The sequence below is a fragment of the Cyprinus carpio genome, chromosome A4 (genome assembly GCF_018340385.1).
Source record: "Cyprinus carpio isolate SPL01 chromosome A4, ASM1834038v1, whole genome shotgun sequence".
NCBI lineage: Eukaryota > Metazoa > Chordata > Actinopteri > Cypriniformes > Cyprinidae > Cyprinus > Cyprinus carpio.
In genome coordinates this window covers 9,387,850-9,676,207 of record NC_056575.1, presented here as the reverse complement: position 1 = coordinate 9,676,207, position 288,358 = coordinate 9,387,850, and the positions used below count along the sequence as shown (strand labels likewise).

General features: G+C 35.9%; 9 protein-coding genes, 3 long non-coding RNA genes and 2 pseudogenes across 18 annotated transcripts; 7 read left to right on the top strand and 7 right to left on the bottom strand.

Annotated features, from left to right (window-relative positions):
• Window positions 1–7,871: 7,871 nt before the first annotated feature.
• LOC109057214 (NUAK family SNF1-like kinase 1) lies at window positions 7,872–20,362 on the bottom strand. Its single transcript, XM_042739953.1, has 7 exons — window positions 19,829–20,362; window positions 15,798–15,918; window positions 14,210–14,361; window positions 12,730–12,795; window positions 12,539–12,658; window positions 11,152–11,284; window positions 7,872–11,058 (listed from the first exon to the last, which is right to left on the bottom strand). The coding sequence occupies exons 1-7, from the start codon at window positions 20,060–20,062 to the stop codon at window positions 10,037–10,039; spliced, it is 1,848 nt and encodes a 615-aa protein (XP_042595887.1). The 5' UTR covers window positions 20,063–20,362; the 3' UTR covers window positions 7,872–10,036.
• Window positions 20,363–24,599: 4,237 nt separating this feature from the next.
• On the bottom strand, window positions 24,600–28,659 carry LOC109107536 (prolactin-like). The gene is made up of 5 exons (XM_042735621.1): window positions 28,298–28,659; window positions 27,899–28,081; window positions 26,916–27,022; window positions 26,350–26,529; window positions 24,600–25,174 (listed from the first exon to the last, which is right to left on the bottom strand). Exons 1-5 carry the CDS (start codon window positions 28,317–28,319, stop codon window positions 24,983–24,985), a joined length of 684 nt encoding a protein of 227 aa, XP_042591555.1. The 5' UTR covers window positions 28,320–28,659; the 3' UTR covers window positions 24,600–24,982.
• An 8,700-nt stretch (window positions 28,660–37,359) lies between these two features.
• Window positions 37,360–79,112, top strand: LOC109107538 (protein kinase C-binding protein NELL2-like). Its single transcript, XM_042739939.1, has 20 exons — window positions 37,360–37,689; window positions 38,446–38,574; window positions 44,699–44,849; window positions 45,684–45,857; window positions 45,958–46,054; window positions 46,152–46,224; window positions 46,316–46,398; window positions 48,525–48,653; window positions 49,618–49,720; window positions 50,252–50,343; window positions 51,204–51,306; window positions 52,633–52,773; window positions 55,712–55,837; window positions 60,400–60,522; window positions 61,662–61,757; window positions 72,934–73,074; window positions 73,276–73,469; window positions 73,552–73,728; window positions 76,992–77,219; window positions 78,347–79,112. The coding sequence occupies exons 1-20, from the start codon at window positions 37,569–37,571 to the stop codon at window positions 78,386–78,388; spliced, it is 2,523 nt and encodes an 840-aa protein (XP_042595873.1). The 5' UTR covers window positions 37,360–37,568; the 3' UTR covers window positions 78,389–79,112.
• A 20,548-nt stretch (window positions 79,113–99,660) lies between these two features.
• Window positions 99,661–108,095, top strand: twf1b (twinfilin actin-binding protein 1b). Of its 2 annotated transcripts, XM_042739925.1 has the most exons (9): window positions 99,662–99,792; window positions 100,501–100,578; window positions 101,585–101,763; window positions 103,349–103,444; window positions 103,541–103,645; window positions 104,634–104,759; window positions 105,059–105,209; window positions 106,182–106,303; window positions 106,462–108,095. In XM_042739925.1, the coding sequence occupies exons 1-9, from the start codon at window positions 99,768–99,770 to the stop codon at window positions 106,627–106,629; spliced, it is 1,050 nt and encodes a 349-aa protein (XP_042595859.1). In that variant the 5' UTR covers window positions 99,662–99,767; the 3' UTR covers window positions 106,630–108,095. The 2 variants fall into 2 exon arrangements, with proteins under 2 accessions (XP_042595863.1, XP_042595859.1); XM_042739929.1 differs by lacking the exon at window positions 104,634–104,759 and having other exon boundaries at window positions 99,661–99,792.
• A 587-nt stretch (window positions 108,096–108,682) lies between these two features.
• On the top strand, window positions 108,683–111,851 carry LOC109067281 (pseudouridine synthase 7 like). Its single transcript, XM_042739898.1, is given in 9 exon segments — window positions 108,683–108,756; window positions 108,758–109,440; window positions 109,529–109,688; window positions 109,864–110,059; window positions 110,139–110,237; window positions 110,333–110,414; window positions 110,579–110,871; window positions 111,142–111,193; window positions 111,291–111,851. Coding segments are annotated over 9 exon segments (1,944 nt in total). The 5' UTR covers window positions 108,683–108,697; the 3' UTR covers window positions 111,611–111,851.
• A 1,276-nt stretch (window positions 111,852–113,127) lies between these two features.
• Window positions 113,128–114,622, bottom strand: LOC109067268. The gene is made up of 3 exons (XR_006156607.1): window positions 114,361–114,622; window positions 113,563–113,662; window positions 113,128–113,380 (listed from the first exon to the last, which is right to left on the bottom strand). It is a non-coding gene; the product is annotated as an uncharacterized LOC109067268 (long non-coding RNA).
• Window positions 114,623–116,041: 1,419 nt separating this feature from the next.
• LOC122139841 lies at window positions 116,042–117,444 on the bottom strand. The gene is made up of 3 exons (XR_006156605.1): window positions 117,268–117,444; window positions 116,476–116,575; window positions 116,042–116,294 (listed from the first exon to the last, which is right to left on the bottom strand). It is a non-coding gene; the product is annotated as an uncharacterized LOC122139841 (long non-coding RNA).
• Window positions 117,445–117,671: 227 nt separating this feature from the next.
• Window positions 117,672–172,698, bottom strand: LOC109067246. The gene is made up of 9 exons (XR_002013786.2): window positions 170,941–172,698; window positions 170,643–170,840; window positions 156,696–156,812; window positions 155,549–155,711; window positions 126,152–126,224; window positions 120,073–120,767; window positions 119,409–119,496; window positions 118,685–118,784; window positions 117,672–118,494 (listed from the first exon to the last, which is right to left on the bottom strand). It is a non-coding gene; the product is annotated as an uncharacterized LOC109067246 (long non-coding RNA).
• On the top strand, window positions 169,584–193,051 carry LOC109067205 (prickle-like protein 1). 3 transcript variants are annotated; one of them, XM_019084217.2, is made up of 8 exons: window positions 169,584–169,812; window positions 185,871–186,053; window positions 188,154–188,267; window positions 188,786–188,920; window positions 189,824–190,027; window positions 190,121–190,307; window positions 190,591–191,436; window positions 191,529–193,051. In XM_019084217.2, exons 2-8 carry the CDS (start codon window positions 185,883–185,885, stop codon window positions 192,452–192,454), a joined length of 2,583 nt encoding a protein of 860 aa, XP_018939762.1. In that variant the 5' UTR covers window positions 169,584–169,812; window positions 185,871–185,882; the 3' UTR covers window positions 192,455–193,051. The 3 variants fall into 3 exon arrangements, with proteins under 3 accessions (XP_018939762.1, XP_018939768.1, XP_018939757.1); XM_019084223.2 differs by having other exon boundaries at window positions 169,584–169,816; XM_019084212.2 differs by lacking the exon at window positions 169,584–169,812 and adding an exon at window positions 183,045–183,247.
• Window positions 193,052–193,617: 566 nt separating this feature from the next.
• On the bottom strand, window positions 193,618–231,594 carry LOC109067195 (periphilin-1). Of its 3 annotated transcripts, XM_042739841.1 has the most exons (12): window positions 231,564–231,594; window positions 229,114–229,235; window positions 207,305–207,353; window positions 206,984–207,048; window positions 206,676–206,885; window positions 206,318–206,385; window positions 203,590–203,724; window positions 203,313–203,488; window positions 202,346–202,381; window positions 200,625–200,701; window positions 198,381–198,512; window positions 193,618–194,040 (listed from the first exon to the last, which is right to left on the bottom strand). In XM_042739841.1, exons 2-12 carry the CDS (start codon window positions 229,156–229,158, stop codon window positions 193,846–193,848), a joined length of 1,188 nt encoding a protein of 395 aa, XP_042595775.1. In that variant the 5' UTR covers window positions 229,159–229,235; window positions 231,564–231,594; the 3' UTR covers window positions 193,618–193,845. The 3 variants fall into 3 exon arrangements, with proteins under 3 accessions (XP_042595775.1, XP_042595782.1, XP_018939750.2); XM_042739848.1 differs by lacking the exon at window positions 231,564–231,594 and having other exon boundaries at window positions 206,318–206,382; window positions 229,114–229,211; XM_019084205.2 differs by lacking the exons at window positions 229,114–229,235; window positions 231,564–231,594 and adding an exon at window positions 208,449–208,627.
• On the top strand, window positions 208,773–211,894 carry LOC109067158 (zinc finger CCHC-type and RNA-binding motif-containing protein 1-like). Its single transcript, XM_019084165.2, has 8 exons — window positions 208,773–208,931; window positions 209,111–209,209; window positions 209,641–209,669; window positions 209,765–209,876; window positions 209,958–210,065; window positions 210,206–210,315; window positions 211,196–211,268; window positions 211,373–211,894. Exons 2-8 carry the CDS (start codon window positions 209,126–209,128, stop codon window positions 211,511–211,513), a joined length of 657 nt encoding a protein of 218 aa, XP_018939710.2. The 5' UTR covers window positions 208,773–208,931; window positions 209,111–209,125; the 3' UTR covers window positions 211,514–211,894.
• Window positions 214,335–227,639, top strand: LOC109067179 (YY1-associated factor 2). Of its 2 annotated transcripts, XM_019084179.2 has the most exons (4): window positions 214,335–214,498; window positions 214,787–214,912; window positions 221,967–222,119; window positions 226,447–227,639. In XM_019084179.2, exons 1-4 carry the CDS (start codon window positions 214,473–214,475, stop codon window positions 226,688–226,690), a joined length of 549 nt encoding a protein of 182 aa, XP_018939724.2. In that variant the 5' UTR covers window positions 214,335–214,472; the 3' UTR covers window positions 226,691–227,639. The 2 variants fall into 2 exon arrangements, with proteins under 2 accessions (XP_018939724.2, XP_042595809.1); XM_042739875.1 differs by having other exon boundaries at window positions 214,435–214,912.
• Window positions 231,584–234,719, top strand: LOC109067169 (annotated as a pseudogene).
• A 19,693-nt stretch (window positions 234,720–254,412) lies between these two features.
• On the bottom strand, window positions 254,413–281,622 carry LOC109067149 (annotated as a pseudogene).
• Between the last annotated feature and the right edge of the window lie 6,736 nt (window positions 281,623–288,358).

Genomic DNA, 288,358 nt, shown 5'->3' with positions numbered 1-288,358 from the left:
GATGACCTAATTGTGTAAACTTTCCTGAAAAATGTGATGTGCCTCTAAGCAAGGCTCCCCCGTTTTACTAATGTTAGACCCAGTGTTTTATGATGTTAATGTGCAATAATATTTGACGTAGATTTTCAAAGTCAACACACTCCTCTTTCTCTTTTCTTGTTTACTATGAGGTAATCTAATTTCCAGGCCTCTTTCAAAGTTGCCGTCATTTCTTTTCAGAGAAAACACAGATTTAGATTTGCTGGTTTCTTTGTTCCTTTCATTTAAATGTTAGGTCATAAACTTCTCAGCGTGACCCAACTATGTCTGTCTTCATCTGACAAATCACATGACATCATTAGGTAAACTGCTTGCTTTCTTGAATGGCATGTGTTGCTTTACAGAGCAATAACCCCTTATCAGCAGTGAAACAATGTAAATGGCCTCTCAACATGTGAACATACAGCATGATGCTTGTCTAAATGTTAACCCAGACTGATGCTCATAACTCTAATCTCAGATCTAACTGAAACCTTCAACAGTTTGTCACTGACGGTAGACTTTTCATACCCCATTAGCCCTACAGACACACTGTAACCCAAATATAGTCTTTCTTAAAAGCACACACACACACACACACACACACACACACACACACACACACACACACACACACACACACACACACACACACACACACACACACAAATTCTGTCATCATTTACTCAATCTTACATCTCTTTCCAAACCTTTGTAACTTTCTTTACAAGATGCACTGGAAAAGGCCTCAGTGTTTGTTTGCTTTTTCTTTCTTTCATTCATTGTGTTTTGTTTTGTTTTGTTTTGTTTCATGCTGTTTTAAATGTTGTGCTTCTTGTTATGTTCATTTGTGTTATTTTGTTTTGTTACATTTCATGTTGTTTGGTTTTTCATGCTTTTTTATTTTTTGTGTGTGTTTTGTTATATTAAGTTTTTATTTTTTTTTTAATTTTTTGTTTTTTGTGTGATATTTTCTTATTGATGCTAAAAAAAGGTGTGTTTTTGTGTGTGAGAGTTTTGTCAATGTGGTTTTTATCATGTTTATAGTTGGTTTGGCATGTTGTTATGCAGGTATTACATCAGTCTGTGTTTACTGAGGCATTGCTAGGTTTAGAAAACTATAGCACAATTTCAGCATTCATATTTGTAGCACAAAAAGTTTGAGATGACTTAGTTTAAGATATAGCCTTAGTGATTTGTTTAACTTTGATTAATTATAGTGATGTTAGCTTTAATAAACAGCATTTGTAATACATAAAACCTCCTCAGCTGTTTGTTTCATGTTCATATTTTTTAATAGTTTTGAACTGTTTTTATCCTTTCAATGGACAAAATGGACAAAAACAGTTCTTTAAAATATTTTAAATATATTTTGTGTGTGCGTGTGTACGTGCGTGAATGCTTGTGTGAGTGTGTGTGTGCGTGTGTGTGTGTGTTCCACAGAGGGGAAAAAAGTCAATAGCCTTAATAAACGCCTTTAATAATACCTAAAAAAAAAAAAACTCTTTTAATGGAACTCAAAATTAGTAAATAAACTTCACACTAAGATTGTCTTGTTTTGAGGCACATCTTGTTTGTTGTTTTCCTTATCAAAATTTTCCATTTGTTGTAGTCCTGAAACCTCATTAATGCTGTACAATAACAAATTATGCATGTGCTCATGTTTTTTCCTGTATTTTGCCATCAGTATGTACCTTTTATCAACATGGTGCTGAACTTGTTCTATAATTACCCAATACTCCTAAAAATAGATTGCTTTTATAGTAAAAAAAAAAAAAAAAAAAAAACACTCATGAGTTCCTTTTTATGTTAATAGAAGTATTTATGTTATCATGAAATGGCATGCACCCATCTGGCCAGATTCTGCATGTTAGTCTGGCAGAGTTGGCAGGCATCGAAGGACCTGCCTGTGAGTTTGTGTGCAAAACATCTATTTGGCTTTTCCTTTAATGGCCAAGTCAGTGGGCACGGACTGTGGAAGTGTTAGAATAACAGCCAAATAAAAATAGCACATGTAGAACAACCACATTCCAATGTTTTGACTTTGCTCTGTTAGTGGAATTGTGGTTAGTGGAATGATGTTCAGGAGATAAACAAATACTGATAAAGAAACCGGAGATAAATGTGCAGACGTGAAATCAGCAGGGATTATTTGTTTACCATTCCATGCTAGCATAACATAATCAGTCAGGTTCTCATGGTTGCACTCATATCCTTCCTGATTGGTGGAAAGATGAAAAGTTGGATTCTGATTGAGATTATTTGAACCAGTGATCATTTTCTTAATTCAGATCACCTGATGGCCTGATTAGCACTGTGGTTCAATAGCTGTACTCTTAGTTTTTAGTTGTTTTGATAGCAATCACATACTTTCTAGTCTTGCATCTTACAGGAGAACTGCACAGGTGACATCAGAACTTCATGTACTGTAAGTGTGTCTGAATAAGCCTAAATGTAGCATTTTTACACAAATTAAAAACAGAAACATGAATATTTTGTTTCAAAGATGTAAAGTGGAAACATATCTAAATTCCTAAAGATGCAATATAATGAGATGTGACAACAATGTAGCATACTGCTGTGTGAAACTGTTTAAGTTAGTTACATAATGTGTATAAAATTACACAAAAAGGTTTATTCCTAGGGTATTGTGCAAAAACTTGGCAATTCTTGATGAAATCTGTATTGAAGGCCAGAAAATGAACACATAATTTCCCCTGTACTGTAGAACACTGAGAATGGCAATTCTGGGGTCCAGAATCCGATCTCTTTTTCTGTTTATCTGCTTTGGATGTGTTGCAAAAAAAAAAAAAAAAAAAAAAAAAAAAAGTTTGTGTAGTTTTTATTCTAGTTTTAGATATTTAGGGCTAAAAAAGTAAATGCAAAAGTTGTTTTAAATAAATAAATCTGCCAGTGATGTAAGAAAAAGTACAAAGTGTTATATAGTTATATATCATTCCAAATTTTGAGGTCTGTAAGTTGTAATTTTTTTTTTTCATTAATGTTTTTGAAAAACTCTCTCATCAAGCCAAGGCTGCATTTATTTGATTAAAAGTTAAAAGTGCAGTATAACAAATATGTTATGAAATTCTTCATTGCATTCTTCCTTCATAAAAGCATCAGTTTTATTTTTTTAACTTTTTACTTCATTTTTGTCTTATTTATATGTGTGTGTGTGTGTGTGTGTGTATATATATATATATATAGATATATATATATATATATATATATATATATATATATATATATATATATATATATATATATATTATGATAATGTTTTACAGAAAACAGGTCTTAATATCTTAAGTCATTTTGCTTCTCAAATAAATATATCTAGATCCAAGAATGTTTAGATATTTGTGCTAGAAAACAAGACAAAAATGCTAAGTAAATAATTTTTTAGCATTGTAGACACACCACTTTCTGTGACGCAACCAGTCATGAAGAAGCAAATTGCCTTTGATTGGAATCTGTAGAGGCAGATTAAGAAGTGAAGAGGCTGCAGAGTCAGATTCTTTAAGAATCATGCTCTTCATGCCCTGATGCATCTCGCTGAGCTCAGGCACTAGGCCATTAGACTGACCTACTGATTGGTCACAGAGGAATGTCTGGAATGTGTGCTCTCTGTGATCGCCACGGGGCAATATATTGGCTTGGGAATCTTAAGTCAACTCTCATACATCCTGAGCTATCTTTAAACATCTTGGAATTTCACCCCCCTCTATGTGTCCTCGGACCTGATTGGAATTCTGAGGCTTTTACTCATGGTAGGGATCAGTATCCATATGTGGACTCTGTACTATATGATTGTTTGCATCTTTGATGTCAAGTACCAAGAATGTCGGCCCACTGTTGTCTTTGGCCGATATGGTGCTGAACTATCCATTAGGCATGGCATGGATCGGAACACACCAATGAAATGTTTGCGAATCCAAGACTGCATAAGAAAACAAAAAAGGGAAAAGTAGGGAGTAGTATGAAAGAGTTTGGGCAGGGACAAATCTCTTTGGGCAGAGATTTTCCTTTCATGGTTGCTTGTTTTGGCAGTATTAGTCTTCCTTCGTGTTATGAGAGAATGAGAGAGAGAGTTGTGCTGGTGACCAGGAACGTGAGGAGGAACAGTTTCCTTTCTATTACATTCTTCCTTACATCACTCAGTCTCGGTATGCAACTGCATTAGTAGTGTAGACATGAATGAACGTCCATTCTTGCATAGCAATGTTCTATTCTATTTCAGTTCTAGGGTTAAACAGGAGGAGATTGTTATCATCTAATGCCGTTGAGTGAAAATAATTGGTCTAAAATCAAATCAGAGTTCCTCGTGCAGAGTAGTCTAGAATAGTTCAAAGAGTCCAAGACAAGGACAGTGACAAATTTAAGATTTAATTTGATGAGTCACTTTTTAAGGGGTTAAATTTAATATAGACATTACATTAAAATATAGACATTGCCATTTATATCTCAAATGTATCTCAAAATATAGATAGAATAGTTCACCCCAAAATGAACTTTATAAATTTAATACATTTCTTAAAAATTTACTTGAAAGTGTCCATCTAAGGCCAAGATGTAGATTAATTTTTTTCACCAGCACAGATTTGGAGAAATTTAGCATTACATCACTTGCTCACCAATGGATCCTTTGCACTGAATGGGTGCCGTCAGAATGAGAACAGCTGATAAAAGCATGACAATAATTCACACAACCACAGTCCATCTTGTGAAGTGAAAAGCTGTATGTAAGAAATAAATACATAAAGCTATTTTGCTTCACCTCAAAATCCACCAACATTTGTTTAGAATGGTTCTTGATCTGTGCATATTTCTCTCCTAATTCAGACAAGATGATTTTTTTCACCGGAAAAAAGCAATGTTATGAATAAAGGACTCTTGTTTTACATGGAAGCAGTGATAAAAACATGTTAATGATGGATTTTAAACTCTCATTCTGACGGCACCCATTCACTGCAGAGGATGCCATGCAGCGAAAGTGATGTAATGCTAAATTTCTCCAAATCTGTTCTGATGAAAAAAATAAACTACATCTTAAATGGCCTGAAGGTCAGTTAATTTTCATAAAATTAATTTTTTTTTTTTTTTTTTTGGTGAACTAGTCCTTTAACTATTAACCTTGGATTGGGCTACTTAGATTTGGATTAGATTTAGCTTTGGTAAATGCATGTGCTCAACTCTAGATGACTGTGACAGGTACCCCCCATACCATAATACCCTTTGTTTGTAGCTTTTTTTCTATAATTTGAGGTGCTGATTTAATGCTCAATATATTCCACATTGCTCAGAGCTAAATTAGACTTATTGCATGTTAGCACAATTATTTGTGCCGATTATCATTCCCATATACACAGCTCCAGCTCAGTTCTCTCCAGGCTGTGTTTGTCTGTCTAGATTAGACCTAACTATTTTTGGTCTACTAGGTCTTCTTCAGTCATTGTGATGATTTGCTCACCAAGCTGTCATCTGTTTAATATGAGATGTCTTCCTCAGATGGAATTTACTGTATGTACATAGAGTATTTCATCTAATAGAGCCAAACAAGGGCTTTAATTCAGTCTTAAGCAATCTCTAAAAAAACACACTTGCTTAAATCCTATTCATATTAAAATTAAATCTCTCAAGAAATTAATGGGGCAAAAAAATACATTTGTTGCACATGAAATAGCCATTTTTCTAGGCTTACGTACAGACACTCTGAGAAGATTCAGCAAAACAGCCTAATCAGTGTACCCTGTTAATCTAAAGGAATTTTCTGTATAGAATTTTCACAGATGTTTTACCCATATTTTAAATTATACCTTGGATTGTGTTGTGTTTTAGGGTTGAAGGAAACATTAATAAACGTAACAAAAAAAGTTACTGGTCATGTTCTGCCAAGATGTTTTTCTAAGTATTTTTTCTCGCAGTGTATGCTATTCAGTATGAGATTTAATTATTCAGACAGAGACATTATTCTCTTTAATCAGTTGATTAATGTCTAGGAAAATTCTGGTCAATATCTATAATTACTTTCATGTTATGGTTCATAACTAAAATTACGTTCAATGCAATTCATACTATTTTGTTTATAAATAAACAAAAAAAATTAAAAATAAAATACAAAAAATATTAGAAAGATAGTTGTTACACCATGCATATTGATTTAATTTGCATATTATTAATGAATATTAGATGACAGCAAATGATTTGTAAATCTAAAACTTTACAAATAAACATGTTGAGAACAGTTTCCAATGGTTAAGGTTTGTGTTAAAATAGAAAGCTGATCCTAATTCAGCAATAATGGACATCTATCTTTGATCTTGTTGCAACGATTCAAGGCAGCTCCTTGAAAACAAAAGGGGGTTGTTTTCAATCAAGACCAGATGGGTTGAACACTCTCTGGAATGAGAGAAGAAGCTTTTTTTCCTTTAGGAAAGAGAAAGCTATCCTGTTACATCCTATTTGGATTTAGAGATTCTGTTTGGTTGGACCACACACAAACCTAAACATCAACACAATTTCACAAAAAGAAATGCGAAAAAATGGATCTGTGGTTTTCTTGGCCTTTGTTTAGTATAATTTGGTGCTGTCAGGAGCCTTGGATTCCATGCGGTCAGGATTTAAAATGAGGCTTTGACATCAGCTGTCCGATTGGAAGCACTCTCACCTTTTTTGTCTATTCATCCTCCTTTTCCCCATCCCTTTTCTCATTTTCTTTCTGTGGCTTTGTAGTGGTTGCTGCGCAAAGGCCAGACATTCCTAAGAAACAAGTAGCCTAGACTTCCAGAGCAGCTCATGCATTGATGCAATCTGTGGGCAGACACTGAGCTAAAATTAGTTGAGATTTATGAGATGTGTGTTTGTATGTAGAGGAGGTGCCGACACGGAAGATTTTTCACAGATCCTTGCACAAACTTGGAAACATAAACACGCACACACCTACTTAGTCATAGACGGGAGGTATTAGGGCGTAAATAATGAGTTTCACACCTTACATCAGGGCGAGTGTCCATTAAAACAATCAAACTACACACCAACTCTGCTCTGATGGATGTTGATTATTTTTCCTGCCATATGAAGAGACGGCCTTGTGTTCCTTCAGCCTAGTCTAGCCCATCCTTTTAAATACAGTCTTGTGTTTGCTTTTCCACCCTACAACCCTCTGAAAAACCATATGCTGAGCCTTTTTGGGTTGTTTAGGAAATGAGTACCTTTTTCTGTTTGATATTGTTTTTTACAGTACTTCTTTGTAAAAGTATCAAATATATACTGGATACATACATACACACACACACACACATATATATAAACTGTAGATATAGATATGTTCTATCCAAAAACGATAAGAAATATGTGTGCTATATAGATCAATGTATTTTTGTTGTTTCTTTGTTTGTTTTGAATAGAACATGGAAATGTTATAATGTTTATTGTAATGCATATTAAAAGTTGGCATTAGCTATTCATACTACAATTATTTTTACACTGATGTATATGAGGGATTTAGCTGTTTTGGAAAAAGTTACATGAGAAGTCAATGCATTACTTGAAATATGTGCTTGCATTGCACTGTGATCATGCGGGCTGAGGAACAAACAACAAAAAAGAAAAAATGTATGTGACCTGACAAGGTCAGCACACCACAGTATAACTTGCCATTGAGGCCAGCAATCTTGGTTATATATATAAGACAAACTCTTATTTATTTATTTATTTAATTAATTTTTTTTATTATCTATAGCACTGATCCTATCCTGGAACAGCTGGTTTGTTGATTGAGAGGCTTTAAACTTTTACAAGTACTTTGTGTTCTATGTTTAATGGAATAAGTGGAGACACACACATCTCATTTAGATCAAGACATTTATTAGAAGAACTGACCGTGTTTTGCACTGAGCACAAACAGCACAGGGTTTAATACACTACCTAACTGTGCTCATAACAAACCATCCAGACAAACTTCTTTTCCATGGATGCCTATTTAAAAACTCTTACACAATACTGCAAATTATTTAAACTGAGAGTAACATTAACATTATCAGGACAATCTTATGTTAATGAAGGCACAAATCAAGACAATCATTAGTCCAAAAAGATTTAAAAAAAAAAGTACAGAGAGGCAAATAGCCATGACAATGTACAGAATATAATACAAGACACATTAAATAACACAATTTAAATATGTAGTATATCCAGTCAAGTTTTCTCAATGACCTATAATAGATATCCTAAAGGATAAACACAATCTTTTTCCAGTTAATTTCTTATATATATTTAAATGGTTACACTTTACTTCATATATAACTGCATTGATGCTTAGGTTGACAGAAATGCGTTGTACTGTACTGTATATCTTAATGCAGATTTTAAATGTTAAGCACACACTTAAAGTTTAAAGCTAGACTATTATAGTTCATGCTTAACCCACAGTAAAAATGCCACATGCAACCAATGTTTGGAAATTAAGCCTGTGTGAGCAATTTAGGAAATTAAACTAGTGGAACAACCAAAAACAAACAAAATAACGGAAAAAATGGCATAGTATCTTCATTTGATCTTGACATGCCATTGTATGCTGAACAATAAAACAATTGCACGTGCACAATACATACCACATCCTGAAGATTTTACAGTTTGAAACATGACCTTTTTATTCCCACTTTTTAAGTGAAACCTTTTCATTTTCAGAATATGTGTCTTTTAACACTCCACCTTGTGAAAAGAATAGTTTGGCATCTCTTTCCTGTCTTAAAAGGCATGTGCTGTTGAAACGTAGGTCATTTCTGGGCCAGAATTTCACCACAGGTCAAAGCTTGTCTTTCCACACTTTCATGCTTCAGGGAGCTCATATAATTACCGTGTGCACTAGCATTGTGTGTGTGTCTGTGTGAGAGAGAATGAGAATGTAGGGTATCATAACACTGATGCAACCTTTGCCCTTTGACCTTTCCTGTGCTTTGTGTTGCAATAGTTGCTCTCTAGCTGATCTCAGAGATATGTCAACATTTGCATGACTCCGTCTCTGTCACAACAGGTTAGAATGAGCTCTGAGATCATGATATCCTCTCAGTGTATTTTTGGTACCTTTTATGACATCTTGTTACTTCCCTTACAAAAAAGTATCATGGTACAGTGAAGGTGATATCATGGCACTTTGATATATACCATTGTACATACTGAAATTAATTAAACTTTAGAAAGCAGAGTTATTGTAACTTAGAATTTCATTTTATTTGGATTTTTTACATTTGTTTAGTTTTAGAATTTTAGTTACTTGTAATTATTGTTGGTTATATTTTAGAGCTGCCAAAGTTTACTGGTATTTTTTTTTTAAATAATAATAATAAATTAGCCCCCCTCCAACATTACCATGGTAGTACCATGATACATGTTCAAAAACCATGTTGGTACTGTAGTACAGTACCTTTTGCTACTTTTCTGTAAGTGCTGTCAAAACGGTTTACAAAAGACAATAAAGACAAAATGCTCTTATTTTTTATATAATAAACCTACATCTTTTCATATTCTCAAAAACACTCCTTAACTTTTAGTCTTAGCATTACTGATGGACTGTTGTGCATGCACTTCATTGAAATTGCTGGTATAATACAATTAAAGTTTATTATACAGATGTTCAAATGCCATTTATCTAACACTTTTCATAATGCATGACCTGTATTGATAAAAACGCTCTCCCATAAACTATGAAATGGCCTTGGTGTTTTTCAAAATGTCCAAACCATAAATGACAGATAAATAATTTAAATAACACAATCCCAGCTGTCATTACGTGCTGCATCTCAGAGAACAGACACTTTAAAGTGCTTCGGTTGTTCCCCCTCAACTGTCGAGTCTAAAACGGGAATATCATGAGAAATGCTCATCAACACGAGTTGGTGAATGGAGATTTGAAATGTCCCGCTTCTCGACCTGTAAACATTTACCTAGCAGCACTGTGATGAGAAGGACAAGCTGGGAATCGTTCACTCTTCCAGTCTCTCTGCCTTTTTGTCCAAGTCTAGCCTAGCTGGCTGGTGATATCCAGGGCTTTCTGGTACACCTGGGTAACATCATCCAGATCGCCCAGTAAGGAGAAGCTGCCATTGTCTCCAGGGGAACCGGGAGGGCTGCGAACGCCCTTTCCGCTGGTCTGAAGGCCCCTGAACCCAGCCATCTGCAGCAAGTCTTCGGCCGACAGCGACCCCCGGATGTTGGGTTTCGGAGAGGCGGGAGGCCAGTCCAACCCCATGCTGGAGAGACCCGTCTCCTCATACAAGATGCTGGATGGTCTGCTTTGGCTCCGCAAGACAGTTGAGTCTGCCGGGACCTCCCCATGGACTTCCACGGCACTGTGCGTGGAATATCTCCCGTTACGCTTCAGTATACCTTTCCTCCCGACAGTCCGTTTGGGTGGTGAGCTGTTTGGAGGCTGCACAGTGGCACCCCCTAACAGTTCGGAGGACTCGCTGCGCTCTGGCGAGGAGTAATATCCAGACTCACGCTGCTGATTATTTTTCAGAATGCCTTTCTTAGGTAACATGGACACCATTTTGGCTGGCGAGCCACCCAGTGTGTCCTCTCGCTCTGGACTGGAGCCGGACTCGACATCTTGGTAGCAAATGGACCGCCTAAGCTCTACTTCGCACAGACTCTGGGACCGCTGGTCTCCACTGGACGCTCGAGTCTTCAGGATGCTCTTTGGTCTCTTGAGGCCTGGCTTCTCCTCTGCAACACCCCACATCCCACCATCGTTCTCCTTCATGGACTTTCTCAGACGCCGGGCTGGAGTCAAGGCTGTATTAGTGACATTGTTAATGTTACCAGGCTCTGGGCATTGAACTTTGCCTGGACGGACCTCGGTGCGGTTCTGCCAGTCAATGAAGCGGGCCAGCATAGGCGAGCTATTTTCCCTTTGCGTTTGGCAGTCGCATACGCTGGTTTTCCAGCCCCAGTTCACCCACCAGTGATTCGCAATGTCCTCAACTGTAGCCCTGCGATCTGGATTAACCATCAACATCCAGCGGATCAAACCACGAGCATCTGAATAGAATGGAGAGATTTAAACTCGATCAGGAAAACTTGGAGACATTTGGGTTAAGACGACTTTGAAATACCAATCAAGAAGACACATACCTGATGACTGTGGTGGTTCCCTATATTCTCCATTGCTGATCTGGCGAATGAGTCTTTGGTGGTCTCCTCCATCGAAGGGCATTGTTCCGTAGACAAGAGTGTAGAGTAATACGCCCAACGCCCAACTGTCAACCTTTCAAAACAATCCCACACTGATAAATTCGTCCACTGGGAAATACAGTTGAAAATGGTTTATGGAATTCTTTTGTTTGTTTCAGTCATAGTTTTTGTCTATGAATGTTAGTATGAATTACGAACAATGTTTTATTATTATTAGTATTATTATTAATTATATAAATGTCAATAAATAAAATACATAAATAAAATACTGTATTATACATTGACTTATTTTATTAATATAAATACAATATTATCAGCATGATGCTCTTTTTTTGTATAATTTTTCATTTAATTAACGGCTTCACAGACCGTTTAACCTTTGTACTAGTTGAGCATGTGACGGTAAACACTTGTCATAAAGACAAATCCACCTACTGTATATAAACATCTAATCAAGCTGTCATTGTCATCATAATCTCATATATATCGGCGCAGAAACTGCCATCATAATTCCTGCTCGTTATTTAATAATTTCTCGTGGCATGCCCGATGTCGTCTGACCCTGCTGCACCTCTGCTGATTAGCCAAGGGTGCAGGCCAGGAATGAGGAGGTATCTAGGGGAAACAATGGCTGATTACAGCGCAGGAAGCGTCCACTCCCCAAACTCCAGACCTGTCTAACCCTGAGTAGAATGTGAGGAACTCTCTGATTGTTGGCCCTGATCCACTGATCTCTGACCAGCGAGAAGAACGCTGCCTTTCCCATGGTCTCCAGTTATGTAAGGATGACTGAGGGACCAGGGGGATCATTCTGAGGGTGTATGATTGAATGTCCAGAGGCTTTTAGAATCTTGCATGTGTCATCATACATTAAAAACCGGAAAAAGTATGAGAATTTTGATATATTCCTGTGTTCCAGACAGGCTTAGTGTTTGGATATTAAATATGAGAAAACATGAAGGGGCTGTAAGAATGCTTGATATGCTGAAAATAGCTTTGAGATAAGTCCTCATTCTTTTTGGCAAAGTCTTTGTTTCTCACTGGATTATGGAGGATGTTGGGTACATTGACTGACTTGGCCTGTGAAGCGATTCCTGTGTGGGGAGTGAGTGAGTGAGTTTGGATGTGGAATGAGGGGTGGTCTTTTCTCCTTCAGATATGAGTTGGAAACACTTTTTCTTTCTCTTTGTTATCTGTGTTTTGTTCTTTTGAGACCAGAAATAAGTGATTGTGTTTCCTAGCCCACATTTTTTAAAGGTAAAAAATAAAGGCCTCTTAAATGGCAATGTAGGGTTGCATAACTGGGGAATATTAGTTCATAACGCACCTCCGGGCCTCTATACGGTCGTCCATTCACAATCTCAGGGGAAGCGTAAAGCGGGCTGCCGCAGAACGTTTGAAGAAGCTTGTCCTTGTGGTAGAGGTTGGACAAACCAAAATCTGCAATCTGGAATATAAAACCAAGTCAGAAAAGGCTGATATAGAGTAACAAATCACTAGAGGAAAATCGTAACGTACCTTGATGTTACCGTTGTCATCCAGGAGAATGTTTTCCAGCTTGAGATCTCGGTGTACTACTCCGTTCTGTAAGACATCATCACTGTTTTTAGATCAAATTCATTCTCATAGGCATCATATAAAAAAAATTGCTGCCAGCTAGTTTTGTCATATAAAATGTCCTACAAAACATTAATGAACAACAAATACATTATGAACTTGCTCTTGCTATTCTTTGAAGACAGCAATATTTTATGAAAGGGAAAAGGGACATTTCCCTTCATCTGGTTCAAGAACCCGACTGTCAAATGGCCTGATCTGTGTATCTCCTCCCTTCTTTCTGGGACGACCTCCTTGGAATCCCCCAGCTGAGTTGATGACATCATCATCCCAGCTGTATAGAAACAAAGGCCAAGCCCAGGCTGAATGCCCCCAGGATGTTTCATTTTCCAGCTGACACGGCCTTGGGTACTGGCTGACCCTTTGTACTGATCTAGGAACGACATCTTCTGCATTAATTCTACACTTAATCTTTATAAAACTAGAAAAATATGCTCTAAAATGTGAAATAAAAGAGAAAACAATGAAGAAATATGTGCTGGATCAAAGTGAAAGGCCAGTTCGAAGTATATCACGCTTGGAAAGTGGGAAAAATTGGAGATGAGGAGGGGTTTGGCATCAGGACAGAAGAACACAGCTGCTCTCTGGCTCCAAAACCTTTCGCATCAAGACATTCTTGGAAGTTTAGTTTATCCCTCTCATATCATGTCAAGTCCTCCTTCATCCAGTAAATCATTTTATTTACTCTGTAGAGAACTCATGTGCAACTACACGTGAACATTCCACAGATGTCAGTTGTTTAGTTCCAGAGGCTGTGCTGTGCTATGATGTAACTGTAGTCATGGTTAAAGGTTAAGTACCTTAGCTACATAAGGCTAAAGGTAAGAAATGCTGCAGAGGATATATTTACAATATTCCTGCTGAAAACCAGCTAGTTGCCGGCCTTGGCTGGTTAAAGCTAGTCCCCAAACCTGCCCAAACTGGTCTGGCTAGGGCTAGGGTGGCCAAGTTGATCTGAAAAGTGCAAAAATTTCTCTAAAACCAGCCAAAGCTTAGACCAACTAAGACCAGCAGACCAGCTTCAGCATTTTTTTTTATCTAAACTGTTTGTTTTATTATTTCTTTTTCCCCTCCATAATACAGAAAACCTTTGTCTTCATTTTTCACCTAGTTTGACCTTTATGACTTTTTTTTTTAATGGAACACACACACACACACACACACACACAAATGTTATTAATAAGAATGTTTCAACTGTTTTTGTTTATATAATGAAAGTCAATGGGGTCCAAAATACCACCTTTCATTGCATGGACCACAAAACCCACAATTTTTTTGTGTTTCCCAATAGAAAAGGCCATACCGGTTTGGAATGGCATGAAGGTCAGCAAATTAGCTTTTAATTTGCCTCACCACATGGCTCCACCGGTTCCACCCTCACCTTGTGGCAGTAATGAACAGCAGAGACGATCTGTCTGAAGAAGTGTCTGGTCTCCCTTTCGCTGAGCCTTCGGCGCTCGCTGATGTAATCGTACAGCTCACCCTTACTGGCATATTCCATCACGATCACAATCTTATCCTTATTCTCGAACACTGTGAATAGAAGCAAATACAACAGTGGTCAATAAGATTACTCAACATCATTGCATTATAGGCATTTGCACGTTAAAGAGACGGTGCATGAAAATGAAAACAGCATATTTCCACTATGTGTCTAGCTCTCTAGATTAAGCTCTCTGTCATTGACTCAAGCTTTTGTTGGGCCGTTGCCAGTATGTAGGAGTCAAAATCTCCAGCGAGTCTGGCTTTGGTCAGTGTCATGGTGATTAGGAGCTGTCTTTACAAGGGAGACCACAACTGTTAACTGGTGTTAAGTGCAGAGAGGAAGTGAGATTTGGTGTACGTGATCTTGGATGGTGGCGTAAACATTCCTGTTCTAAGAAAAGGTATGTGTTTTGCACAACACAGTATTCTTAGTAGCAGCTCTTAGATTAATAGCCATCATTTAAACCAATCAGAGTCAAGTGTTTATCTTGCAAATCTTGATGGAAAAAATAGGACCTCAGCAAATCTTTGTTTTTATTTTGCAGGGGAGTGAAGCTCTTGCTCCATTCAGATCCTCCTCCAGCTTCTGCTGATACAGCAGGAGCATCTCCATAGTGACTCTTCATTGTTTACTGCCCAGAGGCTGGTTGTCACAGTGATGGCCAGTGGACCAAATAGACAATGGAGAATCCCTTTGATCAGGTTGGTTCCTTTGGCTCTCATGGTGTCACTTTCAACAACATGTGTATTTAGATAGGACTAACCAAGCTTGTTGAAATAACCTTCAAAAACCAGTTAAGTTCATGTTCAAGACATTGAACCCGATCGCAAACCAGCGCTAGAAGCTAGCACTGAGTAATTACCTCTCTCAACTAATCCGTATTAGACACAGGAGACTGAACGCTCTATGTTTTGGCACAGACTCTCAGACCGATCCAGGGTCAGTAATAATGGCTCTCGGCTGAAAGCGCGGCGTGAGTCCAAAGCCGTGAAGTCTCTTTCTGTCAGCATTGAGACAAAGCAGCTTTGTCAAGTCTTTGTTTTGAGTATCGCGTTCAAGGCACAATGCGCTTGGGGCCTAATTTGATGGGTTTTTGATTTATGTTCTGAGAGGCAAAGCTACATGCATGGGACATTTCAAACATGCTGATTGCTGCAGTACTGTAATGACTTCAATGCATTCGCTTCATCTCCATTAGAGAGTTTACACCCCTAACAAAATTGTTGCCTGATCAACACCCTTGGGCTAGCAGGGTGCGGTCAGATCGCACGAATAAAACGTGAGGGCAACTGATCTAAAGATGATTGGATGTTGAGAAAAACCACACTGGGCAGCAAAGGGTGTGGAGTTTACACATGTTGAGAATCAAAGTGAAGGGGCTTGTGGACTTTTGATGTGTGCTCAGTTTCTGTGCTCAGTTTCAAGTGGAGTTGTGGTGTCTCAGTGAGAGTGTTTTAAGACTAGCGGTGAGAAAAAGACCTACCTTCGTATATAGAGATGATGTGTGGATGACGGAGAGAAGACATGATCTCGATCTCCCTGCGAATGTGCACCATGTCTTGTTCATCTTTAATCTTTTCCTTTCGGATGGATTTAATCGCCACCTGAGAACCAACAAACATGTAAAATCAACTCTGAGTTCTATTTGAAGCACATCAGCATTTAGACAAACTAATATTAATGATTCTTTTGACTGGAGTAACTAGAAAATATTGATGGATTCCTGGTTTAGTAGCTCAATTTTTCAGATTGATTGAGCAGTACTGTTGAAAATGAGGGTCAAAAGTTGCAAAAACTCTGATTGATGTTATTCCTGTTCCAGTGGCATCCTGGCTCGGGGGTCATAGATCATAGAAACAGAAGAGCCTACTCCCTTTTATGGTGTCAAGTAGTTCACAGGAAAGTACTTCCTGTCTTAGGTGGTCAGGTGACCCACACATTTGCTGAATTAACCAATCTAGTAGTAGAGGCACTCTTTTTATTTAACCGGCAGAGCAGTTTATTATAGTGGGTTTCAACATGGACTAGGGTTATAATAGTTAACTAAAACTAATACATGAATTAAAATAAAATATAACAGCTAGTTGATAAGGCAACATTTCTCATTTCATTTAGTTTAACTTGAAGTACTAAAATAAACTAAAATCTATATGACCTATTTAAAAATGTATAAGAACAAAAAAAATAAGCAAATTATAAAAACTGAATTAAATTGAATTTAAAATATTAACAAAAACTATAATAATAGTGTTTCTTTTATAATAAAATATACAATATTTTCACAATACATTATGGACTAAACATAGTACTGTAGCTTCAAAATAGTGTGATCAAATACAATAAATGTAATTAAAATTAATAATATAATATTGTACAGTGATAATACGCTTTAATTATTATGAACTACGTAAATAGTCATTTAAAAGATGCATAAATCATATAAATGATTTTAATCCTTATAGAAAGCACTGAGTTTATTTCTGTACTTTTTTTGTTTGGAAGTTCTGGAGAGAGATGTTTTTTGGTAAGCTAAGGGAGTCTAGATCAAGAGTTAGTGGCTTAACCTTGTGCGAAAATGGGTTTCTGTGAAGGTGAATGGCTTTTTTGGGAGAAGGCGCACCACAGAAGTTATTTTTAAATGTCCCATTTACCAGCTCCTAAACAGGCTCTATCACAGAGATGTGTCTGTGCTCAAAGGCCTGCTTTCAAAGAACCTCTTTTTTCATTTTTACATATTTATTTATTTATTTATTTTAGATAATGCAATGTTATCTCAAGCATAAACTGTTTTTGCTGGTAAATTAATTGTATTTACTCTATATCTTAAAGTCTTATTCTTTATATGCGTGTTTGAGGATGCTGAGAAGATTTCTGCCTGGCTAAGTCTGAGTGGTCATGAGGTGGGATTAAAGTTGCAGGAAGTTTGCAGCCTGTTCCTCCACTAACTCATAAAACACGCAGAAGGGGAAGTGGTGCTGACAGAGCTGACTTCCTGTCCACCCAGTGCAGTTCACAACCACAGTACTGCCAACCCAAGCCTTTTAGGGGAAATTGTGTTCATGCAATGTATTGTTTTATTGTCTGATGACATCTACAATGCACGCATTGCATGTTACAGTCTTATCAGTGACTTATGTAATACTCATAGTACAGAACTTGCCACTTGGATATGATCTGTCTGATTAGAATCTGGAGTTTGTAACTAGGATGGTGGATGGGTTTAAAAAGGCTGTAAGATACAGATGTGAGTGTTCAGAGACACTTTAGGACCTCAGTGTGATATAATGTCTTATCCTCTCAAACTTTACCCTAATTACAGTGAAAGCATAAACTCATTAAAATTGCATTGCAGCAGATGGGCACGCAGGTGATTTTTTTGACCTCGCTGAAGGAAGCGCACATGGTTGAGTGGTATTGTAACCCAGCCTGTGGCTACAGATCATTAAGCCAACCTGTGTTTGATGCCTTTGCCAGCTGGCTGTAGGCTTTGCTCTTCTCTAACCCCTGGCTAAAATTGAAGCCTTCTTATTGTCTCCTAGACATAGACCAGCCCATTGTCTGAGCCTCACACAACAGCTGTGTTGTTTTACCTGTCTGCGTTTAAGGGGGAAAAGGAGCACCTTTACTCATCGGAGCACTTGTGCAGAACGAAGTTTTGTAAAAAGAGTCATAGAAAGTTGAACAATGAAGGAGCAAAAAAAGAAAGCTTGTTGTCACATTTGTTGTTTCTTTCCAACTTCCTCTGCCTTTTCCATCTTTCTATGTCTCCAGACAAATACTATGTCAGTGTCCTTGCAATAAAAAACGCATATTTTTAGATTGTTTGGCATAACCACAAAAATGTATTTCAACTCAACCCTTTTTTTTCTTTCTTTTTTTTTTTTTTTAAATGAGCCAATACATAAACACTAAAAAACTGTTTCAATATTATAGCCATAAGATGTAAACAATATGCATGTGAAAATAATTTTAGTGTGGAAAAAATGCTTCCAATATCCAATTTTACTTTGTTGTCAAGACAACGTCTTTAAAGAAACACATGCAAAGAGTCAAAATAATTGTTCTGGTTCAATTCATTCTACAATGTTAAGAATCCTTTCCTTTGCTAGCGTGAGTCATGCATTCCTAGATTCAGCCATCGGTCCATTCAGACAATGGACTGCGACTCCAAAATTGATCAGTTTGTGCATGCTACTTTATCATCTGCCCTTGTCCACAATATTGAACTGTCTTTTTTTCATCACAGAACCCCCATTAAAATAACAAAGTTCACAAAGCAAAGGACTGAAACTCACTCACAAATGTGTTTGCAGGGAAAGTTTTTAAATGTATACGCTGGAACATTCTTTCCTGCTGCCAAAGTCATCACCATAGATTTAGAGTTGGTCATTGACACTGAAAACACAACCAGTTGTATTGGTCTCCACAGAATCACACTGTCTAATGTTTCTGTCTAGTCAGACGGTGCTTATTCTGAGGAAATGCTCTTAAAGTGGTTCCATTATTAGGTTACCAAGTCCCGGACATGACTCTGAGAGCATCCTGCGCTCAGGCAGCTGTTGACATTAGGCCACATTTTTCGCCCACAGCTCTGACCCACTAGGTCCATATCTGCCCCACTCAAGATGCAGATCTGTCTTGGGAATAATGTGCTGACCTAGTTCCAAAACAGAAGTGGTTTATCCCAGTTTTTCTCACTTGCTCTACAGATGTCATGCATTTCCTTGCGATGGTGGTGAATCCAGAGTAATACGTAAAGGAGCTTTGGTTACTTTCAACATAAACATACCTCTCGTGCTTTGAAACCTTTGACCTGCTCAACTCCTATATGACCTAAATGACCTGACCCCTGTCACTGAGGAACGGAAGACAGCACTTGCCCTGTCAAATTGTGCATGTAATGATGGTCATTAAGGGCGCATTTACTTTCACCAATGTTTCAAAGGAATGTTTAATTAGGTCAACTGATAGCAAGTGATACACACAATATATATCATTTGAATGTATAATCACAAATGGGATCTTTCTAATATCTCTGTTCAATCCCATAGGACAGTGAGATGAAGCAGACACATTCTCGTCTTCTGCTTCTCCATGATCACTCTTAAAAATAAAGGTTTTCTGTTGACATTGATGGTCCCACAAAGAACCTTTAACATCCATGGAACCTTTCCATTCCACAAAAGGTTCTAATGAAATGTCCTTCACATTAAAAAAAAATGGTTCTTCTGTGGCATCACTGTGAAACCCCCCATTTGGAACCTTTATTTCTAAGAGTGATGGGGAAAAAGACCAGATTTTCAAGACTTCAATTTGACAAGATGCAAAACTCATTTAATTCTTCCAAAGGTTCATTCAACAAAATTTGCATTTTATAGCTCTGTATTTTCATGCCAGTTAATCTCAAATAATTTTACAGTAGGAGAAACATCTGAAACGAAGTTGGTACCAAGAACTTAAGATATCTTGGTTTGAAAGAGCTATATTTGAGTCATTGCATGTTGATCAACTCACCACTCGTCCAGTGAGCCTCTCTATGGCTTTCTTCACTTTTCCATATGTTCCTCTGCCGAGCGTCTCGAACAGGTCGTAGCGGTGCTTCAGGTTGTGTTTGTGGTGATGTTTCTTCACGCTGGACCCTCTCCGTACACCGAGAGAGGCTGGCATCTCTCCTCCGGGATAGTCCACCGGTAGAGGCTCACTCTCATTCGTTCCGTTACTCACTAATTGGGATGATTCCGTTTCCATGGTTTCCTCAGAGATGTGTCCTTATGCTCAGTAAACCTTAAGATCGGCGCTCAGCCGTTATAGAAAGTCACAAATATCCCGCACTCGGTGTTTAGTCGTTATTTAAGCTAATGAACGGGGTCTGGTATTTGAAGGGGGCGTCTAAGAAGAGCGACCCGTCACTCATTCATCGGTGAAGTGCTCGTCTTGCCTCTGGCAGCTCAAATATGCGCCAGAAGACTCCATGCTTTACCCGTCCATCCCACTACCGGCGCGTGTTCCTCCTCCCCTCCCCTTCGCTTTTCTCCAGAGTAAAGACTACTGGAATAAAGCATGCAGCCTGGATGAAGCCAGAGGCGGAGTTACAATTGAAGTGCAGGTCTCTCTCTCTCTCTCTCTCTCACTCTCCTAATGGAATAATGGCATAATGGAGAACACTTAATTGTATTTTATTGGGTTTTGTCAGTGCTTTCCCTTCATCACTCTTTCTCAATTATTCTTCAGTTTAATGTGCTTTATTGCCATATCTAGTAACTGTACATTTCTAGGACTAAAGCATTTCCAGTTGCATGTAATGTGTTTTGCAGCAATTATTAGTTCAACAAAATAATAACAATGTAACAATAATTAAAAATATGACTGAACTGAGTAATGGGCAACAGTATAATAAAAAAGCTTGATATGATTGACATGAAAGTATTTAGGTACATTAAGTATTTAAGCGCTGAAGTAGGCTACAAAAAAACAGACAACCGAAAATAAGGTGAAGTGGAAAAAAACGAAAGTAAACAAACATGAGGGGGAATTTTATTTTTATTATTTTTTTCTACAAAATGTTATGTAAGCCTAAGTTAAATAAATAAATAATTTTATCACGTGGGTTTTTAAAAATAAAAATATTCTACATAAATAAATAAATAAATAAATAAATAACAATACATTAATGACCTTTAAGAACCATGTAAGTAAGCTCTGTGTGTAGATCTTTTGTGAACTACTTTTACTGATGTTGAGTATAGGTTTAATGCATTGCAGTGCAGTAATGGCATTTCTAATTAAGAATGTCTGGTTTGTATTTCCTTGAAATCCACTAGCCATAGCATCATATCCTTAATGTCAGGTTGTTCTTCTGTAGTCCACTGCTTGTGTTTGTTTTTGTTGCGATCCTGAACTCTGGTAGCTCTCAGGACAGTAGCAAACATTACGCACAGTGAGCAAAATATGGCTCAGCAGCGCCCTCTAGCAACAGCACGATATTTCTTCGGCTGTCATATACTGGGATCATTTGCAAGTACTTCCACCATATGGAGGCACTAAAATAGGTTGTGTTCAAAATGTTTGTTTCTGAAGTGTGTGTATTGTGCATAGGATACTCAAGTTTGGCAAAACGTTTAGTATGCACTTGATCTCAAGACTCCTGTGAGACATTTTCCACAAAATAGTTATTATGCAGTGCATGCTATGTATGTGTATTCTGCCCTATTATTTAAAAATAGTAAGTGGACCTGAAGACATTGTACGCTCAACGTTTCAAACAGTAGTATTTGTTGTTATATGACCTTACTATATTTGTTACATGACCCCATCACAAGATATTATGTTCTTCATCCATTATACTGCAAATGGAAGGTCAAGTTCTCAAGGATTGTTTTGCATGTTAACAAATAAGTCATCTTGATATTCTAAGCATGCAATAGCATTTGCATACTGTACTCCATGCATTAGCAATAATTAGAGCGTAATAGCCATAGATTTACAGGGAATTTTATTTGTCACTAGAGGGGGCTGTGGGGCAAAGAAAAACGTGTATTTCAACAATTCAGCTAAGTGTAATAAACAATAAGTGCATTAAAGATAAACAACAGATCTGAAAAAGCTCTAGTTTGATAGTTTAGGGCCTTTATAGTAAATGCTTACACGGTCTTTAGTGTGCCACAGAAGTGGATCATTGTCCTCTGGTATTCTGGGCAGGTTTTGATGGACAGCCACTAAAATCAGATATGATTGCTGATGTGCAGCTGATGTTACCAACCAGAGTCAGTCTGAGAGCTGAGCATTCTGGGATTGACAGTCAGATGACAAGTATGCTAGATCTCTTCTACCCTAAAAAGGTTAGTGAAAGGTCTTGATTTGATCCCTAGAAGACCTTGGGGGTCATTAGCTCTTATTACATCTGTCTGATCTGCATGATTCAATCCTTGTGGTATACTGGAAATGAATAATCATGGTTTCTGAATGTACTGTGACTGGTGCTTACTGTCTGTGGCATGGCACGTGTTGCACATTACTATGACATTCTTGATTTTCCTTTATATTTCCATTTCCGTCATCCTATATTAGTGGTTTGTGTCATACACACTAGCCACACAGTCAGGCAGTCTGAAGATGCATCATTTTATTAGACGTGACATGAAAGCCGAAGTATTGAGTTGCATATTAGTGTAAATTACATAATAGCAAATATATACAGTATATCCATATTATCTCTTACAGTGCTATGACTGGGAATGCAATCTATGTTAGTGACATAAACTATGTCAGATTTCCTACACTACCAGTGAAAAATTTGGATATACTGTACTTGAATGAATGATTCTAATTCTGAAAAATGGTCAAGAGTGTTTGAAATATTAGTTTGGTAGAAAAATCAATCAATAAATAATATATTTATTATTATTATTATTATTATTATTAAGTAAATTTATTTCATAAATGTAAATGTAATATATTTCATATTACTATGTATTTCAAACTGTAATTATTTCCTGATGAATAGAATATTCATAACAGCATCTATCTGAAATAGAAATACAAAGATGTTTCTCTGTCTTACTGTCACTTTTGATGAGTTGAATGCACTGATGCTAGATAAAAGTAATAATTTATTTTAAAAAACTTTATATAAATATAAAATGTATCTATTTTAAATTCATTTATTTTAAAAATATTTTAAATAAATATATATATATATATATTTATAAATATATATGTATCTATTTATATATATATATATATATATATATATTTAAAAATATTTTAAATAATATAAATATATACACACATTTCACCCCAGTGGAATTAGTCAAGCAATGTATATAACCTCAACGATTGTTAAAATTTGGGTGCAGTTTCATGTTTTAATTGAAATTTTTTATGAGAGTAACAAAGTAAATCATTATACTTTCAAATTATGCTAGATATCAGATATTCAAATTTATCAGTAAAAAAATCATGTCATACTGTACAACAGCATCATTATTCTAGTGTTACTGTATGGAAGTGGCCTCACCCTGAAAAGGAAACTTTGTTTTGCCCTCTGACAGAGTCACTAAGTTCCAGAGACTGGCGAGACCTGAGCAGTCCTTAATGTAGATGAATGGTTGATCATTGTACAATACATGCACAGGCCTACCTCAGTGTCCAACATACTCACACACCCTTCAGACACACAGCAATATCCAGATATGCTGATCTACATTTTTCTATTATTAGATTTAAAATGATTTCTTACATCATTTATACGTCAGCAATCTTGTGTCTAGCTTTTAAATTCCACATGAAATGGCTTGTCAAATGCAGTTTTCTTTCCTGTGGTGACGTGTTTCCTGTTGAAATATTTTTGATAATCATAGCAAAAAGATTCTTTTTATAGATGACCAACAGGCTGAAGTCACGTCACAGCCACAAACCATCATGTGCTACTTACTCTTATAGTCAGTTGCAGATAATATTAGAAAGCATTTAATATGGAAAAATGTCCAAGATTTATGAATATTTTTTATCCCAGAAGAGAAAATCGATAAATCTGTCAAAAGTTTTATGCATATACTATCATCAAAACTAAAAGACATGGACTAAAAGCTACAAAAGTCCAATTTTGGGTTCTTGTGGTCTTTACTATGTTTTACAAACAATGCAGTTTTTCTAGACAGAACTAGACAGTTTTTTCAAAGCTTTTTCCTCCTTGAACATGACAGTGCACCTGAATCTGTGACACATGGTCTGGTAAAATGGTAAAGTTCAGGCAGAAGCACTGGCCCCAGGCTGAGACTGAACTACTGTATGAAGATGAACTTGTCATTACATGCAGAGGGCAAGATAGAGACACACACAACTCCCATCCAGACTTAATTTAATTAAATAATTATTAATCTAAAATGCACGTGCAGTTTTTCCCAGCCCAAACTAGTCATGAGTGAAATGTAAGCTCAGCACAATTTGGCAAAATAGATCAAATAAGAGATAAAGAAATCAGATTAAAATGTAAAATATGTATTAAAATATTACTTATTCATAAATATTAATAAAATATTATAGATGAAATATAATATATTGATAATTATAAAATAATGATGTAATAATCCTTATATATTTATGTAAAATTTTATATATTTTTTTAAATAATATTACAGAATTATTGTCAAGCTCCAATGTTGTGTGGTGGGAAGTGTGATTGCAATACCATTTTTAATGGTTCATCCAAATTCTTTAATAAATACAGTAAACATTGTATCTTTGGTGAAGAATCAACAGTTTTAATGTCATTTTGTTTTGGCAGCTCAGTTCATTCAGCGACAATTTTCTTCACCACTGATCAAATTTGAAAACATAAAATGAAAATATGATTAACAGGAGTGGAATTATAAATAGTAAGCACTTGGTACATAGAAAAATATTTTAAAGAATGAATCGACTTTAAAGGTAATTTCCTGTTAGAGGCAAAACAATTTCTCCCTCTCATACTATGTAGGTTTTTCATAATTATAGCAATGAATTGGTTTGGAGTACTAGAGTATGAAGCAATGCAAAAAGTCAGGTTTATTTACTGGGATCTGGTGAAGTCTTAATGGATGGTGGAAACATGCTTGATAAGTGAGGATCAGCCTTTGTCCATTGTGCTGTCCATTAGTGCAGGTGAAAGGCCCATGTTTTATTTTTTTCCTAACAGTCGTGCTCAGGTATGATTCTGCACTTAAGAATCTTTAGATAGTTCTGGACTTTGTTAGAATCACGGCGAAAGCAGTACAGGAGCTCATAGTTGCTCATGGCCTCTCCACTGTCAGATATAGGAAGCATGGTTTCTGCTGGAGACAGACCTGTGACAGAGTTGCCAAGCATTCCCAGTACTCTCATCTGACAGAGGACGAGAGAGAAACAATGAATGAATCACAGCATTTCAGACATTTTCCACAAAGAGGGTACAGAAAGTTCACAAAATGTTTATTTTCAACCACTGCAGTTCTGAATATTTTGTTTATTTTACTTTTTTCAGCTCTGTACTAATGTTTGGTTAATTGGGATAGTTAATTTGGCATATAAATATAACTTAGTAGGAACCTAATAGTTTGAGACCAAATGTTGGTTTTGTTATTGGTTAAACTGTACATTTCCCATTAATTAAAGAAAACATTTATTATATTAACATTTATCTGCCATAACTTGAGTAAAGCTAAACAATTAAACTTGGCAAATGCAGCAAACACTAAAATTTGTTAAAATTTAGAAAATGCATATATAAATTACACACACAAACACACACACACACACCACACACACACACACACACACACACACACACACACACACACACACACACACACACACACACACATATATATATATATATATATATATATATATATATATATATATATGTATGTATATATATATAAATTTGAAATTTTAATGTAATTGTTACTATAGTGAATGAAATATTTTAAGAAATGCACTTTTCTCTCCCCTTTAGATTCTTGTAATTTTTATAATCTGCAAGTCATATAGCATGGATTTTGCAATATGATCATACTTATTTTTATATCTGAAAAATATGCAGAAAATGCATATTTGCATTACAAAATTGAGATATAATGCTGCACTTTAAACCTAATATTTATCTAACAGATAAGCAATTAAAGTTCATTTGAAATTGTTAACTATAAAAAAATGAAATATTAAAATACAATATATATTATTTCAATATTTATTTCTTGAAGATTGTCAAAATTATCACTTTCAGTGTATCATTTTAACTGTTAGATGCATTGAAAAAATCTGAGGTGGGACAAGCCAAAATTAAGTGAGGATACAGAGATAAAATGTGTTTAAAACCAGCTAATATTCACTAATATTTATAATGTTATGTTCAATGATAGTTGATCCAACATACCTAATACTCACAAAAAAAAAACATCTCTTATGCTTAGTATGTATAGTATGAAAACCAAAGATCTTGTGGAAAGTGCCTGCAGTAACTTATGACACAACATAGTCTCACACCTTTTCTTATTTCCTGCTTTGACATGACTCACCTTCTCAGCTACTTTCTCCACCCCTTTCCTCAGCTCATGGGTCATGTCACCCATCTCCAGGGCTTTGTTACTGCTGAAGCTGTTGAAGTCCTGCTGGTGTGCCATGCTCTGGTGCAGCTGGAACAGGGGGTCCCTCCAGGCCATCAGCAGTTTAAGAATCACCTCCGTTAACTCTTCACGCTGACACACAAGAATTTAATGAGTTTAAAGTCACAGTAATGACTACAGATTCAACAGATTCGTTTGAAACTATAATATACTAATGAGGCTTGAGAGTTTGAGGAGATGGTTGCTGGGTTACTTAATTTAGCAGATGTGACTTTAAGTGCATTAATTGATGGGACAGTTCTCTTGGGACGGCCTGCAGTTAAGTGCTTTGCGCAAGGGCACAGAGGTGATATGACTGCACAGCAGTGGGATCAGAGAACACAGTCCATTAATGGCAAGCAATGGCAGCAGAATCTCACATGCTCGATGTGATGAATGCACCTTAGAGCTGAACTTGCAATCAGAATGGGGACGTTTTTTAAGAAGGGGTTGTTGGCTGATTAGAATTTTATACTCACAGCTAGTTTCTGTGCATTCTCTTTGCCGTTTGGAGTCAGTATGCTGGAGGTGTGACACTTGCGGTAGATCTTTCCAATAGAATTTTTGCTAGGCAAGAAATACTGTTCTCAGACAAAAAGAAAAAGAGAGAAGATTGGGGGGAAACCTGAAGCCACATTCAGTTTGCAGATAATTATTTAGTTTATTAATTGTACAATTTTATATAAATATAGTTAGAATAAACATTTTAGTTAACTTTTAAATCGTATGTAGTTAATAAAATACATTTTATTATTATTTAAATTCAAATTATATTAGCAAAAGTAGTTTATTTCGAGTATTCATGCAGCATTTTAAATATCTAAAAAGACTAATATTATTTTAATTCACACTAGATGTTAACAAAAATATGCTATGCATGCTATTATGCACTATAAAATATCTAAAAATGATCAGATGCACTTTTAAAATATAAAAAAGTCTATTCTTATTTAAACTAATAGTTTACATTAACAAAAAGAGTTAATTTCGCTGTTATGCTTTTATGCATTTTTTGTTGCATCTTTAAATATCTAAAGTGTCTATTATTTTGATTAATACTTGATATTATTATAAAGAGTAAGTTTTGTTGCTATGCATTCTATTATGACAAATATCTAAATAAATATCAAGATGATTTTATCTATATTATAAAGAAAAAATATTTCAGTCAGTTTATGCAATTTATGGTATTTTTTGTGTATGTAGTAAGTTGGTTATTTTTTTTTAACCTTTTTTAGATAAGTAGATTATTTAGTTAAGCTAATTACTTTAAGTAACAGTTATAAAAATTTGAAATTCATATACTGTGCATTTTGATATACATGATCATTTTTTCCTAAAATGCATTCTTGCGTTACAAATTTTGAATATAATACTGTAGCATCTGCACAACATTTTACAGCCTCCTCACTTTACAAAGACAGTTGCATTAGAACAATTAGTAAGAAGAGACAGATGTGACTCACAAACTCTGAATGCAGATCGTTTGAGAGGCTGTGCATTCTGGCAGAGTGCTGAATGACCCTGTCGAAGAGATCTGCCAGGGACGGGACGTGGCATCCTGATGGCCCATGTGTGCAGATGGGTGCGGAGCTGACCCGGCTGTGAGGATCCAGGCACAGAAGTGCCACAAGCAGCACAGCCACTGCCCACAGAGACAAACCCAAAGAGAGAGAGAAATAGAGAAAGAGAGTAGGGGAGCAGAGGGTTAGAGACATTCTAAGTTCCTTCAAGAAAAACAGGAGAGTACATCCACAGATTGAAAAAGAATTTCTGATTTCTAACTGTAGACAGCCACATGGGCTTCAAAAGCTAGCTAGTCTCTTTGAATCAGAGCCTCTGTCAGTTCATAAAAAAATACCTTGCTTCAGGCTCCTGGACATTCTGAGAAGAGAGGAGAGGAGAGGAGAGAAGAGGTTGTGGAAAAGCAAGAGGTCGGACTGCTATTTAAAGTACCCAGAGTTTAGGTGCTGAGGGATGAATCTGCCCATTAAAAAGAAGGGAAGAACAAAGGGGGCGGGCATGAAAGTGTGCGTGCGGATGATGGCGTGATTGTCATAGTCCATTGTGTCCATACCTTCAATCAGATGCAGCTTCCCCCCACCAAAATCCCTGAAGGCTACACACTTCAATTTTGTGTTCTTACCTCTTTAACCCTCTCTCTCATCTGTCCTGTCATCTGACCCATCAGAGTAACCTGGGTGACTGGCACGCTTGCCTTTTGACATCCAACATAACCCAAAACGCAAGTGAGTCATGCACTTTAAATAGTCATTGTAAGGAATAAACAGTTGACAGAGATTGACTTAGTTGTCTTCAGAGTTTTTAATTAATTCAGCCCTGTTAGTGTCATACATAAAAGTAAATATTATAAAATATAAAATGTTATATATATTATAGTATATATAATATATTTTTATTTTTTTTTTTTTTTTATATTTAATTAAATATATATATATATATTTAGTAAATTATATGTATTTTTTTTTCTTTGTTTGTTATGTTATTATTATATTATATTATATATTGAGGAGGATTGTATTAAAATGTTTGGAGAAGAGAATAGAAGAACTATGTATATGCAAAAGGGTCTGGCTGCAGACTTGCACTTGCACTCTCAGACTTGCACTCTCAGACACTTGCACTCCCGGTAGTTACATTACTTGCAGTCTTTATTTTATATTTTGTTCTATTTATTTTTTGTTTATCTCTCAACATTTTACAACATATGAAGACAAGAAAAAAGAAACAAAATTACGAAGTCACGTTGCAATCGCCACTTGCACTCTCAGCTATGCGACGTATATTGCCAATGGAGACAAGACACTGTGGTGATTAAACGATTATATCCGGCAAGAAAAAAAAAGACCCGCAAATATTATAAACACTTATATGGTTTTAATTATTAAGATTATCAAATATCAAATTATATTTATTATATAACGAATATATTATATAATAATAGACTATAAAGAAGAAACTCAATATTACATAATATGTACAGGCAACCAGGGTGAGCCCAGAAATAAATATATTAAATATTGAATAACTGTCTACAGAGGATTGTATGTGTTTTAAAATGATTTTGGAGAAGAGAGACTTTGTGAATAGGATTTGCGGGTCTTGAACTACTAAATTAGTTTTTAATCGTTTAAATGACAGCCTATGTTAACACGATTTGTGTCGATTGCTGACAGGTACAGTGCAAGAGAATGTCTTCACCACCTGGCTACTGTTTTGTTGTGAGAGTCAAATGAAATAGGACGGAGATAGTGAGAAATTTGATAGTTTTTGAGTGTCTGCAGCCCGGAACCCTTCTTGAGTCACATGCTGAACACTTAAGTTTTGTCACAACACAGTTGTACACTTGAACACAGTGTACACTGTTTCTATTTTTTAAGACTCAGTTCACTCAGGGTGAACACATTGATCTGACAAAAGCGAACAATCATTGCAATTTGATGTTTGATGGGGCAAATAGGATCTGCTTTTTCTTTAATCCCTTTGTATTTGAATTCAACATGTCTTGCTGCACGTGCTCGGTAAGAGACACTTGACCTCAGACATTTGTGTTAGTGTGGTTGGATGTTCAGTACCACTGTGACGACCATCATACGCCACCCAACCCTCAAGGCACGATATGTGTGTCTATGACAAGTCGACGTTAAACTGGATGGAAATATGACGTCAGACAGCTGGATAGACAGGGGGACTATTATTAGATACAAAATCTTACGAACTGTCATAAAACAGTGAAGTGTTCTTGCAAATGTTCAGGGATGAAAATAGTATGCAGACAGAATGCCACTTCATATGATGATATGTGTGAAACAAGCTGACAGAAGAGATCGGGATCAGGTGAATGGATATAACTCTGTAGATGAACATTATCTACAACTAAATTTAGTTTTCCTTTGTTGCTAAAGTATTTAGTCTTCCATTCAAAAGTTTGGGGTTGGTAAGAATGTTTTTTTTTTTTTGGCTTTATTATGATAGGACAGCATAGAGCTGGTAGCGAAGTAGGACCGGGAAAGGTCCTTTCAAAAGTATCAATTATTACATTAATTTAAACAATGATCATCAATCAGTTATATAATTTTAGTAACATATAAATACATCTTAGTCTTAATTGTTTAGGTTTTTATAATGCATTAGCTTGTTTTCTGCATAAAAATAAGGGTCAATTTTTGCTTTTGTCTAAGTCAGGGGTGTCAAATTTAATTCCTGGAAGGCCAGCGCCCTGTAAAGTTTAGATTCAACCCTAATTAAACACACCTGATCCAACTAATCAAGTCCTTATTTGAAAACTACAGGGTATGTGTGTTGGAGCAGGGTTGGAACAAAACTCTGCAGGGCTTCAGCACTCCAGGAATTGAGTTTGACACCCCTAGTCTAAACAAAAATAGCAGAAGGGCTTATTGAAAAATGCTAATTCTTTCTATGCCAGCAGGTGGCACTTTCAGAACAGCAGAAATATAGTGGTTTCCCTAGTAACGGCAGTACAGTATGCAGAATTGATTCTTATTAAAGCAACTGTATTAAAGTTCTTCAGTCAAGAGCAGTGAGTGATTTTTCTCTTTGTTTTGTTGTTTTATAAACGAGATGAAAAAAACGAAAAATCTGTCATCATTTACTCACTCTCAAGCTGTTTTAAACATGACTGAGTTTCTTTCTTCTGTTGAACATAAAAGTTATTTTCAAGAATGTGGGTAACCAAATAGTTGCTGGTTCCCACTGACTTCCACAGTAATTTTTTCTCCTACTATCAAAGTCAGTGGGGACCAGCAACTGTTTGGTTACCCACATTCTTCAAAATATCTTATTTTGTGTTCAGCACACAAAAATTAAAGTAATACAGGTTTGGTACAGCATGAGAGTGAGTAAACAGGCCCGGATCCAGAATCAAATCACTGAGGGTGCTTCTCTATAGCGGCGTCTGTTGTTATGGCACAAAGAACACTCTGTTCATAATCACTAAAAAGCTATCACTCGTCTTAGTTCATCACAATCTCACAAAGATACGTTATTATCAATAAAGTTCTCTACGCTGCACAACAAATCTTTTATTTACGTTGCTTCAACACTTCGATATAATGAGATGATTCATGCTGAACACAATATCTGAACAAAAACTAACTAAGCGGTGAGTGGATTCTAACTTAAACACCTCTGATTCAAGAAATCAAAAGATATGTCTATGATTGGCTACATTGCTCAACACTGCAAAAACACACTGAAATAGAAATCGATCTCCATAGCGCAAACCATAACGCACTGGATAGTTTGCCAAATCTGCAATAAAATGCCATTAATACAGCTTTAACTGAGGGTGATTTTGATTTCGTTTGAGGGTGCTTAGATAAAGACAAAATTTAAATTTTTGGGAGAACTATCCCTTTAATGACAAACGGCAGCATGTTTATCCTACAATTAGTCTGCTGTCACACTGCATAATCTAATTTGCAGGCACGCATCTGTTTTTCACATTAGACATAATCAGCCATGATTATATGTAAACCTTTAGTGTACGCGCTCAGAAAAACGCATGTCAGAATGAATGAAAGGCAGAATTAAATCTTTAACTGGCAAGGCTTTAAAGCACATGCAAATAATGTACTTTTATGGTGAGTGTAACTCTACCACTGAGTTAATATTTAATGTGACTGTATGTGCAGTATATTGAGATGGAGGTTTGGAGGTTAAATGGATGTTATTTAATATAAACAGGAAAGCAGAGAGAAAAAAAAGTTTGCTAAATAAAATGGGACGCAGAAAGCTAAGAGGATCCAGCACCATGGACAGCAACTTCTTCAAGGCAGGACATGTGAACCCTTCTTTTGAAAACGTGCAGGAAGGTTAAGAGTTTAAAACATGAATCATGTCCATTTGATGTGAATGTAAATGATTTGTGCAAAGTCAATGTCAACAAATGCTTTTACTCTGCAAAAGTCTAAATGAGAACTTCAGTCGTAAAGAAAGAACTTTTAAAAAAAAGCCATTATGAATCATACACTGAGTGACTAAATGCCAGAGTGACATTTCCACCCATTAACAAACAAAAAGTTGGACAAATGCACTCTCAAGAGCACTTTTAACTCTTAGTATAGTACATACATGTACATAAATAGGATCAGTATGTTTTGAAGCCTTTTAAAAATGAAAGCATTCCAAAATCTACTTGGAAAGATTTCTTAGAAATATCCAGCCACACAATGTTGTTTCCTGACCTCTTGAAAACTGTACTGAATGTACTGAAGGTCAGGCTCATGTCAAAAAACTGTATTAAATCGAATTGGACATTTCATGTAATTTTATAGTAAAATACTGTTACATTAACAGTCTTCGGAAGTGAATTATCAAGTCCACTTATAATTTCGGTGAAAAACTGTAAATTGACATTCCCAGAATTCCCTCTATGATAGCTCACGCTTATTTTATTATTATTTTTTCATTTGAACAGCTGTTTCTTCTTAGTTTGTTTTCTTATTAGTTATGTACATCAGGGTTTGATGACATCTCACTTTTAGTATGTTTGTTACCATGGTGGATTTTAATATTTTTTGTATTTGTTTATTGTTTATTTTTTTACAGTGTACATTATGATGCTTAAATTCAAATGATTAATTTTAGTTTTTAGCATTGAATTTATTTTTCCTTTTTTAGAAAAATACATTAGAATTTTTTTTTTTTTTTTTATTTTTATTTTGTTTTTAAAATAATTACTTTTTATCTTAATTTTTTTTTTTTTTTTTTGTAAAATGTTTTGTTTGAAAGACCATAATTTTTTTCAAATAAATGCCACTCCCTTTGATAATTTATCTAATGTGATGACATTTGACTAAATTTTAAATTCATATTTAGTAGTGTCCAAATGCTTTAGAAATGGTCTGTATTGCTCAGCAGACTAGTATGGCTTTTGTTTGACATTTCCATCACCCAGAAAGGTTATGGGTGGATAGTCCAGCATAGCACTCTGTACACAGTTCAGATTTATTTGGCAACATTGCATTTTAGAGGGTCTGCATAAAGACACCGCTGATGGGCCACATGCACTTAGCTGCATTTGTGTTTGTGTTTAGATGGGTTGTTATAGAACTGGCAGGCTGCATATGCATACAGCTGATCTGGCAGGCTGCATATGTGATCTTACGTTGAAACAGCCTACAGGGGACACCTCCTGTGCATTTGGGAATAAATCTATGTATTTTAGCAAAGCAGTTAGTTAATATGGCATGACATGGGGTGGCAGAGGTCTTCACGTTTGGCTGCATGTTCATGTAGTGTGCAGCGCTTAAACCCGCATGCTATTGAATCACGCTAATGTTGTGGCAGCAATGAGACTTACCTTTGACTGCTTGCACTGGCTCACATGACTCATCATGATGGCGTACAATGAACTGATGTAAACTTTTTTTTGATTTTATGCAATGATTTTCAGATGAGTAGTCATTGCTGAGGTTATGAACGTGAATCATTTTGGATTTTAATTGCCTTTTGCTTTTTTTTTATTTGTAACTTTTTTAGCAACATGGAAATAATGCAAACTACATGCTTTGCTACTGAATTGTTTTGCAAAAAATTGAGCGTTTTGAAGACATTTCACAGGTGTTTTTGGTTTGTTTGTTTGTTTGTTTGTTTGTTTTTTTCTCCAGCAGTGTTACACCTTGTACTGGCACTTTTGTCGTTTTTTTTTATTTTTATTTTTATTTTTTTATTTTTTTGTCTTGGTCAGCTGGTCCTGTGAATACTGAGTGCACCTTAACAAATAAATGTATATAAATGTATATAAATATACATTTTATACAGTATATGCAGTAAACAAATCTATTATATTAATCTATCTATTAAATATCTAAAATTGTAAATACATATTATACTTCTTATGATATTAAATACAAAAAAACCAAAAAACTATTTTTAATTGTTTTTAATTACAATTTTTATGCACATTCATTTTTAAGAATTAAATGTATAAGTTTATACAGTTTTATATTTTATATGTTGCATGTGTATACAGCAAACAAATATATAAATGTTTTAAATATTATACTTATATAACATTAAATATATAAAAATACACTATAATAAAAACACTATAATCTTTATTATAATGTCCTTAAGAATTACATGTATACATATATTTAAATACATTTATATTTTCAAAATGTATATTTTGTGTGTGTGTATATTTGTCAGATATCTAAATGTATATTCCACTGTTTGTTCCACTAGATGTCAGCATTGTATATCTATATATTGTTGCTCAGCCAACTTTCCTTCCTTTTTACTTGTCGCTTATCGAGCTTTAAACAAGCCAATCACATAAAAGAAAAATACATAAATAATCCCTTATCTATATATTGTTTATTATCATAATAATATGTATAATTTGTAATTATGTGGGTATTACTTGTATTCACAATGTTTTATAATTTATTGCAATGTCTGATAATGTCAAGTCTTAAAAAGTGTACAGTTCAACTACTTTTTATATGTTCTTATTCTGTATTCTTTATGAATGCTTTTAAAACAGGCTGCATTGTAACAGTCACAATATATATTTCTTTATGAATGCTTTTAAAACTATATATATATATATATATATATATATATATATATATATATATATATATTTTGTATCATAAGACTGCACAGAGGAATGTACACTATAAGCTTTAGAAGATGAGAAATACTCTATCCTGTGATGTCAGGATAACACTCCATCCTCTGTAATTGTACTTTTGTATCAGATAAGTGTTTTCATGGTGCACTTGCAGAGGTTTAGAGAATATCATTCTTAAGTGAAGTGGAGATGACAGTGATTGGTTGTTTGGGTGAAGAGTGGTTATTTTGGATCTGAAGTCTTTTTGAGTTGAGCTGCTTAGGGTAAGATAGACACAACAGCGAACCTGTCAAGCTTTTGGCAACAGCAACATAAGACTAAATTTTTGCATTTTAGTTTATGATGTGTAGATAGTACATATAGAGTCTTTTGCACTGTTGTTTATTATTTTGATATATTTTTATTTTATTTACTATTTTACTTTTTGTTTCTGTGCACTGGAAGCCTCTTCTGTCACCAAGACAAATTCCTGCTCATCTGGGAAAAGAAAACTAACAAACCTAAATGGGCCTAATTTAGGGCTGGTCTTAGCTGGTTTGAACAGATTTTTCATGGTTTAAGCAGGTCTGCCAGTAAGCTGGTTTTAAACTTTACATTACTTTACTTTAACATTACCACCACCATCCAAAGGGGACGGAAGATGTTGAAAGGTTCAAAATAAAATATAATATCCTTAACCCCGCGGGATATTAATGAGGAATATATTTAAAAAAACACTCCCTGTCTCACTCAATCAAATACTGTGTGGTTTTCTATGTGGTTTGTATTCTTCTCTCTAGTGAAGAAAATGATCGCAGCACTCATACTGCAGTCCCCAACCGCTGCTTTTATTGGAGGCCACAAAAATTGTCATGTAGACAGGCTGTTGTCTGAAACACTTGTTGTTATGTAGTGCCCAAACTGATAAGGAGGACAGCTACCTCCCTATGGATTGCTTTCTAAGCTGCCTTCTGTCTCACTGATGCCTTGAGCTGTCATTGTGGAAACTGAAAGGTGCGTGCAAAAACATCCAGCAGTTTCTCTCTCTCTTTCTGTCTATTTTCACCACTGGTTTATATGCATTTAGTTAAATATCATGCATATCGCTACAGTGGTCTAATAAATAATAAGTGATGGTGGGAACATGTAATCACATTTATAGGTTTGCCATCCAAATGATTCATTAATAATGCATGAGCTATCACTGCACATGCACACACAAAATGCCATGTTTTTTTTTTTTTTTTTTTTTTTTTTTTTTTTTTATGCAAAGTGTTGGAACCACATTCTCATGGACAGATAACAGATGCAAGTAGCATTTTTTGGAAAGCCAGCCATTTTAAAAAAGTGCTCTGCTAGGTGTATCAGTAGTGCAAGTCTGAAACGCATCTTAAAATGCCTGTTTGATTGGTCCTGCAATTATTAATTATGTCTCACATGACCTTCTTCTTTAACCCTTCTGCATATGCAAATGCACTGCAGATGCCATGGCAACATGTCTTAGTTATTTCAGTGCCATAACACTGGTTATCCAAGCAACAAAATCTCTTCCATATGCTTTTAGTAGATGAATATTTAATCAGTTCATCTCCACTGATTTACATGAGTTATTTTAGGTCATTGGAATGTTGGAGATCATCATCATCATCAGTGTCACATTTAGATTTTTGAACAAATGAACCAGCAATGATTATACTTCTGGTGTCATTCGCCTCCAACTATTTTAGCTGAACAGAAACAGTTATGCTGCTTGATTTTGCAAACTGATATTTGTTATCGTATTATTTTTTATTTATTATTGTAACACACTGGTTCTTAGTGCATATAGTTTGATTTTGTAACTCTCCTAGTTATTTACCTTTATTGGCAAATTAATCGGAAGTCTCGCACATTCTTTTACTTAAATGGTGTATAATTTCAGGTGAAATTTTTTTATATTAAAAATAAAAATAGATTTTTTGGCTTGTTTTTAGCAAAATAAAAATATTTGAACAATTGTAAGAATATGAATAATAAAATTCATGAAACAACCAAAATCTGAAACAAGCTCTTGTCTCTCATATAGGAAAATTAATTGATGACAGGTATTTGAGCTTGTAATGATGTTAAAGACTTTAATAAAAGCTATTATTGCGATATTGTATGAGTACTTTGTGTATCTGCAAACTTAAAATGTTATATGGATTTTTATAGGCTGAACCTTGTGCATGACCAGCAGGTGGCAGGATTTATGAGCTGAAGGTGCGTGTGTTCTCTCTCTCTCTCTCTCTCTCTCTCTCTCTCTCTCTCTCTCTCTCTCTCTCTCTCTCTCTCTTTCTCTCTCTCTCTCTCTCTCTGGTCGTAAGGGAGGACAGACGCACCTGCATCTCTCCACTGACCGCTCATTCACAAGAGGACATTGCATCTCCAGAAGCTGAATTTTCGCCTCATGGAGTTTTCATTCTTGCTTTATTTCCCCGTGTTTATTTGCTAAAGTTTTGACGAAGTGTAATGAGGGTTTGAGGATGCGTTTATTGGAGATGTATCACTGATGCATCTCGCTCAGTATCCAGCAGAACATCAGCATGATGGAATAGGCGTTTCTCTCCCCTCCTTCACAATGGGATTATTCAAACTTTATTTCGCGCTTTGCACTCTCGGACTTTTCTATGGTAAGCTTGGTATTTGTCAGATTTCTTATTGCTAGTGAATTTCGGCAACAGGATGGGTGCTGTTATGGGATAGTTATATTTTGCTTAGTGGATGGTCACACTAAATACTTATAGTGTTTGCGAAACCGAAATGTTGAAACATATGTACAGATATTTAAGTATTCTGTATAAATGTGTTATTTAAAATTTGTATAACGTTTAATAAAAATTAAAAAGAATAAAAATGCAACTGTGAAATGCTTGTAAACTGTACGTTAGCGTACCATAAATTGAATAAAGTTATGCATGCAATACTGTATTTATTTATTTATTTATTTATTTATTTATCATTGTGGGGGTGAGTATATTATTTGTAATTTACTCAAGGCTACATATTTTAATATATATTAAATTATTGAATGTGTATTCAATTTTGATTTTCTGTGATTTTTTTGTGTGAGTGTGTGTGAGTAGAACTGAGCATATGTTTATTATGCTCAGTGTTTGATTAACCTATATATATATATATATATATATATATATAATATATATATATATATATATATATATATATATATATATATATAATGAGGTCTTCTATTTTACCAGATGTATTATTATGGTGGTCATCTGTATATGTAATTATACTATAGCAGATTTTTTTTTTTTTACAGTTTTATTTTCTATACACAATATTATCACTTAACAGTATTACTTTATTTCATTGCTTTTATTCAATTCTGTTTGTAAGTGATTCCTTATGTTTATATTCCTTAGCTTCGGGTTTCGGGGTTGATCCAGCATTACATGTGGATATCTTCGAGGAATTTGATAATCTGAGGTCAAGTGCTGGAGTTTCCCAGGTCCAGGGGTTCCACAATGAGACCAGAGCATATCTGTTTGAAGGTGTGTATAACTGGTATTTAACGAGTCAATTGAACTGGCATGTGATTCTTTGCTTTTGTTTTAGTATCAGAGTGTGACTGACATCACAGCAGCTTTTCAGAAAAAAAAAAAAAAACACATTCACAGTGAGCTTCGTCAATTTAGAGAAATTGGAATCTATTGTTAACATCTGGTGAGAGGAAACAGCCAAGCAGACAGCTGGTTTAGAACGGCATAATTCCAGATCCCACTTAATCTCTCATGAAAAGTGGATCAACCCAACAGTGAAGCATCAATCCCAGGAGTGAACAGGCTCTTGTGTTGCCCATCAAAGAATTGTCATCCCATTCAGGAGATATGGGAGACAGCGAGTAGAGAAGGGAATAACATCTGGCTCCACGGCTCACTCTGAATGCCAGGATGATGCTGTTTATGGCTCTAGAGTTACAGTATGATAAATAGAACCAGTTACCAAAGAAGTCGGTTTCTAGGGCTTTTAAAATTGTTTTTCATGTCATTGACTGCTGCCCTTTCCAGTCTTGTAAACTCTTTTCTTGTCTTTCTACTGCACTCTCTCTGTAACTATGATGAACAGAAAAGTTACCAACTAAAGTATTCAGCAAAGTTTTGAAATCAGATATGTGAAATGATTTTTTTTGTTATTGACTGCTGGTCACTATTCTATTCTATTCTATTCTATTCTATTCTATTCTATTCTATTCTATTCTGTTCTGTTCTGTTCTGTTCTGTTCTAATTTATTAATAGATTTTGTTCTGTTATATTTTTCTACCATATGCTGTTACTTCTATTTATTCTATTCATGCTCTAGTGTATTATGTTCTATTTTGTTCTATTCTTTGTCTTTTCTATATTTTCTCTATTGAATTCTATTATATTTTGTTCTGCTATGTGTGATACTGTATTGTATTATTTTATTCTCTATTCTTTGTGTAGTCTGTACCTGCTCTGGTTCTATATCTAATCTATTCTGCGCATTGTGTTCTATATCTGATCTATTCTATTCTATTATTTCTGTTCTGTTCTGTTTTCTCTACTTTATTAATCTGTTTTATTTGTTTTCTCTCTGCTATTAAATCTTTATTGTATTCTATTCTATTTCTGATCTACTGTATTTTATTTATGTATTGTCTATTCCTTGCTGTATTCTGTTCTGTTCTTGTCTTCTCTTGCATTCTATTTTATTTGGTTCTATTCTATTCTTTGTTTATTCTATTCAATTCCGGATCTAATACATTCTGTTCTATTCTGTTTTATTAAATGTCTGGTCTACTGTATTCTTTTCCATTTAGTTTTATTATATTCTTTGTCTGTTCTATTCTATATAATCCTATCTGTATTCTATCTTCTTTATTCTATTCATATCGATTGTATTTAATTATTTTTATGCTCTATTTGTTGTGTAGTTTACTATATTTGGTTCTGTGTCTGCTCTTCTATTCTATTCTATTCTATTCTATTCTATTCTATTCTATTCTATTCTATTCTATTCTTTTTTGCTCTATTCTGCTATTTCTGTTCTTTGTTCTGTTCTATCCCATTCCACTCTGTTTATTTGGAGGGCTGTTTTAGCAGACCTTTCTATAGCATCAGTGTCCCTCTGGTGATTTATAGCTGGTTGTTTATCCAGATTGACATCCTGCTTTGAGCAGTTTGGGGTTAAGTGTCTTGCTCAAGGGCAAAATGGTGATGGTCATACTCTGCATTCTGGCTCAACCACTCTTCAGTACCTTAGGACAAACCACCAACCTTTTAGTTACTTAAGCGCTATGCTGTCACCACTCCCATGACCTATGATCATGACAGATTTTTATGCATGCAGTAATGTTCTAGGTTTGCAGTTAGCAAGCATCTGTGTCATCACTTCTGTTCCGCACTGCAGTATGAATGGTGTATGAGACGTTGCTGCTCTGGGGAATGTATTCAAACTGTATACACTGTGCATGTGCAACTATACACCCATAAATGTACACACACACATTGCATTAGACAGACTTAGGATGCATGCATATTTGGTAGAAAAAAAAGTCTGACATTCTATGATAAGCAGAAGCATTTGATATGAGTGGAGGCAATAGTCTTGTTCTAATTTAGGAAGGTGGCACCTCAACAGTATTGATTGGCACTCCAGTAAATGCCAGTGGGATTGTGGAATTGGGATCTAACAGACAGGCTTTGAGACAAGGTCATAAATGTGCAGAATGCAGATGAGAGACCTATCAATGTCCGTCAATGACATCTATGCTGTGCTGTTTATACAGGAGAAGAAAAAGAAAAGAGAAAAGGGGAGGAGGAGGATGGGGAGATATTAAAGATAATTCAAGGCTAAACACATTATAGTGCCACTGTAGCTAGACATTGTGGTATTGAGTAAGTGCAAGTGGGTGGTATGAACAAAATCATGTATCATGGTATGAGTAATTTTCTATCACAGTTATATATTTATCACAGTACGCTCAAAGAAAAAAGTACAGGTCTGTCACTGGGGCTGTACCCCAAAAGGCACTAATTTGTACTTGTAAATTACTAACATGGTTCTAATATGTACAATTAACTTTTAAATAAGGTACAAAGATGTACATTTTTAGTATTTGTACCTTAAGGGAACATTTCAAAGAAAGCTTTGACCCTTTTATCTAAGAGTGTAGTTATATTTGTTGGAAATTCATCAAAAATAGTATACATATTACTGGTCCATATATCTTGTAGAAGTCAGCTGATAAAGATAGAAAAATTACAATAACTGAGTAGATTCTTTTTAATGAATCTGTTGATTCAGTTCACAAATCCTGAATGATTCATTCATGAATTAAACTAATCAGCTGACTGAATCAGTTACAGCACACTGAATGGGCAGATTATCAGTGAATAATGACTTAAATTTTGGTCATATGAGACATTTGGACCACTATTAATATACTTATATGGTGATTTTACATTCAAAATGTCACCTTTTATGTATCACAGAATATTTGGAATGACATGAGAGTAAGTACATAATGACAGAACTTAAATTTTTAGATAAACTATCCCTTTATATACTTTATTAAGATTACTTTGTTATTTCTATTTCTGTACTCTTTCAAATTTAACTGATGGACACAAACGCAAAGTGATCCTATAGCTGAATCTGTACCCTTGAACTGTTGTATCATCACGTTAAACATCAAAATGCCTAAACTGCATCTGCAAGTCTGAGTGTGGCTGTTTCATTAAATAACTTGTCCTGACTGAATGAATTATTGAGTCAATGTATGGAGCAATGCGGAAGCAAACAATAAAAGAAAGAAGTTTGGCACAATTGTACCTCTTCTGTCAGACTTGGTGCTGGCTGGACCTTTTAAGTGCCAGGTTCAGATTCCTGCTCATTCATCAGCTATTTGAGCATGCAGCAGCCAAGAGGGACATCAGCTAAGTGCACTGATGCGGTCTGGACAAGACAAATACTCTGTGTCACTTGTATCACTCATCCTGCATTCCCCAGATGAGATTCCATGTCTCGACTTTGTGTCTGCAGCAGTACGATGACATATTTTGCAGAGACTTAAATGGATACTTCATTTATTCACCCTCATGTTATTTCAAACCAAACTTTCTTTCTTATGTAGAACACAAATTGAGATGCTTAGCAAATTAAAATGAGTGTGAGTAAATGAATTTTCCTTTTTGTGCAAACTGTTCCTTTAATACATGCATCTGTGGCATTTCTACAAACCAGACCACTGCTTTGAGGCACAGAATAATGGACCTCTAATTTCTGATTAATGCAATGTTAGGAGAGACACTTGTTTGTTTTGTCATTATAATAGGCCTTGAATAATTCATCAGTTGTAAATTATTATTATTTTTTTTTTTTTTTACATTGACTTTAAAAAAAAATTAAGGTACGTTGGACACAATTTTAAGTGCTGGCATCATAAGTAGCCTGACTTGTGATCAATTTAAGTGCTTTTAACATGTAATTGCTCATATTATTGGTGGCACGGATACTCAGCATCATTAGGAAAACTCATCAGCAATCTTCTTAAAGGTTTTTAATTTCAATTCTGCCAGAATAGTGTCACACGAGTTACATAATTTGCATCACAGTGTGTTTCTTGCTCCCAGGAGCCCAGTTCTCATTTATCATTATTGAAGTTATTGGTTCTCTTGAGGCATAGCAGGGCTGTGGTGTTTGATAACTTGGAGCGATTGATTACAGATTCAGATTACTTTCTTGATCAGTGGTGACTGTGTACTCATGGCCTGGAAATTAGGAACTCTAATTTTTCTTAAATGAGATAAACTAGCATTTGTGATGTTTATTTAAACTGATATATAAATAACTATATTTGTTATTAGATGTATTTGATATGTCTTTATTAAGTATTTTAATGTATTATTTATATTTATATTTAAATATTTAGCTCACTAATTTATTTATTTATTAAAATTCAATATTTTGCTGACTTTGTAAACATCTGTACAGATATGTAACTATTTATTTATTTATTTATTCATAATATTTAGCTCCTTTATATTTACAGTTTTTTCTGTACAGTTTTTTTATTTAATATTTTGCTAACTGTCTGCATAGATTTGTAACATTTATTTGTTTACTTTAATGTAATGTTTTGCTGACTATCTGTACAGATCTGTAACCATTTATTTATTTATATTTATATTATTTATTTATATTTATTTATTTTCATTTAATATTATGCTAACTCTCTGCAAATATTTTTGATTGATTGATTCATTTATAGCTAACTCTTTATCTGTAGAGATTTATTATTATTATTATTATTATTATTATTTTAAATGTATTTATTTAGAGAGTCATTACTGGTAATCTGCATAATTTCCTTGCAGAAAGCCATCAACAATTCCCAGCTGCTCTCTGACCTTTAAATGCTGCAATCAAACGACTAGCCTTTGATTTACAGCACATTAATACAACCCTCAGTGATGAGCGGGATAGAAGAATAGTGCATCTGAGATGAAGTGTCGATCCAATGGGAATCAATTCGGAGAGGTGTCCAAAAAAAGGTATTTTCCTAGCACTTCCCCAAGAGGACTTTAATGCTACTTGTGAACTGTCCTGGAATCCATTAGATCAGCTGTGGTTTGCGCTGTTGTTTTTTGTGGTTGCTGTGTTAGTTTGTGATCACTTTTGTTCTGTTTATTTTATTGGTTAAGGTGTTTAAGCTCAGTGTTGTTCATTGTGTTTGATTGGTTAATGTGTTCTGCTTACAGCTCCCCTGAGCTTTACTTGACAATAGCTACAGAACATTAGTGTTCCCCGGTTGGCCTTTATGTGTGTTCGTGTGTGTGTGTTGGATGTTTTTTTTTTACCCCGTGAGAGGACTAGACCCAGACATTTCTTATGTTTTGACAGGACTGATTTAAACATTTATCCCTGAGGAGACAGTCAACTTCCTGTCTCCTCCTCATCCAACTCATCAGCTTTCCCAGTGTGTTTTCTTCTTCCTTCTTCCTGCCTTTTCTATTTCTGTTCTATTGCCACTCACATCAGTGTCAGCACATGACCTGCGTGTCAGTCTACCATCCTCATTTACTTAAATTCAATTCAATAAAATATATGTAATTTATATCTTGTTTTGGCACAAAATGACATTAATGGCAAAAAATGCTTTTTGAGTGCAGATGGCATAGTTTTTTACCTGCTGGCACTAACCGGACTATGCTAACCAGCCAAACTTTAACCCCTTGGTTTTTATCATGCTCATTTATTCTGCTTAGTTCAGTATTCACACTGGCTCCAGAGTGGATATTTAAACATAAATATCACCAGATGGTTCCGTTGGCTTAAAACAGCAATCTTAGTTCCATAGCTACATCATGGTCTGGAAACTAAACACTGTTTCTGCCTTGCTTGGTACCAGTAGCCTAAATGTTTAACAAATTCAATTAAAAGCTGATGGTTGTGTTGCATACATAGCTTGGCCACACAGTGTTGGATGGATCAAACACATCTGTGTGACCTGTTCTGGGATCTATAATATATAAAGCATGTAATATATTATTTAATATATAAAGCATGTAAGATTACTGTATATATTGAGTTGATTAAAGTTGAATGAGAAATAATTTCTCCTTCACTGATTTTGTCACTCTCTCCATCAGGCACATCAAGGAATGCAAGAGCTTCCCTCAAGGCAGCAGAGAGAATTCTTCAGAAGCTGAGAGGAAGAACTGAGTTTACTCTTCTACTGACCCTCAAACAGGAGAAATTTAGTTCCGGAGTGCTGCTGTCCATCCACTATGGAGAACAGAGGTATATTATTTATCTCTGTCTGTCCGTCTGTCCGTCCGTCCGTCCATCCCTCCATTCATCCGTCTGTCTATCTGTCTTTTTTTTTTTTTTTCTTTCTTTCTTTCGTTCGTGCGTTTTTTTTTCATCTGTCAATCTATTCCATCTGTTGGTTGATCAGTCGATCAGTCTGTCTGTCCGTCCACTATCCAATCCTCCCTCCCTCCTTCCATCCATCCATCCAGCCATCCATCCATCCACCCCTCTTTCCATCCCTCCTTCTTTCCTTCCTTCCATCCATCCATCCATCCATCCATCATCCCTCCCTCCCTCCATCCATCCCTCCATCGGTCCATCCCTCAGCTTGTCTATCTATTTGGCTGTCTGTGCTTTCATACTTCCGGTAGGCTTTTGCTCCTGTAAAACCTTCGTTTTATTTTTTCTGTTTTGATTTACTGTTCCTCAGAGGAACACATAATCTGTTCTCCTGATGGAATGTCTGTAACACTTCTGATTGGGGTGTCCACTGACATTTCTTAAACACACACATTATTGATTTTACCACCTCTTTAAGGTCAGCACTCAGAGTAGAGGCCAAGAGATTCACGGACCACTGCTCCTCTTCACATTCATTCAAAACTCTACATTCCCTTGAGCAGCATTATTCTATGCTGCTTTGCCACATTCCAGAATTTAATAACGACTGCTTGGCAGCTTAACCTGCTGAAGTCTTGTGCATGGGAACATTAGGGCTAACAGAAAACATTTTGGCAGCAGTTATTTCCTGGAGTTCTTAGATTTCAAGCTTGATTATGACTTTTAACAAGGGTAAATCTGTTTTCTTGGCTTCCTCCTCAGGTTTCTGGAGGTAGAGAGCAGCGGTCTGCGTAATGAGATCCGTCTCTTCTTCCAAACCTCAGACCGGCGGCAACAGAGAGAGGTCTTCCCTTATAGTCTAGCAGATGGACATTGGCACAAAGTTTCCCTGGCATTCAGCGCCACCCAAGTGGTGCTCCATATTGACTGCAACAGGTGAATGGCTTGAGAACCACCAGAGATAGATTTGAATGCCTTGTAGTAGTCTGTATCAATGTCCACTTATGTGTTGCTTTTTATTTGTGCTTGCTTTCAGAATTTATGAAAGGATTGTGGAGATGCCATCTATGGACTTTCCCAGAGGAACAAATATCTGGCTTGGTCAAAGAAATGATGCCCATGGGTTTTTCAGGGTACAACATAATCTTGTACATTGAAAATAGACCATTAAATTTGTACATTTGTCTTGTCTAAATCTCTGACTTTCTTTCTACCATGTCTTTCTCTCAGGGAGTGATGCAAGATGTTCAGTTGGTAGTCATACCCCATGGATACATCATCCAATGTCCAGATCTCAACCGTAGTAAGTGCATACTCTCAGAAAAAAATAACTATGCACTTTGTTTACTTGCTGGTCTGAAAATGCTATTAATGCATGTCCAACACTTTTGCAGCTTGTCCCACTTGTAATGATTTCCATGGGCTGGTTCAGAAGATCATGGAACTTCAAGATATTTTGGGTAAAACATCAAGCAAGGTACTGTAAGTTTTTAAAAAATGTTTAGCATTGGGGTACCCTGTCTTGCTCAGTTTTTATTATTCTGTGCTAATGCAAAACAGTTGTTCATTTTTGTCACAGTTTCATTAATTTCATTCTGTGCAATGAATTTAAATGTGTAATATAACAGTTTATTTAATCAAATTGCATTGGGGCAACATGAATAATAAATAAATCATTTGAGCAGGGAAATTTCAGTTTCCAGCATGAATTGCATGGGACTGGATGAGAAGTGTACATGTTGAAATTAAGTGTTAATTTTGAGTTTTTGAGCAAAATGACAAAAGAGTGAAAATTACTTTAAATGAGGGCTACTATTTCAATACTATTTCACTACTAGTACTGATACTACTTCTACTTGAAAACTTTCAATTTAATTCAGTGTGTTTTCTTGTGGTTTCATTGTAATTAATTCTAAAATGTAAAATAGTTTTTGTTATATATATATATATATATATATGTGTGTGTGTTTATTATATATATAATAATGTATATATATATATATATATATAGATACACACACACACACACACACACACACACACACACACACACACACACACACTCATTGGCCACTTTATTTGGTACACCTTGCTAGTACCGGGTTGGAACCCCTTTTGCCTTTAGAACAGAATTCTTCATGGCATAGATTCAACAAGGTTTTGGAAACATTCCTCAGAGATTTTGGTCCATATTGACATGATAGCATCACTCAGTTGCTGCAGATTTGTCGGCTGTACATCCATGATGCAAATCTCCCATCTCCCATTCCTCCACATCCCAAAGCTGCTCTATTGGATTGAGATCTGGTGAGTGTGTAGGCCATTTGAGTAAAGTGAACTCATTGTCATGCTCAAGAAACCAGTCAGTGATGATTTGAGCTTTGTGACATGGTGCATTATCCTGTTGGAAGTAGCCATCAGAAGATGGGTACACTGTAGTCATAAAGGGATGGACATGGTCAGCAACAATACTTAGGTAGGCTGTGGGTGTTTAAACAATGCTCAATTGGTACTAAGGGACCCAAAGTGTGCCCAAAAAAAATATCATCCCACACCATTACCCCACCACCACCAGCCTGAACCGTTGAGACGAGACAGGATGGATCCATGCTTTCATGTTCTTTATGCCAAATTCTGACCCTACCATCTGAATGTTGCAGCAGAAATCGAGACTCATCAGACCAGGCAACATTTTTCCAATCTTCTATTGTCCAATTTTGGTGAGCCTGTGCGAATTGTAGCCTCCGTTTGGCAGTGTTCTTAGCTGACAGGAGCCTAAACCCGGTGTGGTCTTCTGCTGCTGTAGCCCATAGCTGTTTCAGGGTTCGACGTTTTGTGCATTCAGAGATGATATTCTGCATACCTTGTTTGTAACAAGTGGTTATTTGAGTTACTGTTGCCTTTCTATCATCTCTATTTTGCCCATTCTCCTCTGACCTCTGACATCAACAAGGCTTTTTTTTTCGTCCACACGACTGCCGCTTTATGGATATTTTTCTCTTTTCGGGACCATTTTGTTGTAAACCCTAGAAATGGTTGTGCGTGACAATCCCAGTAGATCAGCAGTTTTTGAAATCTCAGACCAGCCCGTCTGGCACCAACAACCATTCCACGTTCAAAGTCATTTAAATCCCCTTTCTTCCTCATTCTGATGCTCGGTTTGAACTTCAGCAAGTCGTCTAGTCTACATCTAGATGCCTAAATGCATTGAGTTGCTGCCATGTGATTAGCTAATTAGAAATTTGTGTTACCAAGCAATTGAACAGGTGTACCTAATAAAGTGGCCAGCGAGTGTATATTGTGTGTGTGTGTGTGTGTTTAGGTATTTGGTTAGTTTTAGTCTCATTTTATTGGTGCTTTCTTGTTTTTTCTTTCCACTATGCAAGGTTTATAGTGTTGGTTTGGATGTGTTTGTTTTATGTGCTATAGTGTGCCTTTATAGTGAACACCACCAATGCTGCCTTTATCATAAATCCCTTATTTCCCTCTCCTTCTAAAATTTTTTTTTTTTTGCTTGCTCATCATTTTTTATATCGCCTCCCTCTATTGATTCATCATTCAGTCTCACCCTCTCTTCTTTCTCATGTCTTCATTGTGCTGTAGTTGGCACTTGCAGAAGAGAAGATGAAGTACTTGGATGGCTGTTACTGTGAGAGGACATGCACCCTAAATCGAGAGATATACAGGGACGATGATGCTTGGATAGATGGATGCAGAAACTGCACATGCTCAGTAAGTTCATGCATTGCCTGGACGGGGTGAATTAGGAATTTAAAACGATGGCTCTCCAAACTACAAACACAAGAACTGTTCACAATTAAAGCCATTTCCAGCGACAAAGCACATTGGAAGTCATTCCTTTCAGTAATAGCTGTGACGACATGAGTGACAGTACAAATGATGCAAATGAGCAGTGATGTGATGTGACTACTACAGCTGCTACTACTACTAATATACTACAGAGCCTCTAAGAGGACATGAGGATGAGAAAATATGGGATAAGAGGGAAATATATATATTTCAATGCCTTTGCATTCTCTCACAAAAGTATTGCATTTCCTCAAGAAACTTTGTTCACATGCAAAACATTTATAATTCTCACAAAACTATTAACTTACCCTGAGAAACTTTGCATTCTCTTGAGAAACACTTGCATTCTCCTGTAAAATGATTGCCCCCCCCAAAAAAAAGCGTTCTCACAAAACAATTGCATTTTCTTTACCATCACCAATTCCTTCCCATCACCAGCTCCATGATATCCAAACACATTACACATTCACTGAAGATGTTAAGATTTGTTTTCATGTATGAGAATCATGAGATTTCATTTTCATTTTTTGTAATAATATGCATTGATATTTATATATATATTTATTAATATTCATATTTATTTACAGTATTATGTTTATCAATGTTTATATATATTATTATTATTATTTTTTTTTTACACCATTAGTATTTTTGTAAATATTTTTTACTAGAAAACTAGACAAAGTCAAGCTGTCAAGATTAGTTGCTTCACACCTTAGTATTTGTTGAGTTTTGTTTTAGTTGTGAGGATTTTGAAGACATAACTTTCTGATTTGCTATCAGCATTCATGACAGTCACTGTCTGATTCTGTCAGTTTATGTTGTAGAATCGTGTGATTGTGAAGCTTTTTTATTGATGATGACGGTGTGTGTTTTCCACCTACAGAATGGTACAGTGGAGTGCGAGAGTATTTTCTGCCCACCACCTCAGTGTCCCCCTGATACAGCTCCAATCTACATGCCTGGAGCTTGCTGTAAAGAATGCCAGCGTGAGTATACACACAAACACACACGCACAAAATTGAGGCCATGCATCTATAGAGGTGCATTTTTTTTTTTACAACTTTTCTTCTATCTCCCTTTGTTTCATGTTTGCTCCTTTATATCCCCATCATCTGTCTTTGCTATCTTTCTTTCCACCAAAATCTTTTATATAATCATGCCTCGGTCTTGATGACAAACTGACCACATCCCTGTGTTGCTAGGATACCGCTGCCACAAATGCGAATGTCAACACACACACAACGCAGTCACACGCTTTCTCTGGTATCATTAATAATTCAAGGCCAGTGTGCAGGGTGTTGTGTTTGAGTGAGCAGAGCTAATGTGCAGAAGCTAATAGCAGTTTGACTGATAACCAGGGCTTTATTTAACACTGCGCTCTGGTAGGCTTAATCTAACATGCTTGTCTGATCGATGCTTTACATTCTAAAGCACTTTGTTTTGGCTCTGTCCTCTTAATTTCTTGTCTGGATCTTATTTGTGCTCTTTTTTTCTCTTTATATCTTTTCCGGCTTTAGCCGTTTGTCTGTTCAGAGGAAGAGTGTACGTGGAAGGTGATCGCAAGAGCGTACATGACTCTGAAGGAAACTGTCTGCTGTTTGAATGCAGGGTAAGAATTAGTGGAGCTGCAGGCCAGTGGTCTGAAAATGTTCAACAGACCCAGACAAAATCTGACTTTTTCCGTAATTATTTGCACTCATTTTTGGAGAAAAACTTCCAAATTCTGTTGGCTGGAAGTGCTAATTGGAATCCTATGAATGATACGAATCCAGATTCTGCTGAAATCTGAATTCTGCTGGCAAAGATTGTGCCTAGGCCTGGTTATGATCATTTCAACCAGAATTTGAATTCTCCCTCAGCCTGGTTATGAATTTGAATTTCAGGCAGAATTTGAATTCTCTCTCAGCCTGGTTATGAATTTTAATTCCAAACAGCTGTTGAATTCAAAATCTGTCTGTGCCTGGTTATAAATTTTAATTTCAGGCAGAATATATATTCTGTCTGGGACTGGTTATGAATTAGAATTTCAGGCAGAATAAGAATTCTGTCTCGGCCTGGTTATGAATTCAGGCAGAATTCCAGGCAAAATTTGAATTGAAATTTTGTATAAGCCTGTTTATAAAATGGATTTCAGGCAGAATTTTAATTCTGACTGAGCTTGTCTATAAATTTGAAATCCAAGCAGCATTTGATTTTGAAAATCTTTCTTGAGCTCCTAACAGTGTTCTGGAACATGATAGCTGGTTTCTAGTTCATCCAAGCTGGTCATTAACTGATTTGTCCAAATGATCCAAAAACCATCTAGACCATCATGGAAGTTGGTTTGTTGCTTGAACCAGCTTAGACCAACTTAAAAACAACTACCATGTTTCAAAACTAGCATCTAGCATCAGAAGTTGGATTTTCCCAGCAGAGTTGGAGTTTAATTTGCAGGATAAATCAAATAAGCACTTGTTTGTGTGTTTGCAGGATCGAAGTATGCGTAGGGTTGAGATCACTTCTTGTCCAGAGCTAAACTGCCCGGAATCAGAGCAGATCACACTCACAGACCGCTGCTGTAAAGTGTGCAGAGGTGCGACGCACACACACATGCAGAAACAACACACACCCTCCACACTCAACTGATTGGAGTCATATTAAGGGTAGCCACCTTTGACCACTGCACACACAAACTAGATTTGTGCTCAACAACAAGCCATGACTGTGCATGACACCACTCATCTATTTTTGCAGCCTTCACACATATAACTGCACACACATAACACCTAGTTTAACAGTGACTTTAAAGAGAAGCATATGCTCAACTTTTTAACACCTTTCGTAGTTCACAGACTGAGCATGTTTTCTACAAAAAAACGTCTGGCGTGTTTGTGTTTTACGTGGCGTGAGAAAGTGAAAAAGCTATGGTCAGACTGAGACATATTTCCAGAAATGCAATTTGAATAGGATTTAAACCACATATGAATATAGCTTCCAAACAGATTTGTAAAATGCAAATTTTGTGTTTTTTTTTTTTGTTGTTGCTGTTCACACATGCTAAATATGATCGAATTCCAATCAGATATATACATTGCTTTTTGCTTTGTTTTTGCTTTTTGTGTTTAATTTTAACTGTATTTAATTGTGTCATTTATATGAATATATACAGTAAGTGAATGTACATTTTGGTTCTTTGAGAACATTTTATTAACTTTTTTTTACCTTCACTGTTTATTTTTAAAGGGTCTTGCTGTGTGACAGATTGTTAAAACTACAAACAGCCCATTTATTCTCTCTTTTAATTTGAGATCATATAAGCAAAATATACTACTCTTAACAAGGATTTTTATCAGATGTTCGAGTTAAAAATATATAAATCATTGAAACAAGATCAGTTTATTTGTACAAACAACACTGCATAAACTGCATATTCATTTTGTTCACTTGTTTTAAGTATAAACAAGTTAAAAACAAGTCCAATAGTACAAAATACATTTATATTTAATATATAATTTCTGAAAACAAACCTTAATATCTCATGCAAAGTTGCTTATCAAGTAAACTGATCTTGTTTAATGGAGATTTGTTGAGACAAGTTGAAAAAGACCAATTAAAAGCTCATTAAGAAGTCATTTATTAACAATTATAAAATAATTAGTAAAATGCTATTTAAAACGATTTTAGATGGTGTATTGCCTGTCACACCGCAGGATATGCAATGTCCCAAAAGTGTTTCACATCGACTAGCCAGGCGTAGGTGAACAAGAAATCCTCCCAGTTGAATGTAAAGTGTCTATTAACTATTAGTACAAGCTGGAAATTTGTCCACATAGGGAAAATTGCGTAAATATAATGCATAAATTATAAATGTCAGAATATGCATTGGATAGCACTTCTACTCTATCTATCTCACTTTCAGGGCACGATTTCTGTGCTGAGGCTGCGGGTCACAGCCGCAATTGTGTGGAGAATTCGGACTGCATTAACCTAGAAGCAGGAGCTTTCTGCAGCTGTAAAGAAGGTTACCATGCACTCAGGGACGACAGCGCCTACTGCCAAGGTATTAAAACTCCCAAGGATAAACATGCCAATTATTGATGTGTTTCTAAACACTGTACAAACAAATGAAACTCTAAATCCATCAAAACCTTCATAGCACCTGTTATTTGACCCCCCACAGATTTGCTTGCTAGAAATTTCTGTTTTGTATAAGCAAATAACGGCTTTCACAAATCACTAAATTGCCTGCAATCACAGATGGAGGAGTTGCCGACGAAAGCTGTTGACTGGTGATTACTTAGTGTCTCACTGAATTAATATTTCAGCACCGCTATTATGCTTACAGATGTAATTAATGCATTGTAAACCCTAGAGTTCATGCTGTGCGAGTGTGTGTACAGATGTGAAGGAGGGTTCCTGTGGCTCGCTGGCTTTTAATAGGCTGTACCCTTGTTTGAACAAACACGGCAGCTCAGCGAGAATGTGACAGATATCTCTTTTCACACATAAATCCAATGACTATTTATAGTTTTACAGTACCTTAGTGTTGTGTGTAAACGTGCCTCTGTGTAACAAGAGGTTTTCTTTTGGTTAGAAGGTTTTAAGTCCTGTTAATAAAAGAATAATTCACCTGAAAATAAACATTTCTGAAAATGTACTCATCCTCAGGCCATCCAAGATGTAGATGAGTTTGTTTCTTCATCAGAACAGATTTGGTGAATATACTGTAGCATCATATCATTTGCTCACCAATGGATCCTCTGCAGTGAGTGGGTGCAGAGTTTTAACAGCTGATAAAAACATCACAATAATCCACAAGTAATCCACACAACTTCAGTCCATCAATTAACATCTTGTGAAGCAAAAAGCTGCATGTTTGTTATAAACAGTTCTGACTTCCCTTTAAGATTTCAAGGCAGTTATTTGAAAGCATCTTAATTGAAAACCTTAAACTGTGAAAAATCAATTGAGATGACTGCACTTTAAAGTAATGTGGAGGCAAACAGCTTGCTTTGTCTTAATGTGACTTTCACCTTTATCACTGTGAGTCACAGTAGGATGCTTACAGCATAGACAATCAATAGACAGTTTTGGGGGAAGTGACATTAGAAAAACCTTTGGTCACCAGAAATGCACAGAAAGCTTTTGTAAGTGTCTGAAAGAATTTACACAACACAGTTGTTACAGTAATGTGGCTCAAAGGCAAGCCTCTGTTTGACTTGATAAAATCTGAGACACATCTGTGAGGACCTGCTGGGTCAGAACAGCACTCTTTATTAAGCACTGGTGGACTCTTTTAGCATTTGGAAACATGCTGATCTTCCCTGTTTAATACCCAACATTACTGATTTGTTTTTGCTTTTTGCTGCAATTAATCAGTGACTTTTAGTTTACTTATATTTGTCTCACACATTTAGCTGGGATAAAAATAAAGTGTTTTAACATCTGACAATGGCCTTAATATGAAAGACTTTGTCTTGTTAGTTTGTGGAAAAATTCTGTTCAACTGTTACAGTCAGTAGTTTGTAGCAGCCTCAGGCTTATGAATGATAACTGCTAATGCAGCTCTGAAATAAACTTTAAATTATTAATTTGGGATTCATATCTTTTAGAACAAAAGTGGCTGAAAAAGGCATTAAGTTTTCAATTACAGAATAGAGGAGTGAGTTTATTCTCCTCATTTTAAGCACTGAGCGCTCCTCAGAAGACACACTGAGACAGATAAGACTTTGAAGATATTCTCCCCACTATTCACTTTTAAACCAAACACACTGCTCTGATAGATTGATATTATGTTTACACCATCTTAAAAAGAAAAAATTGGCTTTAACAGTCCATTGCTAAAGCTACTGATGGGCAAAGGCTATTATTATAATTATTATCTCTCAAAAAGTGTTTTTTATGCCTCTGCATTAATAAGACTTGTTTTCAGAGAATATATCTTGAAATTATTTATTTTTATTATTTTATTTTGTTTCATTTTATTTTATTTTATTACCTGCAGCCAAAAATGGACCCTAGATGGGACAAGTTGGTTGGTTGCTTGGATGGATTTTTATTTTAAGAATAAATCTCACAAAAATCTGTTTCCTCACAAAAAGAGAGGCTAAGCTTACATTTGTTGTTGGGGTAAGAAAGATAAACTTAAAGATTAATTTTTTTGTAATCTGAAACAATTTTTTTTATTATTCATCAAATATATCTTTTAAGGATATTACAAGGATATTTTCTATTAGAAAAGAGAAAATATGCTGATTAAGAGCATGAGTTTGTGCTGTGTAGATTTAAACAGAGAAAAAAATTGTGAGGAAGATTATATAAAGTGGTTTTGAAGAGGAGAGAGTGGGTGGACCGAAAGACAAGTGTGTATCTAAAAGTATAAGAGAAAAAGCTGGAGGCTGAGAAAGTGAAGGGGGTGGAGAAAAGGGACAGAAAGTGAAAGGTCTAGAAGTGCTCTGTGTTTTGTTAATGCACTTTAAGGACTGAATTGAGTCACACATATAGTACTGTACATTATTTTCAAAAGATATTCAAACCAATTTATCTTTATTATAGATGGATTTGTTTTCTTTCTATCATCAAGGCTGCTAAAGTTTCAGGTAAAAGTACAATAAGTTTAAAGCAGTAGTTTATTTACTTTTTTTAATGGAAAACAGGGAGTCATGAGATTTGAGGCGACAAACGTATAATGACATAATTTAATTATTTGTGCGTCCCCTTAAATATTCATCAAAACATTCAAACATGGTGTTGGTGTTCCTGCTACATTACAGTCTTAGCAGTTTCCTGCAGCAGTGTGAACTGTAATGTTCTTTGTACAACAGAACGCTAATGATGTAATGACTGGATCTTCCAACACCCTTGACAAATGCTGCTAATTGATTGCAGCTGCAGTGTGAATGGTGGTTTTTGGAACTGCTTCTTCCCAAATGTTTTGAAAACCGTGTTGTGTTTGGGTCATAGTACAGAGTGTGTCTTGTGTTCTGCTGTGGTTGCAGATATCGATGAGTGTGCGGAGGGGAAACACTACTGCAGGGAGAACACAATGTGTTTGAACACACCCGGCTCCTTTATGTGTGTCTGCAACACCGGCTATGTCCGGATTGATGATTACTCCTGCACAGGTGAGTACAGAAATCATTAAACTATGCTTTTTTTTTGCCATGGAATTATTAACTGGAATCTTTTAGATGAGATCCATGACATAATCTGTCTGGAGTGTAAATAATTAGGTCATGGTTCCAGGCCATTAAAATATGATTGAAGTCCCCATAAATTCATCTAATATGCTACATTTGGCACTCATCCACTACATAAATAAATAAAATGGTTGATACGTATAAATATATAGCATTATATATATATATATATATATATATATATATATACACACACATACATATTAGCATTGTTCAACATTGCTTTAATAGTGCATGCATTAGTGAAATAATACAAATTAAACAGAGGGAGAGACAAATTTTCTTTTGAGAAAGCGAATTGGGGAAAAAAAATGAAAGACAGCATATGCAAAATTTTTCACTGAGGGAAAGTACAGATGGTACATGCTCCTGATCTTTAACTTAAAAAATCTATTAAATCTTTTCAGGAGTGCAGGATAAGGAAGCAAAACAAGACGCAAGGGAACAGCTTCGCGATAAATGAGCCTTAGTCCTTCTGTGACCTACTTTAAAACTTAATTAATTACAATGAAGAGGCCAGGAAGGTTTCTGTCTCAATAAATACACAAAAGCACAAAAACTGCACCTGGGCTACAGGGTTCAGTCATGGGCAACAAAAATTTTGCTTTTATTTTGGAAACTGTTCAAGGTTTCTTCCTGCTGATCATCTCAGAAAGCCATGTGTGTTTAAGGCCAGCTGCATTGTTATTATTTATTGTCATTATTTTTCAAGTAGTCTGCATTACACCGACCTCGCTATCAAGTTCTGGGTAGATGACGACCTCTGTTCATTATAATGCTGCATGTTGTTGTTTTGTAATGGAAAGAGCTGGGCTGATGTATGAAGGCACAAGTGGAACAAGCTTCTTAATTTCATAGCTTTCTCTGAGCAAGCCTCTAATGACCTAATAATATGGTTGTGCTCAGTGGTTGATAAAAAAGCTTACAGAAATTGAACAGCATTGAGCCTCAAACTTATGTAGAGTTATGGAGTCAATTATTGTATGGTTAAATTTGTCTATCTAGAGCGTTGTTTGGAAACTGATCCATAAATGGTGTTCACAATGGCTTAAACTCTATTGATACAATTCTAGAATCAAAGAATTGGTGCAGAATCAGATTTTGTTTGTAATTTTAGAAATTGATCCTCTGAATGTGTGTCGTCTCCTCAAAATGTACAGGTGAGAGATTTAAAAAAATAATAATAATTTAAATGCACACTGTGCTGCTTTTATATCCATTTAATGAAATCATTACTAGCAGCAGTTATCAGTTTAACTCTACAGTATATGTTTAATCTATCATTCTTCCCTCTGGATCTGTTCCCCATTGATGATTGGTTGAAATCTTTGCATCTATTGTTGATTGGCTCAAAGCTGTGTATCTGATTCTGTAATTACTTAGCGTCTCAGTGAGGCTGGCTTTCTGATGGCAAAACATTATTATTTTCAATTATTCATGTGTGCAGTCACACAGAGAAAAATATTGCATATTTTGCCTGTGGGATTATTATAAAATAATCTGCAGGCTGCAGCCACATCAGTTGAAACTGAAATTAATTTAATATGAAGCTGCAATAGACGTTACCTGGTTTGAAACAAAAGCACTTTTAATCAGCCGATTATATTTTAATTTAAAACATCAGAAGTTTTGGAATTACTGTAATTATTTTAATTGTGCTCCACTGTTTGCATATCTGTTCATTAAAGCTCTGTCTTGCCTTCATGATCGACTCACTGATATTTGATATTTACTGATATTTACTAATTACATCCTTTACTAGGCAATGAACAAACTTGTAGGCATGATAAGGTTTTGTCAGTTACATGAACAGTACCAGACATTTGTTGTCAAACGAAGAAAAGAATATATGCAGTTAATAACAGTAATTATGGGGTTTCTATTTCTCCTTTCTTTCTGTGTCTCTCACAGAATACTTCATTAGTTCCCCTTGAGCAGTCAGCAGATGTTAAACTAAAAATGACATTAGTCTCCAATCAGTTCATTTATGTGCTATTCTGGACAGAGCTGTCCATGTTAATGTTCCTTCAAAGATCAGAGAGATTTCCCCATCATTAGATTTCTATTTTTCAAGGAATAGTCCACCTTGAAATTAAAATAGCTATCATTTACTCACACTCATGTCATTTCAATTCTGTGTGACTTTCTTTGCTCCAAAGGAGATGTTTTGAAGAATGTTCATGCTGTTCTATTACATACAAGTGATCCATATGCATCATTCACTATATTCAGAGTCTTCTAAAGCCATGTGATATGTTTGTGTAAGCAACAAAACTGAAATTTAAACTGAAATATAACATTTTAAAGCCTTTTCGCAACCATGGTCACCATTCACTTACATTGTGGAAAAGAGCAGCTTGGACGTTCTGCTAAACAACTTCTTTTGTGTTCCACAGAGTGAAGAAGTCATACAGGTTTCAAAAGACATGAGGATGAGTAAATGATTTTAATCTTTGGATGAACTACCCCTTTCATGCACAAACACAAAGAATCATCTATTCTAAATGTGATTTTGTTGCATGCTTGAGAAATAGCATTTCTGTCTGTAAGAACGAATATGGTTTTCAGCACCCTGTTCAAGCGTTCAGACTGAATATGTGATCTGGTTAAGGTTCCTTAATTCAGCTGCAAATGCAGCATAAAAACACACAGCCAAACAGTATCATTCATCAGTTAAAATGTTTTAATTAGATTATTTAATGACATTTTAATGAGAGTGATTAAAAGATCTGTGTTGTAAGATTTATGAATAAAGTAGATTAGGCAGTTTTGCTTCACTGGAGAATGGGTTTGAGGAGATGGAAAGTGACTTGCGTTGAATAAAAAGACACCAGACAGGTGTAAACACTGGATTTGGAGCAATAAAACAGAATATGTAACAGATGTATATGTATATACAATGTGAGTCTGCTGTTGTTTGCATTGCTTATTTGAGTATATGACTAAGATTTTTTTTCACCTGGTAGCTGACAGATCTGCCCATCTGGAAGATAGAAGGTACATGAATATGTGTGAGGCAAGGAGAGAAAAGCTTTGTTAATGTGAGTAATTAGGAGGATAATTGGTGTCGTTTTAGCTGTCATGGGCAGATGAGTCAACACAGATGAGAAATCAGACCACACAAACACGTCCACTGTGAGGGATTCATCTCAGTCAAACGCTGCTTGGCATGACTGTAATATCACTGATTGAGGTAAACAGAGCTTGCGTCAAGGGAGCCAGTGGAGCTGATATCGGACCAAATTGTTTATTGGCTTTTTTTTCATACTTATTTTTTCTTTTGGATCTTTATATTAGATTAAAATGCTAAATAAATCCTTTGAAATGCAACAATTAAATTTAGGCATCACAGCAATATAATGTGCAATTTTAAAAACAGATATTGAGACTTAGATTAGCTAAAACCTAAAATTGCAACTATTAGTGTTTTTAAATATTAAGTAAGTGTTAGATGAAGGCAAAGGTTATCTAAATTTGCACAATTGGTTATCTAATATGTTGTATGAATTAATTATCTATTATATATTTGTGATAAATTATAAATTGACCAACACTGATAAATAAAACTGGAGGTCATCGTAAGACATTGTGAGATGATTGCTGAACGTTTCATGATCAATTTCAATGCAAAATTGATTATTATTATTATTATTATAGTGTAAATAATATATGGACTGGTTTTCGGTCTTTATTATAAATCATATGTTTAAATACAATATTTGACTGATTAGTGTAAATAATATATGGTAAAAAGGCAAAGGCTAAAAAAATGAAATCAAACATTTCTCCAGCCACCAGTGTAAAATGATCCTTTAGAAATCATTCTAGTATGTTGCTTTAGTGCAAAAAAAAAAAAAAATAACATTTATTTATTGATTATCAGTTTTGGAAGTAGTTCCGCTTAATATTTTTTGGAAACAGTGATACAAATTTTGGTTTATTCAGCAAGGATGTATTAAATGTCAGTAAAGACATTTATAATATTACAAAATATTTCTACTTCAAATGCATGCTATTCATTTGAATTATCTAATTAAAGATATATAATATATATAATATATATATATATATATATATATATATATAAAAATAAATAAATATATAATTTTTTTTTTTCTGAACATCATAAGCTATAGCCCTTTTACAGCTTTTTGAGACTTTGCTTCCCAGATAGAGAAAGTCTAAGTGCAAAACTCTTTGACTGCATCTCAAATGCACAGACAACCTTCAACAGAGTATTTGTTTTTTTATTTTTGTGTAGGTTGTTTCATAAGCACCGTGCTCATGCGCATCTGACTCCTACCCCTTTCCGTGTTTTTATTCTTTCTTTCTGTCTTTTTCTCCTTCCTTCTGCTTGTTTTTCATCTTTGAGATGGAATTGTATTCCCTCTGAGAGAAACAGCAGCAAGGAAGATGGAAAGTGCAGAACGTGCAAAAAGTTTGAGGAAGGTGTGCAAACACACACTGATGCACTGTTGTGTTTTCAGAGCACGATGAGTGTGTGCGTGAACTGAATACCTGTGATGAAAACGCTCTTTGCTTTAATACGGTTGGCGGACACAGTTGCTCCTGTAAACCAGGGTACGTCGGTAACGGAACCGTCTGCAGAGGTAAGCACAAACATATGAACTCTACACTATAACCTGCACTGTCACAGTACCAAAATTACAGTAAAAAATTATTGATTTTCAATAACAAATTTAATTAATGTCAGTGTTAATATTAATATGAATGTATTTATAAGGCTAAAGGGATAGTCAACCCAAAAATGAAAATTCTGTCATTATTTACTCATACTTATGTCTTTTTTAATCCTTATGACTTACTTTCTTCTGTGCAACTCATAATATTGGAGAACAGCATTGGTTTCCATTGTATGGAGAGAAAAAAAAAACAGACATTTCTCAAAATATCTTGTTTTACAGAAGAACAAATGTCATACAGTTTTTGAACAACTCCATAAGTGAGTATGGACTATCCACTTAAGTTAATATACTACTACTACTACTACTTATAATAATAATATGAACAAATTTAGTTAAAACAATGTATTTTTTCAATTTAAAAAACAAGTAATTATTCCAAGTAAAGTAGTAAAAATAAAGATCAAAGAAATAAATTATAAGCAAATAGAACTTTAAAATGAACAGAACAAACACATTGCTTTATGGATTATAAATTAAATATTTACAATAATTTATAAAGAAATAAATAACAAGTATTTTTAAAAATAAGTTTGTCATAGTAGATATTCAAGTAATTATATCATAATAGGATAATAAACAAAAGAACGAATTACAAGCAAATTAAAGAAATTTGAAAGCAATTGTCAGGTGTCAAGTTCATTAGACTGCATTTGCACTGCATGACCTAATGCATAATCCAGAATGTTACATTTTCTTGCCAAGACCAGCATTTTGACTAAAAACATTTGACTGCTTGACTGTTCTCTCGCACATATAGATGCATACTGCAAATGGTATACCATTATATTAAAAAAAAAAATGGCATGTAGAAACATTTTTCTTATAGAAATTGCTAGTACATTTCACAATTAATTACAATGAAATAGCAAGTAACAATTAAATGTGAAATTATGAAAAAAAAAATATATATATATATATTTTACAGTGTACATCGCTATTCTGCACAGGTGCATTAGCTCAGTTTTCAGAGACCTATTTTTATTGGTATGGTGTAGTCCTGCTGAAATGTGTGTTGACCCCTGTGTCTTGTGTTTGATGTGCAGCGCTGTGTGAGGGCCAGTGTCTCAATGGAGGTTCCTGCGTCTCTCCAGATACCTGCATCTGCCAGCAGGGCTTCACTGGAAAGAGATGTGAGACAGGTAAGACGCAATTAGGCCAGTGGAAGGACATTTCCTGTAACCTTTCAATAGAAGTCAGAGCAAGAAATTGGAAGTGGAGAAAAGTGTACAACATATTCTCATACTGTGATGCTGCCCCTCAAGTGTTTTTCATATTTTAGTGATGGAGTGAGTTGGTTGAAATATGGTGCTGTAGGAGCTGTAGAAGCTTGGAGGAGGGATATTTATTTTTGATATTTTCCAGGAGTGTGAGATACTTATCTCAGATGATTTCTAAGAATGTAAACACCATAGATGTCTCTATGTGGACTGTGCAATATTTCATGGCACAGTGGATATGCATGTTTGCTAGAAATTTGATGATTAATGTCAAAGGATTATCTAAAGTGATGCTTGCAGATATGCAATAAAAAGTTGCTAAACTTATTCACTATATTTTGATGATTGCATAGTATTATAATATATTTCTGTATTATAATACAGAATATAAACAAATGGGTGTTATTTATTTTATAAATCAACACATTTAATAAATAAATGTAATAATTTAATTATAAATTATAATAAATGTAATAAATTATTTGAAAAAGAAAAATATAATTACTTGGTATAACTACTTTTTACAATAGTTAGAATAATAGTAAAATGATTTGAATTATAGTAGAAGTTAAATATTATTATGTATTTAAATGTATTAATATATTGCAATATTAATATAATTTAATGTAAATTAATATTAATATAAAATAATATTAAAAATAAAAATATAATATTGTAATATAATTATAATAATGATGGTTACAAAATTAGAACTATTATAAAAGTTAAGTAGATATGCTAGTGAAATTCTGATTCTCAATTACAATTTTAAGCTTAAATTTAAGTTAAATATTAATATAAATTGTTAACATTGATATGATATAATATATTATGATATAATGTTTTGTTGTAATGTAATATGTATATTAAGAAAGTTTGCTTATTAATATTTAGTGGGTAGAATGGTGATGACAAAACTAATCATCTAATAGTGTTCTTTCATTGTAATGACAATGAAATTCCTGTATTCCAGTATTTTATGTACTTATTTGTTGTTTTATTTACTGTACAGTAAATCAATGAGAAAAATACAAAGACAAAAAAGTTTTAAGGAGAAATAAGACTAAAAAGACCAGGAGACATTATTATTATTATTATTATTATTATTACAAAACTTATTTATTTATTTGAATGTCAATCAGCAAAATTCAGTGGTCAGCTTTTAAGTATGTGATACAATGATATCCAATACAGCTTATTCTCCTACTATATTCTATCATCAATGCAGCTTCTATTCATTAAATCCCACATACACAAAAGTGAAACAAGTCATTGCAGTTTAAATACATGTATGTCTGATTCAGAAGATACTGATATAATTATATTTTGGCAACGTGTTTTAACCAAATGTGCCATGAAAGCATCAAGATATAGATCACATCTCTTCCATGTAATTTCAGTCTGTGTACTAATCAATCACAACAAGTGACACACGACAAGGCGTTTTGCCTGTCACTTTGTTTGTGTTTTTGTTACACTGCATTGACAAGCCCTGCCCACATCTCATAGCTTTATATTAAATATGTTCTGTAGGGCTGTGATTTTGTGGCTTCACACAATATTGCACTTTTAGTGTTGACAGGAAAATTACTTGACATTGAAAGCTTGTCATGGTGTGGACAAGTTCTCCCTGGATTGGTGCAGTGTTGTACATGCAGAAATAAACACTGCAGAAAAATAATAATTTTGGAATCGGTATTTTGTGTTTTTCCATTAAAAAAAATCAGTGGCTTAAAAAATATCATGTACATTTTACAAGAAAATACTATTTCAGTTTTTCTGCTTGCAAATATCATTCAGTGTGTTGCTTGCTATTTTTTTGTAATTAACTGTGAAATGTACTTGCAATTTCTGATTGAAAATGGTTTCTACACCAACTTTATTTCCACATAGTTCTAAGCAGTGTTGGGTGTAACGCATTACTAAGTCAGTCTAAGTTTCCCATCTCAGAGTTCATTATCTGTAGCCAAACCTGCACGCAAACCCCCTTGTCACCTAGATACAAAATATAGATAGAATGAGCAGGAATTTACCTTAGAAGAACAGCATGATCTTATTCAACAACTAAATAACATTAGATAACATGCCATTTTTACATAAACTTGTACGCATCTTACTAGTTGGGCTTTTCCTGATCTACTATCAGATGTCAATGTTTATAATGTGCTAAGCTATAAGAATTTAGTTTATAAAATATCAGAATGTTGTTTATGAAGTTTGTGGTAATACAAAGCATATGTGCATGAATTACAATAAATATACTGCATAAATACAGTATCGATGATGTAATTAGTAATTCATTATTTTTTAAAGTAACTCACCCAACACAGGTTCAAAGGATGGTTCAAAATTTAATTCAAAAACAAGCCAAAAATACAGATTAAGAGATTGATTTTTCGTAGTGGCAGGTATGGTTTCAAGCGAGCCACTGAATTCTGGAACAGCAGAAAAGAGATGGACATGAGGCTTTTTTATGGCTCTGGGGATTGATATGTGTGTGTGTGTGTGTGTGTGTGTGTGTGTGTGTGTGTGTGTGTGTGTGTGTGTGTGTGTGTGTGTGTGTGTTTGAGATAGAGAGACAGAAACCTCTGAACCTTTTGCTCAACGTTAACCAGCAGGGCGTCTGCCGTTGGTTTTTTACAAACTGGTCCAACACCCACTCGCTCCTGTGTGAGTGACAGAGGGATGATGAAGGGAAAGAGAAAAAGAGGAGTGAGGAGAGAGGAAATGAGGAGTCATGGGGACTAAAGGAGACAGCTGGTAGAGAGATAGAGACAAGATAGAGTGAGGTGTGGTTTGCGAGACATTGTGTGTGTGCTGAACGCCTGACTCACCGTTCTTGGAGGCAGAACTGGCTAACACACAGACAAACTCACAGCTATGTTACATGGGTCAGGTTTTGCCTACACTGCAGGGACCAAATGTCTCCACAAGGAAGAAAAGCATCAAATATCTACACAGGGAAACAGCTTAATAAGCATTCCAAAACAGTTATTTCAAAATGTTTTATCTAATTGTTTTTGTTTTTGTTTGGCTTTTTTTTTGGGGGGGGGGGGTATTTTTTTCATTGTGAATTACAGAGTTAAATTAAAAAAAAAAAAAAGACTTTGAAACCCACAAAATTATTTTTATCTCAATTAAATGTTTTATTTACTTAATTATTTTTATTCATTTGTTTGTATGTTCATTTGTTCATGAATTTGTGATTTACAGAGAGAAATTAACAAAAGAAAAAGGACCCAAAAAAAATTTTTCTAAAGGGAAAAAAAAACCCTTTTATTTATGTTAAAGAGGTCTCATCGTTTTGGAGTGTTGTGGTATTTTTCTGTATGTGTGAGCAATAGATTATGGGCTTTATGCTTGTTTGGTGTGCTCAGCCGTCTGTAAGCCCTCACAGTTTTTCCCACATGTTTTCTTTCTTCCTCTGAGGGGAAATTTAATGTTATGACAAAATCACAAAGAGGATAAATATTGCACAAACAAACATGAGAGGCAAGGAAAAGTCTGTTCTCTGTCACTTTGAAACCTCCTATCCCTCCACTAAAAGAACTGCATTATTAAACCCTCCGTCTTTGTCAGTAAGAATCTCTCTTTCTCTTTTTTGTTTTATCTATGCCAGCTTGAAGTTGGCACATATGGCCAACTTCAGTAACACTTCCTACCAGTTCTGTAAATACAAAACAAGCCATTAGTTCAGAGGATATTGTTCTCCTGGTAAAATAGAGGAACAGTTTGATTAAAGTATTGTGTTTTGATTGTTATTCTGTTCTTTAATGAGAGTAATTATCTGAAGCACAAAGACTCAGAATTGTCTTCTCCGTCAAAAGTCCTGTCGCAGAGATGCTTTCTGAATAGAAATGCTGTGAGGAAAGCTCTCTCTCTCTCTCTTTTTATCTTCCTCTGAAAAGGAAACTGTAGGGAGTCGCATTTCCTTTCATATTTCAGCTCTTACCTCTTAGAAGATTGGCACCATGTATTATCCATCAGATTGGCTCAGATGTTTCACACATGCTCTTTTCATAAAGGAAACCCAATTACAGCTGGTCCTCAGGGGTTAAACGCCCTGGGCTCAGGGGTCCTTCCCCTTAAACAAGACGTTTCTGCAGGCTACTTGTTAATTCTTTATGTGATGGGTGTATAGCAATGGGATGTAAGCACCTTCAACTTGCAGTCTTGAGAAAAAAAGGGCTGCGGTCTGTCGCTGAACTCCTTAACTGTGTCTTTGCACCAGGATGGGAGTCTCAAGAAGTGTTTACTCATAATATAAAGCTAGAACGGAGCCCTACCCCTATTAAATTTTAATGAGAATATCTTCAGAAGCTAGTGAGACAGTCCCACAGGGAGTAACATTGTGTGTACAAAGAGATTCAAAACAGCTGCTGGTTGGGTCTTCCAATAAAACTCCTCCATGTTTATTTAAGTGCTATGATTATGTTTGCTTCATTGGATTCATGTTTTCCAAGGCGTTACTCATCATGTCTAATGAGGTGAAGCTAATTAGTGTTTAGCTGTTGAGCGTTTTCCCTCACTCTGCAACATAGACCGCAATTTTATCATAATCAGAATAACGCAAAAAACTATATTTGAATATATATGTTTTCAAATATTTTACATATTTTACATTTTACATAATATTATACATTACTATTTATCCTGCTTAACACTGAAAAAATAAAGGAAATATATATTGGATATATTGTATATATTGTAGTGTATGTATTACATATTTATTTTGTATTTCATTTTATATTTTAATTTACAATACAGTATATATAATATTTCCATTATAATTATTAAAATGGTTAAATATATAATATTATAATTATTATTAAATGTTATGTAATGTGTTTAAGTATTTATTAATTAGAATATATTTAATAAATATATTATGATATTTTATTTTGATATTTTATTGTACATATAATTTATATATATATATATATATATATATATATATATATAAAAATTAATATATATTTTATATAATATAATATATATAATATAATTTAAAAAATATATACAAATAATAACAAAAGATAATTATGAGAACTATATATATATATATATATATATATATATATATATATATATATATATAGTTTTCATAATTTTCATAATTATTTTTATTAAATTTTATGTGTAATGCATGTATAAAAAAAATTCCTTAGAAGACTTATAGTGTTTTTTTTTTCCCTTACCGGTTTATTCTAGCTGTTCTTGCATCTTTCTAAATTGCTTAGAACAAGTAAAAACATTGGTAATGGTGTCAGTATTTAAACAGAAAAAAAATCTCTTGTATTCATATCTTTGAAACGCTTCACCATAGCCAATAAAATGGGTTATGAACAGCAGTTCAGTTCTACTTTAGATAATACTTTCCTCTAAATTGCCACTTTATTGGGGAAACTCTGAGAATCTACCATCTGTCTTCTCAGTAAGAAAAGGTGTGCTTTTAAATTAAAACTTAAAAAAAAAAAAGTGTCAGACTTTAAGAATGGGACCAGGCTTTCATGCACACACCCTTGTTTGCATCAAGGCCCTTCTACAGTGTTGAGCTCCCCAGTGAGAACCAGCAGTGGGTGTGAATCTGTTCATTAGTGTGAGGATGGAGGGGGAGGATGAAGGGAAGGAGAAAAAAAATGAGAGCAGGGCAGAAGAAGGAGATAGCTGGCGTGGGAACAGCCGGGATGTTAAGGGACTGAGTGGATTGATGACTTACCGTTTGAAGAATCATCCCTGATGAAATTGACTTGATGATTCGACTGTGGACCCATAACTATTCCTGGCTGTACTCATGGGATTGGATAATCTGTTTTACTTGGCACTTTGTCTCAGGAAGTGTTCAGCCTGTTCTACTACATTGTACACCCTGATCCTCTGATTATATCAAAAGAAACTGTGCCTTTAAAGGAATAGCTCATCCTAAAACTTAATTTTGCTGAAAATTTACTCAACCTTCAGGGCATCCAATATGAGTTTGTTTCCTCATCAAAACAGATTTGAAGAAATGTATCATTACATCACATAAAAACATCACAATAATCCACAAGTAATCCACACGGCTCCAGGACATCAATTAATGTCTTGCAAAGTGAAAAGCTGCGTGTTTGAAACAAATCAATCATCAATTCCTTTTAACATTAAACCACTTCATAATCATAATCATAATTCATAATAATCATCAAGATGTTTTTAGCTTCAAACCTTGCTTCCTATATGCATAATTCTGCTTTCTCCAGTGAAAAAATCATCTCGCCTGAATCAGGAGAGAAATATGCACAGATCAAGCACAGTTTATGCTGGACTCATTAATCAACAAAGGCGAATTCTTTTCCCAACCCCATCTTATACACTACTCAATGGAGTCAATTTGAATTAGTCTCTTTACAAACATGTAAAGAAATCACTCTTTACATTAAACATTAAAATCCACCTTTTCTCCTCATGATGTTTTGCCCTCACTATTTGTAAAAACAAATTTTTGACACTATCAGACCTGATTTAGTGAATATCATAATCAACTGTCTTTTGAACGGGACTGTCCCCGATTGATTTAAACTAGTCACCAAACCCTAAGTAGCCTTCGCCTGATAGGTTATTCAGATTTTAGACCAGAGGGCTTTTTTTCTAAAATTTTAGATTAAAATGGCAGGTTAGAGATTGGTCTAAAACAGAGGTCTTCAACCCTGCTCCTAGGGACCCACTGTCCTGCAAAGTTTATTTCCAACCTGCTTCAGCACACCTGCCTGTGTATTTTTAAGCAGTATTGAGAAGCTTGATTTGATGCTTCAGGTGTGTTTGATTAGGGTTGTAGCTAAACTCTGCAGGACAGTGGGTCCCTAGGAACAGGGTTAAAGACCTCTGTTTTAGACCAATCTCTAACCTGCTGTTTTTATCTAAAATTTTAGAAAAAAAATGTATTTGCGCAGCTGCTAAATCATTTGAATAGTAACGGTATTTCTGATATTTTTCAGTCTGATTTTAAAACTCTACACAGCACAGAGTTTTCCCTTTTGAAAGTTTTAATGACATTTTAATGTCCACTGATGCTGGTAATACTATGGCTTTAGTGCTTTTAGATCTCAGCTCTTTGTTTGATTTTGTTATGTTCTCGCTTGGAGCACTGCATCGGTGTTAGAGAAGATTCTCAGTAAATATAGTAAAGCATTCTTCTTCCATAGTGTGTGTTACATGGGGTGTTCCTCAGGGTTCAACTTTGGCACCGTTAATGTTTTCACTGTACTGTATATGTTACCCATTGTTTCAATTTATGAAATTGTGTGTAGTATCATTGCTACGCCAATGATACTCAACTTTACATGCCATTTATGTGCAACGACAGGTCTACCATAAATCAATTAACAGCCTGTCTCCAAGAATTGAAATCATGGCTAACCGATAATTTTTTGCATCTGAATGATGATAAAATGCAAATTGTTTTGTAGGGCCTACCGAGAAAACTGATTTGATTCCTGTAGACTTGGTTTCTCTCACTCTATATCGTTCTTTTGATGCCAAGGAATTGGATTTTATTTTGGATAATGGCCTAAAGCTAAACAAACAAATCAATTCTGTTGTAAGTTCTAGCTTTTATCACCTTCAAAGATTAGCAAAAGTTAAACCCTTCCAAAGTAGGAAGAGTTATGAGATTGAAATGCATGCTTTTGATTCATCATGGCTTGATTATTGCAGTTCACTGTATCATGGGCTGCATGTCTCATCTATTAATAGACTTCAATTGGTCCAAAACGTGGCTGCCCGTTTGCTCATGGGCAGTCACAAATGGTCACTACATCACACCTATTTAAGTTCACTGCACTGGCTACCTATACATTATCGCATTGAATTCCAAATTTTGTTGTTTTTATAAAAAGCGTTAAACGGTCTCGCTCCTCAGCTATACCTTTCAGAGTTTATTATAGAACACAATCCAGTCAGATTGCTCAGATCACAAACCAGTCATATACGGGTACCCAGATCTAGACCACAATGCAGGGGTGACAGAGCATTTGCAGTATGCCTGGCCCCAAGTCATGGAACAAATTGCCATTATCTATCAGAACAGCAACCACAGTGTCTGTTTAAAAGTCTTTTAAAAACCCATTTGAACTTCTTGTACAACATCTTATAAATGTCTATTTAATTTTGGTTAACACAATTTTGTACAGCACTTTGGTCAACCAAGGTTGTTTTAAATGTACTTTATGAAAAAATTAAACATGAAACTTGAACTAAAAAGTCCAAAATTGTTCTAAACAGATATGTTGGTGAATTTTGATGTGAGAGGTAAAATGGGATGGAAGCGTTATTATGGATTATGAACTCAATGGTTTAATGTTAAAAGGCCTTGATGATTGATTTGTTTCAAACACGCAGCTGTTCACTTCATATAACTGATGAACTACTGTAGAATTGTGTGGACTACTTGTGGATTATTGTGGTGTTTTTATCAGCTGTTTGAACTCACATTCTGACGGCACCCATTCACAGCAGAGGATCCACTGATGAGCATGTGAGGTCATGCAAAATTTCTCCAAATCTGTTCCGATGAAGACACAAACTCATTTACATCTTGGATTGTCCGAGGCCGAGTACATTTTCAGCATATATTCATTTTTGAGTGAACTGTTCTTTTAAACTGACCTTGGTGTTTGCTAGAGCAAAACTCACTACTGCAAACAAATGGAAATATATGAAGATCCCAAATGTTGAAGATGGAACAAATGAGATGGAGACTGTGTATTGTGCCGTCGACTTGTGACATTCTGTGACAAATTAGTGGCAAGTCTGCAGGACAGCGGGAACCCTGGGGGTTTGCCCGTGAATACACATTCAATCAATACTCGCTACTGCTTACTGACAGCACAAATGCCAGCCTTTCCTCTGAGGAAGATGAGTGCAGTGTGTGTTTGTGCTCAAGGAAGAAAATGAATAAATGTCATCAGCGCTGCCTACATCTATGTATTATTCAGCACTGTCTGTGTTATTTTTGCCGTTCTTTGTTTTTGAGGGATATTGAATTTAGTGTTAGGCAAGTGATATCTTTAGAAAAAGTCTGGAAATCTTAGTCAGAGGAGTGAAAAATATTCAGAACCTTTGCATGGGGGTAGCTGTGGCCTAATGGTTAGAGAATTGGACTTGTAACCAGAAAGTCGCAGGTTCGAGTCTCTGTGCTGGCAGGAGTTGTAAGTGGGTGGGAATGAACAGTGCTCTCTTCCACCCTCAATACCCATGGCTGAAGTGCCCTTGAACAAGGCACTGAACCCCCAGTTGCTCCCCGGGTGCTGGATATAGCTGCCCACTGCTCCGGGTGTGTGTTCATGGTGTGTTCACTTCTCACTGCTGTGTGTGTGCACTTGGATGGGTTAAATGCAGAGCACCAATTCCGAGTATGGGTTACCATACTTGGCAATTGTCACGACTTTCACTTTCATGAAAAATTCTCACATCAGACATTCCACATATGATAAAATGTACCACAGAAGGTTCTCTTAAAGGGACAGTTCACCAAAATAAGAATCTTCTGCCATCATTTACAAACTTAAATGTACAATAACCCTCTGTTAATGACCCCAGATTCAATAAATGTAATATAAATTTTGAACATGTGCAGATTTCACAGTGTTAAGCATTTTTAATGTGCAATATTTAAATATAAGCAAATATAAATTACATTTAAGAGCTGTGGCAGAGTAAAGGTTAAAAATGTACACGTCAGAGTGTCAAAATGATGTCAGAATGTTAATTTTTGAGGGAACTATCACTTTAAAGATTTCTCAGCCCATGCAATACTAACATGCACCACTTGCAAACCTAATTCAAAAGGTCCTTTAGGCGGTTTCCCATTTTCTGTGCTCATTCACAAAGACTCTCAAGGCTACATACATTTTTTTTTCTCTCTCTCACACACCCACAAACACGCAATATTCATCTGGCTTTTGTTTTACCCTGTCTACACAGCCTTGCCTTCATTCCAAACATTAAACTTGGCATTGAAGTACAATGTAATACACCTCTCTCTTAACAATCTAATGAGATAGGTGAGGTCAAACATATTCGGTCTAAGATTAAAGTCACAAAATATTTTCTCTCCCAGTATGCCATTGTGGTTGAAGTTGTCACTGAACTGGCTGGGTCTGAGGGACGCTCAGCGTAGCTTTCTGTGAGAGTGTAATCCAAGGACAAGTACTGAAAGTTGAATAGATTCTGAAGAGCATCATTATCAACAGCTGTTGGATACGCTCCTTTCAAGACGCCCATGGCAAAAGCTCTATTTTTCTCCCTTCCTTTGTGTCTGGTGTGAGGATAGACATCAAATATACTTGTGTAGATTTGCACCCATTTAGGAATTTGAAAAAAAATTGTGGCAACAGGACAACACACTCTAGCATAACTCCACATTAGAATACACACTTTATAATAATATTACAATAATAATATTACAATTTAAAATAATTGTTTTCTATTTTAATATATTTTTGAAATGTCATTTATTCCTGTGATGGCAAAGCTGAATTTTCAGACAGTTTTAGATGTCACATGATCCTTCAGAAATCTTTTTAATATGTTAATTTGGTTCTCAAGAAACATATATTATGATCATTAATGTTGAAAACAGTTGTGCAGATTTTTTCAAGATTCTTTGATGAATAGGACAAGCAAATAAATAAATAATGTAAAAAGTGTGTGTGTGTGTGTGTGTGTGTGTGTGTGTGTGTGTGTGTGTGTGTGTGTGTGTGTGATATAGATATAGATATACAGTATATCCATTTACATTTAGTCATTTAGCAGACGCTTTTATCCAAAGTGACTTACAAATGAAGACAATGAAAACAATCAAAATCAACAAGAGGGCAATGACAGTATATAATGTATATACACACTCTCATACACACACACATACAATCTTAAAGTGTCTTTCTGGCTTTAAATGCCATGACAGATCATATTAAATATTTCACACTATTTTTACTTTTTTTTCGTGATATATAACTTTTGACGTCATTCAGGTACAGTTGTGCTCACCTAGAGTGACACTGTGCTTTTTTCTGAACACTTCTTAGGGTTTCTCATGCGTGTCTCCACCTTGTCTCTTTAGACATCGATGAGTGCTCTGATGGATTTGTGGAGTGTGACAGTCGAGCCACTTGCGTCAACCTACCTGGCTGGTATCACTGCGAGTGTCGCGATGGCTACCATGACAACGGAATGTTCTCGGCCAATGGAGAGTCATGTGAAGGTAACTTGTTTCGAATGAAACAGTGCATATTTTGAATTGAAATCAGTATAGAAAGATGTATTTTGCTCTCAGCATGCTGTGTGTCCGTAGTTATGACATACACCAGCTAACTAGGTAATGCAAACCAGCTAAACCATGACTGCTTGGATTTAACAAGTTACTTAGTTTGTCTTTGGTGTCTTCTTTGTTTCTGCATGGCAGACATTGATGAATGTGAGATGGGGCGGCACAGCTGTGCTAATGACACCGTGTGCTTTAACGTGGACGGAGGTTATGACTGCCGCTGCCCGCACGGTAGGAACTGCACGGGTGACTGCGCCCATGACGGGAAGGTGAAACACAATGGGCAGATTTGGGTGCTGGATGACGACAGGTGCTCGGTCTGCTCTTGTCAGGTGAGACAAAGGGGTTGATGGGAATTGAAGTCAAAGAAAAACTGTTTTTTTTTACTCTCTACATCTTTCTCTCCTGTTTTAGTCAGGGTTGGTGATGTGTAGACGGATGGTGTGTGATTGTGAGAATCCCACAGTGGATGTATTGTGCTGTCCTGAATGCGATCCTCGCTTGAGTTCTCAGTGTTTGCATCAGAACGGTCTGCTAGCGTACAGCAACGGAGAGACCTGGGAGGAGAACTGCCAGCAGTGCCAGTGCATGGTGAGTGGCAGCATGTTATGCCAACTCGATGTGGTAATGCATTCTGATTGCCAGTATATATTTATAAACTAATATGTAGTATATGGTCGACATTAGAAAGAACTATTGCTAAAGAACATTAGAAGATTTTATTAAAGTCCTAGATGTCTGAGACCAATTGTAAAAATGCTTTTATTTTGCTTGCATTTCTATATATATTTTTGTCATTATAAAATGTTAATGAACATGGTATATTATATATGATCTGAGAATGTTCCAAATAGCATCTTGTGTATTGTGTATATTTAAATTTAAAAAAATATTTATAATATTATTTATTTATAGATATTTATTATTTAAACATATACACATTTTAAAAATAATATACATATTATATTTAAAAAATATATATATTTAAAATTCTCACATTCTTTTGCTTTGTTTTTTAAAATCTAAATTTAAATGTAAAAATATGTCATTAAAAATTGATGTTTGCATACTTTTGGATATGATTATTATTTGTGCATTAATTATAATGTAATTATTTAATATGAGGTAAATGTTGTATTTTTATATTATTTATTTTTATATTTTAAATGTTTATTTTATTATTATTATTAATATTTATTATGTATAAGCATATTTTTTAATATATTTTAAATAATCTGTTATGCATATTATATCTTTAAAAATAATAAAAGAATATATTTAAACGTTCTTAAATATTTTTACATACTTTTTGTTCTAAATTTTTTTAAACTAAATGTAAAAATAATTAAACTAAAAATTAACATGTTCTCAGACTTTTTTAATATGATTATTATTTGTGCATTATTCAATTATAATAATATTTAATAATAATAACACCAACAATAATTATTGGTAGTAGTAAAAATTATTTTAGAAACAATTTTTGGAGTTTTGGGAAACTATTTGGAAACTATTTTTGGAAATTTTTTACCATCTATGAAATGAGAGCTCTTTAACTTATGACCACCCACATTTATATATCAACAGCTGTTCAGCTGTTCACAATTACATTGGCAAAAACCAGAGAGTCAGAGTGAGGGTTGGAAAATGCTCTGTATTCGAGGTAAAGAATATGATGCAAAAGTGTGAAATATGTCCTCTTAAGCAAACTGTAAGTATTCACAAATGCAAAATGCTCAGAATAAACTCCACTGTCCTTCCCTGTGTAGATTCAGAGAAACTGCTGGTCACAGTGGAACTTTCTGCAGTATCTCAGTCAGGAAGTCTTGTGCCAAACCTTGAACAATGCAGTTTTCAGCCCCTCTGGTGCTTTTCCCTTCTGTGTGCTGTGTGGTTCAGCACTGAACTTTCATCCAATAGCCAATTTTTCTTTCTTTATGCAGAACTTTTTGCACTCTGAGAAGAATTTAATTACAAAGCACAGCTAACTCTATCTTTCTCCGTTGTGAAAATACTTACTGCAGTATTTGCTGAACTGACAATGGGTTCAAACAGGGCTCCTAAACTTGTCAGGGGATCTTCACATGACATACCAGGCTCCCAGCTCACATTTTCTCTGTCTGAGAGATTTTTATTTAGTACACAGAGAATGACGTTTTCCAAAGGGTTTTTGACTGCTAAACTTGTAGGTCTGTAATGAATTCTGTTAGAGACTTCTGGACAGTTGTGGACAGTGTTACAGACGAAAGGCTTGTTTTCCAGGCTAATGCTAAAGCCAGGCAAAAACTGACTCTCAACTGAAAGCTCTTTTTAATCCTAGACAAGCATAATTTGTGTCCTTTAAACCAGCTTTGAGAAAGGAACATGATCAAACAGAGCCAGTTTTGCATGGCCATATTGAAATTTCATTAGGTTTCAGTATAGCTGCTTTTTGTTTGTCTCTTTTATGTTCTTTTTATACCGTCAGACATTTATCACATTCTCTTTCAGTCAGCGCTTTCATTAGTCGTTTTCAACCCCCTTTACTCTTCGAATCCCTCTTCATCAGTTTTTTTTCCTTGTTTCCTGTGAAGTAAAAAGAACACAGAACTTGAAAGGAAGGAAGAGACACCGAAAAAGAGAGAATGGGGCAGGAAGAATGCTTTGTATTTTAAGAATACAAAAGCGTGAGGAGTGAAAGAACAAAGAATGTTTCCGGAATGAAAAACTCCAGGAGGGGAGAGAGAGACATTCAGAGAAATATCTGCATTCCCCTTCCTCTATACGTAACCCGCACAGTCTGATTCAAAATGTAATGTGAAAAATATGTTGTCTTGCAGCAAAACACAGCAATCACCCCCCCCCCCCCACCCTGTTTCAAACCTGTAACTTCCCTGAAACACTAAAGGAAAGAATTTTAATAATGCACAGATCAACTCTAAAATCACATAAAAGACTTCAAAACCAAAAAAAAGTGTCATTATTTACTGACCAAAACACTCAGTGAGTTGAACTCAAGAATTGGGTTAGTCCAATTTGTAACCGAATCATTTAGACCAGAACTAGGTCGACAGATTCATTAAAATGATTCGACTCAATAGAATTATTTATCCGAAAACAGAAGATCACTACTTGATTCATGAACTCTAATAAAATTGCAGATTGTCTTGTAAAATTAATACTTTTATTGAGCAAGGACACATTAAATTAATCATAGGTGACAGTAAAGACTTTTAATGATAAAAGATTTAGCTACATTTCAAATAAATGCTGGTCTTTTTTAAACGTTCTATAGTTGTTTTGTTGTTTTGCTAATGCACATGCAAATCACAGAGTAAAAAACAAATGATGCCTCACAAAGTGAATTGACTTGAAAGGCGGGACTTCCAGCCACGATATTAAGCAAATGATCTCCTGATTCTGTCCCTGGTTAGACTAGAGTTTCTTCTCTGTCTATCTTACTCAGACTTACCGTGCACTGTTGGTACTTACCTTCACACGCTTTTATGTTTGTCATTCCAAGTACACCTTCACTTTATCCTTGCACCTGTGGAAAGCATCCAAAAAGGATCAAAGCTTTGATACTTTTTTGACACATCACATGCAGTCTAGCAGATGTTACTCAAAGTTTAAAAGAATACTAGAGAAAACAGAACCCTGTGTGTAACTTTATTAAACCAGCTCTGACCTAGGAGTGTCGTATCGATCCTTCATTACACACTTCTCTCTGGATCAGTAAGCCCAACACACTATTTGTGATTTGCAGCATGTTAAAGCGAAAGTGTGTTATTTATGTCCTCACCGAACGAAATTGCGAAAATATTGATTCTATTCTGTATAGGGCTGAAATATGTCTCTGTCTGTGTGTTTCTCAGAGGGGTGAAGTGGACTGCTGGCCGATATCGTGTGCGCCGGTGGCTGACTGTGAGTTTACAGTGGTTCCAGAGGGCGAGTGCTGTCCACGCTGCGTCACGGACCCCTGCCTGGCCGATACCATTCGGAATGACATCACCAAGAGCTGCGTGGATGAATATGGGATCACTCGCTTCAGCGGCTCTGCTTGGACCAAGCACGGCACGGAGTGTTCCCTCTGCCAGTGCAAGGTACTTGACACTTACATAACCACCCACAGACACACACGTTACAAATCACCAAGTTCAAGCACTTTATTTATTATTGAGTATTTAGACTTAAACCCCTGTGGTTGTCATTATTTTTAAGCTGGGTCCTTTCACATAAAACAAACACAGCTTTCACATGCCCGCTAAGGGATTCATGGACATCTGGCTAATTTATTTTTAAACATTTTAATACTAATTCAGTCAAAGGCAAATGATTTTGGTGGTGCTCCCAGCCACAGCTTTGATTTTATTGTTTTGGTGCATATAAATATTATTCATAAAACACTTATCCAAAAATCTGAGACCCTACTGAATAGAGACCCCTAAAACCTAATTTAAACATGGAAATAAACAAAGGTTTAGAATTTTGAAAAATTTAAAGAAATCAAAGAGACTTTATGATAAGGTACAGTTCCACAGTTATTAGCATTGTAGATCTAGCAATACCTAGATTGTGAAAAAAAGTCACATTTGCGAGATGTTAACTCACAATTGTGAGTTTATAATGCACAGTTCTGAGAAGAAAAGTCAGAGTTGCCAGAGGAAAAATATTCTGCGGCAGAAAAAAAAAGTCAGAATTGTGAAATGTGAACTTGGAATTGCAAGAAAGTAAGTCACAGTTTATATCTTAAAATTTTGACTTTTAATATTAACTGCAGGAAAAAAAGTTTGAAGTATGAGATAAAGGCAAAAGTAGTTTCGCTTTCACAACAAAACACACAGCTTCTCCACGACATGGTGGCGGTAGCAATAATTCAACAGCAAGAATAAAAGTTACCCCTTCTTTCTTTGCAAACATTTTGTGAACATTTGGGCGGCGTTATGCAAATCATCCCACATCGTGACATAGAGAGTAACACTCCATAGAGAAAGGAAAAATTCAAATCGCATCATATGACCTCTTTAAAGCACCTTATGTGACTGGCCAAGGTCATCAGGTCATCATTTGAGCCGAAAGATGAATCATGAGAGGCTGTACTGATGCTTATTCAATGCATTACACACATACAGGATGGAAATGGTTGAGTGAGTGTCAAATTGGCTGCTTTTCTTTTTTGACTAATGTCGTCTTTTTTTCCTTCCCTCCCTCCCTTTCTTTTTCTCAACAGAATGGTCACATCTGTTGTTCTGTGGACCCTTTGTGCCTTTAGTCCTATTCAAAGGCAAAATGTCTGACTACTTCTTCTTTTCTCGCTCTTCTTTTGTCTGTTTTACTTTTCCCCCTTTCTGTCTCGGCTCTCTGTACAGTTCCATCCCCTTCAGAAGATCATTTTATACCAAATCCTCACATGTATTATAACATAAACAATATACAGATAGCTAAGTCACTCATAACACAAGATAAGGTAACTATCAGAAAACTGAATCATTTTAGCTTTGAACAGTTTTACAGATTTGCTTGATGCATTTGATAAGATGTTTATTTGTCATTTATCGATTACCATCGGAAACCATGACACAATATTCAGATAAAGAGGTCAAGTTTCACTAATTCCATTAAATTTTCAGGGTTCAATATCAAAGCTATGTTGAAAAAAAAATAAAGGTTGTAACCTTGTTAACATTGATGCCATTGTTTTCTGCTTGATGGGTTCAACAGACTGCAGACATGGTAAAATCCTTTGTAATTGACCTACAGGTCTTACCAGTATTTACTTCTTTCAGTATTAATGGTTACTCCGTTCCCTCCCGGGGAAAATATGATCTTGATGTTGTGAATAGTTAATTTAATGTGTTTGTTTCTCATGTCTCTTGAATTCTGTCTTTACTTTGATGTTTTATGTTGCACCTTCTGTCAAATTGATGTTTTGTTTCCTTCAGTGGCTCGGTGCACTATTGTGACATGGTGAAATAAAAGGTTTCCATTGAAAAATATGCAGATGCATTCTTGTTCTTTTTTATTAATTTAACTCAAAACAATCTAACAACTCTAATCGAACAGTCGGCAGTTGTGTATCACAAAATCCCACTGAGGGTTTGAAATAGTCAATGAAACGTCAGAATAATTTTACTTTTTTTTCAGCTTCATTATTTTGTCCACTTGATTCAATTCCTGTTCATTCATTGTCATCCTCCAAGTATCTTTTTCATTTCATATCTCTTTTTACAATAACTTTCTGTCTGGATTCTTCTCATGCTGCAGGCTGAACTTGGATTTATTTCAGTGCCAGTAATCCTGTGCAATTACACTTGGTTTGAATAGTTGGTTGATAGTGGCTGGTTCTGTTTTCCCGGCCTCTACAGCTTCTCTCATCTCTTTCTTTCACACGCACACACAGTTTTCCCGATGCAGGAGATTACTGCAGTGTGATGGTTCTCATTTCCGTGATTTTACTGATCCCACAGATTAGGGACCATACTGCTGATCTGATGTCACTGTGCCAGCCCTTGCCTTATGAGAGCCTCGCTTTGTGCCAACTTTTGTCTGACCTATAGTGTATGCTTGAATGTGTGGACATATGGGTGTGGGTTTGTCTCTGTGTTTTCTCTTGATTAAATATATGTCTAATGTGAGTAACTATTTATTGAATCAGCATTTGGGTACCTGGCATGAAATACTTTTGGAAGTGTTGCAGTGTCAAATGCTTAACTCCATCAAATACCATTTTTAATGGCATTTACTATGTATTGTATTTATTTCTGTATTTGCTTATTTAAATATTTTTATTTAAAAAATTTAATTTCAATTAATTATTTTGCAATTTCGCAAATTATATAATAATAATTATATAATTAGTAGTAGTAGTAATAATAATGTGGTTATACAAGTCACTATTGCAAAATAAATGAACATTTTAAAATAAATAAATTAAAATAACAAAAATTAAATTAAGAAAATAGAGGAATAAATACAATACATACTAAATGCCATTAAACAATTGTATTTTAAACATACTTTTTATACAGTATGTTCAGTCTATTTTCAAAGAAGCACTTTATATATATATACTTTTTTTATGCTGGCTGATATATCAGCAGTCATATTGGACACATCTTGTTGTTCAGTTCTTAGTGGCAGATGGTGCAGTATAAAGTTATAGAGTTTTCTGTTACCAGTGTTATTTATTTGCTATTCTGTCCTATAGGTCTTTTGTTTCATCTGAACAAAAATACTATTCAATTATTCTTTTTTTTTTTTTTTAAGTAGGAGAAATGACTGATTGCACCTTTGACCTATAATCACCATGCTGATTACAATTTTTGTAGCCATGCTTTTTATTCTTATCTTCTTTCTCTCTTTCTCACCAAGTGCTTGTTTTTTAATCTCTTGCCCTTTTCAGCACAGTGTGTAATCTTGCTGAAGTGGTGAATCGGGTCCCTGCCAAAACTAACTGGCAATGTCTCTTTCCCTAGTTGGACACTTTGGCTCTATATTTGTCTGCTGGCCTATGCCGGCTAATGGAGAGCCAAGAGTCTGACTAGTGCTTCCTCATCCCTCTGAAGAGCAGAGAGGAAGGGTGAGGGGGGGACCAAGTGACCCGGCATGTTGTCTGGTTATCCATCTGGCTCTGAAAAGCCTGTAGCAGTGTAGCAGAGAAGAGCCCCACGCTTGAGCGGAAATATCAGCACCACGGAGAGTTCCTCTGAGAGCTTCTCTTACGTCAGTGCGGGTGGGACAGGCTGCCAGGAAATCTGACTCTCAAAGAGGATAGAGTATCTCTTTATGAGTGTTTGACTTAGTTTTACAGGCTTGAAGGGACACTTCACTTCAAAATGAACATTCAGGCTCCATTTACTCACCTTCATGTTGTTCCAAACTTCTACTGTATCGCTTTCTTTCTAACGTTGAAACCAAAAAAAGTCTGCTAGTCAGTCTTTTTTATGCAGTTACAATGAGTGGAGACTGAAGCTTACAAGCTTCATGAAGGCTGTAAATCACCATAAAAACACCATAAAAGTGACCCATACAAAGCCATAAGATAGTTTGTATGAACAGACTGGTATTTAAGTCATTATGTACTGACATTATTGAAATTTCAAAAAGTGTGAGAGACATATTAAGAGTTAATTTGTATCTCTCATGCAAACTAGACAAATGTATTTTAGTTATAAAAATGCAACGGAAATTTTAAATTTGATTAATTTACATGTTTTATGACTGTGAGATTTCTGGTTCAACAAACAATTGCAGAGGCAACAAACTGCTGAAGGGGGGAAAGGAATAACTTGATTTTTAGTTGTTTTAACTTATTTTAATATATGTTTTTTTCTTATTTTAAATAATTTTAAGTGATTTTGAGGCCCCTTTGCATGTCTGCTAACCCCTTATTGAGAACCACTGCTGTACAGGAATACAACAAAAGACATCAAAGCAAATAACTGTCAACTGTCTGACTTCTATAGTTTGTGTACACCTAGCATGTTAAAATGATTACTTATCGTATTATACAGTTTAAATTTTGTTTAACCCTTTTAATTATGATCAAAGAAATTATCATAAAGTATCAACCTAATACTTCAATGCAAAGTGTATTTTTAGCGCTATTAAAGTGATGCTGGGGTTTCCTCAAACCCTAAACATGAGAGATATGCTAATTTTCCATAATATGTGTGCGTTTCCTAAGATGTTAACTGTTTTTGACAGGAGGAAATGTTCAGTGAGGTTAGCGAAGGGTGTGATGTTCTGACCAGTCATATCCAGTTCAGCAAGACAGCACTTTAGAGAGGAGCAGACACATTAAAAACCTCTGATCCGCCAGAAGAAAAGGAATCATGTTACCTTTGATCTTCAATGAATGACGGAAGTCACAGTGTGAAACCTTCGTCTCACTCTCTTTCACTCTCCCTTGCTCTCCTTCAATCCCACCTTTTCAACCCACTTCAGTCAAAAGAAATTAAGAAGATCTGTAGTGAGATCAATTTTCTCTGTCATATTTCTTTTATTTACCTATAGAAGCAGCTTGAATTATCTAATTTCACTGCATGGAAAATTTAATTTCCTTTTTACATCATAATTACTCACGCTTTTAGTTACACTGTTACCAGTAGCACTACGCCTGCAGTTTAAAGTCATTTTGAACCAATCTAAAGTCAGATGAATCATTTCGATGGTGGAGAACTTCTACTTTGGTATGATTTTACTCTGACATAAAACCACCTAATCACTCAGTGTGTGAAAAGCATGAATAGTGAAGGTTGGCAGAAGGGGGATTGGTTATGCTGTATTGAAGGTTCAGCAGATCTACGGCCAGGGCTTTTCCTTTGATGTCTGTGCCATCGAGCGTGTTCATGCAGTAATAAACACTCCTGAAAAGCATGAATATTTTGAGCTGCCACTTTTTATTTCATTATTTTTCTCTAATAAAGCTTGGCCATACACTCAAGGGACTTAATGCAGAGTTTAAAAGCAGTCCTTGTCGCTAAGAAATAAATCCTTTTTTATTCCTGCAGCGAGTCTCTTTTCATATGCTTCGCAAAAGAGATTTATTTTCGATTTATGGCTTGAATAATTTAGGCTAATAGACTTCATCATTCATAGTTTTGTATGCTGTAGAAAAGGATAGTTTCCAATTACAAGACCATAATGGGAGATGATGTAGGGTGTGAGATTCTAACACAACCCTAACAGATGTAAACCTGAATATTTTCACTCACAATTATGATTATTAATAAAGCTTAATAATCATTATCACCTCTCACTCACGGGTGTCGTCACGTGGAGAAAGTGATGGGGGAGAGGAGGGGGTCCCATGGTATTCTCAGAAACACAGATGTACTGTATGTACTGTACAGTACATGCCTCTTGTACACACATATAGAAACAGAGGTTATGTTGACCGGTAGCTATTACGCTGGCATTGTTCTATATTGTTCTGGAAAATAGAAATAAAGAGTTCAGATGAGTGAACAAGAACAAAGATGACAAAAAAACACTTAGCTACTCTCTACAGCAGTGGAATATCAGTGAAGTTGGTGGTAAACTGTGATATTTAAACTGTGACATAATTGGTCATTAGAATGATTTCTGAAGGATCATGTGACTGGAATAATGACTGCTGTAAATTTAGCATAGAAAAATGCCATCACAGGAATAAATTACATTTTAAAATATATTAAAATAGAAAACAGTTATTTAAAATCGTAATGATATTTAACTGTTTTGACTATTTTTGATCAAATAAATGTAGCCTTGGTGAACATTAGAAATCTTAAAAACCTTACAGACCACACTTACAGTGCCTGTATTTCAACTCAGATGTGTTTGAGAATCAAAGAGGTTTTAGTTTGGATTATTTTGCTGTTTAGAGACAGAATCTATGTTAGCATGTGTGTCTTGTTAGCTGAAAACAAACCTCTTTTGAAATGTAGATTTATTCTAGTTTCTCGTTGGCAGTGTGCTTCACATTGATTTATGTTATGCAGTATCTGTCATGTTTAAAAAAGTAGGACATTAACTATTACTGACAGTTTGTAGAAAGACACTGTCATATTACAGATATTAATGACTACCAAGACTATATCATATGAATAATCTGTCAGTCAGCCTTGATAGTGCAGGACTTCAGGGACGAGACTCCAATCAAGAAAAGGAGGTTTCAGAGTAGTAATATTTTAAAACCTTATTCACATGGGATATACACAAATGTAGGATTGCAGTCTTTAAATTTAAGCTTAGCAAGAAATTCAGTGTAAAAGTGACCTAGTCATTTTAGCAAGAAAATGCTAATCTGCCAGTGCGGTAAGAAAAAATACACTTGTGTGAGTCATGGAGAATGAATATCTTGTGCAGTGTTTCTTCTTTAGTCTTTGAACTCGAGCTTAGAAATTCAATGTCAAATTGACCAAGTCACTAGCATTAGCATGCTAGCGCCTACTAGAATCAAGCATTTTTCAGCCAGTGTGAGATCTTGTGTTCCCCGTAACCTATATTCATATATAACATGCTTTATCTGTGAATAATAAATAAACCGTTCAGCAAAAACCTGCTTGAACATCAAGGAAACCGTGAGCCATTAACACAGCCCTGCATTTCTCATCTGTTTGAAATGTCAATAAACCCTGAGAACAAAGACGGTTCTGCGCCAAATGTTTATTTTCCCCCCAAGGTCAAAATGGAGCCTGAGTGCATTTGTGTGTGCATAAGGAAAGTGAATTTCCTCACAAAAAGGCTACTTTTTGAATAATTTGTGCTTAAAAGGCCTTCTTGTAATATCAGCAGGATTCAGCACTCTGTGCTGCCCTTACATGCATTCTCTCTCCACCCTCTGAATGCTAATGCAGGTGTTACACTGAGCTGTCAGGCCGCTCTCTCCTGCCGGCTATCAGATAGCTGCAAGACTGCAGTGTAAGGTCCTGACAGATGGCTGCTCACTCTCTCTCTCTCTCTCTCTCTCTCTTTCTGTTGAAGGAAGCACAAAGGGTGTTTTAAAGGACACTGTCAGAGCACTTTCAAACTCATCATTATCTCATCATTATCCTCCAAGCCCATCTCTCCTTTCTCTTTCCTTTATCACAAACTCGTTTTTTTCCCTCTTCCCCTTCAAGTTCCATCCAACTTCTTCTCTCTGACCTTTAAGCATCTAATGCACTCATGTCATTAATTTCTCCATCTTGTATTCTTCTTTATCTGTTGTCTCTGAATGGCTTGTTGCTTTCTATTGACTGAACACTCACAGCACTTCTGATGGAGCTAAAATAATGTTTTAACTGCATGTTATACAATACGTGACTTTAATAGAATAGTTCAGTGTTTCTCAACTGGTGGGTTGCAAGACTGTTCTGTGTGGGTACAGTCAAAGAAACAACATCAACAACAAAAAACATAATTCTAAAAGTTTTTCTTATGCAAGACTTTATTTTGAAAGATGTGTGTGAAAGCTGTTGACACTTTTTTTTTTTTTTTTTTGCAGTTTAAGTAAAGACTGCCTGAGAAAAACGTGCTGTCCTGATTCAGTATCTGTGGTCAGATGAGATGTTGTCAGGCTTAATGTCAGTCTCATTATTCTATCGTTATTTTTGTAACTTGTTATGAAATAAAAATTCTCTCTCACCTCAAAAAAAAAAACTATCCTGTCCAGTCAGACATTATACTGTGCTTGTAGCATGCACTCTTCAATTGCATGCGCAAATGTGGCAGCGCACGCTGTATATCATTTCACTAAAGAGCAAAAGAAACTACAAGCATGCAAGGTGTGAAATAAAAGTAAAGTACAAATAAATCACATAACTGGCACTTCGTGTGTAAGCTGGGAGTGATTTGCATGAAGGTATTTTTTTTTTTTTTTTTTACAATATGTATATATAAGTTGTTTATTTATATATATATATATATATATATATATATATAAAATATATATATATATATATTTTTTATATATATATATATATATCTCAGAATCATAAAGTGGGTCGCGGCTTGATGACCATGGGAAAATGTGGGTCCCATGGCCAAACCAGTTGAGAAGCACTGAAATAGTTCATTAAAAAAATCTAATTTGCTGAACATTTACTCGCCCTCAGGCTGTCCAAGATGTAGATGAGTTTGTTTTTTTTTATTTATTTTTTTGTGGATGTTTAACATTGCATCACTTGCTCACCAATGGATCCTCTGCAGTGAATGGGTGCTGTCAGAATGAGAGTTCAAACTGCTGATAAAAGCACCACATCACAATAATCCTGATTCAGACAAGATAACTTTTTCACTGGAGAAAGAAATATTATTTTAGCTAGAAACATATTATTTATTACAAACATGCAACTTTTCGCTTCACAAGAAGTTAATTGGTGGATTGGAGTGATGTATTACTATGGATTACTGTGATGTTTTTATCAGCTGTCTGGACTCTCATTCTGACGGCACCCATTCACTGCAGAGGATTAATTTGTGAACAAGTGATATAATGTTACATTTTCCCTAATCTGATGAAGAAACTACCTGATCTTGTTTTTGGTTCTCTTTACTGTTCTTCTGAGGAGGAGAGTTTTTTGTTTTTGGTTGTATTTTTTGTTTTTATGAGGAGGAAAGTAGCATGTGTTTTTTATGGCATTTTATTGAGTATGTCTGTGCAGTAAGAAAATAAACACATATACTAAAAATATGTTCTCTGAAATAGACCTTTGTATTTTATACAGTGTTTCTCAAGTACATTCATTTTTTTTTTCAAGGATTTTTAAAATATTGTTATTGGAAAACAATAAAAAAAAAAGAATGAATTTAAACTCATTAAAAAGTCATTTCTTCCGCACTGACCTCCAAACTGAACATCGTTTAATGTCTGTCTGTCTTTAAATCCGTGTGAAGCAGTAAGATCACACTCCTCTGTGTGGTCCAGAACAAATTCATTTAACATAAATTGCTTGTTGAACACAAGGGAGTTGAGTCTTTGCATGACTGACAACAAAAGCAGCATCTTGAGACAAAAAAGAGAGATAAGTACCAGTAGGGGGAAAAAAAGAAAATGAGTGGGAGAAAGTGTCACAGAGTGGACGTGTGAATGAGTGAATGAGCGCCAATCAAGTGTGACTGCCGTCAGAGTCTCTCACTGCGTGTGTGTGTGTGTTTGAAACAGAATGAGGGATTCAGTCCCACTCACACAGTCTGTTTGAACATCATCCATGTCTGTTATGTAATAAATGTTCGTCCAAACAAAAAGTGATCCATTATCATTGCTGTTGTCATATTTAAAAAATAAAATTTATAAGATATATTTCAAGAACATTCTGGAAAGTTTATTTAATTGTTTTACATTTAATTTAATTGTAGCCTATCTAAAACATGTTTTTTATGTAATAATTTATAAAACAAACAGGGTATGCACTTAATAGATTTTTAAAAATGGCTATTTTCATTTAATTTTTTGGTGAACCATTTTTATTAATTTACTCATCTAAGAAAATCAACTTGTATAAGTGCATTCAAAACTCCTGACCCCTCAATCTACTGCCTAAATTTTGAAAGCTGATACAATCCTATAGTGTTTTTAATCATATCTACAGTAATCATTGAATAAAGCACGTACAGTATTCATTGTTTTGCTTGCTAAACCCTTAAAGATACATATTGATCATTAATGGTAAGTGAAAGTTGTTTTAGCCTTCCCCTGATTGTTTACAGTACTTCTGTTTACAGTGGGAGTACAAGTCATTTGTGTGTTAGAAATATGACCATAGAACCTATCTGAGTATTCGTTACCCTCAATACCTGAGTATTAACTGCTTTATATCAAGAAAAGTCTAATTAGTAACATCTACACCTTTCGGTCCTTTCAAGGCTGTATTTCAGTAATAAGCATGTATCATTGATTAGTAGGTGGGCTTGTGTTGGCTGTATATGGGCCACACTGAGAACTCTACTCAGTAATCTCAGTGATATGACCAGTGAATCTGGGTCAGCTGCTTGCCCTTGAGTGAATCTTGACTAGACCATATTGTCGTTGGATGAAGAGCCAAAGCTCTAGAAACTGGAACACAGTTGATAAGTGCATCTATGTTTGTGTATGTGTGTAGTAGAATTGGGGTCTGGCTTCAGTGTTAATGGTCAGAGGGAGTTTGCACCTGGTGCAACTCTAAAGTTATTTAAGGTCATGTACACAGTGTAAAGTTTCAGGAGTAACAACCATCATCAACAGAGCTGTCGTGTTTTGTTTGTTTGGGTTACTTAGCAGACCGTGCTCTTGAAGGGTTGCCATTTCCACATAAGCAACATGCATTATGGGCTTGTTTTTATTTATTTATTTAGTCTTTTCCTAACAAGATCTGTCAACAATAATGAGTCAAAATGTACTCTGTTATGTCTTGGACCACACTTATTTTACAGAGTAGGCACAACTCTGCTACGCATTCAGATACGTCATTAAAAACTAGTTGCCCAGTTTGGTTCCGTATAATACGGTTGTCACTACCTGAAATTTTTCCCTTAGTCAGTTTGGTTGTAGAATGGGGTTGTCACTCTTGTTAATTACTGTAATTAACTGTTACATAAAAACCATGAATGAATATTGTCTGCAGGCTTTGGTATCAGAATATCTGTACATCCAAATGTAATGATTTGTCTGGTTTAATATGCATGTGTGATTTATGATTATGTGATCATGCGACTTATAGGATCACATTTAACATGGCACCTTGACTTGGTTTTGTGATCAGACATTGAGTTTGCCATTTTCAGTAAAATATTTTTTTTTTTTTATCTTGTGTCAATTAGTTTTTATTGTGAATTGTTTTATTATTATTAATTAAATTATTTAAATTAACTGAATATTAAAAAATAATTAACAGTCTCTGTCTCACATCTGTTTGTGTTTCTCATTTAAATCTCAATTCTACAATATGCAAGTTTATAATATGGTGAATATATATTGCTCATCATTTTTGTGGGCTACACACCTATTAACCTTGTTTTAACTCTTCTTAATGTGCAGTGAGTTTCAATTAAAACCACACAGCATGAAGAAACACAGCTTCAAAGTTTAATAGTAATTTATTCTAACTTATGTTACATTGAGTCATCTTTCCCTGCTGCTCTCATGCCCACATATTGCCTCTGTACATATATATATATACAACATATATTTACCACTCAGGTTAAGCTGAGCTCATGGTTCAGTGAGATCATTTACATCTTGTTCGGTGGATCTGTGTAGGTGTAGGTAATGTACAAACCGCCACTGAATACTGTGCAAATTATTGCCACATCATTCCCCTCAAACACAACAGTAATACTGTTCACTCAGTATCAGCCGTAACGAGAACTAAATGATTGACTCCAGATACAAATTCACTCCCACCTGATTGTCAACGCCTTGTTATTTTATTGCATATCATAAATGTCAAAACACTGTGAGCTAACTTCATCCCACAGATGCCTCTCGCCAGGCCTGCACTGCCTGTTCCTCACAGATTGAAACAATTTTTTTTCTCCCATTCTCTATATCTCCTCTCCTCACTCTCATCACAAATTGAGGCAGGAAATTGAGAGAGGAAGGCAGAAAGAGAGAGGGGAGAAAATGAAAAGCCCCTCGCTGCTGGACCTCCTGCATATTTCTTTTTGTTAAATTGTTTAACTCGCTGCAGGAAATATTCTCCTCTCCACTTGCTTCCTACACAGCTCATTAGACCTGAAGATCCCCATCGTCCGTCAAACCCACAGTAGCCCGGGAACCTCTTGTGTCCTGAACCTATGCCTCATCCACCTCCAGAGAGAAGCTGCCATCTTTGTGTTATCTCTCGAGTGTAGGGGTTTGTTACAATTGCAGTTCAGTATTAGGTTTTATATCCGAAAATCCATTTACATCACATTAATGCACTTTTTAAAGCTGGTTCAAATGGATTTCTGTCACATAAAAACTATGGAGGCAGTGTTTGTTTAGTCGTACTCCTAAACACTCCTGAACAGTCTTATGGGAAATTTAATTGTGTTTATTCTCGATAAAAAGTACCCAGTTGTCTAAAATTGTGTGAGGTAGCCAAAATAGTTTCTAAGTGGCATTTAGGGGTGGGTAGATAAAGTAGCGTAAAATATTATTATTATTATTATTATTATTATTATTATTATTATTATTATTATTATTATTATTATTATTATTATTATTATTATTCATTTAATTTATTAAATAATAAAATTAAATAAATATATAGTAATAAATATATAAATAACATCAAATGATAAAATATATATTTTATACACATTTAAAATATATGGATATTTTATATTTAAAACAAATTAAAATAAAATAATGGCTGTATGTAATAGCTGTACCAAAATGAGTAAAGTGTTTAAAAATATGAAAAATCTGCATATGCCCAATGCATGCTATTGCATGCTATATAAGTCAGAATTTTTATTTTATTTTATTTTAAATAACATTTAAAATCAATAAAAATAACATTTTTAACAATATTTTTAATAACATCAAATAGATATGTAACAATAAGTTTAAATATAAACATAAAATAATAAAATAAATGTATATTTCATATGTATAAAAATAAAGAGAATATTTTATATTTAAAAAAATTAAATTAAATAATGCATGCTATTGCATGCTATATAAGTCAGAATTTTTATTTTATTTTATTTTAAATAACATTTAAAATCAATAAAAATAACATTTTTAACAACATTTTTAATAAAATCAAATAGATATGTAACAATAAAAGGTTTAAATATAAACATAAAATAATAAAATAAATGTATATTTCATATGTATAAAAATAAAGAGAATATTTTGTATTTAAAAATTAAGTTCCAAAAGTGTAGTAAAATGGGGTAAAATGCAAAAACTAGTAAAATATGCATATAAACCACTGAAGCTGAGAAATGGCTCACATTTGCTCTCACATGCTGATTTAAAAAAATTAAAATCATTAGGTCAGTCATGATTCATTTGTTCCTCTGGTGTGCTTTATTCATGTATGCTAAAGTTTGAAATGGGCAGAATGTAGGACACCTGTCAGAGCCAGTGAGGCCATCAAACCCGGGTCTTCTCCTGCTACTGTGTGTTAATCTTTGAACTCCCTCTGAGACTCATTAGCCATTTTAGTTCGCTAATGCTAATTATGAGTTTGTGAGGGTAGCAGCATTTGCCAAATACAAACTGGATGCTCCCGCTCGGCTCTTGCCTTTCCCTCAGAGCGACCCACATTCATACAGTCACATCAGCACACTCATGAATATATACAAAAAACTCAAAAACCACATTCAGCCCACCTGTGGTGTGCATCTGTTCAGCAGCACACACCTGGAGAGAGACCCCTGCAGTCATCTGGAAAAGGTGTACAATTATGGATTCTTACTTACAGACTTTAGAAAGCCTTTGCTCAAGACTCATACAAAATAAGAAAAGAAAATATTAAAAGTATGAAGTTTCTCAGTTAATTTTTTCACTGTGGTTTGAGATTTATATTTGATCTTACAAATACTCTCTGCACTCCAGTTTGCCTTCAGCAATGAATATCAATTTAGAATCCACAATTCCTTTGTGTTCCAATAATTGTTGGCATGGCTCACTTTTAAGTGATGGACTCAGGTGTTCCGGATCCACCAGCTGCACCTCTGGACCCCCATAAGGCATCATTATCATACTAAAGCAATGAGAGACTAGCAGATTCAGCCATTCTGTCTCCACTGAGAGGCCATGAACAGCATGGCGGCCCCTATAACCATTCGTCATTAAATTACTGTCTGCTCCAGCGTCCTCCAATCACCAAACCCCCTCAGGCTTAAAAAGTACCATGTCCAAAAGGACAAATCACAAATAAGGTCATATTTCCTCTTGAGAGCATCACATGTTCTGTTACTGATATTGATTTTGTGACAAAGCCAAAGGTTATTTGTGAAATATGCAAATATACTATCTTATATGCATTTGTTTTGCTCCTTGAGTAAATTGTTTCTTGTAAACATATGCATATATACATATTTAAACATATACTGTTTGTAGTGCAAGACCAAAATCATTTCATTCCATTTTGTTTCATTTCGTTTCGTTTCATATCATTTTATTTTATAGCCCTTAAAAACTGACCTCTGAAGTATGTCTGGTGCTTCTGTTCTTACTATGCATGGCCAGCAAATTACATTCATTTATTTGCCAAATCCCTGCTCAGTATGTCCCACCAGCTCTGACTGAAGAGCATCAAGCAGTCATGAACAGCAGCCATCTCCATCCATTAAACAGCTCCTCTTTGCATCATTCCTGAGAGAGGCAAAATCTTAATATTCCCCTCAGCAAACCAGTGCACAGCTCTGGACTAGCTTGTAGAACTGTCATTAGCAGGCCGGGGGGAGTCACGTTCCCAGCCCTCTAATCGTTTTTCAGTGGGTTGCTCTCCTACACACCACAGCAGCATGAAAAGGTGTCCGTTCACATGATGCCATGCATCAGTCAGATAGCCAGACCCCCTGGGCTCTTCATTAGACCTCAGTTTCTGCACAGATTGTGTGTGAGGGCCAGGGTTTGAATACGTAATGGGCCTTTTGCACAGATTAGGAATGAGCTGAGCTGATTGGATGGCGTGAACAGAAGTGTAGAATCCTTCGCATTGGGTAAAATGCAAGAACTGTGGCCATATGTTTAATATGCTGTTTAGAAGAATTGTGGAATTGCGTGTTTGACATGTGCCTTTGAAAAGAACCAAAAATAGTAAACCAAAATGAGAGGCTACTTAATTAAATTAAAAAATTCTAAAAGCATATATATTCAGATGTTTTTATTAGGAAAAACACTGGTTAAGAAACTGTTTGTAGTGTAAGGCATTATTTTATATTATTTTACTATTTTACTTTATTTTATTTTTTATTTTTCCTATGCAAAACATTAACTGTGTGAATGTGTGAACTCAAAACGTTTTATACAATTTTATAATTTGGGTGCTTTTCCAGAAGTCTGTCTACTACAGGTCCCTTTGGCTCATATTGTATTTTTGTCCATACTGTGGAAGTCAGTGGGACCCAGAGCCATTTGGTTACCAACATTCTTCAAAATATCATTCTCCACAGAAAATGAGAAAGTCATACGGTTTGTGCTGTGGATGTAAATAACACCTCAGATGCTGTCAGATTTTGCCTGGTGAACAATGAAATGGCAGAAAAATCCCCTAGGCTCAAGCCATGAATTTGCTGCTTATTTACAGTACCATTATATGCCAATTCATGTTTTCTAACCCATCGTTAGGTGTAATATTAGCCTAAAAAGCAGCAAGGTTGATCACCATTCACAGTGAATTTGGAGAAACAGTGAATGGGGTCAACAGGAGGTCTGATGGAGAATGGAAGACAATGAAAGGGAGGAGAGGAATGGCGAAGTCAACTAGCTGCATGCTGTAATCCGACTAAGCAGGCGTTTCTAATGGCCCTCTCAGTGTAAGACATTTACCGCCTCAAAATCCCCCTCACAATAGATCATTCTAAATAAATCCCTCTGCACCACTCCTCAACACATACACACTGCGCTCTACCAGTGCTTGATAAATGGCAGTGTGTAAACTGAGGTGATGTTAATTGAATCTGTGAGAGTTATTCATGCTGAGAGAAGCATTTTCAGCGGTTTGACTGGAATTTTCATGGTCAAATACATTTCTGTACAATTAAGCCAGTTCATTACTATTAACAGCACAGCCATCTGCTACTCTCTACTGAGGAAGAGATCCTAGGTTCAGTCTAATAGGTACAGGGATACTTTCTTGACAGTTTCTGGCCTTATATTGTAATGTTGAGCAAAGCAATGTTGCTAATATTTTAATGCAAACACTTAAATATTTCATTTAAACCGCACTCAGTGCTTTAGGACTAAGTTTGATCAGACACAGACAGATGTTTTCCCTCTTTGCCTTTCCACAGGTTCCACCAGGTCAAAGAGACACAGAAAAGCTCAAGCTCACAGTGTGTTGTGGTTCTCTGGTTTTGCTTCAGATAACCAGATTTTATGTTGAACATCAATTAGACAATCCAGCACACACACACACACACACAAAAAAAAAAGAAAGAAAAGAAAAGAAAAGAAAAAAAAAATGTATGGTAGAAAATTAACTGTTTAAAATTGGAATTTATCAATATTTCTACTAATTTTTTATTATTTATTTATTATTTTATTATTTAGAATAATTTATTATTATTGTTGTTATTGATAATTGTATATATATTTGTGTACTATATATGTAGTTATAAATGAACAATAATAATATCATAATAAAAAAATAATATATAATATAATTTAGATGCACACACACACACACACACACACACACACACACACACACACACACACACACACACACATTACAATACAGAATATAATATATATTAATGTTGTCACAGTTGAGAATATGTCACAGAATATGTCATGCAATATTTTGCTTTAATAATGCTTGAGAATACAAGCTTTTGACAACAACCAAAAAAAAAAAAAAAAAAAAAGGATTAATTTCAGCGATGTGCTTTATTTTTGGCGATGTGCTTAAAATACACTTTATTGCCCATTAAGGAAACATTTAAAAAGAGGGCTCTGATAACATTAAGTGTTTTGGGGTTGAATTCTCAACTTAAATGAGTTGAAAACCATTGGATTATGGAATGTGACAACTGGTCTTCACTAGGTTCTAAGATTGCTTTCAAAACATCATATATACAGAGAATTACAGAGAGAAAATGCAGTTTATTCAGCTGAAAGAAAGAGGGAAATAACAGGTGAGATAGGTCTTAATGGAAGGTGCTGTCAAAGCTGGACAGTACCATTTAATTTCGGGGCTTCAGACCACACCCAACTCTGTAGCCAGAGAACAAATCATTGGAATGGTCTTCAAAACACAAAGAAAGATGTTTATCTTTATTTTTTTTCTCTATCTCTATCTCTTCATTTTTTTTACCCAGCTGTCCAAAAGATTCATTTGCTATTGCTTATGAGTGAAATTAAATTACAAGATAATTGCGATGTGTCAAAAAGATCTCTCTCTTCCTGGTCCAGATGATGTCCCTACCCCCATCCGCCACCTTTCATGATCCGAGTAATGGATGGGGTGATTAGAAAAGCATGTACCCTGCCCCCCAAAAAACACAAAGAGAAATATTCTGCTGTCCTCCACCATGAGTTGTGGGCTAGGATTAGTAAAACTATAAAATAATGAGTTTAATAAAATAGACAGTGTAGCACTGATTCATTTATAAGTCAGTGCTGTAAAATGGTGGAAGCCAGTTGCACATCCCAAGGGCAGCCTTGTGTTTCGTGTAGAGCAAATGTGGAGTGTCATTAGGTTAGCTTGAAATGGTCTTGGAGAGAATGCCACAAAATATAATTTGGAGCAAAATTGTGCCTGTTGGTTTTAAACTTGTTTGAAGCTTGTTTCCCGATGTTTTTCAATAATTCCAGGAGTGCAGCAAGGGGAAGGGAGGGAATATGGGGCCATGCCATGTACAGTATATTCATATTAATAGCAAATTTGACCCAATATGATGCACAAATTTGTGTTTGATTTTGAGTTTCAGAGAGTGATAAGCTCTTAGAATGTTCTAGACATGACACTTTTTTTCAATGTTAATAGGCTTGATAAAACATCATGAAAGCATTATTAGTTTTTCGTTAGTGTAATATTACTAAAGGCAGTTTTACTATTGTTTTACATATTTGCATCTATAATGACTCAACTGCACATCATTGTTCATTAAAGAAAAGAGTTTTATTTTCCAGTTAAGGACACATTGAAAGAACATTCTAATAACATTAGCAGACTTTGGCAAAATTAACAGTTACTTTCCTGTTTATTACCATGAAGCGGTTTTGAAACAATCTGTATTGTTATTGTAAATCACTATATAAATACATTATTAGACATTAGTAGACACCCCATATATATGGTATATTCATTATAAGCCTATCTAGCTAAATGTTTGTTCTTGGAACATTTTTATTATGTTCTAATTATGTTATGTAAACATTATTTCTGAAGATTCAAATGTTTCAGTTTCAACCTTAAGTGTTCCTGAAACATTCAAAACAGTGAATAACTTAATAAGAATATTAAATGATCTTAGAACATAAACTCGTTAGCTAAACATATTCTGCTAACATTTTCCTGAATGTTCGAATAGCCATAGAAAAATGTTCTTTAAAAAAATTAGAATGTCCACAGAAGTTTCATTCACGTGATAGAAATGAAAATGCTCTTAAAACTTGTTATATCTCTGTTGGTGTGTCTGATTTCCCATAATGCATCAAGAGATGTACAGAGGCTAGGCTTGCTGCTCAATAATTTAACTCATTCAGAAATAACTACTTTGGTGCTGGGATGTTTTAAATCCCACAGCATTGGGGAAAGCTCATAAATGATCAAAAATTCTGTTCCCTGCATGAATCATGGTTGAAAGAGAAAAAAAAAACTGGGAAATAACTGTCATAACTGGGAAATGATTTCATAATTGAGAAGCACTCATCACAATGCACAGTCATTATACCTCATGTAAACATACAGTTTGGCAGATCAACATGTCTTAGAGAGACAATAATTGCCTTGGTAGGTCCCTCTACAAAATGTATTGAATCACATTGTGAAATGAAACACAGATTCATGTTGATTATAAATTCAAGTGGCTTTCCATGAACTTCCTTCGTAAATGTAGCACTGGATGTCATGCAGTGACCATAAATCTACTACTCTGCCGCTGAAGGTCATGAAATTTTAAGCACCAAAAGTTGGTGATGTCCATCTGGATATGAGCTATAAAGCAGCCGAGCTGTGCCAAAGCCACTAAACCCGGAGCCCGCTGAATGCAATGAAGGCAAAAGTGCTCTCAGCAGCAATAAAATGAGAAAGCATTCATCTATTTTATGACTAATGCATGTGAATTTCCCTGCAGATCTTCCAAACACAGGTATAACATCATCTTTGGGGTGTAATTTAGTTTTTGTTTGGTTAAGAGGATGAATGGTGGGATTTTCCTGCGGTGATGTTTTTCAGTAATGACATTTGAAAAGGAGCTAACAGTTGGATCCATTATAGCTCATATTAGACTAAGAGTGGGCATACAATATGCAGCATTACAGTAGGTGCTTTTATAAGCATATGTGTAATTTTGTACACTAATATCATAGTCATAGGCAGAAATATCTTTCCAGGCTGTATCTATTCTGTTCTCTACCTTTCTCTAGCTCCCTCCTACGCACACCAACAAAAACCATGAGCCTACACATTTTCATTTTCTTTCTGTGTCGTCGTCGTCACCACACACATGTACACACACTCAAACAAATGAAACAGCTTGAGTTACGGCCTCTATATGTATCTTGATATAGCCTTTCAGTTCTGGACAAACACCTGATGGCAGCTTTGGATGAATCTATTTATTTTCCTTCTAAAGGAAGGCATGACAATATTGGGCCTGTTGTGTGTACTGGAGATTTTTTATATGTGTGCTTGCATGAGAGCCTCACTGACTGAGTATGTGCCCTATGACACCTTTTTAACTTTGTCCTATGCCTTTAAATTCCTTTTTTGTTTGTTTTGTGTCACTGCTTTGTTTCAGAAATGGATTTAAAGAATAAAGAAGATTCACTCCCTCTGTTAAATGATGGCATCTGGAGAAAACAAACACTAATCTGTAACTACTTTCCTGAATTTACATGTCATATTTTGTCTAAATTTGTTTAAGAAAAAAAAGAAAAAAAAAAAAATGTCCCAAAATAGATAGGATAATGGCGCCACCTAGTGGTTAAATCAGCATTAACGTTATATACCATAAGTCTTCACCCCTGCTCCTGGGGACCTACTGTTTCCAACCTGCAGCACACCTGGCCTGTGACTTTTCATGTGATCCTGGAGACCTTGATTAGTTGGTTCATGTGTGTTTGATTATGGTTGGAGCTGAACTCTGCAGGAAAGTGGTTTCCCAGGAGCAGGGTTGAAGACCTACTGTATGCTATACACCTTAGTCAGGGTAGTGCCATATTTTTTGTGACAGGAATGTAAACGAGGCTGTGTGAAGGATAGAAGTACAGTGCATTCAATGGAATGTACTGTTGTTTAACAACATACCGATTGTTCAGCTGACGAAACGTACTGTAGTTCTGAAAAAAAAAAAATTTCAGTAGACTAATAAACCATGAAACATACAATGCGTCCAATTAAATACTGTAAATCTGTCCAGTAAGTTCAATATGGCATCTAACCAGATTACGGTTTATTGTCAGTGTTTAAAATTGAACACTAATTTACTTTTTATTGAATACTGTGCAAAATACACAAAAGCTTCAAAAGGTGTGTAGACTATCATTTAGGTGTGTAGGCGTACACTTCAGGTTAGCCTGTTTTTAAAGTACTAATATGTGCCTTTAGGGGTTAATAAGGTACAAAGGTGTATCTTTTAAATACCGCCCTAGTGAGTTTATATTTTTAAAAAGGAAACAGTGAACATTAATGTTTCAAAAAGTTGTATGCTACACATATTCTCATCACACTGCATTTGAATAGCATCATGTTACAATTTCGGAAATTAAACTAAACATGCATTTTCACTTCAATTTTGTTTACATTTCTTAACTTTTGGTAAATAATGAGTCCGAAAGAGATGTTAAAATTTGTGATTGATGTTACTTGTTCATTAATCACAATTGGAGTTTGGAAAGTTAAATTCAAACACATTGAATTATTCAATAGAATATTTTTTGCAGTGTGCTCTATTCTAGGCCTGTACTGTAGGTCTTTATTGCACACACTGAAAAAAAAACAATTACACACGGTATACTGCATATTCCAGGAATATCTTATCTTATTGAACTTCTAACTTTATTAGTCATCTTGTATAGTGTCCTAGTTTGCTCTGACTGTAAATGATCCTCAGTGACGTGTTGAATGGGAGTAGTCGTGAAAATCCAGGCACTCTGAATTTCAAAGCTATGAGCTGTTTTCCTTTGTTTGCTTCACATAACCAGATAAACAGGAGCTGCCACAAATCACAAATCAGATATTCTGACAATATGACAACTCAATTCGTTTTACCATTTACTGCACATTGTTATTTAATGAATCAGGTCTTGCATGTTCAAAGAAAATAACTTATTTTTGCATTGCAAAATAAGGTGGATATGGTAAGTTAGTAAGGAACGAATGACTTTTAGTAATTAGCAGTCCAGTTTGAGTAACAATAGAAATGTCTTCTTTAAATAGAATATGTTATTACACACAGAACTATTACAGAGGATCTTGATTGAGGCCTTTGGCAGTTGGGTGTGTGGCGCAGTAACCTCTAATTCACAAGGAAGGCTTAGTCTGCTTTTACCATGAATTGCCCTGCCATTGCTCTAGTGCCACTCCTTCCTGCTGAGTCTGTGGTTCATTTAGCACACACAGATGCAGCAACTGAATCAACACTATAGTCTGGCAGTATATTTATATAGTATTTCTGTGGGATGTTTGCAACCCCACCCTGCATTTGAGAAATTCCACCGCTTCCAAGATCTGTCCCAAGTTCACCTAAGTGCCTGCTTCTCTCCGCATGAACTGCATAGCGCAGGGTTTTTCAGTCTTTTGCCACGGTCCCCCAAATATGACCATCCTTTTGCGAGAGACCCCCATGCTGAAATAGTTTGTTATATATATATATAAAAAAGGTTTATATTTAATTAAATATTAACTAATGTGGCACATCTAAAATATAATATAGCATCTATAAAGCTTTTTTATAACATCGTTTTTTTTCTATGCATTATATTGTAGGCCTACTATAAGACTATAAGGTTTTTGTCTAAAGTTTTCCATGGACAATTTAGCGCAGATTATTTCAGTATTTATCCATTATATTAAGGTAAATAAAAAGCATTAACTCTTCTAGAGATAGTTACTCCAAAACCCTCACAGTAAAATACCACAAGATAAATAAGGAATATATTTTATTACATTAGCATATTTTCTTTTTAGGACGTCCTCATTTTTATTTTTAAATGTATTTGTAGTTAAAAAAAGAACATGCACACCACGCCGCAGTGGGCGGGGCCACGCCATGGCGTCACATGACAGGCATCTCAAATTACTGTAGTTCATTCTCCGACTTCCGTGTTCTTTCACTACTACAATCAGCCGACCGGCCGACGCAAGAGAACCAGAATGTCTCATCAAACCGGCATCCAAGGTAAAAGCCTTTAAAATCTTTTTATTGTCAATTCAAATAAGCCAGACGAAGTTTATTGCGTCGCAATTATGCACGTTTCTTTATTTGGCGCTTGTTTGTAAACAGAAGAACCTGTTGTGGTCGTCTCTGAGACTGAATTACCATACAGAGTTTTATCGCGAGCTTGCAGCAAACAAACCTGAGCCAGACCGTGAATCTGTGTCAAGTGTACTCTGCCTTTTGTTGTACTAATATGGTCATGCAAATAAACTCCGGTTGGTCTTTCACTATCAGTATGCTTTCAGATAGGAGTTGAGGATTATGCAGGAAGGCAGCAGGTCTCAAAGGTCCAACTGTAATAACCGTGTCACCTTTATTCAAAGGTGTTGCTAGGCATTATGCAATAGACATCTGTTTACATTGAGCTTTTACTGCAGCAGCGTTGTGTTACCATGACAACAAGTGTTCGAATCAATGTAGTCATGCTGAAGTTTCAATTAAAGATCACCTTGCGTGGTCATATTGTGATTTCTGCAAAGAATTCCAAAGAACATACTCCAGGAAAGGACTGCCTTCTTGGGACTATCCCTGACAATGACTCTTTAGATTCTTCACTTTGGTTCATCAGCCAAATTTCAGTTCCGTTGTCCAGAGATGGTCAGCTTTGTTTTGTGTCAGAATAAACCGTCTCATTGTGTCCTGTTCTCGCCTTCTGCTTTCTCTTCTCAGCTACCGGGGAAGTCAAAGAAATCTTTGCAAAGGCCCGGAATGGTGAATATCGGCTCATCAAAGTAGTGATTGAAAATGGTGAGATGACCATTTTACACATCAGAGTAGAGTACAAACTTTTTTTTTTAAATTTATTAGTTTTTTTTTTTTTAATTTATAAACTTTTTTATATATTATATATATATATATATATATTTTATATTATATATATATATATATAAACCTACTGTAAATAAGATATATTCAGGAAAAAAAGCACAATTGTCCGTGTATTTTTTTTCTTTCAATTTTGATTGACTTTGAAATGGACATGACAGAAAAACTTACAAGAGCTTTAAATTCAGAACCTTTGTCTGAATATAATACCCTTGATATTTTACTTTCTTTACAAAACCCCAACTACCCTTAAAAACAAAATTACTTAATTACTTTGGCAAAATGTTACACTGACAAGTCAAGAATAACCCATATATTACTTGATGTAACCCTGATATTAAGATTACTTCGGATCCCCTTTAACCATGGGAGCACAAGTCAAAAAATTTTTGTTTATTTTTATATGTTCACTCTGTATTATTTATGTTATTTTTTTATTTTTGGTTATCTCACATCAGGTTTATTATAGTTAACTAAAACTAAAACCATAAAATGTAAAAAAAATTGTTACTTGAAATAACAAACTTTAACTGAAAATAAAATATATTTATAAAAAAATATATAAATAAAAACATCTTGTTTAAAATAGCTGTCAAGGCAACCTCTCATTTTCATTTAGCTTATCGTGATGAACCTAAAACAAATAAAAATTAATGAAAACTATGTAGGCATTAAAACAACAACAAAAAAGACAAAACAAAATTACTTTAAAATGTAAAACAGAAATTAAAAAAAAAAATTCAAAATATAAAAAAAAAACTAATAGTATCTAATAGAATAAAAAAACCCTCACATTTTCTGAACTGCTGTAATTTTAGTTCTGTATTTGACTGAATAAAATACAATAAAATAAAAAACTGTCTACATATGACCAAAGAATCATATCACACTTTCCTTTTTTTTATATATATATATTGTGTTCCTGTAGAGAAGTTAGTTCTTGGCGGAAGTAAACGGGCTGCCAAGAAATGGGACCAGGAATGGGACAGCTGTGTTCTTCCTCTCGTGGAGGACGACATGCCCTCGTACCTTCTCTACAGGTTGGATACCACCAACAACCAGGGTTATGAGTGGATCTTTCTGGCCTGGTCTCCGGATCACTCTCCAGTGAGTGTGTTTGCATGCTGTCCTATTCTTTCAGCTTGTATGAGGCCAAAGGACATCTCTTCGCATTTTAATCCATCCACTCCATATATAGAATCCCTGGTTTAAAGCTCTTTAAAAATAACTGGTTGTCAGTTAAGCCTGTCCATAATAAAAACAGCCTATAATAAGAAGTTTTTTTAGTACTATGTGGATATGATCATCAGGGATATTGTACCATTGTTATAACAAATGAGTGTATCTTGAGTGTGTGCAAATAACTGTGGAGATCCCCTGTAATGTGATCTTTTACCAAAAGATATAGTGTCAGGTAAGCTCATATAATGGAGACTTTGTGCTTTCAAACAAAATAGTTTGATGTTAATCTACTTTCATAGTACCTTTTTTTTTTTTTTTTTTTTTTTTTTTTTTTTTATGAAAAGCACGGGTGACCTGATACAGAAAATGGACAGTTGTGTTTCTGTGCTACAAATTTGCAATTCTAATTTTGTCCCTCAATGTTCAACGATCAGAGGGAGACTAAAATGGCTAGAGTCCCAATCGCACCCAAATCAGTCGTTCAGTTCATCCCCATCTAAAGCCAGCTCAAATTGCTCAAACAAGGAGCTTTCGAATACCAAAACAACTTTAAAATTGAAATCCAGAAATTCCTCCTGGTTGGATTCAAGTATTAAAGAAATAATTCACCCAAAAAATTTAATTTGCTGAAAATTTTATTCACCCTCAAACACATCCAGGTTGTATCCAGTTTTTTTTTTTTTTTTTTTTTTTTTTTTTAGGTTTTATTATAACATCACCTGCTCACCAGTGGATCCTCTGCAGTGAATGGGTGCCGTCAGAATGAGAGTTAAAACAGCTGATAAAAACATCACAGTAATCAACATGACTCCAGTCAATCAGCTAATGTCTTGTGAAGTGAAAAAGGTGCATGATTATAAGAAACAAATCCATCATGAAGGCATTTGGAGTCATGTGCATTACTTGTGGATTATGATGTTTTAATCAGCTGTTTTGACTCTCATTCTGACGGCACCCATTCACTAAATTGGTTATGTTGTTCCAATTAAGAAATAAATTAATCTTCAATGGCTTGAGGGAGAGTAAATTTTCTGTGATATTTATTTATTTTATTTTTTAACTATTCATTTAGTAGTAGTAGTACCATAATTATATGAGAATATATAACAATATGGGACGATATATAACTATGTTTTCCCTTCTAATAATGTAGTGCTGCATCTTGGCCAGGTGTCTGTAAAAGAGATTTTTAATCTCAGAAAGTTTTTTTTTTTTTTATATCCTGGTTAAACAAAGGACAATAAATAATAATAATAATTATTATTATATATATATATATATATATATATATATATATATATATATATATATATACTAAACTTTTAAGTATTACTTTTGTATGTTGTTTGTTATATATGTTTGCTTGGTTTTTGATAATGTCTGATTTTGATTTTAGAAGTATGTTAGGCTTAAACAAATTCCTCTGATGTATGTTGTTCCTAAAAAGAAAATATATTTTGTAAAAACATGCAGATCCGGAAACTTATTTTGAAACAACTTTTCCTTTCAGGTTCGACAAAAGATGTTGTATGCTGCTACGAGGGCCACGCTGAAGAAAGAGTTTGGTGGTGGCCACATTAAAGAGGAGATTTTTGGCACAGTGAAGGTATGACTTATATCATCTGCCATTCTTTAAATCAAACCTCCACATGAATGGATTACAGCCATAGGTTTCCCCACTAATGCATCTCTTTCTGCTCAGGACGATGTCTCTCTAAATGGCTATAAAAAGTACCTCAGCTCCCAGGCGGCGCCTCTGCCTTTGACTGCAGCAGAGGAGGAACTGAGGCAAATCAAACTCAGTGAGGTAATGCTGACATCAACATAAACACAGCATGGGTGTACACCTTAGTCAGGCTCTTCTGAGGTTTTATTAAAATAGGGCGAAAACCACTAGTCCAAAAGTTCATATCAGGCCTTTTGTATTCAGTAACTTCATGAGCTGAACCAAAAATCTGTTTCATTACAAAATGATGGATCCTTGCTCTTTAGAAGCCAGTTTTGCACTGTGAACTAAAGAGTACCGTGTTGATGATTGGTTATTTGCTGAGCAGTATGCATATAAAAACTATAAAGGATGTTTCAAATCACCATGCATATGTCAAAGCTTACTGTATATTAACATGATTTGTGGAAGAGACTCTGGTAAAACATAAATGTAATATTTAGCATCAATTGTACGCTGACTAAAAATAGAGAAGCTCAGGCACAGGCACTCTCTCATTTAAACCAGCTCTTGGAACCAATTGCAAAGGATGCTGCTGGCAATGCATACAAACCTCCCCTCATACCATAAAAGGATATGCTCTGACTCTTAAAGGCATCGTTGGCTGTTTAAAATGACAGGCAGCATAAATGAACCAATCAAAAGGCTCACTGAACTCCTCCCAGAGCAGCTGTGGGAGGAGGATAATGCTACACTAATCTACATGTATGAGAGGAGAGGAAAGCAGCTTTGTGGTGTTTTATTTTTATTAATTTGCTGAAAGAGAGATTTTATTGAGTAGATGGGTGGAGAAAATGCTGGTCCCAATCCTGGATGAAAGGATGCAGAGAGGTTTATTTGGATGGAACACAGAATGTGTCATTTTTTATATTATATTTTAAGTGTACCATTCAAACATTTAGAGTTGGGAAGATTTTATCCTCACATTTGAACATGAATTTATACACAGTGTAACAACGTTGCTTTATAAATTACAACATGAATTGTAGAGCTCATATTTAGAGGTGACTGCTTTGGAGATACAGGCCAGTGCATACACATTGTTAAAGGCTTATATGTGTGTTTTCAGTTGCAGACAGACATCCATGTTGACACAAAGCAGCAGACTCTTCAGGGAGTGGCGTTCCCTATGCAGAGAGATGCTATTCAGGCTCTGGAGCAGTTCAGGGGGAAAAGGATTAACTACGTTCAACTGGTACTTCAGGCCTTTTTCCCCTCCACCCTCCCAGCAGCTCTGTACAATAGCATCTTATCCCTCCTTTTCATCCTGTAACATCCAGTTCATCCCATTCATCCTGTATATTGCATAAAAAAAAAAGAAAAAACCCTGAAATGAATAATGGCCAGAACTGTACTGTATTTTTACTGTTAGAAGACAGACTGGTTGAGTTGACCCCCTGCCCACAGAATCACCACACAATATGACTGAAATACATGTTGTGGCCCGGAGTAATAATTCAAATACACTAATTATGTTAGTTCTCCCATTAACAGGAAATAGATTTTCCTAAAGAATCCATCAAGTTGTCCAGCACGTCTCCCACAGAGGTGAAAGATTTGCCTAAAAGGATCCCAAATGATGCAGCGAGGTATCACTTTTTCCTCTACAAACATTCTCATGAAGGAGACTACCTTGAGTCCACAGGTAAGAGAGGAATATCAAATGTTCAAAGAAATGTGTTTAAATATTAAAGCCTTAAATATGTTATATACATTTTATACTATGTATGTATGTGTATGTAAATGTGTGTGTGTGTGTATATGTATATATAAAACAATAATGTTTTTGAAGTCTTTTATGCTCACCAAGGCAGCATTTATATGATAAGAAATAAGGTTTAAAACAGTAATATTGTGATTATTTTATTACAATTTTAAATGTCTGCTTTCTGTTTTATATATTTAAATAAATTATTCCTGTGATGGCAAAGCTGAATTTTCAGCAGCCATTAATCCAGCCTTCAGTCACATGATCCTTCAGAAATCATTCTGCTCAAGAAATATTTTTTAATATGTTGCATACAGTTGCGCTGCTTAATATTTTTTGTGGTAACAATATATTTTTCTGAATTGTTTGAGTAGAAAGTTCAAAAGAACAGCTTCTATATGAAAAATAAGTATTTGATAAAATTATATTACTATAATTATATATTTTTGATCAATTCAATGCACCCTTGCTGAATAAAAGTATTTAACTATATATATATATATATATATATATATATATATATATATATATTATACACTCAATTAAATTTTTTGTTTTAGTATAATTTTTTTTAAAATGCGTTTTTCAGTGCATTCAGGCTATCAATTTTTACCTATCATGTGTTCCCGGGGTATCGAACCCCCAACCTTGCGCTTTGTAATGCAATGCTCTACCACTTGAGCTACAGGAGCACTATATATACTATGCATATGCATATGCATACATATATTGAAACTCTGTTGAGCAATTTATTTATTTTTAAAATTACCATTTATATATTTCTATTTTTCTTCCTTTCTTTCTTTATTCTTTATTTTAAGCTAATAGAAAGTAATATTGTTGGACATGTTTTATCCCATATGTCAATAGTTTCAAGAGTACTTTTTCTGTGTTTGTGTGTGTTTGCAGTGTTCATCTACTCTATGCCTGGTTATAAATGCAGCATCAAAGAGAGAATGCTGTATTCAAGCTGCAAGAACCCTCTCATAGACACAGTGGAGAAAAACTTAGGCATTGAAATTGCTAAAAAGGTATTATATATTTGCTTACCAAAATAACCCTTCTCACTGTATTTTAAGTACTGCATACACCATCCTGTTTTCCTGGAAGCATGCTTCATTTCAAGGTTATCAGACCATTTACAGTAACGTTAATGTTGTAGTTTTCAAACTTTAATTCTTCCTTTCAGCTGGAAATTGACAATGGTGATGAACTAACCAGTGACTTCCTGTACGAAGAGGTTCACCCCAAGCAGCATGCACACAAGCAAGCTTTTGCCAAACCCAAGGGGCCAACGGGGAAAAAGGGGGGGCGCAGAATCACACAGGCACCAGGGGACAACGGCGATGATGATTAAACCTCTTCCTGTTCTGAAATCGACAGTGGTACATTCCACTTAGTCTAAAGAATCCCATCCTCAAAGCGAATTCCCATTTTTACTTTGACTCATGTAGACCACAGCCCTATAGACTGAACTATGCACAAAGGAAAACACTAAGCCTGTGAAATTACATTTTGTAGCTTGCAATATGATAATTGTCAGATATTGCAATATTTTCTATATGTTGAAGAGCACAGACTGAGGTACACAAGAATGTATTTTACTAAGCTTCACTTGCATTCAAGGATGCCGTCTGTGATGTTCCTGGTAATGGTTTTAACACTATTACGCTGTTTACTTGCATATTAGCCAAGATTATGATATAGAGTGCAATACTGTTGAAATTTAGTGCTTGTTTTCCAGAAATAGATATTGATTTGCAAGGAAATAACCTTTTAGAAGAATATTTTTGAGAAAAAGATGGTTTCGCATAAACGGATATCTAATCTAGTCCAGGTATAAATTGCATTTTCAGTGGTAGCTCTCCAGTAAAATTACATTTTAGCTTAGGAGTAATGTTAATATTTGTCCGGGAAATTGGCCTTGGAGATTAGGCATGATTTATGTTTGGAAAACAAGCCCAGAAAGTTAAACAGTCCACGGCTTAACTTTTGTGGTTGTCTGATCAGGAAGGTCAGAAGTTCAGCTCTGTTTTATGAGGCCATACACATAATTTATTAACTTTCTGATTTATTAGGTTGACAAATTTTCTTAAAGAGTGACTAAATAAATGATCAGTATTCTGACAGCCACTGAACCTTTTAGCGATAGGTTAGGGATGATTTCGATGAAGGATTTGCCAAGAATAATGTGCTGAAAATGTTCTGATACCTTTTTTTAATATGTATTGATTCTTAAAAATTGGTCGTTTTTTATTAAATGTAGGATTGTTTAATTGTAGAGATATGATTATAATCGAATCCGTCATAACAGAACTCTGAAAAAGTGATGCTTCTCTGCATCTTAGCTATTTTTCACGTTCTTCTAATGAAGACTAAACCTGCAGAGATACTATTTTTCTAAGCCCGTACAGCTGTTTGTCCAGATGATGTCGTTGTCTAAAATAATAAAGTGAGTGTCTGAGGTTTAGGGCCATCCTGTCTGTCTCACAACAAATGTTTTACATCTCAACTAATGGCCAGCCTCTATTTCATGCCATGCGTAACCACACTAATGTATACATGTATGCATGGAGTTAAGTTCACGTAGCATCTTGCTTGGGATGTTTTTGAAACCACTCATAAGGGAAGGGACTGTTAGTTCCTGAACCTCTGGGAACGATCCATCTACTGATTCACAACAGGCAAACCACTATTAACATGTCTCCTATGTAAGGGTATTATGAAGTCTGGAAAGGAAACATTGAGTCTCAAATGTCTTTTTCTATGCATTGTATAAGATAGAGAAGAGAGAAAAATAAAAAGATTTGAAGTTTCCTTTAAGTTTGGAGTCGTTTGTTATCTTTAGCCTTTGGATTCTGTAACTATCATATATAGTTGAAAAATAAAAAGATTTGAAGTTGCCTTTAAGTTTGGAGTCTGTACATACATATATAGTTTTTTTTTTTCTTAATAATCTATCTACACGCACATTTAATAGCCCCCTTACATGCCTTTTAATGTCTGTTTCTCATTACGAGTTTATGACAACATCCATCTTTTAATGTTTGTTTCTCATTCTCAAAAAGAAGTACTGAATCTATTTTTTGAATCTTCGTGAGTCCTCAATACACTGCCCTGCCCGTCTTTACGCTTCTGCGCCTTTAAGAGCGGTACCCACGTGCTGCGGAGGAAGTGAACTGACAACAGTAGCGGGTGAGTGTAAGCACTGTTTTCCAAAATGTGCATTTTGCTTGCTTTGTATTAATGTAACAGGGATTCAGTTGTTTTTATGTAATAATTGAAATGTTAACACGATAAATTCCCCTTGTTTACATTTTATTATATTTTTTGCATTACATGTCTGTTCAAGTTAACAAATCGCTAAAATAATAAAATGATTGAGTGACTTAATTGCTAAGTGTATTTTTGTTTAGGACCTAAGAATGGAGAGGCTCAGTCTCTCCTGCTTTATATCAGACCATGAAGGTTTCCATGGGACTATAAAATTCACCCCAAGACTTTGTGGTTATTGAGATAGACATAAATGGACAGCTTGTTAACAGTTCTAATGTTCAAGAAGAACTTACAAAAAGTCCTTCTCAACCAAGTCAGGCTACCAAAAGGGATGATAAATTAAAGCAGTCTAAACCAGATGAAACTGACATTTTAAATCAGGATTGCTTTGATCTAAATATAATCTTGGGTCCAGATGTGAACAAAGAGTTGGAACAATTCACTAACAAAGTGAGAGTAGGTGAGCAAGAACATGTGGAACTGTCATTGGGTACTTATCCTGATAAACACCTGAGAGCTGTTGTCCATAGAGCAGTACGATACAACTTCCCCTTCCTCCAGACTGTGACCAACCAATCAGAAATTCGGGTCAGAGAGGACCCAGACTTCAAGGAGCTCGCCAGTTTAGCCTCTGAGGGAGAAGCTGAGGAGTTCTTCAGGTTCATCGATGCTAAAGTACCTGGTTCTGCGTACACTTTCCTGCCAGATGATAGCAAGGAGCACCGCACTTCAGTTCACCATTTTGTTAGCAGGCGGTTTGGAAAGCTTGTGGAAACCAAGAGCTTCACAGACCAGCAGAAGACTTCCATTACAGCGAGACTAAGAGAGAGAAGCAAGCAACCCAAAAAGAGAACGACAGCAGATTCTCAAGAGGAGGTGACATTATACACAGGTGAGCAGAGAAGACATTTCATATCATCATGTAAAGCTGATAGTCTATGGAAACCTGCCTAAAATGCCTAAACTTATTTTCCCCTCAGCTTTCACACTGAGAAAGGAAAACTTGGAGACTTTGGAGGCCATCAGCTATATGGCTGCTGTACTCGGAGTGCTTCCTTCTGATTTTACCTACGCAGGAATCAAAGACAAGCGAGCCATCACCTACCAGGCCATGGTGGTGAAAAAGATCTCTCCAGAGTGGTAAACAGACCATTAACTAATTACCCCATTATCTGATGTTCGGTCTTTTCTCAATATTTATTTTTTCTCTTTTCTTGAATCTAATTATCTAAGTAGTAAGTGGAAATTTGTGGCCAATTTTTTTTTTTTTTTAAATTGCAAATATAGTAGATATATTTCACAATTCTATTGGCAGGTTGCTGGACAAAGTCTCAGAGTTTGAGCGGAGGGGAATGCAGATCTCTCGTGTCCGTCCTGTGTCTGAACCGCTTAAACTCGGCAGGCTCCAGGGAAATCACTTTGATCTTGTCATCAGAGACCTGAAGCCTCATGAAAAACATGGACTTACAGGACTGCAGCAGCTTGTGAAAGAGGCCGTGGAAAATGTGAAGGTAAATATATGTTCACCAGCATTTAATGAATAAATGGCATAGACACACACAGCTACAAAAAATTATTTTGTTTAAACAGAACAGAGGCTTTGTAAATTATTATGGTCCCCAACGGTTTGGAAGTGGATCATGTGTCCAAGCAGACCAAGTAGGACTTGCGCTCTTGAAGGAGAAAATGGTACCAGTTCATATCATTTATTTCTATTTAATGTCTTTATTTGTTGCATTTGTTGCTTTTGTTAAAAAGCCCTAAAGCCTTTGTATTTTGAGTAGGAGGCTTCTGTTAAGCTGTTCTTTACTCCAGAGGATGGTGAAGATCTCCAGAACAAGGCAAAACGTCATTTTCTTCTCACTGGTGTGTGCTGGGATTTCTCTCATAGTGAAGCTTGTGCACCAAAAAATGCAAATGAGGTCATCGTGTGCTGATTCTTCATGTCGTTCAAAACCCATTTGACTTTCTTTGCATACAGTTCCTATACATGCAAGAACAACTAACATTTTCCATATCTCTTTCTTCAGGGAATGCCAAGGAGAGCTTGGCTCTCATGCCAGCTTACAAAGCCAGAGAGCGGCTTATGCTCCGTGCGCTTCACAGATACGGCAGCGGACAGGAGGGTTGCATACGTGGCTGGCTCAGTTTACCCCACAGCATGAGGGTCTTCTACCTCCACTCTTACTGTAGCAGAGTGTGGAACGAAGCAGCCAGCTACCGGCTCCAGAAACTGGGCTTTAAGCCTGTCCAGGGAGATCTGGTTTGGGCTGGATCTGAAAAGGGACTCAAAGACACCACAGAGGAACTGAACACTCCACAGGTGAGCAACTTGGTTAAGTGCTCTGGAGAAAAAAAAAAAGTTATGGACTACAGTATGTAGGTACCGATTTAAAACATTTTTTTTTTTTAATTGTTGAAAAAGTTTGTTTACTAAAATATTTTATTTGTAGTCATTTCAGTTGCAGTAATTTCTTTAAAGTATTTATGATTGAAAACTAGTATATATGGGGCATATCTATCTGTATGAAAACATCAATTATATATAGTTAGAAAATATTTCATTTATAGACGCTTTATTTCTGTGTTGTAGGTCCATGTTGTGACCTCTGAGGAGGAGAAGGATGAAGTTTTTTTCAGTAGGATGGGTTTTTTTTTCTAGTGTATGTTTTATTTTGTATTTTTTTGTTTTTTTTGACTTTGTCCTTCAGTCCCTTATAATGTTTCTGCTGAATTGCTTCTAGGTAATTCTTCCAATGCCAGGAAATAGTGTCAAATACCCTGAAAACTTGTTGGGCCAGTGGTATCAAGACCGACTGGCTCAGGATGGCTTGGGGCCATGCCGTTTTAGAGTGACTCCCCTTAAACTCAATGTCCCGGGATGTTATCGCCCCCTACTCGCAAAGCCACAGAATATCAGTTACAGCTTGCAAGCCACAGAGGAGCAGCAGGGTCAGTCAGACGAGACTTGCACAACCAGTCTATCACTAACCTTTGACCTGGATGCATCCTGCTACGCTACTGTGTGTCTCGGAGAGATAATGAAGAGTAATCTTTCATAGTTGATTCAGTGACAGTGATTAAAAATGTTTACAGACTAAATAATCTGGATCTTTGGTAACGTCAAATATAAGGGCTGTTTTGTTCCATATTACGTAAATGACTACAAGGACTACCTGTCATAAAGAAGAGGATCTTCTGTGCCAGTGTTACTGATGAGGAGGATGTGAGCGATCTATCTGGAACTCTCGATAGGCCTTGAAGATGTACATGCAAAGATTTAATAAAAATCTTATTGACAAATCTCATGATTGTTTGGTTGTTTCTGTAATTGAATATTTCCGCTTCATGCATTTAAACACATAACTGACATTTGACATACTGTGTGTCTTGTCAAAAACAGATCTGAATATTTGATCTCATTTGAGAGAATATGTTACTTATGACTCATTTCTGAATGGTCAGGTATTTTCAGCATCTTGACCTGTGAAAACTCATGAAAAACACCCCAAAACAAGTAATTGCAAACTTAGAGGATAACTGTGACTTTCATATGTTGATAAAGTTTTTTTTAATCTTGGCGTTCTGAGTTCAAATGCCACTATTGCTTATGTTAAATTTTAGTCATTAAATTGAACAAGGTTTTCTAAATGTCCCTGTTGCATGTTGAAACCGCAATGTTGTAGTGGTTAGATATGCTATTTAGATACAGTTATAGTTAGGACATGGGTTTATATCACACACTTATTAAGGCTTTTCATTATTTTAAACAAAGCTCTCGCTAAAACCTTAATATAAAATACTGAACAAACCCTCAGAAGATGATGTGTAATAGTTCTGTCTGAGAGACCCAAGTTCGAGTCCCACAAGTGTTTACTTTAAACTGTTCTCATTAAATCAAATGAAGCTCTCTAAATGGATGTTGCTGTCATTAAAGCCACAATTGTGTAGTGGTTAAATGCATGTCATTTGAGATAATGCTGCGACTGAGACATGGGTTCAAAATACAAAAACTCGATGGTTTCCTTCATTTAATACACAACACTCAAAAAAAAATCCACCTAAACGATTTTTTAGCTCACCAGACTCAATGGTTCAAGAGATAAAGTATTGTATTTTTGTCTGGGAGACCTGAGTTCAAATCCCAAGTTGGTTACTTATTCTTATTAAATTGAATGCTGTTCTCTAAATGGACAAGTCTTCTGTGAACGCCACAGTAGTTCAGTGGTTAAACACTGTATTTGAGCTAAAACTGCGATTGAGATGGTGTTCAAAACCCAAAAAAAGCAGAGTTTTTCTTTATATAATATAAAGCGCTCTATAAAACTCTGCCCGAAACTCCTCTCAACTCCACAGACTCAGTGGCTCAGTTGATAAAGCTTTGTGTTTTACTCCAGGAGATCGGAGTTCAATTCCCACTACTGCTTACTTTACGTTGATCTCAGACACCAAAGTCACTCAAACGCCAAAAAACAACAAGGAATCCATGATGGGTAAGTGGATAAACACACATTCTCTGAGGGTGAACCTGCGATGGAGACATGGGTTCAAAACCCACCTCCAAAAATCACAGACCCAGTTTACTTTAACTTCTTTATTGGGAAATCACAGGTAAACAGTCAAATATAAGTTCCTTCCAGTGGTTCAACAAGAGACCTGTGGCTCACAGGTAAGAGCGCTGCCTCATGGTTCAGAGGTTGCTGGTTCAATCCCAGCCAGGTCTCTGTGATATGAGTGAATGGTGGAGTGTGTGTGAAGGCGCGCCCAAAGAAGGGGGATATCATTACGGTCTCCCCCTGGAGCTTCCGCCACTGTGACCAGCAGCGGTTATGCTTTTGGACAGACGAAAAAAAATTTTTTAAAGCTGCATTAAAAACGCTCATCCCCCGTCCCTTCCCCACCTACTTAGGTTACCATCATTTGCTTTTCAAAGGGGAGGCCCTTCAAAAAGAAAATGATGGTAACCTACATGTTTAGTGCACTAGAACACACATTCATACATTAGATACATTACCTGTCCATGAGCAGATGTCCATCATTACAGTCAATGTCTGTCCACACGTCCCAGAGCTCTGCTTCAGCCGGACCAGTTTACAACCAAGATACCACTCATTCTGGAGAGACAAGACAGAAATACAGCCATTATCAGACATACTGCATATCAAGACTAAAAACATGTAATAAAAATATAAAAATATATTAGTGTTGGATATTTATACAACACTGCAGACTCTATTATACTTCTGTAATGCTGTATCAATCAGTTTCATTCAAACTACTGTTCGTTTCGGTTTAGTTCTGATGATGTTATTAATTAAATTACTTTCTTGCAGGCTCCAAAAAAAAAAAAAAAAAAAAAACTTCAATGGAAATGCTGAATCATAAAAGACAATCTTCCCATCCAGAAGAATCCCTGATCTACAAAACCTGAGAACAGGATTCTAGAAACACTGCGAGCAAATGATTCAGTGTTCACTCACTGCCTGTAAAATGACATCAAATTTAATTTATTGCATCATGCATTTCATTTTTTGCGACACATTTTTATAATAAATAAAACAGCATTTTAATGGCTGTGCTCTTATTATGACAGTCAGATCTAGAATCATCAGAGCTTCACACAACACCTGCTGCAGGATCAACAGAGACAACCAGCGAGAATCCTCATTATTATACTTTACAATGTTAATATCAGGGCGATACGTTCAGAGGTTATAAACGAAACGCAACAACTAACGTTACCGATTCGTTTGCTCTACAGCGCGTGCAAGTCATTTAACAAGAGATTCGCTTTATGCGGAAAGTTACTTACAGGCGAGTCGCGTCACACTCGAATCCAGCGTTTATCAGAGCGTGTGTCGGTTTTATTTGCAGATTAGCTGAAAAAGATGTTGTTAAACTGACATTAACAGCTGTCTTCTGTAGGATCGGCGCGTGTTGTTGTTGTGACTGTCATCAAGCGTCATGTTGTCAAGCAGCCGGAGGTGTCAGACTGAAGCTGAAACCCGCTTGTGCCGCCTAGTGGAGCGGAGGCAAAGCTGCACTTTAGGTTCTGTCAATCTGATTTCCTGAGAAATTGTTGATTTAAACAAAAAAAAATATATATATATTTTAACAAGAACAGAACAGAACAAATTCCTCTTCAAGTTCATTAGATTCAGTTTGCAGCGGTGTAATTCACAAAAATCACCACAGGAGGGCCTGCTTTAGGTCCTCTGACTTTTTTTTTGCTTACCAGTTTATTTTAGTAGAAGAGGACAGAACAAAATCATATACAAACATTGACCTAAAATAGCAATGCACAAAAAAAAAACACAGGAGGGCGTTCATTAGACTCGGTTCAGAGCAGACTCATAAGACATGCTGTGGTGATTTTTGTGAATTACAATCGAGTCTAATGAACTTAAACTGGTTTCGTCCTCGTGTGGTGATTTTTGTGGGTTTTAATTGGGTTTGGTTAATTTAAACTGGTGTCGCCTTCCTGTGGCTATTTTTCTGAATTACAATCGAGTCTAATGATCCTAAACTGGTGTCGCCCTCCTGTGGTGATTTTTGTGAATTACAATCGAGTCTAATGAATTTAAACTGGTTTCGCCCTCCTGTGGTGATTTTTGTGAATTACAATCAAGTCTAATGAATTTAATCTGGTGTCGCCCTCCTGTGGCTATTTTTGTGAATTACAATCGAGTCTAATGATCCTTAACTGGTGTCGCCCTCCTGTGGTGATTTTTGTGAATTACAATCGAGTCTAATGATCCTAAACTGGTGTCGCCCTCCTGTGGTGATTTTTGTGAATTACAATCGAGTCTATTGAATTTAAACTGGTGTCGCCCTCCTGTGGTGATTTTTGTGAATTACAATCGAGTCTAATGATCTTAAACTGGTTTCGCCCTCGTGTGGTGATTTTTGTGAATTACAATCGAGTCTAATGATCTTAAACTGGTTTCGCCCTCCTGTGGTGATTTTTGTGAATTACAATCGAGTCTAATGAATTTAAACTGGTTTCGCCCTCCTGTGGTGATTTTTGTGAATTACAATCGAGTCTAATGATCTTAAACTGGTTTCGCCCTCCTGTGGTGATTTTTGTGAATTACAATCGAGTCTAATGATCTTAAACTGGTTTCGCCCTCGTGTGGTGATTTTTGTGAATTACAATCAAGTCTAATGATCTTAAACTGGTTTCGCCCTCCTGTGGTGATTTTTGTGAATTACAATCAAGTCTAATGATCTTAAACTGGTTTCGCCCTCGTGTGGTGATTCAGCTCCACAGACTCAGTGGTTCAGTTGATAAAGCTTTGTGTTGTAATCCGGGAGATCTGAGTTCAAATCCCACTACTGCTTACTTTAAATTGATCTCAGACAACAAAGTCACTCAAACGCCAAAAAAAAACAAGGAATCCATGATGGGTAAGTGGATAAACACACATTCTCTGAGGGTGAACCTGCGATGGAGACATGGGTTCAAAACCCACCTCCAAAAATCACAGACCCAGTTTACTTTAACTTCTTTATTGGGAAATCACAGGTAAACAGTCAAATATAAGTTCCTTCACATGTTCAGACAAGAGACCTGTGGCTCACAGGTAAGAGCACTGCCTCACGGTTCAGAGGTTGCTGGTTCAATCCCAGCCAGGTCTCTGCGATATGAGTGAATGGTGGAGTGTGTGTGAAGGCGCGCCCAAAGAAGGGGGATATCATTACGGTCTCCCCCTGGAGCTTCCGGCACTGTGACCAGCAGCGGTTATGCTTTTGGACAGACAAAAAAAAAATTAAAGCTGCATAAAAACTCTCATCCCCCGTCCCTTCCCCACCTACTTAGGTTACCATCATTTGCTTTTCAAAGGGGAGGCCCTTCAAAAAGAAAATGATGGTAACCTACATGTTTAGTGCACTAGAACACACATTCATACATTAGATACATTACTACCTGTCCATGAGCAGATGTCCATCATTACAGTCAATGTCTGTCCACACGTCCCAGAGCTCTGCTTCAGCCGGACCAGTTTACAACCAAGATACCACTCATTCTGGAGAGACAAGACAGAAATACAGCCATTATCAGACATACTGCATATCAAGACTAAAAACATGTAATAAAAATAGATAAATATATTAATGTTGGATATTTATACAACACTGCAGTCTGTTCTGTAATGCTGTATCAATCAGTTTCATTCAAACTACTGTTCGTTTCGGTTTAGTTCTGATGATGTTATTAATTAAATTACTTTCTTGCAGGCTCAAAAAAAAAAAAAAAACCTACAATGGAAATGCTGAATCATAAAATACAATCTTCCCATCCAGAAGAATCCCTGATCTACAAAACCTGAGAACAGGATTCTAGAAACACTGCGAGCAAATGATTCAGTGTTCACTCACTGCCTGTAAAATGACATCAAATTTAATTTATTGCATCATGCATTTCATTTTTTGCGACACATTTTTATATATAAAAAAAAAATAAAACCGCATTTTAATGTCTGTGCTCTTATTATGACAGTCAGAACTAGAATCATCAGAGCTTCACACAACACCTGCTGCAGGATCAACAGAGACAACCAGCGAGAATCCTCATTATTATACTTTACAATGTTAATATCAGGGCGATACGTTCAGAGGTTATAAACGAAACGCAACAACTAACGTTAACGATTCGTTTGCTCTACAGCGCGTGCAAGTCATTTAACAAGAGATTCGCTTTATGCGGAAAGTTACTTACAGGCGAGTCGCGTCACACTCGAATCCAGCGTTTATCAGAGCGTGTGTCGGTTTTATTTGCAGATTAGCTGAAAAACATGTTGTTAAACTTAACAGCTGTCTCCTGCAGGATCGGCGCGTGTTGTTGTTGTGACTGTCATCAAGCGTCATGTTGTCGTTAAGCAGCCGGAGGTGTCAGACTGAAGGTGAAACCCGCTTGTGCCGCCTAGTGGAGCGGAAGGCAAAGCTGCACTTTAGTTTCTGTCAATCTGATTTCCTGAGAAATTGTTGATTTAACAACAACAACAAAAAAATTATATTTTAACAAGAACAGAGAAAACAGAACAAATTCCTGCCAAAAGTTCATTAGACTCAATCTGCAGCGCTGTAATTCACAATAATCACCACAGGACTTAGGTCCTCTGACTTTTTTTTTTTTTTGCTTACCAGTTTATTTTAGTAGAAGAGGACAGAACAAAATCATATACAAACATTGACCTAAAATAGCAATGCACAAAAAAAACCACAGGAGGGCGTTCATTAGACTCGGTTCAGAGCAGACTCATAAGACATGCTGTGGTGATTTTTGTGAATTACAATCGAGTCTAATGATCCTAAACTGGTGTCGCCCTCCTGTGGTGATTTTTGTGAATTACAATCGAGTCTAATGATCTTAAACTGGTTTCGCCCTCGTGTGGTGATTTTTGTGAATTACAATCGAGTCTAATGAACTTAAACTGGTTTCGTCCTCCTGTGGTGCTTTAGCTCCACAGACTCAGTGGCTCAGAAGATAAAACTTTGCATTGTAATCCGGGAGCTCGGAGTTCAAATCCCACTACTGCTTACTTTACGTTGATCTCAGACAACAAAGTCACTCAAACGCCAAGAAACAACGAGGAATCCATGATGGGTAAGTGGATAAACACACATTCTCTGAGCATGAGCTTGCAATGGAGACATGGGTTCAAAACCCATCTCCAAAAATCACAGACCCAGTTTACTTTAACTTCTTTATTGGGAAATCACAGGTAAACAGTCAAATATAAGTTCCTTCTGGTGGTTCAACAATACACCTGTGGCTCACAGGTAAGAGCGCTGCCTCACGGTTCAGAGGTTGCTGGTTCAATCCCAGCCAGGTCTCTGCGATATGAGTGAATGGTGGAGTGTGTGTGAAGGCGCGCCCAAAGAAGGGGGATATCATTACGGTCTCCCCCTGGAGCTTCCAGCACTGTGACCAGCAGCGGTTATGCTTTTGGACAGACAAAAAAAAAAAAAAAAAAAAAATTAAAGCTGCATTAAAAACTCTCATCCCCCGTCCCTTCCCCACCTACTTAGGTTACCATCATTTGCTTTTCAAAGGAAGGCCCTTCAGAAAGAAGATGATGGTAACCTACATGTTTAGTGCACTAGAACACACATTCATACATTAGATACATTACCTGTCCATGAGCAGATGTCCATCAATACAGTCAATGTCTGTCCACACGTCCCAGAGCTCTGCTTCAGCCGGACCAGTTTACAACCAAGATACCACTCATTCTGGAGAGACAAGACAGAAATACAGACATGATCAGACATACTGCATATCAAGACTAAAAACATGTAATAAAAATATAAAAATATATTAGTGTTGGATATTTATACAACACTGCAGACTCTATTATACTTCTGTAATGCTGTATCAATCAGTTTCATTCAAACTACTGTTCAATATGGAATATCTAAAAATCAATTATTATTATTTTTTTAAATTAAATAAAAGTTAATAAATATAAATTAAGTACAAAAACTGAATTCCTAAAAACATTGCCATGTAAGATGACGCATGCATTAAAAAAAGATTAGGGGAAATGGTTTGTAGTGCAAATAGTTTTACAATTTACTGCAATTTATTCCTATAGTTATTTATTTACCTATAGCGGCTAATGTACTACACATTCACAGACAATAGCTTACCGCCGTATTGCAAAATGAGTTCTGGTGAAATGTAAAGGAGCGTTATTTTAAACAGATTGGTTTGTAGTACAAATAGTTTTATCATTTACTGCACTTATTATTTACAGTGGCCAATGAATCAGAATTTGAAAGCGAAAGAAAATGATAGTAACCTACACATTTACAGAACAAGCAAAACAGCACAAACTGACACATTATAAACATTACCTGTGCATGAACAGATGTCCATCATTACAGTCAATGTCTGTCCACATGCTTCTGTTGGTTGAGTGTAACTGTCCAAACATCCCTTATTCTGTAGGGCAAAGACATGAATAAACTGGCATCACTCCATACTGCCATACAGCATATTACAGTCAGTCTAAAGTCTACATTAACTAAAAAATTATGTATCAATAATACTATGGTTCAGCTGATATTAAAAATGAGACGTTCCTTTACAAAAGTACTACAAAAAGTCCTTTTTTTTTCCCTACACAAGGACTGAATATATGATGGTTTGTATTAGAAGCAAAGCACTGCTGCTCTACTAACTTTAAACCATGGAGCAGCAGAACATCAGCGCTTCACACACTGACTGACTCACATCAGTCTACAGTAAGACTACTACAACAGAAGAGACACAACTACGATTACTTATAATTGCGCTCAATAATCTGAATATCAGATGAAGATTCATTCACTGATTATAAATGTAAAGCTGCTGATTCATTTGTTCAACAAGTAAACAAAGTCTGAATAACCTGAAAGAGGAGCTCTGAATCGGAACTATGCATTAACAAACATTTAAATTACTTACAATAATTAAGTGCTGCTAGACGTGTGGTGGTGATTTAATAAGGTAAATACACTGGAACAGAAGGAGACTTACAGGTGAGTCGCGTGACATCTTCCATTCCTGCGCTTTATCACAGCGTTTGTCAGTTTGGTTTGTTTATGGGTTGAAATGTGTGCTGTTAACTGGCTATGTAGGTCTGTAACTGAGCTGTCATCTGCAGAATTTATACTTAAATCAGTCTGCACGTGTTGTTGCCACTGTTATCAAGAGTCATGTTGTCAAGCATCCGAAGCTGTCAAACTAAACTGAAGCCCGATGATGCCGCTTGGTGGAGCGGATGAAAAACTGCACATCTGTTCTTACCTTAAAAGCCATATTTTATTACCAACGGACTCAAAGTTGCTTCAGAGGTTGGGTCATTGTCCATGTTAGAAAAAAAAAAGGTTTGTTAAATGATCCAGATCAGCTTTCAACTAATGTGTTAAGTCAGATCAAATGTTGTGTTGTTTAACTCGCATAATGTAAACTCAACTCATAATGTAAACACATAAAAAAAAAACTTTTATTTTGTCTATAGCTGAAGTAGATGTTTATTTGATTTTATGTATGATGTTTGTTCACAATTAGACAATGACTTTGTGTTGTTGTGTTTGCAGAATCGAGCAGCATTTAGTAAAGCTGGACTGAATCGTCCTCTGCGTCACTGATGAGGAGGATGTGAGTCTGTCTGGAGCTCTGGATGATCATGAGGCTATAGATGGAGGAGTGAGACTCTGGCTTCTTCACACCTACAAAATCAAACATCACAACATTTAATATACAGATTAAACCAAAGTAAAATTGGCTGGTGGAAATGATTCTCAGATGGTTCGGAGAGCATCCCCTCATACATAGAAGACGTGGTTTGGAGAATGGATGGATGGATGGATGGATGGATAACAGGCACATGCATAAGACCAGAATCACCAGATCAATGTGTTAATGTGTGTGTTAATCTCCATTAATTCATGGACAATAATTGTAACTGCATTAATTCGTTAAAAAGCAGGAGAATGGGAAAAACTCATAAAGGGATATCATCTACTTTCCTGATTTTAGCCCCAACCCTGATTAAAAACAGTTGAAGCAGCAAATCAAGGTCTTCAGGATTAATAGAAACTTTCAGGCTGATGTGTTGGACTAGTGTCCAGTAACAATATAAAAGTTTATTTGAATCAACATATTGCTATTTACAAGTTGTGTATCTGTGAAACAGCATTATCAGTTTCAGTTTGAAATTTGTTACGACCTCAGGCTCCAAAAGGCTGCAACAAAGAAAGGGACACATGCAGATATCCAAAATAACTCAAGATTTATTAGCAAAACAGAAAATGAAACAAACGAGTGCTACTGGTAACGTCAGTAGAATCAGTAATGTAGAGGAAGGTGTATGAATGATGTACTGTAGCCCATGTGCAAATGTAACAAAGGAAAAGAGTAAGAACAACAAAATGAACCAAAAGATGGAGCCACCTCATGTTAGTAGAATGTCTCCTTTTAAATGACAGGACGATAGGGAAGCCAGGGGTAGGTGATGAAACCACTTAGGGAATCAACCATCTTCCAAATACGGGGGGAGGGGGAGTTTGGGCAATGCACACCGGACTGTCACAACATGTAAAATTAATAAAGTTATTAATGATAATCTGTATGTGACTGATTTGGATCAAATCTCTTGATTGTAGAACCTTCTAACTAAGGCTAAATCTAAATAACTTTTAAAAATACACAAATGCAAATATTCTCAACCTCATTCAGCTTTGCAATGGTGGGGGGTGGGGGTTTGAACTACTGATCTATAATAGAGAACAAGCAGTGCTTTGAACCCTGATCTACTCCATCAGGTTTAGCTCCCACACCTTGAGCTTTCACCACTAATGCACCAGTATCTTACACTAACAAATGTTCTTTTGTATCATTTAAAGAAAACACAAATGCATACTTTAAAATAAATAAATAAATAAGATAAAACAAATAAATAAATATAATAATAATAATAATAATAATAATAGCAAACACAATCAGATTTTACAATTAATGTCAATTTGGGGAAAAGGCAAATGCACACATTTTGAAAATAAATAATAATAATTAAAAAATACAAATAATTCATATTTTTGAAAATTAAGAGTATCTAAAAATTGCTAAATGATGCCAAGGCAATATGTATTTATCATTAACTATTTTAACTAGTTTGATTATTAAATTAACTATATATATATATATATATATATATATATATATGTGTGTGTGTGTGTGTTATTCATTTAATTATAGTGTTATGTGTGTGTGTGTGTGTGTGTGTGTGTGTGTATATATATTATATATATATATATATATATATATATATATATATATATATATATATATAATATTATTATTAATATCATAAAAAACAATGGTAAAAATTCTAAATTATTCAAAGTTTTTAACTTTAAAAGTGTCTAAAAATTTATAAATGTACATTGACATATTTACACTCACCTGGATCTAATGGTGGCACTCTTACTACTACTACTATTACTAATTATATCATAACATTACAAAATAAATAATAATAAAAAAGGTAAATGTATAATATGTACAGTTTCAAGGAAATGCTTAAGTTGTAATTTATTGTTATTGACTAAACACACACACACACACACACATATAATATTAGAATTATAATTATTTTATAATCTTAAATAATGAATAATACAAAAATGATACAATTTAATGTTACATAATATTTTAATAACATTGCATAATATTTTAATTTGTTTGTTTGTTTATTTATTTAATGAAAACTCATTCATTTCATTCAAGCAGCTTAACTGAAGTTCATAACCTGCATAATGGCGCTATGTATATATTATTATGTGTTTATATCTCCACAAAATAAGTAATACATTTATCGAGAAAAAAAGGCCTCAAATGTCTTCAGTTCAGTAGTCCAGCAAAACCTGCAGCGCTCTTGCATACAGAAGGGCATAAATGGGCATTTTCAATGTGAAAAAAATTTCAATCAGGCGACTGGCTGCTGCCAAATTTAGCCTAACAGTGTGCTGTTTGGATACCTAAATAATGATGCAACAATTTGTTTTTGGGGTAGAAATAGTAATATACTTTGTTTCTGTCTTCATTCACTTTTACGTAGATGACAAAAATTGTAAATATGTTTCCCATCTCATTTACCTGAGTGTCTTTAACTGCACGTGAGACCCACCCAGATCATATTACAGGAACATGAAGCTTATAAATGTGCTGTGAAGCAGCAGGAGAACATCAGAGCTTCACACAACACCAAGAACCCAGCAGACCTACAGTCACATTACAACATAAGCAGAGAAAACACACTTATGTGTATCATTCAACTTCTTACGCTTTATATGAATCACCTCCTTAGACTATAAGGTAATGCAAATCTAGTGAATTTGCAAAGAAAACTTAACTGGTGAGATATGTTACATTCCTGATTTCCTGCAATTTATCACAGTGGGTCAAGGCTGTTTTTGCACATTTGCTGGAATATGACACAATCTTTAATTTAGCTGTAATCTGAAGGAATTGTTCTTTTGCAGCTTTTAAGTATCTGAATATGTTATGGCGACTGTCATCAGTGGAGCGGATGGCACACTGAACAGTTTCTACCAGACTGTGTTCCAAATTGTGTAAAGCCTACATTGATATGTGCATACTGAAGTCCCTATTGGTTCCATTAAATGTGTGTAAAAAATCAGGAAGTAGTGCTTGCATACTCTCCTGATGATGGCATTTATGTCACACGCAAATAACTACTGTACGCATTCGCTAGTCTACGCGAAAAAAAAAAAACTTTTGATAAGAAATATTTTTTAGGGTCACTCCTGTGCGTTTAAGTGCACAACTATTTTACTCAGTCCTAAACTGCATTTCAGTTTTTGTTTTTTGTTTTGGTTTGTTTTATTGGTTCATATTAGATGAGCGTCTTCATTTTGACCACCAGATGACAGTAACTGTGCAGAAAAGCTTTGCTTAATGAATCCAAAGTCAGCACGTTGGTATTGAAAGGGGCTGTGAAACTGAATAGTAAACTGCACTTGCAATTGGGTTAAAACATAATATTGTACCAAAACATTAAAAAGAAGGGAAAATACAGTTATTTAAAGAAAATGTTCTTTAGCCAGTGATTTTGTTTCGTCAGTACTTGAAGACCAGCTTTGCAGATGCTAGACCTGCCGGTGCTCAATATCTTTGGTCCATCGGGCTTGGACTTGTAGAGGAAAGTTTATAAAAACACAGGGTGAGCACTTGTTTGAAGGAGTTTAGAGGCCTTAAGGGTGTTTATGTTACTTATGAATGAGAGCCTATCTCTTTTTCTGAATCTGACTTTGTTTATATCCTTTATGTATCTCATCCTTTATCTTTGTCATGGCCTCAAAACACTAATAATCAAAGTAGACCTTTAAATTACAATATCAAGCCCTGAAAGGCCAGAATAAAAGGATTGATTAAGGGACTGGGTCGTAATGTTCCTTTTCCAGTCAACTTAAATAATTACATTCTGGCATTCCAGCTGCTACCACATCCAGAAAATGTTTCACGCTGTTCTGGCCTCAGAGAGCAGTGTGTTTTGTGTGCCTCAGCTATGGTGGTCACTATTTAAATCTGTCCGGAAGGGGTATGTTGTTTATACTTCAATGTCAGCTGTGGTAAGCAACCGATGAGCAAGTGCAGTCTCCATTTGGGTCTGAATGTTAAATTGTTTGGAATTGAAAAACAATGCTCTCTGTCTTGCTTTCACAAGAATTCGGTTGTTGACATTGAGACCCCAGCGTCCTCTCCTCTTTTTTAGCTTTATGAGATTTGTGAAGCTTGGCTTAAAGCGAGCACTAAAGTTAACAAATCATCAAAGCAATACTGGAGTAATGTGATGAATTTCACAGTTGAATCTCACAAAGAAATGTCTGGGTCATATCTCACCCCAAAATCAAAAGAAATAATAAGAAATTATATTTTGCATACATAAAACAAACCCTTTCACTTAATATAATCTTGAGTTCAGTTAGCACATTTTCTTCTGTAATTCTCATTACTGAAATTCCGAAGAAAAAAAATCGTATTATCATCATCATCATTATCATCATCATCATCCTGTATGGACACAATGACACTTTATAAATTAAAAAAATATTAAAATAAAAAAAGAATTTAAATTAAAAAAAATGTTGTCCTTTTGAATGTTTTATTCTTCAAAGAATCCAGAAAAAAAAATGTGCTGCATATGTGAGCAGCTCTCTGACTATAGTTATGGTTGCTGAAAATTAAGCTTTTCATCACAGAAATAAATTGCATTGTAAAATATATTACAATAGAAAACAGTTATTTTAAACTGAAATAATATTTTACAATATTTCTGTTTTTATTATATTTCTAATCAAATAAATTCAGCCTTGGTGAGCATAAGAAAAAAATAATTTTAATAATAATTGCAAATATATATACCCATTACTTCCGCAAAATATAATTTTGTAATTCTTCCTTTTGATTTTGGGCTGTAATATGAGATTCACTCCTACATCCCAGTGTCCTAAATTTTCTCTACGATGGCAGGAACATGGTACACAAATCTGTTTGGTGTCACTCCGCAGGGCAAACATATTGATCTGTGGAAACCACTAGCTAAATTATCAACAACTGACAGGCAACAGAGATCGACAGCAATTGTTGGAGGCAATGTTTCCAGTGTTTTAACATTTCAGAGGGGGACTCGGCCAACTGAAATAAACACACAATCAATTGAGCTCACATGATTTTAGCCGTGCTGTTTTTTCCCCTTCATTTCATAACCACAGTCTCTTGATGCTCTTTTCATGTATCATCTACAATTGTAACATAATGTTTTGCATATGAAAATGCCAAGGTGCTTTCCAATGGGAATTTTCACTGGATGGGTTTGAAATTAAAAGCTCTTGTAAAAACTATTGTGTGCTCTGCTATGATGAGGAGTTATTTGGTTGCCATGGTGAGGGAAAGCTCGTTATTTTTAATAGTTCTACGTTGGGTGCTACAGAGCCTTAAGCAATGGCACTGACAAACTGCCAACCTCAGCAAATGCTCTGTGTGGGGCATGTTATAAGGATGAAAGTGCCATACACACTCACATACATACCTGCGAACGCTGGCACACATAGACATCTTCAACAGAAATCACCTCCAACAGTCTGCCCTCTTGTGGAGGTGGCCTGTAAACAAACATATTTATTAACCACCTTCAGCCCACAGATCAGATTTTGTATCTAACTATAATTGATTGTATGAGATCTTGTCATTTAGGCTGGAGGACAGAAGGAACATCTGGGATGGAGACTTGTAACAGAATCAGGGAATAATAAATGTCTCTCAGCTCCACTCTATGACCATCAGTCCTCAGCAGGAGACATGTCCATCCATCACTGCCAATGAAAGATGGCCAGAAAGCCCTGCAGTCTTCACTTCTCCATTTTTTTAATCCGTCTTTACTCTCTTCCTTATCTTACTGTGATTTTGCCAAGTAGGACATGTTCCTGGATTAATATTGTTGGAACAACATTTCTTAGTTTGAACCAAAAAGATTTTAGTAATTGCTCAATAAAAGATAACAAAGCACCAGAATGTAGCATAAAGATGGTTCTTACTGCTATATTTAGGATAGTTATGTCATCATTTACGCACTCGTTCCAAACTTGTATGAGTTTCTTTCTTTAGCTAAGCACAAAAGAAGATATTTTGAAGAATGTTGGTAACCAAACATATTCTTTTTTGCTCAACAGAACAGGTTTGAAACAACTTGAAGGTAAGTAAATGATGACAGAGTTTTCATTTTTGGTTGAATGATCCATTTTGAAGCCATATGATAGCTTTAAACAGATTAAAATCTGTTAAAATGTAAGTAAGGCCTAGCAATGATACTGGGAAAATGAAGCTGATTAATGCTCAGTGCTGTTAGAGCTATGTTGATTTATACATCAGCTTTATACTGAAACATAAATTCATGCTCATAACACAGGTCTAATTCTGTGGCTGCTGTCTAATTCTGTGCACATATGCTGCTTCAGTGAAACAGGCTATCTGACCTGATGTCCCTTCAGCAGGAGGAACGGTACAGGTCACACATGAGTCGATGTACTAAGCAAACAGAAAAGATGGTCTTCATGTGTTTTCAAATATCACAGTTCTCTGATATTTACACACGATGACTTCACTCCAATGCATGATCTGATGGGTAAAATGCATTCACACTTCAGAATATCTGGATTTGAGCTAAGTAAACAATTTCTTTTTCAGATGTTTTATTATCTGCCAGGGCAAAAAGAAAAAAATGGTAAGTCTGATAGAAAAGTAACAGCAAACAAACTGGAATTTGTTTGCAAAACGTGACTGCAACGTGACTGCAACTTCAAATCGTGCAACAATCAACAATGGACAGTAGACACTTTTCTTTACAAAATTTGACAGAAAATCCACTAATGTGACCACAGCTTAGCCCTATGAGAAACAGTGATAGTGATGTTTGTCTTAGCAGCCATGTTGAAAAAAACAGCATGGTTAGGTATGCTTTGAAGTATGACAGCTGGTTTGAGTTGGTTTAAACTGGTTATGTGCTAGTTTAGGACCAGCTAAACTCAGGACCAGCTCATAACCAGCTTATAACCAGCTCAGGACCAGCTTAAACTAATTCATGACCAACTAAGGACAAGCTTAAACAAGCTCAAACCAGCTGCCATGCTTCAAAACATACCTAACCAGCATATGCTTTTTTTTTCAATAGGGTAATGCTATTTAAAAAGGATTTAGAACAAAGCAAACACACTCATAAACCTAATTCATCATTGAAAACTGCTTGCAGTTACCCCGTCAAATATCTTACCAGTTATTAAAATACACTGGTTGACTTGACTTGCTTTATGTTCAAGATAAGAGCACAATGATGCACTGGTTATCACTCAAGTGCATCTGCATCTTGCTCTTCATCAAAACGTTTCAAGAAAGATGATGGAGAGTGGATAAACGCATATCTGTGCAACATACATGAAGAAAGTGCTTTCACTTCAGATGTATCAGCTGATGAGATCTGTCCTTACTGTGACTGGGCCCTCTTAACGCTAAAGAGACACTCATCTAGCACTATTGTTGAGCCGCTATCAGCTTTACACTACTATTTTGCTCTGAGCGGCTGCGGTCAATGTACCTTCAGCGTCCATTTGTTGCGGCCTTTCAGAGCAACAAAAGAGACTGGAACCGATATCCATTGGAATCATCCTAAATATTTTAGTCTCTCCAGGTTCATGTCGGTCCTATGAAAATAACTCTTTCTGAAGAGATGGGGCTTTGCGTTAACTAGTGCCATGAACGCCGCACATGACGATTAAAGAGCTAAAGGTGAAGTTTCCGTTTGATGTGGGGAGACAGAGACAATGATACTCATTATCACTGGCGCTGCAAATGTCTCCACCTCTGGATTGGATCAGGTGCTAACAGGTTGACATGAGGGTAATTTCAAGCTTGTCTGGGGTAATTGAAGAGCAGCCATATAGACCAGATTTATAGGCTACATTTTATGGCCAGATGATAACTTTCTCTCATCTGCTGCACTGTGGGACTGTTAGGCTTGGCTCTTTGCCTTAAATTAAAGGAGGTTTGGAAGGATGAGAATAAAAATACAACTCTAAACTACTGACATCAAATCCTGATCTGTGAGGTCTTATGAGGTCAACACTAAAACCAATGTCCCATGATAAGAACTCATATGCCAGAACTCATTTTAATGCTCTTATCTGAGAACTGACAAGGATAAATGTTGGAAAAGCTTTGCGATCTTCTTGTGAAGATGATTCAATTCCAGTTGGGCGGGTCACATGTCATTTCACACCACATGGGGAAAGTTGTCACAATGGAACCTGCCATTAACAGTTAGACTTACTGAAATATATTAATTTTGGAAACTTTCCTTTGTGACAGTTAGGCTCTTTCCTTAATTTTAGTGTCTGAAGCGGTTGAACAGTGAATGAAGCCTTCCCTTTCACTTGAATGATTATCTCTGTATCTGTATTGGTTTGGCCGCCATAGCAACCGTCCGAACTGAAGAAAAAATGAATTACCTCCATAAGTACATTTAACTAAAGAGATAATTGAATCTTGGCTTAGGCCTTTGAACGTTATGGCTCTTAGCAGAGATTGTTATCTATTGGGACATGGATGGATCTCAAATGCTTTTTGAGCTGTTTTAAAAGGAGAAATCCTTCAAACTGATGTAGATGCTGACAGACATGAACAGAACACTGTGGTCCTTCTAGATTACTGATTATAAATATAAAATAGTTGTGTGAAAAACTAAATTTTTCACACAAAATTCTCATAAAACACAGTACTTTTAAAGCACAAATGACATAACATCTGACAAGAAGTTAAATGTCTACTTCAGACCATATTTGAGTTCTGGTTTTACATTCTGTATAATTTATAAACAAAAAAGTGCCAAAATGTACCATAGTACTGCTTATTTGCATTACTGGCTTAGATTTTATATACATAAAAAATTTATATATATATATCTATATATATATATATATATATATATATATATATATATATATATATATATATATATATATATATATAGATATAGATATATAAATAAGGTGATTATATATATACTGTGTGTGTGTGTGTGTGTGTGTGTGTGTGTGTGTGTGTGTGTGTGTGTGTGTGTGTGTGTTTGTGAATGTACTGTCAGTTGATTATAATTGTAAAATAAAACCCTTTAGGGTCATACAAGACCCTGTCAGGGTTTATTTTGCAATAAGGAATAGGCGACAGTACATTATGTCTTACATATATAGTAGTTTGGAATGTACTAAATATTACAGAAAGGCTAAATGTGACAGCAAAACATACACAAATGATCTTTGTGTGAATAAATATGCTCTAACCATTTGGTCTGACACACTTTTTCTTTTGGTCATGTTATCTAATGCATCCATCTTTGACATGCAGCACAGTCTCTCACTCAAATGACAGTGTGACCATTATCTCCCCTCTGCGTTAAGCCTGTGCACCAGGCATCAGTTCAATACAAAGCTTTACGCCCTATATATCTGGCCTGGATCAATGCATTGACTCTTTATGGACTCATAAAAGCAGAGAGGATGAGAGTGGATCAAACGGCCCACATTCCCACGCCGTCACTCGGGCATCCTGTAGGACAGCACGGGGTCCTGACGCACGTGCGTCTGCTCACACGCCCAACCGACACAATCAGCCTGCGATCTCATGACCACGAGACATGTTTGAAGCAGTGCCGCCGGAGCTGACACAACGACGAGTTCTCTGTGAGAAAAGGTTGGAATGGGTCCCTGAGGAGAAAAGCTGAGGAAGGGGAATGCTTTGTACAAGAAATAGGGATACAGTGATACACTTGAGCATCTGACAGTGTTATCCACACAAAGGTCATGTTTATTTGATTTCAAATACACAGAGAGCATTTTATTGACTATTTATAGGCGTTTCTGATGTTTCTACAGGCTGACAAACTCCAAAAAGCACAAAAATCATTGTAAAGCATTTAATATGCCTCATCATATGATAGGCATTAAATTCTGAATTTAAATTATTTTTGACAAACATGTCAGATGAAGAAAACAAAACCCTCATTAAATCCATGAAAAGCACAAGTACACTGACAAAAATATATATATATGAAATACTTGAAAAGATTATTATGTTATCAAGGACACTGTGTGTGTGTGTGTGTGTGTTGAAAAGTGTATATGTGTATATATATATATATATATATATATGTATATATATACATACACATATATTTATTTTGACAGTTTACTTGTGTACTATTTCAGTTTTTCTACTTAAAAATGTCATGTTTAATTGTTGTTTATTTGTATTTCTTTGTTAAATTTATTAGCTATTTGTGTGTGAAAAGTGTTTCAAAGTAAATCCTACACCATTTTTTCCCCACTATATTGAATAATAATAGTATTTTAACAAAACTGCTTCACTGCTTATTATTATTTTAATAATTTGCATTTGACAAGACAAGGTTAGTTTAGGTTGTAAAATGTCATGTGGTGCAGCAAATCGAAAAATTTGTAATTACTGATATTTGTAAAATATACTATTGACAATATATTTATTAACAGTGAATAAGATGTGTGCACTCAAACTTACTGTTTTTGGCCATGACAACTATTTCCTTCCATACAAATCTTTTGTATACCGCATAAGAAATAAAGTCATACAGGTTTAGAACGACATGAGGGTGAGTAAATGGTGACAATTTTAATTTTGGGGTGAAATAAGGCTCATAAGTCAGTGTCAATGGCAAATACGTAATGAATGTAATTTTAGAGAATAAAACCACATATTGCGTCACAAAATTTCCTCAGACAGATGCAAATAGACAGGCTTGAAAACTACTTCAATGCAACATTCTCATAATGGGTATAATGTCAATAGTGAGATTTGCCTTTCTTGTTTTTGTTATTTTGCTTGTCTTGTTTTTGATTTGTTTATGGAATAGAGTTTGAATCCATTATTGAAGACATGCCTTTCAAATTAATTTACGAACCACAAGAAACCAGGTGTTCCACAGCATATGTATCAAAGAAAAGACTAGATCCAAAATAAGACTGACCTAACTGACTTTTCTATATCAGTACCTTTTTATTTAAAAAAGTTGTCATCATACACTAAACGACTGAGGATCACACACTACTAGACTTTCAAATCATTCCGAACGCAACAAATTAAGTGAGTTTCACTATGATTTTAAATTCTGCATTGGAAGATTTGCTTAATTAGATCACAGTTTATCCAGCAATCAAGTCCCATGTTTAATTCAGCCCAGGAAGATCGGATCATTATGTTGACTGCAGTACATTAAACACATATGGGTAAATGATTTTTGATGACTGCCATTAAGAAGTACATAGTTTGGGTGATTAAAAAATGCTTACATGTGCTATTAAAGGTTAACTTGGGGGAGAAAAAAACTGCTTTTTTCAACTAAAAGTGATACATGTGAATGTGAAAACTCCCAGGTCTGTTGTGGTGGGCTTGTATATTACCATCATAGCAACTCACCCTCAAGCTCAGCTCAAGTGCCTTGAAACTGCTAAACAATGAGCTAGATTGTGCTTGCCTCTAGCAGATTTTGTGTAATGCGCCTAAATTAACATGTGATAGTGATTTAATGCTCAACACTTTCCCAGTGTGTGTGAATGACCTAGTGGATTTGCACAAAAGCAGCTTCATGGATCAGTCATTAGTACACCATTACGCCTGCTTTTATGAGCGCTGTCAGCCAGTCCCCATTATGAGTGAAAGGAGAAATCAATCTAAGGAGGAAAACGCTTTTTCCTGAATCAAAGCAGACATTTATCAGTGTGTCCAGAAAGAGCTGAAAGTTAAGTTTAATCTGAATGTCATTTGTCCATATTCACAGAGAAACTCTTTCTTTTTCATATTGTTACAGAAATACAATGGCATCCATTCTGAGAATCTAACAGTCTGAGAAGAGATTGTAAAACAACAAAAATTAATACATTTGAATTATATTTTGGTGCAGCCAGTTATGCCTTGCATCAGCCTCTGAAGGGATTGAGTTCGGACCAAATTCTTGTGTTACCATTTTAAATTGTGTAAAACAAGTTTGTCGTGGTGTTTATGGCAATCTGTATTCTAGAATTTGCTATATTTTTGCAGGATGTGTTTATGTGGTTACCCTCATTTAAATCTATAGGGCCAAAACTGTAGTGCTGGGTTGTCATTCATTCATTTTATTTTATTAAAACCTCATACTGATGATTTTATTAAAAGATTCTATGGAATCTGACATCACAAAATATAAATAAATAATATATTTTGTATGTTTTAATATTTTTATGTATATGGTATGAGCTGTTTTGTTGAGTAATCATATTAAAATCATGTTGTTTGAGTATATTGTTTTTCAGGTAATGTTATGAACGAGTTTTTATATTTTTATAGCATTTTGTGTATGAGTAGTGATGGAAAAAAGTGAGCTTCTGAAAAAATTATTACTTTTTTTTAGAGAAACTAAAGAATTAATTAACTTTTGGAACTTTAAAAAAGTTTTCACCTGAAGAAATGAGTAATGCTTTGTAATGAAACTGGTTACCCATCATGCCCTGCAGCAGGCTCAGAAAAGACTAATTTCCGACTAAATACTTGTCTTATTGTCTTTAATTGTGTAAAACAGTTTGGGAGAGTGTTCTTTGAAACTTGCACTTTTAGAATTTGCTTTTTTATTGTGTGTTGCGTTTGTGAGGTTACCTTCATGTAAGTCTGTAGTAGCAAAAGTGTAGTGCTGGGTTGACAAGTTTATCTGTATTGTATTTGTGTTTGTCTTTTTAATGATTTGATGATGTCAAATAAATGGTTCAATTATATAACAAAGGAACATATCACAATATATTACAAATCATGTATGTACATAATTGCTTTTTCATGGATTGTTTCAAATAAACAACCCCATACAACTACAATGTAGATTGTTTAACTGTTTTCATTTCTAATTGTGAAATATTTTGCTAAGAAAGTACTTATTATTTAAGTATTTTACGACACTGTTTAACAAAAAGCTATAGTTAACAATTTCATTATAAGTGTGAGTAATGATAGGAGAAAGAGTTCTTTGAATTTTACTTATATAAGGAAGCATAGCTATCTTGCATGCCTCGAAGCAGGCTTAAAAAAAGACTGAATTTGGACTGCATACACACACCTTCCATAAAACGAGTTTGGGAGGGTGTTCGTGAGAAACTGAAGTTTTAGAATTTGCTCTAATGATGCATGTTGCATTTATGTGGTTACCATCATAGCACAGAAAGTGTAGTCCTGGGTTGTCAAAGCTGTTTGTTGTTTGTCTACATTCCTTACTAGTTGTGTTAAGAAAGATTTCTACTGAACAGTAAAGAAATCAAACACCACAATATACTTGAAATCAAGTACATTAATCATTTGTTTTGCATGGAATGATTTGTTTTACAAAAACAACTGTTTGGTTTATGTCATCTACATGATCTTATATTATATAGTTATTTTTAGTGCATTATATATTTAATATACACTTACAAAATATTATTTGTAAATTCATATTTGTTCCACTAAGTAATATTTTAAGTGTAAGTAGTTGTAAGACACATTGGAGTTAAATATAATTAGATATGAAGTGCATGAATAATTTGTGTGCCTTCATTAATTATGTTTTTGTTTTGTGTGTTTATTCAGACAGCTTGGCTAATTATAGGCTAATTAAAGATAATTAACAAATTTTTCTATTAAACACAACTGTTTACCATTAAAACCGAACCTAAATTATACAACCACCTTGAGATCATTTAAAACCTTTAGACATAGGTTTGTAGGTTTGTGATATCAATGCCCTCTTTGAGTGAAACATCAAAATGTCAAAAAAGTTTTTTTTTTTTTTTTTTTTTTGCTGAAACTTGATCAGTGTGCTCTAAAACACAGATTTGAAACAAAATATTTGTAAATGTTTTTTAAGCTTCATGAATTAGTTTCGAAAAAACATGTTTTTCAAAAGATCAGTTTAAACAATATATTTAATATCGGTACATGGGTTCCCGTTAAGGTCATCGCCATCTAGTGGCAAATTATAAAAATGATAAAAAAACTTTGAAACAGTATAACATAACAAAAGCTGATTTGCTGAAATCACATGACTTGGCCAGTTTGATATGCTGTAAGCCGTAAATAGTTTCGAAGCTTCATGGAGCAGTGATTTGAAAGTGCCCAAGACTAGAAAAATTTCGCTTTTTAAATGAATTTGATTTGGAATCAATCGTACCGATTCCTTCACAAAACGACTATTTCGAAACACTCAAAATACCACATCATTGCAAATCGATTCGAAGCGCTCAAAACCTGCTGGTCAAAACATGTAAATGCAATTACCAATTTAGACATTGGTTCATGGGTTCACATCAAAGTCCAAGGCCCCCTAGTGGTAAACCTAAATTATAAAAAGTTTCGAAACACTAGGACAGGGTTTCCCAAAGTGGGGTTTGAGAACCCCTGGTGGTTCATGAGGGAATTGCAGGGGGTCCGTGAGTTGGTACGCCTATGTTAATACGAATAAATAAAAAAATATATATAATTAAAAGGTTTTTGCAAAGAAATGTTCCAGGTTTATACAAATGTGATGTAAATATAAAATCTTAAATGTATAAAAATAATTCTCTTTTTGGGAAACCCTGTATAAGAAAAAAAAATTGTGGAAAAAAATTAATTACATTGTAATTTACAGTAATATGAATATTTATAATTTGTTGAGTGTAATAATAATAATAATAGCTATGTAAATACTACTAAAACATTAAAACTGATTAAAAAAAAAGTTTTTAAAGTTAAATGCAAATGTGTCATTAAATAATTGAAATATTTACTTAAAATCTCAGGGGGTACTTCAAGTACATAATTTAGGTCAAAGGGGTTCGGCTGACATAAAAGTTTGAAAACCCCTGCACTAGGACATAACAAAGCCTAGTTTAATATGTTAACTTGGCTGGTTTGATGCATGTTTTGAACCAGTGGTTCAAATAAAACATTTGTTTTTAAAGCTTTATGAAAAAAAGTGCTTTGAAAGTGGCCACCATTAATGCATACAGTGGATGCAACAAAATGTGGGTGCTGTTGTCATTAAAACAAAATGTAAATTATGCTCAACATTTTTGCATTTCATTTGAAAAAGAATGCAAAATAGAAGCATTTTCACCATTGATCTCAAGCATTTTGGATCTACTGCACATCCTCCACTATGTGAGAAAATAAACCCTCTTTCACTTTACTGCAAGTATTCATGGATATTCTCAGATGGTCTACCCAAAAATTCCGGATGACTTCACATTTCCATTCTTGCAACATCATTGCTATATAATTTCAGCAAACGGAGGAAGCACATGCCACAACAGAACAGCAATCTGTCCACTGCAGAGCCAAATGATAATGGCAGCATGTTTTTTATTTCAGGCCTCTCAGAACATGCAGCTACATCTGTGATCAGAGCTCCACTCACAAGATTCGCTTTGGCTCCAGGGATCCATTCCGAGTCAGACGTGAATCGAGGGTCAGTTGTTTAGAGATTTAATAAAGAGGATCTGTCTTTAATTAAATATACCCATCAAAGCTTTGAGGTCGAGTACCTGGGTTTTGTTCCCAGAATGCACTCTAGCATGTTATGTGTATTTATTATTTCATTTAGCTTTGCAGACGCTGCACTGGCCTCCAGTCACAGAGTGTTTTAATGTCTCAAAGAGATCCAAGTATAGACTAATTAAACACAGAGTGGTTGGTCACTTGACTGCATCAGGAGGCGAAAGCTGCTTCGAATCCCAATATCTTATTTTTATCTCTTCCAGACAAAAGGAAGAAAAGATGGTGCTATTTTGCCTGTGTTCAAATGACAGAGACAGAGTCTTTTGTCAGATTACATTAGTTGACTGTAGACCTGAATATTCTACTCTCATATGCAATCTTTATTATAGAATATGTACTCAAAAACTGTTGTTACTTTTGCAATTTACTTGTTTAAAATGAGCAAATGCAACAGAATTCTTGAACATTTTTTCCCGAGTTGATTACATTGCATTAAATTCGTAAAATAAAAGTATAATTAATTAATTTGTATAATTTTGTATAAATTTGTATAATTAATTAATTTGATATGACATGATGCTTTCCCATCTTGTAGAGGTGTGAATCTACATCAGCATTACCTAAATACCCAGCATGCTTTGCATGGGACAAGATTGAAAGAGTAAAAATTTAAATTAGGTGTTATTTTATGTGTCTTTGACAATGATAAGAAAAGGAGACTTGTTATTGTTTAATGCTCTGATATGTCAGGATTTAGAAAAGCATTTGTTAAGATTTTGGATTGGGGTTGGGGGTTCACCATTGTGCTGAAGAGTTGTGCTCAAATTGAGGATGGGTACATGACAACTATCACTTAGATTAGGAATCCTCAAATCTGGCCCACAAGATCCACTTTTCTGCAGAGTTTAGCTAAACTATGCAGTGCATTGGCTCTCCAGGGCAAGATTTAAGGAAGCCTGGCTTAAATTAATGATTACTGATTTAAATATGTTATTAACAGCTATATTTAACATTCTGTCATCTGACATGTCTGTTTCTAAATTTTCATGCATGAACAAAATGCTCTGGTTCCTCAACTCAAAACACATTTAATTCAGAAACTATCGGCTTTGCACGCAAACTCTAAATGTGATTAATGCCAATTAAAACAGATAAGGTAATGTGTCTGTCCTAAAGGAACTAAATGACATTAATTTGGTCCATATCATGTCTGTACAGTGTAAGCCACACACTGTAATGCATCTATTTGCATAACGTGCTGCAAATTTCCCCGTGTGGGTGTCTGTCTTATCTGCTCTAACCTTGTAAAAGGTTGTCAGCTCTTTGAACATGCTTACACCCAACAAAGGCATTCATGAATCTGAATTAATTTAACTTGAATTTAGCTGATTGATGCGAGCATGTATACAGCATATTATGATGAGGCAGCTGCCCATAATGAGCTGAAGCAGAGTATCCATACTAAGGTTACAACATATGCCTTATAACACAAGGAGAAAAGACTTCTAATATACAGCAAATAGAAAAAAAACAGACAAAGACTGAAATTATAATTGGAGAAAAAAGGCTAAGATTTCACGACTACACAAAATATATTTATTTAGCAGTTTATGCATCATAATTTAAAAAAATATATATTTAAACTTATTAATGGTTATTTCCTTATAAATAATTATTTAAATGTATTTATTCATAATAAATCTATATTTTAAAAACACGATACAACATGTTGGATTTCAAAAAGTTGGTGAAAATAATATTTAATAAATGATTTCAGTAATTAATTTCCTATTCCTATTATTAAAAGAAACAAGATACAACATATCTCAATATTTATTGTCATAGATAACATACTTAATCATAATGGATCATTTTTTTTATTCATTTAATTACCTATGTTTAATAAAATATATACATATTCTAATTCAAACCTTCCAAATGATTTTCTAAATATTCCTGATTTTAACACCAAGTATGGAGACTGATCTTTTATAACAACCTACTTATAATTGAATGCTGAAATATTCTTTTTTAGTTATGAAAATGATGATTATTCCAAAGATTATGTGATCCGATGCTCTTGGAAGGTTGCAAAACCACATCAGCATTATATAATCCAGATTCATGAGGTTAAATTTTCCATAATAACTGCAGGCGGTGTACTTGAAGATTGTAGATTTACATATTTTCAAAAAAGAAATACATCCACTGTACTGTTAGTGGATATCAGGCTATCTAAGTGGTTAGAAAGAACAACCAAACTCACCAAATACTGTGAAATAAAGCCACAAATGCACACAGTGCACCATCATAAAACAGAGAAAACTGTTTGAAACTTACTGCAAGAAAGATGATTTCTAAATCATTAAAATACAAGGATCTGAAAGCAGGACTATTTCACAGTAATTTTTTTATATGAGCCAGTAACTGACAAGGACAAAACATCATATTAGTAAAATACAAGTCATTTAGTAGCAAAACATGGCAATCTACAATATAAAAGAATTCCACATATATGTTTTAAGTCCAAGCACTTAAACATATGTTTTGGATCAACATTCAAAGTTGATACAAGAATAAGCGCCATTATGTTCAATTTGTTTGCCAATTAGAGTTTCTGAGGCAACTCCACTCATCAGAAAGGAAAACCAGAGCAGGTCAGCCCTCTGAGAGCCCCTGTGCTCATAGTCACCCAGTAAGTCTCACCCTTGAACTCACAGAGCAAAGGATTGTGGGTAGGCCACTTTTGTTGAGGATGCGGATTTGCAAATGACTGACAGAAGGAGATTGATTGATTGCAGTGGGAAGATCATCTGTCCTAGGACCCATTAAGCACATGGTTTCCCAGCATACCGGGACACCTCTGAATCAAGAGGGCCATCTCCAGATTGCAGGGCAACATAGGTGCAATTGGAGGCTGACCTTTCTGAGTGTCCTACATAGTAATAATCAATACCGTTCCCTGCCTTACTACAGGACATTTGAGATGATGAATTCATTATAAATTGGCTTCCTTTTGTGGATTAGTCAGACAGAAGAGGGAAACATAGAGGATGAATCTTAAGTGATCCGAAAGGACACTTCCACTTAAATAGTACAAACCAACCAGTGTTGCCAACATGGACATTTAGATGCTATTATGTTTATTAATCTGAATTATTTGCAAATGTTCTTTTTTTAAACCTGCCTTCTCAGGCTCAGATGGATGTTTAATTTCCAAGGGGCTGCTTGAGAGGAAAGGAGTGGAGAAAAAGGAAACAGTCCATGTGTGTTAGCTTTGAAGTCAGCTATATGCTGGAGTATTCAAAGAAGAAAAAACAACAATTCACTTTTACAAAATAAACTTAAGATATATAATCCTTCTCTTCCATGAACACAGACCCAATATTAATGGCTCAATTGACAGTACACTGATTTTTCTCCATTCAAATGTAAGAATGAAAATGTCCCTGCCTATAATACCACCTGAAGCCAACTAGCAATTAGCACATCATGGCTCATGTATGTGTGGTAACTTAAGCCTACTGGATATTTTTTCCGCCCAAATATCCTGTTTCGGGTGGAATTATCATGATTTGTTGGGATCCATTTGGTTTATAGTAAAATATATTGTACATATTGCTTTTTACCAGTGGACAATATGAGTTGTCCTTGTGGGCAATGCTCTGACGTGCAGTGCAGCTGCACCTTGGATGACCTGAGACTGAATCCCGGTTTTTGGTCTTTTCCAATCCGGGCCCTTCTTTCTCTCTCTCTTTGTTTCCTGTCAAAGCTAACTACTGTCCTGTCTGTATAAAAGAGGCAAAAAGTGCCAAAACCAAGTAACACAACACATTTAAAGCCTGAGAAATTATGCATATGAAAGATAAAAATGTTAAAGAGATGCACATTAAGCATCTGTACTGGTTAAATGCATATTTAGTCACATAATTAAAATGACTGGACACTAATCATACTTAATAAACATTTTAAAACTGCTACTATATTAGCATTATTTTTATTTGCACATTCTTCCACAAAGAGCTTGGTGCTGAGATGCTATACTGTGAGTAAAGAAATTGTGAAAAAGAAGTGCACTTAATTGAATAAAATAAATAAAACCTAATTACAAAATAAAAGATCACTTAACACGACCACCATGCATTCGATAGTAAACAGTAAAATTATCCTTATAGGAAAAACATGGAAAACATTTTTTTTTTCTTTACTTATGTCAGATGTCTGGCATCCTTGGACTCTATTGTGATATGAGCCAGTGCTTTCATGCCGTCTCTCTGTCATTCACTCTTAACTAAATCTATTCTCCATGGAGAGGCTGAAAAAATCCCCCCTCGTGTAATCAGTCATGTTGTCTGTTCAGCTGCCAGACGTGAGGGCCATGAGCACTTAGATCTCTATCTCTGTTAGAGGCTCTTCTCTCTTTGCAAAATGTTCTCTCTCCTTCACCGAGCACCATGCACGCCCTGTTTACTCTGCTTTATTCGCCCTCTTCAGACAAATCTCGCCAAAAGAAGCAGAACGCAAACTCATCGGAGGTTCTGTCACCCAATTTTGGATAAGATGGATCAGTCCTATCTGCTCATCTCGGGTGGATGTTCCCTGCTGTGCTGTGCACTTCTGAGGGCCAGGGTGTATTTTCTAGAGGGGGGCCGGTCAAATATTCAGTCTCAGTGCTGTCAAAACACTTTGGCAGCTGCTTCCCACACTAAAGTCGAAACCTCATCGAACTCATAAATCACATGAGCCATGACACAGGTCTGTGAGACGCTGAAGGCCATTTTTCAGCTCAGTACTAGGAGTTTCTTTTCCTTTGACATAAATCTCAGTTCATTCTTCTGTGACAGGCAGCTTACAGAATATCTTTACGTTGTTTTTTTTTCTCTCCGTGCTACAAGTCCAGCTTATATCTTCCCTCAGTCGTTTATCCGGTAGGTCCAGAAATGTTCCAGCGTACCGTCATAAATTTCAAGAGGCAAAAGTAATGTTTTATTCAGAAGGAAGAGCATGCATTGCAGATGCTCATAAATTTCTCAAGATTTATCCAGATAGTGGAAAGTTTTTATTAAAGTAAGGAAATGATTTGTTTATTCTTGCCCGGAAAGTTTAATTTCCTTCTAGCTCCAATACTGTTATTGAATCTAAACTGTGCATTTTCAAGAAGTCAAGTTTAAATTTGTGGATTATAAAGGTGAGGTAGTGAACGTGAAAATAATGTAATCCCACCAGTCATAATGATAATTGCATATAAATAGCCGGTTACCTCATTCCTTCTGACTATTATTTGGTCAAACCTCCATCCCAACATTTTTTTTTCAGAGAAGTTTAATTTTCTTCCAGCCTTAACAGTATAAATGATCACAATCTGTGGTTTTATAAGAGTTAAAGATTGTGTTTGTGCATTATCAAGTTGATCTCGTAATGCATCTGAAATAATGATGCTGATTACTTGCTAACATGCATTAATGCATATGCATACGCAAACACTCACACCGCCTCCATTCGTGTATTAACTCGCTGCATATTAAAGTGACAGCAAAAATGTATGATTGAACTGTGTCTAAGGCACTGATGGTCTGTGATGATTCAGCTGCTGGCGGTGTTTGTCCCAGTTTACCTCAGCGTGAACCCAGATCAGGGAAAAATCAAGTGTAACTGCCCTATAACCATTCTGACACAAACAAGCACATCAAGCTAATCTTTTATTGAAGCGACTAACACACACACTGGAATGAGAAATTATATTTAATGATAATAAAAAATAGATGAAGAATGTATATGAAACTAAAAGTATGAACCCAATTCAGACATTTGGAATAATAAGAATGCAAAAGGTTTCCTTCCATGTTCCTGATCCTAAATTAGTCTTAGTCACTGCTTTCCCATGTCAGTATAAACTCTTGAATTTGCATTAAACTATTGCACACCTCATCTGAGTCTGCTGGCTCCAGAGCTCTTGCCACACAGGTCTAAGCGTTTTATGTCTGTCTGTTTGGGCAAAAAGTAGATAATGGCGTCTGAAGTCTGCCAGCGTGTCCCAGTTCTTATTTAGCTCTTCTGCCCTCACGGTTCAGATCCTCAGGTCAACAAAGTCTTGTAGCCTGCAGGCTGTACAAAAACGTCCCAAGAAATAAAGGCAGTATATCTAGTAGATTTTAAAACCATTTGCCAGATTCAAGCTCATTCAGAAATGTAAGTTCCAAGTTTCTCTTCCTGCCTGATATTATCTGTGGTCTATATATCCTAAAATTGATGGCTCCACTGAAGTGGCTTTCCAGCATTAGCTTGCTGTGCTGTAAAGCCTGGCCAAATGCATTTACTCATGGTTCATAAAAGAGATTTGACAGGTGATATGGGCGCTGAAGAGATGTGCTGTTGAAGTAGAATGAAGCTTCCATCAACTGAGACATTAGAGACCTCTAATTAAGGCTTGAGTCCCATAAAGGTAATCAAAACAAAAGGCTGAGGGTCTTAAAATTACATATACTACAATTCTAAATATTACATGAGAAACATTCACTAGTATTTACAAATAACAGAAACCACAAAGTTGAATTAGATATGAGTCAAAATGCACACAAATACATGTTATAGGTATTGATGTCGTGGTTATGAGGTAACCATAGCAACAGAGGGTCATTTAATCACTTGTGTTATCAAATGATGCATCAACAAATAATAATGTTTTGTTTATCACTTTACTTTAATAGACTGCACAAAATGAATTTCCTACTCAGTATTTTTATTCTTGTTACAAATATCTAAAAACTCTTAAATAAGATACATTTACTTGAGAAGCAGAATGACATAAGATATTAAACCTCATTTTCTGAAATAACAAAATTTAGTGAGTTTCACCTAAAAAAATACTTTTTTTGCCCTTTAAATATTTTTTTTCCACCCCACTGGCAGATTTTTAAAAAAAACTTAAACTCACTTTATTTTGATACATTTTTTCAGAACAAAATACTTAAGAAGGTCATATGATAAAAAAAATACCATTATTTTGTGTATTTGGTGTAATGCAATGTGTTTATGGAATTTAAGGTTAAAAAAAAACACATTATTTTCCACTTATTGCATGAGACAAATCTCAACAGATTACACTTTTTCTTTTTTTTTTTTCAATGAATGTCAATCCCCTGACATTCATAGTATGATTTGCACACTGGACTGAACCCATGTCAAAAGGGTCTGTAAATGCAGTTTCTTGAAAGGGCAACTGCATTTCCTGCTATCTACTGTAGCTTGGAGCCAGTCATTACAGAACCTGTTTTCCAGTCCAGTCATGCACAAGGTTATATCTGCAAAGGATATGGTTTTCCTTGACCTATACAAAGGTAAAAATCTGTTCAAATCTGAGGATCAGCAGTGATGAAGGACAACATTTGGACGCCGTCTCTCCAGGCTCAATGCTAATTCCAGGGTTAACAGGCTGTAAATTGCATTGCCACGACAACTACGGTGGTGGCGTCCACTCGGTTTCACATTCCATTCCAAGAATGCCAAACAGTCGAGCAGACATGAGACAAGGATCACAAGATGACCTCAGAAACAAGGCCAGGGCCTCTGGGCTAAGTAAGACAGAGTGGATCTTACCAGAAAAGTATCCTTAGCCAATATCCCAGTCTCAAAAACCAATGTTGCCTAAAACAACTATATTAATTAGACAAACTGGACATCTCATTCCATTAAATGACTTCAATGGATGTCATAAACCGTTTGCTGACCAGTCCAATGATGAAGTACATCAAAGCATAGCAAGTGCTGACTATCCCTGAACCACAGAAAATATCAAAGTCGATTTCCCCTTCTGTCTGAAGCAAACTCTGCATCTTAAAACAATTACCACTCTGAGACATTTCCAGAAAGATGTGTCACAGAGCAAAGGAAACAACCGAGAGCTATTGACAGTGTAACCAGCCTTGAAACAATCCCAAAATACCAATCTATAAGAATAACACAAAGCAGAAACCTCTCATGTGCTTGTGATGATACTGTTCAATTTGTTTACTTTTTTTGTATTGAGGTGATGTTTATGCTTTTTTGTTTTTTATTGTTTCTTGTTGTGTTGTGTATTTTTGTTATTTATGTGAGCAAAAAGATCTTGCAAAAAATGACCCACTGGGTAATATTTGGTGGTGTTACTTTGTAGTCATCCTACACTGCGTGCCAAACAAATGCAATGAGTTCCAAGCAACAAGCAATTTGTTTGTTCGCAGTGAAAATGAAAATGTTCCACGACGTGGTAAAATTTAAGTGGTAAAAGTGATTTTTCTCAATGTGAAGGGTTTCTCACAGCCACAATGCACTTCATAGGAGAAATATAAAGAGCTGAAAACACAAATGTTAAACTGAAAACAGCAATTTAAATCTCCTTTACTTCTGATATTTTAATATTTATGAAACTTGCAGATGCTTTTATTGAGAAATACATTACGACACCTACATTTGTTTAGTTTATTAACTCCCTGGGAATTGAACCCATGACCTTAGCGTTGCTAGCATCATGTTCTACTGTTTGAGCAATAGGAACATGTTTAAGGTATAAAACAGAAACCAAGTGACCAACAATATTCAGTGCCTTTTGCATTGAAAAACTATGCAGGTTTTTTTGCAGCAGCAGCAGCAGACAGCCAATCACAAACTAAACCAGCTTACCTCATTTAATATTTATGAGCTTTGTACAGTTTACATGTTTACTTCCAGCATCTGAGAGAAAAATGAAAGCCAGACATTTTTACATTTCAATCTGTTATTAAAAAAACACAACACCACTTAATATAACATCTTGCTAATTTTATATATAGCATTTTATATAACCTAATTACACACATTTGAAAAATATTTTGAAACATTATTATATTATACAATGTAATACAGTCAATAATAAATAAATACATATGTAAATTACAACATTAACCCAGGATTTACAAAAGTTGTATATTCTGCAAAAACATGCAGAATTAATTACTAACTTTAGGTAAAATATGAATTTAACTTACATTAACCCAAGGTTAATTTTAAGTGTTTACATTGTACATGAGAGGTCAGTGTTACTAATGGCTCACTTATATTTGTCACTGCACATTAAACAGAGGAAAAAGTATTTTCCTGAAAAAATGACACACTTCACCTTTAACTCAGAATTGGGTTATATTTTTTGTCATGTGTCTTTGTAGCTTAACTGTATGAAACAAAGGTAAGTGCTTCTCAGACATCCTGGTCCTTATTTTCTCTGAAACGTAATAATTTGAGCCGTCTGACTGCATGATCTGTCTGAGCAAATCTCTAACGGCGATGACAAGTTTGAAAAAAGATTTGGGTCCTTCTCATTTCCTGAACAATCATTCGTATCTTGACCACAGAAACCAGAAACATGGAGCGTGATGAAAAAAGACAAATGCACGAGTACCTTTCCTTGGGCCCCTTTCAAACCCATGCCAAACTGTCCAACCCTCCCCAAAGAGCGCAGAGTTACTGGAGTTAATCTTAATGCAGTCCTTTTTTACCTTTTTTTCGTAGATGTGGTAGAAAAGGTGAAGATATGGCAGATATGCTAAAAATTGTAAATAGTTTTATTAGTTTTATTTGGAGGATTTGTTAGGAGATAGAGAACCACTCAAATACTCCCAAACAAAGAGAGAAAGGAGTGGATAAATAAGGTGAAAGAAAGCGAGAATCAAAAGTAGCATGAGAAAACTACAGAACAAGCAACAAAAGAAAACACAGATCTTCCTTCATGATGGTGTGGCTGATGAAGGTGTCTGCAGGGGGAAAATTGCAGCCGTTGAGATAACAACAGTCTCATCCCAAGGCTGATCTTATTAGAGCTCTTTATAGTCCTGGCGGACTCCACAGATGGATTCTATTAGAGCCATCTTCACACCATCGTCATGCAAGTCCTCATAACTTCTGAACAAACATAAAGACTCTCAGAAGGTGAACAACTGGGAACACTTAAATGAGGAAAGAGATAATAGGGAGAGAGGGTGAGTTGCATAGGTGTTGTATGATCGGCATGAAGAGTAATGGAGCCATATTGTCATGCCTTTCCCACTAGCAAATAGTGCAAAAAGCCAAGGAAATGAGGGATGATGGCTAATGTCGATGTATTTCTATGTGTGTGTGGGCACAAAAAGAAAAAGACGACTAAAAAATCCCATATAAATGTCTTATCTTCCCTGTTACTGAAAGTGGGGTGGTCACACACACACACACACACACACACATATATGCAATTTAATTAAACATTTTAATGAATTATAATGTAATACTGCAATATAATATAATATAATATAATATAATATAATATAATATAATATAATATAATATAATATAATATAATATAATATAATATAATATAAGTAAGGAATAATTGACGACAGGCTGCTTTGCGTCGTGGCTGCATCACCACCTCGGGTGTGCCTTATTTTTCTAATAATTCAATGGCCCAGAGTCAATTATTCCGCTTATACTATGGTTTCCACACCTCAAGACATTGATCAGATAATATATTTCAAGGCATTCATCCAGTTTTTGTACTTAAAAATACTGAATAGGATTAATTTCACCCACATCTCATCTAACGCCTCTGTTTCTAATTCCAAAACATCCTTTGAGACCTAGTCACAGAGGCTTGAGCCGTTAATAACAGACTAATGCAGGTATTAATAAAGTTATTAGACAGAAAGAGAGGCAGAGAGAGAGAGAGAGCGTGATTATTACCAATCTGAGTCTGTGCGTCTCTCAAAATCATTCGGCAGCAGTGTCTCTACTAACAGTGAAACTTTAAGTTCATTTTCTTCAATATAATATAATAATCCAAAAGCTCTAGTATGACATCACATCCTATTGCCCATTTCCACACACATTGTGGGCCCCCAAATAATGTTTGAAGCCAAATGTGATTGCACCTTTAGGGTGGAAAATGTGAAAGAATGTTGGGAAGGGAGAGTGTGAAAGGAAAAATGCATTATCATGCATTGTAACAGCATTGTCTCCAGCTAACATTGTGTGGAATGTGCTCAGAGGCCTGATAAGCCCAGTATGGAGGTCTGGGCATGCTGGAAAATGACAGAGAGCTTTGAACAAACCAGAATCACTGTGTCCCTGTACGCTCTCGCTTTGCCAAAAAACCTCCAGGGGGATGGAAATTTTGCTGATTGTAAAAATTATATTCACACCACTCTCTACTTTATGGTGTTTGTGCATTTTAGAATTTTAGTCTAGTAACCTTGACAACGTCTGTTGTGTAGCAGAGAAGAATTAAACAGCCTATTTAAATCCAGGCATTCTGTGCAAATGGATGACCTCTGTCCTGTGGGAGACACTTTTACAATTACATTCTCGTTATGTACTGATGAACAGTTATATAGAACACATTACAGTCAGAAACACGTGTGTTTTAAGTTTAAGACCCATGAGTCAGAGAGACACTGACGGTCACTGTTGGGAAGGTTACCGAACAGAGCTCTGTGTAATGAGAACATGAAGATGTAGGAAGAAACACATGGTTCTTATTTAGAGAGAGAGTGAGAGAGAGAATGAAAAAGAGAGGCAGGCATTCCATTCTGCAGTTGGTTTTTACAATGGATAATCTGACTCTATCATTTATTATATGTCAGCATAAGGATGTTTCTTCAACTATAGGGAGCTTTGGCTCTGTGGACTTTTGGAAAAACTGTAGTTTGTTTGATTTGTCCACTGACAGTTGATATATTTGCATCACAGAAGAAATGGGTCTTTTTTTATAACACATCAAATTATGCATTGTGTTGTTATAGACTTCTGTTGCGTAAATTATGTTATGGAAATAATATGACATGTATATAACATGACAATAAAATAAAACAATAAAAAACTAAAGATAAAAATATAATGCCTAATTTCACATTTTATGCATCACAGGCATGGGGAAAAACAAAAAAGAAAAGAAAAGAAAAGAAAAGAAAAAAACAATAAAAGAAAAGAAAAAATTAAATTAGAAAAAAAGTGAAGAAACAAGATTGAAAAAGAAAATGAGATTAAATTAGAAGAAAAGTGAAGAAAAGAGATTGAAAGAGAAGATGAGAAAGAAGAGGAGAAGAGAAAAGAAATCTGTTTTAAAAACAATAAATCCATCCCTAGGACATATAAAAGTGCTAATAGCTGAAGAAACACTCTTAAATTTTAGTTGGTTTTTGCTTCTACACAGGCATAGCCAATGTCTGCATATATGAGAATAATATTAATGTAATTTGACAAAGTCTTTTAACATCTTCCCATAGGCCTTTGCATGTAATGAGTCATTGCAGAGATGTGCAGTCTGCTGCTATGAGCGGTAGAATCTCTGTCCAATAAGATAATAGTATGTGGGCTGCAGATAGACAGATAGAGGACACCTGTGATGTCTTCAGCCAAAGTACCCATATCTCACATGACTGTACGGGTAACCCAGAGGTCACAGATTACATCCTATCAGCATGGCCAGAAGGAATCTACTGTTTGTTTGTTTTTGTTTTTTTCCACATTTTTTGCATTGTTTTAATAAACAGACACACAGAGACTGGGAATCTGTACAAATCTAATGAAATATGGTTCATCAAATATATATATATATATATATATATAGATATATATAGATAGAGTGAGAGAGAGAGCGAGAGAGAGAGAGAGAGAGAGAGGGAGGAGAGAGAGAGAGAGGGAGAGAGAGATGAGGAGAGGAGAGAGAGAGAGGGAGAGAGAGAGAGAGAGAGAGAGAGAGAGAGAGATTTTGAGCAATTCTATTAGGACAAATGAATAATAGACCTCTTTTAGAAATTAAACAGAAAACATATACACACATAAATAAACACAATCGGTAGGAAACAGTAAAATATGGATTGTGTCATATTTGCTGATGTCTACAGAGTGAGATGTACTACAGGGCTATATATAGAAATACAATTTATAATAGTTTTGCTGTTGTTGTAAGCATAAAATAGACGCAATCTGGAGATATTTTAACCATAGACTTGTGTAAATGATAACATTGGTAAATGATAGTGTAGCATGCAAATTAAATAACGCTTTTACTAGCAAAGATCAGATTCTACATTTGATTCATACCACTCTTGATCACTGGTCAGTGTACAATTATGTTATACAGAAATTAAAATCCTTCAGTGTTTTCAAGTCTTTCCTTCAGTTCACATCCTTGTTTATAGGTAGACCTGCCAAACTGGGTGGCCTGAAGCTCCTGATCTAAGACCTGACCTGCCTTCAGCCTCAGGGCTTAACGTTTGTTATAGGCTGCACTGCCAGGGGTCACAACCTCCCATGTCACACTCTAATTATGATTGTCACATTGATGAGCCAAAGATGCTTGTAAATGATTTGTGAGCAAACATTTTTGTTTTTCGGTGATGGTGGGAGATGAATGCCTTCTCATGTTTCTTGTTACAAAAAAAAAAAAAGGATAATAATTAAAAATAGCACATTTTACCATGTTTAAATCCATTCCTTGTACTTGTATTTCTATAGATTTCTATGAAAATTTGTTTCCACCAGGGGATTAAAAAATAACAGTTAGGTAATTGCAACTTTTTATCTCACAATTCAGACTTTTTTTTCCCACAAATGTGTCTTTTTTCACACAATTTTGAGAGAAAAAAAAGTCATAACTGTGAGATGTCAACTTGCAATTGCAAGTTTTTATAAGTTTAAAATGCTATTCCTCTCCGAGCACAAGAAAAATGTATAGAAATGCATACAACCCTCCTTTCATTCAAGGCCATCTATGATCCCATTGGGAGACTGTTTCCTATTGAGCAGTCCAGCCTTTGGTTTTATTGTCAGAGCTCGTAAAACCCGAGCAGAGGGGAACGGAGAGTGACTGTCTGCCACACTTACATCAAACATGCTCCACTCAGCTGAAGAGGTTCAGCACTCTAAGAAAACACTGAATGAAGTGCAAGCCGATGTTCTTGCACGTAAATCAGAGATGGAACCTCACAGAAACAAGACTTTTATTTCTCTGAAAGATTTATACAGCTAAACAGAGAGACATAGACACTACGGTCTTGGTTAAGTCAAGAAAGAACATATACAAAAGTAGTGCTTGTAAATGCAAGCCTCACTACTGCTCATACTTAAGGTTAAGCAATCAAACTTAAAATAGACTGAAATTAAATTAAAATTGGACAAACAACGAATAACATGGGAGAAAAAATCCCATAGACACCAATGAAGGAATGTGAGCCATTTCTTGACTTGAACAGGGCTCTTTTGACCTAAGCCACCACCTAACAACCACTCAGAATACCCTAGCAACCGTATAGCAACTGCACTGCAACATATGTTTAGACATATTCGTTGCATTGACTAAAAGAAAGCTGCTTTGATTAAAGTGACTTGATTCTTTACTACACTACTGACCACAAAAATTCACTGAAAATTTGTTAATAAGACCGCAACACAGTTTGATGAGACCACAGTTTGTAAATGCAAAAAGGATACAAATGGAAACATGTTTTGTTTGTTTAAAAAAAAAAATACTGTCAAATACTGTTTAAAGTTTATAAAAAAGTGTATCATTACGGTTTCCTTCATTTTACAGTGGTGCAAAAACTTTGCTCTATTCCTTTACGCCTACTTATCTTTTGTTTTTACATGTTTGATTCTCATTTTGTTCTCTTCCACGAGCATAAAGTCACAGAGAGGCATGAAGGATATGAATCTGTGTTTGTGTAGTCTTGGCAAAGTTCCCCACACTCCCAATCATTCCTGCTCCAAGAACAAAACAGCACAAAGTAAACTGAGTTCAATTCATTTTTCACTTGCATTCTCCAGGGTTCGGAGGACAGCAGGGCTCTTTTTTTTAAGCACACTGATTGTTATGTTAGTTTTGATTCCTTAACCAACTATAGGGGTTTGAAAGTGTTTTTACTGCTATAAAAAGTGTGTTTAATCTGTGTATCTTTTTACAAAGCCTGTGCAAGCCTGCTAAATACAGAAGCATCTTTAAAGAATATGGCATGAGTAGCCAAATGCATGTCTTACAAACACAAGCAGCCTCTGCCCATTAATCAGTCAGATTAATCTCAGAGAAAACAAAGGCTCCTTAACCCTTTCCAGATATGGCAAAGTTACAGGATTCATCAGATCATATCAACACATGCATCCATCCATTTCATTACTAACCTTTTCTTTACAATGGCCTCATTCATTTCAGATTCATCATACACATCACATCAGTTTTGACATGAGCAACTTTTGAGCCCATTAAATCTTACATACATCCTTATGTATCTGTGTTTAAATAAGATGCCTAGTATATATATTTAAATCCAAAACGGCAGCATTCTTGCTATCTGTTTTTGTTAGGTTTTTGACTGAAATATAGAAGAAGTTGAAGAATGTGTGCTTCTCACCAATGACTGGCTGTGACAAAATCTGTTGTCATGGTAAATAGTGCTGGTTATTTGTTGATCAAACAGGTGCACGTGAGATCCATATCCCAAAACAACTGGGGGGGGGGCAATCCTCAAAGAGAACAATAAAGAAGAAAGTGAATGTCCACAACATGTCCACAACCCACTGAATCAAACATGCCTGAAGGTCAAGGCCTGGCCTGGCCTTTGTTCACAGATAACTTCTCGGTTGGAAATGTTGTGCATGATTTTAGGGGCAAAGAGAGCTCTGGAGCTGCATGATAAATGCAATGTTGTAAAACACAGACTTAGAGATCTTGGCAAGAGTGGGCTGCATTGCAGGTTTCTGTAATGGTTTAGGCCTATTAAATGTTAAAACATTTTACTGTAATGTTGAATGGATATAATTACTAATTTTAGCATCAGAAATTAAATAAATAAATAAATAAAAACTCCACTTAACAGAAGAATCAATACGTGGAGTTGCTAGGGATTCTGGGCCCATTGCACAGAATTTGCTATGGGGCCCCCTCAAAATTACAGTTGGGCCTCTCTCATCCTCTAGGTCCTGTGCACTCTGTCTAATCACCACCACCACCAGAGATTTTCAATTAGTGTCAAACTTTTGGACCCCACTGTATATGAATATTTGATTTCTAATGTACTTTCATGCTTTTAAGAAAGTTTTAAAAAGGAGAGAATATTTAGACTACTGAAACACTTTGGTTTGGATATAGTCCAGAAGAAACATGATAACCAACCTAGAATGAAGGCCCATGTGCCATAGAAAATAGAAAAAGTGTGAAAGGGAAAGAGACATGTCGATTAAGGCTCATGTGACCATTCACTCAAACCTCTTGAGTGTGTTTTTATTCTATGTTCAGTAACTTTAGCATCCTGTGTTGCACTTGCGGTATTTGGCTAGCCTGCAGTTAGTCATAAATTGGCACGTGCACACACAACATTAAGTTTTCCATACTGGGGGTCTGACCTAACTCCAGATGTGAATTAATGCAGCAAGTGGTTCAATAATGCATCATCACAGTGGTTTCACTGCCATATTGATCTGTACTGCCACAGATGCTCTGCGGTGAGAGTTTGAGCCAGCATCACCTCTCAAATGACACAACTCACTGCCTTTGCAATATTACTCTTCTGAAATGAATGTGGAAAATCATCCACACATGTTTAATAATGATTAAAGGGAAGGTTCACACAAAAATGAAGATTCTTTTATTATTTACTCACCTTCAAGTCGTTCAAAACCAGTATGACTTTCTTTCTTACATGGAAAACAAAAGAAGATAGTTTAAAGAATGTTATTTTCCTGTTTGACACTGTAAAGCTGCTTTGACACAATCAGTACTGTGTAAAGCACTATACAAATAAAGGTGACTTGAGTTGACGTGAAGAGGGGCTGTTAAGCACAACAAAAAACATCATAAACATAGTTTTCTAAATAAATATGATAGCTTTCATTTAAGTTATTGAAAATGTTGTCTTGAAAAGCCATGGTCACCATTCACTTTCAGTGTACGAAAAAGAAAAGCTAGGGCATTTTTCTTTAAACTTCTCCTTCTGTAGAAAAAGTCATTCAGTTTCACAAGACATGAGGGTGAATAAATGATAAACGATTTTCCCAGGCTCATCTCACCAATAAATTACATTTTGATTGAGACGATAAAATAAAAGAGTTGACCTAAAAAGTAAAGAGCCTAAAAAAGCCTAAAAAGCAAGACACATTCCCTGTATACATTGAATAACTTTATACACTGTAAATAAATACCATTGTAAATGCCAATTTAATCCTATGGCATTCTAAATTATGATTTCCTATAATAACTGACCCCTGTTAGAGCATATAACATATTTACGTTGGCTGTACATCACAGTGGGGGATTAAGTACAGCTGTCCTGTTTTAGAGCAGTCCAGCACTGGAAAATAATTAATCAAGCAAGTGAGGTTAATTGCTGCCACTGTTTAATAATGCTCTACTCCCATTATTGTAATGTTTGTGGAGCTTAATAAAAACTCAACCTCTTATTTGACAGGTCAGTCCCACAGCAGGGAAATAAATTATCCATCACCCATCACAAACACTTATACAAACAGAAGTATCATTGGATAAGAGGATGGTGAGCAGCCCTTTTGGAACAGCACACACGGGTGACACACATGGTTCTGTTAAGGACAGGTTGACACCAGCTCTCAGTGTGAATCAATGGTTTGTTAGTAATAGCTGCAGTGTTTTTATATGGGCATAAGGGCTGCATTATGAACCAAAGTGTAAACAAATAACCAGGGTTTGGGAGGGGGTACCTGGATCTTCCCTAGGGCTGTCTACACATATGGAGGACAGAAGAACAATACTTGTATGTATGCAATAAGAGATTGATGGATGTTTAAGCAGGTTTAGACCACTGAATTCAGTTCTATAGTTTTAGGGCATTCATTAAATTCAGAGGAGCCAGATTGATCATTCATTATCTTAATCATAATCATAATCAGTGAGTTAAACTCTAAATTGAGGATGATAAATGTCTCTAAATCGAAGATAATTCATTAATTTGAAAATTATTTTTATTCAATAAATCACTGATAAATATTTGATTAATATTAACTGATAAATAAATAGACAGATGTAATTTGTGTATCTTTGTATCTATTTAAAAATCTGTTTAAAAATACAACAATAAAGCAATACACTAATAAATGTTTCAAATGTTTCAAATAAATTTAAAGTTTCTTAAGAATGTAAAAATAAAACATTAATATATGATTTTTATTTGCAAATATATATAAAATAAATAATTTAACAAAATAATACACTTGCAAAGCTTTTTTAAGTGAAAATATATTTTTAAATAATGTTTAAAAATACAATAAAACAATATACTAATAAATGAATAAAAATGTAAACATATTTAAATATATTTATTTGTTCTAATATTTAAGAACATAACAACAAAATAGTACATTAATACATGATTTTAAGCGTGAATATATTTTATTTTTATAAATGTTTAAAAATATAACAGTAAAATAACACATTAATATGTTTTAAGTGCAAATGTATTTAAAGTATTTTTTTTAATAATCTTTAAAAATGTAACCATAAAATAATACATTGATATATAACTTTAAAGTGCAAATATATTTAAAGTATTTTAAATAGTTCTAAAATGTATCAATAAGAAAAATTTATCATTTTAAATGTGAATTTAATTTGCCATCTGATTTATAATCATTACCCATTTGCCTTTTTATCCATTAGCCAGATGTTTGTTTTTTTCCAAAGACATTCTAATCATTCATCAGAAGTAATTCACATTGGAACATCTTTCTATGTTAAATCAAAACTTCCATGTGTTTACGACTCCATATATTTTGCATTTGATTGAACATGTAGGGTTTCCTACATGTGAAATGTGATTAAAATCTTAAATGCAATTATTTTAAATGGTTTATGCTGAAGAGCTCCAATAAAGGGTTAAAGATTCAGACTTGTGATACTGCTGTCCCTGTGGTCACACATTTGGTTACTCTGGCCATGATGTGGCCACTGAGTGGCCAAAAATGAGGCTAATAGATGATGTATGTTGGTCTGTCAGATGGAAGGATGCCTTGTTGGCTATGTTCATCCATCATGGTGCCTAGCCATCCATTTAGTCTCTGACACTACACAAACCAAATGGCCTAATCCAATTGCTCACACTAAATGGACAAGTTTAGGGTGATGGGGTAACTCTTCTTAGGGGGAACAGTGGATCTCCATGGACTTTCTTTACGGAAAATTTTAATGCATTTTATTTAGAAACATAAAACTTTACTCCATGAATGTGAAAATGATAATGAATGAACAAAGCCAATGATCTTTTAAATAAAATGTATCTGAAATTCGTTCTTTCTTTCTGACTAATGTAAGCAGACCTGCAGATTTGTGTCTTTCTAATGAATGTGTGGGTGTATATAATGATTTGTCCACCTTCTTAATGATGAAGTCAGACCCCATTAGTCTACTGAACGCCTCTGTCTCCTCAGGCACTGGGGTGTCGCCACTGTTTCCCTCTGGAACGGACGACCTCTGACTTCAGCGGCGTAAAGGTTGTCTCCGTGGGGAACCCTGCAGCTTTGGGGGCATGTTCCTGCTGAGAGAAAAAAGAAGCATGTAAACACACAGTTGGAGATTTCCAGAAAACAGTCAAATGAGAAGATGAAAGTGTTCATTCCAATCAAGAGCCAATCCCACCCAATACACATCCACCAATTTTTTTGTTGTATGATTAATCTGTCATGAAGTATTGCATGATTATTTCTTACACAATCAACCTTGATTTAAAATTTGCTAGTTTTAAAAACATTAAACTTCCATATTTCCCATTAAATGGTCAATTACAAATAAGATGTGTGTGTAATGTGTGTGTGTGTGTGTGTGTGTGTTTATTTTAATATATTTGAATTGTCAGTAACTGATATGCTTAAGAAATATTTCTTATTATTGTCAACACTGAAAAAAGCTATGTTGCCTTTGCATGATACTTTTTTTTAAACATACATATAATTTTTTGATGAATAGGAAGTCCTTATTTGAATTTTTTGTAACATTACAAATGTCTTTACTGTCACTTTTGATCAACTGACTATCTATTCATTTATTAACATTTATTTTTATTTCCACAAAATCACACAAATCACTGTTTTAATGGTATTTACACATCACAAAATTTTGGAAAAAGATAAATAAGACTTTCTATTTAATTGTGTGTATTTAAGTGTTAATATGGAAATCTGAGACAAAATGGCTTATAACACAATTTAGCTTCTGTCCCATTAAAAAACAAACAAACAAAAAAAAAACATCTTTATCTTTTTTGATTTCATATTTGCCACTACCTTCTCATCATCCAACACAAGCGTTTTTAGCGCTTGGAGAGTCTTGTCAAAACAATATTAATTTGAGTAATAAGTAACAAGTGATTTATGGTGTATTCCTTAGCTGTCAAGCTAAGTGCAGGAGAACACAACAGCAATGTTATATATGGCAGCCATGATAAAGACTTTCATTTCAAACTGGTAGGAGCAGTCCAGAGGCCCTGAGATCTGTTTATGCTTTGTTTAAAACCCTCTCTCACATTTGTTCAGCTGGGTTGCTTTTCTTGGCATCAAAAAGCATGAGGGCCCGGCAACTGCAAAATCCAATTCCCCCTCACCCAGGTCCTCTCTTGGCTCCACTGATGGTCTCCACTTTGCTAAAAAGAGATGAGGAAAAATACATATATATATATTTAATGTGAAAAACACATTGTATTTCTAACTTTAGCATTAGGAAGGCTATTTGTTCTGCTCTGACTCTCATAACAACCTCTGATGCTGTTGAACCCCCATAATGCACTGAAACATCAGGGAGTCCATGAGCCCATGGCAAAATTTTTGTGATTACTCACGGGTATATTATTCTGGAATGTGTATCTCTTTGTTTCAAGGGCATCTAGTTTGTGATTCAAGGAATGGAGGGGTGTGTTGGACATGACTGTAGTCATTAAGGCTAAGTAAACAATGACTCTGTAAGAACGTTGAAAATAAGGGCTCTTCTGTTCATATGATAAGAGGATGTTTATGTAGTATTCATCAGGCTAGATAATTCGAAGCATGTTACAAACGATAAACATATTTTTGGGTCTCATTTGTTGTTGCTTTTCTCTTCTGTTCAGCCTCTTTCTTTTTTTCGTTCTTATAGCATATCTAAATGCATTATTCAGCAGACTGATGTTTGACTCATGGATTAGAAACACACCACTCCATTTATCCACTCATATAACATGTGGCCTCTAACAAACCCTCAAGGGCTTTCTCTCTCTCCCCTGGGCAATTTTTCTTGCTCACAGCTGAGACTTGTAGAAGTACATTAGATTTAAACTGATCCAGGCCAGAGACACCCCTTTTCCACCAAGGGTGCCTAAAACCAACTGGCCTCAAGCCAGAAAGCAGTAACGTTAGTGTCTATGGGATCATTTCTGCATCAAATAAAGTTTTAAAAACAAAAACATCTCATTCTGGCAAGAATGTTCCCAAATAAACCTATATTGTTTATAATAAAAACAGCTAACGCTGTGACAATGCAAAGCAGCTCAGTCTTACTTACTTTACCATCACATAAGTAAAACAAATACAAAAATACTAAAACAATACAAAACAATACTTATGTGTTTGTTTGTATATATACTGCACATGCTCACCAAGGCTGCAATTACTTGATGAAAGATACAGTAAAAAATGTAATATTGTGGAACATCATTACAATTTAAAATAGTGGTTTACTATTTGAATACATTTTAAAATGTAATTTATTTCTGTGATAGTAAAGCTGAATTTTCAGCAGACATTACTCCAGTCTTTGATGTCATCATTCTAATATGCTGATTTGGTGCGCAATAAATATTTCTTAGTATTATTATTCTTATCATTATTATCAGCTAATGACGACTGCATCCAGAGCGGCTTGTGATATTTGGATGTTCAAATATGTTTTCAAAACAACAGTCACGTCTTCATATCCAAATGTCACACATCAGGTGTGTTGGTGGCGCCATTTCAGATAGAGTGCCGGCATGAAGTCAATCTGAAAGGCGCCAGAGGTCTCACCTATTCTCATGGCTGCTAGTCCATTTGGCGAGACCCAGACTGGTGGGATTTCTTTCATAGGGGCATTGTGACAGATGATTTGCAAAGACACGTGCAGTCATAGACTGTGGAATGAGAGAACGTGGTGTCCTGGATAGCAGAGGGTAGGTGTCAAAATGTTTATCTACACTACAGGGAGAACATATGACAAAGCTACATACCACTGTATCCTCAGAGCTCCCAAACAGTGTATTATTAACCCCACACATAATTTTGAAAGAACTGCTGCAAAGCCTTGAATACATCATCTGGCTCATCAATCCAAACCAGATGAGCTCTGAAGAAGCGGTAGAGTCTTTAAATTAAGCCAACATGAAGTGACATTTTGTGTCAGTGCTGAATCAGACAGAAGACATGCCTAGAGTCAAGTCTGACACTTTAAGCTTGATCAGAAGAACCCAGAGCAGGGTCAAGTGCAGGTCAACACTGTACACAAAATGAGATCATAGTGAATGTCACTGTAAGTCACTTCATGTCATTTTAATTTGGCACATTCCCCCTTAGATGTTGAACAGATTGATTTTCTTTGATAATATCTTTATTAGCATGATTTTTGTAGATAAAATATCTGGAGTGACATGAGAGACAAACTTGCATGTTTTCCTGTGAAAACAAAATTCTTTTCCATACAGTGAAATGTATGATAATCAAGGGCTGTCAAATTCAGCTGAAATTTTTGCTTCGGTTCATAAAAAATAAAATTTAAGCAAACTATACTATATACACTATATTATTATAATATATTATTATATACTATAATAAAGTAAAACTTATTAGGTCTGGATTTTAGCTCTGGTCATTGCTTAATAAAAACTGAATGCCAAGAACACTTACTATACTATACTATACTATACTATACTATACTATACTATACTTGAAATAATGAAATGAAATAAAATGAAATAAATAAAAATAAGGCATAATACCCCTGCTAATTTTCACATTAAACAATACTAAACATATTCAACATCTGAACCGCTTGGGAGCTGGAAATCATTTTCCACTATGTTATTTGGTGATTTGTTTGTTGATTTCTTTTTTTATTTTTTCTCACCAGGGAAGTAAGGAAAATTGGACCAGCTGTATCTGGTATTTTGTACAGCTTGGCATCCACACTGAGGTTGCTAATAGATCAGTATCTATGAACTACAGAAGGAAGATTCCCAGATAACATATAGTGAAGTTCTGGAGCATATTAGAGTGTTTCTTATGACCATTGTAAATTCTGACACTACTAAATGCAATCACTGACAAAAGCAAAGCACACTTTTCCAAAAACACTATGTCATGTCAAAATTATTTCAAGAAATGAGTTGCATTGAATTTCATGACACCAATTTGCTTTAAATTTTCAAAGCTAGCTTCACGTTTCACTTGTTAGAGACACATCTCAAAATTAGACTTAGTGACGCTTTATCTTGAAAAAGGTTAAGTTCTTCACTGAAGATACATAACTGTAAAAGGTTTGCCTTTTTTTTTCATAGAATCCCAATCACTGAAATAAAGCACACTGAGAGGGAGAACGAGTGTATAATGGTTTTACAGTGTGCACCTATCCAACAGGATACTTTGCGGGCCGAGCAAATCGCTATAAAGGAGCAGAAATTATATTCTACACATGTTCAGCTGTTTACACTGGCACAGGTCTGTGTTTACATAGTTGTGGGGATGGTGAGAGATGCTGTGCTCGGTTGTGGAAATCCACTGTTCTTTTGGAAACCGAAAAGCTGCCTACCTCAGCCCTGAGGTGACAACAAGCCACTTCCAAACTGGTTAACAGAGTTTAAAAGCTTTTAAACACAGATGTGCCTCTGGCATTTTCTCTGTTTAAAGTAACTGTCATTGCAGTGTGGTTTGTTTCCACTTAATCTCTGAGACCAGACCACTGAATATGACAAAGTGCCTTGTCTGGAGAATATGATTGATATAAGAAGCAAAGATGTCATAGATATTCATAGTGCTGTGTTAAGTTGAGAATCTACTTGTGTGTTTGTAAGTAGTCGCAATGAAGCCATCTGTCAGACCAAATATGGCAATGAGAAAGTATACTTGGTTGGAGAAAGTGGGGAGGAGGTCCTCTGTGATTAATTAGAGATCCTGATGGCAAGGACAGGTGTAGCCTGGAGAGAAAGAGAGAGAGAGACTGGTGAACAGTCCTTTGGGAACAAAACACTCTCACACACCAACACTCACACAGACAACATTCTATCTGAGCACTTAGAAAGGGCACCTCACTTTAAGCACTAACACTTTTAGATACACATAGACACCCATTTATCAAAATGCCATTATGTTTTCACTGCTATTCTCTGCTATAGTAAACCATTATGTTTTCACTGCTATTCTCTGCTATAGTAAAACGATGTCTATCTATCACATTGTTTTGTTAAGTGTCTTTTGTCTGGTGATTTAGTTATTTGTTTAGTTTTATTTAGTATCTATATTTAGTGTATCTTCGTCTATCTATCACATTGTTATTTTAGTGCTTTTGCTGGTGATTTAGTTTTTGTTAAGTGTCTTTTGTCTGGTGATTTAGTTATTTGTTTAGTTTTGTGTTTCATTTAGTTTTGTTTGTGGCTTGTTTAGTGTTTGTGTGGTGTTTTGTTTAGTTTTGTTTTGTGTCTTTTGTCTGGTGTTTGTTTAGTGTTTTTAGTTTTGTCTAGTTTTTTGTTTAGTGCTTTGCTTAGTTTTGTTACTTTGTTAGGATTAGTGTTGTCTTGTTTAGTGTCCTATGTCATGCCAACATTCAAAATGTGTTTAACCAAGCTTACTTTATCATGAAATATTCGGACATATTTCGAAATACAATTATGTCAGCACAGCACATTAAAGCAGATATTTTTGCTGGTGAAAGAATACTGAATTATTCTGCAATCAGTTAGGAATATGTTTTTATTTGTTTTTGTGTAACTCATGAGTGAGAACAGCACAGGTGTTCTGCTCAAGCATCATATTTAGAACAGTGACTCTTAATGCGTCCTCTCACACTACTATGTGTTTCTAAATGCCTCTGGCCTGGCTACACTTCAGTCAACAGTTACAGTGCTGAGCATGCACTTGAGTTCCTACAGTTTTGTTCAGTGTCATTTCTTGTTTGTGTATGTGTGTGGCAGGGAGATGACACAGACAGACAGATAAGAATAAGTGCACGTCTGAACAGACTGATGCATACAGATAAACATCAACTTTTACAGAGGATTGTGCACGCTATTTGGAATGGTAGATGGAGAATGAAATGAAAAGTGAAAATGGATGGGGAAATCTTGGAAAGAGGGCTAGACAGAAGAAGAGAACAAAGATAGAAAGAGAGAGAGGTTGTGTAAATGATTTAGTGTGTATGGGAAGTCCAAAAGTGACGTTAAAAGGTTTTGGTTTTGAAATTACAGAATGGATTTATGAAGAACAGAATGTCTCAACAGAGAAGACCCCAAGATTTTGGTGTATTATATATAAAGTAGTCCTTATGCAGCAAAAACATACATTCATAAATATATATAATTTTTTTAAACCTTAATTATTCCAAACTTTTGACTTGTTTGAATGTGTGTGTGTGTGTGTGTGTGTGTGTGTGTGTGTGTGTGTGTGTGTGTGTGTGTGTGTGTGTGTGTGTGTGTGTGTGTGAGAGAGAGAGATAAATAACAACTTGAATCTGGAAAAAAGAAGTAACAAAAGAATGATGGATGTGTGGGAAAAGAAGAAGAGGATAAGAAAAGATAAAGCACCCAAATTCCACAGAAAGGCAGACATAATGAGTGAGAAAGATTAAAGTATGGTTATCACACAGTTACAATGAGGGATAGACCAAAACAGAGTGAGAGAGACAGAAACCTTTGTGACTGGATCTGCTTTAGGGACATAGGGAAAGGGCTGGTCTAAGCCAGGCCTCATGTAGTGTGTTTTCCCTGAGCAGCCATTTCTCAAAGCTTCTCCTAGAGGTGAGGACAGATGCCTTCTGGCACATGTTCAACAGATGTCTCTCCAGGAACTGCCTTTTAACTACAGAGACAAAATCTGTATTGCCATCCTGGAAACTCCAAAGATGAGAGTAATTACCCTAGAAAATCAATCACTGGATCAAAGATTAATTTCAAATATAGTAATAACTGATAAAAGAAAAGAAAATAAACTTCATGCATCATTGCTTTATGTTTTAAGAGTCTGTTTTCTTTTACCTGTCATTTGAGACTTAACTATTTGTATAACCCTGATTACTCTGAAATGGGTGTTCATTGCTCCAGGCTTGCATTATTGGGTTCACAGACAATGACAATTCTTCTTACTGTAGGATCTATCATTAAGTCCTGCAATGCACTCATTTTAACCGACTGAACTATAAAACACAGGGTTCAACGTCAGGCTCAGGCATGTGTGCATGAATGTAGTCTCTGCTGTGTTGTCACACAATCCTTAAAGGAAAAGTTCAACCCTAAAATTACATTTATAATCATGTTTTGCAAAATGTCCAAACCTGAAAAGTAGTTACATAGAAAAATATACCTGCAATCCAAAAAACAAGACGTCTATGGTTTAATTAACCCAAAAAGCAACACATATCATATGGCGTGGCAAATGCAATTGACCTCAAATGAGTCATGACTCCTCTAGAGAGGTGAACTTACTCCAGAGAGAGCAAAGAAACAAACAAACTGCAAACAGTCTAATTAAACAATTATCCTTTTAACCAATTAAAATAGCCCATACTGGCATAATAGGATAGGGAAATAAAAGCAGAGTTGTAACTAACTAACTAGTTAGTGACACAAAAAGAAAGCAAGAAATCAAGAATGCAAGAAAGAAAGCAACAAGCAAGAAAGAAAACTCTATGAGAACGTCAATGAACTATTTCTCTTTTAGATCCAGTGGTTGTGGGTGGTCACAGGTAGAGAGGGATAGAGGATCAGGGTTTCACGGCTGCCAGCTTTCACGCCAAAAGCAAAGCCCTCCCCTAAGAGTGTTCTGTGACCGCTGGGTCAGAGAGGGATCAGGAGAGGGGCAGAAGCTCAAACCCAGAGAGACTGAATGGGGAGAGCTAGACTTCCTCCTGATCTTCACCTCAGTCTGGTGCAGACGGCCTATTAGAGGCGCTCAAGGTCTCACAGGCCAGCTTATCTCAGAAACATGAGAGAAGCCATTTGTCAGGGGAGAGGGGTGCTATTCCTCCCAAAATCTGCTTTGGATTCGTATCCTTCGGTTTATTTACTTGCAGAGGCTATACATAATTGAAGTGTGCATTGCATGGTCGGAAGACAGTCACAGTTTTTTTTCTAAATTTACCAGTATATTAAAACAAAATTTTAAATAGAAATTGTATATAAAGAACTTTTTAATCATTAAAGTTCACTCATTTAAGAAAAAAACAAAAAGGGGCCAATGAAAATTCAGATTTGGCTTGTACTGTATTTCTGGGACCTTGTTCACAGATCAAACGAACCAATATAAAAAAACACAAAACAAAAGAAAACAAAAACAACTCAAAAGAAAACAAAACTGCCCACAAAAACAGAAAACAAAAAAGAAAACATAAAACGAAACAAAAGCAGAGCACAAACACAACAAAACAACAAAACCAAATAAGGCTACGTTAAGTCCTTCAGCCCTTATTAATGCTAAGAGAATCTCAGTTTGATGTTCAAAATCTCAGTTTCTCTACATTTTCTTCTCCACATTTGCATTTCCACTTTCCCTCCTTCCTATCCCAACTCACTGGCCTTTCGCCCTTGGCTCTATTATATGACTGTGACATTCCACAGGACAACCTGGACCTCTGTGACGCCCTTCACTTCCTCTCTGCCAAGATGGGAAAACAACCTTCACTCCAAGAAGCCTTTGGCCTCAGCGTCCAAAACGAGAAAATCAAGATCAACCGACACATGCTGGAGATTAGCAGCTATTTTCAGAAACATGAAAAATGTATTCTGGCAAAACAAAGGTATTTAACATGCCATTTAGTGGTTTTAAAAGAAAACAACTGTCCATAAAATTTAAAGAAGTACATGATCAAGTGCACAAGTAGTCAGAGGAGATATGTTTGAGACAGTCCTTGGGGTGGTATGGTGTCTTCTTTTTTTTTTTTTTTCCTTCTTTGTCACTGTTTGTTTCTCAGTAAACATCAACCCAGAAGATGAGAACCTTCCCTACCCCCCAATCCTACCCAAACATGCTTAGGTTCGATTCCCAGGGAACACATGTTAGGTAAAAAATGTAGCCTAAATGCACTGTAAGTCGCTTTGAATAAAATGCTAAATGCATAAATGTAAATGTATTCTACCACCCAACACCAAGCAGGAAATAATTTAGATATTTGCTTGGTCCTGTCCACAATTTGTTTTACATTCCAGTCAATGATCTTTCACAGTTCAGGTTACTCTTCCAGGTATCAGTGAAATTCTCACCCTAGGTTTTGTTTGTTTAGGCGGTTTCATAAGTACTGAACTGAAATCCATTGGGTTAATATTGGTTTAAAGAGTGTCAAGAGACATAATGATGTTAATGAGAGATCTGGCATTAACAGCCAGAGTTGATGCTGTGGTTTTAGTCAGCAGCATGATGAAATGTAAAGAAATTTAGCAGTGTCAATGATGACAAAGAACACAAATCAGGTGGAAAACCACTTGTCAAAATTCCTAACTGACAATGAAAGACTGGAAACAATGTGTGACCATGAGACCCACAACTCTGAAACAACATCTCCAGCAGCACTTGGGCTCTGAGTTCACTGGAAAGGAAAACTCTATTTAAACTCATTATATGGAAAACTCCACAGCAGTTCAGTTGTACTCAACTGGAACGAAGAAACATAGAAAAACAGACAACTCGCAAGCCTGGTTCTGCAACTCTATAGTGATGCTGATTGTTTAAACATGTTTTCTCATAAAGCATAATTTTAGTGCTATAGTGACAAAAAGTCATGTAAAAAAAAAAAATTTATTTGATCAAAAATACAGTAAAGTGGTAATAGTTCATGTTGAAAAAAAATCATGTAAAAAAAAATATTTATTTGATCAAAAATACAGTAAAACAGTAATAGTACACAATTATTTATATCACATACACACACACACACACACACATATTAGGGTTGTAATATTTGTGATAAAAAACACTGCTCCAGTTATAAAAGTTCCCATCTGTTAAAAAGAACTGCCCAATTCCAGCAAGGATAATCTGACCTAATTGAGGAAAGTTTTCAAACCCTTGGCTCAGCTCTTAGTCATTGACATCAAGTCCCCTGAAATCATCTGTATCCGGACCTCAAAAGAGCAGCTGACTTCAGTATGTGCAGCAAACTTCCGTTCTGTCAATTATGTCCAGATAACAATGCTAATTAAAGTCTCACTAATAGGGCACAGAAGTGACCAGACTGACTTTATGTGATGGGCAGGCCAGGCAGTGAAGAACTTAAGTGTGCTTGACCTGTTTTGAGAGAAAGTCTGGATCCTGCACCCAGAGTCTAATTAAGGTTAGATTGGAAGTGAACTCAGTAGGGATGAACTGAAGCAACAATACTCCTAAAAGGGATTAAGGAGGAACAAGAATACACTGACTTTCCATCACAGGTCTGACAAAAATAACAAATGGCAGGAGCAGTCGAGTCCATGTGTGTGTGTTTTTCAAGACTCCTAAACAGAATTATTACACTTAGGCGCACAACTCATCCTGTATTGCATACAACAATTTGTATGGCTTCTTGAGGAGATCAGAATTTTACCTGCTGCATGATGAAATAAACAAATCCAACTGACTTAAGATGCAGTCAGATTTTGGCAAAACACACAAAGCGAACACCATATATATATATAAAAATTTATTGGTAATAGAAAGTAGGACTTTTTAGCTGACTCAGGCTGCATGTATGTATGTGGTTCACTCAGAGTAATAAAAGACCCTCTTCTCTGCACATCAACAGGCTCTTTGTTTTGGTCAAAGAGCAGAGTTTAAGTGTGTGGGGTACACAGAAACCAGGGTGCATAACAGGCGCTGGTCTGCCTTACAAGTTAAGACCCCTTCCTACCTCTTAATGAAACATTAATGACTTTTAGCCATGCATTCTTGCCAGAGGCTGAATATGCAGGGAAGAAATGAAAATAATCCATTGGGTTTAGTTTTACACAGACAGGAGTCATCTGAAATGTCTGTAAATCTACTGACCCTCTCACATGCTACAAAATGGATTACTGGGTCACAACCCAAACCACAGACTATCGATTTGGCTACAGCGTGAAGGAGAGATTTACCCTGAATCATCATGCATACAACGTATAACTCATGTGCTACATGATACGTCATGGCTGTTTGAGTAGATCTGTTTCTGAAATTCTAACACCCTGAATGTAATTGAATCACTCGCTACTTTTGGCAGGGTTCAGATTCTTTGCTAGATTGATTAAGATTATTGATTAACTGAAAATTGATCAGTCCTGATGTTAACAGTGTTCTACTACAAAGGGTCAATGATGTGACACTCCTTTTTTGTCTTGTCTATTAATATATTCAAAAATTAATTAAAAAATAGATTCATGCATACAGTGTCTTCGATAGTCATATTCTTTGATGAGCATGTTTTTAAATCACAAGTTGAAATTAATTGTAATTCTGCATAAATAAATAAATAAAATGCCAGGGTGAGACAACTGTCCTGATATCATCATGAAGGAGAAAAAAAGAACATTGAACTACTAAGTAATTTTGCATGAAATTTCATTATTTGCTTTGTTCTTAAAAATATATTTATCAAAACTGCTTCACAACTTTTTAATACTTTAAAAACTATTGTCTGCAAAATCAAAGTTGTGTGTTGCCACTAACACGTAGGGGGAAAAAAATAACAGGAAATGATATAATATAATAGTAAAATTATATAACAGGACCCCCAGACCTGCATTATGGTCAAGTTTAATAAGACTTATCAGATATGAGATAATTTGACCATTTCATGACAAAGCGAGTTTGGTTCAGATTGTAAATATCATGTGGTGTAACTTATTTATGAATTAATAAATCATGATATTTTAAATGGTCTTTTACCATAAATAATTTATAGAAATATATGTTTATTTATTTAAAAACACATAGACACATGTATGAAAAATATGCCCCTTTTATTAAAAATTGTTTAAAAGATGGTAATCAAGATGAATAAAAAAAAAACATTTCTAAGATTGGCATGTTTTAAACTATACGTTCTTCATTCATGGTAAATCTTATACATCACTGAGCCACAAACATCTGCATTCATGAAACCCAAAATGGCAGCTGGATAGACTGACCCCTCTTTCTCAGTCAGATGTGTGCTCTACCGAGTTAATCTGCACTTCCTTTCACTCCCAGCATGTGTATAGTCTTACCTTTAATGCCCCACTGTAAATAGGATTAGTGTTTCAGTTGTCTGTGGGATACATAAAGGCCTAAAGCACTGTTAGGGGTCCTTGTCTGAGAAGAGCAGGTGGAGAGAGGAATGACAGATAGGGAGAGAAAACGATCTACAAGCTGACTATACGTTTCCAGTTGTGGTAGGTGTGTGTGTGTGTGTGTGTGTATGTATGTGTGTCAATGTGTGTGCAGACTAATGATGAATAGGGAGATAAGCCCCTGAGATTAAAATGTATGGTAGAAACATTTTGTCATTGTGTGTTAGGGGCAACCCTGTGAATTAGATCAGGGGCCCAGGCCGTCTGCTGTCGAGAGCTGCGGAGCCGGTTCTATCAAGGTGACAGAAAATTTATGTTTCATTACTCTAAAGCTGTAAAGTGAACGTCTCAGCGCAAACACACACAGTAACAAGGTACTGACGGACAGGACAGACGAGACTGTCGGCTGAAGAAACTCAGCTGGGTAGCATTAACCTGTCAACATTCCAGTTAATGCATTGCACTTTGAGTAAATAATTGCACTTTGAGTCATCTAGGATGGGAATTCTAGATATGCAATAACTATTTGATTGATATGAATCAAAGTTCTGCCTCTAATTTTAAACATGGCAAGGATGGAGTGTAAGTGCCCTTAAGCAAGCCACTTCACTTTGGGTAGCCTCAAGAGCGCAGTCTCCCTGCCTCACTTGTCTTGCCAGACTTTCACAGCGCCAGACAACTGGGGTGCTCTTTGCTCTGAAAATAGGATGCGTCAAGACTGGTTGCATCAGATTTGATGTCAATAACAAAAAGTGTTATTGGTTTGTGTATGTCTTGTCATTGACATCAAGTCTGGTGTGATGCATGCTGACATTTCATATTTAAATATACACAAGTGCGCATGATATTAGATGATATTATTCTCAATTAGTAAAGAATGTGTAGAAGCATGTCAGTGTGTAGGACTTCTTATATATTTTATTTTTAACAATATGGAATAAAATTACTATTAAAGCTTGTTTCCGCCATGGGCTGAAAAGAAATGTAATAAAAAAATTTAAAAAGATATTTGTGACTTTAGCACACAATTCTGACCTTTTGTCTCTCGATTCTGTTTATATTTCACTTTTTTCCCCGAATTTCTTGCACATAAAGAATATATAAACTATATAAGAATATAGAATATATAAAAGATATAAGATGTAAACTCAGAATTGCGAGAAAAAACAAAAATCGGTTTGTTTTTTTTTTATTTTTTTATTATTATTTTTTTATATTTTTTATTTTTTTGTTGTATATCTCATATCTGAGTTAATCTCACAAATCTGACTTTTTCCCTTGCAATTCTATTGCAGAAATAATATATACTCAGAATTGCAAATTATCTTGAGATATAAACTTATGTTGTGAGATATAAACTCAGATTTGCAAGAAAAAAGTCAGAATTCTGAGTTTTTCTCAGAATTACGAATTCATCTCACATTTGAGTTTATATATAGCAATTCTGACTTTTTTCTCAGAATTGCAAGGTTATATATATCTTGCAAATCTGAGTTTACATTTCATAATTCTGAATTGAACAATTTCCACAGAAAATTCCAGCTCAGTGTATTTGTAGTTAGTATTCCTTTTTTTCGTTAAATCCATATGCATATGTAGTTATCTAGACATTGCTACTGTTCAAAAAAAGTGTATGATAATGAAAATTGAAAATAACTAATAAAATATCGTCATGAAATGATGCATTAACATTAGAAATAAAGCATGACCATTTGTCCCCAGAACGTAATTCGAGTGTGAACGGGATAAAACTGTGATTTCATCACATCGCACCAATCAATGTGCGCTTTTGCGCATTCATTCGTCCGCTGATGTTTAATTTACTTTGGAAGGAAGAATGTGAGTGTGTGGAGGGACTGGTGGGGGCCGCGCGTCTGAGCCAATCAGCGGAGAGTATCGCTCATGTCATGTCAGCGCACTGAACACACAGGCTCTTTAACTGACTGCAGACTGCATGTTTACTCGTCGCAGCTGGGATTCAGACTCGCTTTCTGCGTCTCCGCTATGCTGACCCATTGGCTCGCGCTATTTGGATACTGAACAGCTCCACGTCCTCTACAAAGACCTCTGGTTTACCTTCTGTCATCTGGACTCGAACAAATGACACAATTTGTGAATATTCTCTAACAGCAACGGAATTAAATCAACTGACATCTTCCCCGTAAGTATGTTTGTGCATTTCTGAATACCCTTAAAATACGCGGATTTGTTTTAATTGATACTGGCTCATAAAATGTCGATTTCTAGTATTGTGATGTGCAAAACACGGGGAAATCTGAAACAATCTTTTTCAGCTGCGTAGGCATGAAATAAATGTAGTCTACCAGAATGGAAAGCGAAGAAAGTGCGTGAACTTTCTATGCGCGTGTAGGTCAATGACAAATAAAAAGAGATTATAAAATGAGAAATGCAAAATAATAATAACAATAATAATGATTAAATGCAATAGTTGTATTCATTTTGTTTTCATATGTTTTGAAAGCCTTTATGACTAAATTATTTGATGACCACAAAATGTCAAGAGGTCTTACCATGAAGAAAAAAGTACGAAAATACGTGCTGTCAAAATATCAGATCTTTTTAAAATAATTATGGGGGATATAAAGTGGTCCTCCTTGTTTTATGTTTTTATTTTCACAAGTAAACAAATATGTTTTCTGCATATTGGTTACACCATACTGACGTTGGTTTGCCAGACAAAATTAATGCTAAAAAACAAAACAAATATATTAAAATAAAATTCCGACAGACATTGCAAGTCTCCGGTTAAACCGCCTAGACTTTTTACTTTCCGCATTTCGAAGTTCAGAAATCCGAAGCATTGAAAACATTTGTGTATGCATGACATTTTAATGCACTGAACTGAATTACTTGACTAATGAAACAACTGACTGAATGAACATAAATGATCCAGGATGTAATTGCATTTTTGTGAAAAAGAACTCGATGTGTAACATCCCTTAAACTATGGAAACACCGCACTTTACCTACCAACTTTAGACGCCCGGTGAGTTACAGCATATGGACGTCTAGTGTGACGCCCTGCGGGTCTCCAGATGTGCGCGCACACACTCAGCTGTTTCTTGTCACTCAAGTCACTACCGGCTTTAAAGTCTCTCTTTCCTGTCAGTCAGGGTGCCGTTTGGTCTCCTGACATACATCTCACCGATCCATGTCCCAAAGAATCACCTTTTCCATAATAAAAAGAAAAGAATGCTGTTAGTTTTTAAATACTAGTCGTTGGTGACTATTTCCATATAAGGTAACGTTAGAATAGAAGAGATTCAACCTTTTCGGTTCTCTGTGAAAAAATGGTATGCGCGCGAATTGCACAATGCCTGAATGACGCACATCGTCTTACTATATCTTTCGTGAGAGTAGAATATGTATGTATAAACACCTTAAACCGCAAAATATCGAGCCGTTTCTTATTTTGAGCGAGAATAGCGAGTGAGTTCTCTGTAAATGAGGTGTTGGTGTCCTCTAGCGGTTGTTCTGCTCGTGAAGATTTGGCCTGGAGATGTCGTCGTGTCCGTTGCTCAGCAACAGATACGAAGAAAACGTCTGAGCAACTGACTTACTTAATACATTACTTATTAATTTCATAATCTAGTCCTCCCAAAATTACATTTTTTACGCATATATACCCGAATATTTAACCCAAAATTAAAATGACGTAATTTACTCAACCTCATGTTGTATTGCTTGCGTCAGGCCAGAATGACCGCATGACATCAACGAAAATGAATGACTCAAGTGAAATTTGTTACATGGAAAGAAAAAAAAAAGACAATGCTAAGTAAACATAAGGCCAAGTAAATAAAGTCAGAATTGTTATTTTTGTGTGAACTGCTCCTTTAAGCAATGCCTGGTATTTTAAAAGATACTTCATGTGGGAGTGAATGACAAACCAGTTAACTAGACCCCTGGGGCTTCTCAGGTGAATTAAGTGGAAGTGGCTGATTTCCAAACGTGCCACCAGAAGACTGAGTTAATAGATGAGCCATAACGGCCACATGTGAAGCTCGGTTTCAGCTGACGGTTGTTTGGTCTAAATATCTCTTAGGTGTGTCTGAAGTTGCCGTTGGGTTGTGCAACCGACTATTATGGAAATGGTTTCAAAAAAGAAATCAGGATTTTAAGATAAAGGAGATATGTGAATTTCTGTGTTGGTAAAGATGGGGAAATCAAATTTGCCTGTCTTGGACATAAACAAAACAATAAAATAAGCATTGTTAAAGCTTTTTTTTTCTGAGCTGGTTAAGCTAGAGCAGTGTCTGGAAATTACATAATAAATAAAACTGTCTATAGAATGTGTGAAACAGATGGATATTTGTAGCTACGCAAACGACAGAAAGAGCAATTTTAACCCCAGATCCTAGCCTATGCTCTGAGGACTGCTTGTATATGTATCCGTGTTGATTTACTAGTGGCGAGCGGAGGAGGCTCACAGTGGCCCATTTACACTGGGAGGCCCTGACGTGTGCTCACCTATGCAAATCACCCCACACCTCAAACACATTTGGCAGCTTTCTATCTGCCCGGCGTGTGAATGCTGCCAAGCACGGAGAGGGGGTCAGAGACAAGCTGCTCTTTAGTTTTGCTGAAAGAGTCAAACAGTCAGATTCGGATACAGGCCAGCTGGTATTTAAACTAGCAACCCCTTCAAACTGCTTCTTAGGCAACAAATATTTCCTCAGATAGCAACGAGAACAACATCAGCAAAGCAGAATAGTCTAAAGCAATGCAAGTCAATGCTAGTAGCAGTTTGAAGTTCAAGATGCCATTGTAGTCTTTAGAACCAGTTTAATCATAATGACAGAGAGGTAGGAGGAGCACGATACGTGTTTTCTTATACATTTATGGTTCCACTGAAATGTTTGGTCTCTGTAAGATTTTCTTTTTTGAGAGAAATGAATACTTTTATTTAGTTAGGACACATTAAATTGGTCAGAATTGACAGTAAAGACTTTTATAATGTTACAAAAGATTTATATTTCAAATAAATGCTGTTCTTTTGAACTTTCTGTTTATCCAAAAATCCTGGGGAAAAAAGGATTGCGGTCTTCAACTTTGATAATAAAAAATGTTTCAGAACAAAATTAGCATATTCAAATGATTTCATGCGACACTGAAGACTGGCGTACTGGCTGCTGAAAATTCAGCTTTTCCATCACAAGAATAAATTACATAAAAAAGATATTAATCAAATAAATGCAGTCTTAAAAGATTTCTCCCAGAGAGATAAAAAAAAAAAAATCTTACTGACCCCAAACCTTTAAACAATAGTGTGACAAGCAACAGAAAGTCCTATTGAAAGCTAAGGAAAGTCGATTAAATGTGAGCACAGAAAAACTGAGAAAATGGAAATAAGCTGCTATGACTGACAGCTTGTAGGTCAGTGCGCTTGCCTGGCTCGATGTGGGAGATGCTTGAGTTGTTTCTAATTACTCGGTGCCTGAAAAATGAAACACAAATATCTGGCCTTGGCTCGGTCACGGAACCAAATCATATCCACGGACATGTTTCGGAACAGCGGGTCGATATTAAAACACGTCATATCCCACAATCTGAGTTGAAAAAACATGAGGAGAGAAAAATACAATTATGAGTATGAGGTAAAAATGAGTCAATCTTTTGCAAAGCCAAGGGATCAGAGCAATTGATTTGATTTTTTTTTTCTTTCTTGTTTAGTTTTTTGTAAATGCAAGTGAGAACAAGTTGATTTGGCACTGTAGTTATTACCCACAACAGGCAGTATCAGAGCAGGAGATTAAAAGCAGGTAATGATTTGGCTCAGTCAGACAGACGGCTGCCGGCAGCTGCCTTTTAATCAGAGTGTGAGGATGAGACAAGGTAAACACGTGCAGTAGACGTTTAGCAGCCAGCCGCTTCCGACAGTGTGGAGATAAGGGCATCTCAGCTGCAGTGGAGGTGAACAACATACACTCCTCCTGACAGCTGAAAGGCGGCATGCTGCTTGAATTACGACTGTTTGGATTGAGAAGGAGCAGAGATCAGTGCTTCCGCTGACATGGTAACTGATTGGCATTAATATAAAATGCACATTTACATTACAACTGTAACTGTTTTATAAGAGCAGGTGTGATATTTCAGATACAGATTTCTTGGCTTGTGCGCAAATGGATTCCCCGCTTCCTCCTCTGATTACTCTCATGTGAATGTTGTCACATTCCCAGGCCTTAAAAAGCCAATGCTGATCAACTTGTTGAGCCAAGTCACAAATTCAATCAGGATATCCCTATTTAAGTACATGTACTCATGAACTACTCACCAGTCATTTGACTCTTACATTTTCTATCAGAGCTGTGGGCCTAGTGGTTAATGCATGTGCACAAACACATGGTGCTAATATGGTGCCTAAAAATAAGAGAACTGTTCAAGGAAAAGTAGTCAGAAAAATCATGCTCTATATATTCTAGGGCTTCTAGCACTATACAATAGATTTCTCTGGAAAAGATCAAAATTGAAGTCTTCATACAGTAAATATAAGCTCTCAAATCTGACCAAATTAAGTTTGCGCATATTCAAATTGGATCAATAACAGTCATTAGATAAAATTTGGATGTCAAACCAGACGCAAAAAAATAATAATAATAATTCAAATGGATATTCAAATATTGCTTTTGGGTGAAACATTGTTTTAATACAGTAACTATAATGAGAAATGCATAATAGTATAAGTATAGCATGTCACATATAGGACATTTTTGTAGTCATGCCCAGCTCCAAAATATTTTGTTTGCTCAAAGTAGATCTTTGTGAGCACAATATGTATTTTTAAAAAATTCAATAACTGGAAGGAATTATGAGCAATTGGAAAAGTCATGTCATTTCATTGGTCAAAAGGTGTGAGAACCCTGTACAAACAATTTTATAATAGTTGGATTTGCATATTAAGTATTTTAACACCACAATACATTTCACCTTTAAGATACTGTAATGACTTCTTCCGCATATCATGGGATGGAAGATGTGCTTATAAATTTTGTGTGGCTTACTAATGAATGCTCGGGGCTTTCCAGCACATTGCAACTAAACAAAGATTTTATTGTATGCTTGTTTGGCTTGTAAAGGTATGGGGGTTTAATAGCTAGCATTAGTAACATGTTGTAAAGAATCATCCTGCGTGTTAATATGAATGAATCCCCGGAAACAAGACCATTTACTTTGCTAGTAAAAAAAAAAAAAAAAACCTCAGGACAAGATTGATTATCTAAACGCGTCCAGCTGTGAAATGCAACATGCAAAGGCTTGTTTTGGAGTCTCATCCTTTCTGCTTCTATGGTTTTCATGCCATGAAGCTGCTGAAATTAACACTGTATATGTATGTGTATATATATAATATATATATATATATATATATATATATATATATATATATATATATATATACTAATATAAATTATATGTATATTATATAAATACTGCTATATATATATATTGATATATGATAAATTCAAATGTACACTCACTAAGTCATTATTGCATACTGTTTTATAATGTACTACAGTACTGAGGTGCAGATAATTGGCACTATTTGCAATAAGTAGTATAAATAGCAGAAAAGCCTGCTATTTTAATTGTAAATGGAATCTATAGCTACTTGCACTTAGTGTAAATAGCATATCACAAAAAATGCTGCTATTTGCACTTAGTGTAAATAGCATCCTTCGCTAAGAAAATGTTATTTTCACTTAATGTAAATAGCAATTAGATGCTATTTACACTAAGTGAAACTAGCATATTTTTAGTGTAAATAGCATCTATTGCTATTTGCACTTAGTGTAAACAGCCTATATTGCTATTTACACTTAGTGCAAATAGCTGCTGCAGTGCCATATATATGTGTGTGTGTGTGTGCATGCAGTTTACTTTAGAAACCCAGAATCTCTCAAAAGGCCTCTGACATCTGTTCAGGTACAAAGGGCTTTATGTTTCAGTAACACTTGTTGCTCCTCAGAGAGACTTTAGGAAGATGATTGTACATTACATTCCATGACCCAATACTTTTTCCAGTCTTTTTCTCTTTCTCACTTGAGTACCTGCAGAAGATAAACAGATTAATTTAAACACATCCCACAACGTGTCATAAATAAGATGAAAATATACAGACCAAAGAACAAATTATGATATCAGTGTCTTTGGAGCACCAAAGATGTGCAGTATCACTTTACAAATAACCACATGCCCACAAAAAGATTAAGCTACAGAGGAAGTAAAGCTTTAGCCCAGGTCTAAGGAACAGAATAGCATTATTTTGTGAGAGGGGCCCCTGACACAGACAGGCATTATGCGAGGATTACTATATCATCCCATGGTGTTAAATTACATATCATCACCCCCATCCCAAAGCAGCACTATCCTAACAGGTATAAATAGCCTCGCAGTGAAAGTAAAGTACAGTCTTGTTTGTCAAAAAGTAGGGTTGGTGATATCACCACAGAGAAGTCTGTCACTTCGCCAGAAGATTGAGTTGTGATATTTTGAATAAAAATTATGAGGTCAAAGAAAATTAAACAACTAAAAAAAATATACATGGCTGAATTGTTTACAATATGATCAATAACTTGCATTTAAAAGGAGATGAGATGAATTTCCATTTCATGCTGACTCTAAAACATTGTTGGTAGGTAACAAATGTCCATGTATAAAATCAACAATCACTGCTTGACTAGAATAAGTCAAAGCCCCTTGCAAGGCAAATCAGTTCACTCTGCAGACATCTTGGTAACTCCCCAGAGCCGCTGTTTCCAGTCATGCAAGTACAACTCTATAGGTAAAGACTAAACTATTTGTCAATTTTACATTACAATAACATATTTTAAATGAGACATTAACATCAGTTTCATAAATTGCACTGCTTTAGCACAAAACCTGCAAAAAAAAAGGCATTTTTCAGGCTAGTCAAGCTAACACACATTTAAAAGTAAACAAGACTCTCTGAAAAAAAGTGACTGGCTTCTTTATCAATGAGGCAACACTTCCATTCTGCTATTAGAAATATGATTGGTACTTTCAACAGTAAAGCGGTACTAGAGCTGAGTGTAATTATTTATGTAAAATTTTGTAACACAGCAACGCAGTTGCTCATGTGAAAGGCAACTGTGTTTTACATCCATTTCTGTATTTTACAAGACAGTTAGCCAAAAGATTGATTGACTAAACTGATCATTTAAAGCTCATTAACAAAAGTTGTTTACTTCAAGCTTTCCTATAACCAAAAACGCTGCTAACCATGCTTTGCTGTTTTTGTTACAGCCACATGAGTGTAAACTGACATTAGACAGTAAGAGGGTCGTCAACTACATTAAGTCAATGATCCCTTCATCGGCACCTGGTTAAACTGCATGCCAGGATCCAGAGCCAGGAAAAACTAACTAATGAACCACCAAAACATATTAGGCTCATTGCTTCAACATGTTGCAGTGTATCCTTGCTAATAAAAACAAATCTCACGGACTTGTACCTCTCCTTGTTATTCCTGTCTGTTGCGCTTCCTCTGTGTCGACCTGGGAGTAAAATCTCCTTAATAATCACAGTAAGCAGCATTAGGAGCAGATGTTTGGTGTTTGTTTGGTATGAGGCAAATTATTTTAATTAGGAGATGTAGAGGTAAGGGCCCGTTGCTCTCAGTGGCAGCCCAGTGGAGTTTGAGGAGGGTTGCTGTTGGGTTGGGTGGTCTTCAGCTCTCTACATGAGGCCCTCAAGAAATTTTTCAGACCACCTGTAATTACACATGATTTTGTGGTTGCAGGACTTTTGTGCTCATTACAAGTAATGAATGCACACATGTACAACATTTACATTTAAACATTAAAAATTGCTTGCTGTCAGACAAATGGCCAGGTGGACACTGTATGTGTGCCATGTCTCTCTTGTTTGATTTCTGCTTGTGCCATTTCCGGCACATTACTATTATAGGCCTATTTGTTGTGCATAAAAGTAATAAATAAAAATAATAAAAATTGTTTAAGTAAAGTAATAATAATAATAGTTTATATATTATCAGAATTTAATATTGTTATTATTATTTATAGCATGCATATGTTGCATTCTTCATGCATATTTAAATAAGTCCATTGTATTACATGTGAACTGTACAAATTCAATGAAAAAAAAAATGTATTAGAGAATTACGATTAAGAATAATTGGAATTACAATTACAAAAATAAAAAGAAACCATCTATGGTAAAACTTAATTAAACAATTTAAAACTTTAAGTAAAACAGTCTTGTCTCGTCTGTGAGAATATAATTGTACATAATGTATGAAATGACAAAAAAATGTATTCTTAAAAACAGTCTTTAGTTTCTTAATGCAAAAAAATATATAATTTCTTGTACACTCTCAGAACAAAGGTACAAAAGCTGTCACTGGGGCAGTAACCTTTGAAAAGGTACATATTTGTACCTTATTTACTCCTAAAGGGTACATATAAATACATTAAAAGTACATATTAGTACTAAAGTGTACATATTTGTGCGTTATTGGTACATATTTGTACCTTTCAAAAAGGTACTGCCCCAGGGACAAATTTTGTATCTTTTTTTTCTTTTCTGAGAGTATATCACTTTAAAATAAACTATATTTTGGTGTGAAATGAGACTTCGGCATTATTGTAGCAAACAATACAAATAAAATTGATTGGTTTGTGCATGTCTTTTATGCCATTGTTAAACTCCTGAAAGTGTATATCCTCTGCGCGTAAGCCCACCTGTGTCTGGAGAGGTTAGCGTGACCTCTCCTTTTTTAAAGTGGAATGTATCAGTTAACAATATCAAATTAGGCAGGCAGGAGAGGGCATGGGGGCCAGTAATAAAACAGAGCCCATTATGAACTAAATGCATGCACACACGCAGCAGGATCTCTGCAGATGAGAGGCCAGACACGCACCGCATATATTATCATTACTATAATCATCTCCACATTATACCATATACTTTTATAATACAGTCACACCTAAATGCAATGACAGTATTTTAAAGTCTTAATTACAGTATTTTACAGTCAACACGGGTTCAGGTCAGGTTTCCAAACTGAATAGATATTCATCCATCCAAAAAAGGACAAAATACAAATATTGTTTAACCCACAGGACTCGTTCTTTTCAGTCTAGTGCAATACATATAATTTGTGTGGCAATCATATTGAATAATGTTGTTTTTACTGTACTAAGGCATGAGAACTATCAATAGTGGCTTATGTAACACAAAACGCCATAAATCCCCATGGGATTAACATAGGAAGACTATGTTGTTGTTTTTTTAATTCAGGGACCTTTATGTACTTGCTGGCCTTTCGAAACGGTGGATAATGTCAAAAGGTTTTAAATTATCTTATATGAAAACCTTTATAAATGCTCTTTATCACACAACGTGTCTCTACACATTTCAGTGTGTCAGTAATGCTGGCTAATCTGACCTTCTTTCTTCTTGCATTCTATTCAAGAACATGACTACTGGCTTTTTATTTGGCTTTACAACGCTGCGAAGGTGTCTTGCAAACATTCATTGGCTGGCTATAAAGTTTTGGCACACATAAGATTAACGTTTTCTTTTATGACCCGACATCTCACACCAGCTTGTGTCTTTTTACTCTTCTGTGACTTTGAATATTAACACAACAGTGAGAAAAGCACTTGCTAAAACATTGCTGATGGATGTGCTGTTTTGACTGGCAGGAATGGGTGAGAATATAATCACTCTAATCAGGCTTCAATATCTGTAAGGCAGTTTCCAGGTGTGAATAGTCACTTCAATTCAAATTCAGACTTCAGTAGTGAGTTCAGTAGATTTAGTGGACTGAATGTGAATGGACTGATAATGGGTGTGAATAAGGACTTTGTGATTGAAGGTGAAGTAAATGCTTGGTGATCTGCACTGTATGGAAAATTGCAAGGATGACCGTTTGAGATTTCAATACACTCTAATCTTTAGTTTATGCATTTGAACTATGGATGTTTAGGATTAAGTTTTGTGACAATAGCAGCAGCTTTACGTGGGATTATCTGAGAACATTCTGGCTGTTTCTTGTGTAAATTGTAAGGAAATTATTTGAACTTCCTTTACTCTCAGGTTATTGTGTTTTTAAAGCTCACATGAGAAACCATTTGAATACATAAAAACTTTCTAAAGTTTCTTTCTAAACATTTTTTTACTTAAACTTAATTAAAATATTTTAAAGATAATTTTGGAATTATTTGGAGAAATCTTGGATTTAAGATTTTGCAACCATAATAATTAGGCTTAAAACATTGTTGAACCAACTAAGAACATAAAAATGTATATTTTCAGCTAAAGTCAATCTTTTTATTTGTCACTCACTTTTTGTCAGTGTCTAAGCATGCAGTGTCTAGCAGCTTGTTTAATAAACATCAATGACGTTATGTGACATTAGTCCTAAATGATTCGTTTAAAAGCAGGCGTAAGTAGGTGTTAATCCCACTGCTAAAATATCTGTTTGGCAGAGGCCTCCGCTTGATCTTAAACTAATCATTTTACACGGCTGACTACATTTCTGTTTGTCATAATGCAATACATTACAAAAATGCTCAGACAGGGAAAATATGTCAGAGCGAGTCTGTGTAAATTCACAGTTATGCCCTGAAAGAGTATTCAATGCATCATCGCTTCCTCCTCCGTAATCCTCAGTGTTCTTCAAATCAGAAAGACTGATCTAAAGAAACGGCATTCGAGAGACTGACTGCGGTTGTCAGGTGAGAGAAACTCTGATGTGTTGTTCTGACAGTGTGAATTAAAACACATACAGCGTGAGACTCTACAATTCGGTCATTATCAAATCAATAGCGCAATCACCATCCTGCAGAGGCTGAGATAAAAAAATGGGTTATCAAAAGAAAAAAACCTGCCTGAATGCAGAGAAAAGAGATAATGCTGAAATCCAAAAAATCCAAGCTAGGCATCCAACACTTTGCTTTTACACAAACATTACCGTATTTGCTTACAATTGTTGGCTTTGCTGTAATTGGAGCAGCTGCATGCAATCAATTGTGCCATGATCCATTAGTTTGATGCCTTGTCATTAACACGGGAAGGAAAGAGCAAATCTAAATACTTAGAGAGATGAGCAGAGGGAGCAGGGTGTGTGCGGAGGTCAGGGGTCACTGAAAAAAAAGTGTCATTAGTTAGGTAGCACTGACATGTGAATGCAGCGGGTCAGCATCCATTCTTAAACACTTGTCAATTGGCGTGGCAATGAGGTGAAATATGCGTTATCGCATATAATGGCTTGCCTGGGGAAGGTCGGCCTGTTTTACAATGGAAAGAGAAGGATGTGAACCTTAGGTGTTTCACACGTAGCTTCCCTTTCCTTTAAGTGCAGGGGTAACTGCGCAGGGTTTTGCAGTAATAAACTACAACTTAGGCATTCTAAGTAAGCAGGAAGGGTTGTGAACCTGCTTGAGGAAATGATGGGAACAAGATCTGCTAACTGTGGTTTCTTTGTCTATATCTACTAGACAAACATTCACAATAACGTGTAATTTCTCTAGAAATAAGGTTCGTCTTTCTGAGTTATACTCTTGGTTTCATATTTCTCTCTTACTAAGAATCACTGTGGCATTTTCTGCCATTTCGATGGTGTTCCTGATAAACATCTTAAGAAGAGAAAGGGGTTTCTAACAAAGGTCAACCTGATGGTTAAGTGGTTCTTTACAGCTTCTGCCAAAACCCGAAGAGGAATCCATCTTTGTTTGCTTGTACTCACGTTGCTATCTTATCTTGCTGTCTAAAACAACCTCTCAGATCTGGAAGACGCTCAAGTTCTTCACGGTGACTTGAAATTTAACCAGGATGATTTAGCAATTGTTCAGTCTAGCAGTTTCACACAGGCTTAATGTGACATTTTGACTGGATCGTGATGAAGTAGCTATGACCAAACAGAGATGCATGTGAGGAGGGTCCAGCTTTTGTGATTTTGCATATAATGACAAAAACAACACATTTATCATTAGACACTTAGGAGGCATCTTTAAACTCACTTAAAAAGACTAAATGTATCATCAAGATTAAACAAAACCCTAAACTTATTAAGCTTTTTGACTGTTATTCTTAAAGCTTCTTGAGAGATGACGACTTCTCAGGGGTTTTTCCTTTGTGGGATTCCAGAATTGGAAAGGAATCAACACAATAAGGTCATTGTATCCGATTGAAGTGTGGAGGTGAGAGATGGCCATTGGGGGGGCCATCGTCGCTGTCAACACACTGAGTTCAGTCTGAAGGAATGAAGAGGAGGAGGATATTGAGCTTATGGAAATGCCTTAAGACTGGTGAAAAGTGACACAAGTAGGGTTGGGAACCAACCCATATGACCATTGTTGTCTGATAAGAGAACAAATGACTCTAATGAGTGGTTTCTTTTTAGTGATTCAACAACATACAACACAGCCAATGTAGTCTGATTCCTTACAGAATGACTCTAATGAGTCGGTTCTTTTTAGTGAATCAAACACAATAACTAACTGAAAACAGACACACATTTTCACGTTTTTCCAATTGTGTTGTATAAAATGAGAAAAATGTTACCAAATATGTTTTTCTACAAATATTTACTCCTTATAAATTAAGGAACGAGAATCAATCACGCCAGCAATTCTTGGATAATCCACTCACTTTCATGTTGTTTCAAACCTGTCTGACTTTTCTCTGCACAACACAAAAGATGGTTTTGAAAAATTGGAAGAATGCTTCTCTCCTTACAATGAAAGTCATTGGGGCCCAAAACAGCACTGGACACCACTGCCTTTCATTACATGGACAAAAACACAACTTTTTAACAACTTCTTTTGTGTTACACAGAAGAGTTTAAGGTTTGGAAGAACAGACACTTCCGCATAACTTGCACTAATTGGAACCTTTTCCCGAAAGCAATTTTGGATACAAATACACAGATATAAAGTATTGCAACAGCTGTTAACTTGAAAAAAGGTACAGTAAGGTTACATAATTCATTATTCCAATCCCCCATCTGATTTTGTTAACATCTATTTCCTGAGCACTCCCTGTTCTTCCTTGACATGACAAATGTAGCTGGTGAAAAAAAGAAAAGAAAAACGGAACTCTTGGGCATTGGTGGAAACCAACAAGCCCTTGATGCAACTTATGCAACATTCAATGGAAAATGAACTTGTCCAAGATGTACTTGACTTTGAATGATTAGGAACAAAACAAATGGCTCTGCGGATTAGAGAGGGGCTGCTGTGGGATGTGGACAGCTCTCTTACAGCAGGAATGTGGAAGAGGGTTGTTTTGGGATGGGGGTGGATTTCAGTTTGAAGTGTAGGGGGAGGGCTTGAGTGTGAAGGGGGCTGGCCCAGGGGGGTCTGACTACAAGGAGACATGCTACTTGGCACATACATCGATGCATTCATTTCAACGTGTTCAGAAACACAGGAAACAACTGCATTCTCGCTGACTATACAAGCTACAAAGCCTCAGGGGATTTTAGACAAAATTTACATGATATTGATGTGGACTTGCTTGCTAGACCATTCCTTCGTAACTTGCATTAATTGGAGGCTTTTCCTAAATGCTGCAGGATGCATTACACACAGGTAAGATGCTTCTCGAAATGCAAAATAAGTCTAAACTAGTCTTACTCTGTAAATATGAAATTCTAGACTATACAGTGCATACAGTCAGACTGACTGAATGATAATTATTTAATGACGTACAGAAAGCAGCAATTGAAATAACATGTTATGACCATATGACCATGTAAGTTTTGGCATTAGGGAGCTGAGATGAGAATTGGTCACAAAAAGGGGTGTCCACTTGGAATATCTCAGACATCATATACTCTTATACATCATATACTCTTTTTTTCACATTTTATCAGCATTCAGTATCTAGTAACCATTTTAATACTGGCTGGAGTTTTATGCCAGTGTTCTTTGAAATTTGCTAAACTAATTGAGTCAGGGGAAGGATGTAATGAAAATCATTAAATATTTTGCGGGTTCAAAGCCAAAAAAGATCATTTATCATGTGTAAATCTTAATATGGGAGGACATGTCCCATTCGGTTAGGAAGATTGCATGTACAGGTATAACCGAGTTACAGCAGGTATTTATCTCCTCCTCTGTCCAGGTTTACATGACACAATGTATAATTGAATATTTGAAAGACTAAATAAATGTCACGCATTATCTTGGTTTTTTTATTTTTTTTTATTTAATGAACATCTGCTCAATTCTGAGGCTATTAGTTAGATTAATTAACATATATGCTGAAAACTGTACTGTCTAGTGGCAAATGTACATCGCAAATGAGGCTTTTAGGTTTCTTTACACTGTTTAATTCTGCTCAGAGGTGCCTTAAATGCATTTACACAGCAATTACAACTGTATAATTTGAGACTAGGGGTTGAGGTGGGTCTGAGCAAGCATAATTTAGTCTGGATTTTGTGTGGCAATGGGCCTTTACACTGAATTTTGAGCAGGGACAGAGCAGCCTTAACTCTGTGTAAAGACACCTAATGTCTATTAGAGTTCACAAAACTGGTTAGTGTCCTGGTCATGTGACGAATATCATTATGCCTTTATGAAGTGCCACAGGTTTCTTTTAGCTCTATTTTTGGTCTCTATATGCATGTATCAGTGCTTGGCAAAAGTGTTGCTTGTAGCATGTCAAACTTACTTTGCTTACTTGACATGTTACATCCGAGAAACTTTTATATCCTAGACTTGACAACAGTGGCACTGTGAAGCTCAGGCTTGTTGAATCTCAGCCTCAGGTGAAATGATTGTAAGCCTCAGTTAATCCATGCATCAGTGTGTTTATTTCATATTTGACATAGTAACTCCTGGCCAACACTGAACGCACACTTTCCTGTCTGAGGTGCCAGTCAGATCAGTGGCGTACATCTGGAGCGTTTACATTTCTCTGCTGTTGTGAGTTTTTAAAAAATGGCCTCTCTTCAATGTTCCTTTCCTCCTACGTATGTTCCTTTTAAAACAGGGTAGGGTAGATCTGTAATGTTTTTGTTTTTACCACAAAGCAACACATTGTGTCGGTGCCAGAGAGTGACAAGGTGTAATGTGAGAGCTTGTGTATGTTGGCCCTGGAAGCCACAGCAGGCATTTCCTACTCTGTATTTTTTTTTTTTTTTTTTTAAGAAAGTTGGCAGAGAAAATACCAAAGGTTTTAAGAGATATATATATATATATATAGTTTTAAGAGATATATATATATTTGTATTTTGTAGTAATTTGATATATTTTGATAGAGTTTAGTGATTTTTATATGTTTTTTTAGGTTTATTTATGTTTGTAATAAAATCCTAGTCTACCCGTTTTCTCATTGCTTAATTCAGAGGGTAGGATGTGGATTGGACCATTCATTCTCATTCAGGTGTGGTAATTGCTGAGAAGTTACTGGGTACTCATGTGAGAAATTAATTCGCATTTTTATTTGACCGGGGTCATGAGCTGTATTGTAATCCAAATGACATTTTCCTTTAAGAGAACAGGGAAAATGTTATCTGCCCCAAGGTATCCCTACCTATCGATGCCTCTTTGTATTGCAAATCTATTATCTCAGGGTAATTGAAATACTGAGAATAACAGATAACTCATAACATGCACAAGACCAGGGACTATCTAAATCTATCTATAGTGGGCAAACAAGACCTATGGTAAAACATTCAATCTGTAATCTATCACATAATGGTCTAAAAGTTTTTAGGACTTTCCCTGTGACTCAGGGGCAAACCGAGAGGGGACTTGTGAAGCACCAACCTCAACCCAAACAAGGGACGCCACACACTATATCGGGCTCATTTGCAATTCAAAATACTTGAAGCAGGAGCGTTCTTTTCAACACCTTGGGACCAAAGGCATTTTATCTGACAGAAAGTACTCTGAAGTGCTTAAGCATCAAGATAAAGAAGGCCTGGAGAAAGAACCACGAGAGTTTAATCCTGTTTCATGTACACATTGACATCTTATCTGCAAGCTTAAAGCTTGGCCTGAAAGACAAGACTCTGCTGACATTTCAAAGCACAACCTCCCTTCATTTTAAATATCTGGCAATTCTCATAGCTCAGATATATAAAGGAAACCCCACACTGTGTTTTAGCACTCCTAAGAATAATGCATATTTCACAAAACAAATGCAGCTGTAAAACTTGGGTATTAAACTGTAAAATCTAATCTTCTCTCGTTTTTATCTGAACAGTGGCCCCATCTGATGAGTCTTGAGACTACATCAGGGATCTGGCCCATTACTCGGGCACCAGACATGGACTTGAGAGGAGCCAAAGTGACAACAGGATTTCAGAGGAGCTCAACCTCTGATGATGATTCTGGATGTGCTCTGGAGGAGTACACATGGGTTCCTCCTGGACTACGACCTGAGCAGGTAAACCTTGAGCCTCAATTCTCCTTATATGCACAGATTTCTCACCAAAGTCAAGGGCAGACAGCCATAACTAGAAGTATAAATCATTACTCATGCTTTTGGTACCTCTAATTATCTGCAGACATCCAAAAATTCAGGCAGAAACTCTTTCCCTTTATGACTCAACTATTTTAGACAGATTTCATGCCAGACAGAAGCACCTGATTCAAAGTATTCCCTACGAAACTCTTTTTTTCTCGTGGTTTTACTTCAAGTCTGATTCTCAGCCAATTTAGGTTTGTGATATAAAACCAGCCAGTCAAGCTTTTGAAGTTGGATGGCTGCCTTCACACTTGGGTATGAGATTTTCTGAGCTTCTGAATGTGAGGTTTAGGCAATGCATGCATTGCTGGCATCTCATCTACCATGAAACACAGCTGCACATGACCTTGCACGGAGGCCAATAGCTCTTAATGAATGTACACTTTGACGTGGGCAAAGTCTGCCAAGCTTTCTGAGTGCAGACTGGACCCTCTCAACATTGACATTGAGCAAACATGTGACCTATATCTGACCGACAGGGCGTTGACAGCTGAAAGTAACAGAAAACTTTTAAAGGGCAAAACAACTAGTAAAGAACTACAGAGAGATATTAGTATTAGGAAAATTAGGGAGAGAAAATATTTACATGTTGAAAAGTCAACCACTTTTCTTAGAAAAGAAATACCATGGTGAAAAACAAGAATTAGTGGTAATTGCTTTGAATCCTCCCTGCGGTAAACTGTTGCAGGCATTTTAGTTCCCCACAGAGATGAGTCTCAGCTAGTGAAGTCATTAATGGCAAAATGCTTAAACAAACTACTGCCACAGTCTGGCAGTAAAATTAATAGCATTGTTTTCAAAAAATATATCAAATGTTATGCTTTTTAGTTTGCATGCCAGTTAATAAAAAATGTTTGACAGAACTTGTATTGTCTGGTAAATTTTTTCCCAAATATATTGTTCATTGAATAACCATATTACACCACCATATTAAAACTATGTAACTATACCTGTGGTTTCAAAGGTAACACTTTACAATAAGTTTTAATTTATGCATGATAAGCATTTATGTATAATAAAACTTTAAACAGCATTTATTAATATAGGTTAAAAATGTCAATTCATAAATTATAATATTCAATAATATATTTTATGTTAGCTTTTAGAATTAGAGAAGTAAAAATTAGCTATTGAATTACATTAAGTTATCATATAGAACATTATTGTAAAGTGTTACTGTTTCAAAAATATTACCACTGTCAAAACCGGTGTTCCTCAGTGCATTGGCTTAAACTGCTTGAACTGTACTTGTGTGGTTCAAGCACTAGTCCCAACAAAACAGCCATTTAGAAACCCTGCTTTCTTGCCCTGCTGTGTGCAGTAGGCAAACAGAACTGAGACTGTGTCTAGGGGCTAGTTGGCACTTTCCTGAAACAAGGCAATACACAAACACACATGCAGAACCAACGGGGGTGGAGGTCGGTCTACTCTAGAGTGAAAGAGAGTCTGGAGTGAAGCTGAATGTGTTTTTCTAACCTCCACCTTCTCCTCGTTTTTCAAAACTTGGAGTGGGAGGCCTGACATCCTCATGAAAGCTCTTCTCTCAGTTCTGTGAAATGCACTGCAATCAGCTTTGAGTGAGGAAAAAACTGTAACTTGAAGGCAAAAACACAATTCCTGAGATTTAGAGAGAATTTAGGGCAATTTGTATGACAGTTCTAGGTACTGAATCCCACTCACATCCCAACCCCACTGCTACAGAAATAACAATCTGCCTTCATCTGGATAGTAACACTTAAACACAAGGAACATTCCAGCAGGCATCTATCTTTGTGTCTTTAATGGCGCACCGCACCATAAATATTCTTCAGGGTCACCACTAACAGACCGCTGTTTAAATACTTTTTCCCGGTCAATGATATACCCACTTCCCCCTTGATGGGGGAGATGATCTGGAGAAGTCTGTATGACAGGTTGAATGATGTTACACCAATTGAGGCTGGTGTCTCATTTCAACTTTCAGCTGTTGAAAGCAAACCCTAATCCTCTCACCCTCTGTTTACCTTCTTTCCCCAACAGGTTCAGATCTACTTTTCGTGCCTGCCAGAGGAGAAGGTGCCATATGTCAACAGCCCTGGAGAGAAACATAGGATCAGACAACTACTCTATCAGCTGCCACCACATGACAATGAGGTATGCGGAAAAAAACTGAACAATGAAAGTGACAGAGCTGACATCCATGCTGCTAGAATACACAACGGTTCTACTAAAGGACTTTATGATCTTACAGATAGAAGTGCATACAAAGATGTATTAGTACTATCACACAGGGAAGATACTGCTTTCTTCTAGCAGCAATAAAAGGTCTGTGATGTTTATGGTGCTTGCTGTAAGTCCTAGAACTGTATACTTTAACAAATTCCTGGCATAACTGTGGGTTACAGATCTAAAAGGCTCTTCACGTGTGGCATCATTGTTTACCCCCCTGCAGGGCCAAACAGAGCAAATTGTTTGTCTTTTGTATGAGTTCCACAAGTCTGTTGTAAACATTGAGGTCGATTTGCGTACTTTTCAACTTAGCCCAAAGAAAGCGAGAAAAAGAAACTTTTACCACCCCTTAAAAAGAGGATGAAGCCTTTGATAAAATTTATACCAGCTATTCATTTGTTCTTCATTTAAGCAAATAAATATTCACCTTTGCTTCAACACAGATCCGATACTGCCAGTCCCTCAGTGATGAGGAGAGACGAGAACTCCACATGTTCAGCATTCAGAGGAAGAAAGAGGCACTCGGGAGGGGAACCCCAAAACTGCTTCCCAGAGCCCTGCAGCACATTTGCGAGCATGTATGCATTAATGTTCCTGGTATTTTTCCCACATCTGTAGAAACTTTAACTTGCAAATATCAAAGTTAATGATAGGGCACAAAAGAGGCCACATTCAAACTCCTTTAGGTGATTTTGTGAATATCTTTAATCTATACTCATTTGATCAACTGCTACACATGAAGTGTAGTCGTTTCTGTGACCATTAATTCTGGCCATATCAACTCTACTTACGGTCACGAAAATGCAGTTTCTGCTTGATGCTACATTCAATTGGAAACAGCATTGACTTGTCATGGCAAATCAGACAACTTGGAATCAGGCAAATGGTCCAGTTATGGCCTAAAGACAACCAAAGCACAGAGAATATTCAAGGAAAATATTAAGTATTACAACACACAATCTTTGGCTGAAGACTATCTCCTTGGGGGGCTGAAGTTAGCACATGAGAGCCAGTTTAGAGGGTTGTTTCCTGTTGAGAAGACTTATAAACACAAACCAAAAAAGTCTAGCATCATAATACCTCTGAAAAACAGATGTATCCCTTCACCACAAATTGCCACACAAAACACTGCAGAGCAGTGCTAATCTTGGGTCTCTGGTTTCTGTTGCTGCTTAAAAAAAAAAAAAATGTGGGACACTCAACACCCGTTTCCAAGGCCAACAGCTATGTAGTAATAATGGGAAGCAGCTGTGAAATGAATACTTTGGCAAAAGTACTTATAAAAAGACCATGATCACGCATTTGGTCATGCTCAGTTGGTCATTTCAACAGAGACTGGGGTCCATTTTAATTAAACCTTTATGTCTGCGTTCCAGAGAAGAATGCAGAGTAAAACCTAATAAACTGTAGGGTGACTTTGTATGACCAAAGCAGCCATATGCCAGCCTTTGATTCTCATAAAATCTTACTTTAAATTGCAGTGTAAAGAGAACATCAAGGGTGGAGAGATGGTAGTGCTTGCTTCACGAGCAGGCCCTGGACCGTGCTGGCATCCAGCATGCTTTTCCTGCTCCACCTGTCATGAACTTCTGGTAGATCTCATCTATTTCTATCACAATGGCAAAATCTACTGTGGTAGACATCATGCAGAGCTTCTGAAGCCACGGTGTTCAGCTTGTGATGAGGTGAGGAGATTTATATTTTTCTAAAGAGCCAGTATACAAAGAAACTAAATATACATGGCCAAGAAAAAAATCTAATTTTATGTCTCTTCACAGATAATCTTTGCTGACGAGTGCACTGAAGCCGAGGGTCGTCACTGGCACATGAAACACTTCTCTTGCTTTGAGTGTGAGACTATTCTGGGAGGACAGAGGTACATCATGAAGGATGGCCGACCCTTCTGCTGTGGATGCTTTGAGTCACTATATGCCGAGTACTGTGAGGCCTGTGGTGAGAATATCGGTGAGTTACCTCTGGAACAACTGAAACTGTATGCAGGGATGTCTATTCATGCTTCTGGAAGGCCACCTTCTTGCAGACTTTAGCTCCAATATACCTGCTGGAATGTATTGAGTAATCCTGAAGACCTTAATTGGTTGGTTTAGGTTTATATAATTAGGGTTAAAGCAAACCCCTACAGGAAGGTGGCCCGTCAGGAGCAGGACTGGACATCTCTGTTACACCTGTATGAATATCTGGTTGAAAAAGTACAGCATTTCTTACTTGTTGATTTACCTTTATTCAGGAGTCGACCATGCCCAAATGACGTATGAGGGTGTACACTGGCATGCTACTGACAAATGCTTCTGTTGTGCCCAATGCAAAACCTCCCTGCTGGGCTGCCCCTTCCTTCCAAAAGAGGGCCGGATCTACTGCTCTAAGGACTGTAGCCTAGGTGAGGATGCCCATGCTTCTGACTCTTCAGACTCAGCTTTTCAGTCTGCCAGATCACGGGAATCTCGACGTAGCATAAGAATGGGCAAGAGTAGTCGCCCTACAGAGCAGTGCCAGCAGACAAAACTATATCCAGCAACAGATTACAGGACCTCTAGTCTCTGTGGTGACAACACGGAGACCGTGTGTCATCAGCTGGAGAGAATGAACTTTGCAGAGGACAGCTACTGGAGAGAGCGGGATGAACAGGAAGGCCCTGAGGACTGTGTGGAAGATTGGGCTGAGCATGAAGACTACATGACTCAGCTGCTACTGAAATTTGGAGATCGTGGTGTCATTCACACGGAGGACGCCAGGCCGGCCGAGCCATGGATGATGAAAGACTCTGAGACCAACAGGACCAAACCAGAAATGAAGATCAGCAGCCATAATTTGGCAAGTAAGAAGCACCACACCGAAATGTATTGGGCCCAGTCTCAGGATGGACTTGGAGACTCTGCCTATGGTAGTCACCCTGGCCCAGCTAGTGCTAGAAAGATTCAAGAGCTGGAGATGGATCAGGCAGCAGTAACTGGATTCTGGTCTGAGCCTAGGCAATGGTATGAAGACTCACTTGAGTGCATTACAAGTGAATTCCGCAAGACAGAGCACAACATTGGAGATTCTATGGATTCTTTAGCTCTCTCAAATATTACAGGTAGGAAGGTCATCTTCTATCAAAGTCTTGCACTTCTTGGTCCTTCTTAAATTAATCTTAATTACTCATAACATGTCTTTCCAATTTCTCAGGAGCTTCAGTGGATGGAGGCAGCAAAGACAGACAGACCATCTACTCCCTCCAAAACATAAAAGACCAAGAGAGAGAGATTGATGAGTGTGAGAACATTAGTAACATGGGCACACTAAACTCCTCAATGCTCCACAGAAGTGCTAATTCCCTGAGGAGTTTAAACTCTGAGCTGGACCGTGAGGAGACACTGGGACAAGGAGAGAGAGAAGACGAGGAAGAAGAGGACAGAATTCCAGCTTATTTTGGAGAGGAACCACCCTCTCCACTGCATCTTCCAGTGCGGAGAAGGACCAAGTCTCAATCTCAGCCCCAATCCAGACCTCAGCAAGTTAAGTTTTCTGATGAAGTTATAGATAAAGGATATTATGGCGGACTATGCTCGAGGCAACCACCGATGAGCGAGAGGACTCGTAGACGGACCTATCATATGGAGGAGGAGCCACAGAGACGTCCTGCTAACAGACATCACAAACGCAGACAGGGCCGGAAAACACGTTCAGAAAATGCCTTGCACCTGCCTTCCAAAAATCAGGGTAAATTGCATGTTGTGCCTCAGATAATCAGCTCAAGCATACCAGAGCCCAGGAACGGTATTCTTCTAAATCACTCAACACACAGTCAGCACCCTTATCATCAAACCCCAACAGACTTTGCTCAGCAGGGCATGATCCGAATGGACCATTTCCAAAACTTTTGTGACGATGATGACGATGACGACTGGTGTTCGACATGTTCCTCTTCATCTTCAGAGTCTGAGGAGGAGGGATTCTTTCTTGGTCAGCCAATCCCTAAGCCCCGATCCCAAAGTTTTCATTATTACACAGAGGACTATCCAACTCGAGTCACTGCTTTAACACCTCCTTTCGGCTCACGGACCAAACTGAAAAAGAAAGGTCATAAGGGCAAAAACTGCATAATTTCTTAGACTTTAGACTGAAAGCCTGCATCTGCTGCAGCTGGGATAGTTGTTTTCTTGAGATTTAAGTTTAAGTACAGAGTGTCAGTTGTGTTGCTGTTGTATGAACAATGAAAGTAACATGTAATATTTCTTTGTACATTGGATAGCAAAAGCATTATTTCCAAAAAAGCAAAATTTCTTGAGTAGCATGTAGACTAACAAAATTATTATTTAATAGTGCAAGCAATGTATATTTGTTAAATTAAGATTGGAATACTGCTATTTTTATATCCAAATGTGTTAAATGATTAATTACCACAATTCCTGGCCTCAGATGGAGTTATAATTACTGATCAACAAAATTGAAGTTTGCCATTTTATTGACCAGGCGTTTGCAAATTCAAAATATATATGCACTATTTATATGCTTAATGGCCTCGTTATGTTACCCTGCAGGTGTAATAACTGCACCCGTAAACATTTTTTCTGTCTACAATATGCTTATGCGCTTAAACAGTGTTGGGGGAATCTTCTCTCTATTATGTACATTTCACCACAGGTAACCATACTATCCCTTTTTAATATTAAGATGTCAATAAAATAATTCAAGAGAGATTTAATACATTCCATTGCAACTTGCTTTTTTTCATTTGTTCATAGGATGCTTAAGAAAACAAAAAAAAAAATTGATTACTAAACATGACAATTTTATTTAATTAACGAACATGAAATCACAAAAAGACTTAAATCAAAAGGTAAAACATGCATTATAGTAGGTTCAAGACTCTTTAATACTATACAAAGAAAAAAAATTACACAAATACTTGTGTTGGGTTTTCACAATATAGTGGCTGGAAAATGTGATCTAAAAAATAAAAGATGAAAATGCTTTATTGTCTGCGGCACAGCTTAACAGTACTACAGATAGCAGCAATTTGCTGAACCCATAAAGATTACTTACCATAGTTCATTCGTCAACTTTTCACATTAGTTTGAATGTAAGTGACTTGATTGGCAACAACATAGAACCCTTTCATTTTATACACATCTGATCAGAACAAACACCATCATCTAGTTAATCTCCCCAATGGGTTAATAATATCTATAGCTTCCGCAATAAATAAGGAACAGAGCAAACCTTCTTCAGGCATTGCTTTCCTTATGCTTGCCATCTATTTTTTTTTTTTTTAATCTTATATTGAAAGGTTACAAAAAGATTATACATCCTAGCATCGACTAGTGTCAGGGGATAAATGGAACTGCATAAATGAAATGCATAAAGAGATTTTCCTTGCCTTGTTGCAGAGCAGGAAGATTTATTTTAGGTGGACACTGAGTACACAATGTACAATGGCCTTTTGTGTAGGTACAGGGGGGTAAAAAGAACAAAAATGCTGGTTGAGTAAAATGGGGCCACCTTAGACAGCAGGTTCAGGCTGTCGCACCACCTCATCAAGTTCAGCAATGAAGTTTCTCAAGTCTTCAAGGCATCGCTCACGGATCTCAATCAGATTCTCTTTTAGTGGGTTCTGCAGGTGCTTCTCTAAGCTGGGTTCTTTGGCCACCAGCATCTTCACCACCATGCCAAATGTCTCACAGTCCTGACGAAAGACCTATAAAACACAGCCCAATATTTGAGATTTTAAAGTAGTGATATTGTCCGATATACAATTGCTGCTTAAAATGAAGATTGTGTGCATACAGATGTCATTGGCAATCTCCAATCCCTGCATAATAGTGTGTTCATGTCTAGTTACTTAACTTCATCAACAACAAGGAACAAGGTTCCTTAAAGTGTTAAATGTGGCACTGTAAAATGTGATTTTCTTTTCTGTGTGGCTTTCTAACCAACATAGAAACACATGTCTTGACAAGCCCAGACAACAATTTTTTGATGATAATAATTCATCCTGGAACAATAAATTTTTTCAGCTGAGCAAACCATTCAGATATTTACTTATCCTGTTGGGATTTTTATTGGCCTTGGAAAATGACAATTTATTTAAAATGAAAAGTTGCATTTAAAAGTAATTTTTTTAAGTAGCAAAGATTCAGCATTATTCTAATTGGAAACAAAATACTATGCTTGTACTTTACATTTATGGCAAAGACATTGTGTTGACACTAATGACACAGTCTCAAAACCCATCTCATAGAACAGACCATGAAAGCATCTTTAAACTTTTTCTGTTCACAGAAGACATGGGGATGGAGAGCGGTTTTGTTGTGTATTTGGGAGAACATTCTGCCTTTCTGATCTGCCATTCAGACGATAGAACAAATCCCCAAACCAAAACTCTCAGAGCTCAGTTATGTTTACTGTGGTTGGATAATCAAACACTTCTGGACATCAAAGCAATGCTTCAGACCCAGGGGAGTCTGCATAACCTCTGCAATTACCTTCACTCACACACAGCCCTTAGGACATGTAACTTATAGCTGAAGATCATATAGACATATAGACAGTGATAAAATCAGCCTCTCACGACTTTACGATGGTAAGAAGCAACAATAATGCACCCAACCAAAACTGATAGAAACTGATGGTTAAACATCTCAGCAGTTTCCGACATAGCCCTGACATTATATAACCATGCAACAACATCTGGAAGTACTTCAAATATAATAGGAACTGAAAACTTTGGGCATAATTTAACAAAAAAAAGACAAATCATAACTTCCGTGATTCCTTCTACCTGCCCCCACAAGTCTGAAAAAGAAATGTAGCCACCCAACTAATTGTGCTGACTAATAATTTTTGCAGTGAGCTCCTCATTAGCTTCTCACATAAGCGCTCTTTCCCATGGCTGAGTCAAGTTCTAGTAAAACGAGATCACCTGGTTCCAGGAATCACCGAGGCCCACACACAAAGCCCAGAGTTCTTGTGTGAGAACTGCCTCTAATAGTCATTAAGTTGAATAGGTTCAATGAGAAGACTCTAATAGTCAATTAGAACATTCCAGAATAGAATGGATAAATGATGTAGAAAGGAAGTTCTCAGTAGCCTGAGGCTGCAGGTTAAGAGAGACGGCAGTTAAAAAGTCAATTTGTGTGACTGTTTAAATTGCATTAATGCTCAGCCAATGGTTGCTGGAGCTTTGAAGCCTAAGTGCTATTTAAAAAAAAAAAAAAAGTTGAAAATAATGTTAGTTATAAATTTAGATCAACACCATATAGTATATAAATAAGAGTTTAAACTAGTAGTAATATGGTAGTGGTAGCACTGCTTGCCTTTGCACAATTTGCCAGCACAATGTTAAATTGTGTGTGGTTTCCAGGACATTATGTGGTTGCTAAGGAGTTTTGAATGGTTTTTGGGTGGCTGTTTACTGGTCCAAGCCAAAAGAGTCTGTGTCTAAAGGCAAAATCACATTAGCAAAATTCCACAAAAATTTTGCAGACAAAAAGGTCCAGTGTTCACAGTCAATATGCACTCTTGTATCTGAAGTCACTGTTTGTTAATGTGGCGATTTTTTGTGAAAAACTTGTCAAATTTATTCTATTCGTTACCATTTTTTTACTGCTTTGTAGTGATTAAATTAAACATTTTCATATTACTAATTATAATTTGAATTCATATTGCTATGCTGTCCTTTTATGAGATGTTTTATAACCTTGAGCATACAAAGATACCACTGAGATTAAATAATTCATAATGCCAAGAATGCTGGGAAGCGATTTCGTAGAGCATGCTCTACTTCGACACACTTCCCGTGAACCCCAGCTCTTTTACTCAATCAAACAGGAAAGCTAAACGGGACCTTGAGAGTGTGTGTATTCTTGTTCAGCCTTTCAAGTGTCATTTTTGTACTGTGGGAGGCTCTTTCCTGATTCTGGGTAAAGAGACAAGGGCGGAAAAGTGGGAAAGTATCTATACACTAATAACTATCAGAGTTGTTCAGTGAACGTTCAGATCTAGCTTTGTAAGACCAAATTTAAATCAAAGAGAATACCGTTTTTTTCACGTGAAATTTCAATACATTCAGCTGTACAAAATGGACTAACAGTTACAGCAAACATCAGTTAAATGCAATTAACTTATCCAATGAAATCTCTTGTGAATTGAATTCTGTCAGCAAATTTGCTGTGCATACATTAGCATATAGATGCCCCCAAACATATGGAATAAAAATCACAAAGCACTATTTTAAAATCCCCAAAAATCACTTTTAAGGATGCATATTCAACTTAATAAAGGCAAAAGGAGGTATACGCTAATGCCTGTGTTCTTGAACTGGAGCACAAAATCATTGCAAAACAGCATGTAAGGGTAATGGTCTATTATTTTATTAAGGAATCAAACATTCCTGATGGACCTCAAAAGGACCTTTTTCTTTGGTGTAACAATTTGGAAGAATTGTACTGGTCGATCTTTTACATTTAATTGTAAAATGACGTAGGCGTCCATGCTTCAAAAAGGATGCAAAGGCACCATAAAGATTTAAAAGTGGTCCACGACAACTTGTGCACTATACTTTAAGGTTTCTGAAACCATATGATAGCGTATGGTAGAATCAAACTGAACTTGAAGTCATTATTTACTGAATTCTCCTCTGTAAATGTTGTGAACAGATCATTGAGTCAGTGCTGAACTCAAGAACCAGATCAGTCCAATTCATGAATTAATCATTCAGATAAGTTTTGAGTGATGAAACAAATGATAAACAGAAAAGATTAAACGTCAAAGAACAATTGATTGTCAAATCACATACACTCTCATGTTTGAATCAAGGAGATCAAGGGTTCGAGATTTCATGTTTGCAAGCCATCATATTGTTTCAGAAGACATGGAAACTAGCTCAAGTGTTGCACAGACCATTTTTATGATGCCTTGACACTTATAATACTTGGACCCCACTCAATGTTACTGCATGGAAAAGAGCGACTGGCACATTTTTCAGAATATCTCCTTTTATGTCCCATGGACCCTTAAGATGTATATTGTTTAAGTGTATATAAAATAAAATAAAAAAATGCTGTATAGTGCATGCCAGCTAAATGCTTGCTGAAAAAGGTAAAGTGCAGAGTGTAGAGATGGCTAGACCAGATTGAAAGAGAAGCGAAACATCTGGTGGACACTTAGAAACAACACACAGAGTTTGTGAAATAACAGGCTTTGGCCTGAAAGGCATCCACACACTGTCACTGAAATATGTGTGTTCAGGGGAAATCAAAACACACTTCACCTTCCACTTCAAAAGAAGCACAGAAAAAACAAAAATCTTGAACAAATGACAGAAATGTAAATATGTCATTTATGCAGGAAAAGATTCTTAAGTGATTGAGAGCTATTCAAACACTAAAACTGATTCAAACAGCTTCCTGTGAATTAAGAGGAAAACTTGGTCATGCATACAAAAAATCAGATTTGTTTTCGATATGTAAATAACCTAATAAAGCTCAAGGTTGGGTCAAAAGCCGACAGTTAAAATCATGCAGCGTCAGCAGCATTTGAGCCAAAGGCTGGTGCTCAACAGGAGGGCTGGTGCACCACTCCTGCGGGATCCCATCTCTTATTTAATAGGGCTAGTAAAGAGGACGAGAGAGCAGGAACTTCATTACGATCGTTCTGAACTCGTACAAAAAGCTGAGACAGTGGGTATTTTACCTTTGTATCTCCTTAGTAAAGGCAGTGACCAAAAAGGAAGGAAAAAGACAAAATGCATGCAAGTGGTAGTGCTCAAAAGTACTCAAAATGCTTTTTAAATGATGTTGTTGAACATAATAAATGATGTAATCTTTCAATGCATTAAAGCAGTAACTAAGCTAAAGTGTAATAGTTAAACTATTTCTTTAACTCTGCCAGCCCTATTAATAATATACAGCATCCTGAACAGGAGGCGTAAAAACAAGTATGTGGCCATTAAAAAAAATAAATGGCAACACACTTTTTCCAACTATTTTAGATACTCTGAAATAAAAGCTAAAATGTGTCTGGGGGCATTTCTCAAACCTTTTCAATTTCCCGAGCCTTGGCAGCAATAGCTTGAGCTCGTCGTTCTTGAACGTCATCCATGACGGAGGAAGCTTCATCTATGGTGGGTGGAACTTCATCTGGGGGCCCTTCCACCGTTGTCACATCCTCCTGCAGTACACAGAACAAGGTGTTTTTAAAGGCTACATTAATCCAGAAACATGTTCAGAGTAAAACACCCCAACAAAAGCTGGAAATCCACATTCAGGAAAACAGAAAACAGAAAACAGGCAAAGCAGGACCACATCACTGTATGACAGAACAGAAACAAATCAGGAAGAAAGTCTAACAAGCTGGCTTTGTCTATCTATTTTGATCTACGGCTTGGATCTGAAGATACTTTTTGTCTCAGAAAATGAACTGTCCCACAATAATTAACCAAACCAAGCTAATAACAATCATTTGTTGTAAGTGGAGAGGAATTTAAATTTAAGACAAGATCTCCAAAGGCATTACAAATATAAGCCCACCACAGCAGAATACATGCATTTTATATGTTCTTTGTCCTTCAAACAATGAATCCCCATAACATGTGTTTTTGTTGAATTTAAGAGACCGCCTATCATGGCCAGTGTACACTGGCAAAGCCTTTTCATCTAAGGCACAAGGTTATGGCTTATGCCCCATGAACAGAGCTATGGAAGAAGATCAAAGGCTCAAGGACCGAGACGTCCACTAACTAGAACAACTTTCATCTGTACATGGTTCAGAGGTGAATCAAACAAAAGAAACGCACACAGGTTCTTTAATAAGGCATTTCATGTTGTGTTGGCTTGAAACTGAAGCATTCTTGAATCAAAACTGAGTAATGGAGAAAAAATAAATAAATAAAATAAAAAAAGAAATATTAAAAAAAATTATTCCTTATATATATGTATTCAAATATGTTTGGGTGCAACCTTCCACATCTGTTTCTTCAAAATGCGTTTTTCCTTGCCTATCACTCAAAATGGGTCACCATCAAATACAAAAATATAGTGTTAAATATCTATGTTTATATAATAAATATTTACATACTCATTATGACATATTTATTTTAAATTGTAATATTTTATTATATAATATTATTTACATATAGATATAATGCTAATATACAAATAATAATTTATAATTAATTTTATATTTTATTTATTATAAAAAATAATTTATAATTACATATATATATATATATATATTATATATATATATATATATATATTTATATATATATATACACACACACACAACACACATATATATATATATATATTATTTTATATTTTATTTATTATAAAAAAACTAAATACTATTTTTGCACATCACACATTTACAATACACCATTTAGTTTTTCTGGTGTTGATAAATATTAATAGTACCTACTTAAAACGATGAAAATATCTAAAAATCGTGAACAATTTCTTTACAATTTGAGTGACAGTGCTCACATATCATAGTTGTGACACTTAACATGCACACACAATTATCTATTAAATTACATAAAAAACAGAAAAACAAACAAAAATAAACTACACTACAAATACATTTTTTTTCCCCCTTAAGCTTCTTAAGTAAAGCAGTTTTGTCCCATGTCTCGGGGATCACTGAAATAATTTGTTTGCATTACAAATAAAATAATAAAACTGCATATTCACAGAGATTCATTTATTTATTTTTTAGAAAAACAAGAATCAGATTTTGTATGTTCACCGTGATTGTTCTCAGATTCAGTTCACCTAAATGCAAAAAAGGAGAAATAGGAGAGTACATGAGAGAAACACCTAAACAAAATTATTTTAGGCTCTCGGTGCTCCCTAGAGCATGTCCAGAGTGCTCTGAGTCGCCGATAAGATCTCGTGATAAAGCAGAGAGTTGAGCTAATGGATTTCTCCCTCTTTTTTTAGCCTTACTGCAGCCTGGGTGGCCCAATGATGTCCATGACTCTCCTTCAGCGACCCGCCGTGTTTTGTGTCAGAACCGTGCTTACAGTCTGAATAAACACGACACGGGCCGCTTGGCTTTCATATGCCAAACAGGACTCTTTAAAATAATTCATCGTATGAGAGAGAGGAAAGCGCAAGCAAACAGCTTTTCAAAAAGAACGAAAATATCTCCTGTCACTGATTTGTGTTTTTTCACCATCAGCTGAAATTGCTGGCATGTCACACTTTATTATTTTAGTGGATGAAAGGGAGTGTTCTGGTAAGCACATCTGTTTGGGAGCTGTGTGTGCGTTGTGCGACTCACCTTAGTGGCTGATACGGAGCTTTGGGGCGAACCATCTCGTGACGCACTCACGGAGGGGCCGGGGGGCCTTTCCCTGTCTGTAGAAGATGAAAGACCAGGATCAGAACATAAGAAACAAAGCATCTGTTGTAGGACGCAAGCCAACAATGCAGCTATAGTTTGGACGTGGATCAACATCCCCCAGAAAGCCATGGAATATGGCCTTGCTTGACTCATATGGTGCCGTAAACATTTTCACATGCTGGAACGGATCCTGCTCGCTTTCCGAACATCCAGCTGGCATGCAGAACCAGGTGGTTCCCTCGCTGCTGATCAGGGCTCTTCCCTGCAGGCAAACCACAGCCAGGTGCCTGCAGTGTCACCCTGTGACCCTCTCCGTGTGAGCTGTGGGCTCAACACCTACGGATTCCTTCGGTGAGAGATGAAGGATTGCTCACTAAATTGATTTAGAGCGAAGAGAAGTCTATAACCAGAAGTTATGTTTAGATTTACACAGATTTAAGATTCAAATCTAAATCTCCTTGCGATGTATGCATGCACATCAAACATCTGGCAAAGAAAAGTATAAAGGGAACGGATGAAAGCTAGAGAAAAAGGAAAGGTATAGCAATCAGACACACGCCTGTGGACTTTTTACGATCCCCGGCCAAAGGAAGTGAGAAGAAAGCAGACAAACAAAACGAGGCTCTACGATGGTGCGATTAGCAACGCTTTCTCTCAAGTTACTGTGACTGCGGGCTGACCTTTAACTTATAAAGCAAAGCGAAACAAAATCTCCTTGTGTGTGAGCCATACACTTTCTTCATCAGGATTTAAAAGGAGTATGATTTTCGAGGAGTTTTGGTTTCCAAAATATTCCTATAAATTGGAACGGAAATTCCTATGTACACTACCACTCAAAAGTTTGGGCAGTTTTTGTTTTGAAAGAAATTAATACCTTTAACTAGCAAGGATGCATTAAATTCATCAAACGTGAAAGTAAAGTCATTTATAATGTTACGAAAGATTTCTATTTCAAATAAATGATGTTCTTTTGAACTTTCTATCCATCAAAGAATGAGTGTATCACAGTTTATACAAAACCATTAAGCGGCACAACTGTTTTCAAGGTTGATCATATTAAGAAATATTTATTGAGCAGCAAATCAGCATATTAGAATGATTTCTGAAGGATCATGTGACAATGAAGACTGGAGTAATGATGCTGAAAATTCAGCCTAAATTAAGCCATCACATGTATAAATCACATTCTAAAATAAAAAAAAAATATTTTATATTGTAATAATATTACTGCATTTCTCATCAAATAAATGAAACCTTGGTGTGCATAAGAGACTTTACTTAAAAAAAATTTAATAATCTTACCAATCCTAAAATTTTTAACGGTAGTATTATCTGCATTAATTAATTTATTTGGAAAGTAGCCATCTAATTATTGGAAAAATTTAGTCAACCAATCATTATTGCAAAAAAATAGTATTATGTTGATACAATTAATTTATTAATTTTGTTTATTTTTTTTATGTGATACGTCCACCTGTACGGTTTCCAGTAAAAAAAGATACACATTTATATTATTTAGTTTTTCTCCATGAGTTCCATTAACCTTTGTTAAATTCTAAACCGAAAAACTATTTTGTTTTAGAATAAATGACCATTTTCCAAAATTTTATTCATGCGGGCTTTCTGATGCATAATAAATAAGACAATGTTTTACTCACCCAGTCCCCTTCCTGACCCGAGCGGCTCCTCATATCCTGAAACACAGGAAAAAACTTTTTGTTTATCATCACCAAAAAAAAGAGAGAAAAACTGTACAAAAGCTGCAATTTTTTAGTGAGCAATTATTCAGGTGTTTTTGATGCTTTTCTTTCATTAGTATTAGAGGTTAGATCATATGATCTCATGCAAGCCTGCTCCATGTTCTCAGAGCAGCATAATCGAGAGACGTTTAGAATAAATAATCCCAAAAATGTGCATCCAATATTGGCAGCTGGAAGCATCGCTCTGGAGCTTATTACTGAGAATCTCATTATAGTAACAGAGCACAGTGAAACAAACACAGATGGGAGTTTTTATTAGGACAGGCTTTGAGTGACATCATCTGTGATCGGAGGTCTGCGGTGGACGCTTGTGTACAGTCATGTCCAAGCCTGTCTATTTTCAAACATGACGAACCTGTCTGGGAAGCATTTAGGACGTTTATCTAGTTTATGTGAGAAATAAAGCAACCAGGGAAAGTCAGCTGGGCATATTAAAATGCGCTTGCGTGCAAATTAGTCAAGAAACCCTTTAAATCAATCAACAGGCTTCTACATGTTTCAAATAGTCCACATCAGGTCAAAGACTACACTTCAAGCTGTGCACTGACCCTTTGTACCATCTGTGTGTGGGAGATCCCACCAAAAAGATTTGTCCGAGTAAAATGCAGAGAGGCTGGGCAGACTGTCTATACCTGTGAAAACCATGGGCATTTACCAATTTCATATGAGCAGCATATGAGCTTTTGAGCTCATAAACTACAAATTAAAGCTGAAACTCCAACATGCATTATTATACATATGTGTGCAATAAGTATATACAGTTCCGTTCTAACCCCAAACTTTTGAACAGTAGTATATATGAACCAAAATCAATGAAATACTATGAAGTGATTGAACAAGCATTTTGACTGAGGATTTTTCATACTTTTCCCCTGCTGGGGCGGGAAGGGATGCACTTTGCCCTTCTCTGGTGAGTAGCTGCGGCTGCTTATGCTGGACCCCGACCGACTGTGAGGGGAACGGGGAACGTCCCGCCGAGTTGGAGAGCGTTCACGTACTGGAGGGAAGGGTGCCTTTCTTTTCAAGTTGTCTCGCTCTTCCCTGTGAAAGAGATGAGCACAGATACACAAAGTTATTTTGAGTATCTGTTCCCTAGTAGAATAACACAGGGTATTTTACTTTTAACGTGTCTGAATACAAACCCCCTGTCCAGGTTCATTATGGCCTGTATGAGGGTGTCGTCTCCTGCATCAGGGGCTACTGTAGGCAGAGACCTGGCCGGAGGGTAAGCACCTTGGACTCGAGTATTTGGGGGAGGAGCTGCACGATTGCTCGGTCTGAGACAGGAGAAGGAAAAAAAGACAAATATTTGCATTCACATTATGGATAAAAAATATTAAGCTTCTTTTTTCCTCATTAAACATTTTTTAAACATACTAAATCAATACAAAAAATTAAAATGGCAAAAAAGTACAAATCAAATTCAGCTTTGCAATCACAGGAATAAATTATAATTTAAAATATATTAAAACAGAAGTGTTATTTCACAATATTTTAAATATATACTAAACCAAAACAGATCAAATTAATCCAAAATAATCAAAATGAACAAAAGAAAAATTATGGCAAATTTTTGTACAAATATGCTAAATACATTACAATCAAAGTATGTGTGGTTTAAATAGATGTCCACTGTCCTCTTACAGGTTAAGAAGAGGGTTAAGGGGGGACAATCTGTTAATCTTAGATGCTTGTTTATGAACCGTGCCCTGTAGGGTCAGACGCTGAGTGTGTTGAGATGAAGGGTCAAGGGAGAGGAGACGAGGTGTTTCCACCGGCTCCAGGACTGGGACGCTCATTTCAAATGATCATCTTTTCATATGTCTCATATATATTTTCTTAACACATATGACTGACCTTCTTTTGTGGAAGACAACTATTATATTTTGAGGGATGTTTTAATTGTTTTTGTCCATATTATGAAAGTCAGCGAGGTTTAAAACAACACTGGACCCTACTTTTTAAAACATTTTCTGCATTTTCATTTTTGGGTGAACTATCCCTTTAGGTGTTGAAAGGCTTTTAGGGGTTAATAAATATCAGAAAAGCAGGGGCAGTTTTGATTTAGTAATGCCCTTACAGCCTTTTAAATGTCCTTAAAGACTTTTTAAAGACTTAAAACCTGTTGGTTATGCAGGACACCCCCCATCCTGATGACACAGAGGAGATTCTCTTAAACTAGTTTCCACACTGAGCTCTGCTTCATTTAAGACTTTACCTATTTGTGTAAGAACCAAGCCAGAGGCTTCACATCCTGCTTGTAAAAAACAACTCAATATAAACTGCACAAAGAGGAGGGCAAAATGAGGCTTGTAAAAAGTTGCAGCGCTGCCTAACAGAGCAGCACCACTGCTCTATAGAGTCCGCCCGCAACCAAGACATTCATTAACACACATCTGTTCCAGCGGCAGTAAAACACCCTTCAGTTTACTCTGCTCCCCCTCCACTCGGTTTCCCTACCAGGACCCTCCGGTCGCGCAGGCCCATTACGTGCCACTTATATGGCCTGCTGCACAGGCGAAAGGGAGGACGTAATAGAATCACAGGCACCTGGTCCGAGTGACCCTGGTCTGAACCCCAGCCAGGTTCCCCTCTCACAAACACGACAATGTGTCCGCACACAGTGACCTCGCAAAACTTTAATGACCCTTGCATCTGTTTGAAGTGCAGGTGACCCTGTCTGCCCTGGATTAACAGAGCAAATTCCCACATGTCTGTCTTTACTGCCAATATGAAGCCAGGATATTACCCCAAGCCAAAAAATAAGGTTAACCTCTCTCTCCCAATCACAAACCATCCCGACAGATTAAAGCACTTGAAAGGTAAAGGAAAATGCTTTATAAGACCATATAAAGGTAATTCTTTAAAACTGAATCTTGGGAATGTCTAATTTTAATAAGAAGAGAGGCTTAGATGAGCATAATTCACTGTCTAATTACAAAAGCGCCACCATGTGGTAAGACTGGGACAAAAAAAACTTTTTTTTTAAAAATTTTTTAAAAACTACAATTGTGAAATTTCCAAGCAATTTCTGAAACTTAAAATGATTTCTGTTTTTTGAATCCTATGCAAATGTATTCTGTTTCTACTTTACAAAAAATACTGCTTGCTTGTACAGATTCTGTGTGTGACAATTTTACTCATTAAGAAAACGATGTCACCATTTAAAGGTTTTGTAATGCTTCTTAGTCAGGGTGTAGCAACACAAAGTTCATTTGGCTGCACTCCATCCTGCTGTTAACTGTTGCAATTAATTACCAAAGAGGCAGATTGTGAGATACAGAAAACCAACACTGATTATCCAGTTGGCAGAGTGACTGTCTGTGGTTATTTCCATGGGAGCTGAACCACAAAAACCAAACAGAGAATGTAGGACAACTCAGAGTTTGATTTATGCTCTTTCTTAAGAAACTTCACTTTGTTTCTTGGCTTCCTTTCTTCACTTACGCAAAGTAAAAAACAAGGCATTATAGCTGGAGGGAACGCAGCTTGTTTTCAAAAGAAACAGTTCTGCCATCTGCTGGAGAAATGACACATACTTCAATGGAAATATCCACCCTTGATTACATCTACACATTGTATTAAGATCCCGAAATGATCAGCACTAAAAAAAAAAAAGAGTGTAAAGGGGATCCAAAATGTTTTGTAAGACCACTCAAACCATGTTTGAAGGTAATCTGAAATGCACGCAACCACTTTGCATTTGTAACTTTTGCAAAATCTAATCTGAATACATGAATACAACAGTGAGTATTTCCACTATTTCCAAAGAGTAGAAAGAGAAAAGATGGCTCAATTTAATTAGAATATGCCCATCAAAAATGTATGCATACATCTTTACCTTTGTGGCATTTTGAAGTTATGAAGTACCTGAAGTCAGTTTGACGTCCACCATGGGGCTCCTCTCTCTGCCCTCTGTAGTATGAGAAGTCTTCCTGCTAAAATAAAAAACAGAAATATATGATGATGATGAAGTGAGATATCCAATTGCAATTGTTGAGTGTTTATATATCTGATTTTTTTCCTTCTTTTTATTTAAACCTAACTGAAAACTTTCCAAGGAATGTGCATAGATACCTTTATACCTTATATATACCTTTAACACAAATAACAAACGAAAAGTCAGACAGACACAGTTTTACACACCAAGTACACTTCCAAAGAAGAAAATAAAAATAGAAGAAAAGAAAAGGAATATAAATTAACATATTTGATCTCTGATACTTACCCTTCGACCGGGTGGCCCACCCCTGTGGTCATTTGGAAATGAGTGATGGCTGTCTCCATGGTAACCTCTCTGATCCTCTCCATGGTAGTTGCGAGGGGCACCGTTTGGGTAAAACCGAGGGCTATCGTATTCAAAACCACGGCCATAGTCCTCGTCTGGCCGCCCAAAGGGAGGTCTCCTGTCCCCTTGAGCTCCTCTTGGATATGGACCCTGTAAGATCAAAAAAGCTCAAGCACAGCTTTTCGTCTCACAGCATAATCCAAAGGTCTGATTGTGGTCAAAAGCAATTACGAAAAATAAGTATTTACCCCTCTTTCTGGAGGAAACCGTTCCTCATAAATATCTCTAATATTTCGATCTCTCCTAAAAGCCACTGAGATACAAAAAGACATAAATTACATATTAATAGGATTTAAACCTCAGTAACAATATGGCACTTACACATGAGATTACATCAACATAAACAAAATATGAGACAACCATCAATAAATAACTATAAATATTGCATAACACTGAAGAAAAACATTTAATACAAATGCCAGTGATATCTTATTACATTCCAATGTTCATATTTAATCATATTTCATATTTTACTAAATTTAATCAGACTTAAAATCTAAATAACTTACTTTTAGTTTCTGAATGAAAAATGGATGTCTTCAGTTGTATGAGGGTTATCTATAAACAAATGAGAGGTAAATGAAACAGAAAGAGGGATGTATCAGTACCTGTAGCTGGCAGACTATTATTTATTTACATTTAATCATTTAGCAGATGCTTTTATTCAAAGCGACTTACAAATGAGGAGAACAATAGAATCAACAAGAACAGCAAAGGGGGCAACAGTATACAAGTGATGTGACAAATCTGAGTTAGTCTAGCACAGTACACACAGCATTTTTTAAAATAAATAAATTAGAAAAACGAATAGAATAGAATAGGTAAGTGCTAGTATTAATTGGTCAGGTGCTCACGAAAAAGATGTCTTTAGACATTTTTTTGAAAATGACTTAAGACTCAGTTGCTCGAATTGAAATAGGTAAGTCAAAGTAAAAGGCAAGTTTTATAACATTTTATTGCATAGTAGAAAACACTATTTAGTCCTTCTGATAAAAATTAATAAATAACTATTAAAAAAAAATATTAGTGTCTAGAGGGCGTTGTTCAAGACTTTGGTTACAGTGCATGACCTTAAGATCCTTTTTGCATTTACAAAACAGTTGCTCTTATTGAAACATCGTAAGCAAGTTAATCTATATAGAATATACAGTTCCTAACGTAACAGAACGTTGCTTTGCACCAAAAATAACGGCCTGATATAAGTGATGCTGCGCAGTGACCAGCTAAACAGGTACAGCTCGCGCACTTGTGATGACTGGAACGCTGTATTGACCAATCAGAACTAAAATTAGGCCCTTTATAATTGAACTAAAATAATATGGTTTTGTTTCTTTTACTATAACATCTACTTACAATTTTGTGCATATATTCGTACCAATATTACACTTATGTGAAATGTATTTCTATCACAGAAAGCACGCACACATCTGAAGTGTTAACATTTCTTCTTCTTTGTTTGAACTAAAGTCACAGTGGAATGATGAATCAACTCCAGTTTATACTGCTTTGTGGTTTTGCCCATATGTGTGCATCTCCAGTCATCAAACTCTTATTTACGATAAACTGGTTTAAATCAAACGCTGTAATACCGTCTTTCACCAGTGCATGCATACTGGGAACACACGCGTAACCCCAAAATAAGCGTTTACATACCGTTCACATTCTTTGCTTGACACACCCCCTGTCAATTTTTTTTTTTTCTTTTGTGGCCGATTAACTTTTTTTTAAATAATTATATGTTTTGGACGAAACGTGGTGAAACGTTCAGCCCGTTGCTAAACATCCACCGCCACAATCAAAAACATAATGTTTCCGGGTCCATATCAAGTCTTGTTTTCAAAATAAAGCCACACAGTCTTAATAAAATTACTGTTAAATTAAATTTGAGGCTAGTATTCACTGTATGTGCATTTTAAGAATTTTCACGAGTCCCTTTGATTTATAGAAGTAGCAATTAATTTTGAGAATTTGTTTTGGGTGTTATGTTGTAACAGCGGCGCCTCTTTATCTTCCGGGTCGCGCTGAATCCGATTTATACGCTGGTTAAACGTACATTTTGGTAAATTTAGACGTGACAAATGCAGCTGCCGACATAATGATAAAAATTATTTAAATCAGTACGATTCTGGCGATTAAGTAAGTCTGAAATTATATATATATATATATATATATATATATATATATATATATATATATATATATATATATATATATATATATATAACTTAATATATGTTTTCCCTAAGCTCTTTTAGTATCATATTTTGCTTATGAGTCTTTGCATGTTTTGATAAATGCCACTTGTTCCTTTCCAGATATCAGAGACAAACATGAGCGGTGGTTTAGCGCCCAGCAAAAGCACTGTTTATGTGTCTAACATCCCATTCTCCTTGACAAACAGCGATTTGCACAAGGTATTTTATTAGTTTGATATATGGGGGAGTGGGTGTAAGCCACTTGAGTGAGAAGTGAAACTAATAAACAAATATATTCCATGATCAACTCAAGTTAGAATAAATCATCTATTATAGGCCATAGAAATGTCATTATTCCATGTTAGACTTGATAAAAGATGATTTAAGTAAAGGGGAACGTTGAGCAATTTGCATTTTAAATAAAATGTTAACAAATTAGTTCTACAAAATGTAATAATTTCCCCTTTTTTGTATATTATTAAGAGTTTATTTAATACTTTTATATAGTATCCATGAGATGCTGTATTTAGTTGAATTATATAGGCCTAATGTATACACACACACACACGCATTGCATTGCATTACATTACCTTATATATATAACTATATAGTCATAGATAACTTGTATATTTCATGTAATTTCCCCACAGTTATGCTCGAAATTTGGCAAGGTAGTGAAGTAAGTATATCCTTTATTTTTGGGCTGCAATGGATGGATTCTGTTATACTTGTATAATATAGCTTGATCATAGTCACAGTATCATTTTTTTGAAGGGTGACTGTTGTCAAAGACAAGCAGACACGGATGAGTAAGGGAGTGGCATTTGTGCTGTTCCTAGACAGAGAGTCTTCTCATAACTGTGCCCGATCGCTAAACAACAAACAGGTATGCTGGTTTAACATAACATTAGGGTAACAAAAAGTACACATGAAGCTCAAGTGTTTGATTGCTTTTGAACTCTTTCAGTTGTTTGGGAGAACAGTGAAGGCCAGCATCGCCGTTGACAATGGGAGAGCTGCAGAATTCATCAGAAGGAGAAACTACACAGACAAATCCAAGTGTTATGAATGTGGGGTAAGTTTTCAGTGATATGTTGAAATATGTTGGTGGTCATGTGTTGAATCTTTTACACTGTGATATTTCTAATACGTAGATAATATTGCTAATACTTATTTGAGGTCATGAGATGATGTCACGTTATTTGTCTCCGCCAGGGAGAAGGGCACCTGAGTTACGCTTGTCCTAAAAATTTACTTGGAGAGAGAGAACCTCCACCTAAAAAAGAAAAGAAAAAGAAGAAAAAGGTCCAGCAGCCTGAGGAGCCGTAAGCAGTTCTTAATAGCATTAATAATTCAAACTCTGTACTTACCTAATGCATTTAAAGAAATACATCATCCAAAAATGAAAAATTGCTGAAACGAGACTCACCTTCAGGCCATCCAAGATGTAGATGAGTTTTTTTTTTAGATCAGTTTATGTAGATGAGATCAGGAGAAATCCAGAGTCCAAACAGCTGATAAAAAAAAAATAATAATAATAATCCACACAACTCCAGTCCATCAATTAATGTCTTGTGAAGCTAAAAAAAAAACAGTGTATTTGTAAATTGTAAAAAAAATGGAGATTTTTTTATTTTAAAAATATCTTTTGGGTATAATATGTGTTTTTTATATATTTTTTTTTTTCCAGTGTGAAAGTGTTGTCTTCTGAATCAGGAGAGAAATATGCACAGATCAAATACCGTTTACAAGTAAAACAAAAGTCCAAAACAGTTCTAAACAAATATTTTGGTGAATTCTAACATGAGAGTTCAACAGGGGAGTATTATTATGAATTATGAACTAATATTTTGGCCAGAAGTTAAAATGCCTTACTGATGGATTTGTTTATTGATGTTAATTGTTGGACTGGAGCAGTGATGATTACTTGTGGATTATTGTGGTGTTTTATCAGATGTTTGGACTCTCATTCTGATGGCACCCATTCACTGCATTGTTGGTGAGCAAATGATGTAATGCTACATTTCCCTGTTTCATTTCATCTATTCTGATGAACAAACAAACTCATCTACATCTTGGATGGCCTGAGGATGAGTACATTTACAGCAATTCATTTATTTTTGGGTGAACTGTTCCTTTTATCTTTTATGTATATTTAATTTCAAATAATATAAGACAATAAATATGCTGTTTTTGTAATTTCAGAGAACCAGAGGACAGTGAGGAAGAAGGAGAGGATCCAGCACTGGAAAGTTTAAGTCAGGCAATTGCTTTCCAGGTCAGTGAATATTATATAATCTACAGTTCAGTCATCATACATTAATATTCCTATTAAAATGGGTTCAGAGAGAGAAATAAATTTTTGCCCATCATCATCATCAGCAAGCACGCATTGAGGAGGAGGAGAAGAGAAGGAAGCAGGTCACAGAGGATGTGTCTCAAGCATCTACATCAGAGGACACCCACAAACCCAGGATCAAAAAGTGCACCTACTTCAGCGACGAGGAGGAGCTCAGTGACTGATTCATACTTGTATGTGCTCGGAACACATCGCCTCTTCTCAAACGCTTTCGCTTATTAAGGTGGTCACATATTGATCTAAATTTCTAATTTTGTCAAACTATGTGGCAGAAAGACAGAAACAAGCTGTGCTTACCTTGATCTGAGATGTTTGTTGTTATTTTATGCTGCTCATTCAGATAATTACACCTCCAAATATTGTATTTTTTTTTTTTTTTAAGTCTTGTACATATAGTTTAGTTTTGTGTATTTCACAATTAAATTCTTGTTATTGCTTCAGGAAGCATGGGAAATATACTGTTCTAAAGTAACTTCCTGTCACCTTTGTCCTCAGCTCTCATTTTATATATATTTCTACAATACAAATAAAATTTTATAAAATAAGATTTTGGCCTGTCCCAAGTCAAAGAGCTTGTTTTTCTTGACTGTCAATCTCAACAGTTCAACTCTGTTATACAAGTTACTTTAAGAAAAGAAATCTAGCAAATATTTTTCTATTCTTCTGGAAGTTGAAAAATGAGAAATATAGTTTTCCATCACCAATATTTGGTCCCAAACTAGATAGTCCCTATTGTGTAACAACTTAATGTATGCTGAAATTGCAACCCTGTTAACCATTCTGCTATGTTTCTTTGTCTTGCATTGTTATTTTAATTTATAAATGATATATATATATATTCATTGTTATTAGAAAATGGCAAACAATACAAGCTTTTAAGCTGTATTTAGACCCCAAGTTTGGTAACATTATGGAAAATCTGCCAACTCTCAGGCATTCAGCGTGAGACTTATGCAATTGACGCTGTTCTCATGCCACACGTCCATTTTCTCAAGCAGTGAAAAGCACCCTCAGTTAAAAATGTTATAACAGGACATTGGCGAAACAGATTTGGTAAATGTTCCAGTGCGTATTTGTTTGCGCTCTAGAGAATATCAGAAGTTTCGGTTTACAACGTGTTTTTGTAGTGTTGAGCAATGTAGCCAATCACAGGCATCTTTATTGATTCTTGAACACCTCTGATTGGCCATTGCATTCAAATGAGTCAGAATTCTGGTTCTATGGAGGTCCAAACCTAAAAAAAAATGTTTTCTTGTTAGTTTTATATATATATATATATTATATATATATATTATATATATATATATATATATATATATATATATATATATATATATATATATATATATATAATACAAGAATAAAAATAAGTGACTAGATAAAAACAAATATAGTTCATTTGTAATAAAATTTAACCCTGAATTTATTTTTTTAGTATGGAGGACCAAACCTGGAGAAATTAAAAATAAATAAATATATAGATAAATACATCTAATAAAAGGAAAATAATTACTTTGGAGGGAAAAAACATTTCATTTGTTATAAACTTTAATCCTCTATATATTTTTATCACTTTTTCCTATTTATCTAATATTTTCTGTTTTGATTTTTACATTTATTTTTATTCTTTTTATTTCTTTATTTCCGTGTGAACTGGAAGTTGCTGCCGACTTTATTTCAGTGTAGTGACGTATTTCCAGCTGAAACGGAATATTGAGGGCGAATTCCAAACAGCTTCTGGCGCACTTGAAGGGCACTTCGGGAAGGGGACGGCATTTGTAGGGAAGTTCCAATCGAAAGTGAGCAACTGAACCCCTTCACGAAGGACCGTTCCAGAAGTCCCATAGCGAAGGGAACATGCGATGGTCATTTTACTGAGTGATTTCTGTTTGTGATCATGTGATCTTTGATCTTGAGTTATTGTGTTTTGTTTTGAATTTTAGTTGGGGTTTATTAAGTAGACAAGCTAAATTAAATTTGTCTTTATTTTAATGTTATACAAATTTTTTTTTTTTTTTGTCAGTGATAGAAATATAATTTAGGTAAATATTATTGAGTGTCAATTTAGGTGTGCCTTATTATTTAATAAAGCACACCTAAATTGATAGAAATATGATTTAAGACAGCAGTGTAAGCGAGTTTAAGAATGTTTAGTTTGAAAAAGTTTAATAGTAAATAAGACAACATTTGAATAAAATAATAATAATAAGAAGAAATATTTATTTGCAACAACTGAGTGCTGAATGTTACATCACGCACAACGCTGTCAAGGTAACATTTGGTCTTGTCATTCCCTTCTCCAAGGAAGTTCCAAATTCTTATACCAGACAGTAATGCCCTACACCCTTCAAAGAACACACTTCAAGGGCTCTGCCCTTCGAAGGTAGTAGGCAGAGAGATGCTCACTTCCGTTTGGAATTCGTCCTGAATAGAGGGCGTGGTTTTATTGTTTTCGCCCCTCCTCTCTGTCTCTCATGGCAAACTAACGCTTGGAGGGGCGTGGTTAAGGATATTTGGCCCAAGCCGTCAATACATTCGTGCATGTACTGATGTTGTAATATTTATTTATTCCCACATGTATTTATTTCCAGATTTATTTATTCAATTTTTTGTTTGTTTTTTTTTCTTAATTTTTCCGTGTGCAACAAGGAAATGAGGGAGGCGGTCCTTTCGGAGCTCCGGTGACTCATTGGTTGAGAGCTCAAGCCGAAGCGTCAGAGATCAAACTAACGAGAGAGATTCACAGATTTACAGATTTACATTATATATACACAGCTGATATAAAAAGTTTTGACTGAACATTTGCTGAAGCAGAAAACACGTTAACATTTTAGAGTTTAGTGCAAAGTGCCAGGAACGAGTGTCTTTAATTTAAGAGGGGTGCAGTTAGTTACCTCCCTCGCACTCGCTCGGCGCCCGGTTGATTTGGGGTGAAGCGGGAGCACGACTCTCATATAAACCCCACGACCCTTCTTCAGAGAAAATAGATCGGCGCCGGATTGGTCGAGCGGGGTCACGTGACGGCCGCTGCGCTGGAGTTTCTACGACAGCTGGGAGTCGCTCGAGAGGACCGAGCGCGAGAGGCAGCTGTGCCTGTGACGCTTCGCACAAAGTTTCTGAAGCATGGGAGACAAGAGGAGTCCGACGAGGTAAAAGCAAACAGAAAGAAACTCCCACAGCCGGTGGCTTCAAGAAACTCGGGACCGTCTCAGGGCTTGAAACAGACCATAGGGCAGCGCGCGTGAATGAGAAAGACGCAACAGAGTGGCCACCATGGCGGACTGGGTCTTTTATCAACCTAAAGTGTCGTTTCAGTAAAGAACGCGTCGCTTGCGCAGGCGTCCGGCTGACGTTGTGCATGGATAGGATCAGATATGTGTGTCGGAGATTTCTACAGTCCGAGATGTGATGTTCTCTCTGTTTGTTTTGCTTTTTGAGCCGAAACGGCAAGCGAAGCCCTCCTCCGACGACGGCTACTGGGACTGCAGCGTGTGTACGTTCAAGAACAGCGCCGAAGCGTTCAAATGCATGATGTGCGATGTCAGGAAGGGCACGTCAACGCGGTGAGTGCCAAGCGATGTCTGAATGCGAGCTGCTGCTTCAGATCTAAGAATGCTGTCGAGATAGCCAGCTCATTATGTTTTGAGACAGCCTTGTCTTTATTAATAATTACACGGTTAATACAATGTTTATAACCTCAGGAACAAATGTGAGCAGTCAGTGTCACGTTACTAAACAGCTCTGTTTGTAAAACATCCATTATACCCTGATTAAAGCAGGTTATTTCAGAAGTAATTGGGGTTTAATTTCAGTTCATTATGTAATTATACTACATTAGCTCGGTATGACACAACCTATGAGCAAATCTCTTTAATCACGTACTTTTTTTTCTATTAGCAATCTAAAAATAATGTAAAAAAAAATTGGCTTGTAAATGTATATTTAGCCTAATTCTAATGCTTAAGTCCGGCATATTTTCATAATCTTCACAATTTGCGTGTCAAAATGCAAATTTGGGATTAAAAATAGCATTTTGTAATGTCTTTTCTCTGTTTTGATGTAAAAGCATTAGGGGTGCACTGGTCCTACCGATAATATCTACTTTTGTTGTATACTGGAGGAAAAAATACTTGTATTAATGGTTTAGCGCTTATTAAAGACTTTTGTGATGATGATGATGTTTATAAAGATGTGGTGACATTTACCGTTGTTCTGTACATTTTAATTGTTGTTAATTTTAGCAGTCGAAATTGTCACATCAATAGGAATCAGTGGAACTAGAATTTGGTGTGTGAGGGAGAAAGATTTCCCCATGCAATGGTTTTAAGTTGGTCATATAAATGAACCAAGCTGGCCAACAGAAAACTGCTTGGTTTTATAGTAACTTCGGTGTAAGTTGTGCTTTTTTCTCCCTACACTTTTGACAACAGATGTTTTTTTGCCTGCAAAATTTCGCAGAAATGGGGAAGAAATGGAAAATAATATTCTTGAGTACTTCAGAGTTTTTCGGGCTGTATATTGGAGGATAAATACTTATACTTGGTATAAGTATCTTTGTTTAAAGTTTCTAAAGATATGGTCACATTTACTGCCATTTGGTGAATTTTAATATAAATAAGAATTGAAATTTTGCACAAGGGCGAAATATTTCCTATAGATTTCGCAACAGCTTCGAGGTGGTCATGCAAATTTGTCCCGCTCACTAACAGAATGCTGCTTGGTTTGAGCTTCGATGTAAGCTCTGTTTTTTTTTTGCTAGACTACGGACATTTTACCTGTGAAATTTCACCCAAAATAGGGAAGAAATAGAAAATAATACTCCGTAGGGAAGAAACCTTGAATGACAAACCAAATTATATTTTTTCAATTAATCATAGAGAATGAGGGGTCCTACGCAATGCATCTACGGTCGGTATCAGCCAATAATCTGCTTGTATCGGTCTTACAGATAGCGTCTTTCCCATGGAAGCTATCCACGAGAGAGCGCTAATGATCATCAGAGAAGACATTTAATGGGCTTGTATTTTCTCACTTTCATCTCATCTGACATAAAGATCCTGTTTTGGAACAGCAGTCGGCAGTCAGTTATTTCCCTTATGTCATTAAGATGAGATCAGGAAGTAAAACATTCCTCATCTGCGTTTCGGAACATAAACGCACACTAAAAGTAGATGAAGATGATGATGATGACAGACCTCAGCTCTCGACAACAGCACCAGATAACGATCATCTTTCTTTGTTTATAAAGGTTTAATTATCTTTCAAGTTTCAAATCCCATTACCAACCCCTGAATCAAAGCATTATTACAGCAGTTATTTAAAGCTAACAAACGTTCATTTTCACGGCAAAAGTGCGTGTGAGAGGCGGAGGATCTTTATGTGGGGGTGGGGTGCTGTCACTCGTCCAGGCCACCACAGCAGCTGGCGTCCAGACGGCTTGAACTCATTTGCATTCAATGGCTTAATCAAGAATCCCATCATCAGAAGAGGCATCATCACATCAGGATGCACACACACGGACACTCATGCCCATAAATAAACCCATGATTGCACATCTGCCCTGTTATAATGCCTCGGAGATGGCCACAAATGATAGGTTTTAATGATGATGTCCTCTTGATGCGATGCTCACAGGTCGCTCATTTATGAAGAAAGGAGAGCTTCTTGACATGCAGCAGCATGTTAAATTTTCTTCAGTACTTCTTCTTTTATGCTACTTTTAGCGAGCAGTTGAACGTGTAAACGCAAAAGATATAAGTTGCTGCTAATTGCTGCTTTCAGCTACATCATCTTTCCGAGCAGCTGTCAGATGTGAATGACAGTGTGTTCGTTTAGGTTTGTGGTTGTGTGCAGCAGATAGCAAATTAACGTTTTATAAGGCTATGATTTAGCTGAGCCTGACTGATACGTGGTGAATGATTCAAAGGTTTATTTAGAGCATGTTTGTTGGGCATCTCATCATATGTTTAATTTGGGTTAGTAGGACATGTTTTTAAGCAAACATTTTTTGAAAATTTTATTTTTCTATACAATGAACGTCAATAAGAGCCTGTGTTGTTTTGGAGCTCATTGAATTACTTTGTAAGGACAAAAACAGGCTTTAAATATCTTCTTTTGTGTTCCGCAGAAAGTCATAAAGGTTTTGAACAATGGGGAGGGTAAAAAAAATTGTCAAGTTTTATTTGGGGGTAAGTTATCCCTTTAAATCACTCAATACAAGCTCCTAAGTGAATGGTTTTTTAATGTTGCTTCGACTCTGGCTATATTTGCTCTTGTTCGAAGAGTGATTTGTTTACCTAGTTGTTACCTTGCGCTGACAGACTGACATTTAATTGATGAAGCTGCAGAGCTTCTCGTTGAGCATTTCAGGCCATTCCCCCGCTGACCCCCGGAACCTACCGGCAAACCTCTAATTTCAGTGTACTGACACATTTTGCCCCCCAGCGAAAGCATTCGCTCTGCAGGAGAGAGTATTATACCGTTCAATTACCACAAATGGAGAGAATGTCCCTCTAAACCAAGCAGTTTTTTTTCGTACTCAAGACCTCTCACGATGACAGATTGGAAAAAGGAAGGCTGTATTATGTTTTTCTTTTTCTTTTTTCTTTCCACGTTGGAGCTCTGTTTGACTTGACACTAATGTATGTTTGTGCTATCACAACCAGTTTAAGGTTGTTGGTTATAAATTGTTGACATAACCTGTGTGCTCTATAGAGGTATTGCTAACAGAACTGGACCCATCATCCTTCATGACTGTCAGTGTGGTGATGACAAACAGAGGATTTCGTTTGCTAATAGGAATGCACCCAAATTTCGGCCACTAAAAAAAGCATTTTCAGTGGTTTTCGTGCTCTGATAATAATAGCTTTATAGAACTATACATTATTTTGATAATTAGCCATTATTATTATAATTGTTTTGTTTGTTTGTTTTTTATTGTAATGAATAAAAATAATATATTGATATTTAATATTAATATATTTTATGTCCGATTTTATTGTTACTTTCAATAAATGTGTGGTTATTTATTTTTTTAATTCAGTATAATTAAAATTATTAAGTTAAATTTAAAAGTCTTTCAAAACAACTTTACATTATTTAATGAAATAATAAATAATTATTTAAAGCATTTTCAGTTTCAGTTTTCGGCCAAGTGCCTCCATAATTTTCGGTTTTGGCCCAGAAATTACATTTAGCATAAATCTAAAGCATAAATCTAACCGTCATATTTTGCTGTCACTGTGATATTTTCTTGTTGCCGAATGATGCGATAAGTGGGTCTAAAGGAAGCCTTGAATAATTAGGCTATTTTGGGTTCACCTGACTCCATGCATATTGAAATTATTATTATACAATGGCGGAAAAAAGGGCATTATTATATATAAATTATACAAAGGCTTTAACATGCTTATGTAGTGTTAGTTGTTAGATGACTAGTCACTTGCTACAGTGTGGCATTTGAAAGAGTTGAGCAGCATGTGAAATCCTCTCTAATTGCGTGTGTGCAGAAACCCAGAGTGCTGCTCTGCGAGTTCTCGTCTCTTTGCCCAAAAAGGCGAAACTAATGCAGTCTGAGGAAGCATTCCCAGCATGCCTCTGCCAAATAAACAAAAAGCCACATAAAACATTCACATTATTCAGTAATTACAAGACCCTGTTGTCATTTATTAGAGAAATTTTGCGTATAGTTTGCAAAAGTTCGTGAAGACGCATGCTCGTACTGTCTCAAACGAGTTGACCTCATTTTGATTCAGACAAGTTATGGGCCTTTGATGAAAGGAGAGAAAGCTGGATACTGAAGCGAGGGAGAAGCAGTGTGGATCTGCAGTGTGTGATTTTGAAAAGCAGTTAATAGGAAATGCAGACGATTGGAAAGAACCGAAAAACAGAGTGTGGAGAGGTGGGACGGTGGGAGGCAGAGTGCCATCTGTCAAACTGGGGGCTTGGCAGTGGAGCGAAAGGAGGAGCAGTATGGAGACTGCATGTTCACACAGTGTAGTGCATTAATCATATGGTGTCCCCTCCCATCACTCAAGCCCATGAGTACACAAGCCTTCCTGGTACAATCATTACACCATTATACAAACATGCAGATATGAACACATCTGAGAGACTCTTGGCTCAGAGGAGAGAATGCAGCCCTCGTGTCCTTCTGATTTAACACAATAATGTGGGAAAAATTTGTTTTGTTTGTGCACTTCTGTAAAAAGATGCCTTTTTAGACACATTCGGTAACTGTGTTTGATTTAATAGCTGGCATTGATGTGATTTTATGAAGAAATAAAAATATTTTATTTAACAAGAAAACTGACTAAAAAAAAAAAAAATAGGTAAGAGAGGCTAAGTTATATTGTGAGAGCCTTCAGTGACTTTTTGTTAAGAACACGCAATATATATTGGTACCACATTCGTAATCGGTTTTTATTTAAATATTGAATATTGGATATATATTGCTAACATTGGATATTAAAGAATACATGCTAATTTCTTCTATTTTAACATTAAACACTAATTTAATATCACTGTAATCTTTTGCAAACCATAATTCACATTATTATGTTGTGGTGCCTAATTCACTTGTAGCATTTAAATGATTTAAATTATGTTTTTGTTTTACAGGATAGTAAAAAAAAAATATGAATTTGACAATTGTAAGTTAGCAGCCACATATAATATAATTAATTATTAGATTAGCGATGCATTCCTTATTGATTGATTTTTATAAGAAGGTTGATGCATCCTAAAATTATAACTAGGACATCACAAATTAAAGAAAATAATCTCTCGATTGGTGGCACTGAGCAGTCAAAATATATATTTTTTTTGTTTTTGACTGATATGCGACATAGCTGTTACAGTTTCATGTCTCTCATTTCACTCCATTGTCTCTTCTTTAGTCACTAATAATTTGAACTTATTCCATTTTGTCCATTGAATTTTTTTTATTTAATAGTATTTATGTAATAAGCAGGATATATACAGTTAATATAAATTCTAATATTAACTGGCTTACATTGTCTTTTTGTATTATTTGTCTTTTTGTATTATTGTAGGGATAAATGTAAACGAATAGCATGGATTAAAGCATAGTTGCAACATGTATGCATGAGACGGAGAGGGACTAATGACAATTTCACAAAATACCTCTCAACATCATGACAAATGTTCAAAAATAAGCAGGATCAGCAACGTTAATGCCAATTTACTCTGACTGGCAAAGAGGAAATACATCACAAAGTGATCGATTGATTTACTCTGAATGGTGCGTCTAACAGCGCTGAGTGTGAAGGGTGATAAGAGTCCACAGCAAGCAGCCAGGTCTTGACATGCAGCAGAGAGCGAGGCAGGCAGACAGCTAACAACTAATAATTGCTGTTTTCACTTGCCTTGGGCTTGGGATCAATGCTAATGACCGGTTCTTGGCTGCTATGCTTTAAGGCTCTAGATGTCCTAATTTCACAATGTGTAACTTCATTAGCTATTCCTAAAGCACCCGGGGGTTATGGATGAAAGCATAAACATTGCACCAGTGCACAGATACTGAGAGGCTGTTTTTAAAATCACTGTGTGTGTGTGTGTGTGTGTTGGTAAAGCAGACAGCAGCGATGCTGGCCTTCATACTGCTCTGTTATGGACTGGTTTTGGTGTAACAGCTGTTGTTCTTGACATTAGAGCAACGGTCACAGTGCATCCCTGTCATTCTAAGCGCCATACTACTGATGGGACTTCACCCTGAGCTCTGATCTGAGATCAGTATGGTTAGCTCATAGGCCTAGATATAATCTGTAATTGTCGCAGCTGTCAGGTTGTTAATTAGGGGTGCAACAACTGATGTGTTAAAATGACAACAGCAAAACAGTATCCTACTAACAAACAATAGTAGGACAAGAAGGGCTGTTCTAGCAATTTCTGACCAGTTTTTTTTTTTTTTGTTGTTGTTGTTGTTGTTGTTTGTTTGAGTAATTTATTTAGTTATTTTGTTTCATTTTTTTTGTTGGTCTAGGGTTGTTATTTTTTTTTATGGCTGCTAAAGTCAGTGTGTTAATTAGTATAATAGTTAGGCTATTGCAATCTAGTGGCATTTTATTTCTGTTTATTAATATACCATGTATCTGAAATTAAAATGGGCACAAATTTTATTTTAGTTTTGGAATTACTAATTTATTTTAGGGTTTTTCCCTCTTATGTTTTATTTAATAGTTATCTAAAATGTTTTTGTTTGTTTGTGTATTTGTTTTCATTCGTTTTTTTTTATCCAATGCCAGTATTTTTCTATGATTTTTATATTTAAATTTTATGTTTAGACAGGGAGAACTAGTATATTAGTGGATATAAGCTAATATTAGGAAGTTAAATTACCAGTTTTTGTCTTCCTGCTGTAGAAAGGAAAACAGATGAGGGAAATTGCGGCTGTTTCTCAACAGTTGAGAAAACACATTCTTCTCAGATTACTCTATGTAGGCAAGATTTCTCAACTGGCTTCAACACTTGCCTGTTTTAACTTGCTCTTTCCCACATAGTCCGTTTCATCAGGCCCTGGTGAGCTTGAATCATGTCATCCTGATTTAAAATATCTTGCTTTCTCGCCTCTCAGTCTTCCCTTTTTTCCCCCCACAGGAAACCTCGTCCTGTTTCCCAGCTGGTAGCCCAGCAAGTCACACAGCAGTTTGCTTCACCCACACAGCCCAAGAAAGAGAAAAAGGAGAAGACTGAGAAGGACAAGAACGAGAAAGAACCGACACTGAAAAAGAACAGCCACAAGAAAATGAGGTGAACTGTTGCGATACAGTCTCTATGTTCATAAATTTACTGCATAGTTCCTACTCCCCAACCAAATTAAGTGGTTGTCTTTTGCATTTTATATAGCAGGTAGCTCACTCTGAAAAATGTCATGAATTGTTGCTCTCAATTTGAAAACTATTTGAATATAAAATGTATTTCACCTACTGCAGTGCACTGAGAATTATACAACACTTTTTGTCCACTTCTAGTGACAAAGCTCATACAAATATTTGTAACAAACTGTACGCTTGCACTACACATGCATCCTAATGAGATCTCCAGCAGTGAGAAACAGGCATTGATGCTTTCATGAAGCAATGTGAATTTAATAGAACTCACGTTATATATTTACACTATTGTTACAGAGTTTAAGGTCAGTATCATTAATCGCGATTAATCCTACCTAACAATAATTTTTTTTAATATGATTTTATATTGCAATAATTCCACATTCAATCTTCAAATTAATGTAGAAACAACATACAGTATATTTTAAATTTTTGTTTAATGGCTTTTTTTCACTGATACCAATACTACTGATGTCTCTGAATTGTTTTGTTTTTTCTTAGTATTAAACCAATGACTATAGCCATTCAACATTACAGTATAATTGAGAGCTATCAATTTTAACATTTATTAGACTTTAAAAAATAACTCCTGATTTAAGTAAACTTAATCCAATCTTCACATAAACCCATTATAATAAATGACATATTGTTTCCATTCTCGTCAAAACGGTCTGTTGAGTTCCTTGTTCTATGAAACCCCTCCTTCAGAAATACAAAGTGGTCTCTGATTGGTTAGCAGGCTCAGTGTGTTTGTGATTTGCTAACCGCCTAGTGCACGTTGACCAGAAACGTCACGCCCCCTTACCATTATGGATAGTTGCGTGTTCCCGGGGGCAGGGTTTATGTAAACATCGGGGTTAGTGATGTCACAAACTCAGGAAGAAACTTGTTTTAATCCTGCCGGTTGTGGGGTTTTTGGAATGCATCGCAATTCTTTCTTAAATCGATTCTAGCTTAGTTTTGAACAGCAGATGGCACTGCATGCTTTAGAAACAGCCGTACTCTGTTTCCAAATCCTTAGACACACTTGAACCTAAAATAATAATTCATAAAATTCGAAAAGGTTGAAGCAAATTACAAAGGTGTTCACAGTGGGCTGTTTACAATAATCTCACGTCATAAAAGCATTTTAAGCTGAGGTGAAATTACATGACTCAGTCGAACGCACAAGCGCTCTTTAGCACTCTTCTTCATGAGCATTTAAGTGTGCAGACAAAAACTAGATTAGAGCGCCATCTGCTGTTAAAATCTAAGCTCAGAATCGATTCCAGAGGAATCGCAATGCATTCTGAAATCGAAATCGATTTGATTCTGCATTGATTTATCGTCCCAGCCGTAGTTCCTACCAGCCATTTTTTGTATCTGACATGCATTGTATTTTCTCACAACTCTTTACCTTTTTGACCCACTTCAGCTATTAAAGTGTCTATTAATGAGCTGATGAGTTGAATCGGGTGTGTTAGATGAGGGAGACAGTGCTGGGGTGCTTCAGGACAGTTTTGAAAACCACTGCATTTCAGAAACATTTTCTTAAATATATAACAAATACTTGCATACATGCACAGTTTTAAGACAGCTTTAATCGCCTTTTGGTAACTTCATGACTTAACTGAATGACATAAATACAGCATTGCATGCTCGTAGTTTCTTTCACACTTTAATATGAAATGATACAGGCTACAGCGTGCACCGGCACATTTGTGCGTGGAATGGACTATATGCACGGATCGTTCTTTTGAACTTCCGCATAAAGAGAAGCAAGCACAGCTGATTTTGACAGTTGACCGGAAATGACTGAGCTAGCTTATCTAAAACCAGGAAGTAACTGTGCATGTAATCAATTGAAGTTCAAGTGAAGTTGAAGTGCGCATCTGAAAAGTGTCCCGTTTGATGTGGTGAAAGACATTCTGCCTCTAAATAAACACAATTCTGGTCAAGGAAAAAAAAAGATAGAAGCAGCAGTAGTTGTGAGTGGTGTGGCCAACCTTAGCTCCACCCCTGTGTTAATTGCATTAAATATTTTTAACACGTTAAATAAAAAAAGAAAAAAAAAGATAGAAGCAGCAGTAGTAGGGATAGTTCACCCAAAAAATCAAATTATGTCATTAATGACTCACCCTCATGTCGTTCCAAACCCGTGAGACCTCCGTTCATCTTCGGAACACAGATAAGATATTTTAGATTTAGTCCGGAGAGCTTTCTGTCCCTCCATTGAGAATGTATGTACGGTATACTGTCCACGTCCAGAAAGGTAATAAAAACATCTTCAAAGTAGTCCATGTGACATCAGAGGGTCCGTTAGATTTTTTTGAGCATCGAAAATACATTTTGGTCCAAAAATATCAAAAACTACGACTTTATTCAGCATTTGACTTCTCTCCCGGGTCTGTTAGGAGCGCGTTCACAACACTGCAGTTTTTATATCCGGTTCGCGAACGAATCACTCGATGTAACCGGATCTTCTTGAACCAGTTCACCAAATCGAACTGAATCGTTTGAAACGGTTCGCGTCAACAATAAGCATTAATCCACAAATGACTTAAGCTGTTAACTTTTTTAACATGGCTGACACTCCCTCTGAGTTCAAATAAACCAATATCCCGGAGTAATTCATTTACTCAAACAGTACACTGACTGAACCGAGCCAGATAACGAACGAAACATTGACTCGTTCTCGAGTCAAGAACCGTTTCTGTCGGACGCGTCCGGTTCGAGAACCGAGGAGCTGATGATACTGCGCATGCGTGATTCAGACTTTCACACTTTAACACATGCGGTCTTAACCACTGGTTCTTTTGGTGATTGATTCTGAACGATTCTGTGCTAATGTTTGCGCGGGTAAACCGAAGGCTTGAATCAAGGGCAATCATCGCCAATGAAGTCATTACGTCGAGCGCAAAAGAACTGGTCGTTTCGGGCAACCGGTTTATTGAATCAAACTGTCCGAAAGAACCGGTTCGCGGAAAAAACAGAACTTCCCATCCCTACCGGTGATCTGAAAATCGATGCAACCGGTTCTTGACTGAGACAGAACTTCCCATCACTACCGGTGATCCGAAAATCGATACTGTTTGAGTAAATGAATTACTGATATTGGTTTATTTGAACTCAGAGGGAGTGTCAGCCAAAAAAAGTTAACAGCTTAAGTCTTTGTGGATTAATACTTATGTTGTTGATGCGAACCGTTTCAAACGATTCAGTTCGATTTGGTGAACTGGTTCAAGAATCTGAGTGATTCGTTCGCGAACCGGATATCCCTAAACTGCAGTGTTGTGAACGCGCTCCTAACAGACCCGGGAGAGAAGTCAATGCTGAATAAAGTCGTAACCCATTTTTGGTCACCAAAATGTATTTTCGATGCTTTCAAAAAATTCTAACGGACCCTCTGATGTCACATGGTTTGAAGATGTTTTTATTACCTTTCTGGACGTGGACAGTATACCGTACATAATTCTCAATGGAGGGACAGAAAGCTCTCGGACTAAATCTAAAATATCTTATACTGTGTTCCGAAGATGAACGGAGGTCTCACGGGTTTGGAACGACATGAGGGTGAGTCATTAATGACATAATTTTGATTTTTGGGTGAACTATCCCTTTAATGTGTTAATTTTGACAGCATTATTCTAAACATGAAAAATAATAATAAATGTTTCTTGAGCACCAAATAAGCATATTAGACTGATTTCTTAAGGAATTTTAAAATAAATTTGTTCAAATTTATGGTTACGTATGTCAAAAGCCTTCAAATCAAAGTTTCTGATGTTCTGATTCATCTTTTAGATCATTGGTTTGGTTCATTGCCTCCCTGACTTTATTTAAATTGCCTATGGAAAAAATGATTCAGAAAATACTTGGAAAACCAAGGCTGCCGGGTTCACTTTTATGCTTTATTATACTAGCAATTCGAGTCAATTTTATTTATATAACAAGCCAATTTACTTTATTTAGTACAGATTCAAAGTTTCAAAGCAGCTTCACAGTAATAAACAGTTAAATTACGGTGTTAATGTTGCTAAATGCATCAGTTAAGAAACTATTTAAATTTCAGCTGTAAAGCAGATCTACAGAAGACAATAGTATCTCAGTGCAGCTAAGTTTAGTTCAGTGGCAGTGTCTATGTTGTCAAGTTCATCAATTATGAAATGCTATAAGAGAAGCTCTACAGAAGACAATAGTGTCATTATTCAGCTCAAGTGAAGTCAAGCCTAGCATGTCTGATCTGTTCTTTGCTCCCTATCCTGCAGGCCCAGGTTAAAAAATGTGGACCGCAGCAGTGCACAACATCTGGAAGTGACAGTGGGAGATCTGACGGTTATTATAACAGACTTTAAGGAGAAAAGTAAGCCCTCCTCCAGTTCGTCCTCCAGTGCAGCATCTGGAGACCACCACAGCCAGAGCGGATCCAACTCAGACAACACAGAGAAGGGGATCTCCAGATCCTCGTCCCCACGAGGGGAGGGTTCCTCACTCAACGGGGAATCTCACTAGGAACCCGTGGATTATGAACGTTACTTCCAGTCTCCTGCACCTAATATATCCATTTTAAATGAACCGACACAGGAGCACGCTTATGTATGCCAAGACTTAACAAGACACAGGCTTAACCCAGCAATATAAGCCATCTCTCACTACTACCACAGTTACAGAATCTGAAACATAGGTTTTCTCCACGATGCACTCGTCCTGGTTTGTTACAGTGCCCAGTAGGTCAGCTTGAGATGAACTGTAGACTTTGTAAGCAATTTTGATGATTGAATTTTGACATTTTGACAATTTAATTTCTATAGCACGTGGTAGTATTATGAATCAGATAAGTGTTGTTGTCTGTTTGGATTTGGACATTGACACCCATCCTAGTTCTCTTCACTATTGTGACAATTTCATAGACCATTATTTTTTAAAAATCACAATCTGTAATTTCTGCAACATTTCGGTAATTAGCCCTGGGGCTTAAAAACTTTCAACTGGAACATTGTTGAGAAAGTATTTGCTTCTTCATTAATGAAATGTCAGTTGCAAATTGTTACTTTAAAATACTTAAATGCATTACAGGATGAGCGTTAAGCCATCTATAAATAACTGACCCAAACAGGACTTCCTTTCTCAATTGTTTGTTGCACCTGCTGGTACCTTTTGTATGATTGTATGAGAAAAGCCTTTAAACGCAGAAATTCATTGTTTAATTTGTTCTTGTTCATGTTGTTTTATTTGAAACTTGTCATAGATTGCATCACTTGTGCGGCTAGATGTTCTACCAGCGCTGTTTTGTGTTAGATTTGTCTTGATATAATTCTCTTAATTCCGAAAGAAACATAACATTTATGACTAAAAATGACAAATGTATTTGTAAGAATTCATCCCCTCCTTTATGATGAACAGTGGTATATAAATATATTGCAGTATAGGAAATATCTCTTAATAAAATTTAAGATTTAGACTCCCGTTGTCAACTAAAACTTATTTTCAGGGCAAACGAAGACCTTAAGGGAGTGATTATTGAATTTGGGTTGTTTGTGTGGTGAAATGTCTGTTCAGTTCTCTGTGAAATGCACATGACATGCACAAGGATGATATTCGCTGTGGGTCTTCAAAGTGTTGTGGTTTTACCTCACCATGAGGAGTGATGCAATACTTGGCATACGGTTGAATCAGAGTATTGTTCCTTACTTGACAACCAGCAGTGTCTTAACACAACATGACAATCCATTTCTCAATAGACATTGCCTAATACAGCAGAAAACATTTCGTTCCTTTTGTCTCTGATTAAAATGATTTTAAAAAGGCCTGTTTTGCTGGTAGAAAAGAACACCAAGTCCAGTTCCTCTATGCTCCCCACAGACACTCTTAAATTATAAATCATAATTCTACACGTGTGACTATTTCTTTCAATATGTATTCCTCTAAACATTAGTAACTATTTTAAAGATACTACTACCACTTTATTTACTAATTATTATTACACAAGTTAAGCTTTCATTTTTACTAGTAGGTATGACTAGTCATAATGGCTATTAAATAAATCAGGTTAAAATCCTACTTGTGAGATTAAAAATGCATGATGTAACAATTGTGATTTGTTATTAAAACATTTAAATTTGGTGTCACATAATTCTGTAAAATCCAACTACAAAAATTAGTTATTTGTTAACAATAATAATACATTTATTGAGAAATCAAATTATCAATAATAATAAAAGTTAGTAACTGTAACTAAAAATAATAAGTAATAATAATGGTTGCTAGGAAGTTTTGAGGAATTAATTATTTTTTTTTTAAGGGTTTTTTCTTTAATGGTTTGTCTTAGTATAGTTTGCGAATAGGTTCCTATGAACAGATCATTTTAAACAACCGATACAGCGGTAATTTAGGTAATTACGTAATTATGTGGCTTGGCATAGTGTTTGCATGCTCTAAAATGTTAAAGTAACAATATATGTAGGCGCATATTTCTTTCTACTGTCCTGTAGGCGATATATATCTTATATCTTTATATATTTAGTATGTGCATAGCTATCGCTCTTCTGTCTTTAGTATTTTTGTTCAGTAAACATGATGCTGAAAGTTTTTCGGTCGGTTTTAAAGCGCCGCTGTAGCCGTCCGTTGCGAAGAACTTAGCGTTAAAGATTTGTTTCATTCATTTTGTTTAAAGCCGATGTTTGTTTGGCGGAATTCACGCAAGTAGCTTTTTAACGATTTTGTTTGTTTGTTCCAAAAGAATGTTTGAGTTTGCATAGTGTTTCTGGGGGAAAATCGGAATGTGTCATTCAGTGTGTGTTTATGCTGCACCGATCTACATTATTCACCTAAGACTCCTGAAATCCAACTGAACAGGAAACGATGCACATGACAACAGCCTGCGTGATTCCACACTGACTCGAGAACTGCTTATGGAGGAAGGTGTTCACACCTACCTGTACTGTTTCATTGTCAAGGGAGAGCGCTGGCAAGCCTGGCATGTCGAGAATATTGTTGAGATGTTGAGCAGTGATGCAACAGACCACAAACTGCCAAATCACGCCTCTCTCACGAACACCTGTGTTTCAGATGGCTCAGATTACAGGCAAATAGGTGGTTTAGTCTTGGTCAATTTTGGGTAATAATTTAATTTAAGTCTTAACCATATATATATATATATATATATATATATATATATATATATATATATATATATATATATATATATATATATATATATATATATATGCATGCATACAGAACACTCTACCCTGCATGTAACTAATTATTCAAGGCTGATGATTTTTGGCACATTCAATGAATATAGTACATTATGGTTTTTAAACAAATATTTTTAAGACTTATATGTTTAATGAACTATCATAAAAACATGAAATATATTCTTATAATTATCACATCTTTATTTTTTTTAACATTAACTTTGATGTTTAATTGAAGTATATTGCAAAAATGTTAAACTAGAAAATAATTGCAAATAATTAGGGAATAGAAACAGCTCATTTTGTTGGAGTAGTCGTGGTACTGTTTATTTACTAATCCATCATTTTATCAGCTCATCTATGTTTTTTTCCCCTTTGTTGTGATACCTATAAGATACTTTTAGTAAACAAGTTTGTTTAAAACATGAAAAGTTTTAGTTTATCACATTTAGTTTACATTTTTAGTTTAGATTTAGTTTTTACATTTTAAACCTTTTTTTTAATTTTGACATATAAATAAATTTTAAAAAGAATTGCAAATTATTATCAAATAAAAACAGCTCATTTTCTGAACAGAGCACCTTCTTGTATGGAGGACTAAACCTGCAAAAACAATAAATAAATAAATATGCAAATAAATAAATAAATAAATGTGTGTATAAATACACCCATTCTTGTTTAAATGCATATATAAATAATTCAACGTGATGAAAGTAGCCAAATAAATTAAATAAATTAGTGGGCAAATGGGAAATGTTTAAGGAAATACTAAACTCATCTTAACTCTTTTCTTTTAATCACTCATCTATTTCTGAATGTAGTTTCACATTTATTTTTCCTCTCCACAACATGCTAATGAGAGGGGTCAACCATGGACTTGGTTTGATCGTGTCACAGCTGGGGGCGCGGCTTTCCCTCTGACAGGAAATTCATGTAAATCAAGTATAGCCCAAGTAAAATCACTTTTGCTGAGCAGAGCAAGATACATAAAAAAACTGAGCCATATTGTCCGTACAGTATCTGTGGCTTTACAAAAGACCCAAAGGAACGGGCAGAGGTGTCGTTTCAAGACGGTCGACATTCACAAGAGACCGACTCTAAAGTTACATATGACATATACACTTTTCTAACTTAAAGAGAATTTGAAGAGAATGACTTACAGTAACACTACCAACTGTAAAGTGTTCATATAGGTCTTAATTTTAATGCACACTTTTTAGATTTTCATTATTTATTCAAATAAACTGTCAAATTGTACGTAAATATTGCTATTTGTTCTTTATCAAATATGGGCTCAAGCACAAAATATGCCATAATTTAATAGCATTTGAGGAGAATTACTTAAAGTCATAAAACCAACTTTAAAGTGTTCATGTAGGTGTCAAATATATTGCACACCTTTTAGATTTTTTATATTTATTAAAATAAACTGTAAATTCATATCTACACTGTAATAAAAATCATGTAGACATTACAGTAACTAGCTGGCAGCAGTTTGCTTGTAACTTACTGTAATTTTATTTTATAGCAAAAATAGTTAATTTTGTTGTATTCTGTGCAATGACAATTATTTTACAGTGTCATTTAACTTGCCATAAATGTATTTACAGTAAAATAATGTTTAACTGTAAATAAATTTTTTTTGTATTAATGTTTTGGTCTTTTCTCGAGTAATCCAACAGAAAACAACAGAAAATATACTGTTATACGTTTAATTATTTATATATGTATTTAAACATGAATATGTGTATTTATACACAGATTTATTTATTTATTTGCTTATTTATTTATTTATTGTTTTTGCAGGTTTAGTCCTCTATATTCTTGTGGTCTTATTTACTCTTTCATCCTTTTATCAGCCTATTTAGGGTTTTTTTTTTCTTTGTTGTGAGACCTATTAGATACATTTAATCAACCATTATAACAAAGTTAGTTTTAAACATTAAATATGCTTTTTCTTTGTTTATCTTATTACACTTAAAAAAAAGGTAAATTTAATGTTTATTGCAAACATGACTGCAAATTATTAGAAAATAAAGCAAAATTCTACATTTTCTAAAGGATAAGCACCTCCTTTCACTGACTGTTTGTTGGAAAAGAAGATGTAGTCTACTTTATTTACTATGGTGTTCAGTAAAACTAAAACTAGTATATTTACAGAGATGTTGCGCAAAAGGTGAATTCACCTGGACAGCGAGAGCCGTTGATGCAGCTGGCTGTGGTGGCCTGTGGAGAGAGACACAGGGAAGCTGTCAACATGCTCAAGACCGCAGCCATGCTCAGCAGCAGAGCCTTGAGATTTCACATCTTTGCAGAGAAGCAGTTACACACCAACATACAAACAGCAGTCAGTATGAGCCGATTGTCATTTCTGACATATATTCATGCAAATCTATGTTGTTGCACAAGAATGAACAAGTTTTCCCAACGTTAAAGGGGATGCATGTCATTTTAAATGGTCAGATATTTTCCCCATCCAAGAAGGCAAACTCTGTGCACTTTAAAAGATTAGTTCACCCAAAACTGAAAATTTATTGAAAGTTTACCCACCCTCAGAACATCCAAAATAAAGATGAGTTAGTTTCTTCATCAGAACGGATTTGGTGAAATGTAGCATTATATCACTTATTTACAGACACACAGCTTTTTATTTTCAGGAGTTGTTAATTGATGGAATGTTGTGTGGATTATTGTAGTGTTTTTATCAGTTGTTTGGACTCAGACGGCACCCATTCACTGCAGAGGATCCATTGGTGAGCAAGTGATGTAATGCTATAATTCTCCAAATATGTGTTGATGAAGAAACAAACTCATCTACATCTTGTATGGCCTGAAGATTTTCGGCATTTTCAGCAAGTTTTCATTTTTGGATGAACTATTCCTTTAATCTGCTACTGAACCACTGAGAAACTGTATAAAGAGATGAAAGATTTACACTTTTCCAATCCATTTTCCACTTGTACAGTTGGATTCCTGACCAGCTTTCATCCGAGCAAAATTCAGCTATGTTATTCAGCCCATTTCATTCCCCCATGAGAACCATGAAGAGTGGAGTCAGCTTTTCAAACCATGTGCATCACTACCGGTGAGTACTGCTGCAGTTTAAAGCAAATTAAACAGCATTTTTAGTTTATATCTAAAATATCTACAACTATTTTAATCAAAAGCTGATTTTTTGCCTTAAGTCATCTAAAAAAAAGAAAAATAAGTCTGAAAAGGTTACAGTGATTGCACTGGAAAATACTGTGCTGTTTTCCTTTTGTAAGATGTCAAATAGTTCATAAAACTCTTTTCTGAAATGGCAATATCATTTTTCTGAAAGTAGAAAATGTATTTGTTGTACTCAAAAACATTGCATTCTGCATTTCCTTTCTTTTCTCTACAGATGATTCTGAAGGAGGTGGACTCCTTACTTTATGTGGACACCGAAGTCCTCTTGCTGCAGCCTGTAGAGCTGATCTGGACATGTTGATGAACTTTAACTCCACACAGTTAGTAGCCATGACACTAGAACACAAGAAGCCGTGGATTGCCTGGTATAGTCGCTTCTCCCGGCATCCATATTATGGAAAAACTGGCATCAACTCTGGCGTCATGCTGATGAATTTGACCCGGATGCGAATAACACAATTCAAGGTGAGATTAGAGGGCCAGACCCCAATCTTCTTCCTTTATATGAGGGCTGATGTACCTGGAGAGAGCTATTCCTATTCATCTCAATTGTAGGCATATGCAGAAGTGCTTAATCTGGATACCACTTTCTTGTTTCATAGGCAAACATGATTTGGCCAATCATGTGACCTGTTAATGTCATGTGACATTCTATATTACTATATTAAAACACCTAGCAACAAATAGAGAAAAAAAAAACATTTAAAATCTTATTAAAAATAAATAATTATTAATATAAAAATATAAAACAAATAAAATATCAATAATAATAATAATAAAAAAAATTAATAATAAAAATAATATTTACAAAGATATACATTTTAAGTTTGGGCTTTTGGATTTTTACAAATATTTTTGAAAGAAGACTCTTGTGCTCATCCAGGCTACATTTTTAATCAAAAATTCAATAAAAAAATTAACTGATTTGGTACTCAAGAAACATTTCATATTTTCAATGATGAAAATAGTACTTAGTTAAATTAATATATATATATATGCACTACTAAAACATCTATTTATGACTCCATCTTGATGGGTTTTTTTTTTTGTTTGCTTGTTTGTTTGTTTGTTTTTTGTTTGTTTTTTTGAACATGTTGCAATTACCTTTCAGTCCAGAAGAGGATGGTAAAGGTCTCTCTTTTTTATTGGCTTCTGTCTAGAAATCATTACAAACTCTACTCTTTTTACCCCCCTCTCTTTATGGACAGAATGACATGACTTCTATTGGTCTGCACTGGGATGGGCATCTGATGCCTCTGTTACAGAAATACAAGCTTAACATAATCTGGGGTGATCAAGATCTGATTAACTGCACTATTAATTCTGACCACTGCATCTACGGCAGCAACTGCGTCCTGGCAGAGGAAGAGGGTGTTTTCATGCTACATGGCAACAGAGGAGTGCTTCACAGTGACAAACCGCCTGCTTTTAAGGCCGTGTATGATGCTTTCAAACATGTGAGTTGTATTAGGGGAGTTTTATTAGTTACTATTAGCTAAACTTTTATCACAACCCTTTTGTTTTTTCCAACCAGTTTATGTCCATCCAAAGCTAATTAATCACTCTTTACTTTTATCTGGGAGTACACATTTGGAGAGGATCTCATAAAATCATTCTTGTTACCCCTGGAGGAGGTGCTGAATGAAAGCACACACACATACTGTGGGAAAGTTAGTCATTTCCTTACCAGAGGACTTGGAAAGTCTGTAAGGAAGCTCCAGAGAATGACTCCAGCAGGTGGCTGAGTGTGATGTTGTCACTGAATAATGACAGAAATGTATTCTCTGAGACTGGATAGGAACTTCGCTGCTCTTCCAGTCGAATCTGAGCAATGTTCAAACCCTTAGAGAAATAGAATGGTTTGAATGATGAAATGTAAATTTAAACTGATACTTCTCAAGGTGCCATTTTGATTTCATTTTTTATCCTAGTTAAAAGGACAGTCCAAAATGTCATTCCAAATCTGTATGAACAAATAAGTCAAACTGTTGTTACATGTGCATAACTATTGTATGGCTTAAGTTGACTTACGACAAAGACTTTTGTGCACAAATCATATGAACTACTATTGTAAATTTGTATTGCTTTTTATAATGCTTTGGATGTACTGTTACTTTAAGACTGATACTGAATGTACTGGAAGATGTGATGAATTGGGAAATACTTGTAAATGTAAATACTGTATTTGTTTTACATAATGCTCATTTGAAATAAAAAAATATATATATATCACTAATTAGAGTTTGTGACTATCACTTTCATTTCCCACTGAAGGATTACTGGAGTTACAAGGAAAAATATTAAAGGAATAGTTCACCTAAAAATTTGTATATATATTTTTGTATTTTTATTTTTATATTTTTATTTTTTTTTATATTTTTATATTTTTTTATTTTTAGCAGTTTTTGTTTTTATGTTTTTATTTTTACATTTCATCATTAAATTTTTTACTTCAAACATTTGCTGCTAGCCAAAATATGAGTTCATAATCCATAATCATGCTTCCTCCAGTGAAAAAAATTCATCAAAATACATATGCACCTTGGATGGCCTGAAGGGTAAGCCAATTTTCAGCACTTTTTTTATTGGGCTGTGAACTATTCTATTAAACCAATCATTTTAGAAGCAAACCACGCTAAGGATTTAGCTACAAACGACAAACTGAAAATGTAGAGTTTTAACATTTTAGGTTATTTCTAGAATTTAGATAAAGTTGATAGAACATTTTGCATTATGTAAAGTGACATTTCTGCAATTGACTGGATTTTTATTTATTTATTTATAGCAAACCAAACCAAAAAGTTGCAACTTTCCTCCACCAGGGTGCAGCATTGATTCAGCTCTTTATGAACACAGGCACTGTCTTAGAGTGATGACCATGGCTTTGTTCTGTTATCACATAACACAACAGAAAATACTGTACCACATCCCAACAATATTTTTGTCATCTTATAATAGGCTGAGATAGACTTTTTTGCAAAGTGAAAATTTATTCAGTTAAAGCTCTTAGAGCACACACACACACACAAAAAAGTGAAATGGCCCTGGGAAGTTCTGTAATGAGATCACCGATTAAAATATCGTTACTTGGCAACCCTTAAAGCCATAGATGTTAATGACACAAGGAAGATCTAATTCATTTATATTATAGAAGCTGACCTGCATACGGTCCATTTGAAGCATCAACAATCTGTGCTTGAAGGTCGAGATGACTTCACAGACTACAGGACACAATGAGAGGACTGATGTCATGTTTCATAGTTACATCTCATGGATCAATGTAGCAGCAAATAATCCACGTGTGGACCACCTGAGGCACAAGAGCTGATTTACAAGGATGTGCAGGTCAAAGGCTACACTTGATAGAACAATAATGAGGGCCTGTAGGTGGTCGTCCTCTTGTATCTGACAACCAGGATGATGACACTAGGAATCTATATGCAACATTTAAAGAGAAAAATGTAAAAAAAAAAAAAAAAAAAAAAAAAAAAAGATTTATCAAGTAACCTCTTTCATGAAAATATATTACAGGCCACAATGGAAGATAGTGTTTCTATAAATTAATTAATTAATTAATTAATTAATTAACATAAATAAAAAGGAAAGCATTTGACTTGAATACCAGTCTGTGAATTTTTATATTCACTCATCTTCTGATAATTTGATACTGCTTTCTGTAATTTTAAGTTTATTTTTATTTTTTATTTTAATTTTAAGAGTAAGATAAAACAATTAAGGATGTTGTCATCAATGACTTTTTGATAATATATGTGACCCTCTCTGTGAAAACCCAGCTAAAGTCCTTTGTTTTGTGTGTGATTTACTGTTTTCTTCATAAGGTGCAGAACATTCTGTGAAAATGTAACCTTTCTTTAATATTGACTGAGTAGGGCCATGACAATTTATAATTAAAATTATAGTGAAATTAATGGTTTAAATCAAACTTTGATGCTTGTTATCTCATAATTAGATTTTGAGATTTTAGCCTTGATTTCACAGAGAGGGTTGCATATTACAAGCGACTAAGAGGATTTAAGTAACAATCTCTCTCTCTTATATATATATATATATATATATATATATATATATATATATTTATATAGAGAGAGAGAGAGAGAGAGAGAGAGAGAGGAGAGAGAGAGAGAGAGAGAGTTTGTGTATATGTAAAAATAATAATCCTATTATTATTATTATTATTGTTATAAACATTATATATATATATATACAAACAATATTTTGATTGCAGAGAAAAATAAATGAAGAAACATTAGAATAATGAGATAATTAGTCAATGACAGCAAGGGACATGGCAATGGATGAAAAAAAATCAGGTAGTGAGAAGAAGAAAAAAAAACTTTCCAAAGTTCACTTTAATTATGATATTATATATTATGATATATTAGTTTACCATTGTACTCTTTACATCCATGTTTACTCTTTATCACTCCAGTTCATGGACTGGAGATAAATATGGAGTCTAAAACAAAAAATCTGTGGGTCTATTGTCCATGTCCTCGTGTGTGTCTTCCATCAAACACTGCCTGTCTGAATCAGCCCCTCATTTACAATGGATCCTCTATCTTTGCTTTCTTTTCCAATCATTTCTCCCTTGGACAATATTTACCTCAAGTGGCAACAAATAGATGTTTTTTTCTGCTCAACGGAAAAGCAACCTGCGGTGTGGTGAAAGAGACCTTATCTCTTATTCCCATTTCCCCCCAGTGAGCTTTTCAATTAGGTAATTACAGACATGTGAAAGGAGACTCAGTAGAGAGCCCCGCTGCATTGTGGGAGCACCTGTCCCCCACAGACGCTAATTACCTGGCACGTGAACCGTCCCCATTGTGTGGGCGCTCGGACGGGTCCAAGTCTACAGAAAGTGCAAACCCAGCCAATGTGGCATCTAATCAATGGACAAGCAGTGGCTGTGAAACAGTACACAGGAAGAGAAATAAATGTGCGAGATGCTTTTCTCACTTGCTTATTTATGCATTTGTATTCAGATTTGAAGGCACAAACACAGCGTGAAGCTTAGAAACACACTGCATCATGGCATAAATTTTAGTTAGTTCGATGTTAAAAATATTGATAATAAATCAGTGATTCTGAACCCCTTATAGCAAAATATAAGGCTATATCTAATGCCCCTGATTGCGAGGAACAATATTCAAAAGCCCCATAGCACTAGTTTTCTTTAAAATTTGGAACTCCTAGTTTCTGCAAATAAAAAAAAGTAACTAAAATAATTACAATGAAAGGAACTGCATTTCATAATTCCAGTTGTTTTAGGAGCTGAATGTTCTTCAGGGATCCCACTTTTTTATCAAACATTTACATTACGCTTCCAGAAGTTTGCAATTTACTAAATAAGGATTTTAAAAATATTGTTTTACTCAATTTCTACCTGATAGAATATTTTAGCGCTTCTTGACACAACTGGTAGAATATATATTCTTTATAACAACATTTAGGAATTTTTAATTTCCATGATATTAACAAGTCTAGAAATGACACTTAAAACTGGGCGACCTCAAATATCCACGTTTTCAAAAACTGCATGTAGGAGCTCTGATTCTTCATATGAAACACAGTAAAGTAAAATAAGAAATATCTTTTAGTTATATCTTATTTAAATGCTTTTTTTGTCTAATTTGAAATTATTCTAAGTCATCTTGCAGCCTCTTTGAAAGTTTGCTGGGGCCCCTTTGTTGAGGACCACCGCAAAATGAAAAAAAGTAACAATACCAGTATTTCTAAATTTGTTGACAAATTTCTGCCTTGCCAAGTTGCCAAAGCATGAATGTAAACGCATTTAGTTACGTCTTAAGCATTTTTTGAATGCAAACAGAAAAAAAGTATACAGATCATACATCATTATGCAATCATTACGCTTACTTTTCATTCATATTAATTAAACAATAACACTGAGAAGAAAGTCACTGGCAGCGTTTCCCAAAAGTGGCATAAGCCTACGTAGATCATAGAAATCATTGGCACCAAAGATTTACTTACTTTGGTGAAATGCAGCCCAGATCAGGTTTGGAGGACCAGCAAACCAACTTAAGATGGTTTAAGCATATTTTTTTAATTTAGTATATTTTGAAGCATTAATAAGTCATTTAACAATTGAAGAGGCCCTGAAAGTAAATTATTATTATTTTTATTTTTTTGCAATGGTATTTATGTAGAGTCGTAAACATTTAGGTATCTGCATTTTTTCATTGAAAAATTATTATCATTGGACCACTGAACTTTCACTTCTTACTTCTAAAAATTAATCAGATTACTTTTCTTGTAACCAGAAACTAGCATATTTCAAAACAAAAACACAAACAAAGAACAAAGATTCACCAAACATTACATGCCAACACACAGCGGATCATAAAAACTGGTAAATTAAACTAAACGAGAGCTGAGTGGACACAATCAACACGGGGAACAACAAACAACCAACAATAAGGAGGAGATAAGCAAACTTCAAAATAAGACAAGACAAATCCCCCTGCATCTCCTACTGTAGAAAACATCCTGAAACCAAAAGAAATACATCAGCGATGAATCCATGTCTCACAAATGTCTCACAAATATCTCACAAATGTCAGTATTCATCATTCTGCTACTGAATGTATATGCCTATGTTGACATGAATAGACATCTCTTCTCTCTTACTGTATGTGGAGCAAGAGATACCTTCTGTCTCCCAAGTGAGCCAATTTACTCTCGAGTCCACCTCATTGTGTGCCGTATTGATTCAGTTTGAACTCTTTTCCTTGATAAAGAAGCCCAGTGAGCTGGATGCAGATGTCTACGGGTTGAAATGGCAGGGAAATCTTATTAAAAATGAGAGCGAAACCTGTGGGCTTCAAAGTGGTAAAACATGTCAGTCAGCTGCCCTTGCCCATAGGGCGATTCAAATCAATATTTAAGTGTATGTCAATGAAGAGATGGTGTTAGATTCAAAGTCTGCAACAAACCCACTATTACATTTGTTATATTACACTAATGGAAATTATTTTTTTGTTGGAAAGGAGAAGACGATTCCTTCAAGATACTAAGAGTAAATATTGGTGCTGTGGCTGCTACGGTACCTAAGCAGAGGAAAAAAACCAAGGACATCTTCTGGGAGACAGACACACTTTGATCTGAGTTAGCTGAGAGGCACTAGGTCTGACAGGTTATATAACTTTTGCTTTTGTGACATAGTTTGTGACTAACTGTGTGTTGGGGCTGAGAGAAAGGAAGAGGATGAAAGAGAAAAACTGACTTAATCAGCATGATTAAAAATCCAAAATTAAATTGAAACTAAACATGTTAATGGGTAATGTATAAAAATGTAATGTTCACGTCCTTGTTAAATGAAATCAAAATGGAAAGTCTATATTTTGGTACATAAATGGTCATCATTCAAGTTTTCCACAATGTTCAATCACCTTTTTGCCTTTTGCAAGGTTATGAAAAGGGGTAGTTTAATTTATAACCACTTCATTTAATGAAAAAAAAAATGCAAGACTAATAATATAATATAATATAATATAATATAATTAGGGCTGTCAAATGATTAATCACGATTAATCACATCCAAAATAAAAGTTTTGTTTACATAATATATGTATAATATAATAGAATTTATAAATTACACACATTAAAATTATCACCATATGAAACTGGAAAAATAATGATTGTTATCAAACAAGTTTTCTAAACACTCCACCTGTTGATTTAAATGGTTATTTATTCTGTTTTAATTAAATGCTGTTTTAATCTTTAATTAAATGGTACATTTGCGGGGAAGTCGTGGCCTAATGGTTAGAGAGTTTGACTCCTATCACTAAGGTTGTGGGTTCAAGTCTTGGTGAATTAAACACAATATAACGACTGAGGTGCCACCATATAACTAATCCCTGGCGCCGGAGCATAAATGGCTGCCCACTGCTATAATATAATCATTTAAAATTATCACCATGTGAAACTGGAAAAAATAATGATTGTTATCAAACAAGTTTTCTAAACACCATTCACCATTCGATATGGGTTAACATGCAGAGTGTGAATTGTGTGTGTATGGTGTCACCATACTTGGCTGTATGTCACGTCACATAAGTCCTGGGTATGAGGGTTAGGATTATGCATAACCTTTCCAAAAGTACTCCATTTTTGTACCCCATTTTTTGTATTATTTTCTCTCTTTTGCACAAATGTTTCAACGGTTTCATAAAAGGAAATGAACCATGGGTCAGGAAAGCCAGTCACTTTCAAAATGACAGATACCCCTTGACATTACTAAATGTGACATAGGGGAATATTACCCCATTTACCACTAAATGGTACATATTAGTATGTTGTTTGATTTTTCTGAGAGTAAGGCATATCACATCGCAGACCACTCTGATCACCTTCCCAAACTGCTTTTCAAACCATTAAACCTTAAATGCACTTTGGTGAAAGCAACATCATTTAAACTCAGTAAAGCGAATGGTGTTATGAACACAAAGTATAATCATGTCTGATTTCAGCTGTTGATCCATGTGAAGGTTCAAAAAGTGCTGTGCTTGCCAAAACTGCGAGCATTTGTGTGATTCATAGGATCATTTAAAAGAAAAAAACCCACTGTAAATGTACACATGCTCTCATAGTGACTCGGACCCTTTCCATCTTCACGTTAGGCAAAGGTAATTAAACTGTCACTTTTGTGTTTCAAAAACGCAGCAGTCACCATTTTTCTCAGATGTATAGGAATATATGTGTTATTTGATGGCTTTTGAATGGTTCATTTCCTTTTATGAACCGTTGATTTGTGCGAAGACCCATGTCAATAAAGCACCCCCCCACCTCTTACGCTCCTTCACATCACTGCTGATGTTGTCTCAAAATGAACATCTCCAATAAGACACAAGCAATCATTCATCTGATGGCTTACTGTTTACATTCATTGTCGCAATCTGTGCGAACGTGCATGAGACAATTCATCATACCTTGTGGGAAACTCTTAATCACTGTATGTGAATAATTACGCCTCCTATGCGTTTATGCTGATAAACTCATCATAATTTGGCACCGGGAGCCTTGGCTTCATCAAATTTAAGACAAGGCAGATTAAAAACAGATAAAACCGCAATCTGAATCATAAAAAAAATGGCAAGAGTAATGAATTCACTGTCATTCAAAACACTTGAGTTAGCAGCTTGCGTTAGCTTAGCTTTGTATTTAGATTCTTTGTTCATCAGCGCCATTGACTCAAGCACACAAACAATGAGACTTGAGGAGATTTCTGTGTTTGTTTGTGCCGGGATACGAAGCCTGAAAGGCTTGTGTAGGCCTTTGTTTCCATAGCATGCGCTACTATGCTACCATCTCCCCCCTCATTAAATTAGAAATGAATAGAAAACAATTGAGCTATAATTGATAGGCCTCTCCGTTCGTTCTCCTCACAGACTCTCTTTATCAGCCACATAGTGACAAAAATCACAATGGCTGTCTTCTCCGCCACCTTTTCAGTTCATTCAGGCTTGGACTGGTACCATTGTTCTGGCCCGGGCCTGATAAGGCACCGATAATGTTAACCAGTTATCGCATTTGCAAAAAAGAAGGCAGAGACAGCCGACGAATTAGCGACCTTGATGAATCATCGGTTTGAACACAAGACATTAGCATACTGATTGGACTGATTATTTGTAATTGCGGTTGGAAGTGAAAGTGGGCCGCACCGGATAGCACTTGTTTCTGTTCCAACCAACTGAAATCATGAGCTTTGTAATGACGTTGTATTAATCTTTCTTATCCTTCTCGCCGGGTTAAAATTATTTCAAATCAGGATTTTGTTTGAAAAATTGAATTGTGAAATGGCAACAGATGTTTTTTTTCCATGAGTACATACTTCAAGGGCTTCTCCGGGGTGGACACATGGCAGCATCTTGAGAAATGCATTAAAGGGAAATCTACATGAATTTTGGGCAAGTGTTTTCACCTGAGGTAGAGCGAGTGTCCTTCAAAGCCATCTGCTAGCATTTGCACCAGCTAATTAATTTGTCCTTCACAGAATGTGCCAGTACAGGCAGGGGAATACAGATCCTGACAGATGCTGAACACAAGACAGTCCCGACGCTCGGGGGGATGCTATGCACCGTCTAGAGAATATCGAGACACCTAGCAAGATTAATCAATCATGATAGTGCATGAAGTTGTTTTGAAGAAAGAGACACTCAGGCTGAGGTAAAAAAACTGGGCCTTCAGCATTGGGTACATTTACATAATATTACATTTCTTACACAGCCGACTAACAGCAATCATTTCTTTGTATGTTCTAGATGATTGATGTTTGGTTGAGAATGTCAATTGAAATCACAGCCCCTATCATCTCAGATACCACTAGGGAAACTGGCCAAGAGCATTATCATATTACATTCTGTAAACAAGCTCTGCCTGTAGCAAACCAGTGCAGATTGCATCTCCAGGATCCATTTCTAGACACTTCTGTCTCTAGTGCTTCAAAAGTACCATGACAGATGACACTAGGGACAATAGAACAAGGAAAATCAAGTCTGCAGTTCAACTTGCAAGTTGTTGAAAGAGTTCCGCTTTCCATTGAGAATTGAAACACATTTGTTTGTAGGGTGTAATTCTGGTATTTCATACATTTGCACAGACACTGAAATGCACATTAGTAACAGCATTCTAACATGTTTTTAATTCATGAAGTTACTTTAATGTTCAATGCAATCACATTAAACTAAATTAGAATTATAATGGTTGACATTAGGATTGATATTTGGCATTCTACAACATTTAGGTCCAGAACTGAATTCAGAATAGCATACTACTCCTATTATTTATGTCATGTCTTTACATGACAGAAATAGTAAAAGTAATATGCTAGTATGCTATCATATAGCGAGTCATTTATTCAATCTATTTGTTCAAAATGCTGATAGAATAATTTTTAGATAGCAGAGACTGAACCCTGTTTTGGTGCAGTTTATCATCACATTAAGAATAAGGAAAATTAAGGAATAGTTTAGGTTTAAAAGATTTAAAATAAACTAACGCACAGATCAGCCTTTTTGCAATAGTGTATATTCATGCAACCGCACACACCTAAGCTCGTTCTCAATCTCTGTATCTAGGTCTCGCTATATTTGCCCAGTTTTGCTTTCCACAGCACTTTTTCAGAATAATTACTCCCTTTCAAGTTATGAGCAATACTCCCAGCAAACACACTGTTTCTTAGAAAGTAACATTCAGCGTATCAAGGTCAGAGGAACACTGCATGTTATTTCTTTTATGAAGAATTATTATTTGTTTTTTTTTATAATAGCTGCAATGAGACACAAATGGATAAAAAATTTGTAAACACCCAAGAACTTTTCATATGTCAGAAGTCCTGGTTTTGTTTCGAGTGAATAGCTGTTTTCAAATGACAGTCTACGCTAATGAACGGCACATCCTCATAATATTGCAGTGCATTACAGGCTGTCATTGTAGGCATTAAAAGTGGTGGAAAAAACCTTCTCAATAAACTTACTCCAATAAACTGAGCAGAAAGTGGAGTGGCAGTCAAACTGCTCAACACAACAATAACAATTCATGCATCAGCCTTTAGTTCAACCAGTTTACAAGACTCCTCGGTTTATGACAGCCTGAGGTCATGAAACATAAGAATGATATTAAACAATCTCTACTTACATGCTTTTACTATATTATCTAATAATAATAAAATGAGCATATGAATAGACTCATCTTGCCTCAGGCCAATAATGAACTAGCATCTAGTTGGACCAATCTGCAGGTATCAATTATGTGGTGCATTTACTAGCTTGACAGAAAAGATTCTCATTTGATAATGAACAAACTAGATGGCACATAGAAACACAATCACTTTACAAGCTAGATAAGAGAGGAACCGTTTATAAAGTATTTGAGTAGGTGTAATCAATTGAGTAAAAATACAGATAGCTACATAGAAGGGGAATTGTAGCATGATCCACTAAAACAACCAGTTTTCCCACAGAACTTACCTATATATATGAACTGTATGTTTGATGCAAGATCTGCAACATTTTTTCTCCATTACCTGTCCCAAAGGAGCAGGTGGCAATTAGGTGCAGCAACACACCTGATTATTAGTGTGCCCCAAATGCTTCTTTTTCACTTTTTTTCTCTTAAATGATGCTAGAATTTTGTAGCCATTATTGCAATTACTTTTAACCAATAACATACAGTATATAAAGTCAGCACTTCTCAAATTCACACAAGGTCTTCGCAGGTGTAGTCCATCACATTAACTATGCACATGTTTGATGACATCACCATTTGATGATGTGTTAAAGATTTTAAATAAAATATATTAAAAATAAAACATGTTAAGTTGGGTGCACACTGTATGACTTTGGCCTCAATTTGGCTGTCTGAATCCTAAAAATTCCTCTAATCCTAGTTAAGTCCTGGTCAATTGCTAGTTTGACATATTTGCCTACAACCAAATAATGAGCACTCAGATTTTACATCTGATGAAATTCTGTCAATGTCAGAAGTTTTGTGGCAGAGTCCTGCAGTGTGGCTTCTCCTACTACGACTGTCAAATAAAAAACCATTAGGAGCACAGAACCCGATGACGCAATTAGTGCGACATCAACAAACAACCACTTGCTCCACACACATCGTCTTCATTTTTGTTCCGTTTTTCTTTTCGAGATAAGCCATGATCAAGATTAATGCTAGAGATTAATGCTGTTTTTGCTTGCAATTCCATGTATGAATGCAGCTCACTGTCACCAATCATGTCACGGACTGACAAGGTAAAACTCCAGACCACGTCTTCTTGCGTGTCCGTTTTTAACAAGTCTTGACTGTTGTACAGTCTGATATTAATGACAACTAAGATCCAACAGTGTGATATAGCTTATAGCTGGGATCATGTTGGTACAGTCTGGCAAGCAGCAATTGTATAGAGTGACAATATGTCCTCTTTTCTCTTCTAAATGTCTAAATTGCCCTAACTGTCTGGGGGTTGGCTTTGTTTTACTAAACAAGTGCTCTCTACAGTCCTTGTACACTATATGTATGCATATACTATATGTATGCATATATGGTCAATTATGTACAATGACTGCATGCTATTGGTCAAACCAATTTTCAGCCTTTCAGCAAGAATGGAAAGAATAGAAGAAAAAAAAGCCAAATTTGGGCATTTTAGGCAATTTAGAAATCCTGGTCAGGACATGTCCGGGAAAAAGAGGACGTATAGTCATACTAAACAATTGTAAAGCACTAGTAAATCATATAGTGTGCTTTAGATATACATTTAAAAAAAGTCATTTAAAAAAATAATAATAATAATAATATATATATATATAATATATATATATATATATATATATATATATATATATTATATATATATTATTTAAATTAAAATATAACATTAATTAAACTTCCTTAAATTAAAAGTTGATTCGCATTTCTGCATTTTTGCAATTCATCCAATTTAATCATAATTTAAAAGGTTATTCTTAATTCAATACAGACTTTTTAGTATGCGACTTGCCGTCTGTCTCTTGACCTGCTGCCCCTCTGGACCGCCTATTAGCTGACATCTTATGGACCCTCTTTTATTTTAATTAAAATAAAAGGTTTTCCAAGACATATATGCACCAGTTTCATCTTCACACCCAACACACGTTTCTCAAGAGCACTCAAGTTAACACAAGAGTCTGGAGCCAAAGTAATGTGGCGCCAAAGTACACTGGATACACAAATGCAACAAGTCTCATTTGCCGACTCTCTTGCATCGACTGACTTTTGGTTATGATTCCAATCACAAACACAACTTTCATTGAGTTTAATTAGCTGAATCAATATCTCCATGTAGGACTGTTTATCTTGCTGTCAAGAAATCTGATTAGTCTGCACACAGAGTGACTGGGCGTTTACATATACACTCATATCCTTTCTTCAAATGAATCTTTTATTGATCACAGAAGTGCATGTCCGACTCCTGCATTATACATCCTGCAGTTTGTGCACTTTTAGAGTGATTTAACACTGTATTTATCGTGGAATAAAGTGCCATATTTTAAATTAAATTCCTTTTAGTTCAGTAGAAAAACGATGGCATTAGGGTTAGTATTTTCTGAATTCAGTGCTCTGCTAAAATGTTGATTGCCTTTCAAACAATAAGCTAAAATAAATCAATAACCTGCCACAATGTGAAATATCAAACGTCAGTCTTCTTTCTGTAATAAAAGTCTGGCGATCACACTTCTGGTCCCTATAAAGTCTGAATCAGCCAGTTCAATCTTCTTGAGTGGATCTCTTAAATTATTTTCATCCGGTCTTCATTTTTTCATGGCTTCAAAGGGATTTCAAAAGGATTTCTATGAGAGGGGTGCCATTTGTGCTCCTCAGTTGGAACAGGAATGGGCTGTCAGCCCTCAGACCTCCATAAAGATTTTAATGGAGAAAGAAAAAAGTGAAAGACCATGTTCATAAAATTAGTCTCACTTTCTGCACCAAAAACACTTGAGGAAGAAAGAAAACTCCATATGGCTGATTGGCTCATGCCATTTCATGCTTATTAGATCCAGCACTCAGAATATTGGTGAGCGAACTTGAGCAATGTGCACCACTATAGTGGATGCAATTATTTTAAAAGGAGAAATATGAATGCATATAGGAAAGTACACATTTTAGCATATATTTATGAATATTTTAGGAAACACGTGAGACTAAGGTCCCATTATTTAACATTAACTAACAATGAGAAACACATTTGTTATAATATTTATTGACGTTTGTTAACATTAGATAATAAAATATAATTGTTCATTGTTAGTGATACTAAGATTAATAAATGCATTTTTCATTGTTAGTTCATGTTAACGAATTAACTAATGGTAACAAATTAAACTATGGTAAAGTGTTATCATATCCCTTAATTCAGTGAGTGTAACAATGAGTTTTTAAAAATGCTAATTCAATTTAGTCTCTCAATATGAGTTCATAAAGCTGCATACATAATAATTAGAATCAATTAGCAAAATTGATGTAATACAGCTTGTCACACCGCAGGACATCAACTAACCAAATGCGTTTGTTTGAAATACCCGGATGCATGTTTTCTTCAGATATGAATTCGTGTAAATTCATCAACAGAGTATGTATGGACTTATTAATCAAAAGATCTTTTGAATGTAAATTGAGAAAAAAAAAGACTCTATAGACCACTCAGGCTCATTTAATCCAACTGAAACCTGTTTTTTCTTAAGAGACTGTGTTTGAAGAATACATAAACAACAAAAAGAAATGTTCTGTGTTGCCATCCTTTGCTCATGCCAAGGCTTTGAACAAATCTTTGGAGGGCATTTTGAAGGAGTGGTGAGCTATAAAAGAGTTAACAATGAGAGGATCCATGAGGCATGCCAAGAAAACATCTCACCTGTGCTGGATCAATACAGCTGAACTGAGCAGCTATTGAAAAGAAGAAAGCTTTTCAGCTGAGCATTATCTTTTGCCATAAAATATTAAAATTTCCTTTCTGAATCAACATCCATCAAGCTACCAGATTTCTGCAAAACATGACCTATTTAAAACAAAAGAACAATAATAATACAGCAGAATTGATGCACAATACCTAACTCTTACTAGTTTACATTAATGTTGGTGTGTTTCTCCAGATTTCCACTCTGGATAATTGCTTGAAATGGTGTTTGAAACAACAAAATCAGTACAGACAAATTGAACATTGCTTTCTTTTGAAATAAATAAGCAGAAGATAAAATTAAGCTGATAAGTGTGTGTGTATGTGTGTGTGTGTGTGTGTGTGTGTGTGGAGGGGGGGGGGGGGGGGGGGGTGTTGGAGTGTTGTCTGTTGGGATGTTTATTACTGTGCTTCTCCTCCTGTGTGCTCACATTTTTGACTGCCAAAACTTACCTGTGCTAAAAATTGCACCTTAACAAACCAATGAGAGCCGAGGGGGCCAGAAGTGGGTTCATTTGAAATGTGTAGTGCACCTGCTGAGATCTGAGCATGGAAGCTGAATGGATTTTCAGTGGGCCTTGCACTACATGCAAAGTTAGAAATGAATCCCCACTGTAAGGATCCACCCGCCAGCCCAAAAAGCGGAATCCAGCGGCCTGGTCGAAGGTTTAATGCGTATTCGGTCTTTTATTTGCGCTTCTGAATTTATCAGGATTTAGTCTAGCTCCATGTTTAATCTGACTCCAATTTCACGTGATCATTAAACTTAGGCAATATTTCTATCAAAAGCTGATCACAGATATCGATTGTTTATTAATTTAGATATTTGAGTATTCTGAAAATCCCATACTTTCAATTATTCGTTCACTGCAGACCCGCTTTAGAAGTAACATTTCGGCCGATGGAATGCTCTTCCCGGACACAAACTCGTCAGTCTGATCTTAAACATTGGATGCAGGGTAAATATCTACCTTTAAGTCGGTTGCGCCCTGCTTACTCGTACAAAAAGGATAGTTTTTATATATTTACGAAAACTGCAACTTTTTTAAGACAGTGATAGTCAGAAATTGAAATGGACTCAATTGATGTGCCCCATGCTCCATCTATTAAACCTTTCGTATGAACAATCCTGAACACAGATTTGAGGTAATACCTTCGCTTTAATCTACTAGTAATAATGAATTAAGAATAATGCAGAATAAATTAAATATAACAATTTATTATCAGTCAGGTAAAGTTGTATCATGCCAATTACATAATGAAAATAATTAGAAGCCAATTTAGAAAGGATAGTGTAATTGTAAATCACACTGTAGTTGTGTTGCAAATTTGCTCCTGCACAAAGACACTGTAGCCATATTGGGAACGGTCAAGTGATCCATGCAGGAGGCACACAAATTTAACATAGTCACACATGTAACAGTTATCCTAATTTAAGACACATGGTCTAAAATGCATAGCAAAGCACTCAGGTGTTTTAGAGAATAAACTTAACTAGCCAATGTGTACATGTAGTAGCACAAACAACTATACAGTGTGCTCTGTAGGCACAATGTGTTTAACACAATTACATAATAGTATACCTGACTTCAGGAAGATACATAGTATGGAGCATATGAAATACACTCCACAATACGGGCTTTCTGGCAACAGAATCGCCCAGTAGTGTTTTGTCACTTCCCTTAAATACTCAACAAATAATCTTCAAATCAGCTGTAAAAACATAAAAGACCTTTTGGTTTTTTTTTGGTTCCCGTGGTCACATCAGGGGGTCACACCTGAGTGACAAAAGTTCTTAATCTTTCTTAGAATACAAATGACTACTGTGAAATTGAGACCAATTTAAATGGTCTTTCTTCCAGATCTTCCTATCTGTTGTGTAACAACTTTTGGCTCCATGAGGAGATCAAAGCTCATTGTTTTGGTGCATCTGCATTTGCATTGTGAGAGTTTCTGAAATTCTGGCTTCACAAAGAATTCATTTCATAAGGAAATAATTTAACTCCTTACACCTCCATCGTGCATTACTGATTTTATTTATTTATTTATTTTTGCATAAAATGAAATTTTCATCAACTTTGTCACTGGACATCGGTCGCTCTCCTTCATGTTGCTAAAATCACCAATTCTGACTTCGAGGAACAGTTCATCCAAAACTGAAAATGTGCTGAAAATTTAATCTGGCCATCCAATATGTAGATGAGTTTGTTTCTTCATCGGAACAGATTTGGATATATATCACTTGCTCACCAATGGATCCTCTGCAGTGAATGGGTGCCGTCAGAATGTCCAAACAGCTGATAAAAACATCACAGTAATCCACAAGTTTACCTACAGGACTCTGGTCCATCAATTAATGCCTTGTGAAGTAAAAAGCTGTGTGTTCTTTTTATGAAACAAATCCACCATTAAGACGTTTTTAACATTAAATCACTGGTTCCGGCTAAAATACAAGTCCTATCCATGATATTGCTTTCTCAAGTGAAAAAGTCATCTTGTCTGAATTAAGAGCAGTTTTTCACTTTACAAAACATTAATTAATGGACTAGATAACGTGTGGATTATTGTGATGTTTTTATCAGCTGTTTAGCCTCTCATTCTGACAGCACCCATTCACTGCAATGGATCCATTGGTGAGCAACTGATATAATGCTAAAATTCTCCAAAGAAACAAACTCATCTACATAGCCTGAGGGTAAATTTTTAGCAAATTTTTATTTTAGGGTGAATTATTCCTTTCAGGTCATTTTATCTCTGCCTATGCTGGAGTTTGAATTTAGCTTAATGTGACACAAAGTCATCAAACCTGCCAAGATCTACAGCTGTCCTTGTCTATTTTTTCTCTGACTTCTGTCTATACAATTATCTCTCCTTGCCTGCAAATTATTCCTTTTGTTCTCAGTGTGCGAAAGTGTTGTTTTGCTAAATTTGAAAAATGAATCTGTAATGCTGTGTGCAGGATTAGAGTTGCTGCTATGTTTGGAGGAGTACTGCATTATTTTCAGGCTGACTCCATCTCTATGCACAAACAGCTGCTTACTGTGGGATTAAGAGCTACTGTTCAATGAATCTCAACATGGGCACTGATGTCTCACAGTATAAGTCTTAATTAAGCCAGACAGAGTTTCAGACTTTGCCTTCAAGTATGGTAGTTTCAAACACTCACCATGGGACCTCTGAATGCACAAAAAAAAATTGTTTAATATTATTTTTGTTTTTTTGCCATTTCATACACTTAAAAAAAAATGGTGTAGTAGAGAAAAGAATTACTCAGAAATTTCTAGTAGGTTTCACAATTAATTACAAAGAGCACATTTAAGTATGTGTGTGTGTGTGTGTGTGTGTGTGTGTGTGTGTGTGTGTGTATACTGTATATAATAGTTCAGGTGGGCACAAGAATAGCAAAAATTAGCAAAAGCTAGTTCATTTTGACTCACTGTTCAGTATTATTTATGCTCTATTTATCATATTATTTATTGATATTTTGAATTTAGTTTTCATTTTAAATTTAGTTTGACATTTTGCTACGTGTACATTTGTCATTTTAATTATTTATCAAAATGTTTCTATTAGCTATTTATTTCTATTAGCTTATTAATTCAGTTTTAGTTTAAGTGATTTTAATACTTCAATTTAAACTTATTTTATTTTAAGTAGATGCCAAGGCAACTCTTTAAATTTTCATTTACTTTTAAGTTTTAATCTAATATTTCTAAGATTTTGTTATGCTTTCGTCAATTTGTCATGTGCTTTTGTCATTTTAATATTTTTTTTATATTTCTTTTTAGCTTTAATTTATTTTTATTTCAATTTTAGTTTTAGTCATTTTAATATTTAAACCTAAACTTTTATTTTAGTTAGTTGCCAAGGCAATTATTTTATTTGATTTCAATTAAGGCAATGAATTGTAATAGTCTTAGTTAACAATAACGGTACTGATTTGACCTGAATTTATCTATCAACTTTTCACCTGCATCTAATGTCTTACAAACTCAAGTTTGTGGTGTTGTGTCTGACAGCTCATTAAAAATGGCAGAAAGCAACAAAAGACCTCAGGAAAGTTTCACAGGCTGTGTCCATCATCAAAGTCAGAAGATGGTCATATAAAAAAAAGACACACTACTGTTCACCTCCCACACTGTCAGCTCTCTGTTCTTTTGTCTTTTTCATCTGCCCTTGTTTTTGGATTCACCCCATTATTTCTGTCATGCTCTCTCATGTCTCTGCTTTCCCAATGGGTTTAGAGAGCTCTGAGAGCTGAAGCTTCAAAAAGCATGCAAAGTGACATTACGGAGGGAAAAAATCAAATACTGCTGAGTTCAGCTCAAGTACACCAAAAACTCAAAAGGAATGTGACACTCTACACCCCAAAAATGAAAAGTCATTACACAGTATCAGGAGAGATGTTGTGTCAGTAGAGTTATACTGTGTATTCAGTCTGTCTAGACTCACAAAGTCATGTTGCTATTATTTACTCATGCTGTTCCCAACTTGCAGTATTTTTTCAGTGGAAAATCCTTTACAAACCATATTTATATATACTGTAGGCATATTTTTATTAAACAAATACTTGATCGGATTGGTGATATATAATTCTCTCTCTCTCTCTCTCTCTCTCTCTCTCTCTCTATATATATATATATATAGTCAATGGATTGTTAATGGATGGATGGATGGATGATTGATTGATAAAGACTGTCTAATGGGGATGGATGGATGATAAATACAAAAGTAGGTATAAATGGATGGATGGATGGATGGATGGATGGATGGATGGATGGGTGGATGGGTGGGTGGATGGATGGATGGATGGATGGATGGACAGAAAGATAAAGATGGATGGATAAATTTCTTGGTTGGTTTGTTTGTTCGTTGGATGGATGGATTAGATAGATATTTTTGGTTGAATGGATAGTCAAATGGATGGATAGATATGGATTTTCAGATGGATGGATAGATAAAGATTCTTGGTTGGTTGGATGGATTGACAGATTTTTTTTTAGCAGTTAACAAGAAAAATGTGACTTTAACTGGACAAATGGGAATGTCAAGGTTTCTGACCTCTATTTTAATGGTGCTACACAAAAGAAAGCAACATGGGTTATGATTGTTGGGAGGGTGAGTGTAAATGATGACAGAATTTTCATTTTTTTTGTTTGCACTATCACTTTTAAGTAGATAAAGCTCTTCTTCTAAGTGAAGTGCGAACATCACATAGACTGACAGCAGTGCTTTCCGTTATTTTTTGTAGTAAATTAGGGATAGCGAGAGAGAGAGAGAGATGGCGAGGGGAAAAAGGCTCGTTTCACCAGTCTCCACTCTGTCAGTCATAATGAGCATTTATGAATAAATAAATATTAAAGAGAACCTTAACGAGGTAAATGACTGCCACACATACATAATACAGCATCCTTTCACTGTATTCAGTCTGAGAGAATATCCTTCCACATCAGGGCAATAATGCAAGACATGCAGGAGCCATTTCTGAAGCTAGTAATTAGGAAAAGTTCATAAACCTGAGAGTTCAGCTTAGGCTGAAGATTGAAAACATGAAAGATGGAAAGAATCTAAAGACTGAACAGCGAAAAATGGAGAGGACTGTAGTATTCATGCTGAAGTATTCAAGAATGTTTTCTGAGCTCTTGTGGCATACATTTTGTTGGCACTCCTTCTGATTAATCAGTAACACTAAAGAGATTTCTATCAGCTGTATTACAAAGGTGATTATGGACAGATTCTTACAGTTAGAATATTGTAATTCCTTATAAAATTACCAGCTAACTGGTAAATAACTGCTTTATTTTCTTGCTAAAATCAATTTTTAATCATATTTGGTGCCTAGTGTTTTGAACCCCAACAGTACAATAAGGATGTGTTTAAAAGGGTCTCAATGAAATCAGTGTTTAAGCGAGGTTTATGGCACCCGTGCATGAGACCTACGGAAACGTTATCACTTTGAAACAGAGGCAGACAGGTCTTTACATGCAAAACACATTCATACCAAAGATGAAAAACATTAGACTTCAAAAAGCCTCCAACCTCCCTCACACACAGTCAATCCTAACAACCTCAGGCAGCTATCATCCATACAGAACAATCAGTGTAAAAATAATCTGCACATATTACCAAACTAATATCAAATTATCTTTTTATGTATTCATATAGGATGTTAGATTAATAGATTTAACTGTATTTGTGTCATACTGTCATGTCTAATTGGTATTTTGTCTGGTTTTCACTTTTTTCCACTATTAGTAAATTAACATTAGCATTAGCATTTAACTATTAATATTTTTTTTTTTGTGCAGTCAATTCAGATAATGAATCAATCAAAGCCGTAATATCTTTGTATGCTGAACAAAACTGGAAAACCTGAAAACCATTATTTAAGAAGGAAGGATTACAAGACTAATTTTTGAGTTATATAACAATAATTTATTATCCTTTTTTCCTCATGTAGCACACCTAGAACACATAGACCTGGCTACAAAGTTGTTTTACACATCAAAAAGAGACTAAAAACATGACAGCAAGATTACTCAAGGTGTCTCTTCACAACCTGTGGTAGAAAAATGAGCCTCTATACAAGGCACAATGAGAGTGCTTGACTGATATACAGACTGGGTCATTTGGCATTATAAAGATGGAATAAGATAACTTATTAGACTCAAAAATATAAATAGTGTTCATACAGAACAGTACAAAAACCGTACGTATTGTATATAATACCATTAAAATGGTAAGATCGTGCGGTATGTCAAACGACTCTTGTAAACCCATTAAACTGCAATGAAGACCTTTACCCATGAAGATCTTGATAAGAACAGTTACAGATATTTACATTTCAGTTTTAAAAGATGTAATGGCAGCAAAAGCCCGTATTCAAGTACTGTATTTTATATCGCATGGAAACTTGCCATTTATAAAATACAAATGCAAATGCATGGAAAGAAACACTACATTAAACCACAATGTAGTGCATAAAATCCTATTAAAACTGTCTTTTATACATTCTAGTACGAAAACACGGCGAGGTCTGTAACGGTAGTGTCAACGTGTCAATATATCAAAAGAGTTTTTGAGCATTCACATTTCTTGAAGTCTTGAGTTTAGTTGAAATGAGTTTTCACAAAGTATTACTCCGTTTCTCAAAACATGAAAAATATCTGCATCTTCACCTTTATAAAATGGCCACTTGGAATGAGGCAAGTACATAAACCGAGACAGCCTTGGGTCATGTTCTTCACTATACTGTGGTGACAGAAAGGAAGGCGTTGTGAACTTTGGTGCCCTCGGGGGCTCGTGCTCCATGGCTCATGAGCTCTTGAATAGTCATCCAGTTGTCAAGGATCTTCTTGTTCCGCTTCTTCAGCATCTTCTTATGGCTGAGCTCCAGGATGCTGACTTCTCCACTTGCCGTCCCCATGGTCTCCCTGAGGCACTCAAGCCGGCTCCTCTGCATGAACTCTCTCCTGCGCCGCTGTTCTCTGGCCCGTGCTAGCTGCTGCTTGCGTTCTTCTTTACTCCAGTACCGACCCATTTTCAACTCGCTGACTGTGTCGTCATCTGTAGTCATCCCACCGCTGCGTTCCTCCCGGATCCTTAAGGCTCGTTCACGCAGGATGCGGTCTCGTGCGGGCCGACGTGCCACATACCTGGTTCCGTCTGCTCGTACTTTGACCTTCCATTCAAGTCTGCCAGGTGGCGTGGGTCCAGCCCGTCCACGGAGGCTGAGGAGGCTAAGCTGGCTCTGGGAGTACTCAAGAGAGGAAGAGGAATGCTGTTGTAGGAGCTGTAGGTAACTCTGGTAGTGTCGTGTGCTGGGAGGCTGGGTTGTGGAGTTGCTGTGGTAGGGCGAATGGTAGTGACGAGCAGTTGCAACCCCTTTCCGGTTTCTATCTTTCTCACAGCGCTCATCATCAGCTGGAAGCGCTGGATCTGACTCTGAAGGGTTGCTGGGGCTTTGCTCCAAGCTGCTGGAGAAGGCCTGACTGGGTCCTTGTGAACCAGGACTGGTGATGGGGGTCTGTAAGGGTGGTGTGGAGCTGGTGTATGTATGGGCACGACTGCAAGTAGGACTACTTTGGCTGGGTAATGACAAGATGGGACTACTGTAGGGACTCTGCAATTGTTGGGTACTCCGAAGGTTCCTCTGGTTGGTCATATGGACTCGACGCTGTAGAGAGTGATCTGGTGAACATTCTGTTCCCAGTGGAGTTGAACGGGAACTTTCAGCCGTATTGTAGGCACTAGAGCTGTCTTTATCTCTGAGCTTCTCACTTTGTAGTCTCTCAGGATGCTCATTAATATCCGCAAGCTTGGCACGACGCAGTCGATTTTCTTTATCCATTCGAGGAGAGTCGTGCTTGCTCCTGCGCAGCTGGTGGGCTTGCATGATGCTCTGGCACTCACGTTCAATGCTACGCAGCTCTTCGTTGAGCATGTGCAGCTCCCGTGCCACTCCGCTTCCACCCTGCTCCGTCAGGCTGCACTCGATAGTACTGCTTCGCCTGTAGACCAACCCGCACTCTCCACCATTACGGATCTGGCACTTGAGCTCCAAGAGTTGCTGAAAATGGTCACACTCCACCCCATTCTCGCTCAACCTGCCCTCCTGACCCTTCTCCTGCCTGGTTAAGCTAATGGTGTCCATAGGAACCAAATGCGAGCCCGATTCCCACCTATCCCGAAGTTGTTTTTGAGTCCGTGTTTGGGGATGAAAAAGCAATTCATGTTCAGAGCTTTCCTCAAAGCTGCATTTTACACCACTGTCTTTCTCCAGAATGGTAGAGGAACATGTTGCTGTATCAGTACTTGCTGAGGCATCCTCATGTCTTTTAGACTGCAAAATAAGAACAGACACAACCCCTTAATGCCTGTCTTAACATAAGACTTGGTCCTGTGGAACTTTTGGCAAATATGGTCACACTTACCCGCTTTACACAACCTGCTGTTTGAAGAATTCCCTCCTTTTTCTGTTCTTCTAAAATCTCCATTTTCAGCTCCTCTAGGAAATCTTGATGGTCCTCATCAAGCCAGCTTCCATCCATCTAAGAGAGAAGATCCCAGTAGGGTTCACAATTTTTGGATTAACCAAAGGGTCAAGGTTTGGCATCTCATGACTACTAGATGCCATAGTAGATGACATAACTACAAAAAGGATCTTTTTACTTTGATGGCCATTCAAAAACAGGTGCATATTCTGGTGGAAGATTTTTGTATATGAATATATTTTCATATGAATCAGGAATATCTCCTTATACTTTGGTAGAAATTTTGTTCTTAAAAGCATTAAATGGACTTTATAGTTTTCACTATTTGCTGCCTTTGAGATCAAAGTTCAGGATAGTCACTAGTGAAGGGTTTTGGGATCAACATCATTTTCAAGTGAGTTCATCATTCTCTAGAGAAGTTACATAGCATTTATGGCTCAGGTGACTGGCTCACAAAAACATTTACATTAAAATGCCACACAAAGAGAACTGTGGCACTAATGTGGGTTAAGATTGGCTACCAGTCTCACCTGTCCTTCAGGTCTGGTGACAAGCAACACTATGGATCTGGAATTTTCATTTGAGAGGAGAGCAACAGCCTCTTCCCTGTTCTGCACATCATGACCATTTATCTGGAGGAAACACGGACACAGAGAGACAATTACATACACACAAAGATAATGACAGAGTGTCAGGATTTTCATACTGGAAGCACACTTCATCAGTGACAGAAGTGGAGCAAAATTGCATTTCCTCACCCACCCCAAAACTAGGCCCCCCCTTCTGAGATAACAACCTCCAGTCAATTATGCATTTACTGGAGGAGAGACTTTGCATCGATTACTAAGACTGCCGACTGGGCTGCAGGAGCCACAGCATTTATAAAAAGCTGTTGTGGTGGTACACGCCCAGACACACAATTAAGCAGCCTTTGACAGGTGCCGTTCATCTTTTCTTCTATAGAGTAATGGCACTGTCAAAAGAAGATAATAGGGGTGGAGAGAGTGAGACAGACGTGCACTGAACCACTGTATTCATCTCCCTCACTGTTACATCCACAGATGCCTTGTGTCCTTTGAATTTCGCTCTTTCTTTATCTTCTTTTACTCATAAATTCTCCAAACCTTTAACCCTACTGTCACTGCTGAATGTCACACCAGCTTGGTCTACATTATGCAAAAGCAGAACCATTTAAAAATGATATTTAAGTGCAATTTATCATGGTTTTCAATTTGACTTACTAGCAGCTAACAACTTTTGTTCAAGATTTGTATAGATACACACACATACCACTATATACAGTGGGAATTCATTATATTATTATATTTTAAATACATTTTGTTTTATATTGATATATATTTATTTATTTATATATATATATATATATATATATATATATATATATATATATTTATTTATTTATTTATTTTGAATTATGATTAAAAGCAGAAGTAACATTTTTGTTTGTGCAAAACCTGATGATTTTATAACGTAACATTCCAAATAAGCATAGTATGTGTACATTGCAAGCAAGAACATCTGACCTTATAGCAAGTACATATTTTTTTTTTTTTTTTTTTTTTTTTTTATTATTAATTATACACCAATTAATCCAGCATGTTACCAGAATTTTGGACACACTGTACCTACTACATCATCAAGACCATTATCTGGATTTATACGATGATGGAAATACCTTGTTGTACAGTTAGGTTGTGAATGAGCACTTGTAAATGTGTGTAACAAAATTAAATGCATCCCACCTGTAAAATTCTGTCTCCCTCTCTGATGCGTCCATCCCTTGCAGCTATGCTGTTGAGCTCGACCTATCAACAGCACAATAAACATGGCATCAATATGTAAATTGTCATAATTCATCTGAACACACCAGCAATAATTCCCTGACTTATCACAAAAAGAATTCAATATTGTAATAGATTCATTTGCATATCTGTTCAAAAATGAGAAAAATCAATTCGTTTCAGACTATTTACAAAAGAAGGCAATATAATGGCCCCATATAATATATAATGATTGGAATTGAATACTGCACAGAATATATAAAGGATGTGCGAATATTTTTCTTGCTTCCCTCTCACAAGTATTACATATTTATATATTCAGAAGAATTTATATAAGAATCTATGCTGGTTAACTTTGCAGTATATCGACGGGGATTATACGCATTTAAATGCATTTTTAATGATTAAGATTTGCATAACATACATAACTTTTCTGTAGGTTGTTTATGATACATTTTCTGGAGATGATACAAAAAGGAGAAGCGATTTAACTTGTTTGATATCAGGTGCTCCACATTTACATATCTCTGAGCGAGAATTGTGTAAGAACAAGCAACATCTGTACAATAAAGTAGAATTCTCTCTGTCGAAATGCAGTCCCTTTTTTCAGCCTTTGTTTTCCTTTTGTATGTCAAATAGGTGAGAGATAAAAAAGTGCCGTTTTACACTCCACAGGAGACAGGAGGGGAGCCATTCATTGCTAATTAAAATCAGCAATTAAAACACTGACAAAGAACTGTCTGTATGCAGAATTATTTTCCAAACTTGACTTGCTCTCTTCATGCTTGGCTCAGTCCTGGTAGACTTTCGTCTGCCATTTGAACTTTGGAAAAGAGGAAAATTTCCCATATTAAATACTTTTCATTTCAGTGAAGGTCTACAGTGATGTGGGACAATGAAAAGGGATCAAACTGAGCTTTTATCTTTTGATTACTTTTCAGAAAATTTAAATTACTGTTAAAAAGGGTTTAGTCCGATTAATTTGATTGCCTGCATCAAATTTGATGCTCAGTGCCACATCTTACAGGTGACTTCAGCGTCTGCTAATGAATTAAACACAGTTCACCAAATTACCATTCTTCGTTCTAAACACATTATTCAGATTGTTTTCATTAGATTTTTTTCTGTGAGATGAAATGATGTATTGAAAAATGAAATGCTGAGTTTTAATTTTCAGTAGATGTTTGTGTGTCTATAAAAAAAAGTCACATGGTTTGCTAAAGGAGATGATTAACCTTCAGAAAATGTTGAACTTGGACAACATGAACTATTTTATTGTCCATCCATCACCAGTTTTACAAATAGTTTTACCAAATTTTGGATATGTGCAAGTAAATTTTAAAACCCTGTTTTTTTTTTCAGCAATAAACTTTGCAAATAGTTTTACCAAATTTTGGATATGTTGAATAAAAAATAAATAAATAAATAAAAAAACATAAAAAAAATAAAACACTCCATGTCAAAATGATCTACTACCCATCTTAAGTGCGGTAACAGAGAGTAAGACCCAGCTTTTCCTGGCTGTTCATTCGACAGAGTTCAACCTCCTGTAACACATAAACATCCAGATATATTAAAATACACGAGTCATCATCACATCCATTCAGTTCAAACCTAACAAAACCATACAGCTTCCTGTTTCTTTTGTATTTCAAGGGCAAGAAAGAGGAACAGACATCCAGTATGAACAGAAACATGAGAAACTATGAGCTCATCTATACTCAAAGCTCTGACAATTACCTTTACACTCATTTTCAAGGCTTTTATCTTCTTTTGAAAGCAACTAGTAAGAAAATACTGCAGCTTCACTTTAGTTTCATTAATTAAAATGCTTTTAAGCTTCTAAACTCAACAACCGATTACATTGTTTCAGAGTAGTCAAGTCATCTTAAATGTTTGGCTTTAAATTAGAATGAAAAGGATGACCAGCAATGGTTCCTTCGCCTACAAAGAACATCAAACGTGTCCTATAAAGATGCACCCCCCTGAAATATGATATAATCAAGCAGGCAGAGGGGGTTATATGTTAAGAATGGGAGTGACAGGACTGCATCTGAGAGACATTCATCTGTCAAAAGAGAGCAGTTAGCCACAGCTCGACATCCCAGTAACACCGGCCTCAGGCAGAACGGCTCATTTATCGGTCGACGCTCCTGACCGAGCACTTGCATCATACATCAACTACCCCACCCTCCACATTAACCAGATTTACCACCTCGACTATATGAGGTTTATTCTTTTCTACCACAAACACTTACACCGCACTGTCAAGTATCCTTATTTGGCAAATAATTTCTAAAAATGATATACCAACATGTTCCTGGCCACATCTGAGGTGTGATAAAAATAGGCTAACTCTCGTATTTCAGCTGAATCTGGGTTACTGTCAGTCTGCAAAATGGATGCAATTCATCACCAGCAGCTTTAATGTGGCTTCATATTGATCTGCTCGAGAGGCTCAGCGATACTTCATATTTTCTGCAAGTCTATTGTTCAGACCACATGCTCATCAAAAAGGATCAACCAAGCCGTTGAGCAAAGTAATCCACACAATCTCCCTTAAACTACTGCAGCCGGCGATGAAACTGGCAAATCGCAGTGATAATTTTATAGATCATAGTATTAATCCAGGATATGTGCCATGTTCGGAGAGCTAAAGTGGTTCTGTCAGACTTTCCTCTTGGCCTGATATGAAGGATGTCCTCGTGATGGACAGACTGAAGTTATCTCGCATGGAAGAGGCTCATCCGGGCATGAAGCAATGCAGACTAATGCAGGACCCATGGAGGACAGTTATCTCTGCTTCTAAATCTTGCATGTAGCTACTTATGCACTATGCAGTTTTGATTTACTTTGCATAACAGATCCAAGAACAAAAATATGGCACTAATTTGCTAACAGAAAAACTATTACTGCTTAATAAAGAAAATATAAAATATATCCCAAAATCTCATTATTTTGATGAAACGTGTTGAAAAACTATCCTTCAATTATTACAAACAATAATAATGATTAATTAACAAATATGCATTTGTTTATCCAAAATGAGCACAAGATCCAGTAGGAAAGAACATAAATGTCACTAAAATAAAACTAATTACACCTCAGTGGAGTCTAATCTGCCCCCTGTTTATTAGCCAAAGTGATAATGGCATCGTTTGAGGGTTCTCCATCTGTAACATGCTACTTTGAATCATTAAAAGAGAAGGAAAATGCCTTTTTGAAACTCTTATTTTTGATGTTTTTACAATTAAATGAACCTATAAAACTCTTTCTGTTCACATTTCATTCAGATTATTTATTGAAATAATACATAAATAACAACAGTATAATGGTCTGTAAATAATAATAATAATAATACAAAATAGATAAGGAAGTACTCATGTATTTCATGTGTTTATGTATGTTTATGTTTTTTCTGGATAAAAATAAATCTGCTAACTAGATGTTGTAAATTATGCGAAGCATGCAATAAAAATAGCTGTATTTCTAAAAATAAATAATTAAAATTTAAATGGCTTTGGTAAACTGTTAATTTATTTATTTCCACAACTAAAATAAAACTGAACACTAAGCAAAGTGTCACAATTGTGGTAAGACTAATTAAATGAAACACATCCTTTGACCATAAAACTCTTTCTGTTAACATTTAATTTAAATGGATGTATTTATTTCTTTTAAAATACCACAGAATAGATAAGGAAGTATTCTTGTTTATATATATCTATATATATATATATATATATATATATATATATATATATATATATATATTTTTTTTTTTTTTTATATATATATATATATATATATATATATATAGAGAGAGAGAGAGAGAGATTTTTTGAACATTTGAGACGCATGTAAGGTCAGGTGTAAATAGCTGGGCTGATCATTAGTTATTGGGTCACCCCAGGTGTATATACATTACTATTCAAATTGTTTCAGAAAGCATTTTACTTACCTCACACTCAAATTCAACTGCCCTGTCCACCTCTGCCTGAGTGCTGGCCACATATTCTGGACAATCAAAATATTCATGCTCCATAGTCTGAATGGAATGACAACTAGAGAAAGAGAGAATGAGAGAAACCAACATTATACACTAGGTTAGTTTTATGCCTGATATGCCTGAACTATAGACCAAGCCTGAAGCCATGCGCTACACTCCACAAAAGATAACAGAATTTGTTTGTAGTCTGGGGCCGCATGTAATTACAAACAGTAATCATTAATCTGTTAACACATCAAGCTGGGGTACAATTGCAAATGCACTGTTCCAAGATCCTAAGCAATCTGATTTTCTCTGACTAAAAAATATTGACACACACACACACAATTGAGAATCAATACACACACACACACACACACACACCAATGAGCTGAATCTTTGATTTTGCAGACAATCAGATTAGCATAAATAAATCCAAACAAAACACATGCACATAAGGAGCTAAATAATCAGATGTGGCCTATCATCCCCAGTCCCATGCCTTATTGGACAAACTGAAGCACTTGGAAAGCTGTAAAAGGGTATAAAACATCAAGAGAAAGCTCTGTGCCAGCATGTTTGATATTTTAGCACTCCATTAGGTTTTAATCACCCTGTATACTACTCATTACAGGAAATATATAAGGGAAGCCACTAAAATAATTACACATAGGCCCTGACGTGAATTTTATGACGGCAGTGGGGGATATTTCATGGGGAGGAGGGGGGTAATGGCTGCTGCCTGGTGATGAAGAAATTCTAGATAATAACATGCACTGGTGGGACACCATTATGCATACTCGGATGGTAAATAAATAAATCAATAATGATACAAATAAATAAACAAATAAATATACATATAATTTTTTTTTAATTATATTATACACACGCACACACACAAACACACACACACACATATATATATATATATTTTTTTTATTTATTTATATTATATACATCAAATAATATTATATACATAAATAATAAATTCAAATATTTTATGTTTATATATAATTGTATTTATACAATATACTTCCCTTATATTTGCAACTACAATTATATTTGTAGAATTCTATATCATTTATTTACATTTTTATTGTTATATTTTATTGAATTAAAATTCCCTAATTAAAAATACTACTACTACTACTATATATATATATATATATATATATATATATATATATATATATATATATATATATATATATATATATATATATATTTAATCACCCTGTACACCCTGTATATATATATTGTATGATATAATGATATAATGAAAAATACACAGTACAATAAACAGTATGAGGATTAAGTCTAAATCTAATTAACAGTCTTGGCTTAACATTACCTGTCCGACAGCAGGAAGGGGCAGATGTCTGGCACTGGTGGGGTGGTGGGTCTCATCTTAGCCAGAGCCATGATGTGCTCAAAGGTGATGTCTGTCTGAGTGCACACATCCACCACACACACTTCCTGTAGGTTGTTTTGGTTCCGGGACGAGGGACCCCGCCTCAACACCTGCTCCACAATGGGATCCTTCCGCATGGCCTCCACTGTTTCCTCATGTCCAGACTTGGAAAATTCACGCCCATTCACCTAATAAGAGGTGGAATCCATAAATATCAATAGAATTAAAACCACACAGACACACACACACACACACACACACACAAACTTCTGGGTTATAAAAGTAGCATAAAGCATTACATGTTTTATTTAATTATTTTCAGTTTTTATATTATATTTTTTTTATTTACTATATTATTTTGTTATTATTTTAAAGGGCATTTAAAATGTTTATATTAAAGATTCCAAGAGACCTCCACATTCTTAAGCATGCTTGTGCAGCTCTGATATATAGATTTCATAAGGGACCAAACAGTGTGCGCAATCATAGTGACATCTGACATGTTGCACCTGAGACCTGACACCTGTCAAAGCCGCCCCATCAGAATTCACTCACCCGCATCAGCAGGTTCACTGCCAGACCAATTAAATGAGCTTGTTATAAACCCAGAGTACTCAGCCTTTTGACCATTTATTTAAGACAGAATCATACCCGAGGGAACACACAAACCCCTTTACCTTTATGCTGTAAGGTTTGTGAAATAACTGACAGGTCAATACTCTACATGGTATTGCTGAAAATAATTTTTTGACTAGTATAAACTTATTTTACTGGTCCACAAACACAAAAACCCAACAAAAATCAACGAAAATAGAATGTTATGCAATGCAATGCAATTAAAATAAAATATTTCAAGTCAAAGAATGTAGACAAAGTCAAAGAGTGTACTTATAATGCACATTAATTCATGCATATTGTGTCGTATTGTGGATTTCATCATACAGGTGAATTTATTAGCTAATGCTGAAAAAAAAAAAAAAAACTAACCTACATTATCCACAGTGACACTTCAAGGCTGGAGCTACTTTACACATGATTTATTCTAGACTGAGTAGTTTTCCTTCAGCTATGTGGTTCCTGTGAGGCAGAACTGAAAACTAGCCTAATTATACAGGACTTCCTTAAGATTCCGTACCCTCATTTCACATTTCTTGTGAAAACCAACAACAAAGAGTGGCCTTTAGACCATTTTCATCTATTTTCTTTTGTTTTGGGGGATCGCTTAGCATTTGGAGCCTCAGGCTGTCAGGACAAGTACAACTGCTGTTGAACGACCTCAACATTCGACACAACATGACAGGGACCTTTGCTCTCAGACATTCATCAAGTAATACTGGCATCCTGCAACTTTCCTTACAGGAAGACTGAAGAGCAAGGGATCATCGGGCTAGATGCATCTTACCAGATGGGCCAATTAGTCCAGTGGTAACTAGGGAACAGTCAAAATATACACACAGAGACGGAAACGCTCTACCTGCTGAGTCTCGTCTTCAGAGCTGGCTGGGGTCATCTATGCAGCAAACTCAACAGATGCGATCCTCAGCACTGAGAATAATACTTGTGTCTTGTTGAAGCTAGTTACATTTATTTAGACACAACAGGTCTGGTGATGAAATAAAGGAAACTAAAACCTTACACCCACAAAAAATATGGCAGCATGATGGTTAAGGCAAGATGGAACAAATGGGAATAAAGCTATTGCTTCACTATTGCTTTAGGATACAGTAATTGATGTCAAGCATATGGCTGTACATTTGTTGAGAGACATACTGGATATATATCAGCCAATGGATATTTATGTGCATAGGCTTATTTCCTTTATTTTTACAGTTAGATTACCCTTTACCATCATACATCTTCTAATGATCACTCAGAGTTAATTTGTTAATTTAAAGTAATGGTTAAAAACTTTGAATTGTTTAATTGTTTTCATTTTTAATTGTTGAATCACTGGACTTTTAACAAAAATAAGCATGCCATGGTTTGTTTTCAAGGTTGGCTACTTGTTTTATGCTCATAACATATGTTACTTCCTAAGGGAGTGGTTTAAAATCAGTTAGAGTCAATGAATAGCCACGGGTGGAGAAACAGCCCATTGATTTCTATAGATTTATATCTTGTCTAAAAGATCAGCAGGTGAAGAAACTCTGGAGTTCACATTGGTTAACTTTGATCCAGAGCGATATGAATTTAAAGGTCATTAATATCAATGAAACGTGGCCGCCAAAGCTTCACCAACCCACCTCCACATTCCACCTCAATACATGACTCTGAAAAGGTCAGGTGCCACCTGGGTTTGATAACAAGGTCTGAAACTGGATTGTACCGCAGTCACCTCAGACCCATCATATTGATTTCAGACTTACAATACCAGCTCTGCCTCAAGAGTACCATGTAGTACTGTACATCTGAATGCTGAAGTTCAGAGCAGAATCACAGCTAACATCAGTGGTGGAGAGTGCAATATGTATGTGTGTGTATGTGTGTGTGTGTGTGTGTGTGTGTGTGTGTGTGTGTGTGTGTGTGTGTGTGTGTGTGTTGTCGGAGCTGTCATATTCATGTCAGTTCTCGCCAGGTGACACATATCTACAGGCTTGTTTATTTTCTCCAAGCTGAATGATTTGGCACAGGTGAGATAAGTACAAAGAAGTGATAAGACTTCATGTGTGTGTGCTTAAACACATGTGGCATGAGAGATAAGAATTGGATGAGAACCTCTTGGCCAGGCGACCAAACAGTGGAAAATGCAACAGCTACAGGCAGACGCACACACAAACAGCATTATGTCAACCCAAAAAGTACTGACAGTTGTTGAGAAAACTGACAAAAGAGGTAAACACTGGTGAAAGACGCCTGACTATAGTCTTTTATATGGCACATTTGTAAGGGTGTCACACTTTGAGTTTCTCGACACTGTGAATCCAAAAGGAATAAAGCCATGAGAGCATAACATTGTGAAATCCCACCTGGGTAGTGTCAAGCAATCAGAAAGGATTCTTCAGGGTATTATGTGTGAGCAAAAACACAATATCTGACACACGATGCCATTCACAACACCGAAAGCATCTTATCTTCATTTTGAGCACACGGCGAATGGCTCAGTCACCCATCGATTCACTGTAGGAGCTCAATGGCAATGGCACATGGAAGTCTAATCAAAAAAGAAAGACTTCCTAATCATTACAACTTATAATTTCTGTTGAAAATCTGAATTTAGCATATTGCTTTAGAGCTCAGACTCTCTTTTTCTCTATGCAGCTGCATAAAACGCCCGTCGACATCTCGCTGTGGAAGAGGAACCACACAGATTCTGTGACACACTCTGTTATTATTCTAATTCATTTTCTTCATTAGATTTACTTGGAGACTGATAACTAACTCGCTGTGTCGTTAACTATTCAGATATTCAAAAAGAGACTATTAACTATTTGCATATGCTATTTTCCATGTCGTCTCTGCACTGATTAATCAACGTGGCAAGAAATTAATGAGAGGCAATTAGTCCCCTAACGAAATGCATGACTGAGTGAGAGATGGAGAGAAAAAAAGTGCAAGGACTTTCTGTATAAGTGAAATTTGGTGCAAATTACTGTCGATGTGTGGCAGCAAAAATGGAGTTAAGTCTCATTACAAGTATAATCCAAGCATACTAAACAGACTGCAAACAAACAAGCAAATTGAGCAATTTAGTAATGATAATAACTTGGGCTAATTATTTAAAATAATACTCTATGGCATTCCCACACTTTATTCCCACCATTATGAACTTGGTGTGAAAATTTTTGACGAACCTTAAATTGAACAAACAACATATTTATAAATTAAATATTTAAAAAGGAACTATCAAAATACTTAAATATTTAAATATATTTAATATTTAATAATATTAAAACATTATTTAATATTATTTAAATAACAAATACAATATTGAAAAAAGCGCTAAAATATTGGTTTATCCATCCAATGACATTGTGTTATCTTATTCATATTTATATGCTATTTTTATATATTAAATATTTAATAGCTTTTTGTTTTCATTTTAATTTTAGTTTACGTTTTAATAATTTTGTTATGTGCTTTTTTGTTTTTTTTCTAAAGATTCCTAATTAATTTGATTCATTTTTATTTCAGTTTAGTTGTACTAATTTAAGTAATTCAATATAAACATATTTTAGTTAGTTGTCAAAGCAACATTTCTAATATTCATTTAAGTTTCACATCTCATTTTTTAATTCTATTTCAGCTTTATTTCAATTACCAAATTTTTTTAAACTTTTTTACAGTTTTATAACAGTTTTAATAGTTTATAACTAGTATAACTGATGGCAGATGAGTTTTTTTTTTTTTTTGCAACTCCATTTGGTGTCGCTATTTTAACCAAATGCTATTACAAATTTCACCTCAAGTATTCTAAACCTAATTATACTTTAGAAATAAGATGTAACACATACAGTACATCACATACATAAGCATCTGCAAGTACATGCCTTCACCCACCTTGGCCCCCAAACATATCACATATACACAGTATCCCCACATAAGTAACTGTGATTACACAGTATCACCATAGAGATTCAACCATCTCTACTGCCATTGCTTATGAGTGTGCTGCTTTTGCATTTAATTCAAATTCCTCTTTGGGGACAAAGAATTACTCCTCAAAGAGGTTTTCAGTGGGAGTTTGACTACACAACACAACGCTGACAGAGTTCACCCTGCAGGCGAATGTCTACCTTTCACAACATAATTAAATTCTCCATTAGCACCAACCTTGGTTTGATCCTCCGAGGGGTATAAATGCCTCTCATTCTTCTCTATTTTTTCAGCTACAAAAATAAATAATGCATTTGAAATAGCAGGCACATATATCATAGGGAGCTGTGTATGTCTAACTAATGAGTGCTTCAGCAGGACCCAGCCATGGATGACATGGGTTATGACAAACTGCATCAACAAAACGTTTATTTAGTCTCAATGCTTCACTACAATAACCCAACGTAAGCACTCTCAATATGTACGATCATACCGCATGCTGTCATAGAGTACATCATGTGTACTGAATCTAGATGTAGGGAATAGTTTTTCCATTATAGTCTACAGGAGTGTGAATAATTGAAATATTTTCAGAATGAGAACAGATTTTTGACAGGGTTGTGTCTCTTTGTCCACATTGCCTGCCCTATTTCGAAGACTTAAACCTAACATGCTACAACACGTAGGGGCTTGTTGCTCTTCCTGGTCACTGTTGGATTTCATCAGAGTTGCTGTGGCACTAGAAATTGCAAAGGAAACGACTTTGTATAGGTTTTCCAAACACTTCCACCACCTGCAATTGATACCTCTGCCTCCAAACTGGTGGAGCCAATCGCTGCGTCCGAAATTGAATACCTCCCTACTACAGAATATAATTTGTGAAAAACAACATTGATGCAGTACATTCGAATTTCATTCACACTACTAATTTTTTTTATGTTTTATAGATAATTTTTTTTGGTTGTTGTGAAGAGAAGAAAGTATAGTTCATTTTTTGTGTGTAAACTAGCCTTTCAAAGTATACTCCTTTGATAGCATGTGTGAAAGCAGGCGGTTGACACATGCATCTTTTTCCAGTGTCTGATCTATTTTTCTCCAGAGGTTATGACACATAAAAATGCCTTTGTACTCTTAAAAACTAAAGTTACACCTCTCATAACCCTCTCAAAACCCACACAAGTGCTTGTCAATGCAGGCGTCTGATGTTGCAGTCTCTGCTATTTTGTTGTTGTTTGTTTTCTTAGTTTTGTTTTCTACTATGAAACAACAGCCCGGGCCAGTGCTGCCACCTTGTGGAACAACTGATTAGTGCAAAACAAATTCAGTGCATCCAAAAGACGCAAGGTGACAAAAATCATGTAGTGCACATACTATTCTGGTGACAAAATTTGTGTCATGCACACTGTATGCAGATCCTCATGTATGCGTAAAAACCTAAGTATACTTTGGGCTAAAGTTCAAATTCAAATATAGTTCCTACTCGACAGTATGCGATTCTGAATGAACCAAATGTCTCTAAGCTAGTCAGGATGTTCAAAATAAATAAATAAATGTAAAAAATCAAGCAATTGCTAGCATACTACTCTTACTAGTACACTACTATTACACACTTCAGCTTTAAATCTTCTGATCTTCAAAACCACTGATCCTTATTGAAGCAAAAAACTGGACCAAGGCCTGAAATTAGCTATTGGTTTTGCTGTGCAGTTGAGCTCACTTCAAGGTTCACCAATAAATGTCATGGCAAAACTGCTGTGGAACAAGCCAACATTAATCATAACAATCACCACAACAGAACAAGGCTATGCAATACAACAATAAAAGGAGGGAAGACCTAAGGTTCAGGGTTAAACCTGCCTTTTTTGTACATGCTGACTCTCACTTGACCTAATGCTAAAAACTACTGATTGTTCCTGAAGGGCAATGAACGTGGTGTCTTGGCCTGAGAAATGCCTGAGAAATCAATCAAGTGAGCCAAGGAGAGTTATGGGTACTGCACTCAGGCTGAGAGAGGGAGAGCACAAGAGACAGATTTGAAGGTGATTTGTCGTTTCAGTGGGTATGCTTCATTATTTCAGCTGATTTCTAGTAAGAGTGTCCCACCATGCCTCACTAATGACTTTTAATGAAGGACTCTGCTCTAGAGAGACGCCAGCTCTATTCCAAAGCCTAGTGAGCTGCCTTTTAAGGCAGCATATGAACTTTCATAGAACAAGTGAGTGTTTTGGAATGCTTTACATAGGTAGCAACTCCATGTGCCACAAAAATCAACTCATATTTGATTTCAATACAGTTTGATGTTACCATGTTACTGAGCTTACCATGTTACATTGCTCTAATAAGTATAAAAATACTGAATAATATACTAATAAATTATTTTTTATTTCATTTCTGCATTTTTGTTTTCGTTGCACACAAAAAGTATTCTGGTAGCTTCATAAAATAACAGTTGAATCACTGATGCCACACGGACTATTTTAACGATGTTATTACTACGTTTCCTGGCCTTGAACGTGGTAGTTCCCTTGCTGTGTATGCAGGGTCAAAAAGCTCTCGGATTTAATCAAAAATATCTTAATTTGTGTTCCGAAGACGAACAAAGGTATTACGGGTTTGGAATGACATGAGGGTGAGTAATTAATGACAGAATTTTCATATTTGGGTGAACTATTCCTTTAACATTTAAAAGATTAAAATTCAAAAGTGTGACATTCCTCTAGCCACGGATTTAACTTCTCAGTACAATGCATTCTGTGGTTGTCTTCTGGATTCAGTTTAAGAGGAAACTGTAAGAAAGGTAAGCCAAAGATGATGACTGAATGGTACAAAGAAGAACAGATGGATCTAGTGTTCTAGACACACAGTCTAATGTAGCGGCTTATCTTCCACTGTGAACTTCATTCATGTTTCTCCCTTTCAGATTGACTCAAATAGATGTAGTACGTCCGGTGCCAGGGGCTTATTGTCTGGTACTTCCTCCTACACACATTACACAAAGATTAACCTTACATCTGCCATCATTAAAGGCAGGAACACCACAAACAATAGCCATATATAGGCAAACACACACACACACACACACACACACACACTATGTACCAAGCAATATTTCTAAATTAAATCAAGGGAAGGATAGTAAACTGCTAATCCAATGTATCATGGTTCAAGAGGAGGTCAGAGTCTGTACCAGTGACTTTCATACATTCTGACAATGCATAAAGTAAATTTTTGAGTTCTGAACCTAAGTGAGATCTAGTTGTTAGCATCATCAAAATATACATCTACATTACAGAAAGACTCCTGTTGCTTTATTTTTCCACTATAAAAGCACAAAAAGTCGTGTTGCACACTTGCGTGCCAATTCAAACACATTTCTAGACAAAAACATAGTAATCAAAGACCACATTATATGGTGTGAATCTTTTGTCCTGCATCCCATGTTTGTGGATCCAAAGCCTGATGAATGCATCTGGCAGTTGCACATAGGCTGGCACAGGTCGGTCATGCTCTGTGTATAGCTAATTCACCACTACAGGTGTGGCACATGGCGGCTGCCACCATACGTCCAAAACCGACATCTGCTCCCCATCAAACCTGAAGCCCAATATTAAAATTAATAAAATAACCAGGAGCACAAACACAGCATTTAATAGGCAAACCTGCACCTTCTGAGTAAAACCTGGTACATTGTGTGAGAAGTTCAATTTGTAAACGACAGATATAAATCAAATTATAACAACCCTTTAATGAGCTACCAGCCGTGAGATTTTTTTATCTTCCTAAACATGTGTGTAATTCCCGGCTCTTCCTGTTACATGCCAATTAGCATCATTCCTCATGTGTTGAGTGAGATTCCACTAGGTGGATAGAAAAATAGCACACGCCTTCACACCTGAACAGTCTTCAAGAGCACATCAGACGTGTGTGAATGGACATCCAAACACACGCTTGCTTAAAGATCTTCTCTGACTCACGCAGCCCCATAATGCACGCCACACTGGGTTGTTTTACAGTGCAATTTAGCTCCATTCAGCCTGTCAGCAGTCAGTCAGCACCTGTTTTTACAGTTGCTCAACGGATGACTTCAAGAATGAATTGAAATAGACATGGAAGAATTTGAATGAACAAATAAAAAGACAGAACAGTATTTTTCATAGGATAGAGCAAGAATATGGGATACACTTGTGACTTCATTAATTTAATATTTATCATTGTAGATTGATATTACATAATAATAATATAATATAATAACAAATATATAGATGAAAATTCAAATTTTGAGATTTATTACATTTATAATTGAATAAATACACAAACATAAACAAATAAATACACAAAAAATTGTATAATAAATAAATAAATAAATAAATGCTGTATAGTTGCATTCTCACCAGTCAGCATTTCTTAATGTAGATTTATTTAAAAATAAAAATATATATAACATAACATACAGTACATGTTTGATATTCACTTTTTACTCCAGTCAATATTTCAAAAAGCAGCTTTATTTGTCAATTTATCTATTGTCTATACAAACAAACAAACAAACAAACAAAAACAATAAACAAGCAAACAAACAAACATTTTTTTAAAACATTTATGGACTTCACATTTAAATTCAAATTTTAAGAGTTTTGAAGTAGACATTTGAAATTAACAAACAAAATCAATGCTTGAGTAAACATATTTGAATTTCTGACCTTAAAAACCTTAATATATTCCTTAATATATATGTGACAATTCCCCCTATATGACAACTAGCCTGGTCTTTTCCATGATATCTTCCTTATTATGCCAATATGAAAGCAAACAAAAGGACAGAAAAATGCTAATTTCCTGGAAAGGATCTGCTGTAAGACTTGAACCTTACTGATGTTTCAGAAAGCAGATCTGGTTACGGAGTGGAGACTCCATGGTGTGCCCCACAGATGGGCCGCTTGATACTTAATACGCAAACGGACGGCGAAGGAGACCTCAGAGAGCTGCTAATGACTTTTCAAGCATGCTAGAAAACCAACTCAAGTTTGATAGTGTCACAGTATCGAATGAACATACAGAACCCTTCCAAGGCATGCAGGTTTAGACTCAATGACTGAAAAGGCTTGAGCGACAAGCAATGACAAGGGGGATCAAGGACATGTTAGATCTACAGGCTTCAATAAGACATGCACAAAATTACAGACAAGCTCCCAGTTCAACACATTACAACCAAACACAGATATGAATGATTCAACCATGCAGCAACTTCTGGCTTTGTGGATTTTTCAAAAAATAAACTCTTCAAACACACTTCTTTTACTCATTTTCCTGAAGGTCATGAAATATATAAAATGCTCACTAATTCTGACATACACTAACTTTGGATAAAACGTAACTAGTAGTAAGACTGATGATCATAATTGCAAAATTGATCATTACAATGACACCAAAACAGCCACACACAGTAGTAATGTGTGTAGAAATTAAATAATTTTTAAATAAAATGGGAAGATTAAATGCAATGGTTATGATTATTTCACTACTCATTTAGATAAACAGTTTTTGAAACAATAAATATGAAACTGTGATAACATTTTATGGATTTTCATATTTAGGAGTCTGGAACAAAACAAAAATAGTTTTAATATGAAAAAAGGCGAAATCTCAACTCTTCAGAAATGCATGTTTGTTGTTAAAGGACCCTGACTACAAGTTCAACACATTTACAAGGAATGTTTGAGTGATATCAGCTTATCATTGCCGTTGAATTAAGGATGTCACAGTGTGCTGGTGTCAGACTCAGAGGAAGTGACCCGGGCCAGTTTGTGTCTCACACTGACAGACTGTCACTCACACAGGGGGTCGAGGCCAGCCAAGAGGAACAGACAGGAGCAGTGACCTCCCTGTATGTGTGTGTGTGTGTGTGTAAGATGTGTGTGATGAAAGGTGAAATGCATCCAATTCTGTCTGCTATTGCCAGATATAAGACACCATGTATGCAAAGACACAAGGTCTCTCTCCATAATTCGGTTCTATAACAGTCCATTTAAGTGTACTAACAGTTTGAAGTTATATTGAAATTACAGTAGACTCTGATAAACATTACAATTTCAATATCCCATAATTCCTCTGCCTTCTGCTCTCTGTTTTCGCTCAGAAAATGTCTCACCTTTGCAAGAACAAAAGAACAGACAGAAAGTGGGGTGGGGGAGGGGTATCACCCACATTTCGTGTGCCGTACAGACACAAGAAGCCACTGAGATCCATTCCTGTGCCTTAACCTTGCACACACAGATACTTTATTATTTTATCTGCATAATAATCTTACCAAGTAACTGTACCACTGGGCTGAACGGCAATGCTCACAGATTGTTTTAATACTCTGAATTATCTGAATTTGTCTGAAGAGCTCTCTAACGGTAATTCTCGGCAATACACTGGCAGCTGCACAACGCACACGTTATTTCCTCCCTGGGTCCTTGGCCAGATGGGATATTAGGAATTGCCGTCTAGACGTATGTACCTGCTAATTGTGTGTTAATTACAAACGGATCAATCCACAATCCTCCAGTGCACTATAAACCTACTATATAGACCCAAATCAATGTAGAACAAATAAAGAATAAACATTCTTTAAAGTCAATGCAAATTGCCATTTGAAACCACTTTTATTAGCTTGATGTGTTATAGATTGAAAAATGATATTCTGTGAGAAGAAAAGCAATTTAGGTTGATTTTATCCATAGGAAATCATTTGGACAATGTTATCTACCTTGTCTAAATAAACTAACAATTAAGCCCCAGAAACAAAAGCTACAGTACATGTAAATGTAAACATCACAACTTTATACATGTACAGTGTGAAAAAAAAAAAATCAGTTTGTGTTATGCTGAAGATTTGACAGTTTGACAGTGATATTAAATCATTATCATTTTGGAGATGACCTTTAAGTGTTAGATTAAAGCTAAGGCAATCTAATGAAAAACAGAGGAAATTAGTTATTTTCTTACTGGTTTGTATTGTCTTAAGGCCTAAGTGACATCAGTGAACAAGCAAAGTCATTTAAAAGAGGAAGAGGACATTCTGATGAAATATTATGAATTGATGAATCACTCTGGAAAATGAATTAACAAAGTAAATTTTGATTTCATGTTGCCTTCTTTTTCACAATATATGAGGCCTTAAATGGGTTCAGCAATATCAGTGATTTTATCCAAGAGCCGTGACAAAAAACATCAGATTTTTTTTAATGCAAGATCCATCACACTAGTTCTTCTCATTAAGTCAAGTGAACAGCTGTATGTAGATTTAATGCCCTGTGTTTCATTCGTGTAGCACCCATGTGTGACGGAGGTGTAATCAGCCCCTTTTGACTTGCCAATTGGGCAGACTAACAGAGGATTGCATGATGAAGGAAAGACAAAACTCCACAACTTCTTATAATTACCAATCAGCTCTGAAGCCCAGCACTAATTACACACCAGTGTGTCTAGGGCAGACAAGCCGGTCATCTCCTTCGTGGTTCCAGACAAAGAACTTTTATTATCTGTTCTGCTGAAATCAGACTATGATTGTCTTAAGAATGAAATAGAGAGGCCAGGATCAGTTTAAGAATATAAAACGACAAGTTTGTGACAAAGGAACAAGATTTAATTTATGCATATTCATCATTTTTGGTTTGTTTGGAGTTCATAATTTTAAAAAGGAGTTCACAAATTATTCTGCCTGTTCTGAAAGGGCAAAAAAAAAAATTATAATAAACGCAAATAATAAAATGCTACTAACTGCAACTTGGCCTACTTAGGAAGAAAATGAAGTGTTTAAAAGGGGAGTTGTGAGTTAAAACCTATGTGCAATAAATATCCTGGTTGAGTGTCTGGTTGATGCAAAGTACATTTTTGCATTGCATGGATAGTGTGGCCGCATAGGTAGTGTATGATATATGGGAAAAAATGAGAGCAGAGAAGTTCATAGTGAAGACGTTCAATCTGAGGGTCTGACTGGTCGAGTGGGTTTGTTATACATATGTAAAGGTCAAGCCTGCAGTTTTTAAAATGAAATAACACAAAAAAGAAAAGGTCACCTCATAATTTCACTGCATTCATACAGGAAGCAGATCAGACAGAAGTGTAAAATCCCATGAAACTCAATCCACCTGAGCAGTAGAGACAGTGATGGCAATGATAATGACCGTGTTGGCACTTCTTATTACAGCTGATGCTATACATCTTATTAAAAATCTTTAAAAATAGTTAAGAAAAAGATTGGCTTAGTGCAACCTTGCACAAATGTATTAAAATCAATAAACCAATATTAACTAATACTAATAAATAAACTAATGAAAAATAATGAATTAATAAGTGAGTGAGTGAATGAATGAATGAATGAATGAATGAACGAATGAATGGTCTCAAAATATGGTGCATCCCTAACAAAAGTGTCTAATTTCATGTAATTAATTCAACAAAAATGTAATGAACTATCATAGATCTGTTCATGTGTGCTTTTGAAAGCTGATATTACTTTCTACATATTCACATAAAGTCTAAAAACTGGTATGGAGTAAACGTGAAACCATACACACAACAGCAGGTAATCTGGAACATCTGGTAAGGAAGATCAGTAAAGGCATAAATGACATGAGACACAGGTTTAGATGAGGTCATCTGGTCTCTTTCCAGATCAGGAGAAAAAGATGAACTCAGCATCTGTCATTTCACTAAACCAGAAAATCACCATGACCACTGAGAGAGTAGAGTCTATTTTTAGCAATAATTATGCAATCATTCCATGCATGCTAGAGCCAAAAAGAATGATATGGGCTTTAAATGAGATTTCCATCATTTGCGCACACACACACACGCTTCGCCTGGGTTGGAGTTGGCAGGGTCTGCTGATATGATCACCCCAGGGTCTGTGCTATCTGACAGACTTATCGTCCAACACGCTCACAAGATCAATCAAAACTACATGTTTCTCTGTCTTTCCCTTCTTTCGTTCCACACCCAACGCATTTCATCAGCAAGGAGCATTGTTCAAAAAAAGGCACCAGGACAGGAAGATGGATGAGAGTGTTCTAAGAGAGAGACAGGGGACATCACCCAACAGTGACCATGCCAATAAGTGAGACCTTGATTCAGGCAGGAGTGTGAAGCATCCTTACACACATACACACTCAAAACTCAATTTTACACACTCACAAAAGCCAGCTCCTTTTGGCAGGTCTCTCTAAAGGTTGCCCTCCATCTGTGATACACTGACTGCCCAGTTCACTCGCACAGATCCAGATCCATATGGTTATTAGTGCTCTCGGGACCGACATTTCCTCTGACCCTCGATGGCCACCATAGGGAGCACAGAGGTAAACTGATGCCAGCTTTTTCATGTTAATTAAAAATCACATTTATGATTTAATCAAGAGAGTTTGGAGATCTTTTGAAACAAGGTGAATTACAAATAGCAAATTTAATTGATGTAAATGTAAATGTAATTCCTGCTAAGTTCTGCTTCTGTTTTTTCATGATATCTCTGAAATTTGTGGAACTACAGATACTAAACATGAGCGGCTGAGTAAGAGTAAATGTGTGGGAGGTGATATCTCTCATTCTCCTCCCATGCTGATCCACAGACTGGAAATTACACTGAGCATCTGTCCCGATAAGGGATCCTGACCACAGCCATAAACTGCACTGCTCCCATGAGCCTCAGTGTTTCAGCTCAACTGAGTGAAATAGCCTCCATCACCTCATGCTAACACTGATTTGCTGATCAGCAATTACCACAGCTTTAGAGATTAATAGGGAAATAAATACATTTAAATAGTTGGATTTTAACAGTTGCCTCACTCTGTGCACCTTACAGATTTAGCCTAGCAGTAGATCCAATTGTAGCACAAGACAAAATCTTTAAGTAAAATCAGAGTTGCCATGGTAACAACATTGTTAAGTCATAAGTTCAATGTACTAGTCTGACCATTTTGAATGGCTGATGAGGAAAAAATTCGAGCTGAAACTCTATAAACTCATATAATAGAGTAGAAATGACAATTTATATTGTTATATTATAAACAAATCTTATTTATTAATATAAAAACATACTGCTGCCCAAAAAGAGTCAACTAATTATTAAATCCAAGGATTTACATATTTGTTCCACCCTGCGCTATAAATGTTTACACAGTTTGTTCAATAAATTTTATGCAGATATCTAATGGTTAATGCCAAGGGTTCACATACTTTTTCACAACAACGGTGTATTAATAAGCATCCACCATAATGGGTGTTTGCCATCTTGTTTTCCACAGCACTGCGTAAAATAATGCTTGGTTTCTCAAAAGCTGTCATTTTGATATTATTGAGTGTTTATATCCCCTTCAAATCAAGTCATCTGCAATAAGACTTGAAATGACATCACATATTACATCACAATGGATAAACTGCAACTAATCACAGCGATTTTGTCAGTTTGATCTGCCAGCCAAATTAAGGTGAAACGGCTCAGACCTTAAAATCCAAAACTTGATCTTTGCTGATGGAACATAAACACACAGCCAAGTCCTCCGAGGCTGAGAGTAAGAGAGAGGGAAAGAGTGCGGGAGTACGGTTCTTTGTAACGTGGCTAACAAAGAAAGAATAATACATTTCCATGGTGAGCCCATTGAGGGGCAAACACTCACACTAAACTCATAAATCTCACAGACCACCAGGGCTAACGGCACTGCGCTGCCGAGAATAGTGTCAAAATTGTCAGGAGGCGTGAAATTGCAGTGTAGGCGTGTGTTTGTGTTTATTCATGTCTGCTTCTTGTTGGGACTTCAAGATTTACACGGTGCAACATTTCTTTGATTTCTTCTTGCAAACATAAAAGCTTGAAAATTTAAATTGCCGAATAACAGAAACATCTGAGGCAATATTTCCTTGACACACTTTTGCTTCAGCTTGGGAATTCACTCCATAGAGAGTAGATCCAGATTTCCCTTTCCTTTCAACCTTCCCTAGTACCTTCATCCTTCCTGGAGACATTGTATTAATTCTTTCTCTCCCCGTTCTGTCATTTTTCCATCGAGATTTTTACTTGAGTGATTGTATTAATTATTGACCAACATGTGACATATAAAAAGTCATCTTATGTCAAGCAAAAAGCAAACCATCACCCACCAGACACATACACACAATCTCTAGGGTGTCACAGCGGCAACATGCCGCACACAAAAATGCTGCCAGCCACTATTCTCTCTATTGTGCCACAAAAGAGCAAGTGCTTGTACAAAACTCCTAATCACAGGCAATACAGCACTGTTATCAGCAAGAGGTTATCTGAACAAGTCACTCTTAACACAAGCCTGCTGTTTTGAGCCAGTAGGGATTAAACTTCTATCACCTCAGTCCAGTCGCCGACAGGGATAATCTCCCAGATTGGCTTCCACACAGACTAAAGGCACAGTTTACCATCTAATTAGGGACTAAAGCCATTTTGTACAACAGTTTAATGAGGTGGCGATCTGAGCAACATGAAAATATTATTTTGCACGCTTGGTGCTCAAGAGGGAGCAGGGACTCTGACCTCCCATGCAGCATAGGAACATGGGCATTCCTACAGCTCGGAGAAGAGCGGAGCCAGGAGTTCAGCCAGTCCGAGACTAGCATAAACCCTAAACGTTAATGGTGACTAAAAAGCTAAATTGATCTATTAACTATTGTATTGAACAACTCTGCTTCTAAGAATCTGTTACAGAGCTCCAGTGGGTGCCAACTATAAAGGCAAGGGTTTGGAAACAAGGTGGTACAAATCATGATCAGTGATTTTTTTGTAATTTGTTCAGGTCTTTGCACCTTATCCAGGCTTGCTTCTTTCTTGCAACTCTGGCAATGTAACAGTAAAAAGTTTCACCAGTGTGTGAAATCCAAAATTCTCATCCTCCTGCCTGTAAGCATCTTGTACAACAGCTGTACCGAAATGAACAAGAACATTAGTACAGTTGTAAAGGGTGTCTGCTGCAAAAACTCCTTTGATCCCTGACAAATGCTTCCAGGTAAGTCCCCAATGCAGTTGGGAATTCAACACAACAAAGAGTTCACCTAAAGAACTCTTTACACAAGACTGTGCAGGTCCAAACACAGAACAACTACTAGAACCAAACTGAATGTCTTAGAAGACACTTTTCGATAGCCCCTTGGGTACGGTTCAACCAGAGTTCGAATCCAGGCTTGTTGTCATTTCCATTCCTGCCCCTCTTGCTCTCTCCTACTTCACTTCCTATCCCCTTTATGACTGTTCTGTCCAAAAAAGGCCAAAAATGAATCTTTAAAACACAAAGTGTTTCCCAATCTTGGAGGAGTAGTGTCCTGTCCCTTGAAACAACTGGTTCTACTTGCATTATTATTATTTGTAGGCTGCATTGGATAAACAAGTCTAAATAAATGGATCCATTCTTCTAACCAAGTTGCCTAGAAAAGATAGAGAACATATCTCTAGAGATGGTAGAAACTTCCATGGAAGCCCCATCTGATCTCACAACTCAACTTCAGAAGGATCTCAGGAGTAGGTTAAACAAGTCGACTCACCTGTGCGATCTCATACAGCAGCTTGTAGTGCTCCTCTCTTTTCTGCAGCGTGCACAGGTTACAGCCCATCTCGCCGTCTCGGGTCCCCCAACAGATCTCTGGCAGTAGTGCACACAACCAGGCACACCGGGGATTTCCCTCAAATCTTGAGTAACGTCTCTCATCAGTAGGTACCTCTTTCCCAGTCTTCTTTGTGTAAAAATCATACACTGAGCAGCCTGCCTGATGTTGTAGAATTCCTTGTGAATGACTGTCTGTGTGTGTGCATCATACCCCCTCGATCTCCCTCTGTCCCTCTCTCATCCACACTAGCTAGCAGTCATCCACGCACGCTGTACTAAACCCCTCTTCATAGAGACACACCCCCTTCTCTCACTCACCCATCTCTCCCTATCTCTCTCTCGGTTCCTCTCTCTCTCTATCTAAAGCTCAGTGCACATGACTACACCTACACTAGCTCATGAATAATAATGAATATCTGTTGGTTATTCATAAAAGATGATGCGTAGAAGGTGCTGTGACTGTGTTAACTGGGTATTTATCTCAAAGCATTAAATAAGGTGGTAACGACCACCAGCTGAACAACTTAAAATACATCTCACATTTAGATAACACAAATTTATTTATTATTTAATTGATTTATGTTGTTCATTTCACAGTCTTTACTGATACTGTATTTCATGAATAGAAATTGCCTTGTGAAAGGAGAATAAAAGGTCTGTTTTTAATATCTTCAGTGAAGTATGTATAAATGTTGTCAAAAGGGATTTCAACCATTGTGTGAACACTGTATCCAATCCAGACATGATGCAATACACCAATAAGAAATAAAAGTAAGTCTTTTATGTAACTCAGTTTTTGTTCCTAACCAGCTGCATCTAGGATAAGAAATGGGATAATTTTGTCAGTGCCAATTTCTATGCCTGCAGTGTGGGTCATCATTGCCCACTGTGAAATCTCTTTGATCCAAAAACTCACCACTTATTACTGTACATTACCTCAAATTGGATTGGAAAATCATGCATCCCAAAGAAAAGTTTGTCATAAGCATTAAAAAGGAAGCTAGACAGATTGCTCCAATTTGCTCCTCCACCCTGCTATTTATATTGGCACTGACATTACAATATCAGTTATCATTAACCAATATTGCCACATATTCTGGAAAGGGGAAGAAATTTAATAATCAACTACAGAAAACCCCATAATGGTTGACAACTATTCTAAATACTGTAGGGGGATGTGCGCAACTTATACTTTATGGTTGTTACGGCCTGCTATATTTACCCACACATGTCAGTGGTTGATAAATTAGATTTATGTTGGCGGCTTATTGAAAGACAATGGTCCAGTAAATATGCAAAAGAAACGGGAAGAGACACCAACCACTATTGATTGTCCTCAAATTGGTTTCCAGACTCACAGTGAGAATAAAAGAGAGAGACGTGTGGTGATAACAGTATACCGTAGAGGCATTTGTCCACTGGCTAAGAGACGGCTCTCTTGGGAAGCAATAATCCGATTTGTGGAGCTTTAATTTCACTCAGCAGGTTTGGAAAGGATCTGAGCCAAATTTGCCCCAACAGGAACTTCTCTCTCCCAAACACAGCTCTCTACAGTCTTCCACAACATGTGCCTGGAGATAATGAATGCTGGAAGGCACATTCTAATTCCATTTCTTGCTTAAACAGCATATAATTAGAGACGGTTAAGAAACCAAGGTTTTTCAAAAAAATAAAAAATGATCAATAAAAAAAGTTACATTATTAATTATTATTAAAAAACTGCTACTAATAATAATAATAACAACAATGATAAATACTTTTAAAATTTATTTTAGAATTTATTTATATAAATTATAGTGTAAATGGTACAAGCTATTAACCAAACCAAACCATTAATCAATACTTTACAGAACCATTTAGTATCAAAGGGACTCTTTTCCATTTAATCCCATTCAATGCCATTCTATGCTATTCTATCCTCTTCTATTCTACTTCAAAGTTCGAATCCATATTCACTAAGAAGGGAAAGGTCATCTGCAGGGATCAGAAGGCGCTGTAGCAGATAACATCAGCTGCTGACATCACGGGTCACTGAAGGTGACCCCTAAAAGTGACATCATCAGGAATAAAAGTGGCTAGAGATGCAACAAAAAGGTGTCCTCAAGTATCCATTTGGCATCCTGGAGCCCTTAAACTGCTTAATAGCAATACCTGTCAGTTGTTATAATTAGTATTCATACTTCCAACCCGCGATTTATCTGCTCTTAAGACAGCAGGGGCGCGCGATTTGTCATATACCTTGAGAATTGCACCTCTGTTCTTTTGCTAGCAAGGGCGGGGGAAGATGTGAAATGCCCTTCGGTGCCATTCACACAGTTCAGATGAGCCATCAGTTTCAAGATACAAAATCCAGCAGACATCACCATCTGGGCCTCTGATTCCTGATGCATGATACAACTTGTTTTTAAAAGTCCCATATGTTAAAATGATAAATAAGTGAAGTTAATTATGGTTTAAAGCTATTAATCATGTCACAGATATCTCCTGGATGGTCTTTACCTATTGTTAGAGAAACTTATGAAGACAATAATGCATTACGTAACTGATATATATTATTTAAGGGCTATTTGAGACACTCACATGTTGATGTACTGTATGTGAACAACTTTAGATGACTGTTCACACCGTACACGTACACCAAAACACACACTAAAATGATGGGCAGGTGGTGTTTGAATGGAGATATCAGAATGACTGAGGGCTAATGTGCCGTGTATCTCAATGCCCAAAAAACATCAATTATTTAAACCTATGAATCATTAATCAGAGCAAAAACACCAGTATTGCTGTTGTTGGAGCCCAGGTTGAGGCGTAGAGACGTGAAAACACTCCTAATGGAGATACTTCAGAGACAGACGATGTTCAAAATGCATGAATACTTCAGACAGAGTTTTGGATGAATAAAATCACAGAACTCAAGATAATCATGCAATATAAACTTATGAAATATTAATACAACGGGCTGCTGAAGTCTCACACTACTACACTGAAAAGATGGGATTCAAGAGCTAATTTAAATCATGAAATCAAACAAAGTTTAGGGTTTTTACATAAACGCATTATAAAAATGTAATATTTATGTATGTGTGTGTATGTACAAAATTAAATGTTTACATAATTCTATTTCTTTTTAGATTAAAAAAATATTATTATAACTTAAATTCAGTGATTTCAGTTATAGCTTGCACTTGCTGATCGACACAAAGCCCTAAATTCATGCATGTGAAGAGCATGAGCTCCTCCATTGCTATAGCGAACTCTGAGGTCAAGTAAATTTTCTACCTCACAATAAAAAATGAGACCATGAATAGGGTCAATGCTCTAAAAATTGTCATTAATTCAGTTTATACAAAAAGGCATAGATAAGTACTTGTGCACATTGGGGTTTTGGGCAGAGGTTTGAGAATTTAAAATTGCAAGGTCAACCTGAGTCTTGCAATCCAGCAACACTTGGACCAACCGACCTACACGGAAACCTCAAGCTAGGCAACTCTGACTTCAGATGTGTCCTATGGCCCCCCATAGGTGCAAACAAACCCTGGGCCCTGTTATATGTCATGAAGTCGGACAGACCGAATGAAACTCATCTGCATCACACAGCTGAGCTTTACGCTATGGTTAGAATGACCTCCACAGACCGTCCAACCCACACACATATTCAGACATAAACTACTTTCACAGACCGCCCCAGTAGTGGCCCTAGGGCACGATAACCCACCAATACAAACACACACATGCTGCTGGAGCCCTATTCCACCTCTGATGTTTTAACTCAATAGACCACTTCTCATAAAATGCATTATGGGGCTTCCCTGGTGCCCCCTCCGGCTTCCACTCTCAGGTGGGTTGAATTGGAAACAGCACTGGAGGGCCGCTTTACAGCCAAACAGCATCTGTGCCAAACGTGAGATGCCTTCCATTAAGAACTGAAATAAACTGCGCGCCATGGCCGAGATAGCTACGGTTTCATTTCAACAGCGGGGCAATTGTAAACTAATGCCCTTCTGTGTCTGCTTCTATCTTTTTCTCTCTAGCCAGCTCTTTAAACTCATCTCTCTCTTCCTCTCCTGATTAGTTGATCGTCCGGTTGGTGTCAGGTTGCTCGTGGCCAGCTGTCTGCTGTTGCTTCACGTTTGCCCTACATTTACTGTCTTAAATGAGCCACTTCACACTTCCTTAGAGTGACTCTGTGCCTGAGTGACTCTCTCAAAAAACATGTCATATAGTATTTCACCCTAAAAGATAAAATAATAAATATAATATAAATAATAAAATAAATACAATATAATAAATATAACAGAATACATAATAAATATAATATAATAACAAAATGTAACAATTTAATAAAATAAATACAATATAATAAATATAACAGAATACATAATAAATATAATATAATAAAATATTGTATATTTAATATTATATTATTTAATACTTAAATATTTGTAACATTTAATTTTAAATATTTAAATATTAAATGATTAAATTATTATTATTGTTATTATATGATTACTTTATACTATTTATTAATAATAATAATAGTAATAATTATTATTATTACAAATGTAAAAAATTCATAAAGAACATTAGGCCTATTTTTACTTTTTTGTGATTTTTTTAGGATTTTTTGTACAGTGTAATTATTAACATGATGTATAAATTTGTGTTGTAAATTTTTGATTGTTATTTTTAGTATTTTATTTAAATTTTTTTTTTATAAATTTTTGTCATTCCAATTTCTTAATATTTTGGGATGAAATACAACTGGGGCAGGATTCTTAAAAATCCCTTTTGTATTTGTATGTGTGTACTTGCCTTCTGTTGTTGTTATTATTAATAATAATTTATTTTTCTGTATATTAGAAAATGTATATAGAATTGCTATTAATATTAAAAATTATATTAGGGATAGGGTTTGTCTATAGTAATTCTAATTTGTATAAACAGAAGTACCTTAAATATATCTTGAACAGAAAATCTATGGTATATCTTCATATAGCAAACATATGTCTGCATCAACTGTTCCTCCATAATGCCAGGGCTTAAGTTGATAACTGTTGTACATGATAGATCAAATGATGGACTGAAGCTACCAAGTAAACAAACATGACAGTGTTTCTGTTTTTTTCCCTCATCGTCCTCTCTCTTTTTCTTGGGCCTGTGTGTTCAGCACAGTGAATCAGATCTTTATCAGAGGTGTGGTTAAAAACCAACACACTGCATTTAAGCAACCTAATCTAAGCTTACCCTATTTTTATTGGTGGTGTGTGTGGGTCAGATTTGTCACACTCCAGCAGGCCCCTCTCTGGGTTTAAAGGACAAATTCAGAGATTCACATGCACTTCTATCTGGTTAGGTGCTTCCAGCTGGTCGTGATTTCCTCTTCTTCCTCGGTGGCCAGGAGGTGCTCCACGTCTGTTCCTGCGATAAGACGCCACTTCCATTGTCTCTTCCTTCCTCCCTGGACACTGTTTTATCCAGCATTTAAGCAACCTAATCTAAGCTTACCCAACTCCCTAAAAGCTCAACTTTATCACACTGAGGATTTACATACAAAAGAGGCCTTTATGTTGAATTTAAGCAGAAGGCGACAATATGCACAGTCAACAGGGGCTTGAAGTGGCGTGTGGCGTCTCTCCTGAGAGAAAGTAAAACAGCAGGAGGTACAGTACATTAAGCTGGATGAGGTGGATTTTAAGGGCTACAGAAGCTGCAGTGCTCACTAAATTTATATGAAAGTCTCTCTCTGGGATGGGCCAGATAGCAGGGGTCTAATCAATACTCTACATAACAGTACATAACAATGGCTTTGGATCCTGTGGATCTGGCTAAAACAGATCTATAGGTCCAATCCAAACACAGAGACACAGCTCCATACTACCAGGCGGCCCATTGCTGCAGTTAATAGGCCAATAAAACTTTTACTAGCCTTGTTCCCCAGGGCAATGTAGCATCTAAAAGATACAATGACCTATCTGACACATTTGTGATCCAATTTTACCGCCATCATGGACCACAGTAATGGCTGAGGAGCATGTAACATGGTTGTGGTGAGCACTCCTCAATATAATATGGTCAATACAAAGCTGGTTTTGAGCCTTCATGCAACCATTTGGTTGTACACTTTTTAACTCATTTATCTAATAAAATATCTTGAAGTGCATCCCACTGGTACTAAAGCTTTCTATTGAAGAGATTATTCAGAATTAAAATAGCTGCTGTGGAAAAATCTCAATTATCAAAAATATTAGAAGAATACAAAATAATCTACATGCAAAAAAAAAAAAAAAAAAAAAAAGTGCACAGTGCAAGTGAATGAAAAACTAGACCAGCACAAGTAAATGTTTCATATGCTGCAATGTTTTCAATTCACTTGCATTTTAAACGTTTTTGCACTATGTAGTTCATATAAAACATGTTTTTGCTAGACCTTCTCTGGATTAAATTTAGTGTGCGGCCTGCAATCTGTGTTTGCACTGATTTTTAATTTGTTTTTGTTGGGTTTTTTTTGGCACTAAACACCTGTAGCAATTAGATTTTTACTCATGTGAAGCACAACAATCTATTCTATTACATAAGAACACAAAAATGTAAATTATTTACATGGAAAAAAAAACTGCATCCTAATAACTCTAAAGATCCCTAATCAAGACATAATTAATTATTCTGAACTTAAACAGGTATTGTAAAAGTACATATAAAATACATTAAACATAAAATTGTAGAAATGTTTTACACACTAATTTGATAATTATATGTATATATATATATATAGAGAGAGAGAGAGAGAGAGAGAGAGAGAGAGAGAGAGAGATTTAATTCCCTGAAACAAAATGTATGAAACTGAAAGCAAATTATATTGCTATGTCTCTGAATGATGATTATATATCGCAAAAAATGTCCATGATTAAAAATAACAACAAATATATATATTTTAAGGAACTGGTCACATGGCTATGACATTGAATGAAGCCTGACCTGAGGTTAGGAAGAGGTTTGAGCTCAT

Coding starts and splice junctions, on each gene's coding strand:
- LOC109057214 (XM_042739953.1), bottom strand. CDS start 20,062: ATGGAAACGGAATCATCCCAATTAGTGAGTAACGGAACGAATGAGAGT. Junction 14,362..15,797: donor CATCATCTCTATATACGAAG/GTAGGTCTTTTT, acceptor TTCTATTCACAG/TGTTCGAGAATAAGGATAAG. Junction 12,796..14,209: donor CTGTTCATTACTGCCACAAG/GTGAGGGTGGAA, acceptor GATGTCTTACAG/AACGGAGTAGTACACCGAGA.
- LOC109107538 (XM_042739939.1), top strand. CDS start 37,569: ATGCATCTCGCTCAGTATCCAGCAGAACATCAGCATGATGGAATAGGC. Junction 45,858..45,957: donor CTCCATATTGACTGCAACAG/GTGAATGGCTTG, acceptor GCTTGCTTTCAG/AATTTATGAAAGGATTGTGG. Junction 77,220..78,346: donor GTTCCCTCTGCCAGTGCAAG/GTACTTGACACT, acceptor TTTTCTCAACAG/AATGGTCACATCTGTTGTTC.
- LOC109067195 (XM_042739841.1), bottom strand. CDS start 229,158: ATGCCAGGCTTGCCAGCGCTCTCCCTTGACAATGAAACAGTACAG. Junction 207,049..207,304: donor TTTTCATTCAGAAACTAAAA/GTAAGTTATTTA, acceptor TTTGTATCTCAG/TGGCTTTTAGGAGAGATCGA. Junction 198,513..200,624: donor GCTCCGTATCAGCCACTAAG/GTGAGTCGCACA, acceptor TGTGTACTGCAG/GAGGATGTGACAACGGTGGA.
- LOC109067158 (XM_019084165.2), top strand. CDS start 209,126: ATGAGCGGTGGTTTAGCGCCCAGCAAAAGCACTGTTTATGTGTCTAAC. Junction 209,670..209,764: donor AAATTTGGCAAGGTAGTGAA/GTAAGTATATCC, acceptor ATTTTTTTGAAG/GGTGACTGTTGTCAAAGACA. Junction 211,269..211,372: donor GTCAGGCAATTGCTTTCCAG/GTCAGTGAATAT, acceptor CATCATCATCAG/CAAGCACGCATTGAGGAGGA.
- LOC109067205 (XM_019084212.2), top strand. Junction 186,054..188,153: donor CTGGACTACGACCTGAGCAG/GTAAACCTTGAG, acceptor TTTCCCCAACAG/GTTCAGATCTACTTTTCGTG. Junction 191,437..191,528: donor AGCTCTCTCAAATATTACAG/GTAGGAAGGTCA, acceptor CCAATTTCTCAG/GAGCTTCAGTGGATGGAGGC.
- twf1b (XM_042739925.1), top strand. CDS start 99,768: ATGTCTCATCAAACCGGCATCCAAG. Junction 100,579..101,584: donor CAAAGTAGTGATTGAAAATG/GTGAGATGACCA, acceptor GTGTTCCTGTAG/AGAAGTTAGTTCTTGGCGGA. Junction 103,646..104,633: donor GGCAAATCAAACTCAGTGAG/GTAATGCTGACA, acceptor GTGTGTTTTCAG/TTGCAGACAGACATCCATGT.
- LOC109107536 (XM_042735621.1), bottom strand. CDS start 28,319: ATGTCCAGGAGCCTGAAGCAAG. Junction 28,082..28,297: donor GTCCAGGAGCCTGAAGCAAG/GTATTTTTTTAT, acceptor CTCTGTGGGCAG/TGGCTGTGCTGCTTGTGGCA. Junction 27,023..27,898: donor TCTGCATTCAGAGTTTGTGA/GTCACATCTGTC, acceptor TTTTTGTCTGAG/AACAGTATTTCTTGCCTAGC.
- LOC109067179 (XM_042739875.1), top strand. CDS start 214,758: ATGTTCTCTCTGTTTGTTTTGCTTTTTGAGCCGAAACGGCAAGCGAAG. Junction 214,913..221,966: donor AGGAAGGGCACGTCAACGCG/GTGAGTGCCAAG, acceptor TTCCCCCCACAG/GAAACCTCGTCCTGTTTCCC. Junction 222,120..226,446: donor AACAGCCACAAGAAAATGAG/GTGAACTGTTGC, acceptor CCTATCCTGCAG/GCCCAGGTTAAAAAATGTGG.